General features: G+C 35.9%; 5 protein-coding genes across 10 annotated transcripts; 2 read left to right on the top strand and 3 right to left on the bottom strand.

Annotated features, from left to right (window-relative positions):
* Positions 1 to 3,560: 3,560 nt before the first annotated feature.
* On the bottom strand, positions 3,561 to 4,073 carry LOC149956607 (uncharacterized). Its single transcript, XM_090166886.1, has one exon. It carries the CDS (start codon positions 4,071 to 4,073, stop codon positions 3,561 to 3,563), a length of 513 nt encoding a protein of 170 aa, XP_090023012.1.
* Positions 4,074 to 14,979: 10,906 nt separating this feature from the next.
* On the top strand, positions 14,980 to 19,715 carry LOC149956606 (uncharacterized). The gene is made up of 2 exons (XM_090164714.1): positions 14,980 to 15,019; positions 17,043 to 19,715. Exon 2 carries the CDS (start codon positions 17,051 to 17,053, stop codon positions 18,797 to 18,799), a length of 1,749 nt encoding a protein of 582 aa, XP_090020840.1. The 5' UTR covers positions 14,980 to 15,019; positions 17,043 to 17,050; the 3' UTR covers positions 18,800 to 19,715.
* Positions 19,716 to 32,689: 12,974 nt separating this feature from the next.
* Positions 32,690 to 38,213, bottom strand: LOC149956605 (uncharacterized). Its single transcript, XM_090166884.1, has 7 exons — positions 37,736 to 38,213; positions 35,284 to 37,672; positions 34,850 to 35,221; positions 34,233 to 34,787; positions 33,955 to 34,138; positions 32,814 to 32,934; positions 32,690 to 32,769 (listed from the first exon to the last, which is right to left on the bottom strand). The coding sequence occupies exons 1-7, from the start codon at positions 38,130 to 38,132 to the stop codon at positions 32,690 to 32,692; spliced, it is 4,098 nt and encodes a 1,365-aa protein (XP_090023010.1). The 5' UTR covers positions 38,133 to 38,213.
* A 30,621-nt stretch (positions 38,214 to 68,834) lies between these two features.
* rg (A kinase anchor protein rugose) lies at positions 68,835 to 264,553 on the top strand. Of its 6 annotated transcripts, none has more exons than XM_090165482.1 (47): positions 68,835 to 69,192; positions 73,072 to 73,176; positions 74,931 to 75,057; positions 77,412 to 77,512; positions 77,597 to 77,692; positions 78,466 to 78,587; positions 78,662 to 78,788; positions 79,272 to 79,391; positions 80,782 to 80,928; positions 81,902 to 81,955; positions 82,405 to 82,545; positions 82,893 to 82,955; positions 83,983 to 84,065; positions 84,669 to 84,777; positions 84,838 to 85,165; positions 86,758 to 86,915; positions 87,780 to 87,865; positions 88,617 to 88,709; positions 90,264 to 90,372; positions 90,433 to 90,514; positions 91,470 to 91,786; positions 91,851 to 94,333; positions 95,737 to 95,890; positions 96,131 to 96,311; positions 97,504 to 97,724; positions 98,186 to 98,293; positions 99,289 to 99,541; positions 99,602 to 99,684; positions 100,271 to 100,841; positions 101,824 to 102,059; positions 102,564 to 102,912; positions 103,428 to 103,738; positions 214,654 to 214,771; positions 224,225 to 224,327; positions 225,557 to 225,672; positions 227,037 to 227,290; positions 229,066 to 229,411; positions 245,382 to 245,476; positions 247,973 to 248,062; positions 251,115 to 251,292; positions 252,368 to 252,448; positions 254,120 to 254,275; positions 254,338 to 254,514; positions 258,258 to 258,356; positions 258,421 to 258,617; positions 259,957 to 260,108; positions 260,836 to 264,553. In XM_090165482.1, exons 1-47 carry the CDS (start codon positions 69,034 to 69,036, stop codon positions 260,924 to 260,926), a joined length of 9,930 nt encoding a protein of 3,309 aa, XP_090021608.1. In that variant the 5' UTR covers positions 68,835 to 69,033; the 3' UTR covers positions 260,927 to 264,553. The 6 variants fall into 6 exon arrangements, with proteins under 6 accessions (XP_090021608.1, XP_090021610.1, XP_090021609.1 ...); XM_090165484.1 differs by having other exon boundaries at positions 68,836 to 69,192; positions 86,773 to 86,915; positions 87,780 to 87,877; positions 254,338 to 254,511; XM_090165483.1 differs by having other exon boundaries at positions 68,836 to 69,192; positions 86,773 to 86,915; positions 87,780 to 87,877.
* LOC149956604 (protein mab-21-like 2) lies at positions 187,888 to 190,482 on the bottom strand. The gene has a single exon (XM_090164713.1). The coding sequence runs from the start codon at positions 189,991 to 189,993 to the stop codon at positions 188,896 to 188,898; it is 1,098 nt and encodes a 365-aa protein (XP_090020839.1). The 5' UTR covers positions 189,994 to 190,482; the 3' UTR covers positions 187,888 to 188,895.
* Positions 264,554 to 288,358: the final 23,805 nt, after the last annotated feature.

The raw sequence follows: 288,358 nt of genomic DNA, 5'->3' as shown, positions 1-288,358 counted from the left end.
CCGTGATACCATTATATAGACCAGAGTTTTCTAATAGCCGGATTTTCATATCAGAAATAAATTTGTCTATGAATTCGAAATAGGTGGACCTCATCTGGTCTATTAGGGTTTTTGCTTCAGTTTCCCTGGTCCCCGTTGTAATTGTTACCACACTATGTTTTAATCTCCTGTTAGGGATAATTTAACGTTTCCGTAAAGCTAATGGTTCGCTGTTACGGTCAGGTACTGCAATAAAAGCCGATTCCGCGATTTTAGTAGCTTCTTCCCAAATAGAATCAAAGCGTTCAGAGTTTCTACAATCTTCTAAGGTCTTGACAGTAGCTTGGCAAATGGCAACGGCTTCCGTAAAAATAACTTTGGAACTTTGTAAATATTCCGACAGGGAATTTGTTACGCCTAATACTTCGTCTAATGCAAAGACTAATATTAAGTTTTTAAAGTTTTGTAATTGGGATATATACTCACGACACTCAGCAGCCTCATCGGGTTTTCCATTTTCAATCAGATTCTCTAAAGTTAAAACTACGGAATCGAGTCTATTTCTAAAATAGTGAATCCCTTTTTTTTGCACCACTATCGAGTGTCGCAGCTTTGTGGCATTTTCAGTATGTCGTACCCTAGATCTTTTTGAGAGTTTTCAAAATATTAACTTCTAATAACCGAATTGCTTTGAAAGTTGTAAATGGCTTGAACCAAACCAAGTAATTCCCTAACTGTCGATATTTTGGAGCAACAGTCAACTAAAATTAAATTTAAGCGGCGGGCGTAACAATGAACGTACGGACAATGGCCACCTACTGCTTCTTCTACTTTAACCCTTACTCCTTTTACGTGTCCACTCATTACACTAGCTCCATCATAAATCTATGCAACACAATTCTCCAGTTTGAAACCACCCTCTTTTAAAAGATTTATAATTGCCAAGCTGATACTCTCAGAATCAAACTTGTGTAAATCTGTGAACCCTATATAAATCGTTATCTACGACACCTATTTCTGCTTAAGTATATCGAATACAAAGACTTAACTGCTCTACTCCCGCGTTGTCTCGTGTTTCGTAAGCTATTACAGAGTAGAATCCACCGGATTCGTTGAGCTCTTGAACAATAATTTTTCTCACTAAACTTGCACAAATGCCAATTATTTCGTTTTGTATGGTGCTGTGCAAATATTTGGCATTATTCGGCATATTATCGCACTTGGCTTTTAAATCAGGACATTTTCTTTTTAAAAGATCTAATATTGCAATAAAGTTTCCCCTATTCCCAATGTTGTCGGCGGATGTGTAAGTGTTCCCCTGAAGTGCTAAATCTTGTTGGGCACATAAAATAATCACTTCCATGTGTGTAGATAGGACCTCTCTGTTTCTTATAACGTCTAGTCTATGGTGGTCGTTAACCTGGCAAAATATTGATCCACGGGATTTGGTTTCCATGTAGTAGTCAAAGTACATTTTGTAGGCTACTTGGTGAGAAGATTTGTGGGAAGTGAAGTGTTCTTTGAATTGTCTCCCATGTTTTTCCAATCCGAAAATGCCTTTAGAAATGCAGTGTTTCTACTGCCTAAAAATGACGGCAACAAAAACAATACACTGCATCCTTTGCAACTGAATATTCAATCATTTGATATTTGTCATACCAAGAAGAATTGAAACCTAGATTTTTACCGAAAATTAATCTTTTAGGAAAAGGATTTAGTTTAGGCTGAACTGGAAGGCTATCTTCATCTAGACTTATATCCAAGTTATTCAACGCGTGTAAACCCATTTCTTTTGAATTGGACACGTTGTTTGATGTATTTTGTGCATGGTTAGAGTTGGGGTTTGCAATTACTTCTGCAATTTCTCCTTCATGAGTTAGTTCCATTTCCATATCAGTACTGACGTTTGGAAGAACTTCAGCAGTATTACTTAAACAGTGACTGTTATCAGTCCCCAAGGATTCTAAACCCTTTCCCAATTCTTTGACTAGGTTTTTCTCAGAAATATAGTTATGGCTTTGCGCCGACGATTTCAAAAAACGTGTCATTGCACCTTTCTGACTACTAACGAAAATATCTTCGCTTTTCCATTTTTCTCGTTTTTGGGACCCAGATAAAAATTTTCTGGTACTCATATTTCAAAATGCTACTATTATATACTAATAGCGAAATAACCTTAAGAAGGTTTAAGAAAATAAAGCTTAGTTAGAGCTATGTGGTCTTCAAACAGACTTTTTAATAATACCAGCTATATCAAAGCCCTGAAAAAAGCTGTTTGAATATTTTTTCTAGAATAGCTAATTAGCCTTGAAAAAGGCTTTTTGAATAATTTAGCTAGAATAGCTAAATAGCCTTGAAAAAGGCTGTTTAAAAATTAGCTTAAAACAGCTAAATAGCCTTTAAAAAGGCTTTTTAAAAAGTAGCTTAAAACAGCTAAATAGCCTTTAAAAAGGCTGTTTGACAAAGTTAGTCTCGGAAGATACGTCGAAAAAATTTGACTGTGAGATAATCGAAATTGAGAACTACCTGTTTGTTCAGGAGCAGAAAACGAAATGAAGAAACGAGCGTTATCTGGGACAAGTCCGACCACCGAAGGTGTTGAAGTTTACAACGCGCACGCAGGACATAGCTGCTTGAGGGTTTAGGAGTGAACAAAACTGAACGACGTTTTATATAACTAACTAGTAATTTATTAATAATGGCATTAAAAGAATATTTACAAATTATATACAATTAACCAATATTACTAGATTAGTACTGTAGCGACATAACTGCAGAAGCTATATAATAATAATAATAATAATAATCAGCTAGGCTAATACCCAAGGCACCACCTTAGGCCTAAGTCATCATGCGACTTATGAAGCCCTTAATTCAGGTGGCCGGGTTACAATGCGTAGGAGGGTGGTGGCAAGCCCTGTATGCCACGAGATCGAGCCAACAGCTCCCTACACTAACTATTACCGTTAACCTAGACAAGTTTTTATGGAAGGGGAAACCGAAGAACTCGGGGGAAAACCCCTTAAACCAGTGGGGAGAGAACTTGCAAACTCAACGCAGAAGGAGTTCTTCCGAGTTTTCAGCCAGTGCCACAAGCTGGGATCGAACCCGGCTCCTCTTGCTGCGAGGCGAAAGTGCTAACCACTCCGCCACCCCACTTTTACTCCGCCACCCCACTTTTACTCCGCCACCCCAATTCTTTGAAACGGTGGCAAGATGGACATGGTTTGAAGGCCGGACCACCTGCATATCCACACGGTATAGAGACTCGACTTTTCCTCGAAGACGTAGTCGACGTTTGCCGTTATACTTCTCGTACAGTCCACAGGCCGTTGCCGTAGCTAGAAACTCCAACTTTGGGTTTCGCTTCATGGCGCTCCTGGGGGAGAGAACATTGCAGGCGAAGTCTCTAATGTACCAGACATTGTGAATGACTATGTGTTCAACTGCCTTGCCGATTTTGACGCGGACTTTAATGTCCCCTTCTCCATCTGCAGTCATTCGAGCTTTATTTCCGACTTGTAGTAACGTGGCCGGACTGTCGAATGTGCGAAAACTGGTGAAATTCGAGGCGTCGTTCGTCACGTGCTGAGTGGTGCCGGAGTCAAAATACCAGAGCCCTTTGCAGATGAACCAGTCATGAAGCTGTTCGCAGCGAGGAGATCGGTCGGGATTTCATCGTCGGTGCCTTTGCTTATAGACGTTCTTTTAGCGTTTCTGCAGTCTTGGGTCAGATGCCCATATCGTTTGCAGTAGGAACACCTAGGGCGTTGCTTTCGGGAACTCTGCCTTGACGAGGATTGAATGCTACTGTTGCCTTCTCGTCTAGTTACCGGCCCGATTGATTCCGTGAAAGCATCTCCGTCTCGGGTCGCACGGCCGATCAGTAGTCGTTGCAGTTCATCGACAGTTTGCTTTTCTTGGGGAAGCGACGTGTCCCAGAGCATACTGAATTCTCGATATTCATCATTCGGCAAGGATTCGAAAATGCAAGCAACCAGGATGCAGTCATCAAAAGAGATATCCTTCTCTCTTTTAGCGGTGGTCAGTACGTCAGCCCATAAGGAACGTAATTGGGCGAGATGGGTTGCCATGTCGACATCTGGCGATTTTGTAGCTCGCATTAACTGTGCAAGGAGCTTTCGCAACCGATTTGACGACTTCTGTTCGAAAATCCCGAGGAGCTTATCCCACATCTCTTTAGGCGTCTCACAGTCTGCAATCATGTTCTGGACCTTGACGGAAAGTGCTGACCAAATGATGGTGCGGGCGGTACTGCTGTTGTTGTGTACTCAAGTAATATTGATTTCCAGTATAGGTGGTTCAAAAGAGAACGTTTTGTTAGGGCCATTTAGGACTCTTGGAAATTGGAATTGAATGGGAGTTCTTTTTTTAGGGGCTAGATGACCAATTTTTAAAAATAAATAAAATTTAAAAATCACATTTGGAGGCCCCAGAGGCAATTTTTTTAAACTTTTAGAGGCCCCTAAAATAGGCCTAAAATTTTTGAACATAGGCACGTGCCTACTTGTGCCTACTGCTGGCAGGGGCACTGGGTTCTTAGTGTGAACGTTTGACCATCCAAATAAGCTCGAAATTTCTTAACGGCGATGACTACCGCTAGTAGCTAGTGATGTCAAATGGGTTGGTATTGGAAAATGACGTATAGCGGATACTTTTTCCGGATTAGTTTCAATTCCATCTTCTGATACTATGAAGCCCAGATAATTTACACTGCAAATAAATCGTTCACCTTAAGATCACTATTGTACACATTGGTAGCACATACATGTGATCTGTATATGTTCTACAAAGTGATCCCATGTGTGCTTTTACGATCTCTGAGTGTTCACTCTTTTGAAAATATCGCTTATATAAGTGATCTCGTTTCACCTATCAGTGATCTTACAGTGATCAGGGTGCCCTTAAAGAACGCATAACACATTTAGAACACTAGTATCAATGGTTTGGTACACTAAATTATCACTTTGAGGACACCACGTTGTAAAATTTGGTACACCACATAATCTCTTTTCGAACACTTTAAATTTATAGTGCCAATTGGTACACTAAGCGTAACATCAAATTGTTTATATATATCCTCTTAGCAGACGCTAAAGCTTGAGCGTCGCTGCGCCACCTAGTCTAATTTCGGTAGCGAATTGTAATTTCATACTTTTGTTTTATCCCCATTAGCTACTGAAAACTTTCGTTATGCCCCCTTTCGGCGGCCATCCACGACATGTAGAGGATACAAATACGTAATGAAGTCAAAGCTACGAGAACAGGGGGCTTAACAGACGTTTGATACACGGTGATCCCACTTAGCAGAAGCTAAGCAAAAGCTTCTGCGTCGCTGGCGCCACCTAGATTCGTTTCAGTATGGCTAACACACTTGTTTTAAAACACGGACAGTAGGCGCCGACTCTTATTCCTGTTTTTCTACGCACGGCGTCTATAGGCCCCGTGCATGAAAAGAGAAGATACAAGTAAATTCAAAATCGTCTGCTTAACTTTTAATTTATCCAAGGACTATAGTGTAAACTTAATAAAGCAGACGAAAATGAGAGCCACATGTGGTATTTTTCCTCATTGCGGATAGCTTTAATGCTGCCAGATATCTAATCTACGCCAGGGCCTATTGCCTTACATATTTATTTCCTACCCATATCGGTAAAACCAAGATCTAAACTATTTTTTTAGATATATCTGTAGTAGCAGAAAAAGATACTTATATCATTCACGTTAATAAATTGCAAACAAAAATAATGCCGTTCAATATTAGAGCACTAAATGATCACCTGCGCAACAAAATTGGCTCACCTGTTCACTTAAAGAAATAAGGGAACACTACTGTTTAAGTGTTCTACTGTGTTTCCGGTGTGTTCTTTAATTGAACAAGTGAGCCAATTTTGTTGCGCAGGTGATCTTTTAGTGCTTTATTTTGAACTGTTTTTGAAACACTTTCCGAATGCCAAAAAAACTCAAGATCACTCAGGAACACTAAAAACACACCAAAAAACACTTAAACAGTAGTGTTCTCTTATGTGTTTCCTAAGTGTGCTTTAAGTGAGCAAGTGAGCCAATTTTGTTGCGCTGGTGATCTTTTAGTGATCCACCTGTACATACTTTTGAATTGCTTAAAGAACGTATTATTCACGCTTGTAGATCACTATAGTACACTAGTTACACACACACGAAGTACTATGTTCCAAATGTGATCTCTTGGTGTATAGTGATCCGATTTTGTTGCGCACTTTTAGCGTGCTTTTAGTGATTTACTAGTGAACCTTTTTTTGCAGTGTACTCTTCATTGGAAAAAGTGACATGTCTGATGGAGATTGCATGTTAAATTGGCTTGCCTGAGGATCTTTAGGACTATTTCGAGGTGTTTTAAGTGGTCCTTTAGGGTGGGACTGAAGACAAGGATGTCATCCAAGTAAGCAATAGCGAAAGCACCACAGTCTTTCAATAATTCATTCATCAGTCGCTGAAAAGTCATCGGTGCTGTCTTTAGGCCAAAAGGAATTTTGAGATAGTGGTACTGGCCTTCTGTCGTTACAAAAGCGCTTTTGTCTCTCGATTCCTCGTCTAGCTCTATCTGCCAAAAGCCTGACCGAAGGTCAATACTGCTGAAATATTTAGATCCCTTCAGGCCGTTTAATATATTCTGAATATTCTGCATGGAAAGGCGTCATCTACGGTAACTTCGTTTATAGCGTGAGGATCTAGGCAAAGGCGATAAGGAGTTTCTTTTTGGTCAGAAATTTGTTTACTAACAAGAACTACTGGCGACGCCCACGGTGATGTGCAGGGCTAAATTATACCTCTTTCAAGCATGTCATCAACTTGTCGTTTAATTTCTCCACGTTTTGCGAATGAATACGGATAGGGTCTATGTTTGATAGGAGATGCTGTTCCTGTGTCTATTTTGTGTCGGATCATGGACGTATGCCCCAGCGTTTTAAAAGAAACGACGTCCTCAAAATCGTTTAACAAGACAGCTAAGGCCACTTGACTCTCATCCCATTGACTTTGAAATTCGTCACATTTAGCATAATTAATGGTTAAAATCTCTCTAGGGGCGTCCCCAACTGGATTAGGGAGATTGTGCTCTGCCGTAGGTTTTTTATCGTTGTTGAATGAGTATAAGGGCCAGCGACAGTTGATATTTGATTCAAATGCATAGGCGTTGCTTTTGGGAAAGATAACGAAGCCTACTCCTTTAATAAAATCCTGGCTTAATATAACTGGCACGTTAAAATTTCGTATTACTGCAAAGTCAATTTCGATAACTATTCCCTGGATTTCCACGTCCATCGTACATTTACCTAAGGTTAGCAATTGCGGACCTACTGCCGGGCTCATATTTAATTTAACCCATGGCGTGATTTCGTCTTTTACCCAGATTAGATAATTCGGCCTCAGATATTGCCGAATAAGTAGCGCCTGAATCAATAAATGCGATAGCGTGTTTTTGGTTCAGTTCCACAACACACTGCAAATAAATCGTTCACCTTAAGATCACTATTGTACACATTGGTAGCACATACATGTGATCTGTATATGTTCTACAAAGTGATCCCATGTGTGCTTTTACGATCTCTGAGCGTTCACTCTTTTGAAAATATCGCTTATAAGTGATCTCGTTTCACGTATAAGTGATCTTAAAGTGATCAGGGTGCCCTTAAAGAACGCATAACACATTTAGAACACTAGTATCAAGGGTTTGGTACACTAAATTATCACTTTGAGGACACCACGTTGTAAAATTTGGTACACCACATAATCTCTTTTCGAACACTTTAAATTTATAGTGCCAATTGGTACACTAAGCGTAACATAAAATTGTTTATATATATCCTCTTAGCAGACGCTAAAGCTTGAGCGTCGCTGCGCCACCTAGTCTAATTTGGGTAGCGAATTGAAATTTGATACTTTTGTTTTATCCCCATTAGCTACTGAAAACTTTCGTTATGTCCCCATTCGGCGGCCATCCACGACATGTAGAGGATACAAATACGTAATGAAGTCAAAGCTACGAGAACAGGGGGCTTAACAGACGTTTGATACACGGTGATCCCACTTAGCAGAAGCTAAGCAAAAGCTTCTGCGTTGCTGGCGCCACCTAGATTCGTTTCAGTATGGCTAACACACTTGTTTTCAAACACGGACAGTAGGCGCCGTCTCTTATTCCTGTTTTTCTACGCACGGCATCTATAGGCCCCGTGCATGAAAAGAGAAGATACAAGTAAATTCAAAATCGTCGGCTTAACTTTTAATTTATCCAAGGACTATAGTGTAAACTTAATAAAGCAGACGAAAATGAGAGCCACATGTGGTATTTTTCCTCATTGCGGATAGCTTTAATGCTGCCAGATATCTAATCTACGCCAGGGGCCTATTGCCTTACATATATATTTCCTACCCATATCGGTAAAACCAAGATTTTTAACGCACGGGGTCTAAACTATTTTTTAGATATATCTGTAGTAGCAGAAAAAGATACTTATACCATTCACGTTAATAAATTGCAAACAAAAATAATGCCGTTCAATATTAGAGCACTAAATGATCACCTGCGCAACAAAATTGGCTCACCTGTTCACTTAAAGAAATAAGGGAACACTACTGTTTAAGTGTTCTACTGTGTTTCCGGTGTGTTCTTTAATTGAACAAGTGAGCCAATTTTGTTGCGCAGGTGATCTTTTAGTGCTCTATTTTGAACTGTTTTTGAAACACTTTCAGAATGCCAAAAAACACTAGAAGATCACTCAGGAACACTAAAAACACACCAAAAAACACTTAAACAGTAGTGTTCTCTTATGTGTTTCCTAAGTGTGCTTTAAGTGAGCAAGTGAGCCAATTTTGTTGCGCTGGTGATCTTTTAGTGATCCACCTGTACACACTTTTGAATTGCTTAAAGAACGTATTATTCACGCTTGTAGATCACTATAGTACACTAGTTACACACACACGAAGTACTATGTTCCAAATGTGATCTCTTGGTGTATAGTGATCCGATATTGTTGCGCACTTTTAGCGTGCTTTTACTGATTTACTAGTGAACCTTTTTTTTGCAGTGCAGCGTGTGGGCAGTCTTGGGCATACGGCGCAAATAATGCGTTCAGACTCGCTCTTCTTGGGCAATTCGCTCGCTTATGCCCGGTTTCCCTACACGAGAAACACTTCTGTTCCTTAACCAATTGTTGTTCGATAGCATTCAAAGGCGGGCGAGGTGCTGAAGGCATTTCGTTCAGGACAGTAATTTCTTGTATCTTTTGCTCCACTTGTTTAGGAGGCTTAAAAGACGCGGAACCGTATAAAAGGGAAGTTTTCTCCAAGTCAGCAGTTATGAAACGACCGATACGAAGTAACTCTGAAATTGTTTTCGTCGTAATCAGTTCACGACGAAACTCCGGAAGAGAATTATTGACGACAGTGTCAAAGATTACGGTTTAATTCGTTGACGGGTCATATTGTTCGTACGCGTCTTGTATGTCCCATAAATAATGGACAAAAATTTCCCCTATCTTTTGTTCCTGCTTAGGGAAACCTTCAATAGTTTCATCGGCGTTTTATGACGAAATTCCTCTTGGAACATAACCGAAAATTCCGGCCAATCGACAAACGCGGAACGGTGATTCTCAAACCATCTTGACGCGTTATCCTTAAGAGCACTATGAATAAGCCCCAAACATTGTGAGGAAGGCGTCCCACTCATCGTAAACACCTTGGTTGCGTCACGTAAGAAGTGAAAGGCATTCTCTTTCTTTTTACCGCTAAATGACGCTGACGCCAACCAATTATAGCATAAACAGGACAGTGGCGTAGCCAGGATTTTGTTTCGGGGGGGGGGCACCATACGTTTCGGGGGGGGGCATGTGCCCCCTGTGCCCCCCTGGCTACGCCACTGAAACGGGATCCCATTTTGCTTTCTAACGTTAACATTGACGACTGATTGACGGGATTCTATGGGGTTAATCCTGGTTTAATCGGAACGATTCCTGGGTTAAGTTGGGTGGACAAGGGTAATGCCGGAGTTGGGACTTTTTCCAGTCCCGTAAGGCACACTTCAATCGACTTAAATCTAGCTGCCAAATCGTTTGTTAGGGTATCTATTTGTTTTCTTTGATTTAATAAGTCTGTCTGATTATCGTCACGGAAAGTTAGGAGATCCGAGCGAAGTGATTGGAATTGCGACGCATCTGTTAGAGCATGGTTCGAATTATGAGGGACAATCGGAGGAGGATTGGGTGGTACGTTTGATATTGGTGGTTTAATAGGTTGATATTTTACGTTGTCCGTGGTGTACTAGTGTGTTGCGGGATTATTCCTGAGAAGTTCGCGGCAATTTTACGGCGAGACGAACTTGGCGTTCCTATATAAGTTAGGTTATCCATGGAACGAGAACGTTCACGCACAGTTTTCGTAACGGTATTAATCACTAGAACTGGTAACGGTGGATTTGGCGGTCCACCACCGACACCAGCAACTCCTCCACCAGAAAACGAATGCGCGGGAGGCCGCACCGGACTAGATGGCGTCCGAAACATGGCAAACGGGGCCAAAAGAAACAAAAAAACGGCACAGGGAGATAACACGTTGGGCGCCAATATAATGGTTCGTACTAAGACTCTCAGGAGGAACATTATGTTATAAAATAAAACACTAAAGATGATAAAATACGTAATACTTTAATATAGACAAAATATAATATACACTTTAAACTATCAAAACTATAGCCAAAAAAACAGGCGAGTGAGTTAGACTACTCGGATAGGCATCCTCGATCGAACTTGGGAGAAAAGGAAGAGTAGAATAACAAAAACAAAACTAAATATAAAAGGTTTCCCCGGGACATACTATGACTCAGAGTCCGCGGTGGGGTCGGTATAATATAATACCGAAATAAGCAATTAGCGGGTTCGTGTGAAAGAAGAGGCAAGAACGGTGGAAGAGCTTTCAAAAAAGAAAATATATACAAAGCTGTTACGGGTTCAAATTGCGTTATTTTAACCGTTACAAACCTGAATCTGTTTCAAATGCAACTGGCCTCCCTGAACTAAATGCACCTGGACCTGGCCTCCCTGAACTAAATGCAACTGGCCTCAAGGTAGTATCTTCTGATAGAGTATTAAATACATCTGGCCCCGAAGTAGAATCAAGACGCATCTGTTTTTTGGTAGCGTAAGCCTGGCGTTCAGTGGCGCCGCCAGGATTTTTTCCGACGTAGGCACTACAATTTGGGGGCCCCATCTTGCCCACCAATTTTAAATGTATTTACTTCAACCAAAAGTAACATACTAAACATAAGTATAACACTACCTATTTACCTAATGCATTTTTTTAATAATAGTCTGTTTCACCATTGACAACGTAAATTATTATGTCACTTAAGACTAATAACTCTCGGCGAATTCCTCTTAGTCTTTGGAAATCGCCGAGTGATATAGCCAAGGCCAATTAAAAATTGAAATGCTTTCAAAAATGTAAATAACGCTTACTTTGTGTGAAAATATTTATGCATTATTATATCAGGAGATAAAAATAACTATAATACGCTTTGTCGGTTTCAAACGAAAATTACACGTAGCGCCTCTCGTGGTGAGATCACGCGTAACTTGGTTAAAAGTTTTTCCCCGCCCCCATTGAAATTAATGTAAAGTTGGTGATAATTAAACGTTAATTAACCTACCAAATGTTATATGAAATATTCCACTGACAATTTTTTCCGTTTATATGAACTTAAATGTTATATAAAATCGTCTTGAAAAATCGTTTATCGCTTTATAACGTTCAAAAATAATATTTTTAACGCGCCATGTAGATAATCGAACATCTGCTCGATTAGGTAAAGTTTGCGCTGTCAACGCGAGTATTAGAAAGCAAAATGAGATTTTAGAAAGTAGGTTGTAATTCGGAACGATATTAATACTTTTCGCGAATTTTGTCATCAGTGAATTATAAATATGACTTGAAATAAGTTTCCAGGTTTATTTAAAAGCTAGTTTCATAACTTTTCATCCATTGGTTCGTTCACAATGTATCTTTAAAGTAAACGAAAATTTGAAGGCGGTGACTCTTGCCCAGCCTTAAGCCTCGGTTTAATCTACCGCGTATTTTGAAACTCAAACACCCGAGTACTATCTTTAAATGATGGCGAACGCTAATTGTAATACGAAACAAATAACGAAAAACGCGGGATTTTTGGCGTTTAATGGACTTAGAACGCATTTCGTTATTTGTTTCTTATTACAAGGAGCGTTTGGGTTTTTCCGTTTGAAAATACGCGGCAGATTAAACCGAGGCTTAGTACTGGGCAGGATTCACTGCCTTTCATTTGCTTTCTAATACGCGGGTTGACCACGCAAACTTTACCTAGACGAGCAGATGTTCGATTATCTACATGACGCGAGAAAAATAATATTTTTGAATGTTATAAAGCGATAAACGATTTTTCAAAACGATTTTATATTACATTTAGGTTCATATTAACGGGAAAAATTGTCAGTGGAATATTTATGATATCATTTGGTAGGTTAATTAACGTTTAATTATCGCCAACTTTACATTAATTTCAATGGGGGCGGGGAAAAACTTTTTACCAAGTTACGCGCGAGCTCGCCATGAGAGGCGCTGCACGTCAATCGCTCGCTCCCTATATTCATTAAACATTAGCTAGTTTTTTCAGTGAGGTTACCCGTAGACCTCTCTACAATGTCGAACGGTTCTCTCCCGCCTTTACGGGCACTACGAGCTAACCATCTAATTGTACCACTATTGAGTAAACGCAATATTTCTTGCCCCGCCCCCCAATCCCCATATAGGGCGGGCACGAAATAAAAAGAGAAAGTGAGTCACCCTTTTTTCTTTGAAATAATACACTACATGTCTACATCTCTGCCACTGACGGTCATTTCAAAATAGTCGTCAAAATATAGCGAACTTAGCGAAGAGAACTATATACAAGCCTTAAATCTAGTCACAAGATAGCTTGTTGTTGTTTATTTTTCTCTATGTCGCACCTGTGCGATTTCGTGTTTCGTCTAGCCAAGGACAGTAGTACAGGGACGAGAAAGCAGGAAAAAAAATTATATTTTAAACGTCTTCATATTCACGGGGAGTTAGATGTAAACAAACCGCGGCCATTGTTAAGACGTGGTTCACCATGGACAGTATTATTGTAGTTAGTTTTTACCATTTTGATGTTAAATTAAAAATTAAACTACGAGCGTAAATAAAAAAATGCCCATTTGTTTTGAACACTTAAGCCTCGTCAAGAACCGCTAAAATTAGGTGACCGTCATTTTTTTTGTTTACAACTAACTCTCCTTGCGTTTAGGTCGTTTTAGGTGATATATTCCAACAGAGGTTGCCAATACACTTTCTCGTCCCTGTATCTACTGTCCTTGGTCTAGCCACGCGCGTAACTCCCCCTCAGCGGGAGAAGTGACGGCCGCGTAAGGCACCCGTTGCGTTTTTGCTTACGCCCTTACCCCCTGGTATTATACAATGGGTATTATCCTTTTTAAATGGAGTAAATATAAAGCCATAAAATATGTGCATTAGTTGATAGTCACAAGTTTGAAATTTTTCAGCAATTTGTCTATTAATTCCGCTACGGAAAATTTACCTATATGAAAAAATAGGGCCCCCTCTTTTTTTTTTCGTAGACACGTGCCTACTCGTGCCTATTGCTGGCGGCGCCACTGCTGGCGTTTCCTAAGGTTTTAACTTTTCTGGAATTCAGGATCGAGTTTTTTGGCAGCGTACCTTTCTCTAGCTTTAATCTTGTTTCTTTCCCTAGCAGCAATTTTCTTTATTTCTCTAATGTCAATTTCATCTAAATCCCTCAAATCTGACATTTTTTCCTCCAAAAACACCTTACCTCACTCTCACTGACGTCAATTTTATCTAAATCGCATCAATTATATCAAAATTGCTGAAACCTGCCCTTTTTTTATCCCCAAAAACAAGCTATCAAAAACTTAAACCAAAAATCAAAGCAAAACTGATGTATCCAATACGGCGAACCTGTTTCATTCGCAAAGCTCCTTAATTAGAACACATCAAAGCAAAAAGACCTGGAATAATAACAAACCTATGAGGTGGACTTTTTCTGAATTGTAAGAAGCGCTGCAAAAGCAAAACGAGTCCGAAATGGAAAACCGACAGAGTCCGAGAAGCACCGCCGGAATTTTCCGAGATAAACGGGTATTTCCCCATTCTAAAAGGAGAATTCCTTCCTCGGCGAAGAGAATTGTACCCCCTTCCACCCCCGGCGGCGGCGGCGGCGCGGCGAAAGCATGGCTGCTAATTGCGCGGTTTCCCTTCAGTTCGGGCGGTTCGCGATGGGATTTTGGCGAATTTGTATATCATATATCAGCAATTTACGGAAGTTTGCCCAAAGATGAGTTTACGGGGAATTTGGTAGCAATACTCCACCAAAGAGTGTATATCACACCAGTGGCGTCACCAGGATTTCAAAACTGGTGGCGCTTAAGCCATTAGCACTGATCAGGGGCGTCCTATAGTGAGTGATATGGGGGAGGGGGAGCTCCCAAAAAGGTTTTTAAAGTTGAAATATTGAGGCCGACTATGAAAAATTAAATTTTTGATGCCCATTTTTAAGTTCAAAGAAACTTTTCGACAAGTGAATTGGAAAAATTGGGAATTTTAGGTGGCGCTTCTCGGAAATTTTAGGTGGCGCTTCAAAAATTTGATAGGTGGCTCAAGCGCCGCCTAAAACACCCTAGCGACGCCACTGTATCACACCAACGTTTATCAGAAATTGGGCGGTTACTATAGGCGGTTCCCCCAAATTGGGCGGTTTCCCCAAAGTTCTTGGGCGGTTCATGAAATTTGAAACTGGCAACACTTTTTCGTTGGGAAAAGCGCCGGCTGTGAACTTCTAGTCATGTCTCCTGATTTTACTTAGTGACTCTTTTATCTATTAATTTCCATTTATCGAATGACATCCTCTACAATCTACATATACACTTACCTAGAGTGTTATCGCGGACCAACCGAATTATCAGTAAGTTTCAATCTCTTTATTGTAAAGTTATAAACTGTTAAAAATATTTGACACGTTAACAATAGAATGGTAGTTTACGTTGGAAACGAAAAGGTTTCAGGAAACTATTAAAGTTTATCCATAGGTAACGTTAAACCTTTTTGTATTAAAGGGCAACAAAAGTGGAAAACTACGTGGCAGAACCCGTTACAATGAATGGGCTTTGTCACGGCAACCGAAAATGTATTTGACAACTAAGAATTATAATTTTTCCATTTAAAATATCATGGGAATTTCACGGATTTTAAGGGTCACTCATATGAAAATATTCTAATATTTTGTATTTAAAATAAAATCTAAACTTCAAATTTACAATAATTTGGGTTAATTTGGGTAAATCGAAGTAAAATTGGACATTCTTTAATCTAGTCAGCGGATTCTGACAATTAGTTAACCCCCTGACACTTTTCTTGTCCTTAAAAGGCCACACCAGCGTTTGAAAAAATTCGGCCCGAATTTAGCACGTGGTAGCAGAATATACGACCAATCATATTCAGGAAACAAGCGCGTGAAACTGGTTAAATTCAAACGCCGGCTGGTCCCTTTAACCGATTTGCTTCAAACTCGAGGGGTTGGTAGACCTTTCTGGGACTCAAAGACTATATAAGCAATAGCTTATATAGTCTTTGATGCAACTTGAAAGTCGCTTAAGAGAAAAGTTACAATGGCTTTCGAGCATCCGTCTTTACGCTCCCTTTTTAGCAATACCCAATTTCTAAGTAATATACATTCTGGGTCATACCTAATCTACACAAAGTGGTTATACAGATTGTCAGGGTTGGAAAAAAGCCGACTTTTTTGAAAAAATCCAGACCAGTGGCTATAACCGGTTTTTTTCGGTTATAACCGGCTAATATATAAACCGTACCTTTTACTTATGTAAGTAGAAATTGTCTGCAGTTATTGTCGTAAATAAGAAACTAAACAAATAAAGCGAAATAACTATATAAAATAACTGAATTCTTTTGATTTCCTCGGGAAATTCCACCTAGTTTTTGTGTATGACAGAAGCGAGGCAGCGAACTTTGGAACTTTAAACCTACCGAAACACTGGTAAAATTAAACCGGTTTCTAAATAAGAAACAAATAATAAACTACATTTCTAAATAATAAACTACATTTCTAAATAAAAACTATTAATTTACTAAAATATTCATATTGTAATTTTTTTAAAAAAAAGCCACAAAAATCTGGATTTTTTCAAGTGGCTATAACCGGTTTTAACCAGGTGGCTATAACCGGTATGGCGGGTTCTATGCCAACCCTGCAGGTTGTCCACTAAAAAACGAAAAATGATAACTAAATAACGTTTATTTTTAAAAATTTCAAATTTCTATGGAACATTCCTCGTGCAGGGGGACATTTACTAGTGTAAAACTGAATGACCTTGAACCATGTCTTCAAAGTCATTCAAAAACTATCTCTATTTGGTTCCAAATAGAAAGTTGTTACTCACAATATTATTAGTTCAAATAACCTTTGACCAATCAGAAGACGATAAATGAAAGGTTAATGAATTCAGTGTTTATAATAATCTAACTAATAATCTAATTAGTTTTTATGTGACTAAATACTGAATAGTTTACAACGGTTCAATTATGCCACCGTCGGTTACTTTACATGTTTGAGCTCGTTTAACGACGGAGTTCATAGTGTGGTTCAAAATTTCAATTGGAATTTCATGGAAGACATTAATTATTGTTTTTCGCAAAACTTCAATTTATCGGCTTCTGATTGGTCAAATTTGGTCAAAACAAAGTTATTTGAACTAATAATATGGCGAGTAACAACTTTCTAATCCGTAAACCCAACGGTTATCGAGATAGTTTTTGACCTTGAACCATGTTTTCAAGGTCTTTCGATTTTACGCTAGTCAATGTCACCCTGCACGATGAATGATCCATATAAATTTGAAATAAAAAAAAATGTTTTCAGTTATTTATAATTTTTTGTTTGTCATTGATTTTGTTTATTTTCTCCTTAGTAAATGAAATGACCATGGCTTTGAATGAACAGTTGCTTAAAGTGGCTGGCTTCCAGGTAGAGGACAGTAATCAAGTGTTGAAGTTAATTGAACAAGGAGCAGACGTAAATGCGAGAGATAACGTAGGAGATACGCCCTTGCATTTGGCGGCTAGCAAGAGTCATCGAGATATCTGCAATATCCTTCTACAAAAAGGAGCCAAAACTTGTACCTTGTCAAGCTACGGTTGGTCACCTTTAACGCAGGCGATATATATGAACCACGAAAACATCGTCAGTCTCTTACTGGAAAAGGGAACTGATCCGAATTTGAAAACGTGGACTGGCGGTACGGTCTGGGATGTCGCCTTAGAGTGTGCCGCCAAAGACAGTATTTTCAGCCTCTTAATTGAATACGGCGCCAATGTTAATATTCTTCGAAAAAAGCGAAGCCTGTTACACTGGGCTTGCGAATACCGCCGAACGGACTTGGTTAAAATGCTACTCCACAATGGAGTTAGCGTCGAAGTTCTAAATGATCAAAATGAAAAAGCTGTGGACATTGCTAAGAAATACAACATGAAAGAAATCGTTGATATGATAGAAAAGTATTACTCGTTGTGGCTTCGAATCTATCTCGCATCGCGACAGGGGAATTATGGCGAATGCAAGGCGCTCATAGATCAAGGGGCGTTAATTCATTGGAGTCAATATAGTCTGTACTGCCCGCTGGTTGCGTCGTCTGATGAAGGTCATTACGAAATTGTCAAACTATTGCTGGAAAAACGAAACATGATAATCAATAAGGATAATAACCAGAAGAATCCGCTGTATCTGGCCACGAAGAAAGGCCACAAGAACATCGTCACTCTACTGTTGGATAAAGGGGCCAACGCAAACCTCAAGGTCAATGGCGACACCCTTCTCCACGTGGCAACACGACACAACCACGAAGACTTGGTCCGTCTTCTAATCCAAAGAGGAGTCAATCCGAACGTACAGAATAGCGAGGGATACAGGCCACTCCACTACGCCATCTTCAATGGAAACCAAAACACAGTCACTTGTCTCATAGAACGTAAGGCCATCGTCAATTTTACTACCATCAAAGTAGAGACACCGTTGCATATGGCTTGCGACAAAGGAAATCAACGTATTATCGAGATTCTACTGAAGAATGGAGCAAACAAGGAGGCCCTAAATGATAAAAAGCAAAAACCGGTGGATATGGTGAACCAAAAATTGATGGAAACTCAGAACATTGCCAATAGTATAAAGGAACTGCTGACTCCTCGAAAAGCAGAAGAGACCACACCAACTATAGTGGGTTTGACTGCCGTTGGCAGTCAAATTTCGATGATTGGCGATATTAAACAAGATATAACTAGGCAATTTTTTAAAACCAGCGACATCAAAGAGCTAAACAACAAAATGACTCGATTATCTGCCTTCATTTCGGAACTCAACGACAAGACGGTGAAGCTGGAACAACTGGAAACCTTTATGGCAGAAAAAAACGACGAATTGGGGAATTTAGAGAGAAAAACGAAGAACGTCACTGAATTTTTAAAACGGATGAATTCCGAAAATTGGCATACGCGGGTAGTTTACGACGACGCGTTTCAAGAACTGACGCGAAAAAGTGACGAAAGCCGACGGAAAGAGACGCGACTTAAGGAAGAAATTAAAGCACTCCAAACGAAGATTCAGTTTATGAAAAGTCAAGCGAAAAATGTTTATCGTGACATGGCACAATTTATTAATGAAATTTTCATCTAACCGTTTTAGATGGCCTCGGTAAAAAGTTCAAAATTCCATATATTGTTATTAAACCGATTTGCCTATTTCGACAGATCAAAGGATTCTGTTCGCTCTTGGAGCAAGATTTTTGCGTCTTCCATCGCGCTCGGTTCGCCCGAAGCCATTTTTTCACGTGTTCCTTTTTATCTCGAATCTTCGAACACGTTCCAATTAGCCTTTTCAGTTTGCATAGAGCCACGTAGTGGCAAATGCAAGAAGTTCATGAACTGCTCCCTAGTTACCATGGTAACCCACTATAGATAGCAACCGGTGAGGGCACCTTTTTCTGAGGTCTCGCGCCGGAAGTAGGTAATCACTTGGTTACGAAAACCGTCAATCGGAAAGCCCTCTGAAATTCTGAATTTGAATCTATAGGGTACGGAGTTTTATATTATCTTTGGTATTATTCACGAACTCATCAAGCATTTGTTAAATAAGACCTAAGATAGACTAAATTACATTACATCATAAGTAAAATAATAAAAAACTTGCTTTATACTTAATATAAATAATTTTTGCTAAGCCTTTGCTTAAAATAAATATAAGCGAGTAAACACCATTGAATTGGGAATAGTACCGCTAGGATTACAGTTTCAGACTGCCTTCCGCGAAGCAAATTTTTCAAAATTGAGAACTATGATTTGTCGGTGGCGCCATCCGCTGTTAGCGGAGGGAACTATATCCTACGAAAATGACTTTCCAATATTCCACCTTGAAAGTGATAGATGGCGCCACCCGTACAATGATAACGTTGACGGCTGAGTACGCTGACTCGAAATTTAAGAATTGGTTTCGCGAAACCACGACTTCCGAACGCGCCTATGTCATTCTAGCGATACTATTCCCAATTCTATGGTAGAAACTAGATTTTCGGAAATATATTTCACAAAGTCTGTACCGAGTGAATAAAAATGATGTTTTAAACAATTAACCCTGATGTCATACTTTCATAACTAAACGAACATTTAAATACTTGTGCAAACGATAATTTCGTGAAAAGAATAAATTTTACATTTAATTTTAAAATAATGGTTTTACAAACGCTATAGACACGACAAGTGTCCATTTCTAGAAACGAATAAATTAACGCTACAGACTCCATATTTACCATTTCGGTGGAGCGTACAATCCTTTCAACAACAACACTTTGACCCCTCTAAAACAATTAACTCGATAAGAATGATTGACGAAAGCTTATGGAGATACCAATCGCTAACATCATATGTAACGTATGATGCTATATGCTAACATTCAAGAGAGCTATAACCGATAAACGTCGTTTTATTGATGGACGTTCATATCTTATCTACTTTTAAATAACGAATCACACCCTGTTTTGGAAAGGCAGATCCCAAACATTGCCTTGTTTTTCACATTTAATAGTTCGTATAGAAAAGATACGTAATTTATGATGTTCAAGGGCTGGCCCACGGGCCACACATGGCCCATCGCGTGATTCCAATAGACGCTTCAATAAATCATCCTCCAAGGAAATCGCCAAAAAGTAATATTTCAGAGAGCCAGGACCTGCAAGTAACTATTTATATAGTGCTTGTTAAAATAATGGAAATTTTTTACCTTTACGGCAGCAACAAGCTTTCCCTTTTAACCAGGTATCTTTTTTGACATATTAGGGCCTGGCAAAAACACGACGTTCTGTTTACAGGTGAAAAGTTTTCATTATTTCAACAAGCTCTATATAAATAATAACTTGCGGGTCCTGGCTCTCAGAAATATTACTTCTTGGCGATTTCCTTGGAGGATAATTTATTTAGGCGCCTATTAGCCTTTTCAGTTTACATAGAGCCACGTAGTGGCAAATGCAAGAAGCTCATAAACTGCTGGATTTTCGTCTGCTAAGCAGACAATTTTTCAATAAAGCGTCTGCTTAGCAGACGAAAATCCAGCAGTTTATGAGCTTCTCGTATTTGCCACTACGTGGCTCTATGCAAACTGAAAAGGCTAATTATCTTTTAATCGGAGTGTGTATTTACAATTACGTCAGATTTGGAGTGAATCTCGAGTAGTCTAATGGAAAACGCTATCAAAAATATTAGGTATCCTTTTGCCTTTTGCTTATGATATGTAGAATTATCTTTTATTAATAAAGGAATTAAAGTTATTCATAATGTACTTTTGACAATTTATCTTACAACCTTATAAGAATTTTATGATTAACCCGACTATTTACAGCTCTGACAGGCTTACCCAGCTAGTAAATATATATTCTAAATATGAATTTATTTAAAAATTTCATTAATTACTGATGTTATGTTAAAAATGCCAAGATAATTAATATTATTTGTGTAAATTTATTTTTTTGCGCGTTTTTAAACGTATACCACCTGTTTATGAACAATTGGTTGGTTTTTGAGCAGTATTCATGAAATAACAAGAATGAGGCGTATGGAATATAATTGCATTAGCGATACCACAACAAAAGTTAATCTGCTTTTTTGTATCGAAATGCATAATGATTATCACGTAGTGAGTTGTCCCGCGTTCTTCAGCGTACGCTAGAGTCGCCATCTTGGAAAATGGCGGCTCAAAATAATAAAATAAACTATAACTTTTTTCCTATTAAAGTTACAGACTCAGAACTGGTTCCAAATGATTTATAAGGACAATTTACACATATATACACTTTATTCGAGTTTAAAAAAAATATTTAACTATTAGGGTCACTAAGAGTTCACACGCCCAGTAGAAAAAATTTAAAAAATGTAAAAAAAGCTTTAATTTACCTTTATATTTCAATGCACCCATTTCCAAATTATATACACATTTATTAAATGCCGAGTACAAAAATGTTAATGCGTTTTTCTTTTACTTTCGTTTTCAAAAAATGCACGATTTAGGTTGGTGGCGCCATCTATTATCAGTACAAAAATTAAAATTTTATACCAACTGTGTTATCTCTGTAAAGTCATCTTTCCCCCATGCCATATGAGCATAGGTCTATATTTAACCAAATAATATATTATGTTGCGTCGTCCAAAGTATATGTGTACTTTGATTTAAGACACCTTTAAGAATTGAAAGATGTCGCCAGTTAACTTTTAAAACCAAAACTAAAAGTAAAACTTTCTTTAAGCAATTTGTATTCGATAAGGCAGATGTTAATGTTCGAATCTTGGATGGATACGGTACGTTCCACAGCATGGGTGGCGTCATGTGCGTGACCCCGGACTCTTCTGTTATAACTTCAACAGTTGTTCCCAGAAATATGAATCCAGTAACCGCGGAAACTGCTGGCTCATTTCGACAGATAGAACTCAATCATTATAAGAAACCGAAAGAATCTGGTTTAGGTAAAATCACAATCAAAGAAATGCAAGAACCCACTCCAAGCACCCTCTTAAAAGCCTCGAAACTTGATTTTTTTATATTTGACCGGTTCCATTTTGAAACAACCCCAAATAAGTCCAGAATGGAACGGATGGATACATGCAAGCAGCTTTTACTTTTGATAAAAATTACGAATTTAGCAAAATAATAGTTCTACCTTTCGTAAATCTAAACCCTAGTGACCCTTCTACCATTTACACTTCGCTACTCTTTGCTGTAAAACAATGCGATATTTTTGGTCAGAAAACGTGTATTGTTACTTTTGACCAACCACTCTATATAAAAGCTTCGGAAAAAGTTCTATCGTCTGAAGGCATCTCTTCGGTAGTTGTGAGGTTGGGTGGCTTCCACTAACAAGGAGACGACCCGAGGTGTAACACACCGATTTTGTTCAAACTCGGGGGTTTGGTAGACCTTCATGTAACTTGAAACACCCTAAAGGGAAATGTGATTTTTAAATTTTATTTATATTTAAAAATTGGTCATCTAGCCCCCCAAAAAAAGAACTCCCATTCAATTCCAATTTCCAAGAGTCCTAAATGGCCCTAACAAAACGTTCCCTTTTGAACCACCTATACTCGAAATCAATATTACTTGAGTACACAACCAAAGGCAGCGAACTCTGTGGTTTCTGCTTTTGGCAGTGTACTCTTTTAACATTGATATAGAGTATATGACAAAAGACTGGCCCGGGACGGGGAAGTCCGTCGTGCAAGGAAAGCAGCAGTGATAACTTAGCTCCAACCAACACAATAAACATAAGCTTAGTTTCTAGGAATTCTACAAAAGGGGGCATAAAGTGAGAAACTGGATTTCTTTAATACGACTTAAACCGTTGCAACGCTTAAGCGAAGGGAAATCCCAGCGGAGCTGAAGTCGAAGCGTAAAGCATCGTACCAGTCACTACTTTGAATAGAGCGTCCTGGGGATTAGGGTTTTTTCTTTTTTCTCACACTTTGTCCCTTACCTCCGTAGGTAGGGTGTCGGCTGGAGTTGCTAAATCATCCATTCTAAATCCCACTGCTGTGTGCGAAGTGGGGATTCGGTCCACTCATTGCTGCACCTTCTGCTGGGTTGAGTGGCTTGCGTCAAAGGTGCGACCATCAGTAGTAGGGTTCTGCTACCCATGCTGGATTTGTCACCTGTCCTGGGCTTGGGGACGCTGGCGTAGGACACTATGATGATAGGCCTCCGGTGGTATGGCGTCCTCTGTTACTGGGCTATAAATTCTGACACACTGTCCCTTTTGCGAAATCACGTGATATCAGTGACCACTGATCGTAGAGAAAGGACCTAGACCTTCGGTGGTCGGACTTGTCCCAGATAACGCGCGTTTCTTCATTTCGTTTTCTGCTCCTGAACAAACAGGTAGTTCTCAATTTCGATTATCTCACAGTCAAATTTTTTCGAAGTATCTTCCGAGACTAACTTTGCCAATACAGCTTTTTAAAGGCTATTTAGCTGTTTTAAGCTACTTTTTAAACAGCCTTTTTAAAGGCTATTTAGCTGTTTTAAGCTAATTTTTAAACAGCCTTTTTCAAGGCTAATTAGCTATTCTAGCTAAATTATTCAAAAAGCCTTTTTCAAGGCTAATTAGCTATTCTAGAAAAAATATTCAAATAGCTTTTTTCAGGGCTTTGATATAGCTGGTATTATTAAAAAGTCTGTTTGAAGACTACATAGCTTGAACTAAGCTTTATTTTCTTAAACCTTTTTAAGGTTATTTCGCTATTAGTATATAATAGTAGCATTTTGAAATATGAGTACCAGAAAATTTTTATCTGGGTCCCAAAAACGAGAAAAACGGAAAAGGGAAGATAGTTTCGTTAGTAGTTAGAAAGGTGCAATGGCACGTTTTTTGAAATCGTCGGCGCATAGCCATAACTATAGTTCTGAGAAAAACCTAGTCAAAGAATTGGGAAAGGGTTTAGAATCCTTGGGGACTGATAACAGTCACTGTTTTAGTAATACTGCTGAAGTTCTTCCAAACGTCAGTACTGATATGGAAATGGAACTAACTCATATGAATTAGAAATTGCATAAGTAAATGCAAACCCCAACTCTAACCATGCACACAATACATCAAACAACGTGTCCAATTCAAACGAAATGGGCTTACACGCGTTGAATAACTTGAATATTAGTCTACACTCTAAGAAATAGGGGTGTTCAAAAGGTGTTAAGAAAGTGTTACACCTCGTTCACACCGTTTTAACACTTCCAAAACGGAGCAACTATATAAAGGTGTAAAAAGAGTGTGTCAACACAATACAAATGTTTAAATAAGATAAACATTCCAAGAAATTGGAATTCATTTCACACCGTTTTAACACCATTTCCACTCAATTTGATAAGTCCAACCCAGATTCAACACCTTAACCAAACAATTAAAATGGTTTTAAGCACTCTCCACAGTTCGTGAAACAATAAATCCAATAACATGTAAACGCACTTTTAATCAGTTATGACGCATCTTTTAAGCGTTAATACGTCCTTTATTAACAGTGAAATCACACCAGAGATAAGTGAGTGCGTATGCCGATAAGGGGCACCTGCGGGCGGGGGAAACGGGCCCCTATAGGGGCCCCCTTTTGCGGCAATATTCGGCGGGGTCAAAAGGTTAGCTGATTTACGAGGTCAATAGGTTATCTGCCCCTATGGACACGATGCAAACAGCCATTAAATAGGTGTGAAACGGACCCCCTATAGGGGCCCCATTTTGCGTACATTTTCGGCGGGGTCAAAAGGTTAGGTCAATAGGTTAGCTGATTTACGATAGGTTATCTGCCCCTATTCCGCAGGTGGTGTGGACTGACACGATGTTATGCAAACAGACGGCCAGTCATAGTTAATAGCTGGAGGCACCCCATTTTAGGTCAAAAGGTTAGCTGATTTACGATGTTAGGTCAATAGGTTATCTGCCCCTATGGACACGATGCAAACAGCCGTTAAATAGGTGTGAAACGGACCCCCTATAGGGGCCCCATTTTGCGTACATTTTCGGCAGGTCAATAGGTTAGCTGATTTACGATGTTAGGTCAATAGGTTATCTGCCCCTATGGTGGTGACACGATGTTATGCAAACAGCCGGCCCGTCATAGTTAATAGCTGGAGGCACCCCCATTTTAGGTCAAAAGGTTAGCTGATTTACGATGTTATAACCCATAAAACCCAGGTGCTAACCCATTATAGGTCAATAGGTTATCTGCCCCTATGGCGGTGACACGATGTTATGCAAACAGCCGGCCCGTCATAGTTAATAGCTGGAGGCACCCCCATTTTAGGTCAAAAGGTTAGATGATTTACGATGTTATAACCCATAAAACCCAGGTGCTAACCCATTATAGGTCAATAGGTTATCTGCCCCTATGGCGGTGACACGATGTTATGCAAACAGCCTACCCGTCATAGTTAATGTCGGGCACAATTCGAGTTGGTTTTCGCCGACAAACACTTTCGGGCCCCTAAGCGTACCGTAAAATAGCGGGCGGTCATCGGTAAAAGTGTTTTGGGAAAAAAAGAGAAGAGTGTATACAAATTATAAGGTTTTATTAAGAAATTTTTCGAGTACAGGCTGTATAATACGATTTACATTGAAAATACGTCTTTGGAAATGTATTTTATTTATATCATGGTAATTATGTTGATCTTCGTAGGGTATATACCAAAGTTCACTCAAAGGGTTGAAACGAACCATCTGAAATTAGCGTTTTTACGAGCATTTTCATTAAATGTTCTACCTCGAGGCGTTTGATGGTATGAGTTATGTTGTCGCCGGGTCCCTCGGGGGTGGTTGTGGTTCCGCCGGAGATGTATTTTTCGGATGGCGGGAGATCCTGGCCATCCAAAGCGGCGGGTGACGGACAGTTGGGATAAAATTTGTCGTGTTCCGTTTGGGGTACGTCGCCGGATTCCCAACTGCCTAACTGTCCGTGGCAGAGGTAGCATTCGACTATGCCGTCCGAGTCTACGGCGAAAAGTCCTGCGTGGGCCAAGTCTTCCTCGTTGACGTGTACGTTGTCCCATTGCTTGAACGTTTCTTAGCCGAGTCGGTTACGGTGGCGAGATCCTCGTGACTAGCCATCCCGATTCTATTTGAGCTACGGAATAATATTTCTGGGTCTAAACCCCAAAATGACGTAATCTATAAAAATGACATAATTTAAAAATGACTCACTGAAGATGACGTAATCTACACCATGAAACGTAAAGATTACGTAGATGCGTTGTGGTTTTCGATAAGCTAGCCGCTATGGGAAAGAGGAAGACGTCTCTCGCTTAATGCTACTAAAGAAATGCGGGATATGCTCGGAAATATACCGGTCCGTGAGAGGTTTCAAACAACATTTAATGACACATTTATCTTGTAATACAATGAAAGAAGATTCGGATCTGGCGTGTGATTGTGATGAGAGTGAATCGCTCCATTACACGGAGGCCGAGGAAATGTCAGATGATAAGATTATCGATTATCTTAACGAACTTATTGGGACATGTAAAAAGCGCGGTGCCACAATGGAATCAACCGAACCAACTACATCTAACCTACCAGCCGAATTAAAAATGCCGACTGAAAAGGAAATGGCTGCTCTGATTTATTTTCAAGAATATTGTAAAACTAATCAAATTCATAATATTAAAACCGCTGTAAAGAAAATGTGAATAAACGTTTTTATATTGAATACATTGTTATTTTTAAAGGTGACCGTATAAAGTAAATTTTACATTGATAAATTGACACTTAATATTTTTAAAATACGTTTATAATATTTTTCCAATGTGGGCGAATGAATGGACACAATGAACTATTAATTACGTAATCTTAAAAAAATGACGCGTGCAATGAGAAATAACGAGTCGGATTTATAAGATAATAAAAAATATTTATTTTATAAGATGATATATTACAAAAATTATTTTTCTTTTACGAGTCAAAAAAATATTATAGTGTGATACAAAAAAAAATTAAAATGGACATCGTAATTGACTGTCTATTTCAGCGCGGTTCTGGGTAATCCATTCGGCGAAAAGTAGACTTCGTTCCAAAGAACACGGTTGTCGGGTGTTTAGAGTGTGATGTTGGAATAGCCAATTCACTGGTGGGGGGGGAAGTCAAAGTCTACAAAGGCCATTCTCGCCATGCCACCGACACGATACTGAGGGTTTAGTTAGGAATAAAAACGGGGTATAGTCGCGCGACGGGAATTTATACTCCGTTTATGATGACGTAACAGGTTGTTAAATTTTCTAGTGGCCATTATATCATTGTTGACGTCTCTTCGTGAAAAACCCTTAAAGAAGCTTTGGTGACTTCTACGTTTTGATCGGTGACGTATATAAATCACGCAATAATGTCCGCAAATGACGCTCGTTGTCGATTGAAGTCGCCGCTTGGTGGGCGTGATTTTTCTCGAATTTTGTTTTAAAAAAAGTTTAATGGCTGGCAAAATGGGCCGTAGCGCCAAAGAGTCAAAATACCAAGCCCGTTTTAATTTATCAAGGTAAATCGCGACCCAATGGCTGCCGGGTTCATCGTGGGGGTCCAGATTTACAACCAGTGACGCTGGAAAACTATTAATCTTATCGGGTAGACAATCCGAAGCGAATACCCCCATAAAATTGCGCGTACGTCTCAAAATGTTTAAAATCTCGGATCCGCGCATAATTACACGTTTTCAATAGAAACGTTACGATCTTTGTCTACGCTAAAGCTGGCTTGAAATTCGGCGAAAACTACGCAGCTTAACGTTTGCGGGACTGGTTTAGCGAACGAAAGCTCCAAACGCATCTGTCCCTGTCTGGAGGGGTTCCAATAATGACTCTCACCCGCGCTATGGTCGTTTGAAATGTCGAAGACGTAAAAAGCGTAGCCCCCGGCATAATCTCCCCGGGAAATATCGATCCCGGTGTTTCTATAATGAATTCCGCTACCCGTGAATAAAGTATGATAGGCTTGAATATATTGTCCCGCGTCGTAGTTTGGCGTAATAGGTTTCGAATCCACACCGTCAGAATCCACGTAAAGAGCTAAACTCGATAAATCTTGATGTTCGAAAGCGTACGGGTTTTTTGCCAGGGTTCCATTGTAGGCTTCGTGATCCACCAGCGCGACAATCAAGCGAACCGGGAGGGTACCCAAATATACGTTGGGAATAACTGTGTTTCGGATATTCGAGTTGATGGTGAATATTTTTGTTTCGGTGCGTGTAAAAGCGTACTTTGCTGCTGCTCGTGACAAGGCGTTTTCGTGAGCGATAAGTATTTTGGGTGCAATTTGTATTCGACGTACCAACAAGCTCGCGTCCGTAATGATAATTTTATAGTCAACCCCGGGCTTCGGCGTACCCATTAACGCAAAACTCGCTTTACTTCGCGATAGTTTAATACGTAAATCTACGCCATTAATTAAATATTTTTCGACATTGAGCGCGTCAAGAAACAGCGGACCAATTAAATCTATTTCTTTCGACTGATCCGTGAATCCTTTCCGCTGTTTAAAACCCTCGTTGGCAGTGACCGAATTCATTTCGCCGGGGGTATCCTTGTACCACAGCGCGCCTGTTAAATGGGACGCTTTGGCACCCTTGTCAAAATTTAACAAAGTTTCAATGTACGCCCGATAAGCGTACGAACAAGCTGACGGAGACAGTAAGGTTCCGTTAAGGTAAACTTCCGCGTGATTAAATAGCGTGTGCAAAAAATTGTTACACCCCCCTACAACATCCGACGGTAATAAACTTTTGCCCGCGTCATCGGCGACGATTTTAGCTTTAACAAGTAGGTACGTAAGCGGTAAATCAATATACTCGTGCCCGCTTCCAGGAATATTAAACTCGATGGTATCGCCTCGCAGCGACGAGATGGGTTTGAAGGTGGTCCATTTTCCTCCCTCAATTGACGTTTGGATAGGCGCGGATTGAAAAATATCAAGTTCACTTTTTAACGCTTCGCAATGACCCATAATTTTAGGAGAAAATATCAACGACCTTTCTAGCTCGTTTCCTGCCTACTAATGATTTTTTTCCACCGCGTTTTGGTCTTTTCTTAATTGTTTTAGTTTTGCGTTTACGTTTCCCAGTCCCGTATTGTTGTTTGAGATCATCGTACTTTTCTGTGAGGCGCCGTTTGGTAGCTTCACGTATGGATGACCCCGTCGAGACATCAGCCAAAACTTGTTTTCCCGTGGAGAGGGCTTGGCCCCCCAAAAATTTCGCCCCCCGTAAAAGAAACGGTTTCGCTAGCTTGTACAAGCCGGAGAAGAAACTCCCAAACCCGCTTCCGAATTGCCCGTGCCCCCGCTGATACGGCGATCCCACGTATACGTCGGGAATAGCGCCACCCGCCTGAGTGGCATAATATTGAGCGTACGGGCACGCTACGCAGCGTCTTTTTTCAAGAACGTGTCTTAAGGGCATCTTGGACGCAAATGAAGTTTTACTGTTAGATTGCCAAACTCAAAAGGAGCTGGTTTCCCATAAACATCGCGTAGATCTATTTGGATAGTATCAAAGTATTTCTTCTCAATGGGCACGTAATGCGGCGAAATGTATGTTTTCTCGATATGAGTACCAAATCGGGCTGATTCGTCAACCGCTATTATTCTTAACAATTTGACGAGCGACGAGCCCACCACTTGATCAGCGACGATATCGGAATAAACGAAGATTTGGGGCGGAATGTGGAAATTTAAGCGAGCCGGGTTCTCGCTTCTGCCCGCGATAGTTTTAGTTCTTTCAAATCCTAGCGTGTTGCTCAGTCCGTCACTCATAAATACGCCATAGGGGGTAATATTTTTTCCAACCAGCGCCACGTGTCCGTTCAGCGGATCGTGGGTAAGACACACATTAGCGGCGGTGCATAGCGCGGTGTCGTTTACTACTTTAAGTAAATGGTCTATACTCAAGTAATGCCCCGGAGGGATTTCTCGCATCGTCCCGACCATTTTAGGGTCAGACTGTCCCCCATGTTGGGCGGGATTAACGCGGAAATAGACGTAATTGTCATAGGGCAACACGTTGTAAAACGAAAAGGGATACAATATTTCCACCAACGCAACTTCCCACCCCCCCTTTAATTCGATAGGTTCGGGTAATTTTATCGTGAAACAGGCTACCGTATTATTCGGAAATATCTCGAGATTTGAATTACTGGGTATCGTTAGGTAAAAGGCTTCGGACATCTTTAGCAGAAACCCAAGAATTGAATGTAGCCGGATACCCTAACCAAGAAACGAAATATTCGACTTTACCCTTTGAGCGTCGCTTCTTTAATACTTTGTCAATTGTATATTCTTCCGGTTTTATAACTCGTTGAATTTCTTTGAAATAAAAATATCCCGTGATGGGTTCGTCAGCCAAATCAACGAGCTTAAATTGAAGAGGTCTTTTAGTATTCTTGAAAACAACTTTAAATATTTCGGCGCTCCAATTTTGATCGCTGTATCCTTTTAAAAACGGTCTGGCAGTTCGGGTAATCCTTACGTAATCGCCGACTTTGATACGGCATTTTCGGGGCTTGAGGGCGGCTGGCTGGGACTGCCCTGGTTTGTAAATATTTCTATAAACTTGAAGAATATTTTTGTCGTTTACATCGAAGGGAGCCATTTTAATTGTCGTATGATAACTGGCGTTATACGAATCAATTAAATTGGGCAGCTCGTCGAGATAGCGTCGCGTGTTTTTATGAGTAAAAAAACGATACATGCGCTGTTTCAGGGTCCTATTAAAACGCTCTACCATCGCGGCTTTAACATCGCTATTTTCGGAATGGTAATGTCTAATGCCCTCCTCTTTTAGGAGTTTTAAAACAGTCGAATTAACGTACTCCAACCCACGGTCGAACTGTATAGCGCGGGGCTTGCCCCGCTCTTTAAAAATTATTTTCAGGGCGCGGGCAACCTCAGCGCCGGTCTTACGTTTTAGGGGGACGGCAAATGCCACTCTCGAAAAGCAATCTATACAAGTAAGAATAAATGTGTATCCGGAATTGTCGCTCGCTAAAGACCGCATATCTGCCAAATCAGTCTGATAGAGGTCTAGTCTGTTTCCTACACGAATCTTTCGTCTTTGGAATTTTCGAATAACTGGTCTATGTAACGTATAGGCGTCGTGAGTTTGCAAAAACGTTTCAACATTCTCCCGAGATATTCCGAGCTCTTTGACAGAATCGTATAATTTTTCAACACCCCCGTAGCTAGCTGGATTACGAGAATCGAAATATATTTTTTCAAGTCTAGTCGTTACGTTTATCGGTAACTCTCCCATTTCAAAATTTTGGCACTCGGCGTTTTTTTTTTACGTAAACGGTTCTTAATAGTAGGCGACCAAAGTTTCGGTGACTGTCGAGGTGTCGCGAAAGAATTAGGCCCGACCGCTGACGGCAAAGTTTTCTTTCGTTTGGAGGAGGCGAGCGAAAGATGGGGGCCCGGGGGGGCGGAAGCTGTTAGGAACGAAGTAGACGGTAATGGGGTGGTGGTGGGGAAGGCTTGAGGGGTGATTTTCCGTAGTTTACCCACCAGGTTATTAAATTTTGACCAACTCTGGGGTCTCGGCGCGTGGGGACTTATTAGATAATATACTAAATCAACAATATCAGAATCCGTTTGTATTTCACCGTCTAATAAAATCTGCCCCTGGCTGTCCCACCGCAGTCGACCGCTGTCCGAAATCAAATGATTAAATATAGCTCGGGCGCTCGCTCTGTATCCTAGCGGGAACAGATTGACTAATGTATCGTAACTGGGCGTATCGTTATTTTCAATCGGTTTATTTCGAGCGTGCTTTTTTAGTAGCATCTCTTCGTATATCTTCCACTTGGTCCTGTCATCGAGCGCTTCGCTTTTTAAAATATCCGCCATTTCCGTGTCAATATCCGGTTTGAGTTGTTGATGGGGTGGCGTAATCGGCGCTAAAGTCATTTTTTTCGAGTACCTTAACATTTTTTATGTTCAACCTGTTAGGGCTCCCACGAGCGACGACACAATAGGCAGAAGAAACGAGAAAAATCCGGCACCTTTTTGATTTAATAATATTCGTTTTTTAGTTTGCCAGCCCAATTTTTTCTGCGCAATTTTGCGTAACGTTTTACGGTGTATTTTTAATCGTAGTTTTTGCCGCGTGGTTAGACGTATATTCCCGATAAGAGTATTATACACGCAATCAGATATCGCTTCGATCAACTCTTTATTGGCGTTAATTAAAATATTACGTCTCTTAACGCCCTTTAATTTGCCGATCGATTCGAGCAGATGTTTTTGCGACCTGACTCGTCGAGACATTGTACATCGAATGAATTCGACTCGCTGGGGGGGTGTGTGGTAACTAACCACCCTCGGAAAAGTATTATTTCGGAATGTATACCGAGACTTGCTCGCCTGGGAAAATATTAGTTCTGATCCGATGTGAGTCGGGGCAATCTTTCTGAAGGTCGATCAATACGTAAGAGTTTGGTTCCTTAGTCGCGTCAGAAATCGCTTCGATAACAAAGTTGGAATTATCAGGGGCCATTTGGCGCGCCAAGCAATTAATCTGTGTTTTGTCCCGTACATTTTTCGTTAAAAGTATGTAGTGCGCATTGAGGGAAATTTCGCGACACCCGCGACCCTGATGAAATAAATTTTGACTTATGTAGATAAAGCTAACATTACGATGATGCGAGACTTTGGTGAACAATTGGGCAACTTCTCCTTTTTGACCCGCCCCCATTAAATCGTCTAAAACCGCCAGTATCCGTTTCGAGCCGTCAAATAAGTCAGGATCGGGTAAACCCTTATGAAATATAACGTTATATTTTTTAAGTTTATCGTATCCTGGCTGATCCTCGCCGTAAAACCAGTGGATTTCTTCAATTTGAGGTTCAAACATTTGTTTTAAATGTTTAATCAGTTTTTCTACGAAATATGTCTTACCACTTTGGCTAGGCCCGCAAAGTATGATGTTACAACTGTGATAAAAAGGGTACATTATCACCGCGTAGCTGAAACCAGAATGAAATAAAATGGACATTTTGTTTTTATATATAATATTTTTTATTTTTGACAATAACAAAACACGTTTTCCCGTGACACACCCCCTTGCCACGTGGAAAGCGGCCGGCGCGCTAGAGACACACCCCCCTCGTGACCCCGACGCGCGCGGATAGCGGATCGAGAGAGAGAACGCGCGCGCCTCTCTCTCTCGAACGCCGAGACGGCGACCCGCGGAGACCGGTGCCTCTCGACCCGCGGCTCGACCGCATAAGAGCGAAGGTTTTTTTTAAGCGCGTATTTTATATCCGAATGGAACTGTTCGGTAATTCGATAAAACCCGAACTTTATCCATTACGGGCCGATACGCTTTTTCCAAGTCGACGCTAACGAGCGTATGATCCGGAAGTCGACGGATTTGTTTGGGCAGAGGCACGGCAAACGCCGCCGGTATTTCAGTTTCTTCGTCAGTCACTCCTAGCATAGTTTTTAAATTTTCGCCGTTAATGATATGCTGATTACCGACATTAATTCGAAATCCTTTCACTTTCGTAACGTTAAATTTTTCGCCCGTATCCGGATTTTTCACCCAAAACGAGTAATTTTTTGGCCCGCCATACGCGGCTTCGTAAATAAACGAATTCTTTCCATAACCGGATAACTCGCTGACCATATCGCCCAAATAATTGCCCGTAGTTATAAGGGGTTGTTTCGAGACGTACTGGAGGGCGTCAGTGTCCAAATATAACGCGTTCTCTCCGACTATTTCAAGATATTTTAATAAAACTAATCTCGCTTGACAGGTTGTATAAGCGGCAATTACGCAATTTGTATGTTTTAGAGGGATTTCCGCTTCCTTGATGGGGGCTGATTTCACTAGAAGAGTCGTATCGTTGACTGTCAAAACCGATTTTACGTTGATTTCCGGATTTGATAGCAGTTCAAAGAACACTTTGGGTTCGCCAACGATTTCAGTTTTGGTCACAATGGATCGCTGACCGAGTTTTCTGGAAAAAAAAAGTTTTAATATCTATTACGCTACCTAATATGATTTATAACCCCAATGGGGGGGGGGGGGGGGGTAATAAAATCCATACAGACCCCCACATGGAATTCAGCATTAATTTCGAGATGGCTCGAAGACCTTCGTTTTTGGAGACTTTGGTAGGGTCCAATTTGACCCCTTCATGACGTTCGAAAGCCGCAATGTATTCAGCCTGGGCTTCGGGGGTCTGACAATCTGACGGCCAGCCGCTCGCCTCCACCTTGGTTTTTAGGAAACAGTCAACGTAATCTCGAAAAATCCCACCGCTGTCCGTTGCAGGATCGTATTGCGTCACAGTGTATGACCACGCCTCAATTTTTTTTGTAATTTTGTATCCGCGATTTACCGCCCATCTTAATTCGTCGATTACCCAAACGCCTTTAAGCATTCTTTCGTCGTCAGAATGCTCGCAGTCACCCTGATACCGTAAATCGGCACACGTCCGGCATAGGGTAAACGTTAACTTTTTGTTAACGGTCCGATACGGAAGAATAGGATGGAATAAATTGGTTGGCGGGAGCACGTTACATAACAATAATCCCTCAAAATCGTCAATGGCTGGAATATCGCTACCGAGCAGAATTGTCGGATGACCAACGGGGACTTTGCCACTATAAAAAGGAAAACACACTTAAATATTTGTTTTCGTTATATATATTTTTCGATATAATACCGTTTGTTTATAAAAGGGTACAGGCTGCAAATGTCCACGTAGAATATTTTATCGTCGGTCCCTTCAACGTTACAGTACGTTCGTAAGGCTGATACTCTGCCCCCGAAAAAAGCGGCTCGCGGGTCTAAACGTTCAGTTAAAGTTTCCGAAAAATTAGAATTTTTTAAAAATTCATTTATGGCTGGATTTTGTTGTTTTTCCAAAATCCAATCGCACCCCCATTGTTGAATGACGGTATAACCCATTTCTTTAAGTTTATTGGTTGTCCGCATCGTGTTGGAAAATCGTGTATTAAGGGTATCGCTCGCGTTAGCGTATAATGGCTGGTTCCTATTTACAGAGTCCCCGAAGCAAGTCCTACAACCGTGATACCTTTAATGAAAAAAAAACCTGTTTATATTTTGTCTCTTCGAACTTTTTAAAATAATACTTACCAACAGCCCTGATATTGTAGAGCGTTTTTCTCACCGATTAGACCATCAATTTTAATTTTTCCAGCACGCGGTTCTCGACCATTCAGCGTTGATACGATGGTAACATTCCGGACATGCGCTTCCCAAGCCAGCCATTCTAAAGCCTCGGTGGATTGAGGCTCGGATAACCGATACAAATTAGCCGGTATTATGCCAATCGTTTCTGGCTCCAAAAATTTTTTCCTTAGCACGTAACTACACACTGACGCGATAGTCACACCCACGCTAAACGGATTAACTTCGCACAAGTCTTGAAATAGTTTCATAAACTTTAAACAACCCTTAGCTAATATGTGGGTATCTCTAGAACAATAGAGTTTTAACGTTTCGAGGTAATTAAATCCCGAACTCTTTTCGGATTCGAGAGCGTACCATTTGTTAAAACTTTCGCGGTCTTTCGCCGTGAAATATTGGGCCCCGTAAGCTTCCAAGGGGGGCAGCGAGTTCTCCGAGACGTAGTTTGTTTGTTCGGGTTTGTAAATGTCAAAATTATTATCAACTACGTTGAATAGAAAATGAGGGAAAAAATCTTTCGTATATTCGCGACCCAGCTCGAACGTATCCGCGAATTTCGACAGAGGAATGGGTATATAATTATACGAATCCGATAGAGTTAAATTGTGTAGTTTCAGTTGCAAGATGCGAGTTCCATTTATTATCGGATCGGGCTCAAACGAGTCGGCACTCTCCATTATAACTTGTAATAGGAGTTGCGTATCATAATTACTGGCATTATGTCCCAGCGCGGTCACTCTTCTTATCCGAGCCAGTGTTCTTAAATATTCGAAAAAGTTTCGCGCGGAATCTGAACCCAGAAATTGTCTTTGGCGAACGCCGCAAAATCTGCATGCTACGTCGGGGGTATCAACACACGCGACACAATAAGTTTCCGACACGCATAAAATGGGTTGATGAATATAACAGTTTTTCTTATCGGGGTGCCGTTTGGTTTGGACCGTTTCAAAATCGTAAAATATCCACATTTGCGTAGGCTGACCGTTGGAATCGAAACGGGGTAACGGGTGTCGCGGGTCTTTTATTACTTGGATGTAACATTGATGTCCCGAGGGGGAAAACTTACGACAAACGGTACAATACTGTTCGGTACAAGAATGCAGCTGGCCGTCGCGTTTAGTCAAATCGATTAGAATCGAACATTCCGTGCAATGAAATAAATTTTGGCATAATGATAATTTATCGCCGGTTAATTTTATTTTATGATTCGCGTAGCAATCGACGCCCGTAAACTTACGTAAACAGTCGGGACATTTTATTATATCTCCGGTACATTTTATGGCCCTGCAACACGCGAAACAATAGTCTGAACACGCGTGGGTGCTATCTTGTCTGTACCCCTCTAGACACTTTGAACAAAACTTTTCTTTCCCGAATAAGGGTGCCAGATTTTTAACTAGATTGAAATGCGCCCCCTCGTTTAAAAGTACAATACGTTTTCTGTCCATACCTCCCCTTACTCTAGAATCGTACACCAAGGTCGGCCAGCTGTTTTTAATTTGATAGATTAAAATATCGTATTCTTTCAGATACGTTCTAAATTTTCTAATCGATTCGGGCGACGCGCATTCTTTATTCGGTCGGACACCCGATTTGGAGCATAGGAGGAGCGCCTCGGCTCGCTGAGCCACATTGTTTTCTTTGGAATGCGACAAAGTTTCATAGACCGTTTTTAGTCTTTTGTTTTCGGGCTCGTTCTGATATTTACACAGTGCCACACCGACGCAAAGAGCTCTAGCGAGACAGATTGAGTCGCTGTTCGCAATACGGACAATTGATCGTCTATTTCTAGAAAACAGGGCAAAGGTCTCTAGTCGTTTCCGTTTTGTACGGCCACCGCCTTGGGGGAGACGGACAATGGAAAAAGTTAAATTAACGGGTGCCAGGAAAAACGCTTCTTCCTCATCTGAATATATAGATTCGGATACCTCGTCGAGAAGGGCCTCGATATCAATTTGGTCACGTCTCCTAAATGAAATGGTTATATCGGGATGCGCCGCACCCAGCGCCGAACTACGGATTACTAGTTGTACCATGTCAGCGGGACTTACATCGCGTAATACCCGTTCAGTGACCCTGGCAAGCCCTTCCGCTATATTATTAGATATTTCAGCTTCCAATTCAATTCCCGTCATATTGAAGTTCGGGAACTGTTTTTCATTCTGACCCAAAATTACGCAATTAGGGTCCTCAAATTCAATATACCCCACAATTGGGAAATCTCCCTCCGCCTCCCCGTAACCGCTTTGGTTAAGTAGTTCGTTGAAATAGTCGTCCACCATTTCGGCGGATTCACGGGGTTCAGCATCATCCACCGTGACAATTTCAGGGGCGTCTATAAAAAATAAATATATATTTTAATTTCTTAGATATTTTTCGGTACGAGAAAAAAACTTACTCTTCAGGTAGTCCAACACAGGTTCGTCATATTCGGCACCCAACATAGCATCCCACTCGAGTTCGAGTAATTCTTTTTCCCGCTTATTATATCTAGCTTCAATAATTTCGCCTAACCGAGGCGGTAATGCTTGATTAAATAATCGGAGTTCGGCTACCGTTTGGCACGCTTCTGGAACGTGGGGGATAGCTTGAACAGTTTCAAAAATTTCAATAACCGTCAAAATTAATTTAAAACTCAGACGGCTAAAGATTGCGGGTAACTTATTTGGTGCAAACCCCGGCTCTAAATTTAAAAATAAACATATTCCGTAATAAAATTGCAGTAGTTGCGGTACGGACCAGGGTCTATTTACCTCCAAATCGTCTAGAAACCAACATAAGCTTTCGCTATCCATTTTTTCTAGGTGCTAAGAAAACGACTTCCAACTAGAGAATTCCGCTGATTAGTGAAGTTTCTTTGGCCGATAGGGCTCTATTTATACGTATCTTTTGAGGCTGTATAAAAATAATATCACGTCGTTAAGTCGAAACTCTATTATATAAAACTCGATTGTTTTCTAAAAGATGGACCCACTGTTTTTTAAGCCCATAAATTTAAGGATGGATCAAGGGCTACTTTAATGATAGACCCATAAATTTGGTGGCTGTTCATCCTTTTATCGCTGACAATAGTTGTTTTTCAAAAGAGCCGCAGAAAACTCTTTTGACTATTTTGACAAAGCTGGATGAATATACGAAAAAAACTTTTTGACGGTGCCCTTCTTGTTCTCCGAGCGGGCCCAATTTTTTTTACGAGCCGCTGTTTTATTAGACACCAAACCCTTAGGGTGGAATCCTTTGGGGGCCACGCCGCTCGAGTCTTAATAGAACAATGTGGGCCCCTACGGTCTTTTTCTTTGAAGGGAAAATTGTTTAGGGGCTCTTTTTTTGTGTCAACCCTAACCTTTTTTACGATGCAAATTAAGTTTGACTCCTGAATTTAACATGACGCGTCAAATCGGGTATTGTTAAAATAGTGTGCACCGAAATGTTTATAAAAAGCGATTGTTTTCACAGCTGTTTTTAAGCGTCGAAGGATGGTCATGGTTATATACTCAAAAACTTTTTAAAAAAGACGTTTCAAAGTGTTAGATATTTTTTGGGGACAAACGTTTTGTTGAAAAATGGTTATAAATGAATGTTGTTGCTCGTAGAATTTTATGGAGCCCCATAAACTATGTGGAATAGATCCTCTTAATTATTGTATATATTTTTTTCATTTGTTGGTATATTTTTTCATTTGTAAATAATTCCTTTCTATATTTTAGTTATTTGTCAATATTTCTTTTTGTATATTTTAGTCATTTGTTTATTTTATTTTTTTGTTTATTTTAATACTTTGTATGTCATTTGGTTTTTTATAAAATATATAACGTTTAAATCCGTTTTTTGGTTTATTGATAAATTTAGTTTAACGATAACTTCCGGTATGGAAGGTTCTATTCCCGCCTCTCCCGTTAGTCGGCTTATCGCGAACAATCCTAAAAACGCATTACTAATCGCGTTGATTTTACTTTTAATGGGACTTGTAGAATTTCTATCTCTTTGGTTTACCAATATGGGCGTCGCTATACACATAACACCGCAAAATTTGACTAATCGCGTGAGTCATTGAGTCAACCCATTACATCATCCTGATTACGTCATCAAATTATTATCGCTATATAAGGGATTCATCCCCGTCATCCATCGGCAGTACACTACAAACCGTTTCTCGAGCATCATGTCTAAACGAAGCTGTGTAGATAACGTTCCTGGGCCCACTAAAATGTCTAAATTTGATCCGACTCAGCGGAAAGTTAACCCTCGGTATTCACTTTCATCCGAGCTTTTCGTTACTACGGGTTTTACGTCTGAGCTCGATATATCTGTAGCTCTATGCAATAAAATCACACACCAGGCCTTTGAAATGTCTTCGCGCGCCTGGGATGATTTATACGGCCACTGGGAACAAATAAATGATCCACAAAGGCTGCCCTTTCGATCACCGTTCCCGCTATCTGATGCGCTAGTGACCGCCGCCATGTCTGACCAAAAAGAATTAACCTTGCAAAGTACGATATCCGAAGCGTCGGTCGTAATCAAAGCGCCGGAAACTCGAGAATTGGACAGACTCAAATATTTCATTAATTCGCACATTCAACTCCTTAAAGTGAACCAAAAACTCTTTGAATTAATGGGTTACGTTATAACCGATAATTATCGTAAAATTTACGAAATATTGTATAAAGAACCATGTGCACCCAACAATTTATTTCTATCGGATGAACATGAAAGGTATGATACCGTTGTCCGCTACGCGTCCAATTACGTAACAGCATTTAAAATTATTGACGATTTTAAAGAAACAGTGGCCAACCAAAATATGTTTTGTGTATTTAACTTTTACAATTTGTTTAATATGGTATCTACCAACCATAAATATATTAAAAATAAATTGTTTTATCTTTAAGCGTTTTCATCCGCTTAATGTACTGTAACTTTGAATGTATAAATAAAACCTTATAATTTGTATACACTCTTCTCTTTTTTTCCCAAAACACTTTTACCGATGACCGCCCGCTATTTTACGGTACCCTTAGGGGGCCGAAAGTGTTTGTCGGCGAAAACCAACCAACTCGACATTAACTATGACGGGTAGGCTGTTTGCATAACATCGTGTCACCGCCATAGATAACCTATTGACCTATAATGGGTTAGCACCTGGGTTTTATGGGTTATAACATCGTAAATCATCTATTGACCCTAAAATGGGGTGCCTCCAGCTATTAACTATGACGGGTCGGCTGTTTGCATAACATCGTGTCAGTCCACACCACCTGCGGAATAGGGGCAGATAACCTATCGTAAATCATCTAACCTATTGACCTGCCGAAAATGTACGCAAAATGGGGGACCCTACAGGGGCCTGTTTCACCCTTATTTAACGGCTGTTTGCATCGTGTCCATAGGGGCAGATAACCTATTGACCCAGGTTTTATGAGGGTAACATCGTAAATCATCTATTGACCCTAAAATGGGGTGCCCCCAGCTATTGACCTTTTGACCTGTCGAAAATGTACGCAAAAGGGGGCCCCTATAGGGGGGTCCGTTTCACACCTATTTAACGGCTGTTTGCATCGTGTCCTTAGGGGCAGATAACCTATTGACCTCGTAAATCAGCTAACCTTTTGACCCCGCCGAATATTGCCGCAAAAGGGGGCCCCTATAGGGGCCCGTTTCCCCCGCCCGCAGGTGCCCCTTATCGGCATACGCACTCACTTATCTCTCACACCTTTTAAGCGTTAATACGCCCTTGATTAAGAGTGAAATCACACCTTTAAAAGTGTTAATAAGCCATTTGTTAGTGTGAAATCACACCTTTAAAAGTGTTAATACGTCCTTTTGTTAGAATGAAATCACACCTTTAAAAGTGTTATAACGCCCTTTTGTTAGTGTGAAATCACACCTTTAAAAGTGTTAATACGCCCTTTTGTTAGTGTGAAATCACACCTTTAAAAGTGTTAATACGCCCTTTTGTTAGTGTGAAATCACACCTTTAAAAGTGTTAATACGCCCTTTTGTTAGTGTGAAATCACACCTTTAAACGTGTTAATACGCCCTTTTGTTAGTGTGAAATCACACCTTTAAAAGTGTTAATACCCCCTTTTGTTAGTGTGAAATCACACCTTTAAAAATGTTAATACCCCCTTTTGTTAGTGTGAAATCACACCTTTAAAAGTGTTAATACCCCCTTTTGTTAGTGTGAAATCACACCTTTAAAAGTGTTAATACGCCCTTTTGTTAGTGTGAAATCACACCTTTAAAAGTGTTAATACCCCCTTTTGTTAGTGTGAAATCACACCTTTAAAAGTGTTAATACGCCCTTTTGTTAGTGTGAAATCACACCTTTAAAAGTGTTAATACGCCCTTTTGTTAGTGTGAAATCACACCTTTAAAAGTGTTAATACGCCCTTTTGTGAGTGTGAAATCACACCTTTAAAAGTTTTAATACCCCCTTTTGTTAGTGTGAAATCACACCTTTAAAAGTGTTAATACGCCCTTTTGTTAGTGTGAAATCACACCTTTAAAAGTGTTAATACGCCCTTTTGTTAGTGTGAAATCACACCTTTAAAAGTGTTAATACGCCCTTTTGTTAGTGTGAAATCACACATTTAAAAGTGTTAATACGCTCTTTTGTTAGTGTGAAATCACACCTTTAAAAGTGTTAATACCCCTTTTGTTAGTGTGAAATCACACCTTTAAAAGTGTTAATACGCCCTTTTGTTAGTGTGAAATCACACCTTTAAAAGTGTTGATACGCCCTTTTGTTAGTGTGAAATCACACCTTTAAAAGTGTTAATACGCCCTTTTGTTAGTGTGAAATCACACCTTTAAAAGTGTTAATACCCCTTTTTGTTAGTGTGAAATCACACCTTTAAAAGTGTTAATACGCCCTTTTGTTAGAGTGAAATCACACCTTTAAAAGTGTTAATACGCCCTTTGTTAGTTGAAATCACACCTTTAAAAGTGTTAATACCCCCTTTTGTTAGTGTGAAATCAAACCTTTAAAAGTGTTAATACGCCCTTTTGTTAGTGTGAAATCACACCTTTAAAAGTGTTAATACCCCCTTTTGTTAGTGTGAAATCAGACCTTTAAAAGTGTTAAAACGCCCTTTTGTTAGTGTGAAATCACACCTTTAAAAGTGTAAATACGCCCTTTTGTTAGTGTGAAATCACACCTTTAAAAGTGTTAATACGCCCTTTTGTTAGTGTGAAATCACACCTTTAAAAGTGTTAATACCCCCTTTTGTTAGTGTGAAATCAAACCTTTAAAAGTGTTAATACGCCCTTTTGTTAGTGTGAAATCACACCTTTAAAAGTGTTAATAACCCCTTTTGTTAGTGTGAAATCAGTCCTTTAAAAGTGTTAAAACGCCCTTTTGTTAGTGTGAAATCACACCTTTAAAAGTGTTAATACGCCCTTTTGTTAGTGTGAAATCACACCTTTAAGTGTTAATACGCCCTTTTGTTAGTGTGAAATCACACCTTTAAACGTGTTAATACGCCCTTTTGTTAGTGTGAAATCACACATTTAAAAGTGTTAATACCCCTTTTTGTTAGTGTGAAATCACACCTTTAAAAGTGTTAATACGCCCTTTTGTTAGTGTGAAATCACACCTTTAAAAGTGTTAATACGCCCTTTTGTTAGTGTGAATTCACACCTTTAAAAGTGTTATAACGCCCTTTTGTTAGTTGAAATCACACCTTTAAAAGTGTTAATACCCCCTTTTGTTAGTGTGAAATCAAACCTTTAAAAGTGTTAATACGCCCTTTTGTAAGTGTGAAATCACACCTTTAAAAGTGTTAATACCCCCTTTTGTTAGTGTGAAATCAGACCTTTAAAAGTGTTAAAACGCCCTTTTGTTAGTGTGAAATCACACCTTTAAAAGTGTTAATACGCCCTTTTGTTAGTGTGAAATCACACCTTTAAAAGTGTTAATACGCCCTTTTGTTAGTGTGAAATCACACCTTTAAAAGTGTTAATACGCCCTTTTGTTAGTGTGAAATCACACCTTTAAAAGTGTTAATACGCCCTTTTGTTAGTGTGAAATCACACCTTTAAAAGTGTTAATACGCCCTTTTGTTAGTGTGAAATCACACCTTTAAAAGTGTTAATACGCCCTTTTGTTAGTGTGAAATCACACCTTTAAAAGTGTTAATACGCCCTTTTGTTAGTGTGAAATCACACCTTTAAAAGTGTTAATACGCCCTTTTGTTAGTGTGAAATCACACCTTTAAGTGTTAATACGCCCTTTTGTTAGTGTGAAATCACACCTTTAAACGTGTTAATACGCCCTTTTGTTAGTGTGAAATCACACCTTTAAAAGTGTTAATACCCCCTTTTGTTAGTGTGAAATCACACCTTTAAAAGTGTTAATACCCCCTTTTGTTAGTGTGAAATCACACCTTTAAAAGTGTTAATACCCCCTTTTGTTAGTGTGAAATCACACCTTTAAAAGTGTTAATACCCCCTTTTGTTAGTGTGAAATCACACCTTTAAAAGTGTTAATACCCCCTTTTGTTAGTGTGAAATCACACCTTTAAAAGTGTTAATACCCCCTTTTGTTAGTGTGAAATCACACCTTTAAAAGTGTTAATACGCCCTTTTGTTAGTGTGAAATCACACCTTTAAAAGTGTTAATACCCCCTTTTGTTAGTGTGAAATCACACCTTTAAAAGTGTTAATACGCCCTTTTGTTAGTGTGAAATCACACCTTTAAAAGTGTTAATACCCCTTTTTGTTAGTGTGAAATCACACCTTTAAAAGTGTTAATACGCCCTTTTGTTAGTGTGAAATCACACCTTTAAAAGTGTTAATACGCCCTTTTGTTAGTGTGAAATCACACCTTTAAAAGTGTTAATACGCCCTTTTGTTAGTGTGAAATCACACCTTTAAAAGTGTTAATACGCCCTTTTGTTAGTGTGAAATCACACCTTTAAAAGTGTTAATACGCCCTTTTGTTAGTGTGAAATCACACATTTAAAAGTGTTAATACGCTCTTTTGTTAGTGTGAAATCACACCTTTAAAAGTGTTAATACCCCCTTTTGTTAGTGTGAAATCACACCTTTAAAAGTGTTAATACGCCCTTTTGTTAGTGTGAAATCACACCTTTAAAATTGTTAATACCCCCTTTTGTTAGTGTGAAATCACACCTTTAAAAGTGTTAATACGCCCTTTTGTTAGTGTGAAATAACACCTTTAAAAGTGTTAATACCCCCTTTTGTTAGTGTGAAATCACACCTTTAAAAGTGTTAATACGCCCTTTTGTTAGTGTGAAATCACACCTTTAAAAGTGTTAATACCCCCTTTTGTTAATGTGAAATCACATCTTTAAAAGTGTTAATACCCCCTTTTGTTAGTGTGAAATCACACCTTTAAAAGTGTTAATACCCCCTTTTGTTAGTGTGAAATCACACCTTTAAAAGTGTTAATACCCCCTTTTGTTAGTGTGAAATCAGACCTTTAAAAGTGTTAAAACGCCCTTTTGTTAGTGTGAAATCACACCTTTAAAAGTGTTAATACGCCCTTTTGTTAGTGTGAAATCACACCTTTAAAAGTGTTAGTACGCCCTTTTGTTAGTGTGAAATCACACCTTTAAAAGTGTTAATACGCCCTTTTGTTAGTGTGAAATCACACCTTTAAAAGTGTTAATACGCCCTTTTGTTAGTGTGAAATCACACCTTTAAAAGTGTTAATACGCCCTTTTGTTAGTGTGAAATCACACCTTTAAAAGTGTTAATACGCCCTTTTGTTAGTGTGAAATCACACCTTTAAAAGTGTTAATAAGCCCTTTTGTTAGTGTGAAATCACACCTTTAAAAGTGTTAATACGTCCTTTTGTTAGAATGAAATCACACCTTTAAAAGTGTTAATACGCCCTTTTGTTAGAGTGAAATCACACCTTTAAAAATTTTAATACGCATTTTTTAGTGTGACATCACACCTTTAAAAGTGTTAATACGCCCTTTTGTTAGTGTGAAATCACACCTTTAAAAGTGTTAATACGCCCTTTTGTTAGAGTTAAATCACACCTTTAAAAGTGTTAATACGCCCTTTTGTTAGAGGTAAATCACACCTTTAAAAATTTTAATACGCATTTTTTAGTGTGAAATCACACCTTTAAAAGTGTTAATACGCCCTTTTGTTAGTGTGAAATCACACCTTTAAGTGTTAATACGCCCTTTTGTTAGTGTGAAATCACACCTTTAAACGTGTTAATACGCCCTTTTGTTAGTGTGAAATCACACCTTTAAAAGTGTTAATACCCCCTTTAGTTAGTGTGAATTCACACCTTTAAAAGTGTTAATACCCCCTTTTGTTAGTGTGAAATCACACCTTTAAAAGTGTTAATACCCCCTTTTGTTAGAGGGAAATCACACCTTTAAAAGTGTTAATACGCCCTTTTGTTAGAGGGAAATCACACCTTTAAAAGTGTTAATACGCCCTTTTGTTAGTGTGAAATCACACCTTTAAAAGTGTTAATACACCCTTTTGTTAGTGTGAAATCACACCTTTAAAAGTGTTAATACCCCCTTTTGTTAATGTGAAATCACACCTTTAAAAGTGTTTATACCCCCTTTTGTTAGTGTGAAATCACACCTTTAAAAGTGTTAATACACCCTTTTGTTAGTGTGAAATCACACCTTTAAAAGTGTTAATACGTCCTTTTGTTAGTGTGAAATCACACGTTTAAAAGTGTTAATACGCCCTTTTGTTAGTGTGAAATAACACCTTTAAAAGTGATAATACCCCCTTTTGTTAGAGGGAAATCACACCTTTAAAAGTGTTAATACGCCCTTTTGTTAGAGGGAAATCACACCTTTAAAAGTGTTAATACGCCCTTTTGTTAGTGTGAAATCACACCTTTAAAAGTGTTAATACGCCCTTTTGTTAGAGGGAAATCACACCTTTAAAAGTGTTAATACGCCATTTTTAATAGTTAAATAACAATATTAAATCTACAACGCCTGGGCCAATGAAATGATCCATAATCCCGAATTTCACCATCGCGCAAAGCATATCACCATCCGTGAATTCCATACAACAGACCTGGTCCGAGACGATCAGCCATTACGCCTTAAGTAATATTTTGATCGATGGTGATCACTTAAAAAAAAATGAGATGAAGGCATTTTTTGTTCTTAAGCTATCAATAATCAGTAGTTTTTTATGCATATTTTATCTCTCTGTCCTTCTGTTTTTTAGCAGATAAGAATACTTTTTTTCACGCTTGGTTTTCGGTATAAAACACCCGGGCAGCGTTGCCAGACGTACGATAATTATCGCACAGTGCGATAATTTAATCAAAATTTTTAGGGCGTACTATAATTTTAATGGCGTACGATATCGTACCATTATTTCGATAATTCTGCCTCAACGTACTATAATGAACGATAATCTTTAGATTTTTTTAAAAACCTACGAACGATTTATATTTTATTATTAATTTATATAACTTTTCTACTTAAAAATGAATGATATACATTTTCTGTACGCATAGTCCAGAGTGTGAGTTTATTACTCCTAGCTATTACCGCATTTTTAAAACATTTTTAAACATTTTAAGTTCAGTTAATAATGATAATAGACATTTTGTTTATTTCCCTGAAATAAAACTTCTGTAGTGCTTAAAAAAATCATCTAAATTCAACGCATTTATGTATGAATTAAAATTTACGCCAAAAAGAAATGTACGATAATTTTCCAGGAAAATCGATAATTTTTTGGCCTAGATATGATAATTTCAGATTTTCGATCTGGCAACGCTGCACCCGGGCATTATTGCTCTTTGTCGCAGTTAAAATTACGTCTTAGGCAAAGCATGTTCGTTGTGGCGTTGCTTTAGTTATACTTAACGTTTTTGTAAATTGTCTGCGTTATTTTACCGCTGCGCCCGGTTTGTCGTGCTGTAAACTGCAACACTTTTTTCTATGGTTTTTTTAACTAATAAAAGGTTTTTAGAACAATACAAAAATGACATAGTAACACCATTAAAATTGTTATTGAGCTCTTGTAGATGGAATGTACCTTTCAAAAAGGCATCTTAACACCTTTATAGGTGTTATTTATCTCTTGCCAAGTGAATTTACACCTTTGAAAGTCTGATATTACACATTTAAAAGTCATATTTTACACCTTTAAAAGTCTGATTTTAATCCTTTAAAAGTCTGATTTTACACTTTTAAAAGTCTGATTTTAATCCTTTAAAAGTCTGATTTTACACCTTTAAAAGTCTGATTTTACACTTTTAAAAGTCTGATTTTACACCTTTAAAAGTCTGATTTTACACCTATAAAAGTCTGATTTTACACTTTTAAAAGTCTGATTTTACACTTTTAAAAGTCTGATTTTAATCCTTTAAAAGTCTGATTTTACACTTTTAAAAGTCTGATTTTAATCCTTTAAAAGTCTGATTTTACACCTTTAAAAGTCTGATTTTACACTTTTAAAAGTCTGATTTTAATCCTTTAAAAGTCTGATTTTACACTTTTAAAAGTCTGATTTTAATCCTTTAAAAGTCTGATTTTACACCTTTAAAAGTCTGATTTTACACTTTTAAAAGTCTGATTTTACAACGTTAAAAGTCTGATTTTACACCTTGAAAAGTGTGATTTTACTTTTTATACGAACCTATTTACACCTCTAGAGGTGTGATTCAACTCTCATCGGGTACAATTTTTACCTCTCCGAGGGGACAAAGTCCCCTAGGAGGGGTTATACAACGACCGTGTCTGTCTGTGGGTGGGTCTGTGGGTGGGTCTGTGGGTGTGTCTGTCTGTCAGGACTGCGAACGCGTTCGCATTTTCGGTGCAAAGTGTAATCACTGCGTACGCAGTTTCTCAAAGGGTTGGCAAAACCACCGTGTGACGGTGAGCGTTAACGGATGCATTTGCGGTTTGGTTTGGATGGTGTTTTTTCGCTCACCGTCGTGTAGGTTTGGTGTATTACGGTTTTTGTAATGTTTATGCGTAGGTTGTGATTGTTGAATTTGTTGTGTTTGTGTTCTGATGGATGTGCATGTTGAGTCTGTTGAGTTTATATGGGCGTTTTCTCTCCAACTTCTTCTTAATGACTTTGGGACGGACCGAGTGCTGAGTGTAATGCTACCTCTCAACGTCCAATGGCAGGGTTTCCACCAGTTGTACACGGTATTCGTCTTAGTATCAATTTGCGATCGCATCGGGCGGGATTTGAACCCGAGACCTCCTGATTGACAGGCGGACGTTCTACCACAGAACCACCGACACTTGTTACGCCTTATTGAAAATTAGACCTTCAGCTTTATCGGAAGCGTATTTAATAGAGTACGAAATTTTGGTTTAATTGAAATAGAATTGAAATTGAAATTATTGCATCGAAGAAATTCTACTTTAGCGTTTCTCTATTGATTAAAAACAAATGCGCCACCCAGGTTTCGAACCCAGACCATTCGGCTTGGCAGTCGAGCGCTCTACCACAGAACCACCGATAGCTGCTTAAATTCACTGAAATTAAGACAGGCATCGTAAGCATAATAGGTAATAAAGTCTTTTTTTATTAATGAATTTATGAAGGCCTAATCTGGTATTTTTTAAAGGTTAAATCTTGTTTTAGCGCAGTCAGCCGAGATTAGAGGGTTAAAGGGTAGACCCTGTGGGTGGTCCACTTTCTTAACGACCTATATATAGTTCTGTTAATTCAAAGGAGATAATTTAACGTTAATTGCTTTAAAAGCTGGCGGTTAGTCAAGTGGCTCTCTGTGCTTTGTTGATGGTAAGGTTTTTGCTTCTTGTAAATACATTTGGTGTGGATATTTGGATATCTACGATTTCTAACGCAGTCAATGATTTCTTGGGTGTGCGAGTCATTATATGATATTGGAAATTGGACGGCATTGGTCTTTTTCATGTGGTATGCGTCACAACGTCAACAGGAAGTGAACGAGTCGTCCACTACCAGATATCTACGGTATCTTCATCAAGGGCGAGTGTTGAAATAAAATGAGCGTTAAAGATGCGGCAAGTATTTCGTAAGCGAGTAATTCCAAAAAGCCTCTGTAGATATTTCATTAAAATTTGCTTCGTATTATATTTAACTGATAAACTTGTTCTGTAAAATGGTTTAATTCAATTGTGCATTGTTATAGTACGTCTAACTTACTGTTGTAACTACTTAACTTATGATATTCTGAATAAATTAAAATTGGTCGTTTCGTCTCAATTATTTTAATTATAATTAAAATTTTATACCGGGCGGGATAGAAATGGGTTAATATTTTTAACAAATAACTCTAAATTGCGGAGATATATCTTTAAGGGTTATCTCGAGAAATTAATACCACTAGGGACAATTCTTCCGAGGAGAGGTATATTTTGGCTTGCCAACTTCTTATATTTAAAGTGCGAATTTACACCTTTAAGAGTGTTATTTTATTCTTAAAAATGGCTTATTTAAACCTCTAAAGGTTATTTTTAACTCCTTCACGGGTGTGATTTTACTCTTGAAATGGGTGTATTAACACCTTTAAAGGTGTGATTTAAAGCTTACAAGTTGCAAAATGACTATTTAAAGGTGTGTTATTACACGGTTATTCGAAATATTTTGTGTCACAAACAAAGAATGATAAAACAGTGTTTAAATAGTGGGGAAAAGGAGTTTTAAATGTCATTGTTTACACCGTATTTTTAAGACAAAAATCTTGAGGGTGTTAATACGGGGTTTGATTTCTGTAATAAAACGCCCCTAGCAGTGTCAAATTTCGACTCATGAAAAAGTGTACAAATAGTGTTAAAACGGTTTGAATCAACACCCCAATTGCTTAGAGTGTAGATAAAGATTGCCTTCCAGTTCAGCCTAAACTAAATCCTTTTCCTAAAAGATTAATTGGCGGTAAAAATTGAGGTTTCAATTCTTCTTGGTATGGCAAATATCAAATGATAGAATATTCAGTTGCAAAGGATGCAGTGTATTGTTTTTGTTGCCGTCATTTTTTAGGCAGTAGAAACACTGCATTTCTAAAGGGATTTTCGGATTGGAAAAACATGGGGAGACAATTCGAAGAACACTTCACTTCCAAAAAATCTTCTCACCAACTAGCCTACAAAATGTACTTAGACTACATGGAATCCAAATCCCGTGGATCAATAGTTTGCCAGGTTAACGACCACCATAGACTAGACGTTATAAGAAACAGAGAGGTCCTATCTACACACATGGAAGTGATTATTTTGTGCCCAACAAGATTTAGCACTTCAGGGGAACACTTACACATCCGCCGACAATATTGGGAATAGGGGAAACTTTATTGCAATATTAGATATTTAAAAAATAAAATGTCCTGATTTAAAAGCCAAGTGCGATAATATGCCGAATAATGCCAAATATTTGCACAGCACCATACAAAACGAAATAATTGGCATTTGTGCAAGTTTAGTGAGAAAAATTATTGTTCAAGAGGTCAACGAATCCGGTGGATTCTACTCTGTAATAGCTGACGAAACACGAGACAACGCGGGAGTAGAGCAGTTAAGTCTTTGTATTCGATATACTAAAGCAGAAATAGGTGTCGTAGAACGATTTATATAGGGTTCACAGATTTACACAAGTTTGATTCTGAGAGTATCAGCTTGGCAATTATAAATCTTTTAAAAGAGGGTGGTTTCAAGCTGGAGAATTGTGTTGCACAGACTTATGTTGGAGCTAGTGTAATGAGTGGACACGTAAAAGGAGTAAGGGTTAAAGTAGAAGAAGCAGTAGGTGGCCATTGTCCGTACGTTCATTGTTACGCCAACCGCTTAAATTTAGTTTTAGTTGACTGTTGCTCCAAAATATCGACAGTTAGGGAATTACTTGGTTTGGTTCAAGCCATTTACAACTTTCAAAGCAATTCGGTTATTAGAAGTGAATATTTTGAAAACTCTCAAAAAGATCTAGGGTACGACATACTGAAAATGCCACAAAGCTGCGACACTCGATGGTGGTGCAAAAAAAAAGGGATTCACTATTTTAGAAATAGACTCGATTCCGTAGTTTTAACTTTAGAGAATCTGATTGAAAATGGAAAACCCGATGAGGCTGCTGAGTGTCGTGAGTATATATCCCAATTACAAAACTTTAAAAACTTAATATTAGTCTTTGCATTAGACGAAGTATTAGGCGTAACAAATTCCCTGTCGGAATATTTACAAAGTTCCAAAGTTATTTTTACGGAAGCCGTTGCCATTTGCCAAGCTACTGTCAAGACCTTAGAAGATTGTAGAAACTCTGAACGCTTTGATTCTATTTGGGAAGAAGCTACTAAAATCGCGTAATCGGCTTTTATTGCAATACCTGACCGTAACAGCGAACCATTAGCTTTACGGAAACGTAAAATTATCCCTAACAGGAGATTAAAACATAGTGTGGTAACAATTACAACGGGGACCAGGGAAACTGACGCAAAAAACCCTAATAGACCAGATGAGGTCCACCTATTTCGAATTAATAGACAAATTTATTTCTGAAATGAAAATCCGGCTATTAGAAAACTCTAGTCTATATAATGGTATCACGGCGTCTGACCCTAACTCTGAGAACTTCCTAAACGAAATCGATATCCTAACACATTGTAACACATACGATAGGTTAATTTCGACCTTGATTCCTTAAAAAGTCAAATTAAAATTGCGAGAAATCTAATTATCCCCAAAAAATTTAACAGCGTAAGCGACTGCTTCCACTATTTAATGCCCATGGAAGATGGCTTCCCTGACCTTGATAAGTACTACAAGGTTGTTCAATGCATTCCTGTCGCAAACACCATCTCAGAAAGAAGTTTCAGTTCCCTGAAAAGAATAGAAACACATCTTCGAACAACTATGGGAGAATTTAGACTTTCAAATCTGGCTACGTTGTCCATTAATCGGGATTTGTCGAATTGTTGAAAAGAAAACCCTAATTTAGTGGTTGACGAATTTGGTAAATGCTCTAATCGAAGAGTATCATTCTTTGATTAAATTGCGAGGGCAGAAATTTTTATCTTTCCTAAGAAAACGTTTAAATTAACATATTAGTGTCATAATTCTAAAAATTTAACTATAGTCAAGAAAATTCTTTAAAATCGGACATTTCAAAATTAAAATATATGTATAGGGGGGGGGGTCTTTAAATCAGACCGGGCCTGTGTGTTAAAAATTCCTGGTGGGGGTACTGCCTATACGTCCGACAAATGAGCGAACTAACCTCAAAATTAACCCCTGAAGAATATGAGCAGTTCGTAAATCAAGGTTTTTTCACCGTTCGAAAAGCAAATAGAAAGTGGTCTGGCATTTCTTCAGACATGACAATTGAGCAAGTTCTTACGAGAACAATGAAAGCAAACGGAGGTCTAACGAGAGGCCGCGGATTAACCGAAAGTGTCATAGCTAAGTGGATTTTAACAATGCCAGTTTGCAGTCAAGTTAGCGAAGCTTTTGAACAATACTGCGGAGTAGCAGCGACTACTTCCGAGCAACATGTTAAATTACGTGAATCTCGCCAAAGGACTTGGCAAAGTTTTTTGGCTGCTTAAGAGATCACCCTCCTTTTAGGTACGATAATTCAGACCTAGTATCTTTGAGTAGTGGAGCTATCCGGATGAAACTATTAACCGCGATCGTTCCAAAGAAATTGGTACAAAATCTATTGTAACAAACTATTGGTGCAAAATTTTCCGAAGTGAAATTAAAACGAAACGATAAAGTTAGACCGTTATCAGCAATAGAGAGCTGCAGAGTAGCGAAAATACCACACCATTTCCGCTCCCTTTTGTTTCCCGTTATGGTACATATATCCGTTTCCAGTCCGCTTTGTTTCTCGTCCGTTGTTTCCGTCCGTTTCCGGTCCGTTTAGTTTCTCGCATATTATTTCCGTCCGTTTCCGGTCCGCTTTGTTGATCGTCCGTTATTCCCGTCCGTTTCCGCCCCGGTTTATTTCTAGCCCAATATCTCCGTCCGTTTCCGCTACGGTTTATTTCAAGCCCATTTTTTCCGTCCGTTTCCGCACCGTTTTGTTTGTCGCCTATCATTTCGGTCCGTTTCCGCTCCGTTTCATTTATCGTCAATATTTTCCGTCCGTTTCCGCTCCGTTTGTTTCTCCAATATTATTTCCGTTCGTGTTCCGCTCCATTTCATTAATCGTCTATAAAGCCCCATTTTCATGCTCGCTGGTAGCGGGTAAAAATCGACAAAATCCGCTTCAGCTATACACTTTATCACTTTCCGCGTCGATCTGTTTCAAACAGATATTTTAGCTTTATTTTCACGCTTGCGAGTGGCGGAAGCAAATTTTGACGAGTTTTATCCACTACCAGCGAGCATGAAAATGGGGCTTATTACTTAATGCTCAGTTCCCGCTCCCGTTTTATATTTTGCCTTCCCTCAGTATACACTCTTTTTAGAAACGTTTACTGGGCGCCGCCATTATCGTACAGACAACCAACGAGCCAGCCCTCTACCGCGGAAATTTCATCCCCCAAAACCAGTTTTCTCATCACCCTCCCCGTAGACTGTAAGGTAATGGCGGTCGATTGGGAAGGCGCGTTTAAGAGTCTATAGTCTTGAAAAATGAGGAAAAATTATTTTATTTACCTGAATACAGAAATTTACAGAAACAATTATTATTTATATTGAATTGAATGTAAAACTAAAACTTTACCGCAAGCTGGGTCACCCCGCCAATTTATTCCCCCTTTTCGCTAAACGGCCTTTGTACCTTTTGCGATTCTTCGCATTGAAGTACGCAACGTTGTCGTAGAGAAAAAGGCTTCAGTTGCAGTTATGTTTCCCACGAGCCGGTGAAGAAGGGGGATTATGATCTCACTGTCTGGAAAAGTGGGAGACCCAATCAGCAGCCAAGAGAGAAATGAAAACAGTGTCCATGCTTCAATATATGACGTTTTTTTTCGGAATTTTGCTCCGATCCCGTTCTATTACAAAGGTTTTGGAAAATTTTACTCCGATCCCGTTCCGCTAAAATGATTTTTCGGAAATTTGCTCCGATCCCGTTCCGTTACAAAGATTTTTCGGAATTTTGCTCCGATCCCGTTCCATTACAACGATTTTTCGGAATTTTGCTCCAATCCCATTCCGTTACAAAGATTTTTCTGAATTTTGCTCCGATCCCGTTCCGTTACAACGATTTTTCGGAATTTTGCTCCGATTCCGTTCCGATACAACAAATTTTCTGAAATTTGCTCCGATTCCATTCCGTTCCTCTACTTTCTTATAAATTAGCTCCGATTCCGTTCCAGCGCCGCGGAACGGAACGGAGTCCGCGGAAACGGAATAGTTTCCACTCCGTTGCAGCTCTCTAATCAGCAATGAACACCGTCGTTTGCATAAGAGAAACTTCGCGACTTCGTCAGAAATTTCACGACTTCGTAAGAGACTTCGTGACTTCGTCAGAGATTTCGCGACATCGTCAGAGATTTGGCAATATCGTCAAAAGGTAAAAGTAAACATGCGAGTCTTTTTTTAACTATACAGGGTGGAAGCATAGACTAAGAAAGGTTTCACAAGGACATTTCGCGTGTGACCCCCCTTAGCTTTTTCCTCTATAACCGGCGGCGCGAGACCTCCCCGACTTCGTTAATGGTGCGAACGGCCGCGCGCCAAGCGGATTTTAAAGAAAGTGGTGATCACGTGCATATTATTTTCATTTGAATTTCAACAGAATTTCGTCTGCATTGCTCTTCTTCATAGTTTCATTTTGAAAATGGTTATATTTTCTAGAATTATTTAATAATTTTAGGAAATTTATTCCAGAACAATAAACTGAAAAGGTAAATTAAATTTTTCTCACATTTTGGAATTTTATTGTAGGACCTTTATTATTTTTAGTTCTTTTTTAAACATAGAAATCTCATAGGTAACTAGAATGCTGCCGCCTACGGCCGAGCTTGACGCCAGTTCGCCTTGAACCTTCAGCCAATGAGAGGCCGTAGAGTGGTTCCGCCAAGGAGGATAATAATCCTCCTTGGATCCGCTACTATAGCGGGAGATAGGAGACGTCATTCTCTCTGGTGACATTAAATTCTTGGCAGAACCACTCTTTGAGCTCTGATTGGCTGAGATCTGGCTATCGTCTGCCACAGCGTTTGGCCCATTTGCCAGTTACACGGCAGCATTCTAGTTACCTATGAGATTTCTATGACCGGGCCTGTCGCCAGGTCATATTTAATCACATGGTACCTTTCAGCCAATGAGAGGCAATTTAGTGACGCGTAATCTATCGTGGAATAAATTTGAAAGCTGCAGACGATGCGTTCGACAGCTAAGCTTCGGGAAATTCGCATAGGATTATCATGGGTTTTTCTTCGATTATTTCGCTTTTGAGTTCTTAATTGCTTTACAAAAATAATGTAAATATGACGGTTAATATATCAAGTTTTTAATATTTTCTTTTAATATTTATAAATGTGGAATATTTTGAGCGATTTGGAAGTAGTTAGCTCCATTTCTTTCGTTGGTGCGCTTTGAAAACATTAAGCCTAGGTCAATCTGCTTGGAAGCCACCGCGTAGAGGATAGCGCCGCCGATCAAACGCCGCCGCCGCCGATCAAACGCCGCCGCCGCCGATTATTTAGATAACGCCGAAACGGCGTCGCCGATAAATTTAATTTCGGCGGCGCCACCGCCGCCGCCGCCGAAACATTTTCATTTCGCCGCCGAATTAATTTCCATTATTAAAGTATAATAATTACGTTTTGAGATCTAAACTACTTTTGGTAGTGCTACGATTCCTAGGCTGTTGGGTGCACCCATAGAAATCTCATAGGTAACTAGAATGCTGCCGCCTACGGCCGAGCTTGACGACAGTTCGCCTTGAACCTTCAGCCAATGAGAGGCCGTAGAGTGGTTCCGCCAAGGAGGATAATAATCCTCCTTGGTTCCGTTACTATAGCGGGAGATAGGTGACGTCATTCTCTCCGGTGACATTAAATTCTTGGCAGAACCGCTCTTTGAGCTCTGATTGGCTGAGATCTGGATTCGTCTGCCACGGCGTTTGGGCCATTTGCCAGTTACACGGCAGCATTCTAGTTACCTATGAGATTTCTATGGGTGCACCGTACTAGCGTTATAAAATTAAAAATAATTAATAATTTCCAAAAGATCTGGCACCACTGCACCGCGCGCACCAAGATTTTCTGCAGCAGATAGCTGGGATAGGAGAGAGAGAAACGAAAACGGCTTTGGAGTTGCCTTGCCTCGTATTTTGTAATAAGTACAGAAACGTATCAGCTGCATTGGCTGCATTCAGCAATAACTATTCTATTACATTTTGATACAAAGATATAATAATTTGTGATAATAGACTTAAATGCGCGGGGAAAAACCGGATTTGGGGGGATGAAATTTATGCGGTAGAGGGCTGGCTCGTTGGTTGCCTGTACAATAATGGCGGCGCCCAGCAAAAGTTTCTAAAAAGAGTGTATAGATAATAATACTAGTGAAATGGTAGTAAATTAGTACAGTATTGTTATTACTAGCTTAAATGTTTTAGTTTAATAGTATCATATGTGACATAGTTACTCATAAGTGTGCCTCTGTTTAACATATCTGTATTAAAAATTTAAATGAGACCTTGTTTCACAGCCACCAAAGACTATATAAAGCTACGCGTAACTTTATATTGTCTTTGACAGCCACCAAAGAAAATACAGTACTAACGTCACGTAAAACTGGTTTTAACTTCCTTCCCCCCTACGCGAGAACTAGTTTTGATGACGATAAAACGTCATCGACTGAGAAGTGACGTCAATAACGTCATATCCTTGCAACAAGGTATCATTATGAAAAAATTCTTTCAGGCACACTTATGATTAAATAAGTTACATCTGATAGTATGTAACCAAAGTTACCTCTTCTTGGTTTTGGAAACAAGTGGTTCCTATTTTAATAAAATACATTCTATTAAACATGTATTTTTTTAAATGTGTTTAACAATTTAAGTTCTAGCGGTCTATTAACAGGCTGGCGCTATTTCTGAGGGGGGGGGCATTTTTTCCCCTTAGGCGCCGCCGCCGCCGAACTAATTATCGTTCCCGCCGCCGCCGTTGAAAATTGGTTCGGCGCTATGCTCTACCACCGCGTTTAACGCGTTAATAATTGTAAATAAGGTTTTGCCAAAACTTGAGCGACGTAAAGCAACTGCGTATCAATCCTAGCTAGTATTGTGTGTGATTACGCTGGGTTATTATTTAGGGCTCTGGGTTAAAAATGCCTGACAATTTATTTTGGTATTACCTCTTTCTCAAGTAATTCCAAAACTGAAAGGGCCCCCAAAATCTTTAAGACGCCCCGGATGATATCACATTCATCTCAGTAGCGGCCCCAGGATTTTTTACGGGTAAGCACCAAGCTTAAATTTCTATCCTATAAATAAACCAAATAAAATGTGAATAGATTAATTTGAAATTTTTAAACCAATTACAAAAATATAGGCTTTTTTTATTAAAATTAGGAGGCCCTAGTTTACAATTTCAAGGCCCCTATCAAAATGTTAGATATGTCTGGGCCTACCCCAGCTTATTGCTGGCGCCTCTACCAAATTTACTGCCTTTAAACTGGCTGGTTACCACCATCATTTGCTTGTTTTGAACTTATAAAAATGGAATTGGAATATGTATGCCGTAATAATTAGTGGAACACAACACAATTTCACAAAGAAAAAAAAGTAATAATTTTAAATTTGTTAAAAATAAAATTTAACACGTATGAAATTAAAGTGTCAAAACAATGCTTTGATAGAAAAAAAACAAAACAAAAACCAACAGTAATATCTATTATCAGAAGGATTATTATCTTTTAGTGAAACTGTGTGTACACAGTTTCACTAAAAGATAAATGAGAAAAAGGGTTCTGCTTATAGTAACCATGCTCTGAGGAATTTTGGATTTTAGAATCAATGTGTAGGCCTACAGATGGTAAATACATTTATAATTAGTTGAAAACCACATTACAATAAAATGGTTTGTAATAATTTTGCTTTTAATAATTTATATAAGTACAATTTCTCCAACTATTAAACCAAACAAGTTGAGAAAAAATGAATTAAGAAAGTAGAAAAGTCCAAAAAAAAGGAAAAAATAATACCTATTATAATTAAAGAATGTAACTTTAACGATTTGAATATTATTTGAGAATTTTGGCACATTCGTAGTTATTTAAACTAAGGTTGAGGAAAAGAAGGGAGCGATTTACAAGAACGTGTTGCGATTTCAATCGAATATGCAGTTATATTTAGTAGAATACAACACAACATCACAATAAAAAAGGTAAGAAATAATATTGTTTTTAACAGTTGCTTAATTTTTTTCTTAATATCAAATCCAAATTTTCCACAAATGAATTTAAAGTTACAAAATAATAAATAGAATGAAAGTCAATTTACAGTTGTATCTAACCACAAATTTCTTATGCCACAAACACAATCTTCATTATAATCGGCGCTACAGTCCTGTTTATGAGACAATTTGTGGCTGCGTTGCCAATTATAGCTACACTATGTTTTATATATTGTTGGAAGGTTATAATAATGTATTTATTTTGTAACAATTACCATCTGCTTGCCAGAGAAACCGCCATAAATTTCTTTACAATCATATTCCCAAGACAGTTATAGAATTCATTCCAGTTGGGTTTACTGAGTCTTCTCTCCAAAGCAACAATTATAAGGTTAATTTCCCTTTCATCGTTACCCGCATCGGCCATATATTTTGTAAATAATTTTTTTTCATTGTTCTGCGTCATACTCGGTTTAAATAGCTCCATTAGTTGGCTGCTTTGATAACCCGAAAACAAAGTTTTAAACAAACATTTCAAATCGCCCGCCGTTTCTAACCCAAGGCTTATATTACGACACATTCGCGGCCGCCGAATATTTTTTTAGACGTCATTATGAAACACCGAGGAGCCATAATGATAAAAACGTTTAAGTTAGAAATAATAAAACGTTTAGGACTATGAATGAACTTGTATTATATAAATTTTTAGATCGTTCTGCGTCACTTAAATTGTACTCCGTTTAAATAGCTCGCTGCTTTGATAACTCTCGAAAAAAAGTTATAAAGAAACATTTCAAATCGCCCGCCATTTCTAACCCGAGGCTTACCGATATAAATCTTTTAACATAGAATGATTCCGTATAAATACAAAATGGGCCAATTACATTTTCGAAGATTTCGTCATCAGCCAATCACGATTCAAAGAGTGATTACGGCAACGACTCGTTGCCATCTAGTTTGAGTTACTGAAAATAATAATTTGATTTTAGATTACGTCACCTTAAGAACCCGCATTTGATTGGCCCACGTCAATCGAGTCACGGCCCCCTGCACGCGCACGCGCTCACGTGAGCGCGTGGCGGGGGCCGTGATCGAGTTTAATGTAAGTTAGAAGCATTGAGTTGCGAATATTAATCTAGAGATCCAATCAAATCTGCTCCCCGCGAAACAAGTTTTTGAAAAATACGAATGTGCCGTCTGCTCTAAATTGACGAGCAAACGTTATCATATGACCAGCCTTGGAAATAACGGTGGTCAGGTGGTCAAAGACCAGTTTATTAATTGCTCAGACCAGTTTATTTATTAAAAATTTGGGGGGTCACTGGTCACCGTGTCCAGTTTATTAATTCGATATAATTAGAAAAAAATAGAAGGTGACCAGTATAATAATTCGAAATAATATCAAATAATAGGAGATTAACAGATTATTTTTTCAAGGTTTCGATCAATTTTGATTTCCCTATTCACCGGATTTCTATGTACCGCGACTCCGCATCCCACGAACGAGTCGAACTGTCAAACCCCCTCTGGCCCAAAGCCTCAAACCCTCAATCCTCTGTCTCGCTTTCCCCCGAGTACTGTAGGCTACGCGCTACGCGGTAACGGACCGGGGACTCGGGATCTACGGGTCCTAGAGTAGAGAGAGAGAATACGGTAAATTACGAGGGTCTTCTAGGCTATGGCAGTAGTCTTAGATGAGATAGTACTATATTGTACTATTCTTGTGATACTCATAAAATAAACTATACACTATTTTGAATACGTGTAAAATTAATGTTACCATGTAGTATAGGTTTTTATAGGTTTATAAAATGACATTAGAACATTTTATATGAGACCAGTTAAATAATTAATAAGCTAGGGGTCACTGGTCATAATGAAAACTTTAACAATTCATATTCTAAGGGGTCAGTGGTCATAAGGACCAGTTTAAAAAAAAACCTTATTTCCAAGGCTGCATATGACCCGTGGCGCCATCCATTATTTTGAAGAAAAAAATCTTTTTGCTTGAAAACGCGTCTTATTTGAACGAACCATTGAGAGATAGACGGCGCCACGGGTAGAATGATAACGACAGTATTCTATTTTTAAAAACTTGTTTCGCGAAATACGGAAATCCGACGTTTTGATTGGACCTCTAGATTAATATTCCCAACTCAATGGTTAGAAGAAACCACCTATGGACTGTGAGAAGGATGATAAAATACGCGAAAAAGTAGAGAAGTCCATAATTAAAAGGGATAATATAGCTAAATCCTAAACAAATTTGAAGAAATTTAAAAACTTACTAATAACTCGTACCGATAGGTCTTCTAACTTAACTTATCGTATATACTATTCTCCACCACACTCCCCCCTTTTCGGCTTTCCGTTGCTATATACACGGCCGTCTCCAGCGCGAAGCAGATCTCGAGACGGCCGTGCTATATGCAACGCGTTTTGAAATTTTTAATGTTTAAGCTTAGTTTCTCTTTTCGATTTGATAGTCGCCAGCCAGATTTCCCGCACGGTACTGATGAGTTCCAAATAGAACGAAACCGGTCTACCGTTGGAATTTCTGGCTATTTTATTTATTTTTAATTTAGTTTATTACTCGAAGATCTATTTGATCCGAGTTTCGCGTTGCTCGAAGACCTATCGGCACGAGTTATTAGTAAGTTTTTAAATTTCTTCAAATTTGTTTAGGATTTAGCTTTATTATCCCTTTTAATTATGGACTTATCTACTTTTTCGCGTATTTTATCATCGAGTTTAATGTAGTTTTAAATTTGGTAGACTGTTTCTTTACTCGTAAAGATTTTTCTCTTATATGCAAACGTTTTGGATAACTATTGCGTTGTTTGTTGTTATGGCTCCTCGATGTTTCATTTCCACATGTAGAAAACGATTTGCGGTGGACGATAATGTGTCGTTGTACAGGTAAAAGTTTGCGTTTCCTTAAGCCTCGGGGCAATTTGAAATGTTAACAAACGGCGGGCTTTCAAATTGATGATTTGGTAAAAATTACTTTAGGAAGTTCAGTGAGCCTAGTGGAACAACGACTCAGGAGGACTATAATTACTGCAATATCCGTTTTTTTAAAAACCCTTTATTTAACATTGTAAACATCGGTCTTCGTTGAGTACTATCTCTTATGTTGTTTAACAGTGGAATGTTGAATTTAGGCAGAGTGCGAGACATTTATCTTGGCTAAGCTTCTAAGACAAAAAGCATATTATTAAATAGAAGGTAAAGTTTTGAAAAATAAAACAATTATCAGTATGATTGTTGCTGTTTAATTCAATGACATTCGTCATAAGTGTCATTCGTTAGTGTAATGTAATTTTTCTGGGATATAATTACTCTTTCATAAGGTTTTTGTTTATCTAAGTTTCTACAAACATAATAATAAATATAATATTACTTACTTTAAATGTGAAATAACCTTTAAATACAAAGGTTAATACTAAGAACCTTCAGTCACTGCTTCTCCCAAAACTGCCATTGACATTGCCTGCTATTTGAAAAGTTAGGCCTATGTCAGGCCTAGGCTTAAATATTTTGAAAGCGAACCTAAACGAAATCTTATTTATCTTCCTCACAATGGCATTTAAATATTCCTTATAATAAGTAAATATGAAAACAAAACTAAAATCTTTACACTTTTATTAAATAAAAATCCAAACACGTTGAAGCAGAAATACATGAACCGAAATTATCAGCTTCCTATTCTTCTAGCACGGGAGGCAAGTTCCCCGTTTTCCCCCACCTTAGTGGCCGCGTGCTACCTTCCCCTCCTCGAAAAGGGAATTTCCCCTCCTCGAAAAGGGAATCTCCCCACCTCCGCGGCGAAGGTTTGAATACGCTACCTGGCGACGGCCGAGCGAAACTTTCTCGAAAAACAAATAAATGAAATATGCTGCTGGGGAAAAATTGTAAGTGCATCATGTGTCAGTGGAAGAAAGGCTGTCACCATTAGAAGCAACGTCCAAGGAAAGAATAGCTCAAACAAATATCATCGTAATCAGTTGTTATTAATTAATGAAGCCTAGTTAACGACTAATAAAAACTAGACTAACTTGACTTTAAGAATTATAAACAATAAATATTTGTATTATTTTGTTAAAATAATTGTACTTGTTTTATTTGAAATATAAAGCTGTATAGCAACGTAAAGGTAGCCTTACTCGTAAACGAAATCATCATTTTTATTTCTTATTTCTACTAGCTCATTTATCGTGGTTTATTTCAGTTTCTTCTTCTTCCGTAGCCTTCTGTTTCTTTGGTCTACCCATATTCTTTGCTACTGCAGCCCTAATATTTTTATCTGGGTTTCATATATCTTAAGTAGCTCCATTAAGTAATTTGTATATTTTCTAATTCTAATAAAACTAAGTATTTCTATGTTCTTTCAGACATAAATGGTCTGGTAAGAATAGTTAAAAAGGTTTTAATTTATCTACTTTTAGCTGCAGCTACCGCGTTCCACAGTTCCACTGACCTCTATCAAAAACAAAACACGGCTAACCCTAGGTTTGCAGACCACGTTTCTCACGATTTTCTTCGATGAAATAATTTCTCTTAGCCTCACTAGATGGCGGTCTAGTTACCCGTGGTGCATTCGAAATTTTCTCTGGAGTCGCGGGAGGCGGAAAATTAACAAGGCCTCCCTATTTAACCCTCCCCTGTCGCACGGGGAAATTGCCGCCCGAGAAAAATTTGTTCGCTGATAATTTCGGTTCATGTATTTCTGGTTGAAGTGGTTCATGTGAAAAACTCCAGCAAAAACCTATGGGAATTGTGCGAGCTTGGATCGGATGGATCCTGTAAAAATCGTCTGAGCTTCTACTATTTTTAACCGCCATGCTATGGCGCTAGCGGCTTGCCGTAGTCAATGAATGGCCGCTGATTGGCTGAAGCTTAAGCAAAGACTATATAATCATTAGTCGTTGCTACAAAATGACTTGGCGTCAGGTTCTCCCGTAGACGGGAGCATTCTAGGTAGGAGTATAAGATTTCTATGGGCTTACCTGTACAAGGAGACATTCGCGGCCGCCGAATATTTTTTTTTACATGACGGTATTAAACACCGCGGTGCCATTTTGATAAATACTTTTTATTTATAATAATTATAATAAAAAATTTTCTAGGAGTACATGAATATACAAATACTATATTTTAGAAAATATGATCCGCGATCACCCGCCATATTTAAAAATTTGATTTTAAAATTAAAAATCTAAAAGCCATCGGCCAATCAATTGCTGGTACTATAGTGACGTAATGTATATAGTAATTTTTTATTGTTGACTACACAAACTAGATGTCGTACGTTACCGGCCGTAGTCACTCTTTGAGTTCTGATTTGTCGGTATTCGGTGATCGTCTGCCACGGCTGTTTGGCTATTTTCCAGTTACGCGGCAGCATTCTACCCTATGGGATTTCTATGCCCGAAACACACTCAAAATGGATAAGTGCCGTCAACCGTGATAACTGGCATCCATCAGAGAACTATTTTGGTTTTTTTAGACGGGAATATAGAAATATTCAATGGAAAACGGAGACTTTTACCCAATGCAATTCCAACTGATAATTTGTTTCATGTTAAAGTAGAATGAATTATCCAAATTAATTTTATTTCAAGGGCAATAACTGCTCAGTTAACTTTGTAATACTTGTTCATATTACAAAACCAAAGTTCCAAATTCATTTCGTAAACTACTTTTTAATCCTCGGTCAAATATTATTTACATTTTAAATTTATATTTTAATTTTTTATTTTAATTTTCATTATTTAATTTAAAATAATATAATAATTACAATTTGTCTACCTTTCATTTTCTACGAATTAATATATTTATTGGCATAATTAACATTAAATAACACTTTAATCAGATTACTAAAGAATCATTTTCTCGACACCTGTGACCAGCCTTGGAAATAAGGTTTTTTTTTAAACTGGTCCTTATGACCAGTGACCCCCTAGCATATGAATTATTAAAATGGTCCTTATGACTAGTGACCCCCTAGCTTATGAATTATTTAACTGGTCTCATATAAAATGTTCTAATGTCATTTATAAGCCTAAAAAAACCTATATTACATGTTTAGAAGTTAGATTATGTTGGTAATATTAACTTTACACGTATTCAAAATAGTTAACTTTATTTCGAGTACGTACTTGGGGGAAAACGAGACTTAAGCCACGTTCACACTAGAGCCTAAAACCCAGTTAAGTCGGTTTGAATGCCAGTTTTGACCGTCTACGATAATTCTTAGTTCACACGTGCGAAATCGCTTCAGCCCGGTTCGCTTATAGCCAAGGCTTAACGCCATTTCAAAGTATGACTAGAATTTTGAAAATACTAAAATGTATCCCAAAACAATTAGTTAATCATGTTTACTATACATATAGTAATATTATTTGACATTATTTAGAATTTTATCCCCATTATTTTTGAAAATACGAGCATTTTGACTTCCCCGCCTTGTCGTTTTGAAAGCGATTCTAAGCGAACTGACTTGGACGAGTTGCTTCCCGAACCAACACGAAGCGATTTCTCACGTTGGTTTTAAAAACCAGTTATCTAAACGAAGCGAATTTAGGGGTAAGTGTGAACGTAGCATAAGAGGATTGAGGGTTTGAGGCCGGAGGGGGGTTAGACAGTTCCACTCGTTTGAGGGATGCGAGTGAAGGGACTCTACATAAAACCTCGGCGTGCGGCCGCGGCGGTAGTTATCGGAGTCGCTGTACATAGAAATCCAGTGAATAGGGAAATCAAAATTGATATAAACCTTGAATTAAAAGGTCATCTTCTTATTATTTAGAATTATTAAACTGGTCACCTTCTGTTTTTTTTGTTATTTCTAATTAATAAACTGGACACGGTGACCAGTGACCCCCAAATTTTTAATAAATAAACTGGTCTGAGCAATTAATAAATGGTCTTTGACCACCTGACCACCGTTATTTTCAAGGCTGCCTGTGACCTTCGTGAAATCACATGGGATTATATAATTTCTTATTAAATCTGGTCACCGATAGAAGGTGCTTACCTCAGTTTTTACCTCAAGACTGCTAGGTCTTGCTGGCACACGCGCTCCGTGTAAAATTTGGGGTCTATTTTATTTCATATGTCTATGGTTCGCCTAGAGTGTGGGAATCAGCCTTGGAAATAAGGATTTTTTTTAAACTGGTCCTTATGACCAGTGACCCCCTAGCATATGAATTATTAAACTGGTCCTTATGACCAGTGACCCACTAGCTTATGAATTATTAAACTGGTCTTATATAAAATGTTCCAATGTCATTTATAAGCCTAAAAAAACTATGCTACATGTTTAGAAGTTAGATTATGTTGGTAACATTAACTTTACACGTATTCAAAATAGTTAACTTTATTTTATGAGTACCACAAGAATAGTACAATATAGTACTATCTCACCTAAGACTACTACCATAGCCTAGAAGACCCTCGTAATTTATCGTATTATCTCTCTTTCTCTAGGCCCCATAACTCCAGAGTCCCCGGTCCGTTACCGCGTAGCCAGGTAGCCTACCGTACTAGAGGATTGAGGCATTAAATTTAGAGTCCATGATTGAGGGTTTGAGGCCAGAGGGGGGTTAGACAGTTCGACTCGTTCGAGGGATGAGATCGAAGGGACTCTACATAAAACCTCGACGTGCGGCCGCGGCGGTAGTAAGTGGAGTCGCTATACATAGAAATCCAGTCAATAGGGAAATCAAAATTGATATAAACCTTGGATTAATAGGGCATCTCCCATTATTTGGAATTATTAAACTGGTCACCTTCTGTTTTTTTGTTATTATTTCGAGTTAATAAACTGGACACGGTAACCAGTGACCCCCCAAATTTTGAATAAATAAACTGGTCTGAGCAATTAATTTACTGGTCTTTGACCACCTGACCACCGTTATTTCCAATGCTGGTGGGAATCAGACTGATATGCCGAAATTAATAGTTTTAGAAATAAAAATAACATTTTACCCGAAACTAAACTTCTATTGTTTCCAAAATTTCTCGATTTCTTCAGGGATTCACGATTCGGTCAGAGATTTCGTGATTTGGTCAAAGATTTCGTCGTCCAAATGGACTAAAGAATGCATGGATTTTGCATAAAAACCGCGAGAGGCGCATTTATACAAAATAAATTCGGCAAATATGGATCTGCTTTTTTTTACAGAGGGAAAGGCATTGGCAGATAGCGCATGCGCAGCCAGGGCCGGCGGATAATGTGGGTATGGTGGGTAGAAGTACCGACCCGGGAAATTCCGGGTGGGTATTTTACCCACCCGGAATTGATGTCATCAAAGTCGGTACTATGGGGATAGAGCCACGGCCATTGTCACAGAATAGCTAGGTTTCCACAATTTTCCAGGGACTACGTATTTTTCCTATCCCCTCCTTGATTAAGTTAATTCATTCAGTATAAAAACTGCAGAAGTAAATTTGTAAAATAGGTTATTAAATATTAGTTTTTAATTCTAATGAGACAAGCGTGAATAGTAAAATGCAGTCTTCCCAAAAGGGCAAATCACAACTTAAGCATAGACCTTTGACAAGTCTTTTCATTTCCTTCGCGTCCATCCCCTTTCTATTTCTGAAAATACGGTAAAGACTGACTTCTATCGGGAAGTGATGCAGAAGTTAAATACAACACTATCTTTATCTCATGCTTTAAATATCGGTGCTGTTGAAAACCATGCACGCGGCACTGCCCCGATTGAAATAGATTAAAGTAAATCATCAAAATCAAAATTTAAAAATACATAAAATGCCAAAAGCATAATTTTCATAAGTGTATTTAAACGTTAATGTTTGTCGTCATTAGTCTCTTTGTATCAAACATTTATATAAAATAGTTATTAGCTACCTCCCGTTGTGAAGTAGGAATTAAAAGTGCATATACATACACTATAAATTTTAGAAGGTAAACGATACTAAATGTATATTACATATATGATATTGAGTTGATTATTTGGTTAGTAGTGGGCTCTAATGTAAGTGTTCAAAAAATAAATAACTGATTCTCCCTAAACTGCTGATTTGACACCAAAGCCATAAAGTCTCCATTTATTTTTTAAATAATTGTAATTTAAATAATCGGTGCCTAATTTTAAGGAACGAAGTCTTCTACCACAAATTGGGGTAATAAAAGTACCCACAGTTGTCAGTACTACGTTTTATAACGTTGTCTCTACCTTTCTATATAATTGAGTTTAAATATTAGTACTCAGATCCTTCAAACATCGTTACACGTAGCCATATGAATTTTAATAGCTACATGATATCACGCGTCAAAATATTTGGAAAAATTGTTGAATCAGTTCATTTCCGAAAATGCAAAGCGCAGTACAGTTTTTGCATTGCGCAATTAATACTATGTAATAATAAATTTGAATATTACTAAATTTTTGTAGTTTTTACCTCTATCAATTTCTCTTAATTAGTGTTATATAGGCCTATCTTTTTATGTAGGATAACCCAATAAATCCGCCCCCCCCCTTCTTCTGACTACCCACCCGAGATTAACACGATCCGCCGGCCCTGTGCGCAGCAGTTCTTTTATCTATAAGATAATTTACCCCCTGCATGGTCACTTGCGTTGCCCTTTCATGGAACACGCGACAATAGCCTATTGTCAATAGGTGATTCCCAAAAATATTGGTGGTCACATGATTTGGTTACTTTCTGAAGTATGGAGTATTTCAACGCGTGCTCACTTTTTAATTTTCCACGCACGCGCAAAACCACGCGAGCACCAATCTACTAATATATCAAGAGAATGCCCCCCAAAATTCAGTCTTATGTACATGTATTTGTCGATATTATATTTCGGAGCAGAACCTAAAAATATAGTCAGCGGCGTGCTTAGAGGTATCGCGGCCCTGGGCGAAATGCATGGGCGAAACTGAAAATTGTGAGTGTAGCGGCCCTCCGGTATATACATCCCTATGGTAAAATTTTAGTGGCCCTGGGCGACCGCCCTGCTCGCCACCCCCTAAGCACGGCCCTGAATATAGTGATGGAACGATCACGAACGCTCGAGCGCGTCAAATGAACACATATAAGAAAAAGTTTGTATTGTGACGTAAAAACATATTTTATATTTCTACTTGTTAGGAATTAATTTAACTAATATGACGAAACAACGCTTTCACGATAAAATTGTCAGTGTTTGCGACACAATGTTACGATTATTATAATTATCTAGTTAGTACGACTCTATGCTCATTTCCAGCCTTTGTGGTTTTTATTGCCCTCTAGTATGAAATCCGGAAAAATTCAAATATAAAATAATCCTTAAACATGGCGACGTCTTGTAAGCGGTTCAGCGCATATGTTCCTCGTTATTTATGTTTTATTTCGATGCTTTTTAAACGTTAAAATGAGTATCTTTTTGTGGTGTGTTTGAAAGAATATTTGGAATTATGGAGAATGTTATTGAACCCAGTGTTCCGGAAGCAAAACGTCCTGAAGATGTTATTAAAATGCCGCTCAATGACAACCTAAAATTCGCCGTCCTCATAGGGTTGGTTGAAGTTGGTCAAGTGTCGAATAAGGAAGTGGTCAATACTGTTCTTCATTTAGTAAGTTCGATTATAACTAAGTGATTTTTCTGGAGTTCTTGGTCCAGTTATTTGACCGGTTATAATAAAGTTATATGTATTAAAGTATTTTAGAATCGGTGCTCAGTAATATATAAGCCTTGGCAACTCATACTTGACACTTATTTATTCATACTCAAATAAGCCCCTTGATGAATGGGCGTTTGGTTCACAATTATAACAAATATTACACCAGTAAGTAAAATAATCGCTAAACCAATAGCATCATAAAATGGAAGAGAAAAGTGAAGTACTGGATTTTTGGAAAATATATAAATATATGTAATTTATACCTAAAAATCAAGCAATATATTTCAAATAGAGGATATGTTACTAACTTTTGTTTATCTCTGAATTAAAATTTGCAACATTATAACACATTTCAAGCATGGGAACTACTTACCACATTGACTTCTTACACCTAAGGTGAAAGATCCCAAGAAGGGAAGAAGGAGATTAGAAACCTTCAGTTTCTCTTAAATGGCAAAAATAATCTATAGAGAAATAAAGGGAAATGATTTTACTTAATGCTGCATGGATTACAAATGTGACAATTGGTTTCTCATTGGTTTGTTTGAGTGAGGGCTATGTGACCTTAACAGCTCTGTTAAGTCACCTTTTGGTGATAACCGTCAATCTAACTTGGAAGATTACAGAAGATAAATGAATGTTGAGTATATTAAATGAGACTAGAACAAATGTAGAGTTTTCAGTGAGGCTATTTCTTTTGGAGAATGACTCGCCTAAAAAAAAAAGGTTCCTCATTTTCTAGAGTGACCTCGAAAACCTGAGGCCTCGTTTGTAAGGATGATTCTTAATTTAAAATTTGATTAATTTTTTTTCTTGATTAAAAGTTTCTTTGAGGTGCAATGGCGAGATAAAACGGGTATTTGTCAAGCGTTTCCAGATTCCAAAAATTAAATTCTATTTATAAGCTCTGAAAATTATTACACAGCTAAAAATTAGTGATAAATTGAATTTTGTTGGAATATTTTTTTTAAATTTGGTTAAAATTATATTTATGATAAATAAAGAATTTTTGTAACTCTTAAATCAAGGTGGCTTATTTACAAAATTGTTACTAAAATATATTTCAAGTTACAATTTTAACCAGTTTGCCGTTAAAATAAAAAACTTATATGTACATTTTTCTTTCCAAATTATCAAAAATAGTGTTAATACAAGTTTAAGTACAATTTTGGGGGGAGATTTTAGACAAAAATTTAAATATTTTGCTTGTTAATTTATGTAAAAAAAATTATAATTTGTAACTCTTTTTACCTGACCTATCATTCTGTCTAAAAAGTGAACAGGGTGACTACTCTTCCTGTATTTTATAGTTTTTCCTATATTTTATATTTTTACCTATATTATATATTTTTCACTATATTTTATATTGTTTCCTATATTGTATATTTTTCCTATATTTTATATTTTTTCGATCCTTGTGGGTTTCCTTTACGATTTTATAAAGTACACGATGTTCAAAACAAAAATGAGAATAAAGTAGTAATAGTCCTTGTTTAATAGCAATAAACTTGCTTGCTAGATTTTGTAAGAAATGATTACAAAATGAGTCCTTAATCCTTAAATAAACGTTTACTCACTACTGGCAAGTTACCTCAAAAAAATCGGCCTCCATCAGTGGCTGTAGGACGCTGTCTATAGTTGGTTACCATGATAACTATGGAGCTAATTTTTTCGAGTTCCAGCAGGAAGGGCGTAAGCTCTATTAGACTACGCGCAAGGCAGTGATTTCGAATCTAGGGAATGAGGTTCAAATAACACCATTTGTATTTTCCTTTATTTTCCAAAATATTATTAAAAAAATTTCCTATAAATCGAGCTCAAATTTCCCATTTTCCTATATTTTTCTTGTGGTCACCCTGGAGTGAATTTGGTCACTAAAAACTTCTAATGCTCTGTCACTACCCTTGGAGTACACCAAAGCAAGAAATTATAAGGTTGTCACAGTACTTGGAAAACCTAGAATACCTGGAAAATTGAAGGAATTTGAAAATCGTTCCATAAGTTGACGGATTTTAAGTACGATTATAAAAGTAGGAGAAGGGTTTCAAATGGAATATTTTTAATAAAATATAACTTAAAAATTGCCTAATTTTGTCATATTTAAAATAAGTGTGGGCATTTTATAGGACTGAAAGCTTGCTTAATTTTCTTTCGGTTGCCTACTACCATCGGCCTCCTATGAATTTTTCAATCTAAAATTATCATCATATCTGTATAAGAAATTTGCATTTCTAAATTTTATGTAATCATTGCATTTTTTAGAATGGAAATTTTCCTTACCATATCTTGTATTTGATAAATTTTAATATATTATCCTCATATAATCAGATGTTGTGTTCGATATCATCCTTTAAAGTTTTAAATATAATTTCAGTGTTGCCGCTAGGCATTTTCTGAATGTACCTTTATAGAATACGGAAATGTACTTTTTGTACTTTCGCTTTAAAAAACAGGGCATCACCTACTTTGGTATATTTTTAAAGCCAACAAGTTTAAATAGATGGCGCTTAACTTTATTTTTTCTCAGAAATGTTTCAATTTTAAATTGAAATGTGGTACACCCAAATTTTGATAACTTTGAACTTGCGAGTCTCAAAAGCCTAATTTTGTATATGATTGTAAATCTAACCTAGTCAGGAGCTTTTTAAAGGTTGTTTTTCTGATAATTTTACGGTTTTGAAAGACCTCAAAGGAAAATTTCCCAAAAATTCTGAAATGTACTAAAATCCTCCTTAAAATTTTAAAAATGTACTTTTGTACTTGGTCATTTCAAATCGTACCGAAAAAGTACAAATGTACTAGTTTCGGCAACACTGGTCTGGGTTCCCTGGCAAAATTCTTTTATTAAAAACACTAAAAACTGATAGTTTTGGTACAATTGGAGGTAATGCAACTATTAAACAATTTTGTTCAGAGAACTCCAACTATATGGTTGGCATTTTAGGATTAAATAATAATAAACTGATTTAAATAAGATTTTTTGAAATTTATTGTTTTTTTCAATAAAAAATTTATCTAATCCTAATGAAATATAACTAATACTTGGCTCAGTCTTATTTGGTTTGGTTTGGAAAATTATGTTATGGGAAATATTTTTTATTTAATAAATACTCAGTTTATATTTATGTATGATTCCCCCAATAAGCTAGTATCAATTACTGTTATACCAGCTTAGGTGACAAATTAGGTCATTATAGTGAACAGAGAATTTAAGATTTAGTTCCTAAAGTACCCTATGTTTCAGTAAATCTGGGGAAAGCACCATTGATTTAAAATATTTTTATACTTCTGTTTGAGAGCAGTTTATGAAAAGGTGAAAATTGATATTGATTTAGATAAATAAAAACTAAATAAGTTTTTGGGGTCGCCTTCTTAGAAACTACGTCAATTTTTGTCATAATTTAGTTCAAATTCATATCTTATTTTGTATTAAATTTCTTCATATATGGGCAGTATTTGTTTCCTTTTTTACTTTTTTTGACCATCTTTTTCACTGTAATTTATTTAAAATAAGTGTTTCCCGTGGACCAAGAGCTGCAACAGTAAAATAGATATACGTACACAAGAAGGATTTAATGTTAACTGAGATTATGAATGTAGCACCCTGTTTGTCTTGTGTTTTACACAAGAAAAACCAGGTAAGTGGGGATTCGCAAATCTCATCTTGTAGTTTCGGGCTCTCTCTCAACTTCTAGGCAGAGAATATCATCCATTAATCATGAAAACAGATGATAGGTGCGCCTGCATATTCTCAGTTAACGTGAATTCATTCTATGCTACCTCTTTTGGGAGGTGTATAAAAATATTACTTATATTTCCAATTTCTTACAGCTGGTTGGTGGAGAGTTTGACATGGAACTTAACTTCGTCATTCAGCAAAATCAGAACATAATTCACATGCTTGACCTTTTGGATCATTGTCCAGCTAGTCTTCAGGTGATTTTCAAGTCCATCTCCTTTTAAAATGAAAGATTTCAAAGAGACTGATACAACATGAATGTTTTAATATACTGAGTTGCAAAATTTTTAGATCATGGAAAATAATTTTACAATACATGAGGTGGCAGAGTGGTTAGAACTCTAGTGTTGCAGCCAGGGCCGTCGCAAGAACCTTTGTTGCCCCAAGCAAAATATTTTTTTGCACTTCCATTTACGGCCACTTTTAGTTTCCATTTCATTTCACATTGTGGTCACCACTATACACTGAAAATGTTAAGGGTTTTGCGTCCCCCACTTTAGAATTTAAAATCAATGTTGGGTTTTGAACCTTAAAACCCCTAAATACGCCTTTGTGCCAAATAATGAGAAAATTCAACTAAATTAGAAGCTCATTAAAAGCTCTGATAAATAAAGGAAAATTAAGAAATGCCACTTTTCTTTCTTAATGAAAGTGAAAACAGAAATACGCCTTACGAGATTTTCAATGAGCTTAAAATAAAAGGCGTACTGTTTTCGTTTCTTCATTAAACAAAATAGAGCTGTTCCCAATGAACGTGAAAACCGGAAATCGCTGTAGTAGAGTTTTCGATGAGAAAGAAGTGAGGCTCCTTTTCTATTTTGTTTCATTTCACAATGATCATGAAAATGAGCGCTAAAAGCGAGGGGTGTAGTTTTTGTTTTGCAAGGATCGTGGATATAGTTGAGCGCGCTATACTAGTATTTACAATGAGCGCAAAAAGAAAAGTGCCATTTACGTTTCGCAATGATCGCCGTCTTCATGGACAGAGTTTTTTATCCATAAAAGCTTAAAAGCAAGGGGTACTATTTTTCCTGTTCCTAATGAGCTTAGCTTTTTTATAATGAGTGCTAAAAGTATAATAGGATTGGAAATTAAATCGTTTAAAAAACTATAAAATACGAAATAGAGGAATAAATAAATTTTTAGCCGCCCCTTCCCTTTGAATTTGGCGCTCCAGGCAACTACCTAGCTGTTTTGCCTGTATGTCGTGATATCCCTGGTTGCCGCATGAGGAGCATTTAGGTTCGATCTCAACTTTTACATGGCACTGGGTGAAAACTCGAAACAAATCCTTCTGAGTTCTTTGGTTTAACCTTTTCATAAAAACCTAAGGTTAACTGTAATAGTAAGTGTACTGAGCTGTAAATTGACTCGCTTGGTATGATATGCTTTCCACCACCCTCCTACGCATTGTAACCCGCCCACCTAGAATAATGGCATTAAAAGTTACTACTGACTTGGGCCTATGCTGGTGCCTTGGGTATTAGCCAAGGTTATTATTATTCATTAATGTACTTTTTTTATTTAATGTTAATATATATTTTTAACCATGTGTTCTACTATCAGTCTCTTTAAATTTTAAGTTTGTCTTACTAAATGTACCATAATTTTGGGTGGATATATGCTGCACTGAAGGATAATCTTGTTCCAAAAGAAAAATTAAAATAATTTGCATCTAACAGCACCTGTGATTTAGGCATTCCATTGTACATTCTCGCATTGACCACATGTGTGGAAATTGGAATTGCCTGTCGGGTTATTGTGTATATACATTTTCCTGTTGATGACACATGGAAAATTGAAGCATTGAAAAGTTTGACCCCCACAATTTTTAAAGATCGATTTAGTACTATATTCGTATCTACCTGAAATTATGGTTTATTGTTTAAAAAAAGTTTGGTTTCTGTTTAATAAATGAATTCTGCTTAACATATTTTTTCATGACTTTTAGGCGGAAATATGGAGTGTATTTATTGCTATTTTAAGGAAAAGTTTACGTAATTTACAAGCTTGTACAGAAGTATCGCTTATAGAACATGTACTAAAGAGGCTTCCTCACATGGAAGATGTAGTGGCTGGTAAGATCTTAATAAAATTTTTCCATCTCCGATAATTTTTATCTTTAATCTAAAGTATCATTGGCTAATTATACTTCAGGATTATCTAACCAATTTTGCATTGCACCGGCTATTTTAAATTTAGGTACTCAAATAGGTACTTCCATAAAACTCCCGTAGCTTCATCCCTTGTGTAACCCAAGCAGGATCACTGGACAAAATATTTTTGCTTGCTTAATTACCAGATTAAACTGTCTAGCCAGGGAAGCTAACTATAATCCAAACTCCAGTAATCTAGGTTCGAAATTCAGATTATATTTGTTTTTTCAAAAAGGGAAAAACACTGCAAGAGTGATTGTCAACACAAAAAAAATCTGTTAGATCTAAATCTTGGTTTCCACCAGAGATGGGCACACCTCTCAATGACTTACTCACACTCACTCTTAAATTAAAAATTTGAGAACTACTCACATGTGCACTTACTCCAGGTCACTTTAAAATGTAATGATAATTCTAACTCCAGCACTCAAAACATTTTTTTTAATTCAAAGAGAACTCCTCTGAAAACTCATTAACTATTTAATAGCAAAAATAACTACTCCTTTCACTCACACTAAGTTTAGAAACACAATCAGCTCATTTGATGTTCATAGTTTTGGAATTATTTCTGTATACAGGGGGTTTTGTAATAATTGAAACCGAGTCTAGAAATTAATGCTTTATGCGATGTAGGGGGGTGGAAACATTGATAACCAGCTGATGCTACTAGCCACTTAGGGAAAGGGAGGAGGGAACTACGTAGGAATTTCCCTTCACTGTTGCTCTCTTTATTCTTTCTCTATGGTCCGAGTAACTCTTAAGTGATACTCTAAAATAATAAACCACTCACTCACTCACTCCACCTAGTAGACAAGTTGGAATTTATTATAATTTTATAATTGGCGGTTTTAAATGACTACTCATCCCACTCATCATTATTTATTTTCAAAGATTTACTCACTCAATGCACACCCTCTTAATTTTTTTAAAATAAAATTACTCATTCGCGCTTGTACAATTTTTTTTATTTAGACACGGCTAGTTCCTGCTCATTTGTGTTATAGTATATATCGCACTCATATGAAAATGTTGAGTATCTCCTCTCAAAATACTCATTTCACTCCACCGTGAGATGAGTGCACCCATCTCTGGTTTCCACTGAAGAGTGTAACTTAACGTTTCTCTACTTTTACACTTAAACAAAATATTCAAAACTATTATTACACGCACTAAACTTAACACAATTTTTTTAATTGTACACTCTCCATAGGAGCACTTAGAGTTCATTTTGAAAAGTAGAGTTATTTCTTAGAAATTGAAAATATGCCCAAGGTTTTCATCCCTGACCTGGACTGGGTTTGATAGTAATTTTTTGAGTGATGTTTAAAAAAAAATTGTCTTAATTATTTTTATTCAATTTAACTGTAACTGGTCAAGAAAATATTAAAATCTTGTAAATTAGGAAAAACAATTTCAACCCATTAAATTACTCAGCATCAAACTTATGTTGTTTCAGTAGAACACATGCTTTTTCAAAATCTGCTATTTTCTCGTGGAATATACATTAATTAAACCCTTATTCCTGATCTCAACCCATACAATACCAATAATTTATGACAACGCTCTAAAGGGCCACAGAATCCTTTAAATTTAAAGGGTAGGACTAAAAAAATCACATGCTTTAGGAAGCAGGAAAGTATGTCTCATTTACTTGACGTAAGGAGCTAACTGATTTTTTTGTGGACCTTTAAGCCGAAGAGCAAGGATAATTCTTACTGCTAGAAGGCCATTTGCAAACGTTTTGCGGTACCCAATGAAATTCTACGACGCCTAAATATCCTTGTGTTGATTAAAGTTTAGTCAAGGTCATATTTAGCAAAATTACATATTGCCTCAACTATTATTTCTATTTTTAATTAACCCATATGAAAAGGTGTACTAGGCACAAATTTGTGTCGCTTTGACTTGAAGCACATAATATTTATAATTTTATAATAAATACAAATTAAGTCCCATGTAGGGGAGCTAAAATTTTAACGTAGATGTATGTGAAGTGGTGTGTATTATCATTATTATTAGCATTATTAATTAATTTATTTATAATCGTATAAGTTAAAATTTTTATTTACCATGGTTTAAAATATTAATTTAATTAAATTAATAGTTGTTTAAAGCATGACTGAAGTATCAGTCATGCTTTAAACAACTATTAAATTAATTTATTTATGCTATAATTTTTTACATTTATGTTCATTAAGTTTTGCATTGTCCCTTTGCCGCTTAAATATGATACTTATGCATGGCTCAAACTAATAAATAAATATTTTTTCTTATAGATTTACTAATTGAAATGATGGGAGTCCTAGCCAGTTATAGTGTTACAGTTCATGAATTAAAGCAATTAGTCAGTTGCATGAAAGCAGAAAATAGCAAATGGGTATGAAAAGATTTTTATTAATACTGAAATATTGTTTTTTTTGTATTTCTGTGTTAAATAACTTTGTAATTAATATTATTCTAGCCGAGACATTCTGTTAAGCTGCTCTCAGTTTTACGTCAAATGCCACAAAGACATGGCCCAGACACATTCTTTAGCTTTCCTGGAAGGAAAGGGGCAGTAAGCTTGAATCTTTTATTTTTGTATTAAGGCACGCAATATTGGTTTTGAAATAACAAATACTTTAATTTTTTTATTTGAGCTACTACCAAACCCTAATAACGTTCTACTAGACCAAGACTCTTCCAGTTAGTTAAATGTCTGGAAAATTTTAATAAAACTGTCAGACAATTATATGTTAGGACGTAGTTCAATGGGCTAAGTTATTGAAGGCCATAGGATCGGAAGTTTTTAGAAAAAGACCAGTTAGATTAAATTGAGTTTTAGTATTTAATTTAATTTAACAGACTTTCCAACTTAATAAATATATAGGACAACTTCTGATCTAAGGGCATGAGCTAGGTTTGTTTAAAAATTATATAAGCTTCAAGCAAGTTTTCAAATTGTAAAATGCTACTATGTTTTATTCAATTTCATTTCATAGAACCCCCTTTTGAAATTGACAAAAACAATGCACAGATTGATAGCCCAAGCTAATTATCGGCAGATTTGGTTGCATATGATGTTCAAAATTTCAAAGCTCATTATCAATCTTAGAAAATTTACTAACGTTTACTTCTAGTCCATGTATTTAAATCCCTAGATCTATTATTATTTACGCAATTCCTTTTAATTTAACTATGATATTGTTAGGTGTTGGACAGTTAAAAGTTTCAAGTTACTTGGCTCACCCATTAATACACATAATTTACAGTTTTTGCAATCTATTCTAATTCATAATGAATTAAACTTTAAAGAAATTTTATAAATTCATTTAAATCATTTCTTTTCAGGCAATTGCCCTTCCTCCATTAGCTCGGTGGCCGTATCAGAACGGTTGGACTTTCAGTACATGGTTTAGGTTGGATCCTATCAATAGCGTGAACATAGAAAGAGAACAACCATACCTATATTGGTTAGCCGCATTATTTTCTTTAAAAGATAATGTTAAATTAATTGTTATATTTTCTTGTTCATTTTCTTTTTCAGCTTTCGAACGAGTAAAGGTGTTGGCTACTCTGCTCACTTTGTTGGTAACTGTCTTGTGTTTACCTCCATGAAAGTTAAAGGAAAGGGATATCAACATTGTGTAAAATACGAATTTCAACCTAGGAAGGTGATCTATATTTTTTATGCTTAACTGCCATGCTCTTACGTGAAAACTAGCCATTGTTGATACGGAAAATACAATGTAGCTGAATGGACAATTAACAGGAAACTATAAATGTATACACTTGTATTGTCTATAGAATTCTTTGGTGGCACTGATGATTCTCATAGAAAATAGCTTAGTTTATAGTGGAGATTAAGTTTGCGACTTGTTAAGTTAGACTCGGCTCTTTGTTAGGTCTTGTCATGAATAGAAATTCACTAAGCTCCTTTATTCTATTTTTAAGCATCTAAATAAGCACACTTCTTGAGCCACTTTCAGAGAATGTTGCCGATTCATCCTTATACATTCCAAGTGTATACTTATATAATTTGCTGCTATTAACCATAACCTTAACATGACTTTTTAATAGTATTTTATTAAGCGATTAGACAAGTGTTGATGAATTGGTATACTGCTAATTTCATAATTTTTTTGTTTTATTTCTAGTGGTACATGGTGGCCATCGTTTACATATATAATCGTTGGAGTATTAGTGAAATAAAATGCTTCGTAAATGGGCAGCTAGCCTCGGCTACCGAGATGAGATGGCTGGTGAATGCAAATGAGGTATATTATGTATTATATGTTACTTTACATTTAACAATAGCGTAAAATATGGTCATTCAAGAATGGCCTTGTGTTGCGTGTGTTTTTGTTTGAAAACATTTTATTATTATTTTATTTTGGGCCTGATTGGTGCTAGTCGTTAGATTTATTTGGAATATATTTCCAGTAAGCTGAATTTTGATATAAGAATCTTATTTGCCGAAGCCTTGAGCCATAGTATTGTTAATAATAATAATAATAATAATAATAACGTTTGAAAATATTATTTATTATAACAAAGATAGTGACAATTCTTTTTGTCTGATTCACAAAATCAACTGGAAGTGTCGTCAATGTGTACAATGCTTTAAATTATAATACTTGTTTTGATCTCTCATCTTATAAAAGTAAGGGTACGGTGCTCGAAGTTATACCAGTAAATTTCAATTTGTCTTCATAGCCTCATGCACACGTGTTCAAATACAAGATGAATGTTTAAAATTCATTTGCTATGCCTGTATAAAGGGAAAGTGCTAAACTTAATCTTGTAGCATGAGCATATCCACACAAATAACGACTAGCTAGCCACCTTACAATCCAATCCATAACCATGGTTGTAGCTGGTGTCAGCAGCCATATGTAAATTTCTTTTAGCGACATTTTCTGAGAGTGTGATTAAAGTGTCTAGAATATTCGTATTAAATTAAAATGGTGCTTGTTTTATAGGAATCCAGTGTAGTTAAATGTGTTTTTCTGTTAATTATTATCTTGTTCAACTTTAAATGCGCAAATTTGGAAAAACTTTATGCTTCCCTTTTGAAAAAGCAGTAATGTAAAACCATTTACTCTGGACTGTAACTCTTTCCAGTTGATATTGTATAAAATTACCATAAGTAGGTAGTCAATTTCTTAGAGCAAATATTTGTTAAATAATGGTTTTGGGTTAATTTCAAGATATTTTTCTAGCCTTTAAAACTTCCATTTTTGATCCATTGACAAGTTTCCAATAGGTGTTTCGATAAAAGAAAATTAAAAAAATATTAAAAGTGTTTTTCTCTGCGTCATGAGATTAAGCTTTTTTGTACTTAATTGATATTCCTATAATTTTTTTGAAACTGATTTACATAGGAGTCCAGTTTAACTTACATAAAATTTTGCCTAATACATTATGTCATTTTTCCTTTCCTTTTAATGGCTTTAGCTAGTGATGTAGAAAAAACATTTACACATTGACCCATGTTTTATAGAAACGCCTCTTGGCAATTTTTTAATTTATCTGTCATGGTTGAATCAAGCTATACTGTAATTGTCTTTTTTTAATCAAAAAACGTTTTTGTTAATTTGAAATTTGTTGACAACTTAAATAGCCAAATTTTGTAGAAAAATTTTAATTTCTTATTTATTGTTTTAGCCTTTTGATAAGTGCTATATTGGAGCAATTCCAGAACTAGAGGAAGAACATGTGTTTTGTGGCCAAATGTCAGCAGTTTACTTGTTTAGTGAATCGTTGACAACTCACCAGATTTGTGCAATGCACAGGCTAGGACCAAGCTACCAGGTATTTTAATCATTTGAACTTTTCTTTAAGTAGCTAATGAAAGTTACCTAAATTTTTTATCGACATAAAAAAATTACATGAACATAAACCATGGCATTGACCATGGATAGTAAATAAACTAACTTATCCATTTAGATAAAAGATGGTTTTAACTTTTTATACATAAATTACTGTTTCACTTTTCCTTTAGACTGTATCCAGGTAAAGATCAAAGTTCAAACTTTTAAATTGAATAACCTGTGCACATGATCAGTTTTATCTAATTTTCATAATAATAATCTTAATGGAGAATGAGAATCCACCAACACCTTTTGTCAGATCATAATATTAAGCATTCTATAAAACAAATTTGCAAAAAAATTTAAATATAATTTTATGTATCTTGTACGTTTCAAGACAGAGCCTTATTAGTATAATCATGAAACCTGCAATTTGCATGCGTACTAGACAATTAAGTCTTAGTGTAACATGCTAATATATTTTGCTATTATTTTGTATTATGATAATAAGAGCCAAAATTAATGTCCAATAAATCAGAAGCCTGATATTAAACAACCCTAACTTAGTAGAGAAATAAGGAAAAATGATTCCCTTGAGGGAGAGGTACAAGTAGCAAACATCTCTTTGTAGCGTAGTGAAAGCTGAGATTAACTCACCCACCCTGCTTACTTACCATTTTTTGGCCGACTAATTAAGTAGAAAACCGATACCACTCATTAACTGAACTTAGATGCGTGATACGTAAGGAGTGAAAATATATTTGTAAAAATTTCGTTACACCTTATTTTGTCTTCTATGTTTGAGAAACGCTTTACCCTGATATTTTTCCCTACTGTGTTTTTGACTTTTCTGTAAGTTATGTTTCGTTCATACGATAGCTTCAATTATTACTGAAAAATCATGAATACTCATAATGAAACTATCCGCCAAATATGTTTCTAGTAATGATTGTCAATGTTGTATAATTTTTTAGAGTCAGTTTCGATTTGAAGGGGAAAATATTGCTCTCCCAGATAACTTGAAAAAGGTGAGATTTGTGCGCTTTTTCATTTTAGATAATTGTATCCCAGTTTTGCTTTCTTATTTGTATTTTGTATTATCCGTATCTTCCTTCAAACTAACCTTTCTGCAGCAAGACTGCGACAGCTTTAATTTTTTTCCAAATTTTATTTACACCAAAAGTGTATAAAAATTCATTTTCAGAGATACATCAACATACATATCTTTTTTTTCTGAACATTGTAGAAGAAAAAATTGTTTGGGTCATTATATTAGCTTTCTAGGTTATTATAAGTATCGTGCAAAGTTTTGAGCCGTGTTACAGTATATACACATGCAATTTAGCAGGAAATTAACTTAAAGTACCTTCAGCCTGCGTAGGTACACACAGGCTAAGTGAATACTTATCTCGTAAATGTTAAACTTCAATCTGTATTAACCCTTCACTTTTAAACAGCATACATTTTTTCATTTAAGGTTCTTTATGATGGAAAATTGTCTAGTGCCATTGTTTTTATGTACAACCCAGTAGCCACAGATAGTCAACTTTGCCTACAAGCAGCTCCGAAAGGAAATGTTTCTTATTTTACTCACACTCCTCATTCTCTTATGCTTAAGGTAAGGATAACAAGAAATGTATTTTTTGATACTCATGAAAAATGGCTATGTTGAGATGATTTTTAGCATTGCTCTGAATCCCCCTCTTGCTTGAAAAAAAAGCTTCTACCCCTAAAAAATTAAATCAGCCCAGTATCTCATGGGTTCCATAAACTTATGTCTTCTGACTCGAAGAGCTGCTTAAGTTTTTCCTTCCCCCAACTCGTGCCAAGGGAAAATTCAACCATGATGCCCGCTGATCATCTCAATATAGTAATTCTCCTATAAGTATAAATAAATGCGTTTTTGCTTATATATTTTAATTATAGGAGGGCTCAATGTAATTTGGTATATTTTTACTTTTCCAGGATGTTAAGTCTGTAACTACACATTCCATCCACAGTACTTTGAACTCAATTGGAGGAATTCAGGTATTTTTGTTTTATTTTATTTTTCATTCATACGGTAGTAATACCTAGCCAATTTTTCATATTTGATGAACTTGATATCATAGACCTAAAAAAAGTTTTTTCAAAGACATCCCACTCACACCTCTCTGCTCCTTTCTCTGTATATTAGGATAGTAGGTTCTTTATACATTTACTAGCTAAATTAAAACGTAGGACTGTAAGAAAACGGTTACAAGCTGATTGTGTACAGGCACCGCTATCCGCTTCAAAAAGGGAACTGAATACAGGTACCATATTTTTACGGATGGTAGAGGCACACCACGCGTAATTTTTTACAAGCTGATTGTGTACAGGCACCGCTATCCGCTTCAAAAAGGGAACTGAATACAGGTACCATATTTTTACGGATGGTAGAGGCACACCACGCGTAATTTTTTGGTAAATTACATTGAGTTCTCCTATGATGGCCTTGAATGTTAACCATAACGAAAAACCCTGCGGTTATTCGACCAGTTCTCAAACTATTCGAAATACCAAATATTTTCAACCCGCCTTTCCGAATATTTGACTATTTGATCAGGAAAATCGAATATTCGCGAATATTTTCATATTTGATCGAATTATTTGGTGTAATCAAATATTTTGCACACCCTTACTTTTTATGTATTCATTCATTGTCCTAAGAATTGTATGGGGTAAGATTTTAGTTGGGAAGAGAAAAAAAATCGCATAAACGGGTTGGGTCTGGAATGAAGGATTTCGATTGGACTTCATATTTTGAACTTCCAAAACTAGAATAGGTCATTTACAAAGTTTTTGGATTTTCAAATATATTTTATGACAATTCTAGATGTTTTCACTGGACCTTTTAGTTTCCAAATCATTAAACAGTTTAGGCCTGCTGAGAAAACACGTACACATCCTTCATTTGGGTTGTTGTGTATTCTAATGAATATCCCCTTTTCCTCTATTTGTTTTATTTTTATTTATTTCACTCCTTTTTCCAAAACTTTTGAATTGAATAATTAACATTTCTTTTTTCTTGTAGGTACTTTTTCCTCTTTTAGGTCAGCTGGATATGGTAACCGGTGTAATAATTACAAAGCCTTTAGAAAAGAAACCTACAATATGGTATGTTTTGGTGATATTAAACTCTTAATTTAAATTTATTCTAGAAAGTTAGAAGTTAGAATTAAAGTTCGCAATAATCTGAAATTATTATTGGGAAACTATGTAACCATATTAGGACTGGGCCTTTATCTTATAAGGAATACATGGAATTCAAGGCTCATTATTATTTATATCATGGTCACTGACCAAAACAAAGGGGGTCAATTTTCAAATTGAAAATTTACTGCTAGCTATTGCCAAAGGTTTGGACAGATTATAGTGCTAGAAAATTTTTTGAGGGTGCAGCATCTTTGCCTGTAGTTACGGTAGTTCATGAAAACTTGAGGTTAACAGTTATAGTGAGTGTAGGAAGCTATTGGCTCGCGTGCATGAAGATCTGGCCACCACCCTCGTATGCAATATAACCTAGCCACCTAAATTAAAAGCATTAAAAGTTGCTAGCTGACTTGCACCTAAGGTGGTGCCTTGGGTGCCTAGCTGATTATTATTGTATTGAAGTTAGATCTTTTAAGCCCATCCTGTAACACAAAGTTCATCTTGCAACAAAGTTAAGGGATTAAGTAGTCTCTAATAGATCTTTGACTTTTTTGAAAATTTTTACAGTGCCATGATTATTGGTTTCATATGCGACATGATTGAAAGCTCCCCAACCGTCCAGCAACATATGATTCAAAACAAGTCTTTCCTTGTAATTAGTTATCTGCTACAAAAAGTATGTTCTGCCATTTTAAACCTTGAATATGTAACCGTTAACATTTAATATCATTTTTAGTCTTCTCGAGATCATATAACAGAAGAAGTTCTAACATCATTTCTGAATCTCACTAAACACTTGGTGACAGTCAATAATGTGAATAGTGATCTTCTGTTAAAACAGCTACTGGATTACATATTGTTTAATCCAGCATTATGGATTTACACTCCTCATAACGTTCAGACAAGCCTTTACAAGTACTTGGCCACTGAATTCTTAGCAGATGCTCAAATTTATGGGAATGTTAGACGTATCAGTACAGTTTTACAAACTATGCACACGTTAAAATACTACTACTGGGTTGTAAATCCAAGAAATAAAAGTGGAATAACACCAAAAGGACTAGGTAATATTTTAAATTTTTATTTTATTTTCCCTACTTAAACTACCCTTACCAAAAAATAAGTTGGCTAAAAACCACTTAGGACAACTTGTATATCAACTTGGTTTTCAGTTTGTATTTGGGACAAATACCTACTTAAAAATAACTTAAATCCTCTTTATTAATCAACTTATTTCCAACTAAACCAGAATCAACATTTACATTTAACTACTTAAAAGCAACTTAAATCCTACTAGGGAAACATCTTAAAACCAACTTAAAAATATTATGTAATTTCCTGACTACTAAAAACCAACTATTTATAAACTTAGCAAAAGCAGTATTTTCCTACCAACTGAATAACAACTTATTACCCCTTTAATAGTAACTTGAAATATGCTGACAACTTGAGCCTACTTAATACCAACTCAATATCAACTAATAATGTGTTAACAAACTAAATACAAACTGAAATCCAACTTATTTTTTGGTAAGGGTAGTGTTCATACGGGGCGAAATATAGTCTGGTTTGAGTTATCCTTGGAAAAATATAGTCAGGGTTGGAGAAACTATTTGTGCGCATGTGTGGAGGAAGTTGCAAAAGACGCCATTTCTGTCAATCCCGTTACTCTTATTAGATTTAATAATCAATTTAACGCTTCCCTTACCAAAAAATTAGTTGGCTAAAAACCACTTAGGACAACTTGTATTTCAACTTGGTTTTCAGTTTGTATTTGGGACAAATGCCTACTTAAATCCTCTTTATTAATCAACTTATTTCCAACTAAACCAGAATCAACATTTACATTTAACTACTTAAAAGCAACTTAAAAATATTATGTAATTTCCTGACTACTAAAAACCAACTAATTATAAACTTAGCAAAAGCAGTATTTTCCTACCAACTGAATAACAACTTATTACCCCTTTAATAGTAACTTGAAATATGCTGACAATTTGAGCCTATTTAATACCAACTCAATATCAACTAATAATGTGTATACAAACTAAATACAAACTGAAATCCAACTTATTTTTTGGTAAGGGTAATTATCTCATCATAATCTTACTCTCATCTGCAATATCAAAGTAACTTCTGTTAAAAGACTGAATTTGAGATAGTGATCGTACGGGGTGACATTTCAACCCCGACCCGAGTTGGGTCGGGGTCGGGGTCCCTGTACTATCACTAATTTGAGATTAGAAATTTTTCCCTGATTGATATTTTTCCTCAATTTTATATGTTAGAGCTCCCACGGGGTCGCTGTCACTGTTCATGATGTCATGAACTTATTTAGGGTAATGAAAATGTACGAGTTTACAGTTAGGTCTTCTGAAGTACTCAGAACTGGAAATTACTGAACTCTTACAATACCAGTAACCTAAATACGTTCTTGATGACATATAATTTGCAAAACATTGAGTTATGTTTAAACAATTTTTGTTCAACTATTTTGGTATGCGGGTTTTTTTCTTAAAATATGGTTCATGTTGTTAGTAATTTTTATCTTAAGTAAAATTTCTGATTAATGTCAGTGTAAATCCATTCGCAGCGTTCATATAGTTAAGGTTTTGACTACAAAATTCAAAGTTTTAATCGGTCATTTTCCACAAAGTAGCTATTGTTGCAGATGGACCAAGACCATGTGAAAGTGACATTGGAACTATCAGAGCTTACATTCTTTTGTTTCTGAAGCAACTGATTCTTAAAGGAAATGGTATCAAAGAAGATGAACTTCAAAGTGTCTTAAACTATTTAACCACGGTTCATGAGGTTGGAATTTTTACAATTAATCAAAATAATATAATTCAAACTATATACAAGTAGTTATAGTTGTAATTGTCACTGAAATTGAACAAACCATAAGCACAAAAATAATGTAGGTGAAATAATCACCATCGATCAGTATAGTTGTTAACTGTGATGGGGAAATATAGCGAGAAAGAATGCTGAAAATAAGCGGCAATTATTTTAGAACAGAGTGAGGGATGAGTTAGACACATAAACTGGTACTTATACATTATCCCCTCAATGGAGTGCCTCTGTTGTTAAACTTGAAAACAGATAGATGCGTTCCCATTGCCTAGCATGTCCGTTTTGCTGAATACCCTCGATGTTTCTATTAATCTTATTTGCAGAGACATAAGAAAGAATCGCATAAAAGAGAACCAATTTTAAATTTAAGGTAAAACCTTGCGCTGTTGGCCATTCTGAGAATTGGGGCGAAGAGATAATTTTTGTTTTGTAGTACTTAAACGACTTAGGATTGGCTACCATCTGATATGACTTTTCCTTACTTCGTGGTCCAGGTCCGATTTATCCAAATATTAGAAAATAACAATCTTATAAAAATTATAACACTATTGTATTTTACTATATTTTAAATTCAATTGCCAGTATATTATCCAGCAACAGTTTTTGAAATTTTCCTAACTTAATGGCTAAACTACCTTTTTTAATTCAATGACTTTTTGTAATGTTGACTGCTTTTTACTCTTACTTGCATACAACATTAACAAAAAGTTATGCTGATTAAAGAAAATTGTTGTTAGATTTCTTTGCTAAAATGAATCCCAATCAGTATTTTCTAACTGTTCAACACTCTAAACTCTCTAAGCTATGAATAATTTTTTGTAGGATGAAAATTTGCATGATGTTTTACAAATGTTGATGTCATTGATGTCTGAACATCCCTCATCAATGGTACCAGCTTTCGATGTGAAGTATGGAGTTCGGTAAAGAAATTATTTTGCTTAATAAATTTTCATAAATTGTTCAATTTCAAAATTAATTTGACGAGTGAAAGGACATGTAATGTTCTAAAATGCAGGTAAATAAGCCTTTTAGACCCAAACACAAAAATTTAATTTTGATATTGCTGATTTAATGCACAATGGGTTTTGATTAATGGTGTTGACGAAATGGGGTTTCTCTGTCAAAAACACCCTTCGGCCTAGCTTTAATGACTATACCATTATCTGATGTCCCTAGAAAAACGTCTGGCAAAAGACTATATACAACTGAAAACAATAATTCACGCTTGATTATTTTGAACTATGTTGACTCTCGTACTTAGCACTTTTTGGTTCAGGCAATGATGTCCTGGATCATCTTTGCATTTTGAATGCCAGGCAATATGGCACACTTTAAACCATATTTTTGCTATGGTTGAATGCTAGTTTCATCCATCTTGACCTTGGGCTAGAGCCAAGGCTTGTTAGTACCACCTATTGGTACATGCACAGTAACATTGACTATAAGTCCCCATTACAAAGTATGCAAAAGACCTGAAAGTCAAAAACAAAAATTTACTGCTACAAAAATGTCTGTAAAATATTCACAATATAGTAAATTGTACCATAAGGCCTATTTTTAAGATCTTCAAGTTTCCCTATTTTCAATATATCTTAAGTATTGGTTTGTCCCTAGCTTTTTTTATCATTGAACTAAAATGGTTGTGTATCTTTCTTGTAGCACTGTTTTTAAACTTATGGGATCAAGCAACGAAACCATCAGGCTTCAAGCTTTGAAACTATTGGGTTATTTTCTAAGCAGGAGTACTCACAAGTAATTATTTATATTTAATATATGAACTTGGAATGTCTTTAAGGAAGAAATGTCTCATAGTCCCTAAACGAGGTTATAGGCAGTTAAAGGGGCTTTTAACTTCATCTACATATTCAATGGACTATACCTTAGTTACACAAGCACTGGATTTATCTCTCTTACCCTTACCAAAAAATAAGTTGGCTAAAAACCACTTAGGACAACTTGTATATCAACTTGGTTTTCAGTTTGTATTTGGGACAAATGCATACTTAAAAATAACTTAAATCCTCTTTATTAATCAACTTATTTCCAACTAAACCAGAATCAACATTTACATTTAACTACTTAAAAGCAACTTAAATCCTACTAGGGAAACATCTTAAAACCAACTTAAAAATATTATGTAATTTCCTGACTACTAAAAACCAACTATTTATAAACTTAGCAAAAGCAGTATTTTCCTACCAACTGAATAACAACTTATTACCCCTTTAATAGTAACTTGAAATATGCTGACAACTTGAGCCTACTTAATACCAACTCAATATCAACTAATAATGTGTATACAAAAAAATACAAACTGAAATCCAACTTATTTTTTGGTAAGGGTTGGCAGGATAACTACAAGGTCATGTTGATGGTGATAAATACGGACCCGTAAAAGTGCACTTTTGTCTCAAATTTTAAATTAAGGATCTTTAGAGAAGAACCTACTGCTTATAAAAGTCTATTCCATGTTGTGATTCTATAATTTAGCTGAAATAAGCGATATTCTCATTTTTGAAAGCTTTTTAGTTTTGAACGGTCTTTGGCCTAAAGCGAAAGTAAACTGGCAAAGGCGATTGTTATTATGGTAAATCAATTCAGCCTGGTGAATTTACCACAGTTGAAGGTACGGAAATAAAAAGTCTCCTCCTATAAATATTTGGAAGTAATTATAGATGATACTCTATCCTGGAAGCCACATATTGAACATGTAATTAAGAATACTAATAGCAGGCTTGGTATCTTAATTGACGTTTTAAATTTGCTATATCAAACCATGATTTTACCCATTTTCACATATGGAGATATATTATACAACTCCGCAAATGATTTTATTCATGAAATATTCAAGTAGCCCATAACAATGTTGCCCGCTTTGTCGCTTCAAATGATAAAAGAAGAAATGCTCCTCAACGGCAGATTCAATAGGACAGCTGGGTTGGCTGACGCTTAAACAGAATATGTACAAGGGTTCGAAAAACTGATGTCCATATTATCTATTTATATTTGGAATTTAATTAACTATATATGAACCTCTTTGTAAATCAGACCTGTCTGAAAGAGCTATCCAATAAAAGCCTTTTATTGTTATTATTATTATTATTATATGTGGAAGTTACACACCACCAACCTGGTTTATGGCATGTGTGAATTTCGTAATACAATCAATATTTTTTTCAGAAATCAAGGAAATTTATAGCCCAGTTGTTTTGAGGCGCTGCCTTTTTGAAAAAAAAAAAAAAAAACATTTCAAGATTGTTGTTGAATTAATTGTTTTTGATTATGGTTAATTTATTTTTTCAATAGGCGCAAACATGATGTAATGAGCCCACACAACTTGTATATGCTGTTAACAGAGAGAATGCTCTTACATTCGGATTATTTAACCATGCCCACGTATAATGTTCTTTTTGAGGTATTTGATTTTTTGTTCTCAATATGTTTCTGTACTTATTATTTTTCTTTTTTATACTAGATATTAACAGAACACATTTCAAATCAAATTCTGTATGTTCGACACTCTGAACCAGAGTCACATTACAGATTGGAAAATCCTAGTAAGTACTTCTTTTTACAGGGATTATCTTATTTGAGAAAAACCATATTTGTTGTAAAATATGGTTTTTTGTTATATTATGCTGATATTTTTACTACTTTCTGAAAACCTTCTTTACATCATTCTGTAACATCAGCTGCATGCAAAGTATTAATGTTTTTGTAGTGTGAATCCAACATCTGTTTCTATAGTTCTGTTAACTATAGTTCATTCTTAAACATCTATTACTTTTATGAAGATTTTAAATCTTTTTGATTGTATTAAAATGAAATGAACCCCCAGTAACACTTTTATTACGTATAATATTGTTATTATAACTATTAACACAAGTAACATAATAACAATAAGTATGACAATTAAGGAGTTTTACAACCAAACTGATTTTCATAGTTATTGCACAATCAAGATGTTTTCGCAGCGCAGAGCCCTCTAGTGTCTAAAATACGCGAGTCTTCCGCTAAGACGAAAATTCTGGTTTCCGATAGATAGGCGGAATATTAGGCTAAAATAATAAAATTTAAAAAAGTTTTTCTCGTCGCCACAAGCTTATGTTTTTTATCACGCGTGATTCGCACACGGGCTTCGAAACAAAGCCGAAGCCCCTCGCGACTCCAGAACGTGCTCTCCGATATTAGGCTTAAATTTTTATCCAAAAGTAGTCATCCAAAACGGTAAATCGCGAGTCCAAGTCACAGCTTGAAGAGAGTATCAGTGCCGAAAAAAGGTTTGGTTAGAAAATTATCATTAAAGCAATAGGAAGTGTCATACTTATTGTTATTATGTTACTTATGCTATTAATTAATATATTGCATTTTCAAAAGCTTTACTGTTAAATCATGAGTCAATATTTATCAGGGTTATACTACAAATTTATTATTTTTGAGCCCGAAATATTTTAGTTTTGTTTAAGCTTTTTCAAGGAAATTTCTAATTGAATATGCCATTTCTTTAAAAAGTGATCTTGAAAGTTGTTGCAACATTGATTCGTCAGTCCAAGCAAAATGAAGAATTAATGGAAGTGAAGAAGCTATTTCTTTCTGATATGACACTCTTGTGCAATAACAATAAAGAAAATCGAAGGACAATTCTTCAGATGTCTGTTTGGCAGGAATGGCTTATTGCTATGGCTTACATTTTACCTGCCAATCCTGAGGAACAGAAAGTATCAGACATGGTATATTCGCTCTTTCGCATGCTTCTGCATCATGCCATAAAGTACGAATATGGTGGATGGAGGGTCTGGGTTGATACACTTGCCATCGTCCACTCAAAAGTAACATTAAATTTATTTACATTTTTCTTTCTTTTACCACATTTAATTTTTCAATTGTCCATAGGTGTCATTTGAAGAATTCAAGCTTCAGTTTTCACAAATGTATGAGCAGTATGAACAGAGACGTAGCGATCATATTACTGATCCAGCTATTAAAAAATTAAAACCAATTAGTACAATATCTGGGCTGGACCAACCGTCAAATGAAACATCAACTGATGGTGCAACGCCTGATAATATGGTAAAAAAATCAACTGTTAGAATAGAGGAAATTGTCACCGACGAAAATAAAAATGAAGGCTCTGATAGCTCAATTAATCCCATATCTGGCAATCTTAATATAACTCAACTTGAAGATGATTCTATGGCCGAAAATTCAGAGCCGCTTCAAGATGTTGACAATGAAGAAGTTGTTGATATTTCTCTTCATAAATTAGAAAGTCCTGGCTCAGAATCACCTCAAGTTGAATGTTCTGATAGCACACTCTCATCACCTAGTGATACGCCACTCCAACTTCAAAAATCTAACCCTATACAAAGCGCTTCCGAAGAGAAAACTTTGAAAGAAAGCAATGCTGAAATTGAAAACAGTGAGCATCTGTTAGAGTGCAGTGTATCTCCTTCAACCACTGAAAGCCAATGTAACCTGGAAAGCAGTGTTATAAATAGGACAGTTGTTATTGTTGAACAAACTGTGTCTAGCTCAACTTCAAATTCCGATGAGCAGAAACCATCAGATAAAGTCCTTGTCAGTGATGACAAGAATTTCAATTCAAATGAGAATGTGATTAAGGAAACTATTGAAAAACTGGACGAAAATGTAGCAGATTGTCCTACTGTTATAGAACCAAATCCTGACATTGTTGGTGTTGAAACTGTGGAGCAAGATAATACAAATCAGTCTAATGCAGCTGAAAAAGAAATCAGCGATAATGATTGCAACCAAGTGAATGCAAATTCCAACTTATCTAGTGATAATGTTTTTGAAGATGTTTCACAGATTGAACAAAATGAGCATCCTGAAACTACCGCAAAGGCTGACAATCCTCCAAGTAGAAATGACAAAACGAATAATACTGTGGGGGATTCTAAATCTGATGATTATAATGATGAAAAATCTAATGAAACGGAATTGGATGTCAAATTTGTTGAATCTGATTTGGGTGGAAAATCTAAAGAAACTGATTTAGTAGGCAAATCAGATGAAACTGATTTAGAAAGAAAATGTAACGAACCTGATTTAGAAAGCAAATGCAACGAAACTGATTTAGAAAGGAAATCTGTTGAATCTGATTTAAAATCAGACTTAGATGCTGATGGAAAATCAGATACTACAGATGTAAGGTCTGATGCTGATACAGATGTGCGCTCAGATGTTGATACTGATTCTCCAAGTCATAGTAAAAGTAGTTCTGATAAAGACAAGTCAACGACTTCAGAAACTGAGGATTCAAGTGAAAGTAACACCGACCACTCCAAAACTACTGAAGAGAAAGCTAAAGATTATGATTCGGAAGGCTCTATGCGAGATTCGTTTGATACGAAAGCAGACAGTGAAATGTTTCATGATGCTATGGAAGAGAACTTGAACTTAGATTCAGATGGGGATGCTAGTAATAAAAATGAGTTTGTATCGAATTCAGAGTCTCGGGCATCAATGGTTTCATCTGAAGATAACTTGAGGACTGACTGCTCGAAAATTAGTGCAGCAAAATCCGAAAATGTACCTACTATACAAGAAACTTCACATCTATTAAATACTAATGATATTGATTTAGAAGGCTGTGAAACATTACCTTCAAATGAGCAGAGAGAAAGCGAAATTCATAGTATGCTTGGATCTACGAAAAAGAAACGTTTAAAATCTGGAAACTCCAAAGAGATTGAAGATATCGAAGAAGTAGTTGTTGACGGTAGTATTGAAGGGGATGCTCCAGGCCTCGAACTTCCTACAGTATCAGGCGCACTTGAGAAAATGGAAAAGACGGATGAAAATGAAAATAAAACCAATCACGAGTCTGATATTAACGAAGTGGATGAAAATTGCAATAATGAAGAAACTAAAGAATCAACAACTGAACCGTGTAGACCTCCTGAAATTATAACAATAGCTGGTTCTATCGATAATAAAACAGCTAATCTCACAAATGGGCATTCTATAGACAGTGATATAAGTTCAGCTGACACAGTGCTAAATCAAAATATGCCTACTGAGGCAGATGTTTTAAAAATGCCATCAAATTGTGAGTTTCCAAGCTCACTGACTGAAACTGATGTTGCCCCTTCCAGAAGACCTCGTAGTGCAACGGCTCCTAAAAGAAGTTCTGGCTCTCAAAACAGTAACGCTACACATAGGCCAAAATCTGCTTCCTTATCATCGAATCAGGGTAATTCTCAATCCAAGTCTAATAATGGTCGACAAGTATTTACATCAGGACCAACGAGACCTCCATTTAGGATACCTGACTTCAGGTGGTCTTTTATTCATCAGAGGCTGCTTTCTGATCTGCTGTTTTCACTAGAAACAGATATACAAGTTTGGCGCAGGTAAGTTGATAATTTTCTTAATTGAATTTGCCATTATATAATACGTATTTCCTTGAGACTTGTTGTCACAAAGAAAGCTAGGTTAGGGTTTAAACAGCTTTGCTTTTGTTACCATTTCTACCATCCAAATTTGTTAATCAATAACTTAGTAACAAATTAATATTAAATCAAACTATGCAGTTTTTGCAGGTTTTGCCACGTAGTTTTCTCCACAAGATAAAATTGAATTGTGCACCCATAAGTTATTACTGTTTTTTATTTTCATAACTTATAATCTTATCAATATAAATATTCAATTAATTTTTCATTTAGAGGTATTGCGAACATTGAAGAAGTTGCTTTAATGGGAGTATAATCTTCCATATTTAAGGACCATACTTAATAGAATCTGTTTGTGATTGGAGCTAGTTACGATAAAAAACAGTTGTAGCTTGTGCCAGCCAGTTCCTGTTCCCTTTAAAACATCTTTGAAAAAATTGATTGTGTCAATTTCGTAATTTGCAACGTGTTCATGGCAGAAGTTGTTCTTGAACGATTGTTAGGAACCAAGCTTCTTTAAAGACTTAAATTTGAATTTTAGGTGACTTCCATTGAGTCATATGGAGGAAGAGGTGTGTTACGTGTGTTACGTGGGTTGTTGATTTAAAAAAAAAATCATCTAATTTATTAAAATCCAATTTAAATTTTTAAATCAATTCTTTTTAATGATCTTTTAGGGTTTTATGGCTGGGGAAAGATGTTTCTTTTCTTAGGTCTTGTTCTTATAAATTTTTTATTTTTGAGATTTAGTGGTTTTTCTTGACAAATTCATGAATAATTTGAGTGCAGTCATAATGTTAAATATATTTAAATTGTCATTAAGTTCAATTATTATTTAAAAATTAAATTGATATTGCTAAAGAACATAGTTTAGTACATTTTTATAAATACATCAAAGAATAATAGGTGAACTAAATCAATGATTTAAAAAAATCAATTGATTTAATTTGGGAGTTAGATGGGAAAACCCTCTGTGGCTTTGTTTCTAAACATATTCTCCTATTTCATGTATCCAATGGAATGGGCTCCTTGCATGTTTTTTTCCAAATGTCAGTATGGGCCCTTTTAAGTAAATATAAATTGAGGAATGAAAAAAATTTGATTTTAAAACCTGACTGGCGGAAATATAATTGGAAAGTTGTGTTAGTCGAATGTAGAAGTGAGAGGGACAAGCTACATCACCAATAAGTTGGTTGCTTGTTATTTCTGTTCAATTTTATTTCGTAAATAGGGCAACTCAATTTGACAACTAATTTAGTTGAAACACGTTGAGTTGTTGGTATATTAATTCTTACAATTTTAAGGCCTATTTTCATTTTCAGGTTTACTATATTCTTGTATTTATATTTTGTTTTTCTTTCTAGCCACAGTACGAAAACAGTTATAGATTTTGTTAACAGTAGTGAGAATGCTATATTTGTTATAAATACAGTTCATTTGATATCGCAGTTAGCCGATAACATAATTATAGCATGCGGTGGTTTGCTACCTCTTCTTGCATCTGCAACTTCTCCAAATGTAAGAAACTCATTTTCTTTCACTATTAACATGCGTAACATCACTCTTCATAAGAATGCCAATTTCATTGAGTGCAAACAGAATTTAAGCAATTTCCCTTCCTGCCATTTTTGATGTCTAAACATTTTCTGCCTTAGTTATAAATAGCTCCTTTTGGTATACCAATGAAGAGTTACGTTACAAATGCTAGTTTTAAGAAAGTCTTGAATTAAAATGAATTATCTAATTTTGTTTTCACAGCATGAGCTTGATGCAATAGAGCCAACTCAAGGAATGGCCATAGAAGTGGCTGTAGCTTTTTTGCAACGTTTGGTCAGTATGACTGATGTCCTAGTATTTGCATCATCTCTTAGCTTCAGTGAGCTTGAGGCTGAGAAAAATATGTCCAGCGGTGGTATTCTTAGGCAGTGCCTCAGATTAGGTAGGATTTTTGCTTTGCTTGGTTTTTTGGTTTTAGAACTATGCACAAATTTTTTAGCTATTAGCATCCAACACTTTGCAATTTAAACAACACAAATTACCACTACATGTTGGGGTCTATAAAGTGATTCCAAGTAAGCCTTCTAGACCCAAACTTGTACTTTTAGCATCAAAATGTAATTTTGCTCAATACACAAATCATCAATAGAAAGAGGGCCAAGGCTTAAATTAGCCAGTGAAAGAAGGCTTTTGCACCTTCAATCATTAGGTCAATTAATGATAAGAAATCCTAATGCCTGTAGGTGGTTACTTTTCGCTTGTTCATGGATTTCGGAGTGGGGTACGAAGAGTACCACTACGACGTAATTTTACTTCTATTTGGTGGTGGTGAATAATTCAAGTCGGGAGTAAAATATTTTTTATGGGTAGCAGATGACAAAATCAGATTTACTCTCTTAACACCTCCTTTTCAGAAGGATTAAACAAGCTAATAGTTTATGGGGCAGAGTAACTATAATCCCCAGAGCAGGTGAATAAAACGTTTTAGGTTAAAAAAAAGTACACTTTTAGTTCGAGAACCGGCAAAAATAAACACCTATGCCCAACAATTAACTGAAAATTGATAAACCATATAAATCTCCCATTAGTTCAGGTTAAAACCTATAGTGAACTAGCTATTATTTTCAAATGAAATTAAATAAATACTTAAATAAATTTTTTAATGGATCAATTAAAAAGAGGATAATTATACATTTTAAGTTAATAACTAAAATCTATGGGTAGTTTTACGTAACTTATAACAGTCAATTTCCAGTTGGTCCAAGTACATGTAAATAAAAATTCTTTAGTTGTAATAATGATGTATCTTTCTTTTAGGTTAAAATATTGTTAATTATTGTTGATAATTGTACTTGGGCAACTATAAAATGTAAATACTTAAGCTGTATGCTACATTTTTGAATGTATAGCTGTTTCTGTAGCCTTCGTAATGCTGGAATCGTGATTGACCTTATTTTGGTTGCTTCTTTGTTTTATACTTGTAGGGTCACTTAAACAAATACAATTTTACTAGTTATTACTTATAAACCATTTTTTTTGCAAGTAGGCAGTTATTCCAAATTATTATGGAACTGACGGTGGTTTTTTGAAAAAATAATTGTTTCAGAATTAGTGATATTGGTCCATTTTTTCAGTGTGTACAGCTGCAGTTAGAAATTGTCTAGAATGTCGTGAGCGCAGCCGTCCCCAAACTCCTGTTCTTCTTCACCAACAGCAACATCACAACCATCCACATCAATATCCCCCCAACAGTGGTGCTTCAACCACATCTTCATCCTGCCACAGTGATCCTGCCCTAGGACGACCCTCCAATCCCATCCATGCCCTCATAGGAGGCGTTCAACCATCAGCAAAAGTAAGTGAAACTTCTCTAGATAGTTTCCCAACGTTTTCACAGTGAGCTTGTTTAATGGAATCTCCATTAAACCAATCATCTTTGATCAAGCTCGTAGGAACAACCGTTTGAAAGGAACATGCATCTAAATTTTGCTTAATCTTACTTAAATGTATTTATTTATTCATTCTTCGAAAGAATGATTATGTTAAGACCATTTTTAGCGTTGCTCCTAATCAACATTGTGCTTGAAGGGTAAGCTCTTTCCCCCCTCCCATCATTAAATGGCTTTGTTGGCATTTAAAGGGAGTATAACCTCTGTCAGACTATTGGATATAAAACTGTTCCTGCCCCTGTAAAAGAAATAAATTAGACTGCTGATATGTTTACCTTTCAAAATTCAGTGGTAATGGCTAAATAGACCCGTTTCAGTCTTTCATTGAAGTTAGTTTTTTAAATATATGGAACCTTTATTATTCCAGAATATTGTTGAAAACCTTGCTGGTCAAAATAGCCCAATAAGAGACCCAGAAAAGCTTCTTCAAGACATGGATGTAAATCGCCTCAGAGCTGTGATATATAGAGATGTGGTAAGTTAACCTTAATTTTGTTTTTGGAAATTTATCCTTTTTCTGCATGATTTGTTTAATTTTTGAATATATACTGTTAAAATGAGCTTAACTATTCAGTTATCTAAGGCATTCTAGTGTATTGTAAAAATTCAAAATGATTTTTGAAGATTTCTTATTTGAAATCAATATGCTTTGACGAATAATTTGTGAAGAGTGAATTTTTTACCATATGCTGTAGAGTGCTCTGCTCAATTCGATGCAGCAAGTGATTAGGGATGCACCGATATATCGGTGACTAATGTATCGGGCGATATTGGTATTAGAAAAATATTTTCAGGAAAAACCTTTATAAATAAGAAAACTCTCAATTAACTCACTAATGATAATATGATTGGCCGCGCCACGTATTTCAGACTTCACAAGCTAGACCATACCTTTTTTTAGACATGGGCTTACGAGTGTAAACAAATAAAAAAATGTTATTCGTTTTGTGTTAGAAAATATGTATCAAGTAAAATGAAAAGAAACATTCGAATATGCTCTTGCCAACTTTTTTTAATGAAAAATTATGGTAAAATGGTATGACAGTGCACTGAACTGTCTTTTACAATGATTTTATCATATACACTACGTTTATGATGAATAACTTTGTTAATATTGGCTGATATATCGAATAGCTGTACCCAAATCGGTGCATCCCTACAAATGATTTATGCAGCAGGCTACGCTTAAAATCTTTTAGATACATTTTAGATCCTATTGACACTTAATAACTAAAAATACAGCAATTTCTCACATTAGAGTAAAATGGGGGATTAAGTAATTTTAAATATAAAAAGTGTACCAATAGTTTTACCAAGGAAATATAAATATGGATGTTTTGGAGGTCTAATGCTATCATGGTACTAAAAATGGTGTATCTATTCCTAATTTATATATTCCCCTATATGATGCTGCAGTGAAATAGAGGGGGTTTCCCTAAGGCACTACAAAGTATATTATTTTGTTTTTAGGATGAAACAAAGCAAGCACAATTTTTGGCACTTGCTGTTGTGTATTTCATTTCTGTTTTGATGGTGTCAAAGTACAGAGATATATTAGAACCAGTTCCTCTTGGCAATGGGAGTAATAAAAACCAACAAATTCAACAAGTTAACAATCAAATTAATAATCCTGACTCTATTCGCCGCTCAATCCCATCCTCATCCTCAGCAGCTACATTAAGTGTTACTAATGGGCTTCGAAGTAAAATGAACAACGACAATGGTAAGTTTTATCTTATTTTTTAGGCAATAAAATTGTCTAAAAATCATGTTGCTGTTACAGATAATGGCAGTCAGTCCAACAATTCACTTGCTCAAGATGGCTCTACAGAGTCACAATCATCCTCTCCTTCCAATAACAACAATGTAAGACTTTTTTCATAGAATTAACTGTTTTAACCAGGGTGGAAACAAATTTTGATTTTATTGAATTTTCAACAGTTAATGGCTCTTTTTTGATCGGTCATACATAAATATTATGTAATATTTTTTGCTGAAATTTGCTTTGCATTGGAGTGGTAGTTGTTTCCCCCCTTAAAGTGGGGTGGCATAATGGCTAGCACTTTAACCTCGCAGAAAGAGGAGCTGGGTTAGATCCCAGCTGGTGGCACTGAGTCAAAACTCTAAACAATTCCTGTGTTGAGTTTTTCACCAAATTACTTGGTTTTCCTCTTTCCATAATAGCTTGTTTAGGTTAACGGTAATAGTTAATGTAGGGAGCTATTGGCTTGCCACCACCTTCCTTCGCATTCTAACCCAGCCAACTGAATTAAAGGCATTATATGTTGCTAGATGACTGGGGCCTAAAGTGGTGCAGTGGGTGGGTACTAGCTTAGCTTAATAAAATATTGTTGGCCTACGTTAAAGTACATTGTAATTTAAATCAGGAATTTAAAAAAATCACTTCAACCATTCTTAGATTTACAAAATAAAATAACTTCTTCTAATTTAGGTTTCTCCCGAAGAAAATATTAGTGCTTTAAAAACTGAAGAGTCCTCAGTGTCCAGTCGTAGCAGCAGTAACGTGGGAGACATGTTAAATGTCAATATGAATGATGAAAATTTGGCAAGACTAGCTCCACACACATTTGATCCTGCCACACCGCAAATTGATAATTTTCCGGATGCACAAGCAATTCCAATCATTCCGAAAGCTATGTCTATAGAGGCAGTTAATTTGGCCAGTCATAATGGCATAAGTCAAGGAGAGGATGTAGAAATGCATTTGCATACTGATCCGAATATACCTCAACATCAAATACACCATCACCATCATATTTCAGCGTCTCACTTTCATCATCCAGTCCATCATCGACCTGATGGGCTGAGATTATCTCTCAGTGCCACAGATGGGTTTTCCTCACTTGCTCCTTCTTCGAGAGAAGCAACCTTAACCCAAAAGCTTGAAGCTGCTCTTGGTAGTGTTTGTCCATTGCTGAGGGAAATAATGGTGGACTTTGCTCCGTTCCTTTCACGAACACTCGTTGGCTCACATGGCCAGGAACTCCTTATGGAAGGAAAAGGCAAGTATTATTTAATATAGTTATTTACCCTTATTTGAATAAATATCTCTAGTAATAAGCAAACGCAGGAAAAGTGTGGAATTCATGGAGGGGGGATGTTATCTTGTCGTGAAAGTTGTTTCTAAATACTTTAAAATAATTTCAGGTAATTTCATTAATCTTGAGAAAATGGGAGTTAAATAAAACCTTACGCACAGCTAATTTTTCATTTAGGGATTGCTTTCAGGGCTGCTCACTTTTTTTTTAGGTGATTGATTTTAAAAACATTTTTACAAGTACAGGAAATTAAGATAACCAATTGGGTAATATTATGGTAAAAATTCCTCATTTAAGTACAAGTTGATTAAGTTTTTTGGCGACTTGTACAGATATACTTATTTTTAAAAATTAGAAACAACGAATTTTTAAGTGCACAAGAAAAATTTTAATGTTTTATTTTAAAACATTATTTACCCGACTAGTTTCGGACACGTTATCGGACCTTCAACTAGTCGGGTAAATAATGTTTTAAAATAAAACTTTAAAATTTTTCTTGTGCACTTAAAAATTCGTTGTTTTTAATTTTTTTAAAATAAGTAAGTACAAGTTATTAAGAAAAACCCTTAATTAAACCTAGGAGCAACAAACACAACACCCCACACAAGGAGAACGCAACCCGTCAAAAGTCGTGGATTTTCTTGTGTACGTTTTTAATTGGCTAGACGCTTTAGCGCCTGCTGCCGTTGGAAGGGGAAAATTCGGAAATTGTCTTCCCCCCCCCCACCCATATAGCGTTCATCGTAAAGACTCGTGACACTCGTCCAATGAAATTCGTACACAACCCTTCGTTAGCGTGTTTAAAGGCTAGCTGCGTTCTCCTTGTGTTTGTTGCTCCTAGATTAAACTAACTTATTATAAATTGTTTAGTCCTTGAAAAATGATTAAGACTTCAGAGAGTCTTTTTGCCAACACCTTTTTATTGATATGATCTTAATTTTTTTAGGTTTAAACACCTTTAAGAACAGTAGCTCAGTCGTTGAATTGGTCATGCTTTTGTGCTCCCAAGAATGGCAGAATTCCTTGCAAAAACATGCTGGTCTGGCTTTTATTGAACTAATAAATGAAGGTCGCCTTTTATCACATGCTATGAAAGATCACATTGTGAGAGTGGCTAATGAAGCTGAGTTTATCTTGAACAGAATGAGAGCAGATGATGTCTTAAAGCACGCTGATTTTGAAGTAAACATTGTTCTATTTAAAAGTAGTGAGATTTTAACCTGTACAACAACATGTGCAGGAAAAATATATTAACCAAGTGTATTTCACTTGAATTCAATGGCATCACTAACTAACCCGAGGTGATAATCACCGATTTTGTTCAAACTCAGGTATAGTGTACACCTCCATGTACCTTAAAAAACCTGGAAGGGAAAAGTTGCGATGGTCTTTCGTTTTGCCATGGCAACCGAAAACGTTTTTGACATAATGATTTGGGATTTTTCCATTGAAAATAACATGGGAATCGGTGGATTTTAAGGGTCCCCCCTGTAAAACCTTTTAACAAATGAAAAAAATTTAAAATTTCAAAAAGGTTAAAAAAAAATTAATTGATTTTAAAAATTTAATTTAATCCGGTTTAAATGCAATTTGGTCAGTCTTATATCTTATTGTTGGGCTTAATCTCGCTAGTATTTAATCAAGCGGAGTATTTTTACTGATATCAATAGTTATACTTTATTTTAGTCACTGTGTGCACAGTCTACAGTAGAACGGAAAGAGGAAGAAAAAATGTGTGACCACCTCATCACAGCTTCCAGAAGAAGGGATTCTGTAACTGCCAGTAAATTGGTGGAGAAAATATTAAACATTTTAAATAACAAACATGGTGCTTGGGGAAGCTCAGCAATCAATAACAAGAATATGACTATTGCAAATGCCAACATGCAGACAAGAATTTATGGACAAATTGAAAAGAAAGAATTTCTTAGACTTGATTCTTGGGAAGATGATGCTAGAAGGAGAAAGCGATTTGTGCAAAATCCAAATGGGTCCAATCATCCTGAAGCTACCTTAAAAGCTGCCATAGAGCATGGTATGTATGAACAGCCACACAGATTTTTTTCAGAAACATTTTATTAAACAGTTGGTACATTTGGGAAAACAAGCTTGGCCTTGTATACTTAAGACAAATGTAGTCTTATCTTACATACAATCGTTAGTAAAAGAGCTAACAAATTACTCTTCTTCTCTAAAACTAGTGTTAGGTAAATACACATGACATTGCCAACTAAACAGATATCTTAATATTTTAGGAATCAATGATGAACCCATTTGCAGGGCTTGCCATTGAGGAAACTTACTTTTACATTCTTTGTTGCTGTGTTCATTTTTCACCCTACTTAGTACAATACAATACATAAAATTCTACTTTAGAATTTTTACCACTAATTTAAGACAAGTAATTTTCTAAAAGTAATTTTGACTTCTTTTAAAATTATCATGGGGTTGATGGGAAACGTATGGTCAAGTTATTGAAGTGCCATTTTGATTATTTCAATGGGACATATGTTCATTGATTGATTGTTTTAATTGTAAATCTTCTGATAGGAGCCCCTGAAGATGCGATTTTACAAGCTCGGGAAGAATTTCACAAACACCTTGCTATGACCCGTCGACAACAACAGCAACAGCAGCAACAACATCAACAACAATTACAAAGCTCCGACTTGCTAGACGATAGTGACTTCTGGGAAGATAAGGACCTTGAATCCGAATTAGCAGGACCAATAAGCTTCAGCACTAAGTGTTGCTTGGTACTACCTGGAGTTGTCGCACCAGGAATGCTTTCTGTCACTCAGGCGGAAATGCTTTTTGAAGTTGACGAGGAAGATCCCGATTTCAAGAAACTTGATACGGAGGTAAGCTACAATTTACTATAAACTCCTCATTTAACTATACTGAGAGGGAATTTTACCAAATATATACTTTGGACCTCTGGCTAATTTTATCTTGGCTTTATGCATTGAAACCGAATATCACTGTATTTCTTTTTGAAATGCCATATGTAGTGAACCCCTCAAGTGTTGAATTTGGCAGTTAACAGTTTTTAAGGGTTAACATAATCTATGGTTGCTTTGCAAAAGTTTCCTCTTTGGTATATTCAGTTTAACCATAAGTTTATTATAAACTAGCTCCCTATAAGTTTGAATCGTACATAGGCCGTGCGTTAATAGCAATTTCTCCCAAGACGTCAAAGACGCGGTGTGTCGCCATCTGATGGCAAAAAATCAAAATATGAGATTGCCTGTGAAATCTAGTGGCGAAGAGCTAAGCTTTAAATAAACTACAAATATTTTACGATAATACCTGTTCATATTATAATTATTAAAATATTATTTCAAAATGTTGACAAATTAGTAGTTTTGTTTAAATTTCCCCCAATCAAGGATTTTGCCAGCCACAAACCCATCGCCGTCCGTGTAAAATTCAAAACGAGCATCGTTAGGGTTAGCTCTGCTATATGTGCTAACTTTGCACGCTTCTGTAGGTCACGTATCCATGGAGATAGCTGTTGACGGAAGTTGAAGAAGCTAGAAAGATAGGACAAAAAGGCGCCGCAGGGAGTCACGTATACTGACCCTGATTTTTTTACAGGATAAATCGCTCTGAACCTTAGATATATGGCGGATTCTAACTTATAGGGAGCTAGTGTATTATAAACCTACAGTTTAACTGTTGTTTTCCTGATTTGCATGTGGTATATAGCGTTTGTGTCCAGTTATCTGTATTTCTGTCTGATTACGTCAGATATAATTTATCATGTGTCTTAAGCAGCTTAATAACTTTGTACTTATGTTGTCAATATTAGATTTATAAAATCGCATAATTAATAATTTACTTGCCTCTATAAACTACTATCTGACCATAGACTGTGTGTAAAAAGCTCTAATCATTGTAGTTTAAACATTCTTGGATTTGCACAAATTTTTGTGCTGCAGAAACATTTGGTGATAAACTATATCACAAGGCTTTTGTAACACTACAATTTGGCTGAATCCAATAGTGGTTATGGCTAAAGCAAAAGGGTCCGCTTAAAAAATATAAGGCACAATATTACTTAAACTTCTAAGTGAAGGTTGTCAAAAAGCATGCAGGTGGAAAATATAAAATTTTAAAGTATTTCTACATTTTTGAAAAAAATAATGTGCACTATTATGTGCGTGTTTAAAATTCCTTGGCTTTTGCAAAGTGTTCAATCTTGCTAAAAATATGCATTGATCAGTTGCAGTAGAAAAATTAAATGTTGATCTTCCACACTAAATACAAAAAGCAAAATTACATGAGGCCGCTGTAGTTCAATTTTGCCAATACGTGTTATTAAACAAATCATAAAGTATTGGAACTTTACATTAATATGTTAAAGAAATAACACCTTTCCACTTTTGAAATACAAGGTTGTTACACCCATAGCATGTGCTGCTTTTTTTATGGAGAATATACATAGCAAATTGTGCGAAATCTGCCTGAATGTACCTTTAGGCATCTATTTGTTTATATGACAAAGAACTATTTACAGTTTTTGAAATATTTAACCATATTTTTTACTGCGGAGACCTTGTAGTTAATAGCTATCACCAGGAATCTATAATGCTACTTGAATAATTATTGGTTACATCTATATGATATTGTGGCGTAACGTGTACAGTCAAAGTGCACAGAAAAACACCCTCCTGGTTGCTGTCACATCTAATTTGACTATGATAGTTTTTGAACTTGGCTTAAATTTAATGCTTTTGGTGCATTCCACGACAAATGGTCACAGGTTGTCAACCCTACCACCTCAGATAATCTTTGAGCCTTGACCTTTGCTCTTAACCTTTTTTTAATTTATTTCGAATTCCTTAGATGTATTTCAGTAAAAACTGCTAAAATCCCAGTACAATATTTTTAGTTCTTGAGAAATTTATTATAAATTTATATAACCCCATACCAATATAAACACGTTTTTTCTTGAAAATCTAAGATTAAAAACGGTTTTGATAGAAGGGTTACTACAAAATATTTTTTATCCTCCACAATTTAAATTATAATACTGCCATTTTAGCATTTCATTGTAAAAAACACTCAGGGAAATCAAAAACAAGGGTGGAAATATTTTTGAGCTCAAATATATGGGATAAGGTACATTTGAAGGGTAAAGGATTAAGGAAAATTAATTTTCTAAAATTTTCTCTGAAAACACAAATAGATTTAAAATGAGCTTCGTCACAATATAATCGGTCAATTACATTTTTAGGGGTCAAGTTTATTTTTGACTAATAACGAAAAATAAAATATTTTTATTGGTATGGGGTTATTTAAATTATTATATTTCTCAAGAACTAAAAATGTTATTTTGGGATTTTAGCATTTTCTACTGAAATACATACAGGGAGTTTGAAATAAATAATTAAAATAAAGAACTTAGGTTAAAAGAAAAGGTCAAAGGCCATAAATTATAACCTACATTAAAGAGGTCAATGGTCAAATGTACCAAAATTTCTAAAATTATTTATGGAATGCGCAAGGTTTGGTTCATTAAAATCAGATAATTTTTCATTGTGATATTTACTTGCCTATTTAAATGACCAAGCCCATTTTTTCAATGTCTAATATCTCAAAAACTATTCATCGGAAGCTTTTTCACATATAAGCACACCAAGAACCTATTTTAAAAGAAATCTGAGGGGGTAGGGTTGACAACCTCTTACCATTTGTTGTGAAATGTACATTTTGTTCTTTTTACCCATTTAAATATCAAATTAATGATCAAATAGGTAAATTTTTTAAAAACTGTTAGTTGGAACCTGTACCTTTTTTAAACAGCCAATCAAAAGATAAGAATGTAGAAGTCACAGAGTTTAACAGTGACAAAATGCTATAGGGGATATGGGTAAATAAACATTCTAAGTGGCGTTATGGATTCCTACTGCCACAGAGATGTACCTGCATGATAATCATACTATGTGTATAAAATGGATTTATTAATGCTAGTATCAGGTAAGTGAACCTTGTAAATTTTTTTCGGATAATTATTCTGCAAGTTTGAGAACTATTCACTGGGAAAAAAATAAAATTTTACAATGGTGCTCAGAATTAAAGGTCCTATAAACCTTGTTTATACATTTTATATCAATAATTTTAATAATGAACTTCTCATATCTGACAAATTATTATTGTCAAACTACCTGATTAGGATTCCTAAAAGAATTCCCACCCTTTTTCTGCATTTCAGCCTCGGTTTATTATAAAGTAAAATTTTTCAAAACTTAAAACTAACTTCTTACTTTTCAAGATGCTTATATATTATTGAATCAGATCATAAAACTGAATTACTCATTTCAGTTATAAGTTTTGAACTTAAAACACGATAATTATTTTTTCACTGATGTTGACAAACTTTGAAAACCGTTACCAAGTAATTTTCCGGTCGGTTGGTGTTATAAAGATAAATTAGCATTGTACGAAAGAGTTAGCCGAGAAACCAGAAAATTGAAAATAGGAAAGGTGACAATGAAATTAGGTGAAAAATGATGTTAATTAATTGGGAAACTATCTACCAAAACCACCTTAAATATACAATCTTCGCTATTGGTTTGGTTATGGGGGTGAACATATTTTTTTTTATTGTTGCTCATCACTTACTAATGTAATTATATTGGAAAGTTTCCAATTAAAGTTTAGCCATTATTTTATGTATAAAAAAACCAGATTGAAATGATGTTACTGAAAATATTTGGGAAGAACCATAAATTCTGCTTTCATGATTTAAAAATTATTTTATCCAGCTACAGTGAGAGAGAGAGAGAGAGCGCCTGTGATTACAAGTTGAATGGCTTATCTTCACCGTTGAGCTGGGTAAAGATACAGGCATGGTTTTTCTGTAAATCATGATTTCAGTTAACTTTTGTTTGTTCTTGATAAAAGTTTTTATAATTTACGGACTACTTTTTACTAGGAATACTATTTTAGTGTAGAGCCCAATTTCCAAAAAAATGGAATTCGTTCTTTAACACTTGCTTATATATTTGTATGAGTTGCACCACTCATGTTCAATATTTTTCTACGACATTTTAGTCATGAAGAAATTAATTTATTTTATTTTTGTACACTTTAGACAAGTAACCAAAAGATAAAATCCATATGAGATTCACCACTTGCGTTTGATCTTTTTCTATGACATTAGGGCATAAAAAATTTCATTTAGAAAATATTTGTCTTAATTTTAATTTTTAATTACCAGTGTAAAATAATAATCAGGTTTAGCTATTCTTTTAGACTTTTTTGTGTGAAAGTCATAAGGAATTTTTATTTAAAATTAAGACAGATGTTACAAACTATAGAATAAGAGTATTTTTATGTTTCAAATGGGAGTTTTAAGAGGGTATTTTAACTGGGATGTAAAATGAGAAGGATAATCTAACAAAGTGACAAATAAATTGCAGTGTGTAGACGGGACGAAAGATATCAGCCACGCGCCCTCTAATTAACTAGAGTGCAAACTGTAAAACTGAAGAACTATGATATAGAAATCACTCCATCATACATATATGCCACTGTCTTATGCTTGCATCTGCCAGCGTTAAAATATAAACCTGCAGGTTCGATAAACTGCTGAAAGTTAAAGGGAGTAAAACGTTTTTTGAAGATGGATGGTTGTAATTGGGGACTGTATTTTAATTTCATATCCTATTTAACACAGCCAAATTTGAACCATTGAGATAATTTTTCCGAAGTTTATGCAATCAGTTTCATAACAGAATTTTTTTTGGAAAATCATCATCAATTAATGTTTTTCAAAAAGTAAGTTGATAATGGACATTATATTGGAAAATAGTTACCATATTGGCGGTTTAACATCTTTAATAATTTAAAATTGTGCCTCAGTGCCTGGGAGTAAAAACATTTATTTACTGAAAATTTCGGTTAGTGTTACTCCATTCCACTAGATGGCGCCAAGATACGGGTGTAGGGTCTCCCCAAAAATTGAATCTGATCCAGAGCTCCCGACGTCAGATAAATTTTCGCGTTAAGGCATTCTAAATGATTTTCATGAGTTCTTGAAACTGTCTAATATCCATTGAGGCCCATTTTTAAATACCCCAGTTTTTACCAGGTATCGCGAACAACCTAGTTTTAAATAGCTCAAACACTGCCAAAGAATTTGTATTTAAATAATTTTAAAAGCTTAATTTGACGCCATGTAGAATAAGCCAAAAAGTTGTAAATCAGTCTATTTGCTTATGAAAGAGAACTCATTAATGTAAGCTACAGGCAGCGCCAAGTTCGTTAGCGGCATGTGCGTGAACTTAATAATTCGGATAATGTTATCCTATGTTGAAGGGTTCCATAAGCCTCGTAAGAAGATAAAATTGCGCCCTCCGCCAGTTCGGATTTTGATTTCGATTACCGCCACTAGATGGCGCACGTCGCGCTAACGAATGCACGATAACCGCGTAGTATTCTTCCGCGAGTTCGCCAGTCTGTTTTAAAATTTTCGGTTTTAACAATGTCGAGTAATGAATTAATGGTAATACATGACAAACGAAAAGAAAATCAATCACTAAGACAATTCGTTGAACAAGAACGACGTTCCATATTAATTCTAATTAAATTCCAATAAAAGCAAACTAGGCCAAGGCGACAAAAACTCCGTCCGTTGCGACCGATATCGACATCCGAATTTCTGCGAAATGACCGCGTGTTTTGTAAAGTTTCGTATTACCAAAAATTTGTTTCCTTCCGCGTTAAAAATAGTGCTATTTCACTCCCCACTGTCATCCCCTTACGAGGCTGATGGAACCCTTTAAACCGGTTTATAGCCCCTTTAAGAAATCATTTCCGCCTCGTAATTTATTTTCGCTTTACAAAGACCGTTTTATCATCGACTTTGATATTCTAATACGACGACATGATTTTAATTTATAAAATGCTCACCACGTTATCCTTGCCCCGCATGTAAGGGCAATCAAATTAAATTAATTCTCCAATTTCTAAAGGGGACTTTTTTTCGGGGCCAAAAAAATATTTCAAAACGCAGTTTTCATAAAAAATGATAATTATTTATGGACAGGAGTAGAATATTTTTTCTCTTAACTAATGGGCAAAATTACATAGAAAAATGACCCTAAAATGAATTATGTAAACAGGAGATCTTCTCCAGCGATAAGAGCGAATGAGATAAAGTGGGACCCCCGAGGCAACGTAAAAAAGGAAAAACCAACAAAGCGTAGTGGAGTGTACGAACGGCCCTTTCTTAATGCCTGTATCATCTTCTAAAGAGGGGGGATGAGAGTCCGAGTAGGGCGCTCTCTTGCGGATGATTAATGGGGTATTTTATCATCACCTAGGTCCCGCGGTTCCACCCTATCCCCTGAAAACAGCGCTTTTTCAACGCAACAAGGGGGCGTTTAGGAATTAAGAAAAAAAAATCACTTTTGACTTTTTTTTTCCTTTTTCTTTCCATGTCTCAGGTAAAGGGACAGGGAAAAAGTGGATAATGAAAAATCTATGATTAAAAAAGTTCATAAAGAGATTTTAATCTAGTATATGGCCAAATCCCCCCCTCCTACAGCAAAAAAAAATACGTTTTTAGTACGGCGTATCATAGATGACGCCGGACTTATACTCTATGAAATTTTGTTTTCGGTGACAACAGTCACACCATAGATAAAATAACTTCGTATATAGAAAATTCTGGCGTCACTTCTACAACATGAAGTTTCCTATCTATATAAGTTATTTTATCTATGAGTCACACCATTGACAAAGGTGCAGCAGCGGCCCTAGAATATCTGCTAACTGGCTCCAAGGGTATAGAAAGAGAGTACGTTTATTCTAGGAATATGGAGCCACGGGTCCTATATGTTATATAGGATCCTTGATGGAGCCATCTTTATCTAGTGGGGCTGGAATTTAAACTTAAAATCGTATTAATACAAATAAATTTATGAAATCAAAATGATGAATTGAATTAATATTAAATTAAAACGAAGAATGGAATTAATTTTAAATTAAAATAAATAATTAAATTAATACCAAATTAAAATAAAGAATTAAATTAATATCAAATTAAAATTAAGAGTTAAATAAATATCAAATTAAAATGAATTAAAGCAATATGGAATTAAAATGAAGAATTAAATTAATATTGAATTAAAATGAAGAATTAAATTTATATTGAGTTAAAATGAAGAATTAAATTTATATTGAATTAGAACGAAGAATTAAATTAAATTAAAATGAAGAATTAAATTGATATTGAATTAGAACGAAGAATTAAATTGATATTGAATTAGAACGAAGAATTAAATTGATATTGAATTAGAACGAAGAATTAAATAAATATTGAATTAAAATGAAGAATTAAAGTAATATTGAATAAAAATGAAGAATTAAATTAATATTGAATAAAATGAAGAATTAAATTAATATTCAATTAAATTAATATTCAATTAAATTAATATTCAATTAAAGTAATATTCAATTAAATTTATATCAATTAAATTAATATCAATTAAATTAATATCAATTAAATTAATATCAATTAAATTAATATCAATTAAATTAATATTGAATTAAATTAATATAAATTAAATTAATATTGAATTAAATTAATATCAATTAAATTAATATTGAATTAAAAAAATATCAATTAAAATAATATTGAATTAAAATAATATCATTTAAATTAATATCAATGAAATCAATATCAATTAAATTAATATTGAATTAAATTAATATCAATGAAATCAATATCAATTAAATTAATATTGAATTAAATTAATATCAATGAAATCAATATCAATTAAATTAATATTGAATTAAATTAATATCAATTAAATTAAATCTTTAAAATTAAAAATCACTGTGCTACTCTCGTCAAAAGTTCGGTTCCACGAATGTAGATGGCGACTTAAGCGCCGTATTATAACTAGCCTTTTAGTCAACTTGTTTCAAGGGCTATTGGTTTACCCCAAATTCACGTTGTACATTTCTCGTAGGGGACGCCGATACCGATGAGTTACGCGTACATAGCGAAACCACCGTGGTTGGTAATGTAATTAAAAGACAGGGAAAAGAGATGTACGCAGCGCCGCGGAGTAAGGATATTTTTTTTCTTTGTATGGGTAGGGGGGCTGGTTCGCACGCTTCGTCTTTCAGCTGGTTAGCGTCATTTCCCATTAAAATACAGTTTTTCGGCGTAGAAAAGCCGGGGTGGTTCCCTGGTCTCTGAACTGATTGAGTTTCTTGATTGCATTTTTCGAAAACCGTGGGCTCTTTGGTCGGGCGATAGCTCGCTTGGATTGGAGACTCGCCTGCTGGTGTGGCCGTTTTGCTTTTCACGTGTAAGGGTTAATGTATTGACCGTGAAAGCGATTCACTCCGGGCCTCCGCTATTTTTAATACAGTTGGTTTCAAATTTCAATTAATTCTTTTAAAATATTTTAGGCGTATTTGGTTTATTATACTTTCACAAATAGACATTTTAATTTAAAAATATAAAAAAAAATATTATGCGTTCGGAAATAGACATTCCATTTTAAAAATATTAAAAAATATATATTAGGCGTTCGGAAATAGACATTTCAATTTTAAAATATTAAAACAAATATTAGGCGTTCGCCAATAGACATTTCAACTTAAAAATATAAAAAAAAATATTAGGCGTTCGCAAATAGACATTTCAATTTAAAAATATTAAAGAAAAATATTAGGCGTTCGCCAATAGACATTTCAACTTAAAAATATAAAAAAAAATATTAGACGTTCGCCAATAGACATTTCAACTTAAAAATATTAAAAAAAAAATATTAGGCGTTCGCAAATAGACATTTCAATTTAAAAATATTAAAAAAAAAATGAAAAAAATATTAGGCGTTCGCCAATAGACATTTCAACTTAAAAATATTTAAAAAAATATTAGGCGTTCGCCAATAGACATTTCAACTTAAAAATATTAAAAAAAAAAATATTAGGCGTTCGCAAATAGACATTTCAATTTAAAAATATTAAAAAAAATATTAGGCGTTCGCCAATAGACATTTCAACTTAAAAATATTTAAAAAAAATATTAGGCGTTCGCAAATAGACATTTCAATTTAAAAATATTAAAAAAAATATTAGGCGTTCGAAAATAGACATTTCAACTTAAAAATATTTAAAAAAAAATATTATGCGTTCGCAAATAGACATTTCAATTTAAAAATATTAAAAATTATATTAGGCGTTCGCCAATAGACATTTCAATTTAAAAATATTAAAAATTATATTAGGCGTTCGCCAATAGACATTTCAATTTAAAAATATTAAAAAATATATATTAGGCGTTCGGAAAAAGACATTTCAATTTAAAAATATTAAAAAAAAATATTAGGCGTTCGGAAATAGACATTCCATTTTAAAAATATTAAAAAAAATATTAGTCGTTCGCAAATAGACATTTCAATTTATAAACATGTTAGTTAAAATATTGGACGTTCGCAAATAGGCATTTAAAATATTTCTGTTCCCAAATGGACATTTAAAATTTAAAATATTTTGGTTCAAAGATTTACATTTCAAATTTAAAATATTTTGGTTCTGAAATGAACATTTCAAATTTAAAATATTTTTGTCCGCAAATGGACGTTTCAAATTTAAAATATTTTTGTCCGCAAATGGACGTTTCAAATTTCAAATACTTTTTTTTTAAATTTTAGGCGTTCAGAAAGTCTCATTTCTAATTAAAAAAAACTTATTTAAATATTAGACTTCACAATTAGACATTTAAAATTTTATGGTAATAAATCTGAGCGGTACGCAATTATATATTTCAAAATTAAATAAATTGTTCTGAGAAGGGATGACCTACATTTCCAAATTATCCATTTAGTAATTAATAGTGCGAAGAGTTATATGGACTGTCATCAAAATGGATTAAGTCTCAACTGTATAAATGTTACAAATAACAACCAATTTCCTCAAGGAACTAATCGAGTCAAAAATAAATGCCTGCTCATCTCATTGAAAATTCCACCTTTTTATTTTCAACCGGTTATATTTGGTTTTTTCATAACCGAACTAGTACCTAATTAATCTTTCGAAAAATTTCTGTTGAAAGGTTATTTGGTAATATGATATCAAGATAATGACTATGATGCTCGAATAGTTGATTTTATAAAATAAAAAGTGGTCTCGCCCAACTCGTTAAAATGTTGCTCTTACGTCACAAAACATAGCTTTATTAGTATATTGTTGGCACGAGCGATTTGCACACGCGCTAGAAAAAAAGCTATATTCCTCTTGCGACTGTAGCGCGCGCTTGTAATAAACAGTCAGTTAAACAGTGCAGAAATATCACCGTGTATTTAGGAAAAAAATCCAAATTTCTCTTTAAGATACTTATTCCACTATAAAATTTGGTTTTTATCGCGAAATTACCTTGTTTTAATTAGATTAAATTCATCGAACATCTAACAAACTTAATCTGGTCTACACATATTACATCGAAATATCCACAAAATATAAGTTCTACGTGACTGTCTTGTTTTTATGAAAATATGGGATAAGAGTGGATGCTTTCAGAGTTTTCATCGCTAGAGAGCTTTGAGTAATTGTGTTTAACCTAGGAGCAACAAACACAAGGAGAACGCAGCTAGCTTTTAAACACGCTAAGGCAGTGTTGTGTACAAATTTCATTGGACGAACCTTTACGCTGAACGTTTTACGGGTGGGGGGAAGACAATTTCTGATTTTCCCCCTTTCGACGGCAGCAGGCGCTAAAGCGTCTAACCAATGAAACATGTACGCGAGAAAATGCACGACCTTTGACGGGTTGCGTTCTCCTTGTGTGGGGTGCTGTGTTTGTTGCTTCTAGGTTAAAGTAAGAGACAGTGATGTAAGAGCCACAATAAAATAAGTAGGCCATGTTACTTTATGAATAGAACTATGGAAATTTATTTAAGAAATACAATTTTGAGGTGCTTTTGTTTTAATAGGTGATTATGAAAAAGAATTGCGCGCAGAGGCTCATGGGAGTTGGTTATTTTTTGACAAAGCTGCTTAAATTCGTCTGCACCTACCGAGGCCCGCGGTCGTCCGCGTTTAGTAAAAAGCACCATCCATAGATTGATTGTTTGAAAAGTTAGTATTTTTCTAAAATTATTAAAAATACATAAAGTTAACAAATTTATTATATATTTTTTTTATTTCTTATAGTTTTAGACCAAGTATTGATAAAGAAACAAGCCCAATTTTAATAGAAGACACACGATTATATTTACATACATATTTCCATTATTCCTGAAAATTAATTAAAATCAATTTGGATAGAATTTAAAAATATTTCATGTAATAAATCAATTACCTTAATTTAACGACTTTGCAAACTTCTCTCAAAACGAAAAATGAAAAATCCTTTCGATTTAACAATGAAATAATAGAAATCTCGCTAACCCTTGCCCAACTAGCCAGACGAATTTACAAAAAGGGCCAATCTTGATACTTTCAACTTGGTAGTACTTAACCAAATCACGTGACCACCGATATTTTTCATAATCACCTATTGATATAGTTTTCTACTTGAATTATAATTTGATAAGTAAAATATTTGAAAATTAAGTGATGAACTAGTCAGCGTAATCGATAATGTATTGATTTATACTTAAGAAAAGTGTCTAATTTAACCCTGTTATAGCTTGGAGGAATAAAACAAGTATACAGGAGTTGCGGAGAGCTGCGAAATCGGTTTCGTCAGTGACTGTGAACTCGCGCGAGACGGAGGGGTTCAAACGCGACTAGCGCCAGCTGCATACGGAATTTTTCAACTATTCTCATTTTATATCATTGTTTTCGCGTCGTCTGGTTTGTTTTGAAACATTTCTAAATTCTTTACACCTTTTTCCAAAATGACTCGTATTTGTTTGGAGGAATAAAACAAACCAGACGACGCGAAAACAATGCTATAAAATGAGAATAGTTACAAAATCCCGAATGCAGTTGGCGCTAGTCGCGTTTGAACCCCTCCGAATCGCGCAAGATCACGGTCACTGACGAAACCGATTTCGCAGCTCTCCGCAACTCCTGTATACTTGTTTTATTCCTCCAAGGTTATAGAGTAATATCGGCGTGACGTATGTCGACGTCCCCCATGTTTTTTCCTATAGATAAAAAACTGCCCGCAAAATGGCGGCCATAGTCCAAAGCTACAGAGCGATAGGGGGAATGAAAATAACGTAACCGATGTGCGCTTCAGTCGCGTAGGAAGACGTCAGTTCTACGGAACCAGTGAGATTTGACCGCTCTCGAGCGCTCCAGATCGCCCTGATACACATTTTATGTTCCATTTGCGTGCTCGGATCTGCTCCGATCAAGTTCCGCGAGTTCCATTTCCCGCTCTCGGGTGCTCCGAGATCGCCCAAAACTGATTTGCTGATTTCGACAGATCAACGGATCGAGATCGAGATCGAGATCGGAGTAAATTTTTGCTTGTTCCTTTTAGATTTTTGGGCAAAAAGGCAGACCAAGACGCAAAAATTCCAATTACTCGCAAACGCCAAATTATAAAGCGCGGGAATATTTTTATCGAATTTGCGGTTTTACTCTAGTCGATTAGGACGATATCTATGACGTCAGAGACAGATTCGGAGCGAATCTCGAACAATCAAAACGAAAACGCTATGAGTGATTTCAGAACAATTTTCGCGTTTCTGTTTTTTTAGGCCGACTTAAAGATTTTTCACCTAATTTTCGCCAATATTTCGGGTTTCTAAAATCAGTTTTCCCAAGAGTGTACGGGATTTGTACGAATGTCGAACCCTACGCATTTAAAAAGGAGTTAAACCACTTCAACAGAATCCTGAAGGATGACTGTGCAGGAGCATGCGAAGAATTTTGCCAAAACCAAAAATGAAGATATAAGAATATTGGCGATAGTCAGTCAATTTATAAGAAGCTTCGATTCACCAACTACAGATGGCACCACTAATCAATCTATAACAGGGCTGCCACGGTACCTGGAAAACCTCTAATTCCTGGAAAAGTCAGGGAATTTGAATATGGGTATAAAAATCAGGGAAAAGTGAGGTAATTTTAAAAATTAGTCTAAAAATCAGGGAAATGTCATGGAATTTAATTAGGTTAAACGTTAAATAGGAAACGTTTACTAAAATATAGGCTAAAAAATAAAAAATATTGGCACAAAATAAGTCCGGGAAAATCTCCGGAAATGGTCAGGAAAAACCTGGAAAAGTCAGGGAATTTGATTGTGAAAAAACTGTGTATAGTCATTCTCTCTTGACGATATTGTATCTAAAAAGGCCTAGAATTTTCATTCTCGCTGGTCACCGTCTAAGAGCTATTACTAGAGACAGTCATTAGATGAATTTAAGATAAAGCTCTGTCTTGTGAGATCCTGACAAAAATTAAATATTTGTACGTTTTATCAGGAGACATTTCACCGAAATTTTCACGTCGATACGAAAAAATTGGGTTAGGCTTAACGGAGATTTTTGCGTCGATACGAAAAAATTGTGTTAGGCTTAACAGAGATTTTTGCGTCGATACGAAAAAATTGGGTTAGGCTTAACGGAGATTTTTGCGTCGATACGAAAAAATTGGGTTAGGCTTAACGGAGATTTTTGCGTCGATACGAAAAAATTGGGTTAGGCTTAACGGAGATTTTTGCGTCGATACGAAAAAATTGGGTTAGGCCTAACGGAGATTTTTGCGTCGATACGAAAAAATTGGGTTAGGCCTAACGGATATTTTTGCGTCGATACGAAAAAATTGGGTTAGGCTTAACGGAGATTTTTGCGTCGATACGAAAAAATTGGGTTAGGCTTAACGGAGATTTTTGCGTCGATACGAAAAAATTGGGTTAGGCTTAACGGAGATTTTTGCGTCGATACGAAAAAATGGGGTTAGGCTTAACGGAGATTTTTGCGTCGATACGAAAAAATTGGGTTAGGCTTAACGGAGATTTTTGCGTCTATACGAAAAAATTGGGTTAGGCTTAACGGAGATTTTTGCGTCAATACGAAAAAATTGCGTTAGGCTGTCTTAGGCCTGACCGAGATTTTTTGCGATGACGCTCGTGCCATTTTGAAAAATTAAGGAAAAAAATTGCGTTTTTAAAATGAATGTCGAACCTATTTGACTTGGTTTAACTCGAGTATGGATTGTAGTTCTTTGGCCAGACAGACAAATCTGGTAACCGACCAACAGGGCATATTTCATTCAGTGATATCCTTTTCTCCGTGTTGGTTAAAGTAATGTATCTTTCCGTATCGAAGCAATCACCTTAAGTCTTTTAGTTAGGCCTTTTGACGAATCGGACGGTTGGCATAATTTGGAGAACAAAGTATGAATGAAAAGCTGTTGAAACGCTTATTAGGAATTTAAGCGTCGTCTTGGGTGGCTTTTGGGTCTCCGCTTCTTCCACTTAACGTAGAGTGATTGGCAGTCATCCTAATCGATTTCACATCAACTTTCTCGCTGCGTTTTATCCCAGAAGTTTATAATTATTTTATTCCTATAAGTGTCTCACTTCATGTGAATAAATGTTTTACTGAGAGCCATTACATATAAACAGGGTTTAATCATGATTTGACTATAGTTAAACCGAGGGGGTAGTAACTCGTAACACGTTTGTGCACCTGATTACTGATTTCTCAAAACTTTTCTGTTTTTGTCAGTTATTTATTACAATATTTCGGTGATTTTTCGTGATTACCTACGTTTTGCACATTTGATCGGCTTAAAACAAACATGGATTTCAGTACCAGGAGAATCTGGAAAAGTCAGGAAATTGTAAAATGGATCTTAAAATTCTGGGAAAAGTAAGGGAATTTTTAAATAGTTCTAAATTTAGGGAAAAGTCGGGGAATTTAAAAGGGGTCTAGAATTTCGGGAAAATTCAGGAAATTTAAAAATGGGTCGAAAATTCGGGGAATTTGAAAATGTGCGTAAAATTCGGGGAATTTTAATATCAAAACGTTAGGGAAACGTCAGTGAATTTAATTTTGGTTTAAAATACGACGGAAAATCTCTGGAAATGGTCTGGCAAAAACCTGAGAAAGTCAGGGAATTTGAATCTAAAAAATCTGTGTTAACCTTAAATAATTTTAATACAAAGCAACAAATACGAGTAGAATAATATATGCAATAGTAATTCATATTTAAAATTTAATTTGAGACTGGACAAGACGCATTAATTTTTCAATAATAAAAAAACAAAAATGATTGATTTGATTTTCATGAAAGAATTGCGTGATTTTAATACTCGAGCCTATCACGGTACTATTTTGCCTTGGGCATATTTAGACTCTAGAGGGCTCTGCGCCGAACTAAACCTTCATTACGCAATAACTTTTTAGTTAATTGTCATTCATACTTATTGTTATTATGTTACTTAGGGCATTATTTTATCCGGATTCTAGTACCCATATATGTAAACGTTAATTAATATCCCGATCGATTCTGGGTCTTAGCTACCTGTCCGGTCCTTAGAGCGAGGTCTGCCCGGTGCCCGTTGGGCGGTCTATTAGACCGCCCTGTAAGTAAAGTGCTTTTTCTTCTCACGCGCTCGCGAAGTGGAGCAGCTAAAGAAACGTTATGAAATGGAACTGGCTGTTTGTATTGTCTGTAGAATCAGAGGAGTTCAAAAAGCTTGCCTTAAAGAGTACAAATTTATACTAATTTTTCTTGTTAAAGATTTGCCTTTATTACTTCTTGTATATGTATCATAATATGGAATGAATTTGGTTTAAATGTAAAGCATGGAATGAGTAACCCTACACCTAATAATAATAATCAGCTAGGCTAATACCCAAGGCACAAGCCTAGGCCTAAGTCATCAAGCTACTTTTAAAGCCATAAATTCAGGTGGCCGGGTTAAATTGCGTAGGAGGGGGGGTATCAAGCTCTTCATGCCACGCGAACCAACAGCTCCCTAAAAGATTGCCTAAGTTAGCAATGACACTAGGTAAGGGTTTGCGACATAATAGAACATTGGGTGCTCTTGCACTTGGAAAAATCAGGGAGATATCAGTGGAAATATAATTGAAATATCAGTGGGAAAATAATGGAAATATCGGTTTGCAAACCCTGGAAAAATATTTGAAATATCAGTGGAAAAATCAGGGAAATATTGGTTGGCAAACCCTGGAAAAATCATTGAAATATCAGTGGAAAAATCAGGGAAATATTGGTTGGCAAACCCTGGAAAAATCATTGAAATATCAGTGGAAAAAGCAGGGAAATAACGATTTGAAAACGCTGGAAAAGTCATTGAAATATCAGTGGGAAATCAAGGAAATATCGGTTTGCTAACCGTGGAAAAATATTTATAATATCAGTGGAAAAATCAGGGAAATATCGGTTTGCAAACGCTGGATAAATCCTTGAAATATCAGTGGGGAATCAAGGAAATATCGGTTTGGTAACCGTGGAAAAATCATTGAGAAATCAGTGAAATAATCAGGGAAATATTAGTTTGCAAACTCTGGAAAAATCATTAAATAGCAGTGGAAAAATCAGGGAAATCAGTTTCAAAATAGTTGTATGAACTCTTTAAGTACCAGAATGCATACTTGACGATAATCTGTTATTTGGTTTAGTCCTTCTTGTCAGCGAACCCCTCGTGGTCTTCTCGTGTTTCTTAAAATGCCATACTTAATAGAGTTTAAGGGGGGGTCGTAACAAAAAGGGGGTCAGGGGGGCGAACATGAAATGGGGGGGGGGGGGTGGGGTACCGAAGAGAACGTGCTTAACTCAATGGCCATTATTAATTAGCCCGAACCCGCTTGGGAGGTTTGGTGCCAATCTTCGTCGATGAGACAGACCGCAGGGTTGCCGGTTCATCCGTTGTCCCGCACGTTTGGGCGGATTTGAAAGAAACGATTAATTTCTTTAAAAATTTCAACTTTATTTGCGACCGAAAACTACCGCTGCGCCCCCTTTGGTTCGCCATTGAAACCTAGATAGGTAGCGGCTAAAGCAGACGCTATTAGTTTTTCCTCATCGTTATTCGTAAATTTGACTTTATTAATGATGATACTTGCATTTTAATATAATTTTTGCATCGGCTACTTATATTTTGATAAGTTTATTAAAAAAACGTTCTTTTAACTTTTTAATTTGTTAGTAGCAGACGCTAGATCGTAGGCGAGTGAAGCTAGCGCCGTTGCGCCACCTAGACTCGTTTCGGTCGTGGACATTCCTAAAACCTAAATACAGGGTAGCCCTACTACCAGGAAAATAAAATCGGGCAGTTTAATTTTGGTCGCAAATAGGTACCCTTTACTAAAGTATAGGCTAAAATTTAAACCAAGTTTGGCGTAAACTAAGTTCGGGAAAATATCTGGAAATGGCCAGGGAAAAGTCAGGGAATTTGAATATGAAAAAATGTGGTAACCCTGTAATATTTAAGCCGCGGTCACATTTTCAAAATATGGCTCGATTTTAATCGACCAACTCTAACTTAAGCCGCGTTCACATTAGACACTTTGGAAACGTTTTAAAACGGTTTCGAAATATCAAATTGTAAAATTTGATATTTCGAATGTATTTATCGTATGCATTTTAATGCAGTTGACCGAGAAAATGTTCGATTTGATCTTTCAAAACCGTTTTGAAACGGTTCCAAAGTGTCTAGTGTGAACATGGCTTAATTTAGAGTTAGCCGATTTAAATCGGGCCATATTTTGAAAATAAAATCTTATTTTAGGTTAGATAAGTGGTATTTTAGATTTCATTTATTTGTAGTTGATTTAACCGATAGAGAATAAGTATCCGTCGAATAGACAGGGAAAGCCATTAATTATTTAAAAATCGATTAATTGAATTAAAAAAAAATCGATTGGATTTTTATTAAGAAAGTAAAGTGGCAACGCGGTAAATGCTATAAAACGGATTCTTATAAACTAATAATAAATAAATTATATATAAATATTAAATAACAATAAATAATAAATAACAAATAACTATAAATAATAAATAACAATAAATAATATAATAAATAGCAATAAATAATATAATAACAAATAACTATAAATAATACATAACAATAAATAATAATGAACAATAAATAATATAATAAATAGTATAATAAATAACAATAAATAATAATGAACAATAAATAATGTAATAAATAGTATAATAAATAATATAATAAATAATAATGAACAATAAATAATATAATTAATAACAATAAATAATAATGATCAATAAATAATATAATAAATAACAATAAATAATAATGAACAATAGATAATATAATAAATAGTATAATAAATAACAATAAATAATAATGAACAATAGATAATATAATAAATAGTATAATAAATAACAATAAATAATAATGAACAATAGATAATATAATAAATAGTATAATAAATAACAATAATAATAATGAACTATAAATAATAATAAACCATATTTAAATGGTAAATAAATTATAATAATAAAATAGATAATTTAGGTACATTTTTAAGAATACAAGGCAAGAGCAATACATATTTTACAATACTATACGGTGGACGACATTTTGGGCTAGTTTCAAATGTATTTGGGCTGACTGACCACGTCAACTAGACCTGGCAAATCGTATCTCTCTTCCCCGTTGTCGGGGGTTGTTAATATGCCAATGAAGGTTGGGGAGGTGGAAACTGGTACCGTGTGCTGCTTTCGCGTTCGAGAAATATCCGTCAGAATCCGTCACGATGAAAATGATGACGTTTGACCTTCCTCTTGGCATAACACGCGTCAGGTTTCTCTTTTTAAATGGTCCGGGTAGAATCTTCACGTAGGAACCATTACCGAAATCGGTAAACTTCGTGCCAGTTTACTTTGGCCGAGGAATTTAATTTGCCTTGGAATTATCCATTTTCGCGAAATTGACGTTCTCTGGATTTTATGAAATATCAGCTCCGTTACCACCCTCGCACCGTGGATCGAGTTAAGCGGGATAATAGTTCAGCTTCTCTCTTAAAAACGTGTAGATGGTAACAAAAGTAAATAAACCGAAGTTATCAGACTGCTATATTCACCTCGTTGGAGGCGTTTTCCTTACGAAGTTACATTTTGACCTCGAATTTTAAATTTTGCGCGCTCCTAGGCCGAAAAATGTTTTGGTTTTATGAAACCTTTTTTTATACATAGAAATAGCTATACCCACAATTTCCCATTGCAATTTATCGCGTCAAAAGACGGGGATGGAAATTAGCTTTTATCTGACTCGATTTTCTCATCCTTTTCATAAGGAAAACGCCCTCCGATTTTGAGCGCTATTTCGATAACTGCGGTTCATTTCCTTCTGATGGTACACAATAAACATAAGACCGTATTTTTAAAATCTATTGTTGTCTATGGTTTAATATGTAAAAGACGGTTAAGGTAAAATAGAACTGAAATCGTCGATTACAGTGAACCTAAAAATTGCATATTCGGGTACCCGATTACTCGAATAAGCTGCTCTGTAAACTCGTCGACTATTTTGTGTTTTCCATCCTCGTTACTTCAAAGAGGGGTTTTTACATTTTTTAGGGGGGCAATAAACGGTACCTACAAAGTTGTGGAAACTATGGTTCATTTAAATTAAAGGAATAATTTTCAGCATTGAATGTTACTTTATACTCCTTTTAAATTTAATTTCATAATTACTCGAATAAAACTAGCTCCTAATCAAGTACTCGATAACCCGACTCCTTATAAATATTACTCGATTTTATTTTAGTTACTCGACTCAAATAATGGAAAATTTGCCTTCAATCAAGTACTCGATTACTCGACTCGACTTCAATAATACTCGATGAAAAAGAATTTGGTACTCGATACCCGACTCGATTGCCTGAAACCACTTTTTCTCGCACAGCCCTAGAATTTATTCGCCTATAGTTGTTTATGGCATTCGCAATAAATTTATTAAAACTATAGTGAAAGAAATAGTAACTTTGAATTTAACTGGTAAAACAAAAAATCGTATAACTTCTAGGTGAACCGCACGCGCACCCCACCCCCTTCAAAGTTCGGCCACCGAAAATCGGCAAATTGATTTACTCTGACACATCGAATAGCATAAATACCCGGTGATTTGTGGTCGAGAGTGTGTGGGTACCGTGGCGGGCCGGCCCGTCGAAGAACGAACCCGAACGCGGCCTTTAATTGAAATCGGGGTTAGGGTTCCCCTAATGAGCCCGTCGCTTGTAAGGCCTACTCATTGATGCTCGTATATCTCTCTCGAGGACCACTGCCGGATCGGTGGCGCCTCTGGTGCCCGTCTTCCTACAGGTTGAAAGTGTTCCCGAGAAAGTATTCGAATTCACGGAGAATAGGCGAGTTGCAGTCTCTATTTATCGCGATACCCTGGAATGAAACACGCCCTTCAGCCTTTCCTAGCGTAATATTCAGCCACGTTTAATCCCCCCCTTTCTGCCACTAAAGGGGGAAGACACTGTTATTTCTGGCTAATCACCCCCCATTTCATTTCGGTAAAAGGGGGAAGACACTTTTCGTTCCCCGCCTAAAATATTCCCTCTTTCTCGCCGTAAAAAGGGGAAGGCACTCCGGTTCAACTGCACGCTCACTCCATGTAGGCGGAGACTATTATTCGGGTATCATGTAAAACAGGTTCTACAGATGCGGCTACACATTCTCAATTAACCTGGATACATTCTCGGGTGTACCTGCAGGAGCAAAAGCGGATTCGTTTTTTTTATGGGTTGGTGTATTTTTTTGGAGGAGCCATTGAAAGATTTATCGCAGCCCCCCCGACGAAACGGACTAATAAAAAGAAACCTGGTCCTGTCAAAGCTAAACAAACAAACCCAAAGGACCCCCGAAATTTATACTCTCTTCTGTCTACAAAAAACGACTAACTTTTATCTTTTATGTTTCGACACAGTTTTAAGAGGTAGACGCTTTAACGGCAATTTCAGACTGATTTTAAAGGAAGTATGACCTTGCTTATTTATGGTGGATCAACGAATTTCACCTTTCCGCCACCAGGATTAACAGAAGCTAGACGGTGATTGGCGCTAGTCGTAGCTCGTCATAGCAGACGATTTTCATACTTTCTTTAAAGTACACTAACACCATCGCTAATCTAAATGTAAATTTTCTTGCATTCAAAAGGGATATGCTAACATTTTAAATCAGAAAATACTTACAGCATTCTCGTCCTTTTAGGTAAAACATAATTAACACTTTAATAGTGTTATTAATTTTCTAATATCAGTAAACATATTACCAAACATTAATAGTGTTACATTGTTAAACTAGTTTAGAGATTTAGTTTTACTTTTCGATTCGAAAAAATGAGGCGAAAATGCCGCTATATTTACATTTGCAAACAATATATTAGACTAATCATAATTAAGATTAATTGAAATTTTAGTTTACATATCCCTACGTAGTGTAATTTTAACATTTTACATTATTGGGCGGTACATCTTGAACCGTGCCCATTGACAACAACCGCGAACCTCTAAAGATACATGTTTCATTTTTAGGTCCATATTTCATTTTCTATTCGCTACCGAAACGAGTCTAGGTGGGGTTAACTGTGCCTATGATCTAGCGTCTGCTACAGACCAATTAATAAACTTATCAAAAATATAAGTAAACGATGAAAAAGTTGTATTAAAATTCAAGTATAATTAATTATTCATAAAGTCCAATTTCGTAACATGGTTTTAGTATTATACATTTGAAGTCTAAATCAACAGTCAGCGTGCGTTTAATATATTACTAATGTCTTCGAGATTTTATGTAAAAACACAATTTTAAATATTAACCTGCAAAAATGGAGTGCTATTAATTCCTCATAAAATGATATAAATTGAAACCAGATCCTATTAATTTTTGTTGTTAATACCTTACTTTACATTGTTATAATATGATCATTTCAATCTTTTATTAGCCAGGTTACAAATTAGCTTACTTCGCTTCACTATCGGGTCGCTAGAGACCAACTATTATATATTATAAATATATAAGAATGCTGCTACCTCCATTTCAAAGATTTTTAGGCAATTGTTTTTAAACAAACCATTGTGCACAGTGCAATAACTCGATTTGGGTACATTTGTTCGAATTTCATTCGTACGAACGGTGGTACATTTGTTCGAATTTCATTCGTACGAACGGTGGTACATTTGTTCGAATTTCATTCGTACGAACGGGGTTACAAATGTCCGAATGATCATTTGTCCGAATGCCGGAAAACAGGATCGTATGTCCGAAAACGTATTTCATTTGTTCGAATAATCATTTGTCCGTTTTTTCGAACATTAGGAATTGGTGGTTTTTTAAAAAAATTGTTAATATAAGAAAATAGTAACCATAACGTGAACCTAACCTAACCTAACCTAAAATATCCACAACATTTAACGCAGTAATAAAAAAAAATCCGGATAAAAAAAAACAGCAATAAGAAATACTAATTTAGCGTCAGAATTCGGACAAGTGATGCTACCGATTCGGAAGAATGAAACAAACAAGTTGTCCAATTCGAACAATTGAAACATTTGATATTTCGGCGGTTCGGACAAAGAATATAAAGCCCCAGGAATGGAAGGTGTAGCTCCGTCGAGTGGAACCTTTGCGCCTCTCGTTTTTAAAGAGAGGCCGAGTTACGTTAACCGTTTCCGGTTACTCTGATTTGCTTTGCCGGAAGTTTCTAACGTAACCAAAACACGCGGCCAATAATATCAATCCTTCCATTCCTGGGGCTTTATATTCTTTGGTTCGGACGAATGAAATTCGAACATTTGTACCACCGTTCGGACGATTGAAATTCGAACATTTGTTCCACCGTTCGCACGATTGAAATTCGAACATTTGTTCTACCGTTCGGACGAATGAAATTCGAACATATGTTCCACCGTTCGGACGAATGAAATTCGAACATTTGTTCCACCGTTCGAACGATTGAAATTCGAACAAATGTACCTACCCCAATAACTCTATCCCGTTGTAAATAATCTTTTTATATTATCGCTATATGTTGAAATATACATTTTTCGTGAAGGTTACCCAAGCAAATTGTATGAATAAAATAGTGGACACTATATTTTTAATGAAGAAATCGTATAGCTTATGAGGAGAAGTAATTAATAGCAACGAAATCTAAAAGTGCACAAGATATTAACTATTTGCCTCGTTGAAGGAAACATATTCAATTGTCTAGCGACTTGCGCAATAATATGAGAAGATATTAGATTTCGTTGTTATCGATTACTTCTCCTATTATTGTTCAAGTCGCTAGACAATTAAATATCGTATAGCTTATGTATTAAGTTTTTCCTTTTTTACGAGGGGCAGGTCACTTCCATTTTGGGTGCGTCTTAATCATAGTAAAATGATTAAATCAGGGTAATCAAGATTAAAAAATCTAATCAAGATTAAAAATCTAATCAAGATTAAAAAATCTAATCAAGATTAAAAAATCTAATCAAGATTAAAAAATCTAATCAAGATTAAAAAATCTAATCAAGATTAAAAAATCTAATCAAGATTAAAAAATCTAATCAAGATTAAAAAATCTAAACGAGATTTAATCATTCTAATCATGATCTAATCTTTTTATCAGGATTTAATCATTAAAACGAGATTTAATCATTCTAATCATGATCTAATCTTTTTAATTATATTTAATCTTTTTAATTAGATTTAATCTTTTTAATTAGATTTAATCTTTTTAATTAGATTTAATCTTTTTAATTAGATTTAATCTTTTTAATTATATTTAATCATTTTAATTAAATTTAATCATTTTAGTCACGATTTAATCAATATAATCGGTAGAATAGAGAATTTATCATTAAAATCCAAACTAAAGTACGATTTAATCATACTAATCACGATATAATTTTTTAATCAGGATTTAACCAATTTAAACAGATTTAATCATTTTAATCAGATTTTATCATTTAATAATGATTAAATCAGATTTAAATATTCTAATCATGATTAAACGTGATTTAATCAACTTAATCGTTATTAAATTGAATTTAATCAAAATAATCACGATTAAATCAGATTTAATCTTTTGAGGGGTGCGTCGTTAATCAAGGAAGTGACCTGCCCCTCGCTTTTTTATGTTGTACGCTTGGAAATTGTGAAGTATAATAATACTACACTTAAATAGTTTGAAAATCCCAGTCCAACTAGATGTTTTTAGCTTTAACACGCAATATTCCTTTATTTTCCACTTCTTGCCAACACCAGAAGTTTATAATATATATAAGTATCCAACTAGGCCATTAAAATGAAGCATGTACCTTCGACGTTAATTTCCAGCCAAACCGCGGCTGTGTACACTTAATCACGGGTCAAAATTTACCGAATATAATTCTTAGCTTCAAGATGTAAAATATTAAAACTACTTATTAATAAACCTTATTTTCCGATGAAATGGTATTTTAAAAACCATATATGACGTTCTTCGACCCACACTATTTTTTCTTCCCTAACTTCCTTCGAAAAATCCGAGGGGCAGGTCACTTCCTTGATTAACGACGCACCCCTCAAAAGATTAAATCCTATTTAATCGTGATTATTTTGATTAAATTCAATTTAATCACGATTAAGTTGATTAAATACCGTTTAATCATGATTAGAATGTTTAAATCTGATTTAATCATGATTAAATGATTAAACCTGATTAAAAAATTATATCGTTATTAGAATGAGTAAATGGTACTTTAGTTTTGATTTTAATGATAAATTCTCGATTCAACCGATTATATTGATTAAATCGTGATTAAAATGATTAAATATATTTACAATGATTAAATATAATTAAAATGATTAAATCTAATTAAAATGATTAAATCTAATTAAAACGATTAAATCTAATTAAAATGATTAAATATAATTAAATCTCGTGGCCTACTTATTTTATTGTGGCTCTTACATTCCTGTCTCTTACTTTAACCTAGGAGCAACAAACACAGCACCCCACACAAGGAGAACGCAACCCGTCAAAATTCGTGGATTTTCTTGTATACAATTTTCATTGGTTAAATGCTTTAGCGCCTGCTGCTGTGGAAAGGGGAAAATTCGCAAATTGTCTTCCCCCTCAGCGTAAAGGCTCGTCCAATGAAATTTGTACACAACAATGCCTTAACGTGTTTAAAAGCTAGCTGCGTTCTCCTTGCGGTTGTTGCTCGTAGGAAAAATCAACTGTAGCGAATAACATTAGCGAGATAGGTATAGGAAAACTTATTTCGTAAGATGTGTATTATGTACGGCTAGTAACACTAACCTTTAATGTAATAAGTAGTAAATTTTAAATAAAATATCGGTGTGCGTTTTGGTCTTATTTTGTAACGCGTAAGGGGTTCGTTACGAAAGCTGGCTTCAGGCCATTTCGCGTCCGCTATCGTGTTTCTCGCATCTCCTCCAGAGGGAGCTCGAGGGCCTGTCGCTCCCAATATTTTCCCTTTCAATAGTCTCGCGGACGAAACTCCGCCCAACCTATCAAGTATCTTTTCAACGACGTTGCCGCAACCGCCCTTTGCAGCCCCCTCTTCACTTCGACCTCCTCTCCCGCATTTTTCTATTTTCGCTGTCTGCCGCACGATGGCAGCGCGGTGCTACGGAAAGAGAAAAAATCGACTATCTTAAAACGCAAATCAAGCAAGTCGAAAAAACTCGTTTTGGGAAATAATACGCGTTTTTATTTTAGTTTTATTTGTAGAATAATAATAGTTATAATCAGGGTTGTCTCATTTTAATTTAAATCGAGGGATTTTTAAAAAGATCGAAAGCCATGGTAATAACCTAATAATGGAAAATTTAATATTTTTATAAAATAATCACATGGATTATCAAATTAAAAGTTATTTAAGAAATCATATTTTATTGTTTAGTTTTCTTCTAAAAATATAGTAGAAAAAAGTTGGAAAATATGTAAAAATTAAATATTAATTAAAATTAATAAATTAAACTAGTAACACCTCTATGATTATAATAGAAGTTTAGTCAACCCTTGCACGTGTAAAGATAACTTGTAGGACTTGCACGCTTACAAGTTGTCTAGCTCTGGTTTAACAGCGAAGATTACCATTTCGATTTTCGCGTATCTTGACTTACTTGACTTTGGTTGTCAAGTTTCGCGGAGTAGCCTATCTCGATTTTACTGACAGCTAAGGAACTTGGGATTTTTGTAAAGGGTTAACTACGCAAAGGGTAAAGAAAGATTATTAATTATTTATGCCAAGGAAAGATTTATAGCTAAATTGAAAAACGACAAGGAAAAATTTTTCTGCGTTTCTTACATTTTGGAAAACATTAAATACACTAAATTATATTTAAAAATGGGAAATCGCTGTAGACGTTTCTGTAAATTCCTAGATAAGTCGACCAAACCCAAGCGGGAAGGGGAAGAATTAACAGAAGGGTCCAATTACTCACGTGACATTAAACACCAAATAAACAAAATTAGCTATTTTTAAAGATCTTCAGACAACCTAGCGGTTCTGTAACTCCAATAAAATCCTATATTTTAAAAGTATTCTGTATTATCGTGTAAATCATGGAAATGTCCTATAAATTATATAGCTTTAACCTATCCTAAATTATCCTGTAAATCCTCGAAATGTCTGATAAATTCATATATCTTTTATATCGTATATTATCCTGAGAATCACTGAAATGTCTTATAAAATCTTATGTATTATATCCTATATTATCCTATAAATTCTTGTAATGTCCTATAAATCCTATAATATATGCTTTTCTTATATTCTCCTGTAAATCACTGAAATGTTTTATAAAATCTTATATTTTATATCTTATATTATCCTATAAATTCTTGAAATATCTTATATAAATCCTATAATTTTAACTTATCCTATATTATCATGTAAATCATTGAAATGTATTATAAAAACTTATATTTTATTTCTTATATTATCCTATAAATTCTTGAAATGTTTCTATAAATCCTATAATTAAAAACTAATTTTATATCCGGTTGACATTCAACCAAAGCTGGTAGGTGAAATATTTTACAGCCCCCAAAATGTAGTTCAAGGTTCTAAAGACAACAATTACTGGACAATAATTAAATTTCTAGGGCTTTGTCAGTGACCAACATGGTTCTCTCGGTTACATAAAGAACTGACTGTAATAATTTCATTTCGTTTGTTAAATAGTTGTAAAATTTACCACTTAAATTAAAATTATCTAAATTAAAATAATTAAAATACCTAAAATGTATATATAGCTCGTGGTAGCAGACGACTTTTCGATTTACAATTAAGTAAATGTACCGTATTCGTTTAGCGGTAACACAATTCAGGGTTGCCAGAGATCAGATAAATTATGGAAAAGTAGGGAAATTTTAAAATAGTCCTAAAAAGTCGGGGAATTTTAGGAACGTCAGGAAAAACTTTGGGAATTTGTATTTATGAAGATTGAAATACTAGGTTTTTGAAAAGCCTCTATTCTAAAATATAAGTAAAAATTATTTCATTAACAATAAACACCGAGAATAAAAAATTAAAAATGGTCTAATTTTGATCCTAAAAAGGGTTACGAAAAATCTATAAAAATGGTCAGGGAAAAAAGGGAAAAATCTGGGAATTCGAATCTGAAAGTATTGTGGCAACCCTGTAACTCTTCCATCGTTCAACTATATCCCACGTCTGCTTAGTAAACTCTGACACCGCAATTTTACACAATTACATTCTTGTTGTACGTTCTCCGTTACACTGCGAGTAATTCTGTTCTTCTCCAGAAAATGAGTGTACCCGTATCGATCCAGATACCTGGTTTCAGTCTGTCGCACACGCCATAAACGTCTTTCTCTGCCGGGCAACCTGGAGAAATTAATATTCCGGGCGCACATCGCCGACTCCCTCGCGGAGAGTAATCGTATCCACGCCCTCCGGCTCTTCTGTTTGCCCAGTTGCCAGTTTCCGTTTTACCTCCGCAGCTGACTCGAGTCTAGTTTGCACTGCGCCCTACACCCGTTACTATTTTGTTTCGCTTTGTGTGCAAGGCTGATTTTCACTTGGACGAAATCTCCATGACAGCGAGAATCGACGCAAAAATGTATTAGGCCTAACGGATTTTTTTTGCGTCCATGCAAATTGCAACGTATGTATTGGGCCCACGACGCAAAAATCTATTAGGCCTAACGGGAGATTTTTTGCGTCGATGCAAAAAATGTATTATTAATTAACGAGATTGGGACTAATGAATTATTTTTTGAGTCCATTTGACTGCTATCGAGCGCTCTAGATCGCCCTGATCCACATTTTATGTTCCCTTTGCGTGCTCGGATCTGTTCCGATCAAGTTTTTCGAGTTCCATTTCCCGCTCTCGGGTGCTCCGAGATCGCCCATATAACTGATTTGCTGATTTCGACAGATCAACAGATCGAAATGGAAATCGGAGCAAATTTTTGGGTGTTCCTTTTAGATTTTTTGGCAAAATGGCAGACTAAGACGCGAAAATTCAAATTACTAGCAGACGAAAACAACAAAGCGCGGGACCATAGTCGATTGGTGCGAGATCTATGACGTCAGAGACAGTTTCGGAGTTAATCTCGAGTAATCAAATGGAATACGCTATATATCTTACACCTTCCGCGCACGCTGGTAGAAATAAATACATTGTTAGTTGGATCCAGGAGCAACTAAAGCCAGGCGCTCACTGCTATTCGTAACGTCTACGTACTACCTTTCACAAGCCTTTGCTTCGTAACGGACACAATGCCTTGTGAAAGGCAGGACGTATACGAAACGGAGAGCCAGTGGGCGCCTAGCCAAGCACACCACTGCTATGTTTGTTGCTCCTAGGTTGGATATATTTAAAATATTTTTGAAATAATAGTTATTTTTATAAATTCAGCTCTTACGTCACGATGTCGTAGCTTTATTAGAATAGTTTTGACACGCGTGGTTTGCACGCGCCCCCATGAAAATCCTAGGTTTCTCGCGCCCGAAGCGCGCGCTCGTAATATCACCAAAGTTAAAGTTGTGACGTAGTAGCTACGTTCAAACCAGATGGCCCCGTTAATTTATAAAAACACCTATTAGCCAGAAATTAATGCAAGAAATAGTTAAAAGCATAATACCGTTTTCCATTTGATTGTTCGAGATTCGCTCCGAATCTGTCTCTGACGTCATAGATCTCGCCCGAATCGACTAGAGTAAAACCGAAAATGGAACATTACTATATTCCCGCGCTTTATTGTTTTTCGTCTGCTAGTAATTTGAATTTTCGCGTCTTGGTCTGCCATTTTGCCCAAAAATCTGTTGATTGGTTGAAATCGGCAGATCGGTTTTGGGCGATCTCGGAGCACCCGAGAGCGTGAAATGGAACACGCGAAACTTGATCGGAGCAGATCCGAGCACGCAAATGGAACATAAAATGTTGATCAGAGCGATCTAGAGCCCTCGAGAGCAGTCTAATGGATAACCGGTGCTAATCTATAAAGTTCGACGCCTTACAGATAAGCCTTGGCAACAAGGTTGTCTGATTTAAATCAATGTGATTTAAACCACGATTTAAGATTAGGCTTAGAACTTACAGCTAAGCCTTGGCACGTGAACTTAATCCTGCTTCTTCGAAAATTCCAACGGGGGAGTTGCCGAGCCTACTTTGTGAAAATTCCAACGGGGGAGTTGCCGAGCCTACTTTGTGAAAATTCCAACGGTGGAGTTGCCGAACGAATTTTCCGCAACACGAAATTGAATGTCCAGTGGAAACAAGACTTAACAACGGTCAGCTTGGACACGCGGCAATCGCTTTTCTGCTAACGTCAATCTTCTCTGAAATAAAACAGCGTTTTGCCCTTTTCTCGAACGCGTATTTTCATTTGCCGCTTTCCTGTAGCAGCGCCATAAACCTCTGTTTAGAATTCATAAACACTTTGTTCTCCAAATGGGTTGAAAGAGTCGTTAGACCGAACTATAAGGCTGTGTCCGAGCCAGTCACTTTATTTTATTTAAGCTTTTCAAGGGATATCACGTATTCAAGAGACGCAGGTTTTTGGGTAGAGAATAGTTTATTTATTTTTAATTGCGCTGCAATCAGCGACGTCCAACTATTATTTAATAAAATAATGACCAAGAGCGCTAATGAGGGCAAAGGGAAAGTGCGCTAAATGTTCTATGCATGACTGGTCTTCACTCTTCTAGTCTGAAACCAATTTATTAATTGCGGACTGCAGCTTAGCCAAAAACCTCGTGACAACCTTTTTGAGTCTTAAGTGACACAAGTCTCCGGGACCAGTTTAGTCAAAGAAACGTTTTGTCCCTTGTTTCTGGGACTAGATTAGTCAAAACCCTTGTGTCCCTAGTGGCTGGGACCAGTTTATTAAAGCGAAACTTCAGGAGTAACTGTTCCCTAAAATATGTTTTCAGGAGTAAATATTTCTTAAAATAGGTTAGCTCAAGACTAAATATTCCCTTTATAGGTTAGTTCAAGAGTAAATATTCCCTTTATAGGTTAGTTCAAGAGTAAATATTCCCTTAAATAGGTTAGTTCAAGAGTAAATATTCCCTTAAATAGGTTAGTTCAAGAGTAAATATTCCCTATTATAGGTTAGTTCAAGAGTAAATATTCCCTTAAATAGGTTAGTTCAAGAGTAAATATTCCCTTAAATAGGTTAGTTCAAGAGTAAATATTCCCTTAAATAGGTTAATTCAAGAGTAAATATTCCCTAAAATAGGTTAGTTCCAGAGTTAATATTCCTTAAAATAGGTTAGTTCAAGAGTAAATATTCACTAAAATAGGTTTGTTCTGGGGTAAATATTCCTTAAAATAAGTTTATTTTGGGGTATATATTGCTTAAAATAGGTTTATTCTGGGGTATATATTTCCTAAAATATGTTGGTTCAAGAGTAAATATTCTCTAAAATAAGTTAGTTCAGGAGGAAATACTATCTGAAAGTTGGATCAGAAGTAAATATATTTATTTTTCCGTTAAATCATACCGAAACGAACAGTATCGAACAAATTCATTCATTAAACACCATGAACAACAGAACAGCGACTGATAAATTAACGCTACACTCACGCATTTAACAATCTTCAAATAGTGGTTCGTAATATGGGTATATTTATGTCGTTATTTCAGCGTGTAATCGCTTTACCTCAACAAGCAATTTATTTTTATTATATCTCCGCCCTCCCCTTGCGTTAACGTGCCTTTTAAAAAATCAATAAACTAAAACTTGTTCGGGAGGAGGATAAAAATGCATCAAGTGTTTAAGGCAGGAAACCCTCTAAAAACAGCCATGTTAAATATTCCAGCGTCCATTGATCATCCATATTATCCCGGCCACATTTCGTATTCTTCTTATTAAGCAATTAGCGAAGACTCACGAATTCGCGATGCATTCACCGGACATTTTAAACTCATTTTTTATTTCCTTTCGACTCTTTACAAGAAAGTGGGCTTCTTCCCCTCTTTCGCCCCCCCCCTTCGGAAAGGGGGGCTACTAGAGGGGGTGGCAGCGGGTTGGTTTATTCGTGCTCTGTGGCGGCGCAGATCGTTATAAACGCCAAAATTGGAAATTTGAGATTTCGTTGTGGGGAAATATTGGGATGAATTTCTCGAATGGATAATTTAGGCATTTGGACAGGATTTCTTATTGGTATATTTGTGAAATTTATTTATTTTGAGATATTTTTTTTATTGGGAAATTTTGGTTTTTTAATTGGAGATATTTTTTATGGATAAATATTTGTTTTTAATTGGAGATATTTTTATTGGGAAATTTTTGTTTTTTAAATGGAGATATTTCTTTATGGGGAAATTTTGGTTTTTTATTTGGTGAGATTTTTTTATGGATAAATATTTGTTTTTAATTGGAGATATTTTTATTGATAAATTTTTGTTTTTTAAATGGAGGTATTTCTTTATGGGGAAATTTTGGTTTTTTATTTGGTGAGATTTTATGGATAAATATTTGTTTTTAATTTGAGATATTTTTATTGTAAAATTTTTGTTTTTTAAATGGAGATATTTCTTTATGGGGAAATTTTGGTTTTTTATTTGGTGAGATTTTTTTATGGATAAATATTTGTTTTTAATTTGAGATATTTTTATTGTTAAATTTTTGTTTTTTAAATGGAGATATTTCTTTATGGGGAAATTTTGGTTTTTTATTTGGTGAGATTTTTTTATGGATAAATATTTGTTTTTAATTTGAGATATTTTTATTGGGAAATTTTTGTTTTTTAAATGGAGATATTTCTTTATGGGGAAATTTTTGTTTTTTATTCGGAGAGATTTTTTTATGGATAAATATTTGTTTTTAATTGGAGATATTTTTATTGGGAAATTTTTGTTTTTTAAATGGAGATTTTTCTTTATGGGGAAATTTTTGTTTTTTAATTGTAGATATTTTTGTTTTGGGGGGGGGTCAATTATTTAGTAGGAAGATTTTTGTAATTGGTAAATTTAACAAATTTTTTTTGGAAATATTTTTTATGGGTAAATTTTTTTATTTTATTTGGAGATATTTATTCATGGGGAAATTTTTGGAGATACTTTTTGTTATGGGAAATTTTTGGAAATATTTCTTGTGGCTAAAATTTATTTCTAAACGCTGAAAGTTAATTGTTTTTACGTATTTGGAGGATTTCTGTTAAAGATAAATTTCATTATTTAAGTTAGATATTTTGTTATGAATTAAATTAAGATATTCGGAGAAAAACTATTTAATTGTTCATGGGAAAATTTATTTATAAATTCCAAAAATGGAAATTTTTGATATTTGGAGATATTTTTGCTGTTATGGGTAAATTATTATTTTAATTATTGTAATTTATAAATGGCGCTGTTACCATGGTAAAAATTTATAAATGCTAAAATTTGTTTAAAATATTTGAAATATTTAGTTATTGGTTAATTTATTGCTTATGGTAATGCCAGTAATATTGAAAATAAATTGTATGTTATGTAATTACAAACTTTATAAACGCCAAAAGTTTAAATTTCAGATATTTGGAATTTATGGCAAAATTTATTGGTTATTTTAAAACGAATAATATTGCATAACAGAAACAAGATGGCGTTGCTAAATAAATTTATATTTTTATTATGTTATTAACTTCTGTCAGAAATTAGTTTTTTTGTACCATTGAAAAATTATCTACGTGAAATTTGTAATTAAATCGGGAATCGTATTTTAAAAATAATTTCAATATTTGACCAATGAAACAAAGTAACTGATCCACCATAAACACGGAAATATTCGACTGCTAGCATGCGCTACGATTTGTTATTTAAAACAGTACACCCAGACTCTCAGAGGTCCCATAATCCCTATAAAATCCTATATTAAAAAAATGACATACAACGTCCTATATTTTTAGCAAAATCCCCAAAAAGTCCTATAAAATCCTATAATTTTGATATTTAGTAATTTCAAATCCCGCCAGAAATTGCAATATTTAGCTATAGGATAAATTCCTATTCAAAGTCATTCTAGTCTATACTTTTGTTATTGTTAACATGGTTAGCTACTAGTACATTTTTGTGATAAAATGGTTCAATAGTTTCTATTTTTAACATGGTTAGCTACTAGTACATTTTTGTGATAAAATGGTTCAATAGTTTCTATTTTTAACATGGTTAGCTACTAGTACATTTTTGTGATAAAATGGTTCAATAGTTTCTATTTTTAACATGGTTAGCTACTAGTACATTTTTGTGATAAAATGGTTCAATAGTTTCTATTTTTAACATGGTTAGCTACTAGTACATTTTTGTGATAAAATGGTTCAATAGTTTCTATTTTTAACATGGTTAGCTACTAGTACATTTTTGTGATAAATTGGTTCAATAGTTTCTATTTTTAACATGGTTAGCTACTAGTACATTTTTGTGATAAAATGGTTCAATAGTTTCTATTTTTAAAGTGAAATTCAAAGATTTATTTATTTATAAATGCATAAAGTTAGTAAATGAAATAGCATATATAGTCTTATAAAATCCTATAATTTTGAAAAAATAGCCCTATTAAGTCCTATATTTTTAGAAAAATAATCATATTTTTTCTATAACATTTTTTAAGATTTGATTGGGGGCCCTGTATTTAACGTCACTAGAGCGAATTATCAGTGGCAGAAATGTGAAATTCGTTGATCCATCTTAAACATGGACGTTGATATTTTCATTAATGAAAATTGTTAAAATTTCGTACTAAACCTTATAATTATCTAGTAAAGTCTAAAATATCCCAAAATGGCGCTTACTAGATTTAGTCCCGACATCGCCGGTTTCTTAAAGGACCTTTGGTGGGTAAGATTAAGAATGAGAACACGATTTTTTGGCATATAAGGGCCATTCTCATCGTTATAAATGACTTTTCAGCGGGACCCCCCGCGCGCCGCCGGTCTCGGCGTCGTCGTGGTTCCTACTGCACCGACCACTGCACTCTAGGCTAATTTCGCTTCTTGGCGGATTGCACCTGCAAACCCCTCTTAAACGACACGCATGACCACCGCTTAGTTTCAACAAGCTATTTGATTAATTGAATTTTTTAATTGATTATATATTTTTAAAACAATTTAGCCTAATATACCGGTTTCCAGCCCGAACTCGCATCATTGGCGAAGCTGTTTTTGCTCCGCGATGGTTTTGGTTCTAAGAGTATGGGTGGTTTAGTCTCTCGTTAAAGAGTTGATTTCACGTAAGCAATTAGATGGACGTAATAGAATTAGTTCGAGTATTCTTAACTGAATTGAATCGATATTTAAATAATTAGTATGAAAGTCACTTATACGTAAGAACTAAGTAAGAAAAAAATCAACTTTTTTGTATAATAATTTTTTTTATTTGATTTAAATTTAAAAAATTCATTTATTTAACGGGGCAACTTGAAAAAATGGGATTAAAAATCCTTAGATAATAATAATCAATAATAATCAGCTAGGCTAATACCCAATGCACCACCTTAGGCCTAAGTCATCAAGCGACCTTTGAAGATAATTATTATTAAATGTATTTCATTTGCTGATTTAAAAAATTGCGAGCATTTGTTCTGTAACAATTCCAATACGAAGCCAATTATATTATTGAATAGTATTTAAATTTAATTTGAGGTTATGTCATATAACATTTCGTCTGCTGGTACCGGAATTGGTTTTAGGTTGAATATCTTGTATATTTTTTTCCAAACTGAGGCATTTTGATTGACTTATTTGCTCGAAACATTGGGCTGACCACTTACCGTAATCGGTGTACAAGCCTGTAGCTATGACTGATTCAGTAACTGATTACAGATTTAGCATTACTGAAGGGTGTACTAACAAGTAGACTACCCGAGGTGTTACACACCGATTTCTTTCAAACTCGGGGGATTGTTAGACCTTCATGTAACTTGAAAAATCCTAAAGGGAATTTATTCAATGGGCAACCGTTTTGCCATGGCAACGAAAAATGTTTTTGACAACAACAAAGGGAAATTTTCCCATTGAAAATAACATGGGATTCTGACCGATTCCTGTGAAAAATTTGAACAAATTTCAAAATTTCGAAAATGCCAAAAATAGAAAAAATAGATAAAAATAGACAAAAAAACATCAAAATTGATCAACTTTTGATCAATTTGAGGTCAAAATCCCATGTTATTTTCAATGGGAAAATTTAATATTTTGTGTTGTCAAAAACATTTGTCGTTGCCATGGCAAAACGGTTGCCCATTGAATAAATTCCCTTTAGGATTTTTCATGATACATGAAGGTCTACCAATCCTCCGAGTTTGAACAAAATCGGTGGGTTACACTTCGGGATGTCTCCTTGTCAGTTTCTTACATCTGTAATCGGTGTACAACGTGTAGCGGTAGCTACATTAAAGTGATTACGTAACTGATTACCGATTTAGCATTAGTGAAGGTTGTACTCAGTTTCTTACGCTTGTAATCGGTGTACAAGTCTGTAAATTTGACCGTAGTAAAGTGATTTTTGCTTACAGATTTGGCATTGCCATTTTCGTATCTCGGTAATCGCTGTACAGATTTTTAAGAAGTGGTTAGTCCTTGACATATTCATTGTACTGCGCGTCCAACTCAAATAACAGAAACGCGGATGTCCCAATGCTGGCGTGTTCTGTTTAATCTCCGTCATTGTGATTGGACAGTTGACGTTTCTCGTTGACGGAATTTTCCCTTTTTCGCTGAGCGTGACTCGGCTCTTGGCTTTCTAATCTTTGATCTTTTCTGCGAGTCTCTTTCTAACCCGCAAGTTCATTTTTCCTCGTTCATATTTTGTCTTCAGAGTGAAAACATAAGTTCATAATAACGCCCTATAAGTGTCAGCAGTATTGTCTGATTATAGTTGACATTTAAATCCAGAGATTCTTAACAAAATCATTAATTTAAATATCTCGTCTCAAGTTAAAATAAATAAATACATTCTTTTATATTTCAATTCAAACAAAGTACTAAAAATACATTCTTAATTATATTTCAATATATTTATGAAAATGAACAAAAATATGTTTTCTAGCAGCGTCAATTCTAACAAACTAAAAGCACCAATATAAGCTAAATTTTTAAATAGTAATTTAATTAATTTTAATTTTAGCTTACATTACCGCTTCACTCAAATAGTTAATCAATTTGGCAAATTAAATTAATGTTTTAAATAGTAATAAATTTAATTAATTTTAAATTGTTTATTAATTTGTCCAGGCAAAAAGGCGTAAATTGATAAAAATTCTATAAAACCAATTAATTTTAAGTCAAATATATCGATTTCTTTTAATTTTTAATTATTTTTAAATCAACTTTTTCTAGTTTTTTGCATTTTAAAATTTTTTATTCTTTAAGGAATTTTCCATTTTGTGTTGTCAAAAACATTTTCGGTTGCCATGGCAAAACTAGTGCCCGTTGAAACTTTTCCTTTTGGGAATTTTCTTGATACATTTAGGCCTACTTAACCACCGAGTTTGAACAAAATAGGTGTGTTACACCTCGGGTAGTCTTCTTGTCAGTGAAATAACTCCTTAATAATTTTAAACCAGCTTTTTAATCGGTGTAATGAACGTAATCACCGTAACAGTGGGTTCGTAAACGACCTGGAAAAGTCGTCGAATTTTAAAATAACCCCTAAAAATCTGGCAAATAGATTTTTGAAAGATGTATTAAAATGCATATTAAATATTTAGCAAGAGTTGATTTCAAACCATTTTTTTATTCTACGAAAATGGCTAGGGTAAATTTAGCGAATTGGTCAAAACATTTTCTACCAGTCCTGGTTTACGTAAATACTAATACGTAATCCATGTACGAATGGTTAGTCCCCAAGTCATTCTAGATATGGCTCTTTGTATATATTTCATTTGCGGGAATGTTCAGTAACTGGCACACTTATGGTGAGGATAAAATTATAGACTTCTGGTGAAAGATATCCTAGAAAAAAAGCGAGCTAGACTCATCCATTACAAGCTGCTTAAGCACACACAACGAGCGCCTTGTTCCGATAACTCAAACTGTATCCTTGCGCGGTGACATCTTATCCCGTCTTCATCGCGTCTACTCCCCGCTAGAGGTCGTTCTCTTCTGCAAGAGCGGCTTCCTTTGTACCGCCCCGGCCCACTTAGGCCATTCGACGAATGAGATTCAAAAAGACGTAACTGGGAAAAAATACAGTTTTGAGAAAAACTTCTTTTGAAGCCCCTTATGGACAAATCGACCCCTTCAATTAAAAGGCATTAAAAGTCGCTAGGTGAATTGGGCCTAGGGTGGTGCCTTGGGCCTAGGGAGGTGCCTTGGGCCTAGGGAGGTGCCTTGGGCCTAGGGTGGTGCCTTGGGCCTAGGGTGGTGCCTTGGGCCTAGGGTGGTGCCTTGGGCCTAGGGAGGTGCCTTGGGCCTAGGGAGGTGCCTTGGGCCTAGGGAGGTGCCTTGGGCCTAGGGTGGTGCCTTGGGTCTAGGGTGGTGCCTTGGGCCTAGGGAGGTGCCTTGGGCCTAGGGAGGTGCCTAGGGTGGTGCCTTGGGCCTAGGGTGGTGCCTTGGGCCTAGGGTGGTGCCTTGGGTCTAGGGTGGTGCCTTGGGTCTAGGGTGGTGCCTTGGGTCTAGGGTGGTGCCTTGGGTCTAGGGTGGTGCCTTGGGTCTAGGGTGGTGCCTTGGGTCTAGGGTGGTGCCTTGGGTCTAGGGTGGTGCCTTGGGTCTAGGGCGGTGCCTTGGGTCTAGGGTGGTGCCTTGGGCCTATAGGGTGGTGCCTTGGCCCTAGGGTGGTGATTTGGGCCTAGGGAGGTGATTTGGGTATTAGCCTAGCCAATAGACAAAACATTTTTAATTATGTAATTATTGTACCTATTTACAGGAAGTAAAATATCCTTGTCTTCTTTAATTTGAAATTGAAACCTAAATTACTTTTTAAGGGTTTTTAATGTTTTGATTTTTTTATCGATATAAAATGTCTAATAACAGTAAACATACTACAAAACATTAATCGTGTTACATTGTTAATCAGTTCAAACTAGTATAGAGGTTTAGTTTAACTTTTAGAATCGAAAAAATGAGGTGAAAATGCCGCTTTATTTAAATTTCCAAACAATATATTAGACTAATCATGGAATGAAAACTTTTTTATTTTTTTCGGAAAAAAATTAAATAAAATTTTCCGACTTACAACATAAGCATGTTTTAAAGAATTTAGTATTCTATATTTTGTAGTATAGTAGGTAGTAATTTTATTCGCCGGTTACCGCGCAAATCTTGACCACCTACTATATTTTCATTGTGTTCCTGCAACTTCCTATAATTACACTATTTTCTTTTTTTTCCTATATTTGTGGAATTTTTACGGGCTTCGTCTGTTGCCAATATGTCTTTTGAGTAGAAAACATTTTAGAAAACTATTAACCGATTATTCAACCAAATTTCCTTTAAAAACTATGGATATTAACTTCATAAGTTCTTGAAACCTGTGTTTTTTTTGTCATTTTAATTAAATTGATCCTGTAGTTTTAATGAAATTTATCATATATTTCCTGTAATTTAAATGGAATTTATCATATATTTCCTGTAATTTAAATGGAATTTATCATATATTTCCTGTAATTTAAATGGAATTTATCATATATTTCCTGTAATTTAAATGAAATTTATCATATATTTCCTGTAATTTAAATGGAATTTATCATATTTCCTGTAATTTAAATGGAATTTATCATATATCTCCTGTAATTTTAATGAAATTTATCATATTTAAATGAAATTTATCATATTTAAATGAAATTTATCATATTTAAATGAAATTTATCATATTTAAATGAAATTTTTCATATTTAAATGAAATTTTTCATATTTAAATGAAATTTTTCATATTTTCATATTTAAATGAAATTTTCATATTTAAATGAAATTTTTCATATTTAAATGAAATTTTTCAGATTTAAATGAAATTTTTCAGATTTAAATGAAATTTTTCATATGTTTCCTGTAATTTAAATGAAATTTATCGTATATTTTCCTTTTTTTATTATTATTTTTGTTTTGCAAAAAATGTCTGCTATAAAATCCTATAAAACGAACAAAAAGTTGCCTAAGTTGAGTTTTTTGTGGTCACCCCGCGCAACGTGTTTTGCAAACCCCAGTCGAAAATTGTTCTCATCAACAAAGCTGTTTCAAACCATATTGACTTTGAAGTTAAGAGTTACCACTTTATTGCTCTCAAGCAACGTAATATTCCGCGCGTATAGTTTCTGGCATAATCCGTGATGGGGAGACACTCCCTTTAAGCCGCGTATCTTGACGTGAGCGTTACTTGACGTATTGGGCTCTCCGTAGCCCGTCCTTTGATCTTCCTCCAGAATATAAAGAAAGACTTTATATTCGACTCGACAATTTTTCGTTGACATATTTCTGATAAGATCGGTCGGATTTTTTTTTCATTTTGGAATTCCATCGTGAAATTTTAAAGGAAAACTAAGAGCGACAAATTTATTGGGGCCTGTACTTTATTCACTGGTCGTTCGTGGCTATAAAAATAATACTTCGATTGATTAGTGGTGCCATCTGTAGTTGGTGAATCGAAGCTTCTTATTTCTGCATTTTTGTGGTTTTGGAAAATTCTTCGCTTGTACAGTCAGTCTTCACCAGCGTTGCCAGCTCGCAAAACTGAAATTATAGTATCGAAGCCGAAAAATTATCGAATTTTCTAGAAAATTATAGTACGCAAGTACGGCCAACTTTGATTACTCGCTATAGCGTGGTACATCTTTACCATTGTTGGCCGTTACTAACATATTTCGTTTTCGTTAGGCTACAACACGCTTGATTAGTCAAGTACAAACCAAACACTCCAAGGAGTATAATATTTCAATTCTTAGCCTACTAGGAGTAACATAAGAAACTGAAAACGCCGTTCTTATGTTAACAGAAAGGAACTTCCTAAAATTTCTCAAATTATCGCAAAAATTATAGTACAGTTATCGCAAAAATTATAGTAAAATTATAGTACAATTATCGCAAAAATTATAGTACAATTATCACAAAAATTATAGTAATATTATCGTACAATTATGGCAAAAAGCGTACTATATAGTATGCGATTGAAATTATAGTACGGTTGGCAACGCTGGTCTTCAGGATTCTGTTAAAAGTGGTTTTGTCATTTTGAAGTGTGTAGGGTTCGACCGAGGGGCAGATCACTTTTTGACAGGGTGTCCTAATAATCATGATTAAAAATGTAATCATGATTTACTCATTTTTAATCTTTGTACAGATTCAATTTTATTCTAATCTAATCATGATTTAATCATACGAGGGTGTCCTAATAACCATTGGAGTGAGCTGCCCCTCGGGTTCGACATTCGTACAAATCCCGTACACTCTTGAGAAAACTGATTTTAGAAATCTTGAAATTCCCGAAATCTTGGCGAAAATTAGGTTCAAAATCTCCAAAACGGCCTAAAAAAAGATACACGAAAATTGAGTTTTGAAATCTCAAAAATCAGTTTCTGATTTCGGAAATAACTTAGAGATTCAAAATCGCGTACGCAAAATTTGTATTGGGGAAGATTTGGGCAGATGGTCTTTACGAAGATATAATGAGTGCGAATGTTTACTCATTTAGTCGCTTATTGTGTTAAACAAATCATTGTACTTGATGAAATAGCGATATTTTAGTGATTGTGGTACTATACCATTTATAATATTGCTATATTTCCAAAAATACTCTAATAACGTAGGTCACCTTAGCTATATTCCAAAAATCTATATTTTGGTTGGCCGATAAGAAAGTACAATATTCAAATGTAAATTTTTGAGGGTAAGGGAGCAGGATTGCCAGAGTACCGACAGAACCTGGAAATTAAAATAAATAGAAGTCGGCGAATTAAAAATTTTGGTCTAAAAACCAGGTATAGTTAAGTAAAATACAGGTTAAAAACACCCCTTTTGGCACAAGTAAGTCAGGAAAAGTGTCCGTAGATGGCCAGGTAAAACTTGGAAAAGTCAGGGAATTTTAATCTGAAGAACTGGCAACCCTTGTATAGGAAAAAAATATTATATACTTTTTTAAAACCATTTATATCAGTATTCGTGGTGATATTTTGAACAAAAATGTGGCGTCAGTAATTTCGCGTAAACAAAGTCTATATAGACTAAATTTAAACTTATCCTTCAAGTTAAAAACCAATATCTTTTATTTTCGTTCCTAAGTTATGTTGAACGTATTAATTGAAAATTGGGAGCCTTTGAAAATCAATGATGTAATTGATAGTGACAGAAAGTTTCTTACTTCCAACACTTTGAAGTTTCCGTAACCAACACGTGTATTCCGCCGCGTTAAAAAGTAGTTCGCTCCTTTAAGGGATTATGACATAACAAACCTAAAATTGTAAGTTTTCACAAATTACATTTCACATTTTTCACCACATTTACTGTTTCCAAATGCTAAAATATAATAGATATTGGATTATAACTATAGTCAAAGTAGAATAATTGCTAAGATTGTCTCAAATTCCTAACATCTAGGAGATAACAAGTTCTTGAGAGTTTGCAACGATTCTATCGGCTATTCTCGAGCATATTTCACCACGGACTGTAAATTTTACAGTCCATGATTTCACCAAACATCAACCACAGTTAAATGGGCCTTTTTAAAAAATACGTTACTTTTCGGGCTACTTTACAAAAAATCTTACTTTTTGGGCTATTTAAAAAATCTTACTTTCGGGCTAATTTTTAAAAGTACTCTTCTTTTTAGGGTATTTTTAAAAATATTTTCCTTTTTGAGCAATTTAATTTTTTTTTTTACTATTTGGGCTATTTTAAATAAAATCTTACTCTTTGGGCAATTAAAAAAACTCACTTTTTGGGCAATTTTTAAAATGATCTTACTTTTTGGGCTATTTTTAAGGATGTTTTCCTTTATGGGCTAATTTTAATGAAATTTTCTTTTTTTTGGCTATTTTTAAAAAATATCTTACTTTTTGGGATATTTTTAAAAATACTTTACTTTTTGGCTAATTTTAATGAAATTTTCCTTTTTTGGCTATTTTTAAAAAATATCTTACTTTTTGGGATATTTTTAAAAATACTTTACTTTTTGGCCTATTTTTAAAAAATACTTTACTTTTTGGCCTATTTTTAAAAAATATCTTACTTTATGGGCTATTTAAAAAAATCTTACTTTTTGGGCTATTTTTAAAAGTACCCTACTTTTTGGTCAATTTTTGTAAATACCCAACATTTTGTGCTATTTTTTAAAATACCTTACTTTTGGGCTATTTTTTTTAAATAATAACTTATTGGGCTATCTTTGGTCTCAATTTGGGCTGCTAGGAAACGTCCACCTATAGCTGGCAACTCGGTGAAGTCCGCGATTGCATTCTTCGTCTTCGATATCCGCTTTCCGCGAATAATAATAATTCAGATAAGAAAGAAATAGTAAACCTGTCCGTCGCGATGTTTTATGCGGTGGGTTTCTGCGACTGCATTTCGACTCGGCAAGTAGGCCGGCTGTGTGGGTCCGCGGAATATTGGTTTTACAGATTTGAAGGGGCCTTCGACGCCGGGGTAGCATTTCCATTTCGCGAGTTATAGGCTTCGGCGAAAGTGAAATCCGCTTCCCCTTATCTGGCCCGCCATCTCTCGGAAGGGAATCCAACGAGCGACTCGGGTCCTGGTGCGCGTCCATTTTTCACTCCGTATTATTACCATCTACCTACGGAGTGCCGTTGACCAACATTCATAAATTGTATCGCGGCTTAACGTCCCCTAAATTCTGCCCATTTATAAATTCCCTAAACAGGACTGCCAGCGATCCGATAATTCCTCTGTTTTACGATAATTCTGAAATGGTCCTATAAAATATTATATATAATCTATATTTCGTATAATTTTTGAAAATATTTAACCTATAATATTGGGATATTTATCCTTTAACTCTCCTATTATTTTAGGATATATATCCTTTAATTATCCTATAATATTCGAATATTTATCCTTTAATTATATTTTAATTTGGTCATTTTTATCCTTTAATTATATTTTAATTTTGGTATTTTAATCCTTTAATTATATTTTAATTTTGGGATTTTTATCCCTTAATTATCCTATAATATTCGGATATTTATCCTTTAATTATCCTATACTATTCGTATATTTATCCCTTAATTATCCTTTAATATTCTGATATTTATCCTTTAATTACATAATAATTTTCGTATTTTTATCCTTTAATTATCCTATAATATTCGGATATTTATCCTTTAATTATCCTATACTATTCGTATATTTATCCCTTAATTATCCTTTAATATTCTGATATTTATCCTTTAATTACATAATAATTTTCGTATTTTTATCCTTTAATTATCCTATAATATTCGGATATTTATCCTTTAATTATCCTATAATATTCGAATATTTATCCTTTAATTATATTTTAATTTTGTAATTTTTATCCTTTAATTTTGGTATTTTTATCCTTTAATTATCCTATACTATTCGTATATTAATCCTTTAATTATCCTATACTATTCGTATATTTATCCCTTAATTATCCATAATATTGGGATTTTTAAGCTATAATTTTACGATATTTTTAGACTTCAATAATCTTATTATATTCGGGTTTTATCCTTTATTTATCTTCTAATTTTGGGATAATAACCATTTAATTATGCTATAGTTTGGTATAGTTATCCGTTAATTATCTTATAGTTTGTTATAGTTATCCTTAATTTATCTTATAATATTTGGATATTTATCCTTTATTTATCCTATAATTTTGGGATATTTATCTTATAAAATTTGGATATTTATCCTTTAATTATCCTATAATTTTGGGATATATATCCTTTAATTATCCTATAATTTTGGGATATATATCCTTCATTTATCTTATAATATTTGGATATTTATCCTTTAATTATCCTATAATTTTGGGATATTTATCCTTTAATTATCTTATATTTTTTATTCATCGACTTGATTGTTACAAACCTTAACCGCGAATATCGGAGACCTTAGATTAAATTTGTGCCCCGTTACCACACAGGTAGATTTAGTCCAACAATAACCAAAATTTGCCATTTGAGTCGTTGATAATTAGTTAACAGGGGAATTTGAAAATGGGGCCCTAAACTCGGAAAATAGTCGGGGTAATTTATTTTGAATGCAAATGGAAATCGTTTACTAAAATACGTGTTAAAAATTACTTAATTAATTCATAAAATAAGTGAGAAATTCTGGAAAAATAGGGAATTTGAATCTTAAAAAATTGCGACAGTCCTGACCTATGCTTAGGATACCTTAATTATAGCGCGTTCTTTCTGTGCTGACGTCACTAGTCGACTTGTTTTCAGTTCAATGTTTGTCGTTAGAGCTACACGTATGATAAGTTTTGCTTCCCCCAAAAGTTTATAGCCTCAATCGCCTAAATATGCTAATTGAATGTTTCAGGATGTTACTTATCACGGTCGAGTTTTATTGGGGCAAACTTATTTATGGACTAAATGAACGTATATCGAATCGCCGGATATTTTGGTAAATAATATAACGAAGAGAAATTGGTAAGAAGATAATATTGAGATATACAAGCGGCATCTTATCTAGTGGAAGTTATTTCACTACAGAGAAACGTCTGGACTCCCTTGTAATTAGGTTTGACGTTGACATTGACATCCCGCCTGCAAAATCTTCCCTTCCCCCCCTAACCCTCGGTTCGTGAATAGTTATCTTGGCTTAAATGGTTAGTCCGGTACACTCTTACCCTAATACGACGGATTGCCAAACTTCGTTGAAAAACGCCCAATTTGGCGGGTTTTAGATTTTGGAAAATTTGTTCATTCGTGACCCTGCAGGGTTGCCGCAGTTAATCTTGAAAAGTCGGGGCAAAAACTGGGAAATTTTATAGAACTTGTGAAAGTCAGGGAACAATTGGGAAATTTAAAGAATTTTGTAAAAGTCGGGGGAAAATGTGGAATTTTTAAAGAGCTTTTAAAAGTCAGCAAAAAATCGGGACATTTTTAAGAGCTTTTAAAAGTCGGGGAAAAATTGGCAAATTTTAAAGAACTTGTCTTGAATACTTATCTTTGCTTAAATGTTAAGTCCGTTCCACCTAGGAGCAACAAACACAAATAGATCGCAGCTAGCCTTTAAACACACTAAGTCGTGTACAAATTTCATTGGACGAGCGTCACGAGCCTTTACGCTGAACGTTTTACGGGCGGGAGGGGAGACAATTTCCGAATTTTCCCTTCCGACGGCAGCAGGCGCTAAAGCGTCTAACCAATGAAAATTGTACGCGAGAAAATGCACGACTATTGACGAGTTGCGTTTTCCTTGTTTTGGGGTGCTGCGTTTGCTGCTCCTAGCTTCCACTTTGCCCCAATAGGAAATCTCCAATTGGGCGGTTTTCCCTGCAAATCTGGCAGCACCGTCCCGGGACGCGTTTTTTCGTAAATCCGTCTCTGGTGCAGCGACATCCTGATCGGAAAGCGAGATACGGATGATGGACGTCAATTTTCTCTCCTGTCGTTATCTCTCCCCGTCTCCAGATATCCTCCTAAAAGAATGTTGTTATTTCTACTTCGGGAGAATGAGATTGCTTAGCGCTGTTCCATTCCTTCCCTCGCTCTAACTGTAAGCCCCTCCCCCCTGAAACAAATCCAATTAACCGAGTATCTCATTGGTTCCCTAACACTGACGTCTTCCGACGATATTTAAGCGCATGCCTGTGACGTATTTCCTTCCCCCCTTTCGTGACTGCTCCGCGTTCGGATACGAAATTTTCCGTTCATTTCTTTTATATCCATATCCGAAAAAAAAACTTATTTGTTGCATATTAAATCGAATAATAGTCGCGAATAATATCCATAATAATAATAATAATAATCAGCTAGGCTAATACGCAAGGCACGACCATAGGACTAAGTCATCCAGCGACTTATAATTTTAAAATGCGTCTAATTCGGGGGAATTTTGCTAATGGGTTCTAATTCGGGGAAATTTGCTAATGGGTTCTAATTCGGGGGAATTTGCTAATGGGTTCTAATTCGGGGAAATTTGCTAATGGGTTCTAATTCGGGGGAATTTGCTAATGGGTTCTAATTCGGGGAAATTTGCTAATGGGTTCTAATTCGGGGGAATTTGCTAATGGGTTCTAATTCGGGGGAATTTGCTAATGGGTTCTAATTCGGGGAAATTTGCTAATGGGTTCTAATTCGGGGGAATTTGCTAATGGGTTCTAATTCGGGGAAATTTGCTAATGGGTTCTAATTCGGGGAAATTGGCTAATGGGTTCTAATTCGGGGAAATTTGCTAATGGGTTCTAATTCGGAGTAAATTTTGTTAATGGGTCTAATTCGCAGTAAATTTTGTTAATGGGACTAATTCGGGGGATTTTGTTAATGGGTTCTAATTCGGGGGAATTTTGATAATAGTTGCTTGATGACTTAAGGCTAAGGCGGTGCATTGGGTACTAGCATAGCTGATTATTATTATTATTATTATTATTATTATTATTATTATTATTATTATTACTATTATTAAAAGTGTAATATCCGTTAATTATAAAGGAAAAGAGCCATCAATTGTATAAAAATTAATAAATTAAATTAAATTAAATAAAAAAACTTACTGAAGTGGCGAAAATAATTAACCAACAAAAAAATGGCAGAACTAAATGAAAACTGATTCGATTCCATGTTCTCAGTTACGTAAATAGGTTCTTGGTTGTTCTAAATAAAATCCATTATTCAAAAAGTGATATTCGGTGCCGGATTTGGTTTTTTCTGGAAGGTGCCTCATAGCGGACGTGGGACCCCCGACCGCCGCGATTCCCGCTTGGTCGGCGCGCGTGCCTCGCCACAGTGTGTCCGCGGTGGTTCGCGATCCGTGTACGGACCAATTTATTTCCCCCGCGCAATTTGAAGGTGAACTCCTGTCGACTAATTGCTGCTCATCCCGGGATAATTTGCCCGTACTGAATTGGAATTGATCCATTACGTGTTTATTTTGATTCTTTTCACTTGTTCCGGCATTTCGGTGTAGTGTCAGAAGCATGGTTGCCAAGATTGACACTCTCTAGTACGATGGGTATAAAACTGTGTTCGGCTCCACAAATTTCTGAGCAACCACTCAAATATTGAGAAATTAATAGGAAATATTGTAAATTTTAAATACTATTTATTTCGAATAAAAAATTCAGAATATAATAATCTGCATTTTTTATTTCAAAACGAAACTAAAACTTAACCTTCACTTTTTGTCGTCTGCTACGTCGTCTTACGAAGTAATGAGGGCTAGATATAAGCAATTGGGGGATCTTAAAATTCATTTTTCCCGTGAAAATACGCCGCCGTATTAGGGTATAAAAGCGGATAAATAAGCCTGCTATACCTCACAATGTGAAGGTACTGTCACGCGCAAAAACGTAATTTGGAAATCGCTCAATTTGACCATTTTCGAAGTAATGAGGGCTAGATTTAAGCAATTTAAGCATTTGTTTATTAGTGCGTTAAACCACCGGTTACAAATTGTTGCAACCATACTGGATTTTTTAATTTTTAGAGTAACGCTATGACGTCATTTTACTCTGATTCTGTTGCGGCGAATAGTTGAAGTAAAAACCTTTTTCCAAAATGGCTGCCTGTGTTCTTTTTCTGGCTAGCAGACGACAAAATCCGATTTAAGCCTTTACACCTTTTCAGAAGGAGTAAAAAGTGTAGCCCAAATACTCCGGAACAAGCGAATAGTTTATGGGGCGGAGTACTTCTCATCCCGGGACAGGCGAATTCAACGTTTTAGGGTAAAAAGAGTACACTTTTACTCAGGTGAATAGAAACCACCTAGTGTATACCAAAGTAGAGAGTAGGAAGTAAGTCTTGAACGGACTACATGTTTTAGATTTAACTGTGGTTGATGTTTGGTGAAATATGCTCGAGAATAGCCGATAGAATCGTTGCAAACTCTCAAGAACTTGTAATCTTCTAGATGGTTGGAGTTTGAGACAAACTTGGCAAATATTCTACTAGGATTATAGTTCTAATCAAAAATTATGATATTTTAGCAATTAGAAACGGTAAATGTGGTAAAAAATTTGAAATGTAATTTATAATATATAGAGGTCGGGGATGGTTAACTTTTATTCAATAGATAAAGCTCTCAAAATTATTCGTAAAATGTTTTGATCAAGTAATTTATATTTCTGTATTATCCGATTAATTTTTTGATAAATTTGTAAAATTTATCGGAAAAACGACGTTTTTTTCGATAAAAAGCTAAAATTTTACGAAAAATACATGTTTTTTAATCATTTTCCGAAATATTAACCGGTAAATTTGTATGTTTACATTTTTTTCCCCGAAAAAAATCAATTTAAACATGGATAATGATTAACCGTCCCCGACCTCTAATAATATAGGTTTGTTATGTCATAATATCGTAAAGGAGGGAACTACTTTTTAACGCGGCGGAATACACCTTTTGTTTAACTTTAGCCGTCGTGTCAATACGTGGGCGTACATTTGACTGCAAATTTCTACTCATTTATCGGTACATTTTTGGAACGAACCATTGAAACTCGGTGAATTAACGGATATCTAATTGGTTGTGGTAATATTCCGTATTTAATATTGCTATATTTTGACTTATAATCTCTTGACGCAGATTACCTTAGCTAAATACTTGAAATAAACCTTCTGGCTGCTGGTTTAGAAAATACCAAATTAAAGAAAAGGTACTTTTCTCGCTGTAACTACGTCAAAGAAAATATACTACCAAGCAGGGGTCCTAACTTAGGACCCCTGCTTGGTAGGACTCCTAAGTAGTATTTAACAGGTGGTAAATTATGTGGTAAGTAATGGTAAATAGCTGGTATAAAATGGGAAAAGCGGTAGATAATGATAAATATATTTCCATGAATTATTTATAGTATTTAAAACTTGAACCTACATTTAGGGAGATAAAACCTGTAAGATTTAGAATAGACTTGTATAGAGTTATAAAAATAAAGTTTAAGATCTTTATATTCCTTTTTTGAATAATTTTCTTGATTTCACATATTATTGTATAATATTAACCAATATTTAACATTATTTACCATTATCTACCACTATTTACCATTGGTATGCGCAATAATCGAAAAAGTTGTATTTTTGGGACACTGCTTTCAGGAATTAACTAGTTTTAGTATTTAAAAAATTAAGAGTCACCTTAACACCAAAACGCAACCTAAAGAGTCACCTTAACACCAAAACGCAACCTAAAGAGTCACCTTAACACCAAAACGCAACCTAAAGAGTCACCTTAACACCAAAACGCAACCTAAAGAGTCACCTTAACACCAAAACGCAACCTAAAGAGTCACCTTAACACCAAAACGCAACCTAAAGAGTCACCTTAACACCAAAACGCAACCTAAAGAGTCACCTTAACACCAAAACGCAACCTAAAGAGTCACCTTAACACCAAAACGCAACCTAAAGAGTCACCTTAACACCAAAACGCAACCTAAAGAGTCACCTTAACACCAAAACGCAACCTAAAGAGTCACCTTAACACCAAAACGCAACCTAAAGAGTCACCTTAACACCAAAACGCAACCTAAAGAGTCACCTTAACACCAAAACGCAACCTAAAGAGTCACCTTAACACCAAAACGCAACCTAAAGAGTCACCTTAACACTAAAACCTCAGATTAAAGTAAAATATAATGTTAATAACTTTATAATTTTGGCCTCCAATAGGTCAAGGAAAAGGAATTTGAATCTGAAAATATCGCGGCAACCCAGTTAAAGTAATCGAAATACAAATTAATTTACCAACACCTGAATAATTAGTTTTCAAAAGCGGCCCAATTTGCTCCGTGAAAAGAGAAGCGTTATTTATCAACTACGCGAGCATCTCTCGCGAATTCCCAAAGCCAGTAGGGTTTAATCCATCCGGGGCATCTAGGGGGGTCGGGTGTTCGGTCCCAGAGGGGGATACACCCCGGACGAGAAAAGCTTTACGGGCTCCCCGGGGAGCGGCACCCCCGTCCACGAGAGAAGGAAAAATGCTTCAATCACTATCCTCTCGATGATTGAATTCTGACAAAGGGAGCCGAGGATCATCTACTCGGACCTCCGGAAACCGACGATGCGCGACGCCATCCATTCCAATCCCCCCACACCACCCCTTCTTCATCCGAATTAAGTAATCTGTACCACCCTCTCCAGACCGTCCTGCACGCTCGAGGACCACGAGGGGTCGGACAGTCAGCGAAATCACTCGTACGCGATTGCCGTAACCAGTGGATTATTTATTGCGCGTTTTTACAAAATCGACGGATTTTATTTTGATCTTAGATTTGTCGATTTTTCTATTACATTTTTGTGGATTTTTTACGGGAATTTCGTCGATTTTTCTCTTGGATTTTCTACATTCGTGGATTTTTTCGCTATATTTTTGCGGATTTTTCTTCAGGATTTTGAAGATTTGTAGATTTTTTTTCCATAGTTGGCGAATTTTTATCTCGTTTTGTAGATTTGTGGATTTACTCTTGAATTTTGTGGATTTTTCTTTAGGATTACGTAGATTTGTGGTTCTTGAATTTTGGATTTTCCCGTCAATTTTTGCGAAGTTTTATTTTGGATTATGTGGATTTGTAGATTTTGTCGAGATTTTTAGTTATTTAACGAATTTTTCGTTAGAAATTTGTAGATTTGTGGATTTTTTTCTATAATTTGGTAGATTTTCTCTTTCGTTTTGTAGATTTGTGGATTTACTCTTGAATCTTGTGGATTTTTCTTTTGGTTTTTGTAGTTTGTGGTACATATCTTGACTTTTGTAGATTTTCTTGCCAATTTTCAAAGTTTTATTTTGGATTATGTAGCTCTGTAGATTTTGTCGAGAAATTCATACTTTTGGTTGAATAATCTAGAATTTAATTAATAATACAATTACTGCGCGAATGTTCCTGAATGGGCGGCCCCTCGCGTGGAACCAGTCAGCCCGTTTTCAAAGTAGAAGCATCCAATACCCTCTCAGCTCTCCGCTGATTGCCAAACGAGCCGGCTGCTTTTCGCTGAGAGATGGTAGCTCGGCTCGGAAGTATTTCTAGCTGGTTGATTACGCGAAACCCGGGGCGCTGGTGGTGTGGTCCTTCCGGGAATGTCGGAGGTGGAAGATGGCCCGTGTAAACCCCGCAGTCCATTATTCCTCCACTCTTCATTGTTGCTGTGACGGACTAATCGCCGCGTGAGAGACACCTGCTCTCAGCCCCGACCTGGAATGCGATGCTCTTTTTCTGGGAACCATTTGATTCGTGCGCCGCCTTGTTCCGTCGCTGCTTGCTATTGTTAGAATCCGTGGTTGCATTCAGTCGCGATAAACGGTTGGCCCGTTGAATCTTGGACGAATACAGGGCTCCCACCAGGTCCCTAAAATGCCTAAAAGCCCCTACTTTTTTTCGAGGTCCCTAAACCACCATAAAATCAGGATTTGGTCACTAAATCACCCTATTTCTAGTACATTTGGTGAAAAGTACCATCGGCTTAAAATATTTCGTAGAAAAGCGAAAAAAAAACCCGATTTTATGTGATAGAATAATTACAAAAAATTTATAGTCATTTTTGGGATTGATAAAAGTTTTTTTAGAAATTAAAACTAAGTACTTAATTTTTGTGATCAAACATTTTTAAATTAAAACTAAGTCCGTTTTAAAAATTTGCTGCTTTTAAAAGTTTAAATAAATATCTTATTTTTGTTTATTAAAATGGTCCCTATGTGGTTCCTACTTTAAAATATTTGGTTCCTATTTCACCCTATTTCTAGCCAGAAAAATCCCCTATTTCCCTATTTTTTTTGAGATTTTGGTGGGAAATATTCAAAAAGGGGCGAAATCCACCCGAGGTACCTTCCTATTTAAATATGTTTGAGGTAGATGGCGACACTATAAAATTTATGAAAAATAAACTTTTTTAAAATGTTATTAATTAATTACTAAATTATAGTACTTTATTATGTATATAATTTTTGTAATTTAAATTAACAATTAATTTTAACCGTAGTTAACACTCTTCGCCATAGATGGCACTTTAATACGATTTTAAACTATTCAATCAGGGAAGATAATTTTGTATTTTAAATCTCGACAAAACCGTTCTCCACTAAAACTGAAAACTTTCAACTAATCGTTGAAAATAAAAATTAGACGTCATGTTGCTATCAGAGCGCCATCTACTAACAAATAACGCCATCACCACGTTACCTCGGATGAATTTTACCCCTTTAAAGTCGTCTTTGCCCGTTATAAGTTGTAAATCGATTTATTGGAAAGATTTCTATCCAATGTTTGCGGACGGCGTTAGGCCTAGCGTTTTTAGCTCGTCCCTGTCGTCAAAGCTTACACCTTTATTTCCGTTTTGACTTTTAATTTTTAAATTTATAATCTATTTAAACCTTCACACAAACTATATATGCAAAAACATTAAAGCGAACTTCCTATTTAAATTAATTAAATCATTACCCTTTCATTTTTATTCCAATACCGTTATTAATGAATAATCTAAAGCCTATTAAACTTCCAAAAGCTTCACTTCTATTAAAAACAGCGGAGCAGACGACGGAAAGCGGGTCGTCTGACATTTTTACCCGCGTGTTTTGTATTTGCATAGAAATATTTCGCGATTCTCTCGGTAGGAGCGCTGACGGGCCATGCAAATTGTGGAACCGGGGATCTTGCTTAGGTTTCGAGGCCAGTAATTATTCGTCCAAGGTTGAATGCGCATTTGCTACTGGGTTTGGAGGTTACATTTGCAAACGGACAGTCATCGAAGTAAGTGAACGGTTATTTGTGGACAAACGCAACCGGGACGTAACCACAAGCAGGATAAAATGACGATGGCGAGGAGCTGTAGTAATAGCAGACTAATTAACAAGAAATTCTGCCAATATTTCGCGAAACCGTTCAGTAGCCTTCTGCGTATACGTAGATAATTTAGAGCTAAATTTTCAAACTTACGATAATTTCGATAAATTTTCAAACTTACGGTAATTTCGATAAATTTTCAAACTTACGATAATTTCGATAAATTTTCAAACTTACGATAATTTCGATAAATTTTCAAACTTACGATAATTTCCATAAATTTTCAAACTTACGATAATTTCCATAAATTTTCAAACTTACGATAATTTCGATAAATTTTCAAACTTACGATAATTTCGATAAATTTTCAAACTTACGATAATTTCGATAAATTTTCAAACTTACGATAATTTCCATAAATTTTCAAACTTACGATAATTTCCATAAATTTTTCAAACGTACGACAGAGTTCGTACACGACCTGGAAAAGTCAGGGAATTTGAAAATGTTTCTAAAAGGGCAGGGAAAGGTCAGGTAATTTTAAAATGATTCGAAAAGGTCAGGGAATTTGGAAATGGTATAAAAAAAGTAAGGGAATTTTAAAATGACCCGAAAAAAAAATCAGGCAAATAAATTTTTGAAAGATGTATTAAAAATACATAATAAATATTTTTGAAGATTTTACCTCAAACCATTCATTTATGATCCAAAAATGGTCAGGGAAATTTGGCAATTTGGTCAGGGGAAACCTGGAAATGTCAGGGAATTTAATTCCGGAAATTTTGTACTAACCCTGTACGATAATTTTGAGCTAATTTGTCAAACGTACGATAATTTCGAGCTAAATTTGTCAACAAGCGCAAAACCGAGCCGCAGGGAAATACGGTTTGGGTTCGTGTGATAGGTGAAAAAGGACTTTGTAAACAAATGTCGTGTCTTTATTAGAATACCACACACGACCCTATGGTTTTTGGTCTAACATTTCTCGGCTTCCCATTGGTCAAATTAGATCGGGTCAAAACCATTTAGACTTTAATTTAAACATTTCTAATTTTAACTTACCTTCTAATCCTAATGGTTCTCGAGATAAAATTTGAATGACCTTGTTGACCTGGTTCAAGGTCATGGAAATTGTCATTTGTCCCCCTGCGCCCTCTATGTAACCTGCAAATTTCAAATTCTTACATAAAACACATTTTGAGTAATTGGCTCTGTATCGTTTTATAGTTAACACCCTGTATACAAACACTCATATTTATATTTTAGACTATATTATCTTAAAATCCTTTAGTCAGAAAGTGTAGCTTAGTTTTATAGTGACACCTCTAATCCCAAGTAGATGAAGGATTTTGCCCGTTTTATTATGGGACGATTCTTCCCCCATTACTTTCCATAATTACGAGTGAGTGTCCAGCCATTGTGGGCGGCGAATGACGCCCTCCGATTCGGATGGTTAGCAGAGCGTGGATCGGTTTAGTAAGGTATTAGTATTCCGTGGCGTTTCGATTTCGACGTGCAATGCCTCTCTCTAATCCCACATCTGTCGCGAAAACACGGACTGCAAAAATTCCAAAGTTGGGCTTTGAAACGCGAACGTTATCTTGTTTCTTTGTATCGTACCCTTTGTTTTGATTTGTTACTGTCGGTTTTTGTTTGCTTCCACAGTACCTGCCAAAATAGTGCAATTTCGAAATTCTGCTAAAATTCAAGGGATTTAATTTCGGTGACAAGTTGGAAACCTTTACTAAAATATAGGTTAAAAATACAAATGTTGGCACTAAATAAGTAAGGGGAACCTAGGGAATTTGAATTGAAAATATTAGTTAGGGAAAAACCTGGATAATTCACGGAATTTGCATAAATAAGTTTGGGGAATTTGAATTTGAATGTGATAGAACTGTGAAAACCCTGCCTAAAATTAAAAATCATTTTTAATGATTTCATCACAACATTTTAACATATTTCAGTAGGTAAATTTGTCATGAAAAATTATGATCGACTGCCATGTAAAATCCAGGAAATGAGAAAGTGAAAAATCTGTGACAACCCTCGCGTTCTGATGGAAAAATATAACATTCAAAGTGGAGTTTTGATCATCCCGTCTCTCGTTAGCACGCGTGTGTTTAGCGAGACGTTATCACTGTTTAACCAGCCAGGGTCATTCCTTTATTGTTCATCTTGACACTCTTCGCCGTTGACTTTTTACTTTCAACATCCGCCGTGGAGTGACTTTAAGCCCCTGAATCAACAGAACGAACTCCGGTAGCCAGCAGATAGACTGTTCTCTTAGTCCCCAATGTCCTCCGTCGGTATTGACTTTGCTGCCATTTGGCGTAACCCATGGACTGCAACACTGTAGATAAATGTAAGCAGTATAAATCGTTCAATAATGAAAATACCGTTAAGCTAGATATTTTGTAAGGTGACCTGGCCTACGTTAATAGAATATTTTGGAAAATATAAATGGATAACTAATATAACATTGATATACAATGTTTTCTTTTGAAAATGTTAACCGGTATATGAGCAGGGGTTCGCGCACTCAAATCTACGTATTTAAACTTTAAACTGTGGGAATAACCTTCGACTTTTCGTACTTCAAAGGGTTAAAGCACGCTTGTAGAAAGTTCTTGTAGAAAACTGTTAGTTATTGAGCTCCACTTGACTATATCTGTCCCTCCGTAAGGTTTTATAACTAATTGTGGTTATTGAAATCGACTTAACGATATCTGTCCCTTAGTGTTTTATTAATTGTAGAGTTGAAATCGACCTTACCATATCAGTCCCTTCGTGAGTGTTTTACCAATTTTAGCTAATGAACTTGACTTGACTATCTGTCCCTTAGTGAGAGTTTTACTAATTGTAGAGTTGAAATCGACTTGACTATATCTGTCCCTTCGTAAGTGTTTTACTAATTTTAGTTATTGAACTTGACTATATCTGTCCCTTCGTGAGTGTTTTACTAATTGTAGAGTTGAAATCGACTTGACTATATATGTCCCATAGTGAGAGTTTTACTAATTGTAGAGTTGAAATCGACTTGACTATATATGTTCCATAGTGAGTTTTACTAATTGTAGAGTTGAAATCGACTTGACTATATATGTTCCATAGTGAGTTTTACTAATTGTAGAGTTGAAATCGACTTGACTATATCTGTCCCTTCGTAAGTGTTTTACTAATTTTAGTTATTGAACTTGACTATATCTGTCCCTTCGTGAGTGTTTTACTAATTGTAGAGTTGAAATCGACTTGACTATATTATGTCCCTTAGTGAGTGTTTTACTAATTGTAGAGTTGAAATCGACTTGACTATATATGTCCCTTCGTGAGTGTTTTACTAATTTTAGTTATTGAACTTGACTTGACTATATCTGTCCCTTTGTAACGTTTGCGGGTATGGCGACGCTCTGGTAAAATGGTCTTGTAATGACTCCTTAAACAGTGTCGTTCGAGCCCGGGAGAGCTGAGCCCCTACTTTCTGGTAGCGTGCGTGCGTGGGTGCAATTGCCGTGCCCCCTCCCTTACCCCCCCCCCCCGTCGTATGCGGCCCTAGTGGCGGGAAGGGGGCATAGTTTTATATTTTGTCTTCCCCTTTAAGCGCCACCCCCTCTTTTCGATTTATAACGGCGTCGGGGGCCAAATGTGGCGTATCCTCCCCCGACCCCGTGTAAGCCGGGGTTCACGTCTAGGGCGCCCTCTCTGTTCTATATTCCGCTTGGAAAATAATAGGTTTTTAGGGGTACTTCTCCCCCGCGCGCGCGCCGTTCTCGAAGCGTGCCCCGTGAGTAGCGCCGGAATGATTTGTTTTGATGTATGACCCTTTATTAAGTTTCAGACCCTGCATTAAAGGGACTCACGCTCTACTTTACATCTGCAGTGTCCCTTTTTTCATTGGTATCTAGTTGCGAAGGGTAATTTATGAACACTTGATTACTGATTTTTGAAAATATTATATTTAATAATAAATAAATAATGAATAAAAAATAAATAATAATAATAAAAAATAAATACATAATAAATAAATAAATGAACATTTATTTATCTATTAACTGATTTTTGAAAATATTATTGGAAATTATCAACATACTCAGGGTTCATACAGACCTGGAAAACCTTGAAAACCTGGAAATAACAGGGAATTCGATTGTCGACGGAAAATTCTGGAAAATTCATATTTTTTTTATTATGGGAAATCAGGGAAATTTTGGAGTGTTCAGAAAGTTTGCCTTAATAAATAGAAATTTACATCAATAAGTTTTTATTATTAAAGATTTGACTTAATTTAACTTAAATGACAAATATGAAACGAGTTACTCTGTAAATCTCAGTTTATTTTATCTTGCACCTGAAAAAATCAGGGAAATATTCGTGGGAAAACCTGGAAATATCAGGGAAATCGGGTTGCAACTGGCCAATAGCTGGATGAACCCTGATTCTAGTTTTAATCACCTCTGGTTTTAAAATGAAGCTTCAAGCTTTTCCAAATATTGGCTTAAAAGTTGAACAAGACTCTTATATATTATATTAATTAACAATAATTAAATACATCGTATATTATATTAAAAAATACCCCAAATACGTTAAATTTTCCAAAATAATTTGAGTCAGTCAGAACCAGCATTTTATTTATATGCTTCCAACTGATTCTCAGATGTTATCTGGAAACTAGATAGTTTAAACCCGAAACTAATCTGAAAAAATTCCTTAATTACTTAATTACCGTTTAATTTTTTTGTAATAAATATATATATATATAGTTTTTGGATTTTACATTTATAATTTGCCCGCTTTTTTTGACAAATCGATGACAGGGTTCGTACACGATCTGGGAAACCTGGAAAAGTCAAGGAATTTGAAAATGTTTCCAAAACGTTGGGAAAAAGTCAGGGAATTTTAAAAGGTTTCCAAAGGTTTAGGGAAAAGTCAGGGAATTTAAAAATTATTCCAAAGTGTCAGGGAAAAGTCAAGGAATTTGAAAATGGTCCCAATAAGTAAGGGAATTTTAAAATGACACCATAAATATCAGGCAAATAAATTTTTTGAAGAAAATATTTTTCTAGATTTTTACCTCAAACCATTCATTTATTCTACAAATATGGTCAGGGAATATTTGGCCATTTGGTCAGGGAAAACCTGCAAAAGTCAAGGAATTTAATTCCGGAAATTTTGCGCGAACCCTGGATTAATAATTTGCATGTAAACTAAAATTTAAATCAATGTTAATTAAATTTAATTACTTATCGTAATTTCGTTTCCTCCGAATGGACATTATACTAGAGAACACACTATTGTACATTTTCGTAAATATATTGAAGTATAAATAGCGACTTAAATCAAATTGATTTAAATCGGACAACCTTCGTAGAGACAACCTGGTTATTCTTAAATCGAGAGAGTCAATAAATCAGTTTCCTCATCGACATAATTCACTGCTGCGCGAATTTCCGAACTGATTTGTTTCTTTATTTTTCACGCGCTGAGATCTTGGCGACGTTGTTAAGCGGAAAACGCCAACAGGCGACCAATCGCAATTAATATCGTCGAGGGGGGGGGGAAAAACACTAGTGGGGGGAGGGAAGACACTAGTGGGGGGAGGAAATTGGAAGGGGAAGGAAGAAAAAACGGCACGCGGAAGCCCGAGAATAAATCCCCCCCCCGCCGCTACGCTATAAACTTTATTTCTCCTCTTCGGAATGGCGCGCTAGCTTTGGCGCGAGACAACGTTATATTTAGCAAAAACCTCTTGAAAGATGTCTTCAGCTCCTCTCTCTGTAGTTCATCCTCCTCGCGCTGCTGCTCGGTTCTGTTAAGAAGCTTTTATTTATAATGGGCCCGTAACACCTCTCCAATTCTGCCTTAAAGCTCGTAAAATACCTCTTACGTAACGGGAGCGGCTTATACACTCCGGGGGGGGGGGGATATCAGTGCGCGCGCGCAGTAGGGGAAGGGAACGATGGAATCCTTTAATACCCCCCTCCTCGTGCGATATTCTGGCGGGGGAGGGCGTAAGGCCCGGAGAGGATAAAAGGGGCGTGGCCTGTCGTAGTTGCGCAATGCGGATTTAAGGGGGCGCACGCGCGGCCGCTCATCCTCTTCCTCCGCTTCGCCCGCTCCATCTAGCGGGCTCTTGAGATGATGAATGTGGCGGAAAGAGAAGATGGGAGGCTTCCCCGAGACCCAATGCAGAGCTTGCAGTTTTCGATTCTTTTCTCTTGGTTTGGCCATGTTCTCTTTTTGGTTTGGGATTTCCTTTCTACCAAGACAATCGATTTTTGCGTTTGTGTTTTCGATATTGTCCGTTGTCTTTTACAAAACATGAGGTTTTGTTCGTAGATTAAAGCCTAGTTTTCATTGTACTTAAAATTTGACTTCTTTACGTTAGGAATGGTTTTCATTAGGACGAATTTGACAGGTCGGCGAACGTCGATGAAAGTATATGTCTTAGGCCTAACTGATTTTTTTTTGCGTCAATGCTATCGGAGATTTTTTTGCGTCAATGCTATCGGAGATTTTTTTGCGTCAATGCTATCGGAGATTTTTTTGCGTCAATGCTAACGGATATTTTTTAGCGTCAATGCTATCGGAGATTTTTTTGCGTCAATGCTAACGGATATTTTTTGCGTCAATGCTAACGGATATTTTTTGCGTCAATGCTAACGGATATTTTTTAGCGTCAATGCTAACGGATATTTTTTAGCGTCAATGCTAACGGATATTTTTTAGCGTCAATGCTATCGGAGATTTTTTTGCGTCAATGCTAACGGATATTTTTTGCGTCAATGCTAACGGATATTTTTTGCGTCAATGCTAACGGATATTTTTTAGCGTCAATGCTAACGGATATTTTTTTGCGTCAATGCTAACGGATATTTTTTAGCGTCAATGCTATCGGAGATTTTTTTGCGTCAATGCTAACGGATATTTTTTAGCGTCAATGCTAACGGATATTTTTTGCGTCAATGCTAACGGATATTTTTTAGCGTCAATGCTAACGGATATTTTTTTGCGTCAATGCTAACGGATATTTTTTTGCGTCAATGTTAACGGAAATTTTTTTGCGTCAATGCTAACAGATTTTTCTGCGTCAATGCTAACAGATTTTTCTGCGTCAATGCTAACGGAAAAAATATATTAGGCCTAACTTAGATTATTGCGTTGTCGGTAAAACATTTTGCGGCCATTATTCTTGGTCATAAATAATTTTTCTTTCGCGCGTTTAAACGTTTGTATACCCCAAAATTTAGTAACGCTTCGTTTCCAGCGCTAGTGAAAACGAAGGCTACCTTTTTGCGTTGACGCAAAAAAATAGCGGGCCTAATGGCGAAAAAAAAGCTTATTGAAAAATGTATTTGTATTGCAAGAAAGCACTGTGTAATCTAATTTGTTAAAAATATTTTCGAATAAATAAATAGTTAAAAGAATGTGTTGGAAATCTAAAAGGTTAGATTTATAAATAGTTAAAAGAATGTGTTAGATTTATCACTTACAGCTAAGCCTTGTCAAACGAAATTTGTCGTTTTGTGAAAATTTCAACCGCGTAGTTGCGGAATGCATTTTCGGTAAGATGAAATGCTGCGGCGCGTGGAAAGTCGGCTGTAGACTCGGCTGTTCTTGCCGACGGTGAACCTTTTTTGCGCGATCGATGGATGATCGGCGTTTCCACGGCCGCTTCGGGAAAACAGTGTTGCGATAAATACAGGCAACCGCCGAAAGCCAAATTCTCTCGGGCATAATGAAAACCTAACCTCGACGTTTTCCCCTTAGAATCTTTTAAACAAAACACAATCTGAGAAGCGCGACTGTAACTTTCAGGGTTGTTATAATACGTGGAATATCTAGAAAGCTCAGGGGAATTTTAAATGGGTCTAAGGCAGGGGAATTTTAAAATGATCTAATTCGGGGGAATTTTTCTATAGGTCGGATTAGGGGGAAATTTTATTTCGTCTTAATAATGGGTCTAATTCGGGGGAATTTTTCTATAGGTCGGATTAGGGGGAAATTTTATTTCGTCTTAATAATGGGTCTAATTCGGGGGAATTTTTCTATAGGTCGGATTAGGGGGAAATTTTATTTCGTCTTAATAATGGGTCTAATTCGGGGGAATTTTTCTATAGGTCGGATTAGGGGGAAATTTTATTTCGTCTTAATAATGGGTCTAATTCGGGGGAATTTTTCTATAGGTCGGATTAGGGGGAAATTTTATTTCGTCTTAATAATGGGTCTAATTCGGGGGAATTTTTCTATAGGTCAGATTAGGGGGAAATTTTATTTCGTCTTAATAATGGGTCTAAGTCGGGGGAATTTTAAATGGGTCTAAGGAAGGGGAATTTTAAAATGATCTAATTCGGGGGAATTTTTCTATAGGTCGGATTAGGGGGAAATTTTATTTCGTCTTAATAATGGGTCTAATTCGGGGGAATTTTTCTATAGGTCGGATTAGGGGGAAATTTTATTTCGTCTTAATAATGGGTCTAAGTCGGGGGAATTTTTCTATAGGTCGGATTAGGGGGAAATTTTATTTCGTCTTAATAATGGGTCTAATTCGGGGGAATTTTTCTATAGGTCGGATTAGGGGGAAATTTTATTTCGTCTTAATAATGGGTCTAATTCGGGGGAATTTTTCTATAGGTCGGATTAGGGGGAAATTTTATTTCGTCTTAATAATGGGTCTAATTCGGGGGAATTTTTCTATAGGTCAGATTAGGGGGAAATTTTATTTCGTCTTAATAATGGGTCTAAGTCGGGGGAATTTTAAATGGGTCTAAGGCAGGGGAATTTTAAAATGATCTAATTCGGGGGAATTTTTCTATAGGTCGGATTAGGGGGAAATTTTATTTCGTCTTAATAATGGGTCTAATTCGGGGGAATTTTTCTATAGGTCGGATTAGGGGGAAATTTTATTTCGTCTTAATAATGGGTCTAATTCGGGGGAATTTTTCTATAGGTCGGATTAGGGGGAAATTTTATTTCGTCTTAATAATGGGTCTAATTCGGGGGAATTTTTCTATAGGTCGGATTAGGGGGAAATTTTATTTCGTCTTAATAATGGGTCTAATTCGGGGGAATTTTTCTATAGGTCGGATTAGGGGGAAATTTTATTTCGTCTTAATAATGGGTCTAATTCGGGGGAATTTTTCTATAGGTCAGATTAGGGGGAAATTTTATTTCGTCTTAATAATGGGTCTAAGTCGGGGGAATTTTAAATGGGTCTAAGGAAGGGGAATTTTAAAATGGGGTCTAATTCGGGGGAATTTTTCAGGCTACCTGTCTTAAAGGCCTAAGTTTTCTTCTGCCTGTCCCCCTTTAAATAAGGCCAACATGTTCAGCGGTTGGCCTACCACCAGGATATTTGTGCTTCACTAAGTTAATTTAATTGGGACCGGCAGAAAAAACCTAGGCCTTTAAGATAATCGTATTTTATCCGAATCAATCGAAATCACCTGAAAACATGCGATCTGCAAAATGGTGTTCATAAATATACCGACGATACATGGGTTATTATACTTTCCGCTACAGTTCAATCTCTATTTCAACTTCATCTAAATAGTAAATAGTGATATACCCGTTGTTGTACTTTAATCGCAGCGGCAAAACCTGCCGGCAGACCTTGCTTTGATGTATTTACGGGCGTATGCTTCCCAAACACGCGAACAATATGCTAATCGCGGAATGAAACTGTGGAAATCGATTGAATCATAATTTTCCCTTCCGACCTCCCGGACGATACCTAAGAGCAAAAATCAAGCAACTTGGGATACGAGTCTTTTGAAAAAGTATTTTAACACTCATATTTGCAGTCTCGCGGTAGTAAATTCAAATTTTCCATCCTGCTGCGAGTTGTACGGAAATAGCTTTGGGAGATCTACCCTAGCAGCAGGAATTTTTACTTATTTCTACTAAATTTAAATTATGTATTTATTGATACTTGTATGAATCAACGTGGGCATTTTCCCCAAGGAGAAATAGTGGTTTTAGGCAATCGAGTACCAATTTTTTTTTCATCGAGTATTCGAGTCGACTAATATTGAAGTCGAGTCGAGTAATCGAGTACTTGATTAATGGAAATTTTCCCTTATTCGAGTCGAGTAACTAAAAAAAATCTCGAGTTATATTTTTATCGAGTACTTGATTAGGAGCTGGTTTTATTCAAGTAATTATGAAATTAAATTTAAAAGGAGTATAAGTTAACTTTCAATGAGCCACAGTTTCCACCACTTTGTAGGTACCGTTTATTGCCCCCAAAAAGTTGTAAAAACCCATCTTTGAACTTTGAAGCAACGAGGATAGAAAAAATAAATACTGGACGAGTTTACAGAGCAGCTTATTCGAGTAATCGGGTAACTAAATATGTAATTTTTAGGTTCTCTGTAATCGACGAGTATTCTCCAATAACTTAATCGAGGTCGAGTTCGAGTACTCGACCTCAAAAAAGGCCGAGTACTTGATGATGTTCTAGTACTCGCACAGCCCTAAAAATAAAATACATTAATAACATTATTTAATTTCCAAGATTATCATAGGTGGTTTCGGTTCGCCTTTTCTCGGACTAAAAGTGTACTATTCTTACCCTAAAACGTTTTGTTCGCCTATTCCGGGGATAAGGATTACTCCGCCTTATAAACTATTCGCTTGTTCCGGAATATTTGGGCTACACTTTTTACTCCTTCTGAAAAGGTGTAAAGGCTTAAATCGGATTTTGTCGTCTGCTAGGCTGCTAGCCAGAATTTATCCACTAAAAAGGCCATTTTAAAAAAAAAAGGTTTTACTCCGACTCAAACTATTCGCCACCACAGAATCGGGGTAAATGACGTCATAGCATTACTCTTCCAGAATTGGAGTAAAATGACGTCATTCTTACCTTACTAACGAAAAGAAACCACCCTATGATTTAGTTTCAAAACTAAAATACGGGCTTTTAGACTTGCCTGATTTCAGCTTTTAGAGAGCGATTTCGAACGTTATTTCATGGCTACTCAATCCTAATCAATATTATTAGAGCTTTCAAGAACTCGCGTTATTTCCGAGGTAGTCTTGGCTTCTGATCACGTAAATGTCGCATTTATAGGAACGGTCAACGGCGGGGGACCTTCGTGCGGACCTGGGTAGCACGCGCATCGTTCTACCGATTGCCGCGTTTACCTGTTCGATATGTTGTATCGCTAATGGTTTAGCGATCATGGGTTCCCCTCGAAGTAACGGTAAAAAATGTCATGCACACGCTATTTTGTTTACTTTGGGCACTGGTGTAGAACCTGCTTTCTAGTATTGTTAAATTTTCGGAAAAATAAAATTTTTGGAAATTTTTCCGCAAATCGGAAAAATAAAAAATTGAAACAAAAATTACTTTTTAAGGGTTTTTAATTTTTAAACTTTTTATTGATATAAAATAGTGTTGTAAGTCGGAAAATTTTCCGTATTTTTCCGAAAAAATAAAAAAAAGGTTTTATTCCATGATTAGTCTAATATATTGTTTGCAAATTGAAATAAAGCGGCATTTTCGCCTCATTTTTTCGAATCTGAAAGTAAAACTAAACCTCTAGACTAGTTTAATCTGATTAACATTGTAACCTTAGACCATGTAACACTATTAATGTTTTGTAGTATGTTTACTGATATTAGACATTTTATATCGATAAAAACTTAAAAACATTAAAAACCCTTAAAAGGTAATTTACGTTTAAAATTTTTATTTTTCCGATTTGCGGAAAATTTTCCGCATTTTATTTTTCCGGAAAATTAACATCCCTAATATTAAATGTCTAATATCAGTAAACATACTACAAAACATTAATAGTGTTACATTGTTAATCATTTTAATCTAGTCCAGAGGTTTAGTTCTACTTTTAGATTCGAAAAAATGAGGCGAAAATACCGCTTTATTTAAATTTGCAAACAATGTATTATACTAATTATGGAATGAAAACGTTTTTAATATTTTTCGGAAAAATACGGAAAATTTTCCGGAAAAAATGTCTCGTACGTTTTCCGAAAAATTTTCCGACTTAGAACACTACTGTTTTCTCTTAAGTTCTATTCAGACGGACCAGTAGTTTTCCACAATATTGTTGGACAACACGAGTCGCCAATCAAGTTGCTCCAACCGAGTTGGTCCGTGTTAACAAAAGCGACATAAGACCCAAAAGTGTGTCAACTCTACCTTGGCGTTATAGGGCTGTGATGATGTTCGAGTACTCGGCCTTTTATGAGTTCTTACATCAAATTCTCTACAGTCGGCAGAGGAATGTAGGTTTTTCTAGCGTGCATGGAAATCGCTCGTGCGAAGAATACACTAATAGAGCTGGGTCTGGTGACGTAAGAGCAACATTTTAACAAGTTGGGCAAGAACACTTTTATTTTATAAAATCAACTATTTAAAAAAATGTCAAAAAATTTCTAGAAATAACCACGAAAATCCTGAAAAAAGTGTGACAACCGTGCACGAGATTTTCGAAATTTGCTACTAATCGTTGCATTTTCAGCCGATTTTTGTTATTAACGGTTATTGTACCTATAACTTCGTACGAAAAACCAATTATATCTCAAATCTATTCGCGTTTTGATATTAAAATTACAGGACTTAAAATGATGTACACGACGTGGAGGAACCTTCATTGATTGCAATGTACTTGGGTTTTAGAGAGCGCGTGTTGCAGTCGACCGAAATCGATATCGGTGAGTTAATGAACGGCGGTACCGCTGGCACCCCTTTAGGATTATCGTCTTGGGCCTCTTCGATTGCAGCGCGGTAAATCCCTTTGATCACGTTTTTTGAACTCCATTCGCAGTTAATCCCTTTTTTAATATATTCACGAACACTCTCTTATTCACCCTACCGTCGTGCGTTCCTAGTGACCTTAATCCTTAAGATTATTTTAAAAGTCCTTGGTTCCCAAATTCGCAGTGAAATAAATTGATTGGAGGGGGTATTTGACTGCGAGCAGGTGTTCTCCAAAATGTATTTATTTTGACTCGAGGGGGAAGGACTATGAAGCTTGAGCATCATGGTCTGATTTTTTACAGGGGGGAGGGAACACGTCACGAGCCTACGCCTCAGTCACGTCGGAAGACGTCACTTTTAGGGAACCAATCATAAGCAGGGTTGATCTGCTGGGTTTCAAGGGGGAGGAACTTACTGTTAGAGCCTGCGGGGGATTGAGAGCAACGCTACAAAGCATAGTCATTAGATAAATACATTCTTGGGGTTATCTAAAAATCCTTTTTTTTTTGGTCATTTAAGTTCGAAATGACAGTGTGTTAAAAGTGTATCTCGATGGAGGGTACCCCGCCTTTTGCGTGTTTCCATTTCTGTAACCGCTGTTTATTGCCTGACCCAAATTCCGGACATAAGCAGTGATTTATGATCAAGCGCCGGTGATTCTATTGGAATATCTCTATGGATGTTTTTACCTGTTCTGTTTTGTGTTAGAGTAGCTATAGTGTAGCCCTATGACGTCATTTTACTCTTATTCCGCCTTCTTGAATGGCTCGTGTTGGTGTAACACAGGGTTAGCTGATTTAAAAAAAATTGTTGATTTAAATCACATAATGTATTTCAATGGAGGTATAAAAAAATGTCAAAAAATAGGGTCATGAAAAATTAAAATGCTTAGAAAATATCATCAAACTAAAATATTAAATAGTAATTAAACTTAACTCGATATGATTTAATTTAATTCAAGATTATCTGACTGATGAAAATAAAATATTCGTTAATTATACAGGAAAAGCACCAATAATTGTATGAAAATCAGTAAATTCAATAAATTTAAAAAAATCCGTTTAAATAAAAACAAAATTATCAATTTGATTTTTTTTAAATCAAAAAAGTGCCACGCCATTGAAAAAAATAAACCATAAGTTTCGGGGCGGGATTCAATTTTGAAATTAATAAAAAAGTATCTAATTTTTCTTGTTTTAGTGGACACTGGACAGCCTGTATAATTTAGGTAAAGTCCACTAAATAGAGTATAATTTGTCTAACTATATTGCTCTACATGACGTTGTCATTTGGCTATTTTTAATTTTAGCTTCCTTTGCCATAAATAGATGGCACCACACTCTCCAGTGATGTCGCGTTTTTCGAAGAATCGGATAGATTCATGGTCATCTCAAATAACAGGGGCCTTTTCATAATCCACGTGGCAATGATAGAGCCGACACTTGCTTTCAAACAATAGGTGCTCTTGCGTCTGGAAAATTCGTGGAAATATCCATGGGCAAACATGGAAATAACAGGGAAATTGGGTTCCTGATATTTGTATGAACCCTGCTTTGGTATTAGCCTAGATGATTATTGTTAGCCTTAAACGTCATTTTTCTACAATTTTGTCCTCGCGAATAGTTCGTGCTGCACACCGATGACACCGATGTTTTTGAATTGACTAGCTTTATTTTCCAATACAGCGCTAATTGCGATAGCCAAATAGCTACCTATACTTGGTAGATATGTCCCGATTGTCATCACGGTCAAATTTAACCCTCGCACAAATGAGGTGGTGTTGGCGGAAAAGTTTCTGGAAATATATTGTTTGCAAATTTAAATAAAGCGGCATTTTCGCCTCATTTTTTAGAATCTAAAAGTAAAACTCAACCTCCAGACTAGTTTAAACTGATTAACAATGTAACGCTATCAATATTTAGTAGTATGCTTACTGTTATTAGACATTTTATATTGATAACAAGTTAAAAACACCCTTAGAAAGTAATTTATGTTTAAATTTTTTATTTTTTCGATTTACGGAAAATTTTCAGCATTTTATTTTTCCGGAAAATTAACAACACGACATCGGTGTGTGCTTCAATGGCGTTTCACGTAGTAATATTTCTTTAGCATAAATCCATAAATTCTTTGTATTTTCCCGATGTCGATGTACGTTTATTTTGGTAACAGTTATAAGAGAAAAATTCTTAGAAATGAACGCAGTTTTCGCCTTGAAGAATCAAACGCCTGTATCTTGCCGAATCAAGATTTTTCTTTCGCACAAGCGCGCGTTTTCCGTTGTGGAACCCGGTAATTATCTTTGACGGGCTAAACTAACATATCTGGCAGGCTGTCATTTTTGGCCGGAGAAGTCCATCCTGCGCCCGATTACCCCCGGAAAGGGTGACGACCGGTTTCCAACCTCGCTGCCAAGAGACCCTGACTACAGGTGGTACACGCGGTTACCCATTTTGAGGGCCCTCTTTGGACGGAACTAAACGGCGCGTTTTCTACCCGAACAGAGTTGCCAGTTGGACGGGAAAACTTCCCGATTGGGCTACTTTTATCAGTTTCAAGGGAATTTAAAAATGGACGTAAAAGTCAGGAAATTTTAAGAACGTGTAAAAACTTTAGGGGAAAGTTTGGTAAGTTTAACAACTTGTTAAAAAATGCAGGGAAAAGTCTGGTAAACTTATTTTGGGTGCAAAAGGATAATGTTATACCTAGGTTAAAAATGGTAAAGTTTTTGCTAATAACATTAAGGGCAAATATATAGATATAGTTAGCTAAAGGCTGATAAAATCAGGAAAATTACTGTGGCAACGCTAAGGATTATACTATAGTAATTAATAACTATGCTTATATAAACGTCTTATTTTAATTATTTAGGCCCTTAATCGTGAATAAATTAGGCCATAAAACGGCCGATAATTTGGGATATTCGATTTTCTCGTAGGGTCATACGCATACGTTATAGCAGGAGTCCATACCTCAACTTGGAATGCTTATTCCGCCGTATTGCGTATGGTAAGATCACTCTGACGGCTTTTGCCCCGCGCGCGCTCCACACTCACGTTGTTGTTTGTTAAGTTAACATAGTGACATAAAAAAAACCGTCAGCCACATCGAGACGAAAATCTGCCGCGATAAGCATTCCAAGTAGAGGTATGGATTCCTGGTTGTAACTAAGCCCCGCCTTGAAACGACCGCCATGACATTACTCTACGTCGCAGATCCCAGGCAAAACACGACAAGTGACCACCATGGGAGTCTTAATTTGTTACCAGGCATAACCTTAGACCAAGAAACACAGGGACGTCTCGCTCATAGCATACCCAACGCTTTATTTTCCGGCGGGGCTTTGTTGCGGCTGTGGTAGGGAGATGGGGGTTAGGAGATACAGATAGTCAATAGGCGCCATCCGTGAGAGATAAAAATAACGTTTTTTAAAGAACTTGAAAAAAAAATAATCAGCTAAGAGTTACATATTTTTAAATTATTTCATATTTTTTTCATATTTTAGGGACACAAATATTAAAAAACATACCAGAAATTTCGTTTTTTGGAGCCACGCTGTCGCAGGCCACGTGCTGACAGATTGTAGGGCTGTGCACGTGACTCAAATAGCCAATAAAAATTGAGTCACCTTCGCTACTAGCGACACAGCGCGAGATAAATAGGAAATAGGCAGCCGCAACGAAGTTTCGAGCGCGAAATATCTACCGTGCAACGTCCCTGTGTTTCTTGGTCTAAGGCATAACCACGATCAATCTACGATTTTTTCTTCGGCTAGTTTCTTGGACATTTTGGTAGAAGTCTGCGGGGCCTTCTTGGTACCTGGCAACTCTGTTTCCCGAGTGAAACGTTCTTCTGGCGTTTGAAACGATGATGGTCTAATACGCTCGTTTGATTTTTTGACGAATGCCATAATAAGTACTCGATGTTGTGAAGGATGGAAACCTCAGCGTCGGTTTCCATTCTTTGGCAGTTTTTCTGTTTCGCGGGGAGACCCCAAATTAAAACCTCAAGTTGAGGAAGCCAAAATCGTGCGGACGTTAATGTATTCCACGCCAGCGCGTCTTAATTCCTCCGCTGTCGTGTTTATAGGCTCGCCGAGAATGGCTTCGGCTGAAACGAGAATATGCGGGCAGCACCCGCTTCGTTTTGTGATCCCCCGAAGAAAAGCCACGCCTCTACGCCTCTCGCCGTGTTTTCTTAACACTATTTCTCCGCCTTTCCCCGTATCATATTTTCTTCTTTGTCTCTGTTTGGTAAAGGGGGAAGACATTTCTTTCCTGACGTACATTCCCCCCCTTTCGATAATGGGGGAAGTCACTCCTTTCCTGGCGTACATTCCCCCCCTTTCGATAATGGGGGAAGTCACTCCTTTCCTGGCGTAAATTCCCCCCTTTTCGATAATGGGGGATGACACTCTTTTCCTGGCTTAAATTCCCCCCTTTCGATAATGGAGGAAGATACTCCTTTCCTGGCGTAAATCCCCCCTTTCGATAATGGGGGAAGATACTCTTTTCCTGGCTTATATCCCCCCTTTCGATAATGGGGGAAGATACTCCTTTCCTGGGGTAAATCCCCCCTTTCGATAATGGGGGAAGATACTCTTTTCCTGGCGAAAATCCCCCCCCTTTTCGATAATGGGGGAAGACAATCTTTTCCTGGCGTAAATCCCCCCCTCTCGATAATGGGGGAAGTCACTCCTTTACTGGCTTATATTCCCCCCTCTCGATAATGGGGGAAGTCACTCCTTTCCTGGCGTAATTCCCCCCCCATTCGATAATGGGGGAAGTCATTCCTTTCCTGACGTAAATTCCCTCCCCTTTCGATAATGGGGGAAGACACGCTGCCTTCCCTCGTTGTAGGCGTAGAATAATTCCCGGGCATCATATAAAACATAGTTTATAGTCGCGGCCGCGTATTCTTTGTTAACCTGAATGCATTCTTGGCTTCAGCGGTTGAGATGTACTTTTGGGAAACATTTTCTAACTTCAACGTTAACTTTGTGTATATTTCAGCGTGCGCTCTTGTATAAAAGTGTCTGGAAATTATTCCTCCCACTGGGTCTTTAATGAGGGGTTTCTCGCTACTCGGGACGTAATAAGGTTTCATTTCGCTTTGAGATCCAAATTACTTTCGATTCTACGGAATCTCGAGTTTGAGAATATTTCATTGTTGCCATAGTACCTGGAGAAGTGAGGGAATTTGAATATGGGTCTATAAGTCGGGGAAATTTGAATAAGCTTGAGTCTATAACTCATGGGAAATTTGAATAATCTTGAGTCTATAACTCATGGGAAATTTGAATAAGTCTATAACTCATGGGAAATTTGAATAAGAGTCTTTAAGTCTGGGAAGTTTGAATAAGAGTCTTTAAGTCTGGGAAATTTGAATAAGAGTATAACTCATGGGAAATTTGAATAAGAGTCTTTAAGTCTGGGAAATTTGAATAAGAGTCTAAGTCTGGGAAATTTGAATAAGAGTCTTTAAATCTGGAAAATTTTAATATGGGTCTATAAGTCTGGGAAATTTGAATATTGGTCTATAAGTTAGGTAATTTTTAATATGAGTCTAAAAGTACCGAAATTTCAAAAGTTTGTATAATTTTCAGGGAAATGTCAGGGAATTAAATTTTAATAGCAAATAGATAGTCGCTTGGTTCATCTCATTATTCAGGGTTGCTGCAGGTTAGAGAAATCATGAAATTTGAAAATAGGCCTAAAAGGGCAGAATTTATGAAAAGTCAGGGTATTTTATTTTATATTTTACACGTTTTGAAAGGTAATTTCAGGTATATAGTTTTGCGTCAAATTCTGTGATTATTATTTAGGTCCTTAAAAATTCTGGCCATTTTTTAAACTGCAATAAAAAGATTTTTATTGAAATATAACCTTTATACTGAATTATGAATTTAAATAAATTTATACACTTCTCATACCTGTAAAATGTAAAGTTAAAATTTGTTTGATTTTGGTCTAAATAAATTCAAGGAAAATCATCAAAATTGATTAGAGAAATTCAAAAAGTATTGTGGCAAACCAGTAAAATTTGTAACACGCGCGTCGACCATATTTTCAGAAAAACAATGTCGATGTTATCGAAGGTCAAAGTGTACGGAGGTTTTTACAAAAGAATATATTCCATTTGGACATAATCGGCAATAGAGGCTGTCACCAGTGTGCACGGAGGTGAAATGTCTTCGAACGAATTAATGATCCGGAATTACTCGTTGACGGTTTTCGATCGTGGCGCCCCGGGGGTGGGGTGGCGAGCAACGGAATTATTATTCAACTTTCAGTTCTGAACACGAAATCTTTCGAGCCACGAGAGAAAGAGAAACTCAACAAAGTCCGCGTAGTTTGCGCCAATGTTCGTGGTGTCCCTAGCGAAGCAAATGGCTGAAATGTATAGAAACGTCAAAACAGCGCACGTTGGCTCACTCAAAGAACGCGTACACTCTTTGCAGGCGGCAGCTGATCACGCACTCATGTCGTCTTCGTCAGAAGAGAAACAGAAACAAGTTGTCGTGAGTCGAAATAAAAGCAAGACTAAGCTCATCGGCGAGTATGGACGCAAAAATATTGTATTAGGCTTAACGCAATTTTTTTGCGTCGCAGATAACTTTCGTGGCTATTTAGTTCTAGTGAAAACCAACCTTCAGGCCTAATGGGCTATTTTTGTGTCGGTGCTCACCGTCGTGGCTATTTTACTCTAGTGGAAACCAGCCCTGTACTCATCGTAATCACTCTGTACTCATCGTAATCACTCTGTACTCATCGTAATCATTCTGTACTCATCGTAATCATTCTGTTCTCATCGCAATCATTCTGTTCTCATCGCAATCATTCTGCTCTCATCGTAATTATTATGTTATCATCGCAATCATTATGTTATCATCGCAATCATTATGTTATCATCGCAATCATTCTGTTCTCATCGTAATCATACTGTACTCATCGTAATCATTCCGTACTCATCGTAATCATTCTGTACTCATCGTAATCATTCTGTACTCATCGTAATCATTCTGTTCTCATCGTAATCATGTTTACTCATTGCGTAATCATGTGTACTCATCTGTACTCATTAATGATAACGTAATCGGTTTACAGGCAAATTATTACTGGTAAATTTGAAACTGAAATTTTGATGACGACCCTGCAGAATTATATGGCGGTTGCCTCTCACGATGGCACCACGCGTAAAAACGCGAACGTTGAAAGAAGAAAGCGTTGGTTGTCGAGACGTTGACAGGCTAATTGCAGGCAGTCCAGCTCACTCTCTGACTGGCTCGGCCCCGACCAGATATTCAAAATGTACGCGCGTATAATCATCGAAGGGCAACGGAGAAAGACGAGTTCCGACGCGCCGAATAAGTGGACGTAATTCCTCGGCTCCATGTTTAAACAAACACCGAACTGGGTAATAATAGGATTTGGCTCCACGCTGGTATTTCATTGTTGACCGCGCATCCCGCCGGGGGGCGCGCTTCTTACAAGATCCCCCCCACCTCTAAATTCAAACTTACCAATTTCCTTTTCAAGCTTGTCTTACCTGGAATTGAACCGCGATGGCTTCGAGTACTTCGTCGTCTTCGGCGGTGATGTCGGGTGACTCGCACCAGGGGGCGGTCAAATCACGCGGATGCAGCGCCGTTCGGTGTCTTCGCTCGTTAATGATAGTAATAAGGCGTTTGATGCTTGGGTAAATAAACCACCTTCGCCTGGCAGCCCTGCCGATCCTCCCACGTGATGAGACCGAGCTGGGATGTACCATGTTATCCTGGGATGTACCATGTTATCTCGGGTAACAACGCGATTCGTTGTCCGCTTTTTGCGTCTATATGTTCGCGATTTGTAGGTACGGAAAATATTTGTGTTTGTGTAGAACGGGTTTAAGATTAGGTAAACCACTAATTTCGGGCGCCATCAGAAACGTAATAATTATACAATTTCGAGGATAAACTGTCTAAACCAGTAATTCCAAAAGGGCCGTTGCAATTATACATTTTCAAGAATTAACTTAATCATAACTGGCCAAAGCCGTGCCCGGTTATCCAGTAATTTCGGGCCCCATAAGAGCCTTTATAATTATACATTTGGCAGGATTAACTAAATCAGAACTGTAAAAACGAGGGCCCACGTAAACCAGTAATTTCGGGCCCCAATACATCAGTTATTATACGTTATCTGGCCCGAATCCGGGCCTCTTCAGGGTTCGTACGGGACCTAGATATCCTGGATAACCTGGATAAGTCAGGGATTTCCAATTTGGTGAAAAACTCGGGGATAAATCCGGGATTTTCTTAGTAAACAAACTTGGCATCTTATAAAATATAATAATAATTCAGTTTGTGATATTTAAAAAAATAATGTTTCACTTAAAATTAGCAGGAATATTACCAAAAAGGTCAGGGATATTGCCAAAATTTAATCAGGGATAACCTGGATAAGTCAGGGATTTGAAATCCAAAATTTTTGTACGAACCCTGCTCCGTAAAACACTAAAATCGGTCGGTCCCCAAGAGAGTTGAAGAGACCGGTTATAGCTGTATACATCTGAACCTTTTTGTGATTGACTATGAGAGACGGTGAAAAATCCAGGGCCCTAGTCAACGCGGGCCCCTGTTATCGAAACCGACGTCTCACCTCCCTTTCGTCGTGCCTAGGTTATTAACTATCTATAAAACTTTTAATTGGACGTAGTGTTTTTCAATTTGTGTAATTACGATGGACTCTTGCTGAGATAGACGAATTTTTTTATTGCTTTAGAAAAAGTCACCTTTGCTTACATTATCGTTTCATGTTAATACGCCGCACTGCACATTTAACAGAAGTATATAGGATATCTCTAACAAGATTAGTAACCGTTTTTTACACACAATCCCAAGGGATTTGTGTGTATTCGTTTCACGTACTGTATCAATCAAGGCCTCGGAAGTGGGGCATTAGCGCTTTTTAGTGGGTTTTGGCGATTTTCGCCTTAAAATCTACATACTTTTTTTTAAAATTAAGAGTGTTAGTTGAATATTATATTTTTAGTTAGTACTGATGATTTCTGAACTACGTTTTCGGTTGCATTAAGAAATTTTATTTTTAAGTTAGATTTCGGGGCAATTTGCGGGACCGCTCAACCCGCGTACGCACTATTGTCATATATTAATTTCGTGACATTTGATACAGGCGACATCTAACTCGTTCGCGTTTATTAGTTAATTAGTCTAAAAATCAGGATAATGTCAGCTAATTTTAAAAATTCATCTAAAAATCAGGGAAATGCCGGGGAATTTTAAAAATTAGTCTAAAATCAGGGAAATGTCAGGTAATTTTAAAAATTATTCAAAAAACAGGGGAATGTCGGGGAAATTTTAAAATTAGTCCAAAAAACAGGGAAATGTCGGGAATTTTAAAAATTAGGGAAATGTCAGTTAATTTAATTACGGTTGCAAATAGTAAACCATTACTAAAATATATGTTCAAAAATTACAAATATGGCATAAAATAAGCGGGGGGAAATCTCCGGAGATGGTCAGGAAAATCCTGGAAAAATACGGCAGTTTGAATTTGAAAAAAACTGGCAACTCTGTCTGAAAATCAGTTCGCTGATTTAGTTTGCTAAATGTCGTACTTATTTCTGTTATGTTACTTTTGAGTATAAGGAGATGGATACTTATATCGTAAGAGGCGCGTTATATACTTGTGATTTGAGTCCAGTAGCGAGACGCCGAAACCCGGATTCGTTTAATGGCGTTGTGTGTTTATATTAAGTGTCAACGCATCCTCACCGCAGACGCTTCCGAATTTACGACATTTTCGCGCCAGGGCTTCCATTTTTCGCCACGACAGAAGCTGCGGTTCCAATATTTTGGGCGTGCACACCTCCGTGCCCCTCTCGCCATTAGACTAATTGTGGCCTCTCTGCAGTACCCGTCTGGGACATTACACCGTTGGGAATTATCGCGCTCGTTGCGAAAGCGAATTTACTATGCGTCGTAAATATATTATTTCGAATTCTAGTCCACATTCATTTAGGCGGTCTACAATTTATTAGGGTTGGCTGATTTAAAAAATTTATATATATTTTTTTAAATCGTTGATTTAACTCATAATTTTTAAATTAAGTTATTTTTTTAATAAAATCGTTGATTTTGTTTTGGACATTTGTCTTGAAAAATCATTGAGGTTGGCCAGGAATCAATTTCTCTACTTGGAATGCTTATCCTGGCGTATCGCGTATGGTAAGATCACTCTGACGGTTTTGGCCCCGCCTCCGAGAAAAAAAAATCCCCTCTGCGCGCGCTCCCCTCTCACGTTGTTGTTTGTCAAGTTAACAGAGGGACGTCAAAAAAACCGTCAGCCACATCGAGACAGAAATCTACCGCGATAAGCATTCCAAGTAGAGGTATGGATTCCTGGGTTGGCTGATTGACACAACTATATATTAGAGCTTGGGAAGTGTGGGACATCATTTAGTTAGCTCATTCAACTTGATTAATCAGGGGTGAGAATATGTGTTACAGTAACATCAACGGGGTGATATTTGGGGATAGAGATGGGACACCCGTGGCGGAAGTATGACACCCATCCGTTGGGGGATTGGTGGTCGTCCTCACACGGCCATCCACAAACTGCTTCCCAGACGCTAGGCATTACCGGACCACGTAACTAGTCTAGGCGATTTAAAGAAACTAGTTGTGATCATCATGACTTTTGAATCAAGTGATATTTTTAATTTAATTATTTTTAATCGTTGATTCCATTCATGATTTTTCAAGTTCTTGATTTAATACTTTGTTTTTAAATCAAGTTTTTTTTTTAAATATAATCGTTGATATGATTCTAGCAAATGTTCTTTAAAGTCATTAATCATACTTTTAAATCAAGTGATTTTTAAAATTGTTGATTTATTTATTTTATAAATAAAATCCTTGATCGCCTAACATATTTCAATGTATTAATAAAAATGACCAGAAATAGGTTCCAAAAGTCAATTTCAATAAAAAGTCAATTTGGGCAAACTAAAAACATTGATATAGTAAGGATTTATATAATAATTTAGATGAAATAATTGTTTAAAGAACATCATTGATTCAAATAACTAATTTTTTTATAAATATCTAAACAAAATTAATATCTTGTTTCATTTTAGAGTATATAAGCAAATTTTATATCAGAAATAGTCAGGGAATTTTATTAACTAATAAAAATGTAATTTTTTGGTTGCAAATGGAAAAGTTTGATGAAATATTGGTAAAAAAAATGTAAATTTTTTACCTTAAGCCAGTGTCGGCTCAACGTGTAGTAACTCAGTTTTCAATAGATGTCGGTAACGTCGAAATTAAAAAGGCGGTACTTATAGGTACCCCTAGCGTTGATTTTATCGTTTGTAAATTGGTCATTATCATAAATTACAGTAATTATAAACAATATTTTTACATGGAATATATAATTTAGGTTAAAGTCCACTAAATAGAGTATAATTTGTCTAACTATAATAGTCTACAATGGCTCTCTGACGACGTTATCATTTGGCTATTTTAAATTATAGCTCCTTTTGCCATAAATAGATGGCACCACGTTCTCCAGTAAAGTCGCGTTTTTCATTGAATCGGATAAATTCATGGCCATCTCTAATAACAGAGACATTTTCATAATACAGGTGGCCATGATAGAGCCGCCTCTTGCTTTAAAATAAGTCAGTGATAATTTGGAAATGGTTAGGAAATTTGAATATGAAAAATTGGTTGAAACCCCTTATTGGAAATTTCATAATATAATAAGACTGTTGTGTTTTTCTTATTTTACGAACGACCCCGGTACCGAAACAAAGAGACTGGTTTCTCTTTATGTATATCAGTTGATTATACATAACGGGTTTTCAAATTCCACCTCGAGGCGTTTGTTGTGTCAGCTGGTTACAACACCGAGCGGTTATTAGAACGCTTTTACACCCTACTTTATTTGAATGTGATAGATTTGTTTGCTTTTCCCGGGTTTGCAATATAGAATCTGCTGTTTTATTTTAAAGTAATTGTATCTTTGGTATTGTGTCCAATAAGTCACTCTACAATTACAAACAAACTTTATTATATATCTCTAAGGGATAACTATTTATTTTACTATATCGCTAATGTTATTTGCCTGAAACACGTGCCTTTTTCAAAATACTTTTCGAAAGATCTCAATAGTAAAGGTGTATTAGGTATATTCATTGGGAACAATATTTAAGAAAATATCGCAGGCAGCTCAGTGGTACTACAATTCCTATTAAATGCTATTATGTTTATATCTACCCTATTCTTTTAATTTTTTTGTTCAAAATGCGAGCATCGACATGAAAATTAAAAACATCCGCTAGGCCTAACACGAGTTTTTCTCCTAGACGCAAAAGTTATCCGTTAGGCCTAACACGAGTTTATCTTTTAGATGCAAATTTATCCGTTAGGCCTAACACGAGTTTCTCTTTTAGACGCAAAAGTTATCCGTTAGGCCTAACACGAGTTTCTCTCCTAGACGCAAAAATCCGTTGTGGCGTTATTGCCTTTTTACAAGGACCACATAAAGAGTATCTTAAACGTACATACTCCCCGTATTAATAGCTCCCATCGAATCGCTGAATTGGTTGTATGGAAGCGTCTATTTGCAGCGTACACGGGATAATCTTTAAATTAAGTTATTCAACATGATTTAAAGGCCATTGAATTTTTATTATATTGCCTCTTTTTTTCAGCGAGTGAGGGCCTAGGAAAGTTGATATTTTCGCAGTTAATGAGACTTTTTTATCTCCAGAAAGGAGTGTACCCAGGAGGGAGCAACGGTGGGGTGGTTTAATTGACCCCCGATGATATTCAGCGCACGATTTGGCGATTTATTAGATGGTTTGATTTTGATTGGGTCGCACCCCTTCTCAATTCGCGGTCACAATAACCAGCCCCCGTTCGTTTTAAACCCGCGTCTTGTATAGCCCACGATTACCTTCCTTGCCTTAAAGAGAGTTTAAATTAGCAGCGAAGAAATTCACGGTTTTACCGCTTGGAGCGCTGTTGATTGACTTTTAGTTTAGTGTGAAAAGTCAGTGGGAGCCTTATTCCAAACGCCTATTTTCAATAAACGTGTATAAGTATAATATAACATGATATAATATAACAATATAATATAATATATAATTATATAACATAATATAATATATTATTATAATATAACATATGATAACAATATATAATATAAAATATATTATATAATATAACAATATAAAATATATTATATAATATAACAATATAAAATAATATATTATACTATAACAATATAAAATAATATATTATACTATAACAATATAAAATACTATATAATACTATATTATATTATAATATAACAATATAAAATATTATATTATATAATATAACAATATAAAATACTATATTATATTATAATATAACAATATAAAATACTATATTATACTATAATATAACAATATAAAATACTATATTATATTATATAACAATATAAAATATTATATAATAATATATTATATAATATAATAGATATTCTTCTGTTTGCGAAACGGTAAAGCAGACGAATTTAAAGTAATTACTTGTGTTTTATAAACGAAGATGGCGCTATATGGAATGGATCTATTGTCACGGAAAATGTGGTTTATAAATAGTATGCAATGAAATTACTCTCCCAACAAATACTACCTCAGTAATTGTCAAAACATTCATACTCCTCGTTAAGCCTTTGCATCCCTCTTAGCCTTATTTTAAAGGGCTGGAACCCTGCGACGCGAATTGGCGGTGGCCTAATGATTCTGAACTGGGGAGAGCTTCGCGGTTTTCATTAGTTTAATGATTACCTTTTTTATTGAGGGGCGTTTTAAGATTTAAAAAAATTTATAGTTTTTTTGGGGGTAGACAAATTCTCGTTCTCCCGTTTGATTTATTGTTTTAGAGGGGTTCTCCTGTTTTTTTTACGACCAGTCCGTGGGTACTCCTGGGTTTCGAGACCAGTTTCACGGAGTCGCCTATGGACGCCGCCATTTTCGTAATGGCGCGTGCTGTCACGGTGCATTTTGAATGGTTTAAAATTAAGATGGCGGCGCTGGGAAGCTTCTCCTTAGGTATTTTATATTGATGATTTCGCTTAATTGGATCTTTTCGTCTCGTTATACTTCGATCTAGTTATCTCTCTTTCAATTTTGTAATAACGGGCGACTAATCTGACGTGTGCTGCCATGGCCTCTACCAGATGGTTTCTCTATTCTTTAGCGGGAAAGGTCGGGGAATTTTTAGCACTAGTTGAAAAGTTGGGCAATTTTAAGAACTAGTTATAAATAGGGGTAATTTAAGGCTCTAGTTATAAAGTCGCTGAATTTTAAGATAAAGTTATAAAGCCAGGAAATTTTTAGCACTAGTTATAAAGTCGGGAAATTTTTGTATCTAGCTATAAAGTCGGGGAATTTCAAGCTGTAGATATATAGCAGGGGAATTTAAAGCTCTAGTTTAAACGTCGGAAAATTTTTAGAATAGTTATAAATTGGGGTAATTTAAAGGTCTAATTATAAAGTAGCTGAATATTAAGCTCTGGTTCAAAAGTCGGGGAGTTTGAGATCTAATTATATAGTCGGGGAATTTAAGCACTAGTTTTGAAGTCGTGAAATTTTCAGCACAATTTAAATCTCGGTAAAAATTATCAGGGAAAATCCTGTAAAATTCAGGTAATTTAAAAGTACAAAACTTGTGGCAACCCTGCCCGTTCAATTCGCTAACCATCGTCGCCATAAAAAGTATCATAGTTTAATTTAATAGTTTATTTTTCAATCAAATATAAATTTCTATAGTTTACCGAAGGACTGACCACTCCCGGTTAGCGGTCTACACTACACTAAACTGATTACAGATGTAGCATTAGCAAAGGTGGTACTTATTTGTACATATGAATACAGAGTATTAGGTAGTAGTTATACCTCATAATTTTTTATGCCCAAAATTTGGATAGCGCGTAAATCAGGGAAAAGTCGGAGAATTTTAGAATCTTTTAGAAAAATAAGATATGTTATATTTATCTTGGATATTTTATGATGGTTATTTCAGGGTTGCCACACGTCAGGGAAATTAGGGAAAAGTCGGGGAATTCAAGAATGGACCTAAAAAGTCAGGGAAATGTCAGGGAATTTTTAGAATTTATAAAAAGTCAGGGAATTAAATTTTTTCTTGGCACTTTTTTAAGGTTATTTTTTCGACCAGATCTATGACAAATTCTATGATTATCATTTATTTCCTTGAAAGTTTGGCTAATTTTTTCAACATTGCAATAACCTTTTTACTGAAATATAAGTTCATTAAAATTTATTAACTTCTGATAAAACACAAATATAAAATAAAAATTTGGCCCTAAAATGTCAGGGAAAATCTCTTAAAATGGTCAAGGAAAACAGGGAATAGTCAGGGAATTTGAATCTCAAAATTTTGTGGGAACCCTGTATTTTATTATAGTTATGTGACAAATTATGTTTTTTTTTAATTAACTATTAATTCCTTAACGGATGTGTTCGATACCTTTTAATTTGGCCTTAAGAAGGTTAGTAAAAATCTCTAAAAATGATCAAGGAAAAGTCTGAGAATTTCAGTCTGTAAATAGTGTGATTTTGAATGTAACTTACGGACTTTACACTCAAGCTTCATAATACTGGTAGATAATAAATTTCACCTAATTCTAATCTAATAACATTTAGCATATTACTTTATTTAGCAGACTAAATTTTCATATAAAATTAGCGATATTTTATACGTCTGGTATTTCGTTCGTTTCATTGAGAAAACCTGGTTTTAAAGATTAGGTCTATACACAAAAACATGTTTCTCGACTTTTTGTCAAATTTCTTCCAAATAATCTTAAATAGGTCGTGATAAATTGAAAAAAATAACTTCAAAAAAATAATTTTAATGAAATCTTTCGTGTAGCGTTGTACTGGAATTCCTGGAAATGTCAGGGAATTGAATATGGGTCTAAAAATCAGGGAATTTTAAAAAGTAGTCTAAAAATCAGGGAAATTTAAAAGGTAGTCTAAAAATCAGGGAATTTTAAAAGGTAGTCTAAAAATCAGGGAAATGACAGGGAATTTGAATATTGGTCTAAAAATCAGGGAATTTTAAAAAGTCCAAAAATCAGGGAAATTGAATATTGGTCTAAAAATCAGGGAATTTTAAAAAGTCCAAAAATCAGGGAAATTGAATATTGGTCTAAAAATCAGGGAATTTTAAAAAGTCCCAAAATCAGGGAAATTGAATATTGGTCTAAAAATCAGGGAATTTTAAAAAGTCCAAAAATCAGGGAAATTAAATATTGGTCTAAAAATCAGGGAATTTTAAAAAGTCCAAAAATCAGGGAAATTGAATATTGGTCTAAAAATCAGGGAATTTTAAAAAGTAGTCTAAAAATCAGGGAAATGAAACTGAATTTAATCTCGGTTTCAAAATCTAGGTTAAAAAATAAATAATTTTGGAAAATATCCAGAGATGGTCAGGAAAACCTGTAAAAGTCAGGGAATTTGAATGTGAAGAAACTAAAGCAACCCGGTAATGTTATTCCTTTGAAACGTGAACCAAAGCAGGCTCCCGCTGATTTAATACGACTCGAATTAAACTAAGTGTTGAACTATAAACATCATATAGTAAATTCATAAAACTATTACATCTAAAATATAGGTTATAAATTAGTACATATCCTTACGCTGTGTGATTTACCCTTGGTTTAGCGTGAAATTCAGGGTTCACAGCGATCCTATAATTCCAATATTTTCCTGAAATGGTCATATAAAATCCTTTAATTCCATTTTTTATCCTATATTTCTTATATTTTGGGCATATTCGGTTAAATCCCAACTGATAAAATTTTAAAGATTTATACACCAACAACAAATACATCTCATTTGTTTATCATTGTTATGGCTGCTTTTAAATACACGCTACAACACTGGCGTATTTCTATATTTTAACCCGATAAAACTTATTTAAATTTATAATTTAGTCCACTAATTATCCTATCATTCGTATATCCGCGTCAATACATGTTTCATTTTAATGGCATACTTCTCTCTTAAGAGATGTATTAAAAATAATCATCATAAACCGCACTATTTCGTGACATTATTATCCCAGAAATGTCCAGTTGAATTTCCTTATTATTCCAATAATTTCCAGGGTTCGTACAGAACCTGGATAAGTCTGTAAAATGGAGGGAAAATGTCAGGGGTTCAAATAATTTCGTAGAAAGTCGGGGATAAGTCAGGGATTTTAGTTAGTCAACCAAACCACACATTAACAAATCATTTTTGACCAAAAATAGTATTTAAAATGTCCAAAAATATAACCAAAAAGGTCAGGAATATTGGCAAACATTGGTCAGGGATAACCAGGAAAAGGCAGGGATTTTAGATCAGAAATTTTCGTACGAACCCTGATTTCGTATTTTAGTGTAACGAAAAAACCAGGGTAAAATCTATTGTTGTTTAATTTTAAAGTTCGTTTTGCAGAAATTCTTTCGAGGTGACGATTCTGTTAAACCCATCCTGAAATATGTTAAAGAAAATAGCACAATGTTTCACTAGACAATTTCATTTTTTAATTTTACTATTTACATTCATAAATTTCCATTTAAACAACTGCTGGGGGAAATCGTTAAATATATCTATCATGCAATTTTAAAAAATTGTCCAATAATTGGAGAGCATGCTTTGGAAAAAAAATTACGTTAACATAAAATTTCTGTAACTAATAATATTTTATTTAATTTCATTTTTTTATTCATTTGAATTACGTTAATTTGGTTTTATTATATGTTATTAGTGAAAATATAATAAAAATTTTAAAATAAATTTGGCATTTAGCGTTAATCGTAAACTTAAGTACGATCAATACTTTTTAAAATTTAAAATGATAGTTTTGGCCATTTTAAATAGAAATTGCTAAAGCTAACAACGTTTCATTTTATTTTGCTTAAGATAATTCTATTCTATAAATGAAAATATTATTCGTAATAACCTAAATTTGGCATGTAGAGAATCAATCTAAACAAACTAAAAATACGAACAAATTTTATTAATTTAACATTTGTTTTCAAAAGTATGCTCCTCAATTTCTATAGTTATCTTAATTATTTAAATTTTTTACGCAATTTTTAAATTTTTAACAATTTCACTTAAGAACATTGACGCGCGTAAACTTTTATATAAAAGTCAATGGGCGAAGAAAAATAAGAGAAATATTTCGGTTTTTTTTTAAACACCGTCCTTAATCTAAAATATTTCGACAGCAAAGAATTCACTTAAATCACTATTTATCTAAAAACCGGGTTTTTTGAATTTTCGTCGAGCACGGAGTCAAGTTCTATCCACGCGGGAAGAGATCGTCCACGGCGAAAACATTCGGTACATAGCTTTTAAGGTACCGCTCGGGATGTACCACACACGTCCATCGGGGGGAAAACCAGAAAAAAAGCAATATTGATAATCCCTATGTAATGAAACAGGATGCAATTTGGCAGAATGTTATAAGATCTTCCTTGACCTTTTTTGTTTAAAACTACTTTTTAATTTACGTTATTTCATTTCTAATTTCCTAAAGACAAGCGGTCACTTCTCTTTACTAGTAAAACGAAAGGGTAGTCACTTTAGAAAATAGCTGTAGAAAACGTTGACGCAAAATAAGTTAAAATCATCGAGATATTCTTAAGAAAATAGATTTAAATTACTTAAGAAATCAGTTTCAATTATGAGGTATGTTTTAAAGAAATTTTTGTTTGAAAATTTGGAGAATGTTAAAATCACCGAAAATTTGGAGAAGTCGTTTTAAATCACCGTAATATGAGTTTAAATCGGTGACAATGCGCGCAAATTCTTTCCGCGTGACTACCCCATCGTATTAGAACACTCGGACGAAAAACAAACTGCTTAATGCGGAGAAAGAGACGTAACTGAATTCGTAAGAATATTTATTTTGGGTATTAAATAACAACGGCGGAAAACGTAAAAAGTTCCTTAATATTGAAAGTTCGTTTCGAAAGGCCTTATAGTTTTTCGAGCGATCTGGGATTGGTGAGTAACTCCCGGGTCAACCTCCAGCACTGTTTAGCGGCGTTCTCTAGGCTCGTGGCGGATTTCCCTTTGAAGAGGTCCAACTGCGGCAAGAAATAGTGCGGACATCGTCGGCACTGCAAACACGAAATCAGCTGCAAGAGGATCCCGTTAATGCGGTCGCCGAGACAGGTCTCGTCCCACTCGATCTCCCTCGGGTGCTTCTCGCACTCGTACAAGAGCAGCGTCTTCAAGTGGTAGCTCGTGACGGGGTTCCCGGGCAGGTCCAAGTGCCGGTCCCTGAGCGTGCGCAGGATGCTGAGGCATTTCTTGCGGCAGCCGCCTTGGAGCAGACGGTTCTCGGCCTCTCCGAAGTTGAGGACCCAAGCGTCGCCCTCCATGGAAGACTGCTTCCCTTGCAGCGTGATGCATTCTTTGGACAAAAGGTCGAAGCCCTCCGCTTTGACCTCGGCCACTAGGTTAGGGTTGGGCCAAGGGATGTGCGGCACCGGCCAGTGGGCGGCCGAACGTGGCCACAGACCGCTGCAACGGAAAGCCGGCGTGATTTGCACCACGAACCGCTCTCGAATGCGCAGTTTCACCTCCGTCGTGTCGGCCACCATTTTGACCACGTCCCGGTAAGCGGACTTGTCGCAGGCTTGCGCCACCAGCGTTTGGAAGCGAGATCTGATTTTCCTGGCGGACAAGTACCCGGACGCCGTGATGAATTCGACCCAGAGCGACATGGATCTCTTGCGCCCGTCGCTCAGTTTGAGGACGGCGCACCCGGGCAGACTGCCGTCGTCGACGAAATTGAAGACGCCCATTTGATTGAGGAACAAGACCACTTCGAACTCGGTCGGCGAGATGACCTCGAAGCCGTCGTAGCGGCTGTTGCATTCCGTCAGGGAGCTGATGAAGCGCGGCTCCTGGACCTCGACCTCTTTGAGGACGTCCTGGACCACTTTGCACACTTCGCGGACCGTTTTGGCGACGGCCGCCTTCCGCCCGTGCACCCGTTCTCCGTAGAACTTATTCAACTGGTACAACAACTTGGACTGAGCCGCCATCATGTCGGACGGGACCAACATTCTGGACCAGGCTTCCGTTTTCTCCTCCGACGCGTTATCCCAAAAGAGCGGCTGCTGTGGCGCTTCCGTTTTGCCGCCTCGAAATGGCTCGCGATCTCGCGCGATTAAACTAGGCCGTATTTTTATCGACGCTGCGTCATCGCGTAACCGGAGTAGCGCGCGCGGTAAAAATGACTGTTTCACCTGTATTAAGTATTAATCGAAGCGTGGCTGGGAAGCGGTCTACGCGGGGGCTGGCGCTTTACGGAAGGGAGAAAACGCGTCGACCCTCCCCTGTTATTTACGCTAATATCGGTAGACTCGTCGATAATAACGGCAGACCGGAGGCCGTACGCGCGGGCGTTCGTGCCGCGAACTCGATGCGAGGACGCCGCTTGTAAATCTCCGCGCACCCAGATCCCAGACAGCCAGCCAGAGAGCACGCGGACAGAATCCGCGGAGTGAATTTTCTCTCCAACGTCAGACGACTAGCGCTCGGGTTCTTGCGGGGAAGACCTGACGAAGAAGTCCTCCGAAGGCATTTCCAAACGGCCTCTCTCTCTCGCAAATATAGGCGGTAATAGGCGTGGTCCGAAATCCCGAGACCCGCGGCTGTGTCCCCCCGGTCCGACTTATATTCCGTTCCCCCCTCTTGGCCCGGTTGCGTAAAAATCCGTCCGTAACCGCCGTCGTCTTATAATCCCTTCGCAAACCCCGCCCCCTGGTGAGGAGGTTCTAACGCGTTCTCCCCCCCCCGCGTTCAATCGAAAGATCGACTAGTGCCGGAAGCCGCCGTTTCGGGAAGAAGCGCGCGGCCTTTCCCTTCCCCCTTCTTTCCTTCCCCTTTCCCTCCGCGCGGCCTCCCCTTTTCCCTCCCCCTTTCTCTCCACGCGCGCTGTCTCTCTCGGAAATCGCGACAGTCAGGCGCGCGCTCAGATTTATTCGGCGTAATTTCGGCGTGCGCGCGCAGTGAAATCCGGCCTTACACCGGCGTCGGCGTTCCTCAGGGTGCCCTTCCCAGACATCTGCCGCTTCGAGTAAGTTCAGGATTTATCACGTTGCACCTTGTCCTCGAGAAACCGAGCCAGCTAGCCAGGGGGAATGGCTAAAACAGTGACCAATTTGCTAACTAGGGAATATTTCGTAAACAATGGGGCTGTCTTCAATTTCCCTTCGCAGCCAGAAATATCGTTCAGTGTGCAATTTATAGGCAACCGAGTTCTATTAACGTTGACGTTCTTTGTCTAATTTGATGGGTGGATTTAATCTGGTGTGCTTATTACGTGGATATTTTTAGTTGGTTTCGGAACACCTCTGGCCTTAAATCTAATTATGCTGGTCGTATTTTAATCTATTTGTCGTTGCTGCGTTTATAACCATAACTATCACTACGCCCCGTTTGGCTCGCCATTGAAACTTAGAAATTAAGCGGTTAAAGTAGACGCTATTAGTTTTTCCCGAGGGGGTTTGTCACGCGTAAAATCTTCGTACACCTGATTACTGATTTTCGAAAAACATTTCCCCGAGGGGCTGATCACTCCGCGTAATCGGTGTACAGAGCCGTACCTTTGACTGTACTAATGGGACTACGCGTAATCTTTGAAGTCCCTGCCTTTGGCAGTGCTAATCTAAGTGTAATCCGGTGTACAGACTTTCTAAGAGTGGTTAGCCCCTCGGATTTCCCGTGATTACCGACGATTTGTACACCTGATTGCCTAAGTGACTGCCCCGACGGTTTTCCCCATCGCTATTGGTAAATTTGACTTGATACTTGCATTTTAATATATTTGTTACTTCGTTCGCTTATATTTTTAGAAGTTTATTTGAGTAATAATTTTCTTATAGCGTCTGCTAGCTAGCGCCGTTACGCCACCTAGACTCGTTTCTGTCGCGAATTGAAATTATGAAAACGTGATTAAAATAATTAAATCGAGATTTGAATGATGAATCGAGTGGTCGTGGTAGAAAAGTAGTTCAATTTAGAGCAAGATCGCATTTATTTAATCTTCGAGAGAATGACTGTTTTAAGGCGATTCGCGGGCATCGTGATTACCGGCGTGCGCTTCAAGGCTGGCCAAATCGGCACGACGGGTGAACGTCTACGCAAAATACGCCTTAGCCTTGGTTTCCACTAGCGGGACTCAACTTCGGGACGTACCAAAGTTTTGACGCACCTAAAGAAAAATGCTAGTGGAAACCAAGCATTAAGCCTAATACAATATTTTGCGTCGCGGTTATCGCCGTCATGGAAAGAGAACCTGGCTTATTTAAGTTTTTACATTTCAAAATAAAACGCTTTTACAAGTATATATTACCACTTCTAGGCAAATCGCTGTACAGGTTTTATTTAAGCGTCTATTGAAATAGCAAAAAATACCAAAGATAGTACCATGATTAGTTTGTATCGCGTTATCTGTTATATATCTTGAATCTATTTGCGATGTAATAACGTAATTATTGTATCTGTTTGCTTAGGGTATTTACGGCCGTAAATTTATTCAAATGTTTTTGGCACTTTTATGCTAATTGACCAGAAATAATTTTAAATGTTAAAATTAGTTTAGGTTTTGTTATTTAATAATTGTAGCAATATATTATATTATATTATATTATATTTTATTGGAATCCTATAATTTTATAAAATTTTAAGCACTGTTTTTGGAATATTTTGGGTATTGGTAGGAATTGTAGATGAATGAGCTAATGCAGAGAATTTGAATCTGAAAGTTGTGTAGCAACCCTGTGTTGAATTTATTTTTTAAACGTGGTATATATATATATATATATATATATATATATATATATGTATATGAAATTAATTTTAATTGATATATTTAAAATTCTGTCATCTTAATTATTATATTGATTATTCTATCAAGATGCTTTGTTTAGAGGCGTAAATAAAACATTTTAATGAGTGCCACTTCTAAAAATTATCTAAACCAAAAGCTAGGTTTTTAAAAGCGCTTGAAATCCCCGGAGACAAAGTTCGGCGAACGGCCCCGGGTTGTAGGAACGGCGCGTTTTCATTTCTTTTATGTTGCCTATATTTATCACTAGGGGCGCTTATCATTTTGGGTATGACGTCACAACACACGTTATTATTTCCAACTAACTGACACATGTAGCATAATTATGGACATAACGTTTTAAGCAGACTATTAAGTTAATACAATTGGTGATAGTTTCGTGCTTTCGACCGATTCGCAGACAACAGCTGCGATATCTGAAACTGAGAAAATAATGGTGAAAAATCAGATATCAGATTATCTGCATTCACTTTCAGATATAATAATAGTAATAATAATAATAATAATAAAGGCACCACTTTAAGCCCAAATCATCGAGTGACTTTTTATGCTTTTAAACAGGCGGCCGGGTTACAATATTAGATCAGTTGATCTGAAATTAAACTAAATTATTTGTAAACCGAAACACAAGGTGAGCAACTTTCAGACGCTTCACACAGTTATCAAGTTTACCTATGCACCAATTAAATGCGTTTCGAAATTTTCATCACTGTTAATTTTTATAAGATAACTGATCAGATCGGATACTTAGGATAATGAATCAGATACAATTTGAAATCAGCGTAACTGAATGTTTAGTTATCTTTGAATTGCGACTCGAATAAGGCTGAACTAGTCTGATTTGCCTAGCCCAATCTTCAGATAATTACAACCTGAATAACATTAATAATTAACCGTTGGAAGCACTGAAATATTCGAACTTCGAAAACAGTATGTAATCAGACCGGTTCAATACAGACTATAGAGTCCGACGCAACGGATTCTTGAGCGCGACGCCGTGCTATTTCCCATTGTTTCCCAAAAAAACCAAAAAATATCCAATCCAGACAATAGACCTTTCCATAAAATGTTCCTTACGGTAAGAGGGGGAAATAAATCTGTTTTTGCAAGGATGATTTAGATCCACGTTATATATATTACCAGAAGAAAATGGGGGGAAGTACGTTTCTAGTCAGCTTTGGGAAGGCGTCACTTTTCACGAAGTTTCGCGCCAAAACGGTTTGGCGGGAAATCGCGGATGAATAGATCTTTTAAAAAATCAATTTTCTTAAATTGAACAATTGTAACATATCTCTGCTAATTGAGCTAAGGCGTATTTACTTTCGTCGTTTATAGCCGTGTTGAATCAAAACCAAAGTGGAACTACTTTTTCAGTTTGATTTATTATGCTTAAAAAGGCGTTTTCGTGGGTCACACGACGGCGGATTAAAATTAATCCAAGTAATATTAATAAATTTGTTATATCAAATGTTTAAAGTATAAAAGTTCTTCGTTTACTAGTCACAAAAGGAGATAATTTAAATATTTAAAATAACGAAAATATTCGCACGGTTTCGATGATGTTTAACAGTTTATAGCCTTATGAACTAAGACTTAAAAGGCCTAGGTTTTATTCAAATTAGGCCAACATGTTCAGCGGTTGGCCTACCACCAGGGTATTTGTGCTTCACTAAGTTAATTTAAAGGGGGACCGGCAGAAAAAAACCTAGGCCTTTAACATTTCATTGACAGCCACACTTTGAATTCCGAAGTCACTAAGCCTAACCCGAGCGCCGTGTAAAATGCTTGGGGAAATCGTACCGGAAAATGCAAAAAATACAGGCAAATTTTGTCTAGTCTTAGCGAAATTGATGGTGGCTGACGTAGAAAGAAACAGTGAAAGCACGTAAAAATATTTTATGGAAAAGCCTATTCTAGTATTCCAAAGCTATAACTCATGTTACATTTATTTCTAGTATTGTTTCAGTTCCTACTTCCTAGCTTGTATTTATTTATAATTAGCATTTCAATTTTGAATATTATTGTATCCATTTTTAAGGCTTACGCCGTTGAACGCTCTGAAAATAAGTAACGCCGCCGCCTACAAATTCACATCGACCTCGAACTTTAATACAGACCCAGCATTTGAAATTAAAACGTAAATTACATCAATAATAAGTTTATCTCTTAAGTCTTTGGAAATTAATATAAATTAAACCCGTGTCCGTTAATTATTTCTAAAATTAGCAATTTTTTCCCCTACTAATAATTAGAGGGTGTCCTGTGGTCACCCTGGGAGGGTCATGGTCATTCTGTCTCAGTATAAATAAAAATAGGATCTTGGTTGTAAACAGATAGGTCTACGGGCTTTCTTTGCCGATAAATTTTGTAAACAGCATCTTCAGACCTTTAGTAAGAACCAAATCCACCTGGTTTCGAGGGAGGAACGTTAAAGGCGGGAGATACGCTTGGAAACGGGCACCGTAAATCTAATCGCTGCGCAGAGGGAAAGAGAGATGGCGGGATCGATAAAAGAGCCTATTGGGACGCCACCGAAGATGCCCACTTTGGCTGTAGAGCACGCTCTTTGCCGAATGAGACGAAATACAAAAACAGATCCTGATGCCCTTACGAAAATGGAGAATCAAATTCCAAAATTATATCATTGTTCATACAGACCTAGAAAACACGTGTGGTAATATCATAAATGTCAGGGAATTCCCATTTTGTTAGTAAAGCACAGGGAATTTCCATGTTTTAGTAAAGGTCAGATAAATATTTGTGGTATTCCCTTGTATTAGTAATATTATGGGAAATATCTGTGGAATTCCCTTGTTTTAGTAATATTATGGGAAATATCTGTGGAATTCCCTTGTTTTAGTAATATTATGGGAAATATCTGTGGAATTCCCTTGTTTTAGTAATATAATGGGAAATATCTGTGGAATTCCCTTGTTTTAGTAATATTATGGGAAATATCTGTGGAATTCCCTTGTTTTAGTAATATTATGGGAAATATCTGTGGAATTCCCTTGTTTTAGTAATATGGGAAATATCTGTGGAATTCCCTTGTTTTAGTAATATTATGGGAAATATCTGTGGAATTCCCTTGTTTTAGTAATATTATGGGAAATATCTGTGGAATTCCCTTGTTTTAGTAATATTATGGGAAATATCTGTGGAATTCCCTTGTTTTAGTAATATTATGGGAAATATCTGTGGGATTCCCTTGTTTTAGTAATATTATGGGAAATATCTGTGGAATTCCCTTGTTTTAGTAATATTATGGGAAATATCTGTGGAATTCCCTTGTTTTAGTAATATTATGGGAAATATCTGTGGAATTCCCTTGTATTAGTAATATTATGGGAAATATCTGTGGAATTCCCTTGTTTTAGTAATATTATGGGAAATATCTGTGGAATTCCCTTGTTTTAGTAATATTATGGGAAATATCTGTGGAATTCCCTTGTATTAGTAATATTATGGGAAATATCTGTGGAATTCCCTTGTTTTAGTAATATTATGGGAAATATCTGTGGAATTCCCTTGTTTTAGTAATATTATGAGAAATATCTGTGGAATTCCCTTGTATTAGTAATATTATGGTAAATAATTACGGTGGCTATAGGATGACAAGGCCGTATGCGCTGTCTGATCCGTTTCTCGCAATAATCCTCAGTTTAATCCGATTTTAACGAACGTGTCTGGGTTTTACATTTTAGATCAGTTTTGAAGATCGGGCTTCAAATTCTCAGGAGATTTGTTAGCGAGGGATTTGAATAGCATTAAAACGATTTTACATATTGTATTCTTTATGCCCTGATGGTTTGTGTCAGGGTTTGCAAAATAAAGTAGGTTAAAAATTAGCTAGAGTTCTTGGCTAATTTTAAATTGAAAACAATTTGGTTTTCGTTAAATATGTAATATATCAAATTCAAGATCGTAGTTTCGTATATTTTTGTAGTCACAACATGTATGATATTAAATATATATTATATTTTTCGTACATTTTTCATAATTTAACATCTATGAAAAGCAGATAGTTGTTTTCATATATCTGTCTAAAGGCCTTTTCACACCAGCCAACTTTTTGACTCAACTCGAGTTGACTCATCTAGTTGGTTCGTGTTAATAAAAGTTCGATGATTTGATCCACCAAAAAAGTACGCGAAAAAAAATGGATCACTTATCCATTTTTGCTGACTCAGCATTTTTATTTGAAAAGTTGGCTCGTGTGAAAAGGTATTTAGTTTAACATATATGATATCCAAAAAATACTTATCATAGTTTAACATATATGAAATCCAGATAATATTTTCATATATCTTTTATTCTTTAACATATGTGTAAATTTTTCATACAGTCAGGGGGGAAATCGACCTTAATGCCCAAGGATACATACTTGGTCTAATTGTTTTTACAATGCTCCTAATTCCGCTCATATTTTGCTCTATTTTTGATTTACAATGTTCCCCAATTTCGCTCATTTTTTTGCTCTTTTTTTTGTTTTACAATGTTCCTAATTTCGCTCATTTTTAGCTCTATTTTTGTTTTACAATGTTTCTAATTTCGTTCACATTTCGCTCTATTTTCCCCTCTGAAAAATTTAAATCTCGTTCTAGCTGATTTTGAGATTTCAAAGTACGATTTTCGTGTTGTTTTCTGTGATTTTGACGAACATCGGTTCCTTCGTTTTTTAGCCTAGTTATTTGTGAGATTTCGTTGGGAGCCCCGAATTTCGGATTATTAAGAACCACGTTGATGTCCAATAGAGAAAGATTTCCGCGAAGATAAAGTCTTTTTTGGAGGGTAACAGGTACGTTTCGCTCTCGAGATGTTTGTCATTCCTCCGTCGAAAAAGGGAGGCGCGTACTTTGGAGGGAAACCAAGCGGAAACTTCTTCGGGATTAGACGATTATAATCTGGCCCGTTGCGGATTGAATGTCCGAGCCACGGATAGCCCCGCAGACGCCACGACGGCCTCCGCGAATGTAGAGCTAGAGGAACAAGCTGGCCAGAAGGCCAAAAATGGTCCGGTGATAGATTCGTGGAACCGAACACTGCGAGGAAAACAAAGTAATGTTATATTAATGTTCACTTAAATTTAAACAAAGTAATATTATAGTAATATTAACTTAAATTTAAATAATTTAATTCTTAATTTGAATATTTATTATTTGAATTTTGAATTTTAATAATCTTCATTTTAATTTAAAATTACTTTAATTTTTAATTTAATATTAATTTAATTCTTAATTTAATATTAATTTAATTCTTAATTTAATATTAATTTAATTCTTAATTTAATATTAATTTAATTCTTAATTTAGTATAGTTTAATTCTTAATTTAGTGTAGTAATTTAATTCTTAATTTAGTATAGTAATTTAATTCTTAATTTAGTGTAGTAATTTAATTCTTAATTTAGTGTAGTAATTTAATTCTTAATTTAGTATAGTAATTTAATTCTTAATTTAGTATAGTAATTTAATTCTTAATTTAGTATAGTAATTTAATTCTTAATTTAGTATAGTAATTTAATTCTTAATTTAGTATAGTAATTTAATTCTTAATTTAGTATAGTAATTTAATTCTTAATTTAGTATAGTAATTTAATTAATCATTTTAGTATAATTTAATATATATTTAATTTTAGCGACGAATTTTAATTATTATTATTATTTAAATATAATTTCATCAACGATGTCAACCCTACACGGAATTTATGAAAAGTGTCCCTTCATCAGAATATATGTGTGCGCCATCTATGACGCGCCGCGGTAAAAAGTCCCTCCTTTTCTTTGGTCAGTGAATGACAAGAGTGGATAATAAGCGTATGATCGCCGGGGCTACGATAAATCGCGGTTGAATGAACGCGCTCCGCGGGGTCCTCTTTCAAATGGACAAAAACCCACCCTCCCGAATACATATCTCTATAGAAGCCGTCGACAAGGGTCCCGATAATGGGGAACCTGGGCCTCCCTTCAACGCTCGTTGTCGCCTTCTATTCTACTTGATTCCTATGTTGTTCGCTTGTACCCTTCTTGATTCGTGTGTTGATGCTTTTTATTCGCGCAGTACTTCTAAAGAGCGCCGCGGCGTAAGCGGAAAAAACCCGCTCTATAGTGACCATCGACGCTAGTGTATATTGGGACATCAATGTGGAACCTTGGTCTCCCCAAAATATGTTGCTGGCAGCTAGGAGAACGCGGCTAGCCTTTAAACACGCTAACGCGGTGTTGTGTAAAAATTTCATTGGACGAGCCTTTACGCTGAACGTTTTACGGGGGGGGGGGACAATTTCGGAACTTTCCCCTTCCAGCGGCAGCAGGCACTAAAGCGTCTAACCAATGAAAACTGTACACGAGAAAATCCACGACTTTTGACGGGTTGCGATCTCCTTGTGTTTGGTGCTCCTAGCTGGCATCTAAACCGGCTTGATTCCTATGTTGTGTGCATTTTTATTCGTGCAGTACTTCTCAATAGCGCCGCGTCGTATGCACAAAAAACCCGCTCTCCGAAATACATATCCCTTAACTTAACTAAACCTATTTGCTCCCCGTTTTACTTGTAAAGAGCGTCGCGGCGTAACTTCTTACGGATCGACGAAAAGAATTCTTGCGCCCCAGGGCGCGTTTAAACTCGGTCGAATAAATTCGATCAATGGTTCCTTTTCCGATTGTGATAGAGGTTTTGTATCTGGGATCAGCCCCTCTTGGGTCCTGGTTTGTGTATTTTTGTATTGTAAATGGAAGCGGTGTCTTTTGGTTGGACGGTTGAAGTGGCGAGAAAGGGCTTTCTTTGGGGAAATCGCCAGAATGGAAATGTTTTCGCCGGAGTAATCTTCTTCCCTGTTTGCCCTCCCGACACGGAGATCGTCGGGAAAGACTTCCCAAAATTGGGTGCTTACCACGTTTGAGAAGGCCTCATTTTACCACTCTGTGACTGGGTTGGCTGATTTAAATTCATTAAATTGAGTTAAATAAAATAACATAAATTACAGCAATATTTTTACACGCGATATATAATTTAGGTTAAATATTTTTATATTTTGGCAACCCGGAAGCCGAAATGGGAAATTTTTAGACGAAATTAAAGCGACTCTTTTTTTCAATAGATGTCGCTAACGTCGAAATTAAAGAGGCGGTACTTATAGGTGCCCCTCGCGTTGATTGGATCGTTTGTAAATTGGTCATTATCATAAATTACAGCAATTATAAACAATATTTTTACATAGTATATACAATTTATTTTGAAGTCCACTAAATAGTGTATAAGTTGTCTAACTGTAATACTGTACAATGGTTCTCTGACGACCTTGTCATTTGGCTATTTTAAATTTTAGCGTCCTTGCCATAAAGAGATGGCACCACGCTCTTCAGTAAAGTCGCGTTAGAACTTGGGGAAAAGGATAAATTAACCGCCCAAAATTTCAATTAACCTTACAAAATTCGATTAACTTTTTAAATCAACGATATATTTAAAAAAAACATATTTTAATGAAATAATAAAACCTTTTCCATTCAGTGACTGATTTAAATAATTCAATTTAAATAGTTTAGTTTTTAATATTTTCGCTGTATTTTAATTTATTTGGAACCCGTTTTTTATATATAATAATATAATTATAATAAATAAATATTATTTCCAACGAATTACATTAGCAGCAAAGGAAGTTGAAATCTCATTAAAGATGTTAAATTAAATACGGATTTATATAAAACTAAATGAATAAAAAGTAAACAAAAATATATGTGGTGGTTACGTCACGGGCCACAGTTAGGGTTGGCAAGAACCAGCCAGACTGGATTAAACCACCCTGGTTTAAGCCGGATTTAACCACCAAATAAAATCCATGGTTAAAACCACTTTTTTTATAAAAAAAAATTGAGAAATTAATTAGAAACATTGACAAAACTTAACCTTCACTTTTTGTCGCGAGTAATGAGAGCTAACATATAAGCAATTAGGGTATCTTAAAATTAATTTTGCGCGTGAAAATACGCTGCCATGTTAGGGTATAAAAGCGGGTAAATAAGTCTGCTATACCTCACAATGTAAAGGTACTGTCACGCGCAAAAACGTAATTTTGAAATCGGGAAATTTGAGCAATGAGGGCTTGATATAAGCAATTTGATCATTTTTTATTAATAGTTTTAACCGGTTTAAACCACCGGTTACAACTGGTTTTAACCATACTGGTTTTTTCAATTTTTAAAAAAGTCGGTTTTTTGCCAACCCTGGCCACAGTACTATTATAATATTCTTTGCACGCGCTATATTCCTCTGGGGACTGTACTGCCGTGCAAAGCAGAAAAGCATTAACTACCAAATTTTCGATTTACAGATTTTGGTTTTATATGACCTTATTTTATACGTTAAATTCAATTTTGAATTTATAATTTTTGTTCATAGAGAAATGACTTGTTGCATTAGGTTTTGGCATTATTTTCAAACTAAAAACGCATTAATGTGTTTATTTTCTTTAAAAGTCAAATCAAGACGCCTAGTTTTCGCGTTTTAAGACATAAATAGTCCAACAGATACGTGGTAAAAAGCATTTTTTAACGATATTTCAGAAATATCGTTTGGCCTGTAAATTGTTTAGTACCAGAATGTAATTTGAGTTGAAAAATCCAAGTCTACTATATAATCTTGAAAGAAGTAAGTTGGGGTATCTTAAGGCAAAGAAAGTTTGAATTTCTCCATATTTTGGTTTTGGCTTTTGTGCTTTGCACGGCAGTGTAGCTTCGTAGACTTGTAAAAGTAAGAGCCAAATTAAAACAAGAAGGCCACGTTACTTCATAAAAAGTACTCCGTAACTTAAATAATATACGCGAAATTTCGTCCCAGCTAATGCATTCGTAGATACGCGGAAATTCGGCCATTGTCATAAATTAAACCCCCGTAATAAAACCAGGTTCTAATACAAACACGAGTCAGTCAGGGGTCCCGTTGGTGCACTGCCGGGGTATATTAATGAGCCGAGACCGACATTGAAGAGCTCGGCGCCATTTCAACCTTTGACCTCTTTGTTTATTGTCAAACTGTAGCGTATAGTCCCAGGTAAATTCCAGAGGTACCTTTTCCTGACGACGACCCGTCTGACCTCCAGCGACGATTTATGGAGTGTCCCCTGCGGGTGTCCCACGGTCGCCCAAATCGCCCCGCTGGTTCCCGCGCTGCCCCCGTAGACGCTTTCGAAACAGGATACTTCATAGTTTCTTCTTCGACCACCGAATAAGTAATAAACCAACGAAATATACCTGGCTTTTCTCTCTTTGTACTTGAGGTTGCCAGTTGGATGGTTTCCCAGCCACATTGGGCTGCTTTTAAATTCATGTTGGGCGGGTTTTGCGCTTGTTTTAGTAGGGTTTAGACTTAATGGTTAAAAATCGTTCTAATTTTTGAACGTTGAAATAAAAACGGTTTTGCCTTCAAACAGAACCATTCATAGTTCACACATTACTTGGAAAATGTCAGGGAATTTAACAATGCTTCCCAAAAAGTCAGGAAATTTAAGAATGTTTCCGAAAGAGTCTGGGAAAATTTAGGGAATTTAAGAATGCTTCCGAAAAAGTCAGGAAATCTAAGAATGTGTCCAAGAAAGACAGGGAAAATTCATGGAATTTAAGAATGTTTCCAAAAAAAACGGAAAATTAATGGAATTTAAGAATGTGTCAAAAAAAGAGAGGGGGAATTCATGGAATTTAAGAATGCTTCCGAAAAAGTCAGGGGAATTTCATGGAATTTAAGAATGCTTCCAAAAAGTCAGGAAAAATTCAGGGATTTTAAGGATGCTTCCGGAAAAGTTACTAAAAATTCAGGGAATTTAAGAATGCTTCCGAAAAAGTCAGGGAAAATTCAGTTATTTTAAGAATGCTTCCGGAAAAGTGGATGGAAATTTTAAAATAACCCAAAAAAATTCATACAAATTTTTTATAGAGGTAGTAAAATGCATATTAAATATTTAGCAAGATTTTACCCCAAACCATTAATTTTTTCTACGAAAAAGGTTAGGGAAAATTGCGCAAATAGATCAGCGAAATTAATTCCGTAAATTTTGTACGAACCCCGAGGGGCTGATCACTCCGCGTAATCGGTGTACTGACCTGTAGCTTTGACTGCACTAAAATGATTACGCAAGTGAGTACAGATTTAGCACTACCAAAGACTGTACTCATTTTCATATTTATGTAATCGGTGTACAGATTTTCAGAGAGTGGTTAGCCCCTCGACGAACCCTGCCATTATACTGAAATAGAAGTACGAAGTCTGTTAAAAGTAAAATAAAAATTAAAATAATATCTGATTTTCGCCTTACTTAGGGAAAATATTGAATAATAGTCAGGGAATATAACTGAAAATATTGTGGTAACCCCGTTGGGCTATTTGTGTGCTGGTTTTATTTCAATTTTCGTCTGCGAGAAAAGTACCTGGCAACGCTGCTTATTCCAAAGCGTAGCGGGTAGACAGACGTTCCCCCAAGACAAGCGTGAGTAGTGATCAAGTTGGCAGATAGAGTTCGAACCACGCTGAGTCTCCCGCTGGCAGACGACTCTAGATTCTCGATTGTGGGTTTTCTGTTTCGTACATTAAGGTACTTGTCCTTGCGCCGATGTCCGTTGAAATATTACCCACAGGTTAGTTAACCTAGCGTCCATCATCCTCGCTACTGCCATGACCCGCTCTGTTGTCGTTGAGGTAACCTCTTGACATCGATGTAAAATATGAATTTGTTTTCAAGACAGACAAACGAAACCCGATTTAAAGTTTGAAGGCAAGATTTTACGTTACTATGTCCCGGGAATTAGAGAAACCAGTCTAGTTGTACGTCAATTGAAGATACGGATATTAATGGATGTCTTATTTATAACAGGGTTGTTGGTTTTTTTATTTAAAAATGATGATTTATGTTCATCAATTATACCAGAAGTAAATGAACTGAAGTTATCAGACCGCTATATTTCTCATACTAAGCGCATTTTCCATATGAGATCTTCCTTTAATCGACGTTTTCAAATTTCGCGCCTTCATTGCTCCACTATCGCCATCTATCTAATGTGGATATCCTCAATTCCCTAGCGCAATTTGTGGCGGGAACTAAAGGGGGTGGAACTCCGATGGATTTTCATCTCCCCACGTTAAGGAAAATGCCTTTTCAAATTTTGGCCCTCTCCTATAACTTCGGTTCATTTACTTCTGATTATACTTCATTTCATTTCTTTGAATTTATTGTCTTTTTAACGTTTTTAGTCTTTCTCTTGATAAATTGCTTTATCATTAACATTTATAAATACGTGACCTCCCGTACTTTATAGAAACACCTATTGGTATTAATTAAAACTGATTAAAAATCAATTAAATAAAAATAAAATCAAATATAGGTTTAAAAAAATGTTTAAAAAATCAGATTAAAAAATTAAATATTAAAAAATCAAGTATTAATAAATAAGATATTAAAAAATCAAACATTTTAAAAATCAAACATTTTAAAAATCATATATTTCAATAATCAAATATTTTAATAATCAAATATTTTAATAATCAAATATATTAAAAACCAAATATTTTAATAATCGAATATTGTAAAAATCAAAAGCTTTAAAAATAAGAAATTATAAAAAATCAAAAGTTTTAAAATCCTATTTAAATCAGATCGATCTTTTAAAATTTTTTATTAAATTCAAAACCGTGATCAACCCTGTTTAGAAGTGTTTATATAATAAGGATTCACATTTTATCGTGAGCTATTTCCTCCCCGGTTGAAGATTTTCCAAACATAGTAGCGAAAATGCAGTATCCAAACTTGCCATCTCACTGTAGTCTATTTTCGCCACGTGCGCCGTGTAAATTGCAAAAGCGTTACTCTCGAGATTAGCACTTTGGCTCTCTCAAGCTGCGAATGATGTGCGCTTTCGCCGAGGTAATTATAAACTCATTTCCACAGAGGGAAGCTGCAGCTTTTAAGGGGGGGGGGGGGGGTGATGAAAGCGGCGTTTACCGAGTTTCGACATCTGTAACAAGCTGCTCAGAGGCTAATTTCACTTTTGAGATCAAAATACCAGTTAGTAGAGCTGTAGCGTTGATTTTTTTATTAAAAGAAAGGGGCCTCATAAAATGTATGTTAAAATTGTCCATAGCTCAATTTAATAACAATATTATGGTATTAAAGACTAAGAATTAATTTCACCGGTTATTATTCACTACATACAGATCGTGCTCCAATCACTAATTCAATTTTCAACAACGGAAAAACATTAGTACAATTTCGATTTTTAAATATTTTTGTGTCATTGTTGTAGTTAAACAGATACTACACTTTGATCCTAGACAAATATACTACTTCGTAAACAAATACCAAATTTTAGACTTAAAACTAATATGAACCAAATAGAAAAATCGTCTGGTAACACGCGATATGACTTGTTTTTTTTTTACGTAACTAGCGCAAATCACTTCTTGCTAATTTTAAACCTAATGGGCCGAAATTTGAAATTCGTTGATCGACCATAAATATGGAAGTTCATACTCCATCAGGAATCCATACCTCTACTTGGAATGCTTATCCTGCCGTATGGCGTATAGTAAGATCACTCTGATGGCTTTGGCCCCGCCTACGAGAGAAAAAATCCCGTCAGCCACATGAAGACGAAAATCTGCCGCGATAAGCATTCCAAGTAGAGGTATGGATTCCTGACTCCATATAAAAAAAGCTATTAATATTTTAAATGAACCCTGGAAAAAATGAAACCAACCACCCGACCAGCCATTCTTGATAAGGCTATATCTTTCGATCTCGAAAGTGAAAAGTGGAGGAAATGAAACGGGAAAATGAGGAACTCGAGACAAGATGAGCTTGTGACCTTTTCTCTTAATGCGTATTTTTCCCCGCGGCTCAGCTCTTCGGAAGTATCTCGGCAATTAGGCCTGATCCGTAACACATGCGACACTTTAGGACCGTTCCCGGCAATTTCCCTTTTCTGGTGTCGTCTTACTCCGCCCTTCCCTACCACCTCTCACTGCCTCAAATAGGCGAAAGTATAAAGTCCGCTATGCTTGCCCAACTTGTTGAAATTGGACGACGAAATAGTTCTGTTAAAGCCTATGGATGAGTTCATAAGCTTATTGTTGCGGGGGCTAATGGTAACATTGTCGAAGCTAAGCTTTCTCAACAAGAAAGCCACGTTACTATATAGTATCGCGCTTATTCTTATCCCTTTCTTACAAGATTACTTGCCGTTTCCTGGAACGTTTTTGTATTCCGTAGTGAATTTATTGAAGCGAAGCGAGCGTAGCTTCCTTATCGTCGACTAAATGTAATTACTTTTAAAAATAATGAAATAATTTAATAATGTAATTACTTTTAAAAAGTAATGAAATAATTTAATAATGTAATTACTTTATTAAATTATTTCAATATTTTTAAAAGTAATTTCATTATTAAATTATTTCATTTTTAAAATGTAATTACTTTTAAAAAGATAATGAAATAATTTAATAAAAAGTAATTGCTTTTTAAAAGATAAGGAAATATTTTCATTAAATATTTATTTCAAATTAAGTCAATTTTTGTTCAATGTAAATAACCTTACTATAAATGGCGTCCATGTGCAATAAATAAAGTGGCAAGCAACATCTTACGGCCACCATTCGAATATTTTGTTTGTCAACCTTGAATTCTTGGGAAAGTCGGGGAATTTTAATATGGCTCTCAAAGTCAGGGAATTAAAAAAAATTAGTATAAACGTCTGGAAAAAGTCAGGGAATTTCAAAAATTAGATTATGCGTCAGGTAGTTTCAAAAATTAGTTTAAATTGTTAGGGAATTTCAAAAATTGGATTATATGTCAGAGAAAAATCAGGGAGTTTCATTTCGGTTGCAAATAGGAGACCGTTATTTAAAAGTAAAGGTGAAAATCAACCTTTTTGGTACAAATAATTCCAGGAAAATCTTCGAAAATAGTCAGGGAAAACCCTAAAAAGTTAGGGTATTTGAATCCGTAAAACCTGTGTTAAGAGTCCCAATTTACCAGATAAATAGCTTCCGCGCCACACCAGGGCCCCCAGATGTCCTAGAATTCCTATAAAATCCTACATTTTCAAAAATGTCCTATAACATCCTATATTTTTATCAAAATCCCCAAACAGTCCTATAGCATCCTATATTTTTAACAAAATCCCCAAAAAGTCCTATAGCATCCTATATTTTTAACGAAATCCCAAAAAAAATCCTATAGCATCCTATATTTTTAGCAAAATCCCCAAAAAGTCCCATAAAATCCTATAATTTTGATATTTGGCCCATTTCAAATCCCACCAAGGAGACGACCCGATGCAAAATGACGTCGGATTTCTATGAAAATCTATAATACTAATTCACTCGAGCAGATAATGTAACGTAGAAAATCCTATTATTTTGATATTTTGCTCATTTCAAATCGCGCCACTCATAATGTCAGTGAAATTGTTAGATTTAGCTATAGGATAAATTCCTATTCAAAGTCATTCTAGCCTATACTTTTGTTATTGTTAACATGGTTAGCTACTAGTATATTTTGTGATAAAATGGTTAAATTGTTTCTATTTTTTTAAATTGAAAATCAAAGATTTATTTAACTAAATATATAATTTGTTTTTAAATGCATAAAGTTAGTAAATAAAATAGTATGTAAAGTCCTATAAAATCCTATAATTTAAAAAATTGTCCTATAAAGTCCTATATTTTTAGAAATACAATCCTATTTTTCCTTTAAAAAAATTGAAGATTTGAGTGGGGCCCTGCCACACTAGCAAATATAATTTTAATTACTCTATATATATTATTTCCGTCGCTGTTTGTGGGGTAATTTTTCAGATCATCGTATTAACGAAAGTGTTGACATCTGTGTCCCAAATCGGAGTCGAGTTCCATCATCAAAGGAAGGAAATCCGACCCGTCTCGATGAATCGGCGCGGATGAATGGGACGGAACTGCACTAATCATTCACACTCGGTGATTAAGTATTTAATGGACTCGCGTGCCGGAGAGCGATAAACTGCCAATCGACGCCGCCATTGATCTCACTCTTTCGAGACAAAATCCGTTGGCTCCGCGTGGGGGCTGGATGTCTCGATAATTCGGAGATTAACCAATTTCCACAACAACTCTCTCTCGAGAGAGATTTTTTGACATTTTGGCCGGAAAACTATTTTATATTATTTTATAACATTAATTATAATATTATAAAATTTTAATTAAAATCTTACAGGGTGGCCACGGTACCTGGAAAACCTGGAATTCCAGGAAAAGTCGGGGAATTTGAAGAAGGATCTTAAAACCAGGGGAAAGTCAGGGAATTTTAAGAATTAGCCTAAAAATCAGGGAAAAGTCAGAGTTTTAAGAATTAGCCTAAAAATCAGGGAAAAGTCCGGGATATTTAAGAATTAGTCTAAAAAAAAAAGTCGGAGTTTTAAGAATTAAAATGAGTGGGCAACATGCTTGAATTAACCCCCGCCCTTATAGGGTAGATGAAATCTGTCACCGCCGTTAACTTCAATCACGTCAGAGAACGTCAGTTAAAGGGAACCAATGAGCTCGGCTTTTAGGGAGCACGAAGGGGATTGGGAACAATGCTAAAAATCGTTTGCAGGTAGTCATTCTCTCTAAGCAAAATGAAATAAATTCTAGATATAAGCTTGAATCATGGACCGAGAATCTAAGGCGACTCTCTGTTCAGGCTTTGAATAGCACGTGTTAATACTGGGAATAGGAAAATCACGGTTAATTTTAGTTCAATGTGGACTAACTTGGCGTCGCTGAAGTCGATTTCCGGCGTAGTAAAGAAACTGGAGCGGTCACGTTGAATTTTGACAGAATGGTGTCGTTGTTGTCGGTTAAATGATTAGGCTTATTTAGTTTTTGACCTTTTATTTGAAATTGGGCCTTTAAAAGTTAAAGTAACGGTAATTAACCATTGTGTTAAGTAAAAATAACCAGTAAGCCGCGTATGACTGAGGTTTTTTAATCCAATTTATTGGAATCCATTTAATATCTAAACTTAAATGAACTAAGCCTAACCTAACTTTCTCGCACGTACTGTCTCCTAAGCCTTAACTCACAGTGATGGTTGAACAGAATTCTCGAGGCGCTTCAAAGCGGCTGATGTACCTCAGTAAGCCTTCCGAATTAGGCCACGCCTACCGTGTCCAAATATCGGGAGCAGTGAGTCCCCTTAAATTCTTGGTCCATGCTTGAATAGAAGAGGATGTTATTGAGAGGGCAACGGAGCATTTTTATTCGAGTGCGGGACTGAGCTAAAGCAAATAAGTGCCCATCCTTTTTCATTCCATTCTTATCTTTTGTTTGAACAGAGGAGACTCGGAAGAATACGCGAGTTATCACTTGCCATTCGCCCCTCTGTACTTGAGCATAGAACGTTTTATTCTCCGTGGCAGTTTTAAAAACAATTAAGACGGTTGTTACTGCAGATGGCGCTTTGCAACACTAGGGGGCTTTCCTGATCGCGCGCCCTTATTAAATAGAAAGGGGGAAGGCCCCTCAGGTTGTGTAGCGCCATCTTCAGTAAAATTATTGTTTTAAAATACTATGTAGTAACTAGTATGTACCTTTGGCACATGTAGATAAGGTGGTGTAGCGCCATCTTCAGTAAAATTATTGTTTTAAAATACTATGTAGTAACTAGTATGTACCTTTGGCACATGTAGATAAGGGGTTGTAGCGCCATCTTCAGTAAAATTATTGTTTTAAAATACTATGTAGTAACTAGTATGTACCTTTGGCACATGTAGATAAGGTGGTGTAGCGCCATCTTCGGTAAAATTATTGTTTTAAAATACTATGTAGTAACTAGTATGTACCTTTGGCACATGTAGATAAGGTGGTGTAGCGCCATCTTCAGTAAAATTATTGTTTTAAAATACTATGTAGTAACTAGTATGTACCTTTGGCACATGCAGACTTGTAGTACACATTAAATAATTGCTACTAATTCTAATGCTATCAAGATATATAGTCTTATAATATTTTGGAATACTTAATTAAAATTAAAACACGATTAAGTTATGTCTATAATCCTACCAGTTTCCCCTTCACGTTTTCTAGGGCAGGTTTAACCTCCTATTATTTCACAACATACGACTGGTTTTGAAAACTAAATTAAAGCGCGTCAATAAGCACGTTGAATAATACACGTATGAAATATCTCGAAGTGTTACCTTAAATTCATATAAAATTTCGAATTGGAAATGCGTCCAAAAGTCAGAACAAATTCAGGAAATTTTAAGAACTAGAATAAGAGTGTGAGAAAAGTCAAAGAATTTAATTTTTGTTGCAAATAGAAAACTTTTACTGAAATATCGTATAAAAATTGTAAAATTTTGGCATAAAATAAGTCAGGGGAAATCTCTGGAAATGATCGGGAAAACCTGCAAAAGTAGGAAATTTGTATCTAAATAACCTGGCAACCTGGTCATAGGTGCTCGTAGACTCGCGTGTTATAAACCTTAACCGCGAATATCCGAGACTACAGCTGAAAATTTAAAATTTGGGTCTTCTTAAGATCAAATTACGTTAATATATCTGATTCAAATGGGAACACTTCATAATAACCATAATAATCAGCTCGGTTAATACTCAAGGCACCACTTTAGGCCCAAGTCATCTAGCGACTTATAATACCTTTAAACAGGTGGCCGGGTTACAATGCGTAGGAGGATGGCGGCAAGCCCTGCATGCCATGCGAGCCAACAGCTCCCTACAATAACTATTACTAGTAACCCTACGAAGATGACAAACTTTTCGCCATTTCAATCTTGTGATAAGGTAGCTTCGCTCTCGAACGCTCGATTCGCTTCAATAAATAAACTAACATTGCAAAGTGAAATTTTTTTCATCACCGCGTGTCTGGTATCTTCTACAGACAAGATTGGTTTCAACTCGCGTTTTATAGATTAGCGCATGCGTCGATGGCGCATGTTTCTATTTCATAAAGCTTTTAGTCCATAATTGAATTTATATTTCATTTTGTTGTTCCATGTTGTAGCCAAGCGGAGTCCCTGTCTGCTCGGTTGCCTAGCAACCCCGTGCCACCAGCCCCGGAAGCAATTTGATTACTGGGCCACTCCCGCGCCATCCCATCCTATCCCACTCTTCCCGATATGCCTCTTTTTTCCAAAACTACACTACGCTGCTCGACCGTGCATGACGGAAGATACTTTGTGCCCGGTATTAGCCTGAGCGCAGTATTCGCTTTTACCAGAAGTGCATTAATATGTACCAGGGCTGGCTGGTTTAAATCATGGTTTAAACCGAGGGGCAGATCACTAGCCTGATTATTAGGTCACCCTCAAATGATTAAATCTCGATTAAAATTATTAGAATGATTAAAATGATTAAATCCATAATAAAATGATTAAATCAATATTAAAAAGATTTAATCGTGATTAAAGTGATTCTATATTTACTCGATGTAGTATTTTACGAGGTATTTTATTAAGTCATTGATATTATTTTTTCTGTACTCGATACTTACCTGAAAAATTATTATTAAACCCTTAGAAAAACACTACTTATTATTTTACGAGGTATTTTATTAAGTTAATTGATATTAAGAATTAGACTACTAATTAATTAAAATATTAAATCGAGGTAGAAAAGATTAAATTGTGATTATATTTATATATATTCGAATAGCGAAAATAAAACTAAAGACCACTTATGTACAATAGTTTCATTAAAAAACTAGACGATTAGTTTCGCTTCCAATAGACGCTATCATAAACTCTATTAATGTCTTATTCAACTTGTTAAAAAGTACCACGCGCGTCTTGATATTTTAGCGTAAACGGGCTCGAGCAATTTCGCGCGTGCTCCCTAAAATAAAAAAAATGCGCGAGACTTTCACGCTGAAATATTAAAGAGCGCGTGGAACGTTTTAACAAGCTGAACAACACATAATTAATTTATGCTAGCGCCTATTATAATATTCAATCAGACCTGATGAAGCATCCGAATGGCAAGCGAAGCTATGGTCGTCTTTTGTTTTATTTTAGGCCTAAGACAATTTTATGCGTCAATGCTCGCAAAGACTTTTTCGCCCTAGTAAAAAGCATCGTTTAAAAGGGTTTCACCTAATTTTGTAATACCGGTACCAAGTGATTGGCGTTAATTACGTTACATACTTATCATAACGGGGTTAGCAGGCGATTTTTGTTATTAAGTTTCTACTCTTTTAAAGGCCTAGGATCTCTTCGGCCTGTTTTCCTTTAAGTTTTCTTCCCGCCACGCAAATATCCTGGTGAAAGGCCAACGTGTTCTGCGGTTGGCCTACTTTACCGGAAATTCGTGCTAGTAACTATCCACCAAATGTACTAGATATTTTTCGTTTCTTAAATAGAGTATAACCCCTCTTGTTTGGTTGGGTGCGCTTAGACTATACCGAGTAGCTTGCACCTAGGAGCAACGAACTGCGCTGTGTTTGTTGCTCCTAGCTTCCACTAACCTTCCTAACGAGGGGCGGCCAGGAGTTAGTTTAGTTAGGGTGTATAACCTTTTCGGAATTCGTTGGTAAAACACGATCAAACTATAACCCCTCGCCAGGAAGACTTGTGGAAGCTACTCGGTGTAGTCTAAAAGCACCCTACCAAACAAGAGGGGTTATACTCCCTTTAACTCGTAACTGAGTTGTTTTATTCCGTATGAATCCGAAATCGATTCTTTGGTCGTCTTTTGTCGCCAATCCCGGCGAAACCTCTCGAGTCACGTATTAGGATATATCGAAATCCTCTTACGTCCTTCCGTCCCGGTAGTACGGTATTATTCAATAAAGCCTTAAGCTAACAGATTATGACCTCCCTCCAACGCTGCCCGCTAACCTAGTTATCGAGGACGGACAAAGCGCGCCGCTCGCTGCGAAGAGATAGGGGCAGACCTCCTTTTCGTGCAGGGGTGCTAATCTGATTTCGACCCTTAATGGATGCTCCGGAAGAAGAGATCCCCCATTAGGGCCGAAACAGGGACGCACCCCTGCCCTCCTAATCAGGGATAAATTCGCCCCTCGTTTTTGAAGTGGGCCTCCCAATTTATTTATAATACGAGATATTTTTTGGCCCTAGGTTGTCCGCTACCGCTTAAAACGCGCGAGTGAATAGCCTAGAGGACTCGCGCTAAGTGGTGTCTGCTAGTTCGCTGTTGTAGGCTTTTTAGATGTACCGATATACATTTTTCCCCCGGTTTTAAAAGCTCTCACTGTTATCGACGGAGACCAGTCTCTCCGTTAACACTTAACGAATGTTATGAGATTTTTCCAAAATATTTCTGACACTGTTCGATCTGTGGACGGAACACTTTTAAGACACTTTACACCTAAAAGTGTCAGGCTCGTAATTCGATAATGTAGTAAATTTATCACTATTAAATAAAGTTATTATCTTATATTATATATATGATATTATATATTATATATATTATATATTATATATATTATATATTATATATATATATATTATATATATATATTATATTATATATATATATTATATTATATATATTATATATTATATATTATATTATATATATATTATATTAAAGACATAATATATTATATTATATTATATATATTATATATATATATATATTATATATATATATATTATATTAAAGATATTATGTATTATTTTATAGTATACATTATATTATTTAAAATAATATACGTTATTTAACTAGGTTATTTTTAACAATTGATTTAAATGAAATATTTTTTAAAGAAAAATATCTAATTTAAATCACCCATCAATAGGCTATCATACTTTATGTTCAACAGTAGGCTGTCTAACATACAAGTTCAAAGCCAACTAAAATATATTGGGTTTTAATTAGCAATCAATTTAATTAAAATCAATTTGTCATAAAACTAAGAATGAAATGTTAATACTCTTTTGTGAAAAGAGGAATATTTTTAATATCTTTTCTCTTATTTTGAGGAACATTTTGAAAAATCTTTTCGCTTATTTGAGGAACATTTTGTACAATCTTTTCTCTTGTTTTGAGGAATATTTTGTAAAATTTTTTCGCTTGTTTTCAAAATATTTTGTAAAATCTTTTCGCTTATTTTGAGGAATATTTTGAATCTCTTTTCGTTTATTTTCGTTAATATTTTGTAAAATCTTTTCGCTTATTTTGAGGAATATTTTGAATCTCTTTTCGTTTATTTTCGTTAATATTTTGTAAAATCTTTTCGCTTATTTTGAGGAATATTTTGAATATCTTTTCGTTTATTTTCGTTCATATTTTGAAAAATCTTTTCGCTTATTTTGAGGAATATTTTGAGTAAAATCTTTTCGCTTATTTTGAGGAATATTTTGAGTAAAATCTTTTCGCTTATTTTGAGGAATATTTTGAAAAATCTTTTCGCTTATTTTGAGGAATATTTTGAGTAAAATCTTTTCGCTTATTTTGAGGAATATTTTGAGTAAAATCTTTTCGCTTATTTTGAGGAATATTTTGAGTAAAATCTTTTCGCTTATTTTGAGGAATATTTTGAGTAAAATCTTTTCGCTTATTTTGAGGAATATTTTGAGTAAAATCTTTTCGCTTATTTTGAGGAATATTTTGAGTAAAATCTTTTCGCTTATTTTGAGGAATATTTTGAAAAATCTTTTCGCTAACGTGTTCCGCTGTTGGTCTACAACCAGGGTATTTGTTTGGAAGGAAAGTGAATTTAAAGGGTGACGACGGAAGAAAACCTAGGCCTTTAACGCGTCTCGTGTGAAGTAGTGAAAACGTTATTCTTCCCATTGAATTTGTTTCGAGCTTGTGGGCAATAGCTTTTTGCGATGATTGTAGTGTGGAAGTGAATTTGTCTCTTAATGGCTTTGGTTTTGTGATTGCAGGTTCTGAACTATTGCGACCATCTGCACGGCAAATGGCATTTCTCGGAAATCAGAGCCATCTTCTCCCGGCGGTTCCTTCTGCAGAACGTCGCCTTGGAAATATTCCTGGCCTCCAGAAGTAAGCGCTCTCCTTTCACCACTCTCGCTACAGTCTATTACTGAGGGGCCCCCAGAGGTCCTATAATTCCTATAAAATCCTATATTTTTAGCAAAATCCTATATTTTTAGCAAAATCCCCCAAAAGTCCTATAAAATTAAAATTCTATCATTTTGATATTTTGTCCATTTCAAATCCAGCCACTCAGTGAAATTGCTAGATTTAGCTATAGGATAAATTCCCATACCAAGTCATTCTAGTCTATACTTGGTTATTGTTAACATGGTTAGCTACTAGTATATTTTTGTGATAAAATGGGTAAACAGTTTTATTTTAGTTGTATTTTTAAGTGAAAATCAAAGATTTATTTCTCTAAATAAAGATTTTGTTTTTAAATGCATAAAGATAGTCAATTAAATAGCATTTATAGTCCTATGAAATCCTATATTTTTAGAAAAATAATCCTATTTTTCCTTTAAAAAAATTTAATTCAATTTACTGGTGCAAGTGTTCCGCATTGAACGGTTACTTTAAGCTAGGAGCAACAAGCACAAGGAGAACGCAGCTAGCTTTTAAACACGCTAACGCAGTGTTGTGTACAAAATTCGTTGGACGAGCCTTTACGCTGAACGTTTTACGGGCGGGGGGGAAGACAATTTCCGAATTTTCCCCTTCCGACGACAGCAGGGGCTGAAGCTTCTAGCCAATGAAAAATGTACGCGAGAAAATGCGCGACTTTTGACGGGTTGCGTTCTCCTTGTGTGGGGTGCTGTGTTTGTTGCTCCTAGCTTTAAATATCGCTGGAAACATTTCTGCTATGTTGTCTGCTATTATATAGCAGACGAAATTGTGGTTCGTGGGATATGGAGTTGGTTCATTTCATAATTTTGTGATTTCATACACATATTATATAATTAATATAAGGTAATTTTTCTGTTTTATGTACTTCGTTAATGTTATTTGTTTGCTGTGTCACAAGGCCAAAAGCGAAAATTCTATCTTCGTTGTTTAGAAATAACCAAGTTGCCCTAGTTATGGAGAATAAATAAGAAGTGGTGCAGTAAAACAATTTTAACACGCCAAAAAAGTGCTATTGAAACCAGGTCTTTCAATATCTCAAAATATGTAAATAAGGGGTGGTTGATCCAAAAGAAGTCAGAGTTGTGCTTGCGACCCACTAGTTTGGGGTTACAGCGAGCTTTTGAGTACTTCTAGTTAGATTAACCCCTTTTACTTTTAATTAACTTCAGACGTTTGGAAACTGTTAAATCTTGGACAAAAAACTACTGGACCGGAATCTAGGTTGGGCGCTCCCGCTTATAGCGCCACGGGTGTTCGATATTGGAAAGATTTCTACCCAATTGACCGATTTCAAAATTACGTTTTTGCACGTAACCATACTTTTGCATTGTGAGGTATAGCAAGCATATTTACCTGTTTTTATACCCTAACATGGCTTAACGGATTATTTTGGATTCGACGTAAAATATTTATTAGGTCTAACGGATAATTTTTGCGTCGACGTAACATATTTATTAGGCCTATCAGGTAATTTTTGGGTCAACTTCAAATATTTATTAGGCCTAACGGATAATATTTGCTCTTTCACAGAATATTTATAAGGTCTAACAGATAATTTTTGCGTGAACACAAAATATTTATTAGGCGCCTATCGGATAATTTTAGCGTCGACGTAAAATATGTATTTGGTATAACGGATAATTTTTGCGTGAAAATCCACAGGATTCGCGTTGCTTGAAGGGCTTACCAACACCCTCCTACGCAATTTAAACCTTGCCACCAATAATTGGGACTTGGCAGCCATGCTGATATTCTTTTCTTTTTTTTTCGAATTGGAAAAAGCATGGGTGACGTATTATTTACGTCATGCTGTCAAGGCCCTATAGGCGCTTAACTAAATATCGTCCCAGGAAATCGCCAAGAAATAACATTAGTTAGAAGAAACCACCTATGGCTTTCGGTTGCTATATGCAACGCGTTTTGTAATTTTAAATGTTTAGGCTTAGTTTCTCCTTTAGATTTGACAGTCGCCAGCCAGATTTCCCGCACGGTACTGATGAGTTCCAAATAGAACGAAACCGGTCTTCCATTGGAATTTCTGGCTATTTTATTTAATTTTAATTTATTTTATTACTCGAAGATCTATTTGATCTAGTGTTCGTACGGGGTCAAAATAAAGTCGGGGTCGGGGTGGGTCTAACCCCGCGAAAAACAAGTCGGGGTCGGGGTTGGAAAATTCTTTGTATTTATTAAGAATAGAAAAATTATAAAAATACCCCAATTTTACGGGTTAAGATTAGATAGTGTATCTTGTGTAAGCCAGCCTTTGAGCCTAGGGACTATTAGTAATAGTCTTAGTCGATAGCTATGCCGCAAAATTTTCGTTTTCAAAACGAAAACATTTGAGAGAGTTGGTTGTTTTCGATCTATCGAAATCTGGCAGCCTTGCCTGCCTTCTGGCCTGTATCTCCATACCGAAAATGGCCGACGATTACGCCACCGGAAAATATTTTATAAAACTGATCGGCGGCTTTTTTTACCGTTATTTTGAATTATCGACTAGGACTATACAAAAAATAGATAAGATAGGTAGATTTTAAAATAGAGGTCTCTAGCTTAGGCATTGTAATTGTTTAAATAAGTTGTTTTATAAATTCACAAGTTATTTCCAAACGTTGTAACTCCACACTCCTTAGCTGAGACTGAGAGAGTCTGAAACAACGGCAATTATGAACTATAACTTAAAAAAGTGACTCAAGTCGGAGTCAAGCGTCAGGCGAGAGCTACGTCAGCGGCATCAGCCGAAGGTCATTCGGATCATTCTATTGTCGCCCACGAAAAAAAAGAGAGAAGGAACCTATCTATTTTATATTTTTAGGATTTAGCGGGGTGCGTCGGCGCGAAAATTTAAAATTACACTACGAAAACATAACCCCGAAAAATGGAAAACCCCGACTTGATTTGCGACAGTCGGGGTCGGGGTCGGGGTCGGGGACAAAAGTCGGGGATCCCCGACTTTCGGGGTCGCGGTCGGGGTCGGGGTCCCCGTACGAACACTATTTTGATCCGAGTTTCGCGTTTTGTGCTCGAAGACCTATTGGTACGAGTTATTAGTAAGTTTTTTAATTTCTTCAAATTTGTTTAGGATTTAGCTATATTATCCCTTTTAATTATGGACTAATCTATTTTATCAAGAAATAACATTCCCGAGACCCAGGACCCGCAAGGTATTGTTTTTATAGTGCTTGTGGAAATAATGGAAACTTTTCACCTGTAAACAGAACGTCGTGTTTTTGCCAGGCCTTAATATGTCGAAAAAGCTACCTCCAGGGTTAAAAGGGAACGCCATGGAGAACGCTTGTTGCTGCCGTAAAGGTGAAAATTTTCCATTATTTTAACAAGCACTATATAAACAATACCTGGCGGGTCCTGGCTCTCGGAAAAATTAATTCTAGGCGATTTCCTGGGATGATGAGTTATTGAAGCGTTTATTGGCTTCACAAGTCTCTAGTTGACTTAGGCCTGTGTGGCTCCTTGGGTATTAGCTTAGAAATGTTTAGATATCGAAAGAAATATTTGACAATCAGAAAGCTGGTGTTCAATTTTTACTTAAGTGTGCTTATCAACTAACAAGGAGACATCCCGAAGTGTAACCCCCCGATTTTGTTCAAACTCGGGGGATTGGTAGACCTTCATGTATCATGAAAAATCCCAAAGGGAATTTATTCAATGGGCAACCGTTTTGCCATGGCAACGAGAAATGTTTTTGTCAACACAAAATATTAAATTTTCCCATTGAAAATAACATGGGATTTTGACCTCAAATTGATCAAAAGTTGATCAATTTTGATGTTTTTTTTATTAATTTTTATCAATTTTTTAAATTTTTGGCATTTTCGAAAATTTTAAATTTTTTAAAAATTTTCACAGTCCTAGAAATCGGTCAGAATCCCATGTTATTTTCAATGGGAAAATTTCCATTTGTTGTTATCAAAAACATTTTTCGTTGCCATGGCAAAACGGTTGCCCATTGAATAAATTCCCTTTGGGATTTTTCAAGTTACACGAAGGTCTACCAATCCCCCGAGTTTGACAAAAATCGGGGGGTTACACTTCGGGATGTCTCCTTGTAAGTTGGACCAAACTGCTCGTGTGAAAGGACGTAAAAACTTAAAATACTATCGGCATTGTTTTCGAAGTGAGAAAATTAGATAAATTAACAATAACTTAATTAGACCATTTGTACGTTTCTCGAATTGAATCATCACGCGAATTTGGGGGCCATGAGTGACACGGACATAAATCGTCCCTCCGGCGAGAATGCGGGAACGTTGTCGGGTCGTAAATAAATTTTTATAAGCGACTCTAAAATGAAATACGGCTCTCTCTCTGTCGGAGTTGTAGGCCCCTCCGGCGATAGCACTTTTGATGACAAACACGACCCCTCTCCGTAGACGCGCACACTCGCGGATAGCGTCAACTTAAACACCATCGAGGAGTCCGCGTACACAGACACTCCCTCGTCTGTTTTTATTGGGGCGACCAGAAAGAAATGGTGGCCCTAGACCCAAAATGAAGATGCTTGGGTATCTTGCTTTGTGACGATGGTACCAAGATCCCTGTCTTACATCTGTTTGCGGTAAATGTCTGCCAGTCCGACTGCCCGGATTCGTCGCGCCACTTAAACGTTGTTCTTGTACGCGTCATAGCGTCGACTTAATAAGTCTGGTTTGCACTGGGAAAGTTGCGACGTAGACCGTTACCGGTTGGATTTCGTTTTGCGGAAAATCCAGAATTTTCACAGTAGAAAAAATAAATTCAGTTTGCTAAGGCTTAGTTGTATATCCTAAGCCTAACCTTATCTCATGGTTCAAACTGAATTGAGTTAATTCAACCGAGGCTTATCTGTAAGTTCTAAGCCTAACCTTAACTCATGGTTCAAATCAAATTGATATAAAACCTTAAATCAAATAGAGTTAAATCTACAAGAATTTATCTGTTAGTCCTGAGCCTAAATTTTAATCCTGGCTTAAGTTAAATTGATTCAAATCAACCAAGACGTATCTGTTATTTATAAGCCTAAACTTTAATCCGGGCTTAAGTTAAATTGATTTATATCAGCTTAAGTTCCAAGCCAATATAACCTGGTCCTAAACCTATCCATTTAGATTTTCTCTGATTGTTAAATTTTTGAACCATTTACAATGATGGTTATTTCGAAAACAGTTTTTAAAAATTAATCTTATCCCACACTCTCTAATTTAAATCTTTATTGCAACCGAAAAATAAATTTATAGTTAGTTTTTCTTCGACCATTTTGTACCGTTTTGTACGCACCTTCAACTGCCGAATATTTACGTTTTCAGTGCTTGAAAATAGACGCTACCTCAGTACCTCTACATTTTGAGATCTGGCAGGCGTATTTACCTGCCTTTATACCCTAACATGGTGATGTAATTTTACGCCGAAAATGAATATTGAAATCCAGACTGTCTGCGAGAATCGTCGCCAAAGTTTCCGTTAGGCCTAATAAATATATTACGTTGACGCAAAAATTCTCTGATAGGCTTAATAAATATTTTACGTGGACGCAAAAATTATCTGATAGCCTTAATAAATATTTTACGTGGACGCAAAAAATATCCGTAGGCCTAATAAATATATTACGTCGACGCCAAAATTATCTGATAGCCTTAATAAATATTTTACGTGGACGCAAAAATTATCTGATAGCCTTAATAAATATATTACGTCGACACAAAAATTATCTGATAGCCTTAATAAATATTTTACGTGGACGCAAAAAATATCCGTAGGCCTAATAACCATATTACGTCGACGCAAAAATTATCTGATAGCCTTAATAAATATTTTACGTGGACGCAAAAATTATCTGATAGCCTTAATAAATATTTTACGTCGACGCAAAAATTCTCTGATAGCCTTAATAAATATTTTACGTGGACGAAAAAATTATCTGATAGCCTTAATAAATATTTTACGTGGACGCAAAAAATATCCGTAGGCCTAATAAATATATTACGTCGACGCAAAAATTATCTGATAGCCTTAATAAATATTTTACGAGGACGCAAAAATTATCCGTATGCCTAATAAATATATTACGTCGACGCAAAAATTATCTGATAGGCTTAATAAATATTTTACGTGGACGCAAAAATTATCCGTATGCCTAATAAATATATTACGTCGACGCAAAAATTATCTGATAGCCTTAATAAATATTTTACGTGGACGCAAAAATTATCTGATAGCCTTAATAAATATTTTACGTGGACGCAAAAATTATCTGATAGCCTTAATAAATATTTACGTGGACGCAAAAATTATCTGATAGCCTTAATAAATATTTTACGTGGACGCAAAAATTATCTGATAGCCTTAATAAATATTTTACGTCGACGCAAAAATTCTCTGATAGCCTTAATAAATATTTTACGTGGACGAAAAAATTATCTGATAGCCTTAATAAATATTTTACGTGGACGCAAAAAATATCCGTAGGCCTAATAAATATATTACGTCGACGCAAAAATTATCTGATAGCCTTAATAAATATTTTACGAGGACGCAAAAATTATCCGTATGCCTAATAAATATATTACGTCGACGCAAAAATTATCTGATAGGCTTAATAAATATTTTACGTGGACGCAAAAATTATCCGTATGCCTAATAAATATATTACGTCGACGCAAAAATTATCTGATAGCCTTAATAAATATTTTACGTGGACGCAAAAATTATCTGATAGCCTTAATAAATATTTTACGTGGACGCAAAAATTATCTGATAGCCTTAATAAATATTTACGTGGACGCAAAAATTATCTGATAGCCTTAATAAATATTTTACGTGGACGCAAAAATTATCTGATAGCCTTAATAAATATATTACGTCGACACAAAAATTATCTGATAGCCTTAATAAATATTTTACGTGGACGCAAAAAATATCCGTAGGCCTAATAACCATATTACGTCGACGCAAAAATTATCTGATAGCCTTAATAAATATTTTACGTGGACGCAAAAATTATCTGATAGCCTTAATAAATATTTTACGTCGACGCAAAAATTCTCTGATAGCCTTAATAAATATTTTACGTGGACGAAAAAATTATCTGATAGCCTTAATAAATATTTTACGTGGACGCAAAAAATATCCGTAGGCCTAATAAATATATTACGTCGACGCAAAAATTATCTGATAGCCTCAATAAATATTTTACGAGGACGCAAAAATTATCCGTATGCCTAATAAATATATTACGTCGACGCAAAAATTATCTGATAGCCTTAATAAATATTTTACGTGGACGCAAAAATTATCCGTATACCTAATAAATATTTTACGTCGACGCGAAAATTATCCGTATGCCTAATACAGTGTTTTGTATCGACTCTCGCCGGTTTGGTCCTAGTGTAATTAAATCATCATTTAACGGAAAGCGAACAAAATGTTGTGGCGTTAAGGGCGCAGTGCAAACTAGGCTTTCTTCGGAATTGTCTGGCGGAGAACACGTCGCTCATTTCAGGCGGCCGTAAAAAAGTTGTAAAATTTTTATAGCTATAACCTTCCGGATAAACTGTGTTAACATAAATTGATTCGAAATTGCCCGGCAGATGCGACTTTGACATTTGCCAGGGCCACTTGGCCGGCGCATTTCCGGTGCTTCGTTACCGCCTCGGAAATTTCTCAAGTGAAATTTCCCTCGAATCGTTGTTCATAAGCACGAGAAAAGATCAATTTTGATTTACCAGACTTGTGAGATTGAAACCCTTGATTTCCGAATGACTTCGTCCGAATTGCATTTAACTGGAATCCTAACACATCTCTGGGTTAACACAATACATGGAAAATCTGAAATTCCTGGAAATTTCAGGGAACTTTAATATGGGCCTAAACGTCAATGAATTTGAATATGGGTCTAAAATTCGGGGAATTTTAAAAAGTAGTCTAAAAATCAGGGACATTGACTTTCGGTTGCCAATAGGAATTCTTTACGTGATAGCAGAAGAAAATAGGGGAAGTACGTATCTGTAGCTTTGAGCCGTAGAAGTCGTCGTGTGACCCACGAAAACGCCTTTTTACGCATAATAAACCAAACTGAAAAAGTAGTCCTACTTTTGTTTTGATTCAACACGGCTATAATCGACGAAAGCAAATACGCCTTAGCTCAAATAGCAGAGAATGAGAAGGGCAATATGTTACAATTGTTCAATTTAAGAAAAATGACTTTTTAAACGATGTATTCATCCGCGATTTCCCGCCAAACCGTTTTGGCGCGAAAATTCGTGAAAAGTGACGCCTTTCCAAAGCTGACTAGAAGCGTACTTCCCCCTATTTTCTTCTGGTGATAGGTTACAAAATACCAAAAATTGAGACAAAATAAGTCAGGGAAAATCTCCGGAGATGGTCAGGGTATTTGAATATGGATCTAAAAGTCAGGGAATTTTAAAAATTAGTTAAAAAAATCAGGGAATTTAATTTCATTTAAAAATAAGAAATCTTTTTTATAATAAAGGTTAACAAATATTAGTACATAATAGGTCAGGATAAATCTGGAAAAGTCAGGGAATGTTAATGTGGAAAAACTGGGTCTACCTGCATCCAGTTTCAATGCAATTCTATTTATATCAAAGAAATTTAATAAAATCGGAATAAAACAGTAATTGGATAAAATGCAGCACATTTTGGATATTAATTTTCGATCAAATTTAGATATAATGCTGATGCACACAATAATTAACTATCTCTTGACCTCTTTCTGTCAATACTTGTTGCGAAAATACTTATTTCACCCGGTGAATTGCTGATCGATGAAATATTTTCTTGATATTTTTAGGGTAAACCAGGGTACACGAAGATGAAAATAGTGATTGGACGATACTCGTGTGAATTTCTTCGATTCAATTAGCATTGGAACTGTTTTCAATAGCTTGTTGTTTCACAATTTATATCGCCCTAGAGGTCCTATAATTCTTATAAAATCCTATATTTTTAGCAAAATTACTAAAAAGTCCTATATATAATTTTGATATTTTGCCCATTTCAAATCCCGCCACTCACAATTTCAGTTAAGGTTACGAGTATATTTTTGTGATAAAATGGTTAAATAGTTTCTATTTTGTAATTGAAAATCCATGGTTTATTTCACTAAATATAGATTTTGTTTTTAAATGCATAAGTTAGTAAATGAAATCGTATAAATTGAAAAATAGTCCGATAAATTCCTATATTTTTAGAAATATAATCCTATTTTTCCTATAAAAAATTGAAGACTTGAGTGGGGGCCCTGCAATTTAAATTTATTTGCTTAGATCTCCGAAATAAGTTTTATATTACTTCATTTAAAGTTATTGTTATTGTTATTCAACCTCAAATGAAATTGAAAGTAAAGGTAACAATTTAATTTATATTTAATTGTAGCGTCATTGATGTTCACATTTCAAGATCAAATGACAGTCAAGAAAGTAGTCAAGGCGTTGCCCTGTGTCGGGGTCGGAGTCAAATATGGAATCCCACAGACCAGGTAAAATCATCCTCAAACCACGCTTATTTTATTCCAATGCAAGTCAGGAATCCATACCTCTACTTGGAATGCTTATCCTGCCGTATCGCGTATGCTAAGATCACTCTGACGGCTTTGACCCCGCCTACAAGATATACAATCCCCTCTGCGTGCGCTCCCTTCTCACGTTGTTAAGTTAACAAAGTGATGTCAAAATATCCGTCAGCCTTACCGAGACGAAAATCTGCCGCGATAAGCATTCCAAGTAGAGGTATGGATTCCTGTGCAAGTGCTATAATGAGATGAGATTGCTTAATTGGGGAATATGACCAATTTCCGTTAATTTAAAATTTTTCGATAATTTTAGATTTCCACAATACCTAAAAGTCCCTCTTTTAGTTTCAAGGTCCCTAAAATCGTTATTTGGTCCCTTAAGTACCCTATTTTCAATAAATCAGGGGTAAAAACATAAAATGTTTTTATACTTATTTGTCAAGGACAATTTAAGAAATGAACAAAACTAAGGTCTATCGATACTCAATAGTTACAACTTAGTAACTTAATCGATTTTTGGTAATAATAAATAATTAAATTAGTACTGTAAGTCGGAAAATTTTCCGGAAAATGACCGAGGCCTTTTTCTGGAAACATTTCCGAAAAAAAAAAGTTTTCATTCTATGATTATTATAATATAATATTTGCAAATATAATTAAAGCGGAATTTTCGCCTCATTTTTTCAAATCTGAAAGTAAACCTAAACATCTAGACTAGCTTTAAACTGATTAATAATGTAACACTATTAATGTTTTGTAGTACGTTTACTATTATTAGACTTTTTATATCGATATAAAAATAAAAATATTGAAAACCCCTAAAAAGTAATTTGTTTCAATTTTTATTTTTCCGATTTGCGGAAAATTTTCAAGAAAACCTTCAGGAAATTTTTCCTCGTTTTATTTTTCCGGAAAATTGACAACTCTAAATTAAATCAATCGATTAATGAAACCCAAGTCAGTTTTTGGGATCACAAAACATTTGGTTCCCATTTTATCCTATTTTAAACAATCTCTTTTTCATCGTAATTATTTTTCAGATTTCGTTTTATCTTTGAAATATAATATAAATAATTAAATAAAATGATTTAAAAATTTTGTCTAAAGAGAGTATTTTTTATCCGCGATTAGAAAATTTTATTTATTTATAAAAAGGTGATAATTATGATATAATAAGGAAATTTGTTTCATTTCAGACGAGCCTCGTTGATGTCTCCCCGCCAAATCTTCCAGCAGTCCAACATGACTCAGAAATGGCAAAGGAGAGACATCAGCAACTTCGAGTACCTCATGTTCCTCAACACTATCGCTGGTATGCCGAAAAGTTATCGAATTTTCTAGAAAATTGCGGTACACAAGTACGGCCAACTTTGATTACTCGCTATAGTGTGGTAGCACTTGATTGTAGTTGGCCGTGACTTACATATTTATTGTATAAGCCATGTGTCAACCACAGAAGCTGAAAACTATTCGTGAGTTCTGAACCGTTAAGAGAACGGCTTAGGACTAAGCTGTGACGTCACGCAAAAGTTCTGGATAGTTCAGAACTTTTGTACGAATAGTTGTGATTCGTACGATTTGACGTACGCAGCCCGATGTGCGGACGAATTTTAGAGATTTCAACCTTGAGTTCCGGCCAGTACTTGCTCTTGAGCAGGTACCATTTAGAACGGTTCCGAACGGTTCAACAAGAGGTTCTTGTCTGCGAATAGTTTGCATTTGGGTAGTTCTAGAATTTTTTTTGCCGAATAGTGCGCATGGGGACTGGTTGAACGGTTCAGAACTCACGAATAGTTTTCAGCTATTGACTTTTAAGTATTTGCGAATCTAAGAAGGTACAAACCAAACACTCCAAGGAGTATAATATTTCCATTCTTAGCCTACAAGGAGTAATATAACAGACTGGAAACTATATTCTTAAGTTCACAGAAAGGAATTTTCTAAAATTTCTTTAATTATCGCACAAATATCGGAAATATTGTAAAATTATCGCAAATTATAGTACAGACGAAATCGTAAGGTAATATTACCGAAATGTATACTTTAATTATGATATGATTTTTCTCAATCACTCTGGTATGGCACCACAAGCAAAGGGATTCCTTGGTTTAAACGAAACTTCTAATTAAATAAATTCCCGCGTAATAATAAAAATAAATTATCATGGTCATGACTACAGGCTATCAAGGACCTGACGTAAAATGCTACGGCACCGTCAACAACGGGTTAAATGTATCCCGTCAATAATGTAAACCAGATCGAGTCATTCTTAAATTGGATGTCCGAGGCCTGATTATTCGTGGCCTCGGTAGGCCAATGGTAGTGGCGTTGGGACGCAGTGGCGGACTGGGTCTAATATTTTGGGCTGCCAGAAGACAAAGGGCCCCAGCTTTAACAACTATAAGGCTATCATGTTTGAGGGGCGCACTTCATGAACGGTCCGTGGGGCCCACCAGCCATCGGTCAGGTTCACTCTATGGCTAGTCCGCCACTGTTGGGACGGTAACCCAAAGGTCGTAGGTTCGATTCCTGCCCGAGGTGATATGGCACCACACTCGGAGGTATTCCTTGGTTTAAATGACACTTCTAATTACTATAATTATAGTACGGTTGGCACCGCTGATTCCGGGTTCCTGTCACCGCCATAGGACTAAAATGTATGTACTTTTCCAACAGGACGAACTTACAACGACCTGAACCAGTATCCGGTGTTCCCGTGGGTATTGACGAACTATGAGTCGGCCGAATTGGACTTGAGTTTGCCCAGTAATTACCGGGACTTGTCCAAACCAATCGGAGCTTTGAACCCGAGTCGGCGGGCGTTCTTCGAGGAGCGCTACCAGTCCTGGGAACACGAGACCATTCCTCCATTCCACTACGGGACGCACTATTCCACTGCCGCGTTCACTCTCAACTGGCTCGTACGAATCGTAAGTGCTAAATTACAAATCACTTTATTCTCACTTCAAATAATTAACTACAATCGCTCATTACCATCCCTCTACCGGCTAAAAAATATGTGATTCTCTCTATTTGGTTTTATAAATATGGCCGCTTTTTGTGGTACCTTTATAAGTAGGATTGTCGGATATTCGAGGGGTCGGACACTTGCCATTATTTTGTACGGGATTTCATAGAGATTTTGGCGATTTTATCATTACTTTTTGAAGTGATTTTGGGATTTCAATGTTAATTTACCATAGAGAGAGTTAAAAAAATTGCGATTCTAGAGAAAGTGTACGGGATTTTGGTAAATGTCCGACTCCTCGCGGATATTAGTCAATTTGTTTGCAGTGTTGGGCATTTTCGTCATAGTCACGAAGCTCACTCACCGCTCGCACTCGCTAGCCTAATATTCGCTCACGCTCACGCATTTTTGAGAGGTAAATTCGGCCCTCCTCTCTTTTAGCTCTTTTTTGGGCGGTTAAATCGGCGCTCCTCTCATTTTCGTTTCGCGCTCTTTTAAAAAAAAACATTTTGTTGCTCAATTTCGCTCATAATAACAAAAGTGCTCAGTGAGAGGAGCGGTGCGCATCACTGATTGATTGATTTTTTTTTTAAATCAGTTGATTGAAGTAGCCATTTAAATCGTGTATTGTACTTTAATTTATTTTACAAAGTAGGCTCTCTTGCGATGTCAGTTCAGAGCAAATTAACTTAAATTTATTAAAATCCGATTTAAATAAATAAATAAATCTAAAAACGAACAACCATGTTTTCACGTGAGTAGTCCCGGTTATTTTTATTTTCCCGGTAGAAGGAGGGCAATAAACGTTTTCGCGCTTGCTAGGCATCGTAACGTCCCTATAGTTGATTAAATAATTAATTAACGTTTTACATCAAAATATTTATGGAACAGTTAACTGTCGTTTACTGAACCCGGGTTCGCCTTAGAAAATGACTTGAACAAATATCCAATTCTGTTTAGATCGAAGAATTTTAGTCTAATTCGATTTAAAGGCCGACTACTCTGTCTTTCACTGGAAGTAGGCTGACTGCATGGCACACGTGTATTGCAGTAAGCCTACTTCCAGTGTAAGACAGAGTAAACCGAAGATTTATGTAGTCGGCCTTTAAGTGGATTTCTACGCATTGTGATTGGATTCAAGTTGATTTTTATAAAAAATAATTTTGATCAAATTGGATCAAAGTTGTTACAAAAAATAATTTATGGAATTTTATCAAAGTTGATTGTTATAAAAAATATTTGATCAAACTGGATTCAAGTTGATTGTTACAAAAACATTATTTGATCAACTGGATCAAAGTTGATTGTTACAAAAACATTATCTGATCGAATTGGATCAAAGTTAATTTTTATACATTGGAATTGGGTCTAATAATTTTGAACAATTTGGATTAAAATTGATTTTTATGCATTGGAATTGGGTTTGAACAATTTGGATTAAAGTTGAATTTTATAAAATTTTATTTGATCAAATAATTTTGAACAATTTGGATGAAAGCCGATTTTTATGCACTAGAATTGGGTCAAATAATTTAGATCAAAGTTGAAGTTTATGAAACTTTATTTGATCAAATATAATACATTTTTGAATAAAATTTTCAAATCCAAATTGCATCTGGCCAATTTTGTATATGATTTTTAAATCAAATTTGATTCGGCCATTTTCGTAAGAGGTTATAGCCTCGTTGGTAAAGGCCCTGACCACGCATCGTACTGACCCGCTTTATGTGGCTGTAGGAGCCTTTCACCACGATGTTCCTGTCGCTGCAAGGAGGGAAGTTCGACCACGCCAACCGGATGTTCTCGTCGCTGGCGCAGGCCTGGAAGAACTGCCAGCGGGACACGTCGGACGTCAAAGAGCTGATCCCGGAGTTCTTCTACTTGCCGGAAATGTTCGTCAACCGGAACGCCTACCGCCTGGGCAAGCAAGAAGACGGCGCCCTGGTCGACGACATCGCGCTGCCTCCGTGGGCCAACGGGCCCGAGCACTTCGTCAGGATCAACAGGATGGCCCTCGAGTCCGAGATCGTCTCCTGTCAGTTGCACCAGTGGATCGATCTCATCTTCGGATACAAGCAGAGAGGTCAGACCACACTTTCACACCCCATCTTTTAATTTCCGACCATTCTTAAAATGGCCACAGTGATCAAATTCCTTGGCACCTAGGAGCAACAAACACAAGGAGAACGCAGCTAGCCTTTAAACACGCTAACGAAGGGTTGTGTAGGAATTTAATTGGACGAGCGTCACGAGCCTTTACGCTGAACGTTTTACGGGCGGGGGGTAAGCAATTTCCGAATTTTCCCCATCCGACGGCAGCAGGCGCTAAAGCGTCTAGCCAATGAAAAATGTACACAAGAAAATCCACGACTTTTGACGCGTTGCGTTCTCCTTGTGTGGGGTGTTGTGTTTGTTGCTCCTAGTTGGCACCAAGAACAGGGTTTTAAAACAAAAAACCCACTGGTTTTTTGAACCCACCCACCTCAAACATCCCACTTAAAAACCCACTACCAAATCTCATATTAAATGAAAAATCAACTTGTTCAATGTGCAATGGCCTCTTTAATATACAGGTTGTTTTAAAAGGTTATGCAAAAATTTGAAGGAGTTGTAGGGGGTGAGTTGAGAAGTATTCCTGTTTTTGTCCCATTTTCATATGATGAGTTATTAGAGCGCCAGAGAGCTTCAAAGTGTGGCCTACTAGCCCCTGGAAGTAGGCTGCAACGAGCGCAAACCCAAAAGCAGGGAAATGCGAACATTAAGGTTTGGGTTCGTGTGAAAGGTAAAAAAGAACTTAGTAAACAATTCGAGGTAACCAGCGTAAAAAAGTAAACTTAAACAGTATTTAAAGTTCCTGCTGCTTGGTTTTCACATCCGACTAGTTTCAGTCGCGTTGCAACAGTAACACATTTATAATCTTTTACAATTTTCAAAAAATCTTTTTATAAATCCACACATTTAAAATAAGAATTTTTTCGAGATATTGATTGAGTTTATTTACCGTCGGACCCAGATCGCGGTTTTTAAAATTAATTAACCAATATTTCCGTGCAAAATAAATAAATATGTTCTCCTAAATGTTTGAGATAGGCCAGAAATTTTAATGGGCTCCCAAATAAAACCAATTGGGGCCCCAAAAATTGCAAATTACTTTTAAGTTACTTAAATTTCTAAATATTAAATATCATATTATATTAAATATTATATTATATTATATTAAATATTAGAGTTTTTAATTTTCCGGAGAAATAAAATGCGGAATTTTTCCGCTAATTGGAAAAATAAAAAATTGAAACTTTTTAAGGGTTTTTAATGTCTTTATCGATATAAAATGTATAATATCAGTAAACATACTACGAAAAATTAATAGTGTTACTTTGTTAATCAGTTTAAACTAGTCTAGAGGCAGTGGCGTAGCTGATGGTCCGCTGGGCCCGCGGTGCGGGGGGGCCTCGAGCTTCTTAGAGGGGCCCCGCTAACCATAAAAAAATTAAAAAGGGGGGCCTCATAGATATTTTTGTGGGGGGGGGGTCTGAGTTCTCAGCTACGCCACTGTCTAGAGGTTTAGTTTTTCTTTTAGATTCGAAATAATTAGGCGAAAATGCCGCTTATATTAAATTTGCAAACAATATTAGACTAATCTAAGCTTTAGTTGGTTTTATGTTTTTAATTTGTACTATTGAACCTAATGTGTTTTCAGTTTATTTTTTATTATAATATCTTTTCCTATTTTTCTGTAAGGAATTTTAAATTTTTGGCTGGATTCCCTTCAACTAGCAAGATATTATGGCATATCTTTAATTAAGATTTTACAAACAGGTATTCCAAAACTCTCACTTTTTAGGAAATGTCTTCAAAAATAAATTAGCCGAACGTGTGTAGTAGACTCCGTCCAGCCCTCCTCGACAGCCAAATAAATGTCAGCCGAGCGAAATTGTCGCCAGACGCGTGTCTAATGGAGTGAGACGATTAGTTGATACGCTCGATTCGGATCTCGCCTCGCGACGGGGCACTAATTGGCTTCTATTTTGAACTCGTTCGAAGATTCCAAAGGCGTCTTTCGTCTCTTCGCGGATCTTCGTAAGAAGCGTCTTCAGTGCCACCATACGGTGAACACGGGCATCAGAGTAACGTCAAAAGTAGATAGTATCTCTCGTAGGAGATAAGTATCCTTCCGGTTAAAATGGGCCAAAAGGTTAGGGAATTTTAAAATGGGCCAAAAGGTTAGGGAATTTAAAAATGGGCATCAAAGGTCAGGGAATTAAAAAATGGGACTAAAAGGTTAGGGAATTTAAAAATGGGCATCAAAGGTCAGGGAATTAAAAAATGGGACTAAAAGGTTAGGGAATTTAAAAATGGGCATCAAAGATCAGGGAATTAAAAATGGGACTAAAAGGTTAGGGAATTTAAAAATGGGCATCAAAGGTCAGGGAATTTAAAAATGGGCATCAAAGGTCAGGGAATTTAAAAATGGGACTAAAAGGTTAGGGAATTTTAAAATGGGCCTAAAATGTCAGGAAATTTTTAAAAGGGGCCTATAGGGTCAGGGAATTTAAAAATGGGCCTGAAAGGACAGATAATTTTACGAATTTGTAAAAAGTTGGGGAAAGTCGGGGAGTTCAATCTTGACACTTTTTGAAGGTCATTTTACTCTATAGATCTATGACAAATTCTATGATTATAATTTATTTCCTTGAAAGTTTGTCTTTTCCTTTCAACATTGCACTAAACTTTTTACTGAAATATTAGTCCATTTAAATTTATTAACTGCTGATAAAAGTAAAATATAAAATGAAAATTTTGCACTTCAAAGTCAGGGAAAATCTCTTGAAATGGTCAGGCAAAACCGGGAATAGTCAGGGAATTTTAATCCAGTCCTTTTTCTTAAGAGGGTTTTCCGATTTAACTGTTGGATGTAAATCTATTTTAACTTTATCTTCTATAGGTCTATCCGAAATTCTAATTTGTATAATTTTAAAAAACTGGCCAAAGATTTTGTATTAAAATAATTCGAAGTAACTAAATCAAATATTAAGTCTAATCTTTAAAAACATTGGAAAAAAATATATAAAAAAACTTTCTAACCTCTAATAATGTGAAACAATTAAATGCATAACCATTAACCGGTAATTTTATATAACGTGTCTGTGTTACGGTTTAAAAGTGGGAATATGACTTAGCCCGATACAGGGTTCGTACACGACCTGGAAAAGTCAAGTCAGGGAATTTGAAAATGAACCCTAAAAGTCGAGGAATTTGGAAATGAACCCTTAAAGTCAGGGAATTTGAAAATGAACCCTTAAAGTCAGGGAATTTGAAAATGAACCCTAAAAGTCGAGGAATTTGAAAATGAACCCTTAAAGTCAGGGAATTTGAAAATGAACCCTTAAAGTCAGGGAATTTGAAAATGAACCCTAAAAGTCGAGGAATTTGGAAATGAACCCTTAAAGTCAGGGAATTTGAAAATGAACCCTAAAAGTCAGGGAATTTGAAAATGAACCCTAAAAGTCAGGGAATTTGAAAATTGTTTTAAAAAAGTCGGGGAATTTGTAAATGGTTTCTAAATGTCTGGCAACCTGAAATTTATTAGTAAAAGTCAGCGAATTTGAAAATTGTTTTAAAAAAGTCGAGGAATTTGAAAATGAAACCCAAAAATCAGGGAACTTGAAAATCCACCGCAAAAAATCATTTAGTCGGGAAAACCTGGAAAAGTCAGGGAAACTCATTCCTTAAATTTCGTACGAACCCTGCTATAAACAAATATGGCAAATGTAAAAGATCTTTAATTCCAATAAAATTATTATTTTAATTTTTAGTAATATTATTATTATATTGGTGTGTGGAATGATTATGCTGAGTTCTTCGGTTTTTCCCATAGTTTTCCCTTTACATAACAATTTGGTGCGGATTAGGGCGAGATGTCGGACATTTGCCTATTTTGCAAAATCCACCATTTTTTATTGTGGATTTGTCATATAAGGTCTATGGGAAGTAAATTCCTGGATTTTGGATTTGTGAACTTTTATCAAATGCGTGTGATTTATTGAAAAAACGCACAAACGTTGCTTCGCTAGCAACGCCAATTTAGAGCAAACTAATTTAAGATAATTTAGATTAAATTATTAGATCTTTCGTGCCAATAACTCCCTACACTCAATAATAATAATAATAATCAGCTAGGCTAATACCCAAGGCACCACCTTAGGCCCAAGTCATCGAGCGACTTTTAAAGCCTTTAATTCAGGTGGCCAGGTTACTAAAACCGTGAACTTCAACACGGTTTTACGGAAAGGGGCAACCGAAGAACTCGGGGGAAACCCCTTAAACAAGTGGGGAGATAACTCGCAAACTTTAAGCGGAAAGAGCTGTTCCGAGTTTTTACCCAGTGCCACAAACTGGGTTCGCACCCGGTTCCTCTGGCTGCGAGGCGAAAGTGCTAACCACTCTGCCACCTAGGAGCAACAAACCCAGCACCCCCGAGGGGTAAGACACTCTGCGAACTCGGTGTACACTGCCCTACCTTTGACAGTGCTAAATGAAACTCGCGAACTCTTGATAATATGTACCTTTAACAGTGCTAAGTGCACGAACTCGGTGTACAGATTATATGAGACTGTCTTACCCCTCGAGCACCCCACACAAGGAGAACGCAACCCGTCAAAAGTCGAGCATATTCTTGTGTACAGTTTCATTGGCTAGACGCTGCCGTCGGAAGGGGAAAATTCTGAAATTGTCTTACGCTCCCCTCACCCGTAAAACGCTCAGCGTAAGGTTCGACCAATGAAATTTGTACGCAACACTACCTTAGCGTGTTTAAACGCTAGCTGCGTTCTCCTTGTGTTTGTTGCTCCTAGCTGCCGCCATACTCGTCAGAGATATCTTATCAACTTCTGGTAACACGCAGCCGACTCCCTGTAAAAGAACTAATGGGCTTAATCAATTAGATTCGCGTTATGGAATTAGCCAAAAGCGTGCAACATCTGTTCAGAAAAAGGCATTACTCATATTTTCGGTTCTATTTTAGAGTTATTACATTTCGCTCAGAAAAAGTAGATTAGTCCATAATTGAAGGGGATAATATATCTAAATCCTAAACAAATTTGAAGAAATTAAAAAACTTACTAATAACTCGTACCGATAGGTCTTCGAGCGAATCTCGGATCAAATAGATCTTCGAGTAAAAAACTACATAAAAACTAAATAAAATAGCCAGAAATTCCAACGGTAGACCGGTTTCGTTCTATTTGGAACTCATCAGTACCGTGCGGGAAATCTGGCTGGCGACTGTTATATCGAAAAGAGAAACTAAGCCTAAACATTAAAAATTTCAAAACGCGTTGCATAGCAACGGAAAGCCGAAAAGATATATTATCCCCTTCAATTATGGACTAATCTACTTTTTCGCGTATTTTATCATCCTTCTCACAGTCCATAGGTGGTCTCTTCTAACTTAATTTTTCGTCTGTTCTGGAATTTAGATATAGGGCAGCTATAGGGTAGCCCTTTAACGTCATTTTACTCCAATTCTGTTCTAGGGAATAGTTTGGCTTGATATCACCAAAGATAATAAAGAACCCCATACCCTAGATTCGAAATAACTGCCTCACGCGCAGTCAATAGCAGCAAAGACTATATAACGCTTCGCTTACTAGACAGGCGTGTTCTATGGCTCAACTTGCATACCGATTGTGGCTCCATCTCGACGCTGGCCCAAAATTTCCCCTAGCTTGAGCTGTGTTACTAGTGGCGCCTCTAGCCGCGGGTCCAAATATTACCCCAGCTTTTACAGTGCTACAGAGGTGTTAACAGGTTTTTCCTAAAGATCAAATCAATCGTTTTTTTGGATTTAAATCAGATTTTATTGATATTTATACAATTAATGGCCCTTTTCTGTATAATTAACGGATATTTTATTTTTATCAGTTATTTAATCTTGAAATAAAAGAAATCTTAATTAAATTTAATTAATTCTTAATTTTTGGTTTTTCTCAGATTTCTAGGTATTTCAATTTTTAAGAACCTTTTTTGCCATTTTTTGTGTCTCCATTGAAGTACATTTTGTAATTTCAAAAAATCATTTTTATGAAATTACATCTGGATTTTAATCATGATTTAATCAAATTGATTTAAATCAGCCAACGCTGACCAATAACGTTTACCCACTTCCTGCAGGAATGGTAACCATCTATAAATAAGACCACGGCCAACTTTGATGACGTGCTGCTCGCGCCACAAAGTTGGCCGTGATAGGACAATACAATAACCGATGGAAGCCGATTTTTCGGTGGTAAACGCTTGGTTACAAAACCGTCAATCGGAAAGCTCTCAGAATTTGAATCTAGGGTACGTAGTTATATATTACATTTGGTTTAATATAGCAGGGGTAACGAGATTACCAATGAAAGACTACAGGAGATAATGAACTTCTTGACCTAATCCAACGAGAAAGATTTTCACTCCGACTTTAATAACGGCGCGCGACGAACGCTCAGTGCCACGTGTCAATTGGAACGTGAAACCGAGCGTCCGTCGCGTGCCGTTATTAAATAAAAGCGGGTAAGACCCCTTATGCAGCGCCATCTTTAGCATAGTCAGTGGCGTAGATAGCCTGGGTGGCACCCTGAGTGACCGCCCCCCCCCCCTCTAGCTACGCCACTGAGCATAGTCAGACCAAATATCTTCTTTGGTTTAAATCAAACCTAAGACCGCTTACATCTAACGGGACTCGTCACTTCCACACTAAAAATATTCGTCACCTTGCGGTAATTAATACATTTCGGTGGCGCCATCTATTGTCCGTTAATTACAACTTTTAAGGAACATTTTACCAAGAACCGAACGAAGTAACTAACAAACGAATATCCATTTTTTCCAAAATTTTACTTTTACTTAAAATTTATTTTAAATAAATATATTTTTAGTTCCCTTCATAGCTGTTATTCGTAATAATTCGTAACATATGAAATATTTTAATCAAATATTATTTTACCTTTAATGCTTGTAGAAAGTGATTAGAGATGTCGCTTAAGACAAAGCTCTTTTTATACATTCCTTATATTAACGAAGCTCCGATAGCTGACAATTTATCGACGTTCAACATCTAGTGTGACATTTTGTTTTGACTCATGGAAGAAATGGTTACCCTCATTCCTTATCAGCGCCCGTCAAATTATTTTGGGTTTTTTTTCCCAAAAGGACTTCCTTTTAATTGATGAGCATCTTGGAAAGCCCCCGTGTTTATGTACGCTTTCTAATGGCTGTTCTTTTAGCTGTACCGCGATAAAAATGTACCGTTACTAACTTACTAAGCGCTATCAGAGCGCTACAGAAATAGGAGATAATTTACTTTTAGTTTACTGTTAATTACGAGGGGTCGGACATATACCAAAATCTCGTACACTTGGTCTAAAATCGCAAAATCACTTAAAAAATTAATGATAAAATCGCCAAAATCTCTACGAAATCCCGCACAAAATAATGGCAAGTGTCCGACCCCTCTGTTAATTATAGACACACAGATTTTTGTTTTGAAATATTTTAACAAGAATCTTTACGAATGCGAGATATTGAATTTCATATTTTTTCGAAAAAAAATAAAAAATGTTTTTTATTTCATTTAATATTGTTCTAAAATTTAAATTTCGAGGCATCCAAAAGTAAAACTAAACCTCTAGACTAGTCTAGCGAAAAAAAAACACAAAAAAGTAATGTATGTTTCAATTATTTTTTTTTTCCGATTTGGGGAAAATTTCCCGCAATTCCAAAAGTTTTCGGATTTAATTTTTACGGAAACTGAACAACTCAAAAATAAATACGTTATTGGAATGACTATATAAAACTATGTAAAGGTGCGGTCATTGTAACCTCGAATAGGTGGTGCAAATTTCCGAATGACTATTTGTCCGAAATAAAAAAGGATTTGTTGCATTAAACGTTTAATTTTTATACTTGTTCTGCTTAGGTTAGGTTATTTAAGTTAAGTGCGTTTACTTCAACTGGATTTTAGCATAAGAAATTTTATCTGATTACTTTTGTGTTTAGCAAATGGTTTTTCGGACGTTTGAACCACCTTTCTTACCGTCGAAGTCTTGGTTCTAACAATGACAAACATTTCGCCATTTGAGTCGCTGATAATAGTTGAATAAGCAAATTGTTTTCCCCACCGACGAACTTGTTTTACTGTTGGGGTCGACGTCACAAAAACGTCATAGAAACGAGTTATGCGGTTTTTTTTTGTTCGAATTGGGCGTCTGCTTCAGGTACACTGGGTGGTAGTGAAACAGCAGCGGCCTTTGAGATAATAACAATTTTGGTCCAATAGGCGAAATTATAAAGTCCAGGGGGTCTAAAAAGATGGTAGTCACGTGATTTTGTGGAGAACTGCAGCGCCATCTATCCTAAGAAATACGAAATATTATTCATTTTATTTTGCTAATAAAGGTTTAAATTTGGATCGATTCAACTAAATTATATAATTATTATTATTATTTAAATTATTTTGTAATAGAAGGGTGTAAGTTAATTAGCTGCAGTATCTTTCTTTACCGTCGAACGGCCAACTATGAACACGAGTTACCTAATCGAGGCTGGCTGTGATATGGTAGTCACGTGATTTTGTTTTCCCATTTTAACAAGTTGGTTAAGACCAAATTTACTTTATAGTTTCGCCTATTTAGTATTTGAGTATTTATTCTATATGTTGGCAAAGTGTTGGGTGGGTGATGGACTCCATAAATGAAAATATTCCTAGGTTGGTTTTCATGTCCCCATAAGGTCGAGAGGTCGGACATTTATCAAAATCCCGTACACTTTGTCTAAAATCTCAAAATCTTTTAAATCTCTCTATGGTAAATTAACATTGAAATGCCGAAATCACTTCAAAAATAATGATAAAATCGCCAAAATCTCTACGAAATCCCGTACAAAATAATGGCAAGTGTCCGACCCCTCGCATAAGGTTCTTGTATCCTACAATGAAGACAAGGTCCGTAAAAAATGCTTCACGAACTATATGCAATGAAGGGGACACACCTAATATACTTCATAATTTATCATATATTCCTAATTTTTCGACTAATTAAAATTGTTGCTCGCTTGAACTTATTATAAAACAAAATTAACTTAAAAACTATTAGCTTCATTTTATAAGTATTTGAAACCTATGTTTATCTGTCATTTCCGAAGAAATTATCCCACAATTATTTTCATTCTCCCTAAAATTTTCTATAAAATACTACATTTTCCTAATATTATCCCTTATAATCCTGCATTTTCCTTTATTAGCTTTAAAATATCCCATCAAATCTCGAATTTTCCCTTATTTTCAAAAAATAGTCTATAAAACCCTAACTTTCCTTAAATTTCCAAAACATATCCGTTAAAATCCTAACTTTCCTTAAATTTCCAAAAAATATCCGTTAAAATCCTACATTTTCCCAAAAATATCCCTTTAAATCCAGCATTTTCCTTTATTTAAAGTAAATGTCCTATAAAATGCTGCATTTTCCTTTATTTAAAATAAACGTCCTATAAAATCCTGCATTTTCCTTCATTTAAAATAAATGTCCTAGATGAAATCCTGAATTTTCCTAAAAATCCCTTAAAATCCTGCATATTCATTAAAATCCCTTAAAATCCTACATTTTCGTAAAAATCCCTTTAAATCCTACATTTTCCTCAAAATCCCTTTAAATCCTGCATTTTCCTTTATTTAAAAATATCCTATAAAATCCTATAAATAGACTATGCATTGTCAAGTTTTCCTACGTATATATTTGAGCTTTTCTGTGGTCACCCTGCAAATGTTATTATTCCGCGCTGGATGTAGTTTAAAAACAAGAGATTTGAAGGGCTATTTCGGTGTAGGCTACCTTGTTTCTCGGGCAAAATGTTGATGGTTCTTTAATGGGGTGCCACGGCGAGTTGCGCAAATAGGCGTGAAGATGGCTCTGCCGATTGTGGCGGCCGCGTGTGGGGTCGAATCTTCGGTGGCGCCCTCTCTCTTCCAGTGTCGCACTCACTTCCTACCGCTGCCCCGTTCCCCAGGGAATTTGCCCTTTCATATTTCATCGCTGGTGTTCGAGATTGCCACCGGAGTACACTAGGGACTTTTTGGATTTTCTAATAAACGTATTTTCTGTTCCCTGTGGTATTGAGATGCTTTTTAACGAAGTGGCTAGACGCTTAAAAAACGTACGCAAGATTACTGATTTCCTGATATTTCCAAATATATCTTATTATTGCCATTGTATTGAAATTGCATTTTTGGGTTTCCTGATATTTCCAAATTAATTTTATTCTTGCCATTGTTTTTCTACATTTTTAAATTTCCTGATATTTCCAAATATTTCTTATTGTGGCCATTGTATTTCAAAATTTTTGGATTTCCTGATACTTCCAAATATATCTTAGTATTGCCATTGCATTTCTGCATTTCATGATATTTTTAAATATTTCTTATTATTGCCATTGTATTGAAATCCGAAATTTTGTATTTCCTGATATATCTTATTATAGCCATTCTATTTCTGCATTTTGGATTCCATGATATTGAATTTGTATTTCTACATTTTTGGACTTCGTGATATTTCCAAATATTTTTTATTATGGCCATTGGATTTCTGCATTTTTGGGTTTCCTGATATTTCCAAATATATCTTATTATGACCATTGTATTGCAACATTTTTGGATTTCCAAATATTTCTTATTATGGTCATGGTATTTCTACATTTTTGGATTTTCGGATACTTCGAAATATATCTTATTCTTGCCATTGTATTTCTACATTTTTGGACTTCGTGATATTTCCAAATATTTTTTATTATGGCCATTGGATTTCTGCATTTTTGGGTTTCCTGATATTTACAAATATATCTTATTATGACCATTGTATTGCAACATTTTTGGATTTTCGGATACTTCCAAATATCTTGCCATTGTATTTCTACATTTTTGGACTTCGTGATATTTCTTATTATTGTCATTTTTTTCTGTCTCTTTGTTTTTCCTGAGATTTCTAATGTTTCCCTATTTCCTTTATTTATTAGAATTAACTTCTAGCTATACGAAAATTGTTGCATGACGATGAGCAACTTAGCAATTGTGTGTATCTTTAAATAATTGATAATTTAAGTCTCAACATAGTCATTTGTAGAAATACGTTTATATTAATTTATATAACCTTTACTTAAAAATGAATGATATACATTTTCTGTCGAACGTGCTGCGTAGTCCTGAGTGTGAGTTTATTACTCCTAGCTGTCAAACATTTTTTAATACATTTTTAAACGTGTTAAGTTCAGTTAATAATGATAATATGCATTTGGTTTATTTCCCTGAAAAAACGATAATTTTCCAGAAAAAAACGATAATTTTTTGGCCTAGATACGATAATCTCAGATTTTCGATCTGGAAACGCTACGAGTTCCCACTTACACGTTTTCGGGCTCTGGCTTAAACTCACTCTAATAGCCTCCGTTTCATTGTTATCGCTCGAAGAAATCTTTACGGTTGAAGACGGGGAATAGGATTCGGGGCGCCAGAAGGCACCGCCTTAACTCGCAGCGCCATCTACATTTGCGGATCGAAGACCGTTTCTAATCGGCCAGAGGGATCTCCGTCGGGGGAATTATTGCAAGCTCCCTTACCCCGGCGTGGCGCTAACGCGATCCGACGTTTTCCGAATCGAATTTCAAACTCTGGAGAGCCCACTCGAAGGCCCTGAATATCATTATCTTTAAAAGGAAATCTGCTTTTTCTTCGCGGCGTGGCTAGACGTCATTTAAAGGTTATTAGAAAATTGGTCGTGATCTAAATGTTTTTACTACCAATACATACTTTAATTTAATTATATTTCGGTTTTCAAATAAATGACATTGGCTCTTTAACCACATCGTAGGAAAATGGGACAAAAACAGGCATACTTCTCAACTCACCCCCTACAACTCCTTAACATTTTTGCATAAACTTTTGAAACACCCTGTATAAATGACCAATAGATATACAGGGTGTCCACTAAAAAACGATCCAGGGCGAATATCTCAGAAACGTTTTCTCTAGCAATTTAAAATTTTTATGTTACGTAGCACGTGCAGGGGGCCAAAGAAGAATGATAACCTCGATGACCTTGAACCATGTCTTCAAGGTCATCCAAAAACTATCTCGAGAACCGTAAGTGTTAGAAAGTTGGTTTCAATTAGAAAAGTGTTCCCCGTCACGTTTTATGCCTACTTAGCGTGAACATGATCGTATTCGACCAATAGTAAGTCGAGAAAATTGTTACCAAAATCACAAGGGTCGTAAAAGGGAAAATTGCAAGACAGCGCTAATAACTCCAAAACAAGTCGTCTACATTATCGAAATTTGCTAGACAATCGCATCATGGTAGGATATTTTAATATTTGGAAAATTGTACGACCTTGAACCATGTCTTCAAGGTCATACTAAAATTATCTCGAGAACCATTACGTTTAGAGCAAAAATTCCAATTAGAAAGTTGTTCTTCGTCACATTTTATGTATTAATAACTTTAAATTATAATTTCTAATTGGAATTTTTGATCTAAACCTAATGGTTCTCGAGATAATTTTAGTATGACCTTGAAGACATGGTTCAAGGTCGTACATTTTTCCAAATATTAAAATATCCTACCATGATTCGATTGTCTAGCAAATTTTGATAATGTATACGACTGGTTTTGGAGTTATTAGCGCTGTCTTGCAATTTTCCCTTTTACGACCTTTGTGATTTTGGTAACAATTTTCTCGACTTACTATTGGTCGAATCCGATCATGTTCACGCTAAGTAGGCATAAAACGTGACGGGGAACACTTTTCTAATTGAAACCAACTTTCTAACACTTACGGTTCTCGAGATAGTTTTTGGATGACCTTGAAGACATGGTTCAAGGTCATCGAGGTTATCATTCTTCTTTGGCCCCCTGCACGTGCTACGTAACATAAAAATTTTAAATTGCTAGAGAAAACGGACTCCGAGATATTCGCCCTGGATCGTTTTTTAGTGGACACCCTGTATAGACCTTTCAATAAAACATCTTCAAGGAAATTGCCAAGAAGTAATGTTTCCGAGAAGGGTATATCCTAAATGGTGGTAGGACCAAGCGTCTACGGGATCTACAGATTATTTTAAGACGAAAATGTCCTATGGCATTTTTCCGATTTAGGCCACCATTTCGAAGTTACGAAACAATTGATGTATGGACGACCCCTTCATTTAACTTTGCATGTTAATACCTTAACGTAAATTAGCGGTTTCATTCATAAACATCGGCACGCGGTCGAAAAAAATCTTTCTCGGCAAAGGCAACTTTTTATGAATGAATAAAATATTCACGCGCTCACTACAAAATCATTTTGTTGGGACGCGAACGCGCTATTTTTTTGTTACCATGGCAATTATTTATTTCTTTTAGGAACTAACTTGTAAGTGAAAATAAACTTTACTAAAACTATTAAAAAATCAAATCAGATAATCGCCATGGTAACGAAAAAAATAGCGCGTTCGCGTCCCAACAAAATGATTTTGTAGTAAGTTTTTTTTATTTCGGCCGCGTGCCGATATCTTAGAATGAAACAGCTAATTTACGGTAAGCTATTAAAAAAAGACGTTTAAATGAAGGGGTCGTCCATACATCAATTGTTTCGTAACTTCGAAATGGTGGCCTAAATCGGAAAAATGCCATAGAACATTTTCGTCTTAAAATAATCTCTAGAACCCGTAGACGCTCGGTCCTACCACCATTTAAGATACACCCTGTATAAACAGCTATTACTAGAAACGGACCTTCTGACTGCCCATTTAGAAAATATCAAATTAGAACCATTATTTGTTTTTTGATGTAACTGGGTAAACTTGTTGAGGTTAAAGGTAATAGTTTTCGTAGGTGGCGGTTGGCTCGCGTGGCATGCAGGGCTTGCCACCACCCTCCCACGCATGGTAACCTGGCCAGCTGAATTAATGGCTTTAAAAGTCGCTTGATGACTTAGGCCTAAGGTATTAGCCTAGCTGATTATTAAAGGAAATATACGGTTTTCGAATAATACAACCGTGATAGCAGTGTTGCCAGCCATGGTTTTTTCCTTCAAAATGGTGACGTTAGCATTTTTGGTCGCGAAAGCAAGTCCTCTCTCTAGTTTTCCCGCTCATTTACTTCGATACGCGCCAACGCCAGCGAATTCCCGATAGCTTCGCTCCTGGGCTCATCAGTCTGGCGCTCGCTTCAGCTGTTCGCCAGAACCGCTCCGTTCCCAGGACATCCCCAGATATGATGGAAGCGCCGATGTCCTCTGGGTGCCGCGCTCCACCGAATTATCTCTCTGGAGGGATGGGAAGCCGCGCAAATCATGGCGCGAGCGGGGTGCGTTAAAGGTCCGCGTCGTAAAAACCTCTTTCGCGTCTCGGATGGTGGCGCCATCGGCGGTCGTGTCGGCCGGTGTTGTTTTTGTAATTTGGGAGGCCCCGCGGTTGTTGTAAAGAGGGGCGCCCTCTGGAGGCCGCGGATGGCGCGTTTAAAGGATATCCAATTTCTCACACTTCCACAACTACCCTGTCCCCCCACCGTACTGACTCTCGTGTTTTTGCTATTTTCGGATTGAAATGAAATATTTTTTTGGGAAAGCCCAGAGTTGCCACGGGTCAGGAAATTTTAAAATAGGCCTGATATGTCAGGGAGTTCGAAAAAAGGCTTTAAGAGTCACGGAAAGGTCAGGAAATTTACAAATAGACCTATACAGTCAAAGATAGGCCAATTAGTTTGAAAATAGGCCCAAATAGGTAAGGCCAAAAAGTTTGAAAATTGGCCTAGAAAGTCAAGGATAGGCAAAGGAGTTTAAAAATTGGCCTAGAAAGTCAAGGATAGGCAAAGGAGTTTAAAAATTGGCCTAAAAGTTATGGAAATGTCAGGGAGTTTAAAAATTGGCCTAAAATGTCATGGAAATGTCAGGGAGTTAAACAATTGGCCTAAAATGTCATGGAAATGTCAGGGAGTTAAACAATTGGCCAAACACGTCATAGAAATGTCAGGGAGTTTAATAATGTGAGTTTGACTAATTAGTAAAAAGTCAGGGAATTTAAAAAAATTGTAAAAAGTCTAGAGAATTTAATTTAAATTTGAAAATTTTATTAAGGTAATTTTGCTATAGTTTTGTGAACTAATAAATAACTTAATTATAATCTTACTAAGAATCCTTACAGTCCTGGACATTTTTCAAACGTTGCAATATGAAGTCTTTTGTTAAAATATCAACTTATTTTAACTAATTACTCTATTTATTAAGTTTAGATAAAAGTAAAATATAAAGTTGAAAACTGTGTAACGTTGGTCTTAAAAACGGTCTGGGGTAAAACTACGGAATTTGAAACGGAAAATATTTTGGCAACCCTGAAGCCGAAATGGGAAATTTTTAGACGAAATTAAAGCAACTGTCGGCTCGACGTGTAGTAACTGTTTTTTTTTTCAATAGATATCGCTAGCGTCGAAATAATAAAGGCGGTACTTATAAATGTAGGTTGATTGGATCGTTTGTAAATTGGTCAATAACATAAATTACAGCAATTATTAACAATATTTTTACATGGGATATATAATTAAGGTTAAAATCTACTAAATAGAGTATAATGTGTCTAACTATAATACTCTAACAATGGCTCTCTGACGACGTTATCATTTCGCTATTTTGAATTGAAGCTTCCTTTGCCATAAATAGATGGCACCACGCTCTCTAGTGAAGTCACGTTTTTCGATAGATTCATGGCCATCTCTAATAACAGGGGCCTTTTCATAATACAGGTGGCAATGATAGAACCGCCACTTGCTCTAAGGTTAATAGAGTTAATTAAATTTCAAGTCTTCTTAAATACAATTTAACCTTGATTTTTTTCAAATTCATTTTTCTAGTATGGAGTTAGTTTTTAAGTCATTAAACCTGTCAATTTTCATTTTTGATCCGACCAAAATGTTGGACTTAACCATTACCTTAGTTGCCTTTTTTACAACTGCCGCATCATATTTTAAGCGTGATCGTTTTATTTGTAGGTCCTGAAGCGGTTCGAGCCACAAATATTTTCTATTATTTAACTTACGAGGGAAGCGTAGATTTGGAGAATATGAAAGACCCCGTCATGAAGGAGGTAAGTTCAATTGAATTGGTTTCTTTGAAATTACAGGGTTGATGGAATTGGAAAATAGGCCTATAAGGTCTGAGAAATTGAGGGAATTTGAAAATAGCCATGAAAGGTCTGGGAAATTGAGGGAATTTGAAAATAGGCATAAAAGGTCTGGGAAATTGAGGGAATTTGAAAATAGGCATAAAAGGTCTGGGAAATTGAGGGAATTTGAAAATAGGCATAAAAGGTCTGGGAAATTGAGGGAATTTGAAAATAGGCATAAAAGGTCTGGGAAATTGAGGGAATTTGAAAATAGGCATAAAAGGTCTGGGAAATTGAGGGAATTTGAAAATAGGCATAAAAGGTCTGGGAAATTGAGGGAATTTGAAAATAGGCATAAAAGGTCTGGGAAATTGAGGTAATTTAAAAATAACTATATAAGGTCTGGAAAATTGAGGGAATTTGAAAATAACTATAAAAGGTCTGGGAAATTTAGGGAATTTGAAAATAGCCATAAAAGGTCTGGGAAATTGAGGGAATTTGAAAATAGCCATAAAAGGTCTGGGAAATTGAGGGAATTTGAAAATAGGCATAAAAGGTCTGGGAAATTGAGGGAATTTGAAAATAGGCATAAAAGGTCTGGGAAATTGAGGTAATTTAAAAATAACTATATAAGGTCTGGAAAATTGAGGGAATTTGAAAATAACTATAAAAGGTCTGGGAAATTTAGGGAATTTGAAAATAGCCATAAAAGGTCTGGGAAATTGAGGGAATTTGAAAATAGCCATAAAAGGTCTGGGAAATTGAGGGAATTTGAAAATAGGCATAAAAGGTCTGGGAAATTGAGGGAATTTGAAAATAGGCATAAAAGGTCTGGGAAATTGAGGGAATTTGAAAATAGGCCTAAAAGGTCTGGGAAATTGAGGGAATTTGAAAATAGGCATAAAAGGTCTGGGAAATTGAGGGAATTTGAAAATAGGCATAAAAGGTCTGGGAAATTGAGGGAATTTGAAAATAGGCATAAAAGGTCTGGGAAATTGAGGGAATTTGAAAATAGGCATAAAAGGTCTGGGAAATTGAGGTAATTTAAAAATAACTATATAAGGTCTGGAAAATTGAGGGAATTTGAAAATAACTATAAAAGGTCTGGGAAATTTAGGGAATTTGAAAATAGCCATAAAAGGTCTGGGAAATTGAGGTAATTTTAAAATAACTATAAAAGGTCTGGGAAATTGAGGGAATTTGAAAATAGGCATAAAAGGTCTGGGAAATTGAGGGAATTTGAAAATAGGCCTAAAAGGTCTGGGAAATTGAGGGAATTTGAAAATAGGCCTAAAAGGTCTGGGAAATTGAGGGAATTTGAAAATAGCCATAAAAGGTCTGGGAAATTGAGGGAATTTGAAAATAGGCCTAAAAGGTCTGGGAAATTGAGGGAATTTGAAAATAGGCCTAAAAGGTCTGGGAAATTGAGGGAATTTGAAAATAGGCATAAAAGGTCTGGGAAATTGAGGGAATTTGAAAATAGGCCTAAAAGGTCTGGGAAATTGAGGGAATTTGAAAATAGGCCTAAAAGGTCTGGGAAATTGAGGGAATTTGAAAATAGCCATAAAAGGTCTGGGAAATTGAGTGAATTTGAAAATAGGCCTAAAAGGTCTGGGAAATTGAGGGAATTTGAAAATAGGCCTAAAAGGTCTGGGAAATTGAGGGAATTTGAAAATAGGCCTAAAAGGTCTGGGAAATTGAGGGAATTTGAAAATAGGCATAAAAGGTCTGGGAAATTGAGGGAATTTGAAAATAGGCATAAAAGGTCTGGGAAATTGAGGGAATTTGAAAATAGGCATAAAAGGTCTGGGAAATTGAGGGAATTTGAAAATAGGCATAAAAGGTCTGGGAAATTGAGGGAATTTGAAAATAGGCCTAAAAGGTCTGGGAAATTGAGGGAATTTGAAAATAGGCCTAAAAGGTCTGAGAAATTGAGGGAATTTGAAAATAGCCATACAAGGTCTGGGAAATTGAGGGAATTTGAAAATAGCCATAAAAGGTCTGGGAAATTGAGGGAATTTGAAAATAGGCATAAAAGGTCTGGGAAATTGAGGGAATTTGAAAATAGGCATAAAAGGTCTGGGAAATTGAGGGAATTTGAAAATAGCTTTAAAAGATCTGGGAAATTGAGGGAATTTGAAAATAGCCATAAAAGGTCTGGGAAATTGAGGTAATTTGAAAATAGCCATAAAAGGTCTGGGAAATTGAGGTAATTTGAAAATAGCCATAAAAGGTCTGGGAAATTGAGGTAATTTAAAAATAACTATATAAGGTCTGGAAAATTGAGGGAATTTGAAAATAACTATAAAAGGTCTGGGAAATTTAGGGAATTTGAAAATAGGCATAAAAGGATGGGTAAATTGAGGTAATTTGAAAATAATTTTAAAACTCGGGTAAATTGAGGTAATTTGAAAATAGACATAAGAGTATAGTGTATAGTTTAAATGTATTTTAAATAAATGATCTCTTGATTTTCAGGCCATTGAAAACCAGATAAAAAATTTCGGTCAGACACCGTCGCAGCTGCTGATGGAACCTCACCCACCCAGAAGTTCAGCTATGCACATTGTGAGTCATTTCACTGTTCCCAATCAGTCGTTCCCAAACTGTGTACTGCGGAATCCCTGGGTTACTTATTTAGAAAAACCTGTTACTAACCAGTCAACCCTATAAATTTTCTTATATTTTGTTAGGAGCTAAGTGTTATTATTAATCTACGGTAGCGGTTCCCAAAAGGTGTTCCGCGGAACCCTGGGGCTCCGTGGAAGGGTCACAGGGGTTCCGGGAATTCGCAGCGCGGCCATCTTTGTTTGTGTCAAGAGTCGTTTAAGATAAGTTAAAAAATGAGTTGGGTTTCCGATAGTTTTAGGTGGATAATTTAGGGTTCCATAGCAAAAACAAATTGGGAACCGCTGATCTACGGAATCTAATTTTTATTTATTTTGAAAAAAAACGTAACATGTTAAGATGGGGTGGCGAAGTTGTAAGCGCTTTCGCCTAACTGGTCTTCAGATATTTACAACCTGAATAGTTAACCGTTGGAAGCACTTAAATTGTCTAAAATATTCAAACTTGGAAGACAGTATGTAATCAGACCAGTTCAATACAGACGCCGCGAATTCTTCGAAGGAGGGGTGGCGGAGTGGTTAGCACTTTCGTCTCGCAGAAAGAGGGGCTGGGTTTGATCACACCTTGTGGCACTGGGTGAAAACTCGGAACTACTCTTGCGTAGAGTTTGCAAGTTCTCTTCCCGCTTGTTTAAGGCGTTTTCCCCCGAGTTCTTCGGTTTCCCCTTTCATAAATATTTGTTGAGGTTGAAGTTAATAGTTACTGTAGGGAGCTGTTGGCTCGCGTGGCCACCACCCTCCTACGCATTGTAACCCGTCCACCGGTTTAAAGGCATTAAAAGTCGCTAGATGACTTAGGCCTAGCTGATTATTATTATTATTAACCTGTTAACCCTATTTTGAGTATAATTTTTCGTATTTTTTGTTGGAAGCTTCTGTATTTTTAGTATAAACTAAACTTTAATTTCATTCATCGCGAGTCCCTTAGTATCAATTTTATTATTAAATTGTAATCTAATTCATCTTTGTTTGCATATTGTGATAATTAAAACTGCTAATTGCGCTCTATACATTTTTTTAAACCCAACCTTCGAATTCTAAACAATTTCAGAAGCTCTTATTTAATGTCTTCGTTAGATTAAGCAAGAATCCATTAGCGTAGGGTTACAATTATGGATTCTAGGTTCAGGGCTCCCACGAACTTCTTAGAATTTCATGTTAATTATCATTGGTCTCCATTTGGCTCATATCTTACTCTTTATCATGAAAAGTCCTTTTTGCTCCTATCATTTTCCAGAATAAAAGAATGTGTTTATTTCTGCTAAGGGAGTTACACAATACTATTTACGCTCTAACAGTAAGCTCCTATATTTTCAAAAATGTCCTATAACAACCGATATTTTTATTAAAATCCCCAAAAAGTCCTATAGCATCCTATATTTTTAGCAAAATCCCCAAAAAGTCCTATAGCATCCTATATTTTTAACAAAATCCCCAAAAAAATCCTATAGCATCCTATATTTTTAGCAAAATCCCCAAAAAGTCCTATAGCATCCTATATTGTTAACGAAATCCCAAAAAAATCCTATAGCATCCTATATTTTTAGCAAAATCCCCAAAAAGTCCCATAAAATCCTATAATTTTGATATTTGGCCCATTTCAAATCCCACCAAGGAGACGACCCGATGCAAAATGACGTCGGATTTCTATGAAAATCTATAATACTAATTCACTCGAGCAGATAATGTAACGTAGAAAATCGCAGATTAATCGGATACAAATTACCGATCTTATCGCACCATTATTTATATTTCTATCCGCCATTTTGTAAAATGGCGTCGTATTTCTATGGAAATTTAAAAGGTTGTTTATATCGTTCAGATAATGTTTTATTTATCGGCGAAAATATATGGCAGTTATCACAGCATACGTTTTACAAATATTTTGTATTATACTTAAAATTACGACGTTTTTATTCCCTCCTTAACATATAGGTACCCCTCGCGTTGATTGGATCGTTTGTAATTTGCTCAATAACATAAATTACAGAAATTATAAACAATACTTTTACATGGGATATATAATTTATGTTAAAGTCCACTAAATAGAGTATAAGTTTTCTAATTATAATAGTCTACAATGGCTCTCTGATGACGTTTTCATTTGGCTATTTAAAATTTTAGCTTCCTTTGTCATAAATAGATGGCACCACGCTCTCCAGTAAAGTCGCGTTTTTCGAAGAATCGGATAGATTCATGGCCATCTCTAATAACAGGGGACTTTTCATAATACAGGTGGTAATGATAGAGCCGACAGGCGCTGCTTGAAGGCCTTTTCTAGATGCGCTTATACACTTTATAACAACATATAACGACATCTATCGCAAATTTTTGTGAAATAATGTAATTTTCTTGTAATGTCGTTAGGTGAATAATTTTAAATTGCCAAATGTTTTCTATGTATTTCAACATTAAATTTTGGTCGTATTCTTAATTATAAAAGTCCCCAAGTACGTCAATTATCCAAAATAATAACTGTTGAAAAGGTTAACAAGCTAAAGAACGATAACATGACTAGTAAATGTAGTGAGCTGTTGAATCGCGTGTCATCTAGGAGCAACAAACACAAGGAGAACGCAGCTAGCCTCTAAACACGCTAACGCAATGTTGGGTACAAATTTCATTGGACGAACCTTTACGCTGAACGTTTTACGGGCAGGGGGGAAGACAATTTCGAATTTTCCCCTTCCGACGACAGCGGGTGTTAAAGCTTCTAACCAATGAAAACTGCACGCAAGAAAATCCACGACTTTTGACGGGTTGCGGTCTCTTTGTGTGGGCTGCTGTGTTTGTTGCTCCTAGGTGCTATGAAGGGCTTTCCACCACCCTCCTACGCAGTTTAGCCCGGCCACTTCAATTAATGCCATTAAAAGTCGTTCGATGACTCGGGTGGCTTGAGTGTTAGCCTAGTTGATTACTATTATTAGTGAAGCCCAAATCTTAAGCGCCGTACAACATTTTGCTTTCGGGCTAACTTGTTTTTCCTTCGCCAGAGTCCGATGATGTTCTCCCCAATAACGGAGGAGATCTGCATGATCATGAAGTTCCTTTCTAATTCGCCCATCTGCCACATTTCGGCAAACACCTATCCTCAACTGCCCATGCCTTCCGTCGTCACCATTTCGTGCAACCAGAATTTCGCTGTCAACCGATGGAACGTCGGATTCTCGGGTAAGATACGCTTCTCTTCATCAATGGCGGAGTGAGGCTGAAGAACGTTCCTAAACAATAATATTTAGGGCATTTATGCTCAAATGGGACATTGTTTTGTAAACGACCACCTCGACCTTGAATACGGTCACCCCGACCTTGCCTATGTTAATCTCGACCTTGAATATGTCAATCTCGACTTTGAATATGTCAATCTCGACTTTGAATATGTCAATCTCGACTTTGAATATGTCAATCTCGACTTTGAATATGTCAATCTCGACTTTGAATATGTCAATCTCGACCTTTAATATGTCATTCTCGACCTTGAATATGTCAATCTCGACCAGAATATGTCAATCTCGACCAGAATATGTCAATCTCGACCTTGAATATGTCAATCTTGACCTTGAATATGTCAATCTCGACCTTGAATATGTCAATCTCGACCTTGAATATGTCAATCTCGACCTTGAATATGTCAATCTCGACCTTGAATATATCAATCTCGACCTTGAATATGTCAATTTCGACCTTAAATAAGATCACCTCGACCTTCAATGTAGATTTATTTATAAACGTTTTGCTCAACGTCACGAGAAATTGGCTCTCTCCTAAAGCTCGCGTTTTTAAATTTAATCACGCGCTTTATATCAATTAAATAAGGTAGGCGTAGTTCATAATATCAATCTTTATTAAAAAAATAAATGTTCCACCGGCGCATCATAATTTATTATTACAGTACCTACTTTCTCAATCATTAATAAAAAAACAACGAAAACTTATTTCGTGTATAAATATTGTAGATGTCCCTGATATCCCGACAGTTTTACGGGCTGATCTCTTTTAATTTAATGAATTTGTGTTAAATGTTATCGCTTCCTGATTTCCAATCTAACACTCGGGTACTGCTCTAAGCTAGCAGAGCAGTCTCAGTCTGAAAGTCCAACAATACTGAAGGAATGATAAAAACACGTTATAACCGAAGTCAGACAATGCATTAAAAAAACGCAACACGATTTTCCTAAACCGTTTAGCTCGCTTCGCCTCATAGTTGAATCACAATTTCAATACAAATATCGTTCTTCTGTTTCAGGTCCTTTTCACCAAAGTCCCTATTCTGATCCATCTCAGAATTCACCGAATCAGCTACCTCTTGCTATGGATCCTTTACTAAGTGAGTTTCTAACACCTGGAAATGGTTTTTAACACACTTATTTTTCTACATACACGTGGTTTCTAACACTATTATTCTTGGTCTACAAACACGTGGTTTCTAACACTATTCTTATTGGTCTACAAACACGTGGTTTCTAACACTATTCTTATTTTACTACATACGTGGTTTCTAACAGACTTATTGTTCTATATACACATGGTTTCTATCAGACTTATTGTTCTATGTACACATGGTTTCTAACAGACTTATTGTTCTATGTACACATGGTTTCTAACAGACTTATTGTTCTATGTACACATGGTTTCTAACAGACTTATTGTTCTATGTACACATGGTTTCTAACAGACTTATTGTTCTATGTACACATGGTTTCTAACAGACTTATTGTTCTATGTACACATGGTTTTTAACTCGCATATTGTTCTGCTAATATATGGTTTTTAACACACTAGATATAGTTTTATTAACATATTGTTTTTAACACACTAGTTTTGGTTTTATTAACACATGCTTTTTAACGCTTCTTATTGTTCTACTAACACATGGTTTTTAACACACTTATTGTTCTATTAAGACAGTTTTTAACACACTTATTGTTCTACTAACACACGGTTTTTAACACACTTGTTGTTCTACTAACACAGGGTTTTTAACACACTTATTGTTCTATTAACACAGTTTTTAACACACTTATTGTTCTACTAACACATGGTTTTAACACACTTGTTGTTCTACTAACACACTTATTGTTCTATTAACACAGTTTTTAACACACTTGTTGTTCTACTAACACACTTATTGTTCTATTAACACAGTTTTTAACACACTTATTGTTCTACTAACACACGGTTTTCAACACACTTATTGTTCTACTAACACACGGTTTTCAACAAACTTGTTGTTCTACTAACACACTGTTTTTAACACACTTGTTGTTCTACTAACACAGGGTTTTTAACGCTTCTTATTGTTCTACTGACAAGTGATTTTTAACATACTTATTGTTCTACTAACAAGGGATTTTTATCATACTTATTGTTCTACTAACAAGGGATTTTTAACATACTTATTGTTCTACTAACAAGGGATTTTTATCATACTTATTGTTCTACTATCAAGGGATTTTTATCATACTTATTGTTCTACTAACAAGGGATTTTTAACATACTTATTGTTCTGACACACGTCTTAGTGTTCTACGTAAAAATGTAGTGATAGAAACTGAAAGGCAACTTCAGGGTTTGGCTGATTTAAATCAATATGAAAAAGGAGATTTCAATCAAGTATTTTTTTAAATCCAGCTACTTTGAAAAAATTATTGTAAGATTAAAAGAAATCAAAAATAGATTCTAATACAATTCTTATACAAAGCAAAACTAAAATAATAATTTAATTATATTATATATATATTATATATATATATATATATGTATATATATAAATATATATATATATATATATATATATATATATATATATATATATATATATATATATATATATATATATATATTATTACCAAAATAAAAAGTTTACTTTTACTATTTCTTAAGAATTTCTTATAATTAAAAAAAATCCTTTTTTGTGTTTTATGTAATCGGCGAATATCCGTGTAAATAATGTAAATGTTTTCGGGTAAGGTACTAAACATGGTAATTCGTTTCGTAGTGATGAATGTGGCGCCACATAAACGGCATTTGGGAGACAACTTCAGCCAGAAACTGAGGATGCGTTCTTGCTGTTTCGTCACAACTGTCGATAGTCGATTTCTGATCGCGTGCGGATTTTGGGATAACAGCTTCAGAGTATTTTCTACAGATTCAGGTGATCATCCATTATTCAAAGTGCAGTTTTGTGGTAACTAATTCCGTCAATTATTCCTTTAGCTCGTATTATTCAGATAATATACGGCCACTTCGGGGTTGTTACCTGTTTGGCTCGATCAGAATGCAACATAACGTCGGACTGTTACATAGCCTCCGGCTCCGAAGACTGCACCATTCTCCTTTGGCACTGGAATGCCCGGATCCAGTCGGTCGCTGGTGACAACAACTGCCCAGGTTGTAATTTTTAGTACATGTTTTCATACACTTCCCGGAAAAGTCAAATATAGAGTTTGTGCTATCTAGGAGCAACAAACACAAGGAGAACGCTAACGCAGTGTTGTGTACAAATTTAATTGGACGAACCTTTACGCTGAACGTTTTACGGGTGGGTGGGAAGACATTATCAGCGTCTAACCAATGAAAATTGTACACATAAAAAATCGACGACTTGTGTGGGGTGCTGTGTTGGTTGCTCCTAGGTGCTATCGGGACTGGACTTAAAACTATACTCAGTTGCGGGTTAAGAAAGGCAAAATATCTAGTACATTTAGTTCCGGTCCCAGGCCAGTTTTAGGATGGAGCGAGATTCGATTATAAAAAAAATCTTTTTTTCCTTCATTTTTCCGTTCGCCCTATGGTAGGGCCGACCATGAGTACATTTGGCGGAAAGATACTAGCACGACTTTCCGGTAAATCGGCCACGGGAATTTCTAATTTGGCCTGTTTACGGTTGAATTTCTAAGTATACCCGCGCGCGTTATATTTCAAAGTGATAATTTTTTAGCATAGATAAGATTTAAAAACAGTTGTTGTTTTTGCGCTTGTTGCAGCCTACTTCCAGGGGCTAGTAGGCCACACTTTGAAGCTCTCCGGCGCTCTTTAATTTCATCGTAGGAAAATGAGGAAAAAACAGGCATATTTCTCAATTCACCCCCTACAACTCCTTAAAATTTTTGCATAACCTTTTGAAACACCCTGTATACGTGAATTTTGTGATGTATCCCATTACACGCGCTGATTGACGTACTTAATTTTAAAATAAGCTTCGCTTGCTGAACCTGTTTTTATGTAGCTCACTCGTCACGAAATGCGTAAAAGTTCAGTTCAGTTTATGCTTAAAAACAGGGTGCCTCGTTGAATTTACTCTTTATGTCCAGGGCTTTTCGAAGTAAAATGTCATCGATACGTCACCCGTGACGCAGCAGCAACATCAAAACAAGAAGCCCAATGTTACTTTATAGAAAAGTATTGTATGTAGGATAAAGATGTACAGTCCCGTTCAAAATTTTCTGGCCGTTTTCTCTTGGCAGCCATCTGCCAGTTGGGCTCTTTTACAGCCCAATTGGGCTTCTTTTTATGTCTACTTGCGGGAAAAAATGAATTGGGCTGTTGGGCTGTTTTTTGGGCTACTTTCAGAGGTTTTCGATAATATACACTAAAATCGGTAGGATACCGATTTCTTCCAAATTAATACGCTTTAAAGCACTCCGAAATATATTACTCTCAATATATGTACAGTTTTTCTTCAAAAATTCGATTAATTTGTACTTAAAAAAATATGTCGAATAATAAAAATTGGAGTTTCTATAAAATTTCCCATGATACTTAAAACTATAACATCACGCAAACACCAATATTTTGAAAAGCACGCCTTTTAAAAAATAAATTCTCGCCAAATTGGGCTAGAATTTGGGCTTGTTTACAAAATAGGGCCTATTTATAATTAAGCTGGAAATTGGGCTCCTTTGAAGAGCTGTTGGGCGGTGAAGGTAAAATTATATCTGGCAGCTCTGCAGCCATTTTATTTCTGTCTTAGGTAGAGAACCGAATGAGGGCTTCTATGAAAGAATACCCTCACGAAAATAATATGTAGTGACAATTAACGCTCTACCACCATTAGGGCACGAACAAAGCCGGAAATAGCCAAACCCCTCCAAAATGACGTCATGAAAAATAAATATAATTTGTTTGTCTCTACGCGTGTTCGAAGCGTCATAATACTCGGAAACCAAATCTGGTTTCATTATTCAAATCGGATATGGGGTTGTAAAGTTATTGAAGAAATAGTGATGACGGAAAACCGGAAAATTAACCCTAATTTAAATTTTAAGGGCGTTGTTTCACTTAAAAATTAAATTAGGGTTTTCTTTCATAGAAGCCCTCATTCGGCTATCTACCTAAGACAGAAATAAAATAGCTGCCGAGAGAAAACGGCCAGAAACGTTTGATCGGGACTGTACAAGCAATAAATAGCTTGAGCGTGTGCTTCGTTCAACCATGAATCTATAAATATCACGGCATCAGTCGGTCGGTCGAAGGGGCAGGACTTGACGCTCCGTCCCAAGTGCATCATTGTCACTATTACACAGTAGAAATTAAACAATGAAGAGCGGCTCTCCAATTGGTTCTTGAACTGCTAATGAGATCTCGACCTAGCTGTGGCGAGAGATGATGCTTTAGCTGGAGGGTTTTCTATTGGTGCTTCCAACCGGCCCTAAATGGGTTAGAGTGTGCAATAACTGGTGGCTTTATCGGGGAGTCGGGGTCCGCCTCTTGTAACCCATAAGGGCGGTGGCGCACTGGGAGATGTTAGCTCTGATCAAATGGTCCTATCTCCACCTCCGACTTCGGTCAGGTTTGGGCTGGATACTGAACTTCGGTTCAGGTTAACGGAGAGGGTCCAGGCAAGCTGGCCGCCTCGGCGGATTGGGTAGCCTGCTGTGGGGCGGCGGGCCTCCATATGCGGGCACGGCGGTCCTGTTTCCCGTTCTTTTGGGGCCCACCGGGATCTCCGGTGCCAGCTGTGCCGGGTTACTTGGGCTGCTGTGTGCTCGTCGTTCCCCTTTAGGAGCTCTCTCCAAAGGGCTTGGCTCCTTACCTACGTAGGTGGGGTGTCGGCTGGAGTTGCTAGATCATCCATTCTAAATCCCATTGCTGTGTGCGAAGTGGGGATTGGTCCACCCATTGCTGCACCTTCTGCTGGGTTGAGTGGCTTGCGTCAAAGGTGAGACCATCAGTAGTAGGGTTCTGCTACCCATGCTGGATTTGTCACCTGTCCGGGCTAGGTGGACACTGGCGTAGGGCACTATGATGATAGGCCTCCGGTGGTATGGTCTTTGTTACTAGGTACACCGGGCTATAAATTCTGACACACTGGTGCTTCCAACCATCAACCGTTCAGGTTATTCCGGTTGTAATTTTCAGAAATCTGAAGATACTCAGCCAGATCAGATTAATTTTTTTTTTATTATCTCCACCCACAGGGGCAGATTAACCCTTTCGGCGCCTCTAGGCACAAAACCATTTGGCACCTATAGGTTTTTTAGCTTAGGAAATATAGCGCCATCTGCCTTAATATCCGTTAACTAAATAAATTAAGAAATAGCAGACGCCTTTTGAACTTTCAGCTGTTATGCAGAGAGAATATTGAACGAGCAGAGAGCTTTCATATATTTAATTAAAAACTCGGTTGGTAGGTGGAGATACTTATGACCAAAATTTAAACTACGCACAAAGCCTATTGGCATTGTCTAACGGGTTGGACTTGGTCAGTTAAGTAGGGGCAAGTCAACTTGTCAAGTACTTCGACCGTTGGGCTTTATCAGAGTTTTGGCGCCCCTAGAAAATCTGACTCATTATCCTAAATAACTGATCTAAACTGCTCTGCTTTAATTAATCTCACCAGATTCAGTTAAAAACGGTCAATATACTTTACTTAGTGCATATGTAAGATCAATAACTGTGTACGGCATATAAAATCTGCTGGTTTAATAGGAATTCAGATTAGATTCGGGTTTAAACTCTGGTTTTGCATTTTCAGTTTTTTCACCCATATCAACTTATCTGATAATATCTGAGCGTAAATGCATTTAATCTGATTAATCCCAATTATTTTATCGATTAGAAGCACTACGTTCTATATTCATGAATGTATATGAATAAATTAATTTAACTCTATTAATAACTTATTTTGTATTTAGATATCCCAACTCCCAGAGCCACTCTAACTGGACATGAACGTGAGATCACTTGTATCGTGGTTTCAGCTGAGCTGGGCCTCGTTGTGAGTGGTTCTAAAAGTAATGGTCCTCAATTGGTTTTCAATATCTTTACACGTCTAACAATGTTTCTTTGTAACTGCAGCCGGACCAGTTTTGGTACACACCACCAGTGGGGACCTTCTGCGCTCCCTCGAAGCGCCGGAATACTTTAAGTCGCCGGAACTGTGCACTTTGTCGCGCGAAGGACTTATTGTAGTTTGCTACGACCATGGCAACATAGCAGGCTACACCATTAATGGAAAGCAACTGAGATTTGAGTCTCATCATGACGACATACAGGTTTGATACATTGGGAAATTTAGAATGGATACAATTAGGACGGCTATAGTCAGGGTTGCCACAGTACCTGAAAAAATTATCGAATTTTAATAATTTTTAAATTATTCAGGGAATTTATATTTGATTGCCAATGGAAAACGTTTAGTAAAACAAAGGTTAAAATTGCCTAATTTGGTCTGAAATTTGAATCTAAAAAAACTGATGATAGGAGGGTTCTTATCAGGGCAATAGAATACCTTCAAGTTACTATTTTTCTCAAGTGCCCTGTTTTCAATAACTCTGGAGAAAAGCTTAAAATATTTCTGTACTTCTTCTTAAGATAAGTCTACTGAATGGTCAAAAATGAGTAGGGATGCACCGATATACCGGCCTATTTTTCGAATATCGGTATCGGCCAATATCGGCTTAAGCGAAACCGATCTTGGCCGATACCGGTATTAGAAAAATATTTTCAGGAAAAACCTTTAGAAATAAGAAAATTCTCGATTAACTAACTAATGATAATATTTTATTTGATTGGCCGCGCCACGAACGCGAGATTTCAGAAGCTAGATCATACCTTTTATAGACAGGGGGTTACGGGTATAAACAAATACAAAACAACGATATTCGATTTGTAAAATCAAAAGTAAATGAACCGAAGTTATCAGACTGCTCTACTCCCCATGTTGGAGGCGTTTACCTTATGAAGTTACATTTGGACTTCGAATTAGAAATTTTGGGCGCTCTTATGCCAAATAAAAAAGCTTTTGTTTTTATGAAACCATTTTTTATGCATAGAAATAGCTATAGCCACAATTTCCAAGTGCCATTTATCGCGTCAAAAGACGGGGATGGAAATTAGCTTTTATTTGACTTGATTTTCTCATCATTTTCATAAGGAAAACGCCTTCCGATTCTGAGCGCTATTTCGATAAATTCGGTTCGTTTACTTCTGGTAAAATTAAATGAAACATATTCGGATATGCTCTTGCAAACCTTTTTTCATGAAAAATTAGAATGAAATGGTATGACAGTGCACTGAACTGTCTTTTACAATGATTTTATCATATACACTACTGTTGTGATAGATAAATTTGTTAATATCAGCTATTCGTGGCTGATATATCGGCTGTACCCATATCTGTGCATCCCTAAAACTGAGTCAGTTTTGTGATATTTAAATAATTATTTTTTTGGACCTAATTTAGTTCAGAGTCCTCTACTTGCATTGGTTAAAAATTCCTTTTTCCGTTATTTATTTTTGAGATATCGGTGGAAGACCTCTAATAGCATTAAACTTAAGTTGCCTAGTTAAATATAGTGTAGATTTTAACATATTTCATGTTTTTTTATAAAGAGTTTGATTCTAAGTCGTGATGGAGAATACATGATGACTGGAGGAGACAAGGGTGTCGTCGAAGTCTGGAGGACTTTTAACTTGGCCCTCTTATACGCTTTCCCAGCCTGCGACAGTGGCATCAGATCGTTAGCTTTGTCACACGACCAGAAGTAATTGCAATCTACATAACATTTCATTTTTTCAATGTTCGCCGATATCGTAATTTAAAGGGCCCACAGACAATTGGTCCAAAATTCAAGTAGCTCCTCCCCTTCCGTCACGTGAACCAGGCGTAATTTTCCCATTTCTTTGGCATCACCTTCAAAATCCAAACGATTATGTGGCCCTTCAATCGATTAGAATACTAATTTTTTCGAATATTTTGTGGAGTATCTCCAATACCGCTGGTATAAAGTTACGTTAGTGACCATGCAACTATACCATAATACAAAAGTTCAAGATGAGCTGTACCATCTACACATTGTTTGAGAAAATCGCTTTTAAATATTCGTAAAAATGTTATCGATTGGTTTTTAGCCTCTTTTCTCTAGTATAGAGGAAATAGGTGTTATTTTCGCTAATGAAGTATTGTGGTGGTGAATAATACAGTGGAAGCTATAGTTCCGTATAGTCTATAACTCCGTATAGGTCCTCGGGAATCGGCGAATTATCTTCAAATTTAATTAAGGCGTCATTCGATTGGTATTAGTTCTCTATATCTACCTATGCCAGTGCTGAGCCCTCTTTTCCTATTAATCAGTATTTTAAACACTAACCGATTAATCGCTAAAATTGCCTTATCGGTAACCGATACTGACATCATATCGGTATGGGGCCAACACTAACCTTTTTAATATCCAATCTTTAAACGATTTAATCAAACCAAAATCTGTTTAGGTTCTTGTTGGCTGGACTTGCAAACGGATCTGTTACAGTTTTCTACATCGATTTCAATCGGTGGCATCACGAGTTTCAACAACGATATTGAACGTGTTAGATTATAGGGAAATTATTGGTGTGCGGTGAACTTAAATTGAAAAAAAATGTAAAAAAAATATTAAAATGAAACGAAACATTGAATTTGAGAAGGCTAAATGACGAAGATGAAGAAAAGAAGAATATAAAGAAACGTAAAAGCAAATGACGTCCACAAAAAAACGAAATTGCTTCTCAGAAAAGCAATTTTCGAAACTCTTTAAAAATAAAATCTTATTAACGTTATCAGTCGCGAACCATTAGACCATTTTTTAAACCTGAAAACGTACGTTAGGTTTAAGAAACGCGACTAAAGGTTTTTGTTTTAAACGTATTGTGAGTGAATAAATATTATTTAATATATCTCAAGGAACTAAAATCGTAGTAAACATGCAAAATTTTGTTCAACGTAGGTACAAGAATGTTCGGGGAAAACGAACTGTTTTACAGTAATATCCTATAATTACTATTAATATAATTTTAAACGGATTTAATTGTGATTATTTTATGAACGGTGCCTGTTTTTTATAAATATTCCTTAGTAGGCCCTAATCCTGCCGATGCCTTGCAAAAATATTTGGTATAAAATGTTAGAGTTTTACGAAAATGCACCTTTTCAAAAATTGGGTTTTATATTTATGCGATTTTTTATTACTCTTTAGTATTCCATCTTATTTAAATCGGACGAAAGTATTTATTATCAATATGCGTAACTTTATTTATAGCTTGCATATCGAACGATAACTTTGGAAGTTCCCAGCAAATACACTATTAAATTCGAGCCATACCTCAATCCTTGTTCGCGCTTAGTTTAGTTCAAACGATCGTATGTCCAATCCACCTTTCGCACTTACCAAGAATATTAATCTTTTCCTTAAGCGAAATCAGTAAAATCACTCGTAATTAACAGGGTTCTTTTCGTAAACGATAAATTTATATTTTGCCAATAATTCCAATATTATTAATGTATTGTCGCCATGTATCATTTTATTACCCTAATCCTGTTATCAATACTACCGCAGTATTTTATTCTGTGACTTGCCTGCTAAAATACTAAATTTTCAGTATGTTTAAATAACACTTTTAACAAATTTAAATTAAATTGATCATTCAAGCCTTAAAAAATTCACCCGAAGTTTTGTTTGTATTGTAATTTAAACAATTTTCATTCATAACATGGTACTGAGCGGTTTAATCTTGGTAATGTAAGGGCGACTAAATTAATTTACGACCAATAGATTTTTTGTAGATTGAATTAGTTGGACAACAAATTGTTATTGGCGACTTTTATTTTTTTCTGAAAAATGTATTATCTTCATCTTCGTACGATGAGTATAAACGACTTTACTAAATATAAAAAATAAATGAACCGCTGATTGTAAATTTTAGCTCACTTAAATAAGAGGTGAATAAGGGTTAAAATATTTCAGTCATTTATTGCGAGTGCCAATCCTCTTTACATATAAGAAATATCTCACAAAAGCTGAGTCGAAGAAAATTTTTTGAAAACAAATCAGAAGTTTAGCTTTAATTGTAAAATATTAAAGGTGCCTGTTACTATAAGCAGAATTCAGTAGGTCAGTTATAAATTGTACTCGTGAATCGTAGATATTAGAAATTCGATTTAATAAAAATATAATTGGCCCATTGGCTGCGCAGTAATCGTCGAAGAGACTGGGTGTCGAGAGCCTGAAATGGTTAATAATATTTGATTCATTATTATTAAGGATGTGAAAGGTGTAAAATTTAAGCGCTGTTGTTGTACACGCGAAGCCAAATGTCTGTCGCGATCTCTTATAATAATTAAATCTGAAATTCTAAAAATCAGGTCAGTCTATTTGCGTTTGATGACTAATAAATAATACTAATAAGTCCTTTTTCATGGGGCATTCAACGGTAGAAAATTTTAGATTATTTCTTATAGGCTCTAGTTATTAAGGAAGAACATTTGGTTTTTAAGACATTGAATATCTTATATATTGAGAACGTCGAAGTTTATTAGTTTCACGACGTTCCCCGGTACTTAATTAATTCAACTTCCAAAAAACTGGAGTTTTGGAAACAATTATCTAAATCTTTGTAGAAGCTTTTCATAAGATTATTACTTCTCTTACGTAATTTTCAAGTATTTGTTGGGCTAAAATTGAAGAAAGGGTTATCGCGCAGTTTCTCTTATGTTAATTCTGGGTAAAACGTATTTGATAAAGTATGAACATTTCGAAGAACGATAAATTGTTTTGTAGTCTCTTTCATCTGAATATGTAGCAATTTATAGTTTATGTAAATCAACTGAGACGGTTGTACGTAATATATTTGTAGACGTTATATTCTTTTTAGAATGGTGGAGATCAGTGGCCCTTTGTATTACACCCGGATCAAATGAGTTTTAAGGCATTTGTCTTCCCACTAACAACCAAAAACAATGTTTTGTTCATTTTTGATCGTTTTAAAATTATAAATAATCACTTAATTTCGGTTTTTCTAAAATGGTTTATCTTTTCTTCTCTGGAAAAATGTTTTCGTTAGGTATTATTGTTTTCTTTCTATTAGCAGTGTTACGGAAATATAGTATTATAGCTCAATATTGATCATTTTTGTATAGATTAATTTAAATATCGGTCAGTAACCTTTTGGACACACTTGATTTTGTAAAATTATTCTAGTCACTTTCTTTCACTATTTAAAAAAGCTGTAGATCGGCCAACGTGAAACCAGTTTTTTTATTTCAAAAATTTCTAGTACCAATAGTTAAGTTAACCGTTTTCGATGTATAATTGTTTAAAATTAAAAAAAAAATGTTCTCAACGATCAATATGCTATTCGAAAAAATTTTATCATATGTTTTTGGATAGGTTTATTTTATATTTTAGCATTTTTAACGAAGTGTGCTTTTCTATGCAAAGAGGGAAAAGGAATACTTTAATTAATTAAAACGCTGTATGTTAAAAGTCACTTATTAACACTTTATCCATTTAAATGTATTAGGTATTTATTTTCCCAAATAGAAAACGCGCAAAACTAAATTATTTCTAGTCGAAAACCAATTTAACAATTTTTTAAAAACCTGATAACAATATTTAAAAATTACATACGAGCGTTCTCAATATTTTTATGAAGAAAACTAATATCAGTTCACGTTGGTTGATTATCAGTATAAGAAATATATTCATTCCAGGGTGGTTTTGAATAAATATTCACGTGGTTTCTCAATAATTAATTAATTATGTATAATATTGATGAAAAATCTCGGTTGGTTGTTTAGGGTAAATTTAATTATTGTAAGACTGATATAATTTTATTTTATTCTATTGGTGTTAAGAAATGTTTCAATGGGTCGAAAAGACAGAAGCCAAAATTGTGAAAATTATTTCGTATATTTAGTTGTAAGACGTGTAATGGCTCGGCCACTATAGAAAAAAACTTCTAAGAATTAATAGTTTTTGTTTATTAGATTTGTGTGTTTTCGAGAAGTGAATAGGTCTGCCTTTCCGTTCGCCTCCGCGGAGGCGTTCCGTTTTGGGATTGTATGGTTTTCTAAGAACAAAATCGGCCTATAGTCAAGTTTGAGCCGCCCATTGTATAAAAAATACATTCCATGCAAAAGATAAAGACGAGAAATAAAAAGATTTCATTGTTAAAACTTGTGTAATAATAATAATAATCTGCTAGGCACTACCTTAGGCCCAAGTCATCTAGCGACTTATAATGCAGGGTGACCATTCTTCCTTTATTTTATAACTTTTCCTATACTTCAATGCTTTCCTTTATTTTCCTATAATTTAACCATTTTTTTTAATAATATTTTTATTTACATTTGAAAGTGGTACATTTCTTTCAGCTTGAATAGGTTGCAGTCCTATTTACATTTTCTATCTCGTAGTTTATATCACAATATTAACAACAATTTCCCCATTTCCTAGTGTTCAGATACCAGAGTTAATGAAACTTTCAAAAATTACTGTTTCATTTCTTTTGTAAAATTCCAATTCAGTTCAAATACACAAATAAAGTTTTCGATTAAAATAGTTTTCTAGACAATCATTAACATTTAATTCTATTTTGTTCATTTTAAGTTGATAGGTATAATAGATTGCGAGTTTGGCGATGCTTATTACGATTGAACATAATTTAAAATATTTTGTTTTTACAGGGTGATAAAACCAATAAAATTTGTTGTGAAGTTTAAAATCGGGATTAAAATGGTCGATAAACTTTTCGACTTTTATAAGAAAGTTTTGAGTAACGTCGCATCGAAAATATATATGTGTTACACTACCTCTATCATTCCTACATAAAGGACAGATATCGCTTAGACCAAAAAGTTTTTGACCTAAAATAGGCGTTATTATATTCGCCATTAAAATTCGCCATAGGATATTGTTTTCGATTTGGAAAAAACAAGATTGCCATACTAAATTTGCACATATAATAGTGGTTTGGTTTTCGTTGAAAATATTTAAGATTCTGTTTCTTAGATTTTCCGACATCGGAGATATATAATCAGAAAATTGCTCTTTTTCAACTGTTTCTAGGGGTACATTTATGTCATTTAAGGTTAATTCCAAATTGTTTATAACATGACAAATAATATCGACGTTATTTTCAACTTGACTAAAAACATTGAAATGTTGTACAAATAAACTTTTAATTTTTAAAAATTGGTTTGTTAACGGCCTTTCAGTTTGGGCTCTCAGCCCTTTCCCAGCTATCGGGTTCTTAAAGCATTTATTTGGGACGTCGTAAATATCTCTGATTAAGCGAAAGCCTGCCGTTTTCCACTTGGGATGGTAAAAATCTAGTTTCACAAAGGGATTATATAAAATAGGGAGATTTAAAATGTCAAATAGCTTTTCTGGTTTTTTTAAGCGAATTGAGAGGGTTTTCCAGAAATCCATAATATCTATATAATATTTCGGTAAGTAATCGCAATTCAATTCAATATTCGGCAGACCCAATACTTGAAAATTAAAACCATACACATTTGTTTTTTCTAAATAATATTTGACGAAAGCCCCCTCAACTGGGTGGTACCTTCCTATTATTAAATATTGTGATTTTCTAAAAACTAATTTCTTCCATTGGATTATTAGAGTTTGAAAGCCGAAGCCACCATATTTAGTTTTTTGGTTAGCCAGTGTTTATCATCTAAACATTTTTGGTTTAAAAGTTCTGATTGTTCTAGAAGTAAAGTTAAAATAGAAAGGGTGTAATAAAATTTCGATAAAATGTTGTTGCATGGTTGAGCTCGAGATTTAAAAGATAAAGCTTTGGCCACAAGAGAAAGGTTTCTTAAAGAGTTCACAGTTTCTTCACACAGTGTTTGGGTATGCTTTTCGAGAGTGTTTTCCTGAGCTTGAAACGTCGTTCCCAGGATTTTTATTTCGGAGTTGATCCATGTGATTCCAAGCGGAGCATCCACTCGACTCCTCCAATTACCAAGCCAAAGTCCATGACTTTTGGCGAGATTGAAGATGGCGTTGCTTACGTCACTGTAACATTTACATTCACTACTGAGTATTTCCAGCCCCTCATTTGTAGTAATAAAGGAATTTAAATCGTCCGCGTAGGAGAGAACTCTAAGTGGTCTTGGCATAAACGGAAGTTGATAACTTGCTTCGTAGTTGGCATAGTAAAGGCTCAATCGATAAATTAAATAAATAACTAGAAAGTGGATCGCCTGGTCGAATACCTTTATTAATTTTGAGTTTTGACCATTTTTCCTATATTTTCCTATAACTAGGTATTATTTTGTATTTAGCGCGGTTTTTTTTTAATTTCCAGCTTGCCTAGTTAACTTTTCGTAATAAAGATGGCGCTCAATGTACGAAATCCCTTTATTAAAATGTAAACTGCTTCTCCAAAGAACTGCACTGAACGAAATTAAGAATATCCTCGTCTGCTTAAAAGAAGTCCCTTTTATATTAAAACAAATTTAAATTTTATTTATGCAAATTTTCGTATATGTTCCTATATTATCAAAGAAAATTATCCTATATTATCCTATAAATCGACTGTTGAATTTTCTATATCCCTATACATTTTTTGGGTTTGTGAGTGGTCACCCTGATCATGCCATTAATTCGAGTGACCGGGTTATAATGCGTGGGAGGGTGGTGGAAAGCCCTCATGCCTCGCGAGACAAAAGCTCACATTACGCTTTTATGAAAACGGGGAAAATAAATTTAACTAGTTGAGGAGAACTTGCAAATTTAACGCAGGAGCTGTTTCGAGTTTTCAACCAGTGCCACTGTTTATGGGTATCTTTATGTTTGCTGGGATCACCACAGAGGGCGCCACCAAAAGAGCAAAGGGGCGCGTCTGACACAACGGAGAAAGCAGGCAGACGATTGACGAACGCTATGCATGTAAGACACGCTTTTAGATCATTAAAGTATTTTGTTAGTTATAATACGACTCTTTATTATAAACGACAAACGTGATGTCAGAAGTGGCTGGTTTTGAAGATAAAATTCGTCAGTGATGTGTGCAATATATTGAGTACAATTCTTTTTCCGCCACGATAAGCCTTGCCATCGGCGCCAAGAATCATGGAAGCTCATGGGCCTATGCCCTCACCCATGTGCATGACCGGGAATTTAGCTCAGAATTTCGCGGACTTTAAGGAGGCGTACGAAGATTATTTAATATTCACGGAATTGAATCGAAAACCAGCGACGTATAAAGTGGCCTTGCTTCGATCGTTAATGGGAGCCGAATGTAAGAAAATAATGCAAAGCCTACCACTCTCTGCGGAAGATTTACAGGATGACACCAGAATCTTAATAGCGTTGAATAGCCATTTTAAACCGAAGACAAATGTTCTATACGAACGGTCCATATTTTTACACGCTCACCAATTAGTGAATGAAACTGTAGATCAGTATTATATCAGGCTACGACAACTCGTCAAGGACTGTAATTACAGCGCAGCTGTGGTCGAAGAGTGTATCCGTGACAAATTAGTGATGGGGTCTAAAGACACTAAGGCCAAGGAATCTTTATTTCGAGAGGAGGATATTGTCACAATAGACAAAGCATTGAATGCACTACGCATAAGTGAAAGAGCCAAAGCACAGTTAAGCGAACTAAACAAACTTGATCCCGCCACACACCAAGCGTTCAATACAGAAGGAGAAACAGACACCATTCACCAAATACAGCGGTATCAACGCAGAGGCGCAGCAGCGGTAAGAAGAGGCGGTTCCACAGTCCAGCAGCGGGGCAACTCACGGGGCAATTTTCGGCGGAACAGTTATGCAGATAAAGGCAGTGGATGTGGGTACTGTGGTAGCAGTACAGCCCACATTAATGGTCCAAGGGAATGTCCAGCTTGGGGAAAGCAATGCGATTACTGTAAATCCTACAATCACTTCAAGAAAGTGTGCGGAAAACAGAAGAAGCAAAAAACGTTAGATGACGCTCGTCAGGTGGAAGGTGAAGAATATAGACCAAGTTATTTCGTAGCCTCTGGAATGGGGCAATACACCCAGGAATACAGCAACTATTCGGAAGATCTTTTCGTAGTTGAAGAAATCGCGTCCATCGGACAAGATGAAACTCAGATAGAGGCACTAGAGTCCATCGGACACAGTCACAGGGCAGCAAAATATTTCGTAACATTAACAGTCTCTTCTCAGCCAAGACAACCACCAGCTTCACTAACTTGTCAAATTGATACAGGGGCCACCTGCAACATTATTTCCTACAGGGATTACTGCACCATCACACATCAGGACAGTCCACCGTTAAATGTATCGTACTCACAGTTACGTCTTTATGATGGTCATATAATTACGCCAGAAGGAACGTGTGTTCTGCAGTGCTCCTTGGGAGAAAATAAATACAACGTTCAATTTCAAATACTGCAACAAGATGTCACACCCTTACTGTCAGCCCGAACCTCAGTAGAGTTAGGTCTCGTAACATTTGATAAACGTTATCTCACCGTTCATCAAGTCTCAAGCACCTCAAGTACATGGAATACATCCTGTCCTCAAATCAAACAAGATGACCAAGAAACCAGAGTTTTGGCACGAGCGCAATCAGAAGCAGTAAAGATAATTCAAGAATTTCCCGACGTTTTCGAAGGATTGGGCTGTTTTCCGGGGAAGTACCAGATAGACATGGATCCGCAGGTAGTACCGGTACAACACGCACCTAGGAGAGTTCCGGTAGCACTCCTGCAGCCTCTGAAAGATAAACTGGATGATTTACAACGGCGAAAGGTCATAGAGAGAGTCACACGTCCAACAGCATGGATCAGTAGCCTAATGATTGTACGACGAAAGGAAAAAATTCGCATCTGTCTGGATCCGAAGGATCTGAATAAAGCCATTCGGCGCCCGAAATATCAAATGCCCACTTTGGATAGTATTTTACCTCGACTACAAGGAGCCAAGATTTTTTCAGTCGTGGACGCCAAAGACGGGTTCCACCAAATTGAGTTAGCAGAGGAGAGTACCGATCTGACAGCATTCTGGACCCCGTTTGGTCGCTTCAAATACCGTCGACTACCATTGGGATATCCTCCGCTCCTGAAGAGTTCCAACGTCGATTATTGGAACTGCTGGAGGGACTGGACGGTGTAGAAGATATAGCGGATGATATTTTAATAATGGGTCGAGGAGAAACACCGCAGGAATATATAGAAGATCACAATCGTAATCTTCACGCGCTATTGGTTCGTGCCAGAGAAAAACATCTTATACTTAACAAGGAGAAATTACGACTGGCCGTGTCCGAAGTTAAATACATGGGACACGTGATTACCACCAGAGGCATTTATCCAGACCCAGCAAAGGTGGAAGCGATAATGAAAATGCCACCACCGACGGATCGGAAAGCCGTACAAAGACTATTGGGTAGTGTTAACTATTTAGCACGTTTTGTACCATCTATGTCTGCAATCACGGAACCGCTGAGAATTCTGATGGAAAAGGACGTAATTTTTACTTGGGAACAAGCACAAGCCGCGGCCTTCAATCGCATTAAAGAGCAGTTGAGCAGCGCACCCATATTGGCGTATTACGATATCGCTAAGGAAGCAACCGTTCAATGCGACGCTTCAGAATCAGGCCTCGGAGCAGTGTTACTGCAGGAAGGCAAACCTATTGCATATGCCTCGAGAGCACTAACACCAACTGAGCGCAATTACGCGCAGATAGAAAAAGAGTGCTTAGCAATTCTGTTTGCGTGTTTAAGGTTTGATCACTATATCGGAGCACGGCCATTAGTCACAATACACACCGATCATAAACCACTGATACCCATATTTCAGAAGCCTTTACGCTGTGCGCCAAAACGACTGCAACGGATGATCTTACAGCTCCAAAATTATCACCTCGAACTGCAGTATCGTCCGGGAAGTACTCTGTTTGTTGCGGATATGCTGAGTAGAGCCTACCTACCGGAGTCACCAGAGTCACGAGATCAAGATATAGTTTATGCAGTCGAACGGATTTTAAATGAAGTATCAGAAATCAATCCAGTTCAATACTTGCCAGTCAGCACAGCAACTCTAGAATATGTGCGGCAAGCAACAAAGGAAGACCCAGTCTGTCAGTCACTGACGCGGTTAGTGCTGAAGGGCTGGCCCATAAATAGACAAGAAGTACCTCAAGAAGTCAGGCAGTACTGGTCAGAAAGGGGCGATATTACGTTCCAAGAAGGGCTACTGTACCGAGGACAAAGAATAATAATACCAAACTCAATTCGCCATGAGATATTGGCGCGAATACACTTCAGTCATGTTGGCGCAGAAGCTACTATAAGGAAAGCCAAGGATGTAATTTATTGGCCGGGAATGGCAGCGGACATCAAAGGATATGTCAGTAAATGCAGTGCCTGCAACACCTTCATGGCTAAACAAAAACCAGAGACCTTACAGCCGTATGAAATTCCGCAGCGCCCGTGGCAGATGGTGGGACAGGATGTATTTACCATCAATGGAATTAACTACCTTGTGACAGTCGACTATTTTAGTTTCTACTGGGAGCTTGATCGATTGACCTCCACAACATCATCGGCGCTAATACAAGTCTCACGACAACATTTTGCCCGGCATGGAGTGCCCCAAGTAGTAATAACGGACAATGGTCCCAACTTTGTTAGTGAGGAGTATGATCGCTTTGCTCGACAATGGGGTTTTGTGCATATCACCACATCCCCATATCACAGCCAGTCGAACGGGAAAGCTGAAGCGGCTGTGAAGGTAGCGAAAAGATTGGTCAAAAAGGCGGTGTACTGCAAACAGGAATTGGAACTGGCATTATTAGAATGGAGAAATACACCACAACAAGACGGTGTGAGTCCAGTACAGAAATTTTATGCACGGCGGACGCAGGGACTGCTTCCGGTTACAAATCAGTTGTTAATGCCCGTGGTTATACCGAGGATTCCAGAGTTAATCAAGGAAAGACAACAGAAAATCAAACAGCAATACGACAAGGGCAAACAAGACCTAGGACGAATAAACATAGGTAGACAAGTTCACGTACAACCACGTGAGAGGCAATCTCGGTGGGTGGCAGCGGAAGTAATTAAACAAGTCGGACCGAGGTCGTACTTAGTCAAAACAGAAAACGGCGCAATTCTACGGAGGAATAGAAGATTTCTTAAAGAATTAGGAGGACAACCATTGCCACCAGCACGGGATACTACGAGGTCTGATAAAAAAGATAATAGCGTAATTTACCGGCCTCAGTATCAAGGTCAAATAACGCCAGCCTTACAAACACAGATGGGGCATCAAGTACGATATCATCAGGCGCATGAGACCAAACAAATAAAGCTCACCAACCAACCAACGAATCATCGAGTGAACAAGTATACACGTAGAGAGGGCGCCAATCAACCCTTCAGACCACAGACAGCACAAACCTCCAGCACCGAGTCAGCATTAGCAGCTATTACAGCGCTACCAGAACCACAGTCAATAGAAACGGGGAAGTCGCTGCAGGGAAATACTATAGAAGGAAGCAAGCAATTAAATCAAGGGTTCCTTCAGGGCTCAACGGCACTAGCGCATGTTGGAAAAGATATCCCGACTGCTCATCCAGTGGTAATTCCGTCTGCAGACATGGATAACTGTGCGAACAGTTTACCGGAATCAGTCAGAACTAGAAGTCCTACGTATGCGGGGGTGCTTAGTCAACCAATTGAATTGGATATTCGGGAACGGATACAAACAGGCCATGCCCAGCGTCCAAAGTTGCGACCGAGCTCAAATAGATGCCGACCGGAGTGGCAAAAGGATTTTGTATTGGACTAAGCAAATGAAACCAGTTCAAAGAAAAGTTTTTTTTTTATGAAGGACAATTAAAAGGGGGAGATGTTTATGGGTATCTTTATGTTTGCTGGGATCACCACAGAGGGCGCCACCAAAAGAGCAAAGGGGGGCGTCTGACACAACGGAGAAAGCAGGCAGACGATTGACGAACGCTATGCATGTAAGACACGCTTTTAGATCATTAAAGTATTTTGTTAGTTATAATACGACTCTTTATTATAAACGACAAACAGCCACAAGTGGAGATCAAACCCGGCTCCTCTTGCTGCGAGGTGAAAGTTTAAAACCATAACAGTTATTTTTTTAAATGCATCAAAAGCTCTCACCTGTGTGTATGCTATTTAACAGGCTTCACCAGCCTCCTAAGAGGAATTTACAAGTTTCCCCTTCAGAATCTAAGCAAGGATGGAGAACTACTTCCTTCTTGGCTCACAGCGCCATTTGTCCGTTGGCGGGAAATACCAAAACGATCATCCAAATGGACTGAAATATTTTTTTATTAGGAAGGGAACTCTTTAATTTATAAATTTAAGAAAAAGCGGAAAATAGTTCATGTTTTGGAAAAATGTATTTATTAAAATTTTATTTTAGGTAGTAATAACTTTAATTGATGATTTTATATTTTAGGCCAAATAGGCCTATTGTGGCAGCACTGACTTTATTTGTTAGTTTCAGAATATTATCTTAAAAAAAAAAGTCAAGAATGTGTGGATTTCTACTTCCGGAGAAGACTTTTTTGAGATTATATTTAGCGGGGCTCCCAATCCCGCTTACGTTCTAACACGATTAAAACAGTAGATCATCTGCTTAGTATAAGAGAATCCAGCAGATCATCTGCTAAGTAGAAGAGAATCCAACAGATCATCTGCTAAGTAGAAGATAATCCAACAGATCATCTGCTAAGTAGAAGAGAATCCAGCAGATTATCTGCTAAGTAGAAGAGAATCCAGCAGATCATCTGCTAAGTAGAAGAGAATCCAGCAGATCATCTGCTAAGTAGAAGAGAATCCAGCAGATCATCTGCTAAGTAGAAGAGAATCCAGCAGATCATCTGCTATGTAGAAGAGAATCCAGCAGATCATCTGCTAAGTAGAAGAGAATCCAGCAGATCATCTGCTATGTAGAAGAGAATCCAGCAGATCATCTGCTAAGTAGAAGATAATCCAGCAGATCATCTGCTAAGTAGAAGAGAATCCAGCAGATCATCTGCTAAGTAGAAGATAATCCAGCAGATCATCTGCTAAGTAGAAGAGAATCCAGCAGATCATCTGTTAAGCAGAAGAGAATCCAGCAGATCACCTGCTAAGCAGAAGAAGCAGTTCATGAGCTTCTTGCATTGACCACTACGTGGATCTTAGGAGCAACAAACACAAGGGGAACGCAGCTAGTCTTGAAATACGCTAACACAGTGTTGTGTACAAATTTCATTGGACGAACCTATACTGGCCATTTATATGCAGTTTGCGTAATTTACAGTTATTTGTGCTACTAAAAACACAGTTTCTGACGGTTTTGAGAAGAAGTGGTACGTCAAATATGATACGGGTTTTCACATTTGTAGCTGAAATCTTTCGAACCATTTGTAATAAAAAATTTCCGATTGGTCGCAGCTCCATCACCTACACACAGATAATTTTAAACCCTCACAGTTCAAGCCTTTTGACCGCTTCCCAAATTATATTTTCCAGCATTTCTGGCGTCAAGGAATTGTTTGCAAAATGGGCTTTTGAAAACTCACGTTGGACGTTGAACCTCTAACCATAAGCTTTAGAGAGTGCGTCGATAGAGGTTTATCCGTTGTTGATAGATAAAGTCTTGTCTGAACGTTTACAACTTGACAGCGCTCTTACTTTGGAAACAGCGATAACAAAGACGAGGAAAAGTGAGCAGGTAAAATTACAGCAACAAGAGTTGTAACCAGAGAAAAGTAAACAAAGTTTAGATAGAGTTCGTACTGACAAACCTAGTCGTAAGCCTCAAATTCAATCTAGTCAAAGAGTGAAGGGTTTATCGCGCACTAAATTTCAAACCACGCCACAGCAGAAAAAGTCTTCATTGCATAGCGGATGTCGGCGATGTGGGAACCCGAAATCTCATCCAAGAGAACAGTGCCCAGCTGCTAAAGCCATTTGCCACAATTGTAATATGAAGGGACATTTCGCAAAATACTGCAGAAACACATCTGTAAGTGAAGTAACCAGCATGCAACCGAAATCTGAAGCCTTTCTGGGTTCAGTTGAGAGCCGTTCCTCAAGAAAATGGTATGTGACCCCAACAGTTAATAACCAGAAGATACGATTCAAAGTTGATACTGGTGCAGACGTGAGTGCAATATCAGAAACCACGTTTCGATCAATGACCATGCCTAAGGATATGCGTGAGTCAGACAAAACCCTTTATGGACCGGGTAGAAAAAAGATACAATGCCTTGGAATGGTATCGGCTAAATTGAATTACCGACAGCTTATGATTACCGAGAACATCTACGTTGTACCCAACTTGGAAACGTCACTGTTAGGGCTAGAAGCATGCGCGTGTCGATCTTTTGGAGGCTGATAATAAGGAAGTAGATCCTACTATGAAAGAATTTCCACACCTATTCAACGGTCTAGGAAAAATAAAGGAGCCATACACCATCAAGCTGAATTCGAATGCCACACCTTTTGCACTACGTGCGCCGCGCAGAATACCTCTTCCGTTAATGCAACAAACGAAAGAGGAGTTAGATCGCATGGTAGATGACGGAGTAATCACACCCATAACAGAACCAACTGATTTTTGCGCACCAATGGTTATTGTCTAAAAACCTAATAAAGATTTCAAGGGGACACATGAAAACAAGAACGGTGTTAACGTGCCTCCGTTACAGTTGAAGAAGGGAATTCTAATTTGTGTCGATTTGACATACCTTAATCAAATCATCAAAAGGGAACGCTTTCAGGTTCCATCCGTATACCATACTTTAGGCCAACTGGCCGGAGCAAAGTATTTCACGAAACTTGATGCCAACAGCGGATACTGGCAAGTACCATTGGACTCCAAATCGGCTAAACTAACAACATTCATCACGCCATTCGGACGATACTATTTTAACCGTATGCCATTTGGTCTCAATTCTGCGTCCGAGCATTTTCAAAGGAAAATTAGTGCTTGCATCGAAGGCATTGATGGAACGGTAAACTTACACGATGATATATTGGTGTGGGGTCAAACCAAAGCAGAACACGACGAGAGATTGAGAAAGGTATTACAACGCGTATCAGATGCTGGAATCACGCTTAATAGAGCGAAATGCCAATTCTCCGTCGTACGAGTTAAGTTTTTGGGTCACATAATTGACGAAAAAGGGATATATCCTGATGAAGCTAAAATTGAAGCCATCACCAAGCTACCTCAACCTACGAATATCACTGAATTAAAACGTTTCTTGGGAATGGTAAACTTCTTAGCAAAGTTTGTACCAAACATGTCCGATGTACTCAAGCCGTTAACTGAGCTACTAAGTACAAAGAATGAATGGATGTTCGAACGACCACAGATAGACGCGTTTCTCAAAATAAAGACTATTTTAACAATTCACCCAGTCTTAGCAGTATATGATCCCAAGTTGCGCACGGTTATCTCTGCCGATTCATCGTCGTTTGGGATCGGGGCAGTTTTAAGTCAAGTGCATGAAGGTGATCAACTAAGAGTCGTAGCCTACGCGTCTAAAACATTATCGGAAGCCGAAAAGCGCTATGCGCAAATCGAGAAAGAAGCCACAGCTTTGGCATGGGCTTGTAACCGATTTAAAGACTATATCATTGGAATCAACGTAGAGCTAGAAACAGACCATAAACCCCTAGTGGCTGTGTTGCAAACAAAGCAATTGGATGACTTATCCCCACGCCTGCAACGAATAAGATTACGGATGATGAGATACGACTATTTTATCTCGTATGTTCCTGGGCGAGATCTTTACGCGGCTGATGCCTTATCACGCAGTCCGTTACTTGACGGAGAAGACGATCACGAGCTAGAAGATGAAATTTCAGCTCATGTTCAGCTAATCGTGACGTCTTTACCAGCTACGGATACTCGTTTAGCGGAAATTTGGGAGACACAAAAGCAAGACTCAGTTTGTACGAAACTACATCGTTATATTCGTGATGGATGGCCGTCTAAAAACCAGGTCGCTTTGGAATGCCAAAACTACTTTCCTTACAGAAATGAACTGATGATACAGAACGGTCTAATTATGAAAGGTCCTCGACTTTTAATCCCTGTGAAAGCTCGTGATGCAGTGCTAGAACAAATACATCAGGGACATCAAGGAATCGTCAAATGTAGAGCCAGAGCGAAATCCGCAGTTTGGGGGCCTGGTTTGTCGCGGGCTATCGAAGAAAAAGTAAAGCGATGCTTAGCTTGCATTAAAGAATCGAATAACAGAAATGAGCCATTGATTACTACATAATTTCCTGAGCGTCCTTGTCAGACCGTCGCCATGGATTTATTCTATTTAGACAAACTGTGGTATATCGTAGTCACAGACTACTATTCTCGATATTTAGAAATCCGTCCCTTAAATGATCTAAAAACTGATGCAGTAATCACTCGAGTAAAATCGATATTTGCGACACACGGTATTCCAGTAACAATCAAATCGGACAACGGACCTCAGTTCGATCCAACCCAAACTTCTGAATTTAGACGATTTGCGAGGGAATACGGTTTTCAACACATAACGTCTAGCCCCAGATTTCCCCAAAGTAATGGTTTCGTAGAAGCCGCGGTGAAAGTTGTTAAGAAGCAACTAAAGAAATCTGAAGACGCATACCAAGCTTTATTAGCCTACCGAACAACACCTCTGGCTAATGGATACCGTCCGGCAGAACTCTTAATGGGTCGAAAGCTGCGTACCACATTGCCAACCGCCAATGAACAACTCAATCCATCAATTCCTCCACGCACCGAAGTTGTCAAGATTGAAAAACGACTCAAGAATTCCCAGAAAACGAACTATGATCATAGTTCGAGAACTGCGACCTCTAGAGGAAGGAGAATATGTCTGGGTCACTGATATGAGGGTAGAAGGCAAGGTAATTTCAAAAACGCCCGAACCAAGGTCGTATATGATCGCGACCCCAAAAGGAATTATACGGAGGAATCGATTTCACTTAATTCCCATTCCCCAAGTTAGTGAAGAGCCAAAAGAAATAAGCCGTCCAGATAACAAGACAGTTCAATGTCCAAACCAAGAAATGGATAAACCAATTGAGCACACTCCTACGAACAGTTCCAATCTAGAGACTATGTCACCAGTTCATCGCTGTGCGGGAGTTAATGGTCAACATCCACCAACGGTTAGAACCCGATCTGGACGATAGATCAGAAAACCACAAAGACTGAATCTTTAAAAAAAATTTAATTAAAACAAATGTTTTGTAATAGTTTTATATCTTAAAGGGAAGATGTTGTATAGTTCAAAAATGATTTAGTTTCTTGCTCATAGGTGGCGCCTATAGAGTGATTAAAATATGTACGACGACGGGGCAGGTAGCTGTACGAAACTCGGTTGTATTAGCTAGCCATCGTGCGAGTTGCACGATGTAAATGTAACTTCTATGTCTTATTAAACTATATGATTATATGTTAATTATGAGTTTTAATCTTAGTAATTAAGATAACATAACAGGTAGCTGTAATGTATCGGTTTTCCTTAAATCGTGGTAAAGTGACCGAGATTTTCTGTACATATACAAGAACCACTGAATAACTAAAGGATCCCATCTAGGTTGACTTGGATGTGAACCTTCCAGCATTTTCAACTGTGTTTCCAAGAAAAGATCTCATATTGGGATACTCAATTTTGGGGACTTGAAGCTTAAATGAGAGTTGATTATGGGTTACAATATTAGATTAGAATAAGGGTTATTTAAACTTCACTTAAGCATATTCCAAGGAACTGAACTCATCTTCATGAGTTCTACTATAATGGCCGCTTAAGTTTAATATTAAACAGGTTATTAAAAGCTTATTGTTCAACTGCCATGATGAATTGCAACTTGAATCTTGAAGATTGGTAATATTTTAAAATTTCTAGAAATATTTTAAAATTTCAAGAAATATTTTAAAATTTCAAGAAATATTTTAACACTTCTAGAAATATTTTAGCATTTCTAGGAATATTTTAACATTTCTAGGAATATTTTAACATTTCTAGGAATATTTTAACATTTCTAGGAATATTTTACGGACATAGAATATTTTTCGGCAAAACGCGAGTACAAGTGTCATCATAGTTCGCCATTACAGTGTTCACACTCAACTCAACGACGCGTTCAATTGGAAACTACGAGCTCTGCTTTATCTCTCGCGTTTTGCCGAAAAATATTCTATGTCCGTAAAATATTCCTAGAGATTAAAAATATTCCCAGAAATGTTAAAATATTTCTAGAAATGTTATTTATTTTTTCCGGTGTGGCGCCCCATAAAACCCTCTCATACTTAGAATTAAAATTTTTGTAATAAAATAACAGTTTAAAAATTTTAAGTATACTAAATAATATAAATATATATAAATTTTTAAACTAGGATATTTCCTTTCAAGTAAAATTAATTCTAAGTATGAGTGTGTTAATAAACTGAGCTGAGTTAAAAGTAGTCTTGCATCTGGAGCCAGCCATGAAGTCTGGAGATTTTAAAATTTTAAATCCAGCATGGTAGCTGAACATAGTAGTCATTTTTTATTCAGTGTTTAATAATTATCTTAACGTTGGATTTCAACGGACGCCCGACCGTGAAAGTGCTCTGCTGTATAGCGACCGCCATGCAATAATTGGTGAAGAATTTCACTATAAATTGCAGTGGAGTGCTCACATATAGGGCACCCTGGTTGTATATTAGTTTTACTTATATCGGCAGATTTGTCAGTTTATCCAGAGTTCCTACAGAGTTCTGATGAACCCTAAGAGGACGAGGCCGGTCTGCTGTTAGAATCTCTGGCTGGAATTATGTTTATTGATATAGCTTCAGCGGTTTTTAGTTCTATTATGTCTGACAAATTCCCAAAGATCTATGTAGCTGCTTCAAACCTCAAAAGCCTAGTTTAGATCGAGTCTCCTAAAAATCACGTTAAATGAGTCTAAGTAGAGTGTCCTACAAATAGTAAAAAGCAGTTATAAATAGAGTCTCCTACAAATAGTTAAACACAGGTCTTAATTGAGGCTCCTACAAATAAAAATCATGGGCTTAAAAGGAATCTCCAACAAATCACAGAAAGCGAATTTTAATGCAGTGTCTTTCAAATCGCAAAAATCAAGTCTAAATAGGTCTTTCAGTGAAACCTGTTCAACACTCGCCAAGGAGTAGTAACATTCCGCGACTTAACTAACAGTTTCCTTTTTGTATAGTCTTTGTCACTTGTGGTCACTTGGTGCCTAAAATAAGGAGATATTTTTAACGCTGTAAACGTTAGGCCTAAGTTGGAATTCGGGATCATAGAGATAGATAATAAGTCGGGATTTCATTATTCTAAAATGCCTAAAAAAGCTACGTGGGTTAAAGGAAACACTTGTTGCATTCCGAATTGTAAAAGTAATACGTTGAGTTCTAATGGGATCAGTTTTTCTCGTTTTCCAAAAGAGGAACTTATAAGAAATTAATGGATTAGAAGGATTCGATTTGTATCTATTAAGATTGCGCACAAGCCAAGGCCTGCACCCAAAAGAAACTTGACACCTGTTAAAGATCCTATTAACTGGACTCCTGCTAAAAGCCATAATGTTTGCGGGTTGCACTTCCAAAAAGATGGTAAAAAAGGAAAAACGAGTTGTATCCAATTTTATTGACAACTTTATATTTCCCGGTGATATTCCATCTACCAGACAACCTTGCCACTTCTGCGAAGATATTAAGATATTTCTTCGACTAGATTGTATTCCTCTAGGATTGGGGAATCGGTGCATAATTCCAGTTGGTGTTGGGTTTTAAACTTGCGCGAGGAGTTGAGTAGCTATTTGAATTTTCCTTCAATAGAGTAGTAGCACTCCGTAGCTTTGGCCATGGCCGCCATTGTGGGCGCGAATTTTTTATGAATAGGAAAAAGCATGGGTGACGTTGTGTGACGTAGCACTGCCATTACTCTATATATTCGGAGATTTGAGCATTAACTGTACTTTTGCTGGTTTTGGGGTTTTATTGCCGTCTAGTGGCTCCATATCTTCACTATTTAACTGAAAACTAGAAATTATTAAGTTATTTACATTAGATTTATTTAATTTAATTAAAATTTTAACTTACCCAACGTTAAATATCTTAACGCGTGGGCCGAGGCTTACAGTTTAAAGCGAAATCTTGGATTGAAGTTGGCTGTTTCAAAGAGGGTTGGCTGTACAACTACCCGATAAAATCTGGTAGCCGTGTAACAGAAATAAAAATAACCTATTTCCGGTTTTACGCGGCAGACGGGATGGAAGGGGGACGTAATATCACTTTTATTGAAAGACCTATTGGGTTTCCTAAAATTAAAAAATATGGGTTTGAACCGAATATTCTAGAAATCACGGAAATAGTGTTTAAATCAAGTCTTAAAAAATCTAAATTTTTTTAATTAAGTCCCCTAAAATATGTAAAAAGAGGAACTAAATTGGGTCCCTACAAATAAAACATTTGGGTTTAAATCAAATCTCCCAGAAATCACGGAAAAAGGGGTTTAAATCAAGTCTCAAACAAATCGCAAAAAAAAACAAATCTAAATTAGTTCTTATGAAAATACGTTGAAGCGAGTCTCAAAGCGGAATCTTAAATAGAGCTATAAACGAGTCTTCTTTAAAGCTAGCTTAAAGAAACCTAAATAAAACTTAATTGCATATACAATTAAGTATATTTTTAGTCTGAGTTTTGGACTGTGGGAGACTTATTCGGGATTTATTATGGGCTTTGAATAAGTCTTTTTTAAGGTTTTATTTTCGAAACATAATTTTGGATTTTTGGTAAGGGTTGTTCAACATGTTTTTCCAACACAGTAATCAGTAATTTCAATTTTTACCTCTCCGAGGGAACAAAGTCCCCTAGGGTTATACAATCATCGTGTCTGTCTGTCTGTCTGTCTGTGTGGGTGTGTATGTGTGTGTGTGTGTGTCTGTCTGTCTGTCTGTCTGTCTGTGTGTGTGTGTGTGTCTGTCTGTCTGTCTGTCTGTCTGTGGGCTGCGAACGCGTTACCGGGGCAAAGTTCGAAACGCGTTACCGGAGCAAAGTCGAAAAACCGTTTAGGCAGTTAAAAGGTTGACAAAACCACCGTCTGACGGTGAGCGTTAACGGAGTAATTTGCGGTTGGGTTTGGTTGTTTTTTCGTTAACGCTCACCGTCGCGACGGTTCCAACTCATTTTCATTGGAAGTTTTGTTATTGTAATGTTTATGCGTAATGTGGGAATGTTGAGTTTGTGTTACGGCGGTGGTGGGTGTTTAATGTGTTGTGTTTGCATTTTGTATGTAAGGGCGTTTGCTCTCTAACTTCTTCTTATTGACTTTTGGGACGGACCGAGTGCTGAGGGTTACGATAAACGTCTCAACGTCCAAATGGCAGGGCTTCCACCAAATGTGTTTATGGTATTCGTCTTAGTATCAAATTGCGATCGCATCAGGCGGGATTTGAACCCGAGACCTCCTGTTGGACAGGCGGACGTTCTACCACAGAACCACCGACGCTTATTACGCTTTATCGAAAATTAGGCCTTCAGCCTTATCGGAAGCGTTTATTACAAACTAACAGAGTATTAAATTTCGGTTTTTATTAAATAGAACGAAATTTCTTGTTCCATTTAAATTATTGCATCGAAGTAACTCTAATGTAGCGTATTCTCTGTGGATTAAAAACGAAAGCGCCGCCCAGGTTTCGAACCCGAGCCCTTCTGCACGACAGGCGAATGTTCTACCACAGAACCACCTAATTTATAACATTTTGAATAAATTAAAATCGGTTGTTACGTCTCATTTATTTTAATTATAATTAAAATTTTATACCGGGCGGGATTACGTTAGTAGATAATTCTGAATTGCGGAGATATATCTTTAAGGGTCATCCTGAGAAATTAATACCACTAGTTGTTTAATCATATTGTCGTATTTAATATAAATTATTAAAAAATATGAATTAATATAAACTCCAGTTTTCGTTAATGTATTTAATTAATTATCACGTACTTCACTGGGTTGAGCAAAAGTAGGGTTTAACGATACTTTCGTTTGAGTGTTTTTTAAATTAATTTATTTATCGAACGAGAGAACGAGTTGTTTTTAATTTCAATTTGTTCGATTTGGTCCTTTCTTGTTTTTTTAAGTCGCATATTTTTATCTTTTGTGACTTTTTAGCATTATGGTTCATTTATGAAGAAAATTTCGAGTTGTATACATCGGGCAAGTTGGTTGGTCGTCACTACTGCGTAATTTGTTTTAAACGTTTTCTTGACGGATTAAGATGTTTAATGCAATTCATCAATTGGGTTTGTCTGCTATTATTTATAAAGAGCCCTAACTATTCCGTCTAGGGTCATTTATTGTACGTTGTATGCCTTGTATTGCTAACGGTAAGGTGTGTTTCGTTTTTTTTTCACATTATTTTTTCAACTTTCGGTAATTGGGTTTATTTATTCCTGATTTCAAAGTATTTGGATTAACTTGTTTCTTGGTTGAATATTCTTTTATACTTTTCTATTGGTTATTTTTGTAGTTTAATTTTATCGAAAGTATTGATAGTTTATAAGAAATAAAATTTTCGTATTTGGATTGACTTGTACACTTGAGTAGAAGGAAAGTGAGGGTGTGGCGTCGATCCCAGGTTCAGGTTTAGGTTCGGGATCGAGATCCGGGATTTAAGGGGTGAAATGGGGGTAAAATCGTCGAAAAGTCAATGTATTTATGGTATTCCTCGCGACGATTTGTTTTCCCGTATATCAACATATTGTGTTCAGGCCAACTTGTTCATATATCTCCGCTTATCTCGAAAGATACTTGAACGTATATCTTATCGCGTTTTATCGTACGGAATAAGTTGAAATGATGTAAAAAGTGATAACCTGAGTGGGAGATAGCGCGCGTGCGCGGATTTCCTGGGGCGCGGATTACCCGGGAGGCGCGGTTAATTTGAATTTAAGAGTGTTTTGACGTTATGGAATATGGGACGCGGTTAACGTGCGCGGATTGGGGCGCGGTCGATTTGAATTTAAAACATGGATTTGAGTGTTTTGACGTCATGGAATATTCGTTGTTAAAGTAGAATGGAAACATTTTTAAACTTCATTTTAATATCATTGTAGTATGCTTGACACTTGAACCCATATCTCACGAGTATGTAACCAAAATTGGACCGCAAGTTTTTTCTTTACTAAGTTACGTTTAAAAGAACCTTTTGTAACAATTCCAATATGTAAATATAGGTATAAGAATTGAAAAAATACTTAAAGTAAATGGTTTTACTGATAAACTCTAAAGGAATTTAACTTTAAAGGGTATCTTAGATTATTGTTTTTAATTTAATTCAAGTTGAAAACGTATTAAGAGTCCTTCAAAGTACTATAAAAGGATTTTATTTACGAACTAAATTCATATTTTCTTCAAACTTTCAATTCGCTTTTTTTACTATTTAAATACGGTAAAATATAATTCTTATACACAAATATAGTCAGAAAGATACTATAAAACACTAAAATTAAAATTAAATTAAATTTGTGTGGATAAGATTTGTAAATATCATTTTGAAACTAATAACTTTCACGCTTTATTTAAGTCAAGCCAATAAAAACAATTACCTATATTTTAAATACGGTAAAATATAAATACATTTCCGATATGTAAATAGGTAGAATAACACTATGAAAAATTCCTTTTTCTACTTTTAATACGACAACACACAACTCTGATACGCAAATATATACAGAAAATATTAAAAAAAATTACTCTACGTTCGATACGTTAAAATACATTTCCGATACCCAAATATAGATAAAGAAATACTATAAAATATAAAAAGGTAGAAAAATACTACACATTAACCATTATGAATTTAAGCTTACACCATCCTTCACGTATAGAGCATAAAAAAAATACTACAACAATCTCTATACTCTACATTCATCACGTTAAAATATATTTCCGAAATGCCAATATAGGTAGTAAATACTACAAAATCTCTATACTCTACCTTCAATAAAAATGAAAGAAGTTTAACAATATAATTATTCTAATATAATTTCAAATTCAGGTGTTATTTAAAGTACAAATGCATAATTTAGTGAAGCAATTCTTATTTAAATACTTTTATTTAATTAATTTGTGTATCTGAAATGTATTTATTGAAAAATAAGTGGGTTTTACTATTTATCACGGTTATTTTTATATATATATATATATATATTGGAATTGTTACAAAAGGTTCTTTAAAACGTAACTTAGTACATAAATTTATTTTAGAAGTTCAAAACGTTCAAAACGTATAAAGAGTCCTTCAAAGAACTTTAAAAGGATTTTTTATTCACTATATAATCCATTTTTTTTTCAAACTTAGAAGTTAGTTTGTATGAAATACTTACTAATACCTGAAAAATGGACTTTAGAGTGGATAATTAAGTACTTTTTCAATCCTTTTACCTATATTTACATATTGGAATTGTTACAAAAGGTTCTTTTAAACCTAACTTAGTACATTAATTTATTTTGGAAGTTCAAAACGTATTAAGAGCCCTTCAGAGTACTATAAAAGGATTTCATTTACAAACTAAATTAATATTTTCTTCAAACTTTCAATTCGTTATAATTTGAATTTAAATGAAAACATCATGGATTATAGGTGCGTAATCTACTATTAGACCGAACGGAGTAAAAAAATACTTAAAGTAAGTGGTTTTACTGATAAACTCCCCATTTCACATTTCAGACGTCGACGGGGGCTCGGGGCACCATCAGGGTGAGGGCGCGGACGCTGGGGCACGGGCGCCACCCGCGTCTCAACGTCTGATTATCATCTGGCAGTTCCATACTGGGCTATTTGACCATCAAAATGACCAAATACACGTATATTTGAACATTTCCTTGACTACATGACTGAAAAATTGTTTAAAGGTCCATCTACTTGGTTACAAAATTTGTTAAATACTTGGCTTTAAGGCCATCTAAATTAAAGTTAGAAGTAGCTAGACAAAGAGAAATTGTTCTGAAAAATAAAATTAAAGATATAAAAACTAACCAATAGTATTTCGAATACCAAATAATTCGACGTATTTGTTTTTGAAATAACTAAATAGTTTGCATATTTGTCAAAAAAAAACTAAAAAAGTAATTGAAATTACTGTTACTTTTACTTGCAATAGTAAAATGCTAAACCAAATGTATAATTTATATTTTATTTTGTTTAATAAATTTAAACTATAATACTAAACTTTTTCAAAAAAAACTTTTACAAACAAAATTTAAAATACACATTTTTAAAATTTAACTACACCAGCTCCAAGTCAGCTAGCGACTTTTTTTTAAGTAACTACTAACTACAATTAAAATCAAAGGATCTGCTATATTTTTCATGCTTTGAAAACAATTCATTAAAATCTCGAGTTTTTAAATATATGTAAAACACGAAGGAGCAGATCTTTTATCACAAATTTTCAAAAATTATATTTAATTTAGTTTATAATAATATAGGGAACTCAAAAATTAAAAAACTAAAAATCAAAAAAGTTACTTCAACCTTTCTCCCAGTTATTAGTTTCGTTTTAAACTTGGTTTACGTTTTAGTTTTACTTTGCTATTCTAGAAAATTCCAAAATTCCTTTAGAGTTTATCAGTAAAACCACTTACTTTAAGTATTTTTTTTTACTCCGTTCGGTCTAATAGTAGATTACGCACCTATAATCCATGATGTTTTCATTTAAATTCAAATTATAACGAATTGAAAGTTTGAAGAAAATATTAATTTAGTTTGTAAATGAAATCCTTTTATAGTACTCTGAAGGGCTCTTAATACGTTTTGAACTTCCAAAATAAATTAATGTACTAAGTTAGGTTTAAAAGAACCTTTTGTAACAATTCCAATATGTAAATATAGGTAAAAGGATTGAAAAAGTACTTAATTATCCACTCTCAAGTCCATTTTTCAGGTATTAGTAAGTATTTCATACAAACTAACTTCTAAGTTTGAAAAAAAAATGGATTATATAGTGAATAAAAAATCCTTTTAAAGTTCTTTGAAGGACTCTTTATACGTTTTGAACGTTTTGAACTTCTAAAATAAATTAATGTACTAAGTTACGTTTTAAAGAACCTTTTGTAACAATTCCAATATATATATATATAAAAATAACCGTGATAAATAGTAAAACCCACTTATTTTTCAATAAATACATTTCAGATACACAAATTAATTAAATAAAAGTATTTAAATAAGAATTGCTTCACTAAATTATGCATTTGTACTTTAAATAATACCTGAATTTGAAATTATATTAGAATAATTATATTGTTAAACTTCTTTCATTTTTAAAAATGTAGTAGAAAATGAAAGATATTTTAATTAAAACATTTCTTAATTTCTTTATTACCTAAAAATATTTACAATATTTACAAATTGTTATATTGTTTAACTTCTTTCATTTTTAAAAATGTAATTGCTTGACTTAAATAAAGCGTGAAAATTATTAGTTTCAAATGATATTTACAAATCTTATCAACTCTAAAGTCCATTTTTCAGGTATTAGTAAGTATTTCATACAAACTAACTTCTAAAATATGGATTTAGTTCGTAAATAAAATTCTTTTAAAGTACTTTGAAGGACTCTTTATACGTTTTGAACTTGAATAAAATTAAAAACAATAATCTAAGATACCCTTAAAAGTTAAATTCCTTTAGAGTTTATCAGTAAAACCACTTACTTTAAGTATTTTTTAATCCGTTCGGTCTAATAGTAGATTACGCACCTATAATCCATGATGTTTTCATTTAAATTCAAATTATAACGAATTGAAAGTTTGAAGAAAATATTAATTTAGTTTGTAAATGAAATCCTTTTATAGTACTCTGAAGGGCTCTTAATACGTTTTGAACTTCCAAAATAAATTAATGTACTAAGTTACGTTTAAAAGAACCTTTTGTAACAATTCCAATATGCAAATATAGGTATAAGGATTAAAAAAATACTTAATTATCCACTCTAAAGTCCATTTTTCAGGTATTAGAAAGTATTTCATACAAACTTACTTCTAAGTTTGAAAAAAAAAATATAGATTTAGTTCGTAAATAAAATCCTTTTAAAGTACTTTGAAGGACTCTGCATAATTTAATGTATCAGGTTTTGTATTTTTGTGTTTATTGATAATATATACCGATAAGATTATGCATCTAAATATTACATTTATGTATTGGTGAGCTTTAAAGGTACTCGAATCTTTTTAACTAAGAACCCTATGCAAATAATGTAACCATATTAATAGTTAATTAATAAATTATAAAAATAATAACGCTTTCTATGTGTTAAGAAATATGTTTACTCTCTTCATATATTAAGCTATTTCAAATACCATAATGGGTTCAAGTACATACCATAAATATAATATAGCAATTAAAATTTTAATAACACATGATACTTTTAGTATTTTGTTTATTATTGTCCATTGCCGCCGTTAGATGTCACCAAAGCATCTTTTAAAATAAATTTATCCCTTGTTAAAAAACTCTTTGTTTTATAGATTTGAGGTTTGCTTTTAAGCATCACTGTAATTAAGAAAGAAATATAAAAACATAATGCAACTATTTTTTTTTTACCCGAGTGTAATACCTTGATATAGTTTTATTTTTAAACTATTTTATTTTATGTTATATAATTTCAAATTCAGGTATTGTTTAAAGAACAAATGCATAATTTAATGAAGCAATTAGTGTTCGGAATTGTTTATTCATTATCCACAAATTTTCCGATTTATTTAAAAAACGTTGGTAAAAAGAATATCATTTTAACTTATTTAATTGTGTTTTTACGCAACCAAGCATTTATTTGAATAAAAGTGGTATTTATTTAAATAATTGTTTGTTTTATTTAAAAAATAGGCTTATTCACTTTCGATTATTTAAACATTTAACAATTTTTATTTAACTATTGATTATTTAAATAAATGTTATTTAAATATAGCCGAGC

The sequence above is a fragment of the Leiobunum rupestre genome, chromosome 2 (genome assembly GCF_980474605.1).
Source record: "Leiobunum rupestre chromosome 2, qqLeiRupe1.1.hap1, whole genome shotgun sequence".
Lineage (NCBI taxonomy): Eukaryota > Metazoa > Arthropoda > Arachnida > Opiliones > Sclerosomatidae > Leiobunum > Leiobunum rupestre.
This window is presented reverse-complemented; position numbering and strand designations above follow the sequence as displayed.

Bases quoted from the DNA above. Each gene is read 5' to 3' on its own strand.
- LOC149956607 (XM_090166886.1), bottom strand. From the start codon at position 4,073: ATGGCAACCCATCTCGCCCAATTACGTTCCTTATGGGCTGACGTACTG.
- LOC149956606 (XM_090164714.1), top strand. From the start codon at position 17,051: ATGACCATGGCTTTGAATGAACAGTTGCTTAAAGTGGCTGGCTTCCAG.
- LOC149956605 (XM_090166884.1), bottom strand. From the start codon at position 38,132: ATGGATAGCGAAAGCTTATGTTGGTTTCTAGACGATTTGGAGGTAAAT. The intron at 34,788-34,849 runs GTATTATATCGA...TCCTTTTTATAG, and splicing joins TACCCTTTTATAAACAAACG to TGGCAAAGTCCCCGTTGGTC. The intron at 34,139-34,232 runs GTCTGTATGGAT...TTTTTTTTCCAG, and splicing joins ATGCTGAATTCCATGTGGGG to AAAACTCGGTCAGCGATCCA.
- rg (XM_090165478.1), top strand. From the start codon at position 69,034: ATGGAGAATGTTATTGAACCCAGTGTTCCGGAAGCAAAACGTCCTGAA. The intron at 87,878-88,616 runs GTAAAGAAATTA...TCTTTCTTGTAG, and splicing joins GATGTGAAGTATGGAGTTCG to CACTGTTTTTAAACTTATGG. The intron at 258,618-259,956 runs GTTTGATACATT...TTTTTTATAAAG, and splicing joins CTCATCATGACGACATACAG to AGTTTGATTCTAAGTCGTGA.
- LOC149956604 (XM_090164713.1), bottom strand. From the start codon at position 189,993: ATGTTGGTCCCGTCCGACATGATGGCGGCTCAGTCCAAGTTGTTGTAC.